General features: G+C 44.7%; 4 protein-coding genes and 1 long non-coding RNA gene across 15 annotated transcripts in view; 2 read left to right on the top strand and 3 right to left on the bottom strand.

Annotated features, from left to right (window-relative positions):
• Positions 1-87,323, top strand: part of ALX4 (ALX homeobox 4) — a 114,936-nt gene extending 27,613 nt beyond the window's left edge. The window contains exons 1-4 of one of the 4 annotated variants that reach the window (XM_077322240.1): positions 15,087-15,819; positions 55,743-56,053; positions 78,012-78,140; positions 81,361-87,323. In XM_077322240.1, coding sequence (XP_077178355.1) covers positions 15,372-15,819; positions 55,743-56,053; positions 78,012-78,140; positions 81,361-81,684 — 1,212 coding nt within the window. In that variant the 5' untranslated portion in view covers positions 15,087-15,371 and the 3' untranslated portion in view covers positions 81,685-87,323. Of the gene's footprint in view, positions 1-15,086; positions 15,820-26,295; positions 26,450-52,609; positions 53,266-55,742; positions 56,054-78,011; positions 78,141-81,360 lie in introns of those variants that run through there. The other 3 variants (XM_077322241.1, XM_077322243.1, XM_077322242.1) reach the window with 3 other exon arrangements.
• Positions 5,587-13,938, bottom strand: LOC143830184 (uncharacterized). Of its 4 annotated transcripts, none has more exons than XR_013228373.1 (3): positions 13,410-13,938; positions 9,803-11,635; positions 5,587-8,553 (listed from the first exon to the last, which is right to left on the bottom strand). XR_013228373.1 is itself a non-coding variant. In XM_077322233.1 (3 exons), exons 1-3 carry the CDS (start codon positions 13,836-13,838, stop codon positions 11,577-11,579), a joined length of 384 nt encoding a protein of 127 aa, XP_077178348.1. In that variant the 5' UTR covers positions 13,839-13,925; the 3' UTR covers positions 11,397-11,576. The 4 variants fall into 4 exon arrangements, 1 of the variants encoding a protein (XP_077178348.1); XR_013228375.1 differs by lacking the exon at positions 5,587-8,553 and having other exon boundaries at positions 11,397-11,635; positions 13,410-13,628; positions 13,702-13,936; XM_077322233.1 differs by lacking the exon at positions 5,587-8,553 and having other exon boundaries at positions 11,397-11,635; positions 13,410-13,597; positions 13,702-13,925.
• A 9,545-nt stretch (positions 87,324-96,868) lies between the features above and the next one.
• EXT2 (exostosin glycosyltransferase 2) lies at positions 96,869-208,167 on the bottom strand. Its single transcript, XM_077322239.1, has 14 exons — positions 207,936-208,167; positions 201,621-202,186; positions 200,850-200,939; positions 191,026-191,142; positions 186,211-186,406; positions 179,351-179,490; positions 178,834-178,927; positions 148,416-148,547; positions 136,242-136,431; positions 121,470-121,636; positions 111,695-111,838; positions 110,537-110,665; positions 108,348-108,430; positions 96,869-98,895 (listed from the first exon to the last, which is right to left on the bottom strand). The coding sequence occupies exons 2-14, from the start codon at positions 202,154-202,156 to the stop codon at positions 98,757-98,759; spliced, it is 2,157 nt and encodes a 718-aa protein (XP_077178354.1). The 5' UTR covers positions 202,157-202,186; positions 207,936-208,167; the 3' UTR covers positions 96,869-98,756.
• A 45-nt stretch (positions 208,168-208,212) lies between these two features.
• LOC143830186 (uncharacterized) lies at positions 208,213-246,676 on the top strand. Its single transcript, XR_013228377.1, has 3 exons — positions 208,213-209,290; positions 239,747-239,813; positions 245,201-246,676. It is a non-coding gene; the product is annotated as an uncharacterized LOC143830186 (long non-coding RNA).
• On the bottom strand, positions 233,679-272,611 carry ACCS (1-aminocyclopropane-1-carboxylate synthase homolog (inactive)). 5 transcript variants are annotated; one of them, XM_077322234.1, is made up of 15 exons: positions 271,528-272,604; positions 259,251-259,855; positions 257,497-257,556; positions 255,405-255,475; positions 252,618-252,687; positions 250,920-250,986; positions 249,807-249,904; positions 248,627-248,704; positions 245,283-245,383; positions 243,251-243,340; positions 242,377-242,422; positions 242,078-242,219; positions 241,295-241,437; positions 240,205-240,358; positions 233,679-238,978 (listed from the first exon to the last, which is right to left on the bottom strand). In XM_077322234.1, the coding sequence occupies exons 1-15, from the start codon at positions 272,168-272,170 to the stop codon at positions 238,680-238,682; spliced, it is 2,667 nt and encodes an 888-aa protein (XP_077178349.1). In that variant the 5' UTR covers positions 272,171-272,604; the 3' UTR covers positions 233,679-238,679. The 5 variants fall into 5 exon arrangements, with proteins under 5 accessions (XP_077178349.1, XP_077178351.1, XP_077178353.1 ...); XM_077322236.1 differs by lacking the exon at positions 271,528-272,604 and adding an exon at positions 267,489-267,549; XM_077322238.1 differs by lacking the exon at positions 271,528-272,604 and adding an exon at positions 262,099-262,225.
• Positions 272,612-288,358: the final 15,747 nt, after the last annotated feature.

The raw sequence follows: 288,358 nt of genomic DNA, 5'->3' as shown, positions 1-288,358 counted from the left end.
TTGTTTCTGTAGAAATGTGGGATTCCATGCATAGCTAAATAGCTAAGGGAGTGTCACCTAGTTTCTTTACCAGTGAAGTATTGTATCCCAGGCAACTTCATTCTATTCATGATAGCAGAAGAAGATTGGGGGGGGGGGTACATTAGACTTACTCCCAGGTAAATGTGCACAGAGTGGCAGCCTTAGCTTGTATATGGATACTTAGTTGGAAGTCAGTGCCACTAAGATTAATGGTACTTGCTTTCAAATAAACGTATTTAGGATTGCAAGGTCAGTCATCCTAGTTTCTGTTTCAGAAGGCATTCCTGCAATTGACTGCAATTGCTAATCCTAGCATAGGAAAAGTGCTAGAACAAGCCCTGACATTGAATGCATGTAGGTAAGAAATGTATTCAGTTGGCATCACTGAATCCATCTAATCCAAACATTATTTGGTAGGAATGCTATAGATTTAAATAAAAATTAATAAATATAACTTTTCTTTAGGAAGGCATTGTAAATGTGCTAGGGAATGAAGTCTTATTTCTTTGTTAATCGCCATTGAAGCTAGCGGGAATAATTGCTTCCAAATGGGCATTCTCAGAATTGCCATCAACCTCATGGAAACCAAGGAGAGCGGCTTCTGTAACCCACTTTGAAAAGGGTCCCATTGACATAATTTATTTGCAAGGCGGTGTGGTTATAATTCAAACCTTTTAATTGAGGCAGCGATCAAGCTGTGATTGTGAGCTAGGATTGGGGACCAACCCAAATGTGGTCTTATAGCACAGGCCTCCTTTGAAAAGCTGGGATAAACTATTTTGCCTTGTCTTATAGACAAGCTATTAAATAAAACGGAAATCCTTTCACGGAAACGAGAATAAGCGGATATGCGGGAAAGGGGGGAGAGGAGAGAGCAGCAAACGATTCGAAGCAACCTGCCAACCCGGCGCTTAGGTCAAACGCGGGTGCCCAGCCGCCTAAAGGGGAAACGGTGCGTTGCTGAAGCGCCAGCATCTCCCAGTCCCGCGATTCCGGCACTCGGAGCTACGGGGCGTCTGAAGGGCCAGCTTCCTTGCGCGGGGCTGAGAAGGTCCTCCTGAGATAGGAGGCGTTGCAAGCGCGCTGCTCCTTTAAAGGAGAGGAGGGCCTTCGGGCGCACTGTTCGCGATCCAGGCCAGGCAGGGATTTCGCGCACGGGCAAGAGAGCCCCATTAAAGGCAAACTCTCCCACTCGCAGCAGTGGCTTCTTTTCCGAACCTACAAGCTTGTGGGGTAGGAAAAAGCAGCAAGCGGGGCAGGTTTTAGGAGCGGGAGGGTTCCTAAAGTCGTTCTCTGGGTTTCTTTCCCTGACTGCGCCTATGCTACCTTTGCCTCCTCCTCCTCTCCTCTCCTCTCGCCAGCCCGCTTCTCTCCGCCTGGCGCCGACTGCGCCGCTGTGCAAAGACAAGGGCAGGAAGGGTCCTCTGGCCTTTGCGGGTTTTGCCCTGGCGTGAGGCAAGGGGAGAGGGGACGCCACAGCCCGGACCCTCAGGCTGCCTGCCTGTTTCTCCCCAGGCCTCTGGGCCAAGGTGAGGCGAGCTGGCTGTGTCGGCTGGGCTCTCTTGCCGGCCGGACCGCGGTTGTCAGCCTGCCGGCGGAAGAGGAGACAGTCTGCTGGGTCGCCGTGTTGCTCTGAAGCAGCAGACCAAAATTCAAGCCCAGGAGCAGAGCAACGAAGCTTTATTCTTCAAGAGATACTCTGTCGTGTACCTGCGCGCTCCTTCAGATACATTGAAATATAGCTAGAAGGTGAGCAGCGAATGCAGACAGCATAATGAAGATGCTTAACAGATGCAAGGACCAAAGAGGAAGAACAAACTCAGTTCCCATGTTCACTATTTGTCTGGGTTTAATTCCGGGAGGAAATGTAGTGGAGGAAATGAATGTGTCAAAATTGGAGGTTGATGGGCAGATGTACCCTTCTTAATTGCAGAATGGGGAGAGGAACTGACTAAGTTCTTATGCTCCAGCTGTCTCCTCTCAAAGGTGGAGGTGACGAACAGCATCCTTCTCTTTAAGGTGGGGTGTTTGGTTGGCCAGGGTCATGTGTCCTCCGTCACCAGACTGGGAAAATGTATCTGAACAAGTGTGCCTGCATACAAAACTTTCTACCTTGAATACAACCTTGTTGGTGCCACCGGACTCGGAGGTTTTGTTCTAGTGATAGAAGAGCTTAGACTAAATTCTCTTACACGGTATAAAGAGATGCATGAACCCTGTAATCCTCATAGGACCTTGGAGCAATTATAGCCTTTGGGATAAATCGATCGGAGCAACATGAGGCATGGCGGAATAGAATAATTCCTAACGGTGACACCCTGCCCGAACACCGGCTGCGATCCTGCGCGCACTGAGGTTGCCTAATTCTCCATGGGAGGTATGCAACCTACGCGTGTGTGTGAGCAGGACTGCAGTTCAAATTATTTCCCGCTATGTTAGGGTGGAGTTATCCTGTTTTAAGTCTGCCCTTCGATTAACAAAGCTGACACCCCCATCCGTCGCGTGGGGGGAAGATTACTGGTGCCCTGCTGAATGATGTATGATGACTTCTAATGTGATAATTTCTTTTTTTACCAAAAGAAATCATGATATTGAAAACTGGCAACGATCCTGCCTGTCCGCTTCGCATGAGATTTGTCCTTTTTGAAGGATGGGCTTGGAATTGACTCCGCAGAGAGAAGACGATTGACGTGCCCCTCTCCCTCCCCCCACGCAGGCGCACGCACGCACACCCCCACGCCCTCTCTGTCCTTGGCGAAGAGGTGAAGCGATCGGGGGAGGGGGGGCGGACGCTGTCAGTCCCGCTCTCGTGTTGCTGGGTTGCGCGGAACAAAAAAGAGGTATCCTCATCGCTGTGCGACGATGAAGGCGAGGCGCCCGAGCAGACGGCCGGGGTAACCCCGAGGCTTCCCATCCGAGTTCGGCTCCGGCAGTCGTGGCCTTGGGCTGAGCTTCAGCAGCGCTGCCTTCGGTCCTGGGTGGCAAACCCGTCTCCTGATCTGAGGGGGTGCTGATATCGAGGAGCCTGATTCATAGAAACGCCTTCCGGGGCTCTTACGAACGTATCCGATTGCGCGCACCCTTTCGTAACTCTGAGGTCAGTCCCGCTTACTCCCAAGTGCTCGTGGGCGCGGGACTGCAAGCCTAATGTGTCATTTCCCCCATACCAAGAAACCTGGAGCTGTAGTAGAGGATGTTTGGAGTGGAAAGAAGACCACAGTACATCTGCTAGGGTTTCTGTATGTTTGTTTCCCTCTTCCTCTTTCTGCATCCCTCTCACGGGTTCAGGCTGCTGATTTCAAAGGGCAGGGCCATCCTCTATCCACGGACAGGTGTGCCCAGACGGCACTGCTGTCGCCGAGAAATTCTTTCCTTCATCGGCTGAAGGCCTTCCGACTTGCCTCCCCTTCCAGCGCTCCCCCATGCCCTTTTGCATTGTGTTCCCTGGCAAGCGGGAGTGGTGGAATTCCCAGGGGTCGGGTATGCCCTGACCAGGTGGCAAATGCCCCATGTGCGGCGGCGGCAGCTGCTGCCAAGGGCTTCTGGCTGCTTCCAGCGACCTTCGTGAAGGTCATGCACGGCTCAGATCTGGTGTTGACCACAGTCCCTGCGGCCTTCGGGTTCTTTCCACGGACCAATGAGCGAGGCAGGCTTGGCATGGAACCCGCCCCTTGTATCCTTGGCCAGCCAATGAGAAAGAGGCATTCTCTCTCTCTCTCTCTCTCTCTCTCACACACACACACACACAACTACATTAGCTGGGGGGGGGGCTCTTATGTCCCCAGACCAGAAAAGAAGGGGAAAGCGAGGAGGGAGGGGCCTCTTGAAAAGTGTGGGTCGCTCACAGAGACAGTGACGAAGCCTCTGAGCCAGACATGTACATCCTATGTACAGTAAAATACAATATGGTACTAAACTACCAAAGCACCAAAACACAGTTAATGGCCATAAACCAGTCGCATTTAATGAAAGTCTACAAACGGAATGCCTCCAGTTGATCAACAGGTATCTACAATCCAAATGCCGCCCTTTCTGAACAGAGCGCAGTAAAAGAGCCAAATCAGCCGGGCTGTAGGCAAAGATCGCCATGTGACCCAGAAGGACCCCGCCCAAGTCCAACAGCACCTTCCAAGACTGACAGGTTTTTCCAGGATTGGCTTTGGTTAGTCAAAGCTCGCTTGGCCCTTAAATATCTAGGCAGGCATTATCTCCTATCTACATTAGGATCAGGTTTCCCCCCTCCCCAAAGCTGTACCTTTGGTTGAGTGAAATGAGGGAACAAGAGGACAAAATGATCCTTTTACTGCCCAACCTTGTAGCCATCCTCTCATCCACTAGAACAGGCGTTGAGCAACTGGTGCCTCTTATGCCGCGCCTGCCTGCCTGCTTGCCTGCCTGCCTGCGAAGGAGTTCCACTGGACCCAAGGGCTGATTCCGCCTCTAGCCTTGCTGAGGAAGCCGGGCTAGAAATAAAATGAATACATTCCCGACCGTATTGAAGGGAACGTTTTCCCCCAATATTGTACACCTACATCCCAGAAGCACCCACACATTTCTCCTGGGCACTCCCGGATGGGCTTCCTGGCCCCCCGTTTGCTTCCCCGCTCCTGCAAAGAGGCTGCTGCCTGGGTTTCTCCGAATTCATTGAGAAGAAGCAGGGAGCGCCTCTTCAGAGAAACAGCCGCCTCTGTGGTGGTGGTGGTGGGAGGCTTGGCTTGCCTTGCCTTGCCTTGCCTCGCCCAACGTGGTCCAATTGACCCCAAGTACCCCCCCCCCCCATTGACAGCAATGATCCCTTCCCCCGCCCACTCAATTCCAGGCACCCCAGGACTGTGGACCCCTGAGCCCAGAGGGCTCTTTGCCGCCAAGTCGCAGCAGATTTATGGCAACCCCGTGAGTTTTTCAGAGCAAGAGATGGATTTGCCTGCCTCCCTCTCACAATCCTAGTCTTTCTTCCTAGTGTCCCATCCAAATACAAGAGCCAGGTCCGAGGCTGCTTCGCTTGAGAGACCTGGAGCGCTGAGGCTAGTGTGCTTCCCTAAGCAAGAGATGTGAGAACTGAACCCGGGAAGCACAGGGCCTTCGGGAGAGTGGCCCCCGAGCTGCAGAACACACTTCGCAAATGTGGTTGTCCCTGGAGACTCGCCGTTCCCTGACAGTCTGTGGGGAGATGCGGCGGCTGGCGTTTTCCTGCGCTGGTCGCTCCCCAAAACTATTTCTCTGTGCTTTAAAAGAACCGCTCGGCATTGAATTTCTCACATTATTTGTCAGCAACTTTCTGCTCATGGAAAAAGTGGGCGTCAGTAAATTCCACGGGTTCATTCCGTGTGGAAAGGGGCCCGCTCAAATTTCCTAAAAGTTGAAATGTAAAGGAGTTTAGAAAAAGCATCATTAAGCTGTGATCCCCGGAACATTGCAGGGGATTCACACTGACCCATCCTTCACGTGGTGGATGGTACCCAAGAGAGCTAGCCCAGCCTCTGAATCCTAAATACTCACTGTCGGAATAAGACTACAGTCTACCTGCGCAAAGTTCGAGTCCAGGGGCACCTTTAAAAACAGCCAAGTTTTATTTAAGCTTTGGTGTGCGCGCACACTTCTTCACGTATGAGTGGAAAGTTACATTCAGGTACTTTGTTCTTCAGACACAGTGAAACAAAACTTCTTCAGCCATTACACGTTGGTGGGGGAGGGGGGAATTTACCCGATCCGCAGGATCAAGGTGTGCAGATCCACCTGTGTTGTCCCTGATTTAGTTCAGTCGCGATCCCGAATTCCTTGGTGATCCAAACACTTACCTGGGCCGATCCTGCTCCCTTTCCAAGATCTCCACCAGCCTCATTCCGCAAGGCCTAGATGCCTTCGGTTAGGTGGGCCAAGACTGTTGCAAGAGGATCGGTCTGTCTGGATTGTAACTGTCAAGGCTGCGCCCGTGTCAGAGGCACCTTTGAGGTCCTTTCTGTAAAGCAACGAGCTAGCTTACGATCGTTCTTGCAGCCTTTAATATGCCGCTTTCGGGGGAATAATACTACTGACCTACATCACAGGGTTGTTATGAGGATGTGTATCTAACCCAAAAAGGGCAAAGCACTAGTCCCCCCCCCTTTTTTTTTTTTTAACTGACAGCATGGAGTTTCCTTCTAGCGTTATCTTTACAGCTCAGTCGTGATAAAAATCTTTGGATATAAGTTTCTCGCTCTCACTCTCTCTGAACATTTGGAGAGTTTTGTCATTTAGGTTTCGATGAACAAACCTAGTGCGATAGCTTTGATCGGGACCAACCAAAATGACACACAACAACATCTGAGCTTTCACGTTCTCCTGAACTCTTCAGCAGGCTGGGTGTTCGGAGTTGGAAAGCAGGAGGAGGGGAGAGGCTCTCTCAGAACACGACGGGGCAGACCCAGCTCTGCAGTAGCTCCCGCACTGCGTTGTGATGCTCACTGTTTTACTAGGTTGCTCCTAATAAAAAGGGTACTCCCAATAAAAGGTGTTACATGACTCTGGTTTCTGGAATTTTTCTGTGGACCGGTGGACGACTTGGAAGTTTGGTCTGCTTCGTGCAAAGGAAAAAGTACGACTAAAACAGCCCACTTTTTCCTATCCTATCTACAGCGATTTGGAGCGGTCAGATTCCAGACCTGGATTTCTGCTGGCAGAGCCGGTCTCACCTGGCCTTCAGCCTGGCCCACAGCACATGCTGTGCGGGTAGGTATGTGACCTCACCTTTTTCAATGAAGGACTCTAAGGCAGCAGGGAATGAAAGAAAAAGAGCTGGTTTTTATGCCCTGCTTTTTATTAGTGGAAGGAAAGCACCTTCCACTTCCTCTCCCCATAACTGTGAGGTAGGTGAAGCTGAGAGATCTCTAGGAGAACTGCTCTGAGAGAACAGCCCTGTGACTGGCCCAAGGGCACCCATCTGGCTACATGTGTAGGAGGAGGAGTGGGGGGGATCCAACCCAGTTCGCCTGATCGCTGCTCTTAACCACCACACCAAGCTAGCTCGCAAACCTTCCTGAAACTAAAGGTCCAGCCCAAGAGGAGAGCCCCCAGTGGACCAGAGCAGGAAGGACCGCAGGGTGCGCAAACAGGTTAGCTCCAGCCCAACGAAGTCTACAGGGCAATATGTAGGCCCTCGGGGAAGAAAAGCTGCAGGCTGGGTGGGGCGTGGGCCTGGTCTCGCTCTCTGCAGGGCAATCCCAGGGCCAGGTTCCAGCAGATGATCCCCAGGGCAGCCCCTCTGCTGAGAGAGAGGCCAGTCACTCTGCCTGCCAGAGTCTCTCCCAGCAAAGGCGCCTCAGATGGCGCAGCACATCGGCTGGGGCAGGGGACAAGAGAGAGAGTGTGCATGGGCAAGTACAGAGTTCCCTGCGGGTCAATGGTCACGTCGTCTCCCCCCTGGAAAGGATGGGCGGAGCTTCTCAATCACCGGGTGTGGCACCTCGGCTAGTTTCAGCCCCAGGTGTTGGAAAAGCTGCATTGTAGCCAAGTCATGGTCTCATAAAGCCACTGGAAATGATGGGCCAGATCTAGCCAGGAATCCGAAATAAACCTCATGGCGATTCTTTTGTGCTTACTCTTAAGTGGGCAACGGCTGGTACTGCTTGATCCTCCCTGGGAATCTGTGGGGGAAATATTGAGTAGTGAAGTATAACGAAGCATGTCGCCTGAAGGCTGCTGCCTGATGCCACCTGATGCCCGGGCTTTCCATGCGAAGGTTTAGCCTGTGGTTATGGGCCGCGGAATCCCATGCCAGTCAACAGTTATGAGTATCTGACACCGCTTTTCCAGAGGACAAGTGGTTCATCTGAACGTAGGATTTCATTAAAAAGAAACTTTAGGAATCTGACCTTCATTTGACTTTGTGCAAAACTCAGGACAATTCAGGCTCAAGCCTACGGATGCAAGGATGCACCGACATCGGGGAACCAATGAATGTGGAAGGTGCTACTGCTCCGATCCTGCACCACAGCGGGCGGGCGGCCGCAGGGCATCTAACAGCGCCGGCTTCCCTCTGGCGCGGCATGGTAGTTCGAACGTCAGACTAGGACCTGGAGGGGGGGGGGGCAGCCTGGCTCTGGCTCTGGCCTGGAGGCTTGATCTGGTGCAGGAAGAATACAATAATGTGCCTCACGAGGATCGGTGGGAGGCGATTTAACAAATCGAGTGATTGGAGGCTTGTTCCAAAGGGAGGCTAATCCAAAGTTAATGTTTTAAAAATATGTTTGGAGATGGAACAGTGGAACGAGCGTCGGCACTCTTTTCTCCAGGTGTAGATTGCCCCAGGGTGCTGAGAAGGCAACGATGAGGGACCTCGAGAAGGTGAGCCCCCTCCCAAAACAACTCCGGGAAAGTTTGGGCCAACATTTGATCTGAAGACCTCTGTAAACTTTTGTGATGTTCGAAGAACGTCTCAGAAGACCTGGAGACGCCACAGTAGAGCGGGGCACAGAAGATGTTGCAGCAAACGTGTACTCCTCCTCTCCCCCCCCCCCTTCTTGGTTTCGGTTCTCAAGGGTTTTTCTTCTTTGTCTTGGGAGAGGAGAGAGAGAGAGAGTTAGTAGGTCCCTGAGTGAGACCAGGGGCTCCACTACAGGAACCACGAGGTGTGGAGCGGCAGGGGTTCTGGGGGGGGGGGGGATCACCTTGTGGCTTCTCCCATCTTGGAAGGAAGGGGAAGACTACTCCCACCAGACTGAGAAGCCGGGACCGAGGCATTTCTCCCCCCCCCCTTCCGGATCCTTTCCCACCTGGATAGCGGAGCAGAGACGCTGCCGCGAAGCCTTCTTGGCCGGCCAGGGCGCGGGGTTGCTAAGCGAGCCCCGGCACAAATAAAGCCTCACGAGGGTAGCCGCGGACCCAGCGGCTTAAAGCAGAATGTCCCCGGGTATATTTGCGCCATCCGCGGGGTAAAAATAGGCGACCGCGGCGCTCGGGGGCCAGACAGGTAGCGGCCCGGCCCACGTCGCCTTGCGGGGCTGCAAAGACGGGGAGGGGGGGGGGAACCTGGCCTGGGCACCGGCAAGGAAGGCTGCCTAGGGAGAGACTCGCTCTCCCTGCCCGTTCCGCACACCTCAGGTAATGCACTTTCAATGCACTTTAAAAGTGGTCAAAGTACCTTGCAATGGCGTTATCCAACGTGTGCGGAATGTTTGACGCCTCTGCAGAGGCGCTTCCAAGGTATCTTGTCCATGTTGCCAGACTTCGATAATCCGGTCCGGAGCGCTGTCCGGAGCCCACCCACCCGGCCGCAGATTCACTTCCAAACAGAGCCATCCCAGAGCCATGGCCATTTATCCATTGATCGCATGGCATGGGTGCAAATGTCGCCCGGAGATCCCAAGATTGTTTGGCAGCGGGGCAAGAGGCGTTCAGAGGTTGTTTGCCACTGGCTGCCACCGCCTCAGGACCCTGGGATCCCTTGGAGGTTGCCCTTCCTAGTGCTAGCTAGCCACGACCAACTCGGCTTAGCTTCCCAGGTCTGGTAGGATGGGGCTTGCCTGGGGCCCTGGTAAGTCAGTTCCTATTGGCCTGCCTCATGCCTTCCACGAGCCTGGCCATCTCTGCGGATGTGGGCTACCCACTGGGCCCGCCGTTCCTGCAAGGGCCTATGTGCTCCCCTGACCTGATTTTGTTCTCCTCTGGCTAGACCGGCAGAGAGGCTCTCAAGTGGGGCTTCAGTACAGGATGGGGATCTGAACGCTGGTCGGTCTCTGGCTCGGTTGTCTGTTTCAGAGAAGAGCTGGCTCGAAAAGGAAATCCGCTCGCTTCTTTATCATACCTCGCCAAGTATGGACTGATCCCGCTGTGCTGGGTGACTTTGGGCCAGCCGTTGCCTCGCCTTCCTCGCGGGGCTGCTGTGAACGTCAAAGACTGGGGGGGGGGGGTCTTGGTTTCGCCGAGTTCCTCGGAGGCAGTGGCGTCTGCCCTGCACTGGCGGTGGCTGAGTTTCTACACTTCACAGAGCCCCCTGCCGATTTCCTCTTACCCCGGGCAGACATGTCCTTGGTCAGGCCACCGGTTAGAAAACGGAGAGATTCAGCCTTGGACAGATCCTGAAAAGCCACCCAGGGGTGTGTGCAGGGGGGCACCCCTGGCGCTGCTGGTAACGGTGGCGGAAGGCGAAGAGCTGACTGAGGGAATGCCCAGAAATTCTGCCCCCTTCTCCCGATACGAATTGTCCAGGGGAGGCTAGACTGGAAGCTCCTCGGAGGCAGAGAGCTTGAGAGTCGTATGGGCTTCTGAAGCTGCGAAGCTGCTGCATAACGGCACAACAAAACCGCTGGACACACACCTCGGGGTGTTTACACGGAAAAAAGGACCCCCTTCTGATCTGGCTTAGATCTAGTTCCTGGGTGCCCTTTGCAGGTGCCCTTCTGTCTCTCGCTCCAGTCTACCTGGGGCTGTCAGAGGAACCTGGCAAGTAGCGCCCTTTCTCTGAGCAGGCAGACAGCCGCGTTCAGACAGAGCCCGTGGAAGCGGTGGGGAGAGGGCTGCTGGAAAGCCTCTCTAAGGGGCTATGTGCTCTGCCCACCGATCACAGCGGAGCTTGAGTGCCCAGGGGAAGACGCCCCCCCCCCCCAGACACTGCCTAGGAGGCAAAAGCTGAACAACTCACTTTCACCGGGCTGGGGCCGCAGTCACTGTTAGTACCATTAGGGGCCCAGGCGCTATTTGGTAGTTACTACCTCTAGAAGTTCTGCTATTGTCACTTTGTCTTCACTGCAACATTCTGTCCAGGTTGGAGAATAGATTTTCAGTGCACCTTAGATTTCCTGTTCCGCACAGGAAAATCCGGCTGCCTAAGCACATTGAAAGTGCATTATCCAACTATTCCCTTCTTTGATCGGAGTCAGGACACAAGAACCCCACAAGGCTAGTGCCGTGCAGAGATCTGAATCCTCTGGCCTCTGCTGGCCCCACCCATGGGGCTTTAGCAGAACAACTGCCGGAAAGCTTCCCCCGCAAAACCCTCGCCATCCCTCCCCCCACCCACAATGACTGTAAAAGGGGAGGGAATGCTGGTCTCCTTTCATTGTGATGAAACTCCAGATTCATTCTTTCTTTCTCTCTCTCTCTCTCTGCGAGTTTTTATTGTTTGGCGTTTTCTTCAAACAGGACAGGAAGACTGAAACTTATTTCTCCCATTATTATTATTATTATTATTATTATTATTATTATTATTATTATTATTATTATTATTATTATTATTATTATGTTCTGAATTCCGCTTTCTGGTCATCCTCTGTTGGGAGATGCGTCATGCGGCTGAGGTCAGCGGCCTGTTTTTTCCTAGAGTCTCCAGAAGGACATGCAAATGAGCCGGAATTTAAACATCCACTCCCGGACAGCCCTTTCACAAAAACAACAGGAAACCTTGTTCCGATTTAATTTCTCCACTGGACAAGGTTCACTGCTAGTCTTTTGGAAAGGCACGGTTTCTCCGTCGCAGACTCAGAATTTGAAAAGGACGCCTTTTTGAAAGGTTCGCGAGGCAAGGCGAACTGGCTTCCATGATGAGTGCAAAGAATGGGCAGTTCTTCCGACGGCCTTTCCTATGGCTCGATCTTTCTTCCTGTTCGGACTTCTGTAAGGCCTCTTCTAGGGATCACTCCTGAAAAAGAATCAGAAACAACCTAGAGTCACTCCCTCCGCACCCTTTGTAGGCTTCTGGAGGAAGGAATGGGAGTGAAAACGTGGGCTACTTCTACATACATTGGATGGTGTTTTTGCGGCTGGATTTTCCTGTGCGAAACTGTAAAATCTACTCCTCAAGTGTATCGAAAGTGCATTATCCAGGGAGCGTGAGATAAGTGGGTGTGAGATCCTATTCGGGTTCTCATTCAGTCCGCCCCCCCCAGGCACAGAATTCCCCCTTGCTGCAAGGTCTAGAGATACGGGTGCCAAATTAATTCTCCTTTTGCTTCGACTGATTTCTGAGGCTGCGCTAACCCTTCGCTTGGAAACCAAAAACCCGGTTTCACTAGGACTCACTTCCAAGGAAGTGCACCCAGCAGGAGTGGAGGAGTGGGCCTTTTACACCTAAAGGCAGCCCACAGATAGGAGAGGAACTTTATTATTGGTTTCAATGGAGCCGCTCATCAGATGATGCTATGGAACGATTTGCTTTCTCTGGCACACCAAATGGAAATACGTTTGCTTGACAGAAACAACTACCGAAGCCCCGGCCTTTAGGGTCTAACTTTGGGCGCTAAATAAGGCACACCCTAAATAAGGCACTTCCAATCCACTTTGTGACTGGCTTGTACCCTGTGAAATGGCAAACACGCTCATTGGAGTGGATTGAACTTGCGTGAGTTCGCGTGAATGAAAAATGTGAGTGTTCCATTTCTGCACCTACAGACGAAACCAAAAGAGCTCCTGACATCACTCGGTTGCTTTCCTCGGGCAGGTGACAACCAAGTAAGGTGGCAACAGTCCAAATTTCGTTTGCAGAAGAGCCACATCACTACGAATCTTTTCGGGAGTGACTTCCTCGCCGGCTCCCCTTCTCGCTGTCCCTTCCCATGAAGCTCTGATGGCAAGGAGCCGCTCGCACCTCTCCTTCCTGGCCGTGGGACTCGGCCGCCACTCGCTTAGGCTGGGCCGGGGCCAAGCGCACCTTCACCAGCTCAAGCTGAGGGAGACAACCAGAGACCCCTCCCAGGTGCCCGCTGGGGCCAGAGCCGCCTCCCACCCCCACCCCCACCCCCACCCCCACCCACCCCCACCCCTACCCCGGGCCGGCCTTCCCCAGCCCCACCACTTGCCTCGTCTCTCTGCGGGTTTCCCACTGCCCAGGGGTGGCTCTGAGAAAGGGCTCGAGCGCCTGGCGCGGGTTGGCCTGTTTATGAAGTCATCAGAGAGAGAGAGAGAGAGAGAGAGAGAGAGAGAGAGAGAGAGAGAGAGAGAGAGAGCCGCGGGGGGGGGAGGTCTGGGGGAAATGAGGAAAGAATTAAGCAGGTAATAAAGAGGCGAAGGAAGACGAAGCCACTGAAAGCTTTCTTGGCGGCCGGTGGGTTCCTCTCCCATCTCCCAGAACAAAGAGCAGAGCCTCCCCAAGGGCAGCTGCGGGTCAGGGGCCCAAAGGCCGGGAAGAGATGGTCCCTGGGCACTTTGGGAGTCGAGAGCGTCCAGTCGCTGCACTTGGCGATCCACCAGCAGGCAAAACCTGCGAGGCAGGTTCGATCAGAACCCAAAACTCCGTCTCGAAAAGCGCCCGGGCGTCTAAAGGGTCCCGACGGATGGTCCAGAGAGCCTCTTCAGCCCATGGCTAAACCAGGGCTCACAGCTGAGCCCGCCCTAGAGGTTTTGTAGCTCCCGGGCTCCTGGAGCAGTTTTGCATCTGGACACCCCCCCTCCACCCCCCCCCCGCGCCACACACACACCTTGACTCCAGGGGGGGCGGATCAGGCTTTGGAGCCTCGAGCGCTTGGCGTTATGAAGGCGCCTTTCGACCTGGTTCCGCTGGGCGGCTGTCGCCATCCGGCTCAGCGGATTGCCCTCGATTTCAATCAGTCCCGTCCTTCGCCTGCATTTGCACACATCTGTCCGCCTGTCGTTTTCTTCCACCCATCTAAGGAAGTGAGCATGACTCAGGGAAGCTCCTAGTGAAATACACGGACGTTAGTCTGGAAGGTGCTGCCAGACTTTGGTTTTAGTTGACTGAAACCAACTCACTGATAGGTCGACCCCTTGGCATTCGCTCGGTCCTTCTGGATCGCCATCCCGTCTCCTGAGGCAGCTGCACTTCTCCCCAATTCCACCCCCACCCCTGTCCACATATCCCCTGCCCGGTCTTTTTCAGTAGATTCCATTGGGATTCATTCTCTGGTGACGATCCCTCGCATGCATAGGTTATTACTCTTTTCAAGCCTGTGTGTGTGTGTGTGTGTGTGTGTGTGAGAGAGAGAGAGAGAGAGAGAGAGAGAGAGAGAGAGAGAAATCCTTGGAGGCCCCAAGTTCCTGTGCGAGGAAAGGGTTAAGATCTCCTCGGAGAGAGGAGCTGCGGACGCCCATTTGCGTAATATCTTTATTACTGCAAACTTCAAGGTAAAAGCGAGTGAGCGAGCGAGAGCGCGCGCACACAATGGAAACCAGATGTGGAGATGGGCAAGCGAGGGGTTGCACAGGAAAGGAGGGAGAGTGGAGCGTCAAGGGGCTGCATGAGTTAAAACGGGGAAGGAGGGACGTGGCGAAGGCGAGCTGGTTTCCAGGACCCCTCCGGGAGGCCTGGCTCAGCGAAGAGCGATGCCTGCACAGGCCAGGAGGAGAGCGCTCAGCCTGAGGCTGCCGCCGCCGGACCCTCCCAAGGCAGACGCCCTCGGACCAGGGCTGGCTCCGATTAAAGCCTCAATCCACCGGTGGCCCTGCGCGTCTGGCCGGAGGGAGGGCCAAAGAAGTCCTCCTCCTCCTCGTACCACCTCCTGTCCAGGCCGCCAAGCCGCCCAGTGGTTCGTTCCTCCTTTGGGCTTCGGCCCCCCAAACAGGCAAATATCCCACAGACGCAGCGCTTCCCTACCACAAGTGGGAGGTGGAAGGGAAGGCTGTAGCTGTCGCCTTTCTGCCAAGGGAGGAGCTGCAGCCAGGTCCAGGCGCCCTTCCCGGGGAAATAGCAATTGGTCGTAATGGGCTGCTTTCCTGCTGCCCAGCACGCCCAAATTGCCCTTCTGGCTGCGGAAAAAACCCAGATTCGGCCGCTGCCCGGCTATGGCCCACTGAGGTCGGAGGCTGGCATCGTGGCCACGGCCTGTCTCCGGGCTCTTTCGCCTGGCCCGGATCCTCATATACCCCGCCCTCCCCCCAGGACATTACCCTTATGCGGCCAATTCCTTCCCCTTCTCTCGGTATCCCACCATTTACTATTGGCATTTTTGAAACCTTAAATAAAAAAAAAGTAATCGTGCACCTCCCCCATTCTTTCCTCTCTTGCTTCCTCCCTCGTTCACTGCCCTCGGGCTGGGGAGGGGGAGACAGCCTGGTTGGTGTGGGGGGTGGAGGAGTGAAAGAAAGACGCGGGGGGGGGGGGAGGAGAGGAAGAAGGGGAGGCAGAAGAGCTCCTTGAGGAGGTCCTTGGTCTCTCCCCCCCTTCCTCCCTCCCTCCATCAGTCTGGGCGCTCGAGGGAGGCGAGGAGGAGGGAGACCCTTTCCCGTCTCGCAGGAGCTCAGGGGAGCTCGCCTTGGCTTTCGAGCGCATGATCTGAGTCCTCCTTCCCAGCTGCGTGCTCGGGAGCCTGGGAGGGAGGGAGGGAGGGAGGGAGGGAGGGAGAGAGGGAGAGAGAGAGAGAGAGAGAGAAGCGCCTGGCGGGGCAGGACTCGGCGGCCTCGGCGGGGCCCTTTTAATTGGCAGCATGAATGCCGAGAGCTGCGTCTCGTTCTGCGAGCCGGCGGCTGCCATGGATGCCTTCTACCCGGCCGCGTCGCAGGGCAGCGCCGACGGCTCCTCGCCTTTTAGGGCATTTCCCGGCAGCGGCGGCAGCGGCGGCGGCAGCGACAAGTTCAGCCCCGCGTTCCTGGCCGGCAAAGGGCAGAGTGGCTTCGGCGACGGCGGCAGCAGCAGCAGCCCCAAGTGCCGCAGCCGCTACGGCCAGGGGGAATGCCCAGCCCTCGACGCCCCGGGCGCTGGGCAAGCGGCTCCACCGGCGGCCGCCTCCTTTAGCAAGTATCACCAACAGACCCAGCCGCCGCCGCCGCCGCTCTACGTGCAGCGAGGTCCCTGCAAGACTCCACCGGGCGGCGGCCTCAAGCCCCTGCAGGACCCCAGCGGCCACAACGGAGCCCTCCAGCTCTCCTGTTACGGTGAGTCCCCGGCATCGGGTGAGACCCAGCCCCCCCAGCCTCCGACCGGCCTGCCCTCCCATCCCCACACCCAGCAGGCAGATCCCAAGCCAGTCCAGGTTTCTCCGTATGCGTGGGGGGTGGGGGGAGTCGTGCATGTTTAGGATTCCCCATCCTTCTCTTCCATGCCAGGGCTTCTCTGTGTCGGGGAACCGGGAAGGCTGGACTTAGCTGGGCAATAGGCAGAGGACGGGGAGGGGGCATATAACGGATCCCTTCGGAAGGCCATCACACAACGGATCCCTCCCCCCCCTCCTCCATACACACACTCACACACACACACAGATGGGCACCGCTGGTAGATTTCGAAACAAAGAACCAACCCGGGTTTTTTCTCCGCTCTCCCTGCGTTTTCCCGGGACATCTGGGGGGGGGGGGCTGAGAAAGATGCCAGGGCTTCCCCTCACTTGCTTCTGTGTTGTTTTGCCCCGCAGGGGAGATTGTGCAGTGTCTCCTCCTGAATGTGGCGCGTTTGTAACCCGGATTCATTCCGGCAGCACCACTATGTGGACGGGGATTCGACCGCAGGCAGCCCTTTGCTTATGGGACTTCTGGGATGGAGATTTGGAGGGTGATTTGAAGCGAAGGGGGAGTGATCCTGGCTCTTAACACTCTCCTCCGCATTGCCCCCCCCCCATTAACATCCTCGGCTTTCTCTCCTCCCCCCTCCCTCCTCAAGATGCTTCCTAAAAAGAAAAGTGCCGTGGTTTCAGCGGGATTCCCTTTTCACTAAACGAATTCAAGACTGGAAGCTGCGATCCTAAGGATGTGGGAGCCAAGGAAGTGAGTTTTGGGATACTTGAGTGACAGGATTGGGACCTGAAGGGGAAGTGCATTTTCCCTCTTCCCCAGCAGTAAGCGCAACAGCCCCACCTCTCCTCCACCCCACCCCCCCATAAACATAAGCAATGATGTGGGCAAACTGTGGGCACGATCCTCCAGGCAAAGTGGATCGCTTTGATGAGCGGGACTTGAAGAGGCGCCACGAGAAGACTCGAGGACGGTTCCCTCCCCGCAGCTGATGCGTCCTCCGTATCCTGCAGCGAACGGCAGGCGGCATTTCCCCCTCCGTACCCTCTTCGCTCCCCCCTCCCCGGGGGAAAGCGGTATCTGCTTCCCTGTCTGTCTTGCCAGCCCGCCCCCGGGACCCCAGCCTCCCTGGAAGCAGCTTGGGGCGGGCAGAGGCGGGAATGGTGGCCCTTCCCCAGCCAGCGCTCCTCAGGTTGGGCAAGGTCAGCCGTCCGGACCCCCAAGTTGACTGCCTCGGCCCTTGGGGAGAGGGGTGCCCCCCACACCTTTCCCTCATCTCCAGGTTTAGGGAAGGCTGAAGCAGCCCTCTCCTACCACTGCCCCTCCCCCTTGCCAAAGCCCCCTGAAGTCCAGAAATCTTTTCTGACTCGAGCGGAAGCGGTAGAGCCCGTGGTCAGGCTAACAAGCCATCCATCCCTGCGGCACCCAAGAATTCCCTCGGCTTCGCTCACTGCCTTCGGCGGGTTCCGGTGGGTCTCTGAGTCGGTCGGAAGCAGCAGAACCAAGTTCGAGTCCAGGGGCACCTTTCAGACCCACCCAGTTGTTTTCAAGGCTTCTGATATTCTTCTGAAGATGCGTGTTGGCACACGGAAACTTATACCTTGCATAGAACTAAATGGGTCTGAAAGGGGCCCCTGGACTCGAACTCGGTTTTGCCTTCCGCAAACCAGCTGATAGGGAAAGTCTAAACTCGAGGTCATGTTTCTTGCCGTCTTGTCTCCAGGCAGGCAGTGGCATTATCCACATGGCAAGCACACAGGGAAAAGCGGCAGAAAGCAGAGAGAGGCTTATGGGGATTAAGGAAACCGCTGCTAAACCCCTCAATAACGCGAACAAAGAAAAATCCCCTGTAAAAGGAAAGCTCTGTAATTGTAGAGGGGGGGGGGGGTGTCCCCAGATGAGAAATGTCGGCGACTGGGAGGGTGGCGAGTCCGAACTCCCCTTTGCTTTTGAGCTGAAGAAAACAAGAGAAGTGCGATTTCTGTTTGCCTACCAGGCATGAAATCTATCGACATAGAAAGGAAGGGACCAGAATCATCATTACCACCAGGGGCACTTTCCGGTCTAGAGATGTTGTCTGTCAGGGTGTCACCTTATTCCTTGTGCTGATTTCAAATTGTAACCGAATTAAACTGTGGCTCTTTTCGTTAGAGGGGAAAGACCACCTCAAGACGCCTCGAAACATAGTTTCAGTCCAGGCCCCCCCAACAAAGTTTTATTCAAGATGTGGTTTCGGCTGTGTGCATGCACAATTCTGCAAGCAGCCTCGATCAGTCGTAGTTTTATGGCGGGGTGTCTGCATGAATTTCCGCCGCTTAGATGCCCTGGAGACAGCAGAGGAGGCTGCCCCAGTGTCTTAGGGTCAACAGAAGACCGAGAAGATCAGAAGGCACAGTCTGGGAACATTGGGGGGAGGGCGGGTAACAAGAGAACCCTGACCTTCCGAAAAGCGGAGTCACTTCGAATTGGGCAATGAAGCTCCCAGGCCATCTTCAGGCAGGGCGAGAGTGCCGGGAGAGGACAAATTGTGCCCACAAGAGCGCCGGCTCCCCCGGGGTCAGCTCGAATTGCTAGTTCAGAAGCGCACTGGATTGCCTGGCCGGCACCAAGGGAGCCGCGACCCCAGGGGAGCCGCTCCGAGTGAAAGCAGTCCCCCCTCCCCTGTCCCCAGTCGTCAGTAGCTCACGATCACCTGAACCAGGAGAGGCCCTTAGCCTTTCCCTTCCTTCTTTTTCCCAGTTGGCTTCCCTGCGGATTTCAGGACGATAAATCAGCAGGGCCAGCGGGTGGGAAGTGTTCCTCTTCGAAATGGTCCTCCACACCTGCCCTCGATCTGGTTTAAATAAGCATTCGCTGGGTCTTGGCCTCTGCTACAAGACTTGGAGAGCGGCCGACCATAATCCCACTGGCTCGACAGCGGGCCCAGCTCCCCCCCCCCCCCCCAGTTCCTGAAATCCACAGACTTCCAAATGTGGGGTCCGTTTGCTTCGGTTCCAAATAATTCGATCCCATTCCGGATGAATGTGTTAGGAGGACGGTTATGCGCACAGAAGGAAGGGCCGGATCCGCGTACATCAGGGGTCTTGAAGGCCCGTCTGTTTTGATAGACTCCCAATTAATGCTCTGTTTGTCTAATATCTCCTTTGAGGCACATTTCCCCAGGGAGAAATGAATCTTTCCCAAGTAAAGACTTGGGCTTGACTTCTACCTGAATATACTGGGTTTCACAATACTTTTGTATCTCTCAGCCTCACCCACCTCTCAGCCTCACCCACCCCACAGGGTGTCTGTTGTGGGGAGAGGAATGGGAAGGCGACTGTAAGCCGCTTTGAGCCTCCTTCGGGTAGGGAAAAGCGGCATATAAGAACCAACTCTTCTTCTTCTTCTTCTTTTAGTTACAGACTCTTACTTAAAATCTTTAAAACCGGCAAGAGGCATTCCAAAAATGTAGACAGCTTCTATTAGCATTACCTTCCACCCAGAATAACCGATTTAACTCTCCCCCCTCCCCGCCCCACCTTGCTACCTCTCTAATGGTAGAACTCCCTCCCAGTTTGAAGTGCCGATTCGTACTTTCAAAGTGGAGTTCTTTTAACACTACGCTAACCTGTCGTGTGATGTGGCTTGGGGGTGGGTGGGGGATACACAAGGGAATTTAATGAAAGCCATCTGGGTTGGTAAAACTAAAGCATGACTCACAATAGGGTTGACTTGGACCTGGTTCATGGGGCAAGGGAGCAGAAAAAGACGTCTGGGAGGTTAAGTTACACAGCGACGGATACGGCGGGGATGCGTGGTCTGTGGCGCGCTCCCTCTTGCCAGTGTCTTTTGCAGCAGCGTTGGTGCGCTCTCAATCTAGGGAGTAGCAGAAACTATTTGCGGCCGAAGTTGCGCGAGAGGAAAGGGCAGATGTTTCGACACAGACAGCGCCTCCGAGGACACGCGCCCTGGAGCCCGTTTGATGCTGGCCGCGGGGCAAACCACTGTCTCCAAGTCCTCACAGCCCTAGAGCGGTTCCAGGGTTGTCGCTTCGGCCACGGAATCCAGGACCAGAAGCCCGGGCGTCGGAAGCGCTCGGTCCAGTGCATTTGCACCCAGCGCCACTTGGGCGAGCCGCTTTGCCAAGCCCCAACTCGAGCCCAGCCGCCACACTTCCCGTGCAAAGCCAAGCCCCCCCCCCCCATCAAACGCCTACTCGGGGAGATGTCCGTGCACCTGTGGCGACTCCGAACAAGCCTTGCGCGGGGGCTCCGTCCTGCCGCCCGAAGTGGCGTTTCCTGGAGAGTCCTCTCGGGTCCTAAACCTCTGGCCACGCCTAAGGCAGTCCGAAAAGCGACAGAAGCATCGGCATGCGTCTTACGCTCATCGGAGAGAGCCAGTTCCCAATGGAAGAAGCGCCAGGGTCGCCGGGATGCGGCTGAAGAGCGGGTCTGGATCAGCTAGATTCCTACCTTCGGAGTAAACCTCTGGTCTACTGCTCGGCCTTCTTAATTCGTTCTTCAGGAACACTGGCGTTTAAAAACAAAGAGGGGGGCTCTCACCACCCTTTGTCCTCGACTTCCACAATTATCCCCCCCCCTTATTTTCTCGGCTCAGCGGGTGAAGACTTGTAAAGCAAGGGGGGCCCAGCTGACTGGCTTCTGAGAAAATTAGAAAATGGATTTGGTCAGTCTGCGGATCGGGGCCTTCAACTAAGGGACCGGTTTGCGGGAGGGGGTGTGTGTGTGTCTGAGGAGCAGGCAGAGCAAACACCAAAGTCAAGCGGGACTAGTAGAGTTGATGGGGTTGATGTGACTTCTTTCTTTCTTTCTTTCTTTCTTTCTTTCTTTCTTTCTTTCTTTCTTTCTTTCTTTCTTTCTTTCTTTTCCCACTGATGGGAGGAAGAACTCTAAAGGCGACAAGGCTGAACTCTTACTGAGATATCTGGGAATTGTCATAGATGTCAGACATTGTAGGTTCCGAAGTAATTTCCTCTGAGTTCTGGTGGAGCTAACTTCCACATGAAAGTATGACATGCAATTGCACCTCCATACAAACATATTTTAAAACAAATCTTCAAGATTCAGCTAAAAATTCATTGAGAGCGAGTGATCCTTGTACTTTTTTTTTCAAATAAAGTCGCAAGGAACCCTTCCTCTGCACCTCCAGTGAGGTTTCTTTCTTTCTTCCCCACGGAATTCGAAGTGGAGTGACCTCAGAAAGGCAGTGGAGATGGCCTTAAATTCGGACCCTGTTTGGAGTTGCCGATGAGGCCTAATCAGGACCAAATAAGTTTCTGTCCTGAATTTGACCTTCTTTGCTCTCTTGCTTCGAAATCAGCGGTTTATGTCTCCACAAACGAACAGCCATCCAACTAGAAAAGCATAAGAGCAGGCTATATATTTGGCCTGGAGGTGCCAAAAAGTCTCTCCAAGGTGTTACGTCTGGAAGTAATCCCAGTGACTCTTTCTTCGGTTTGGAACGGAGATAAATTCTGTTCCTGGATGAGGCAGGAATTCTGTTCCTGTCTTGAATCATGGCTGGGGAGGCTGGTTGGGGGCCTGCGGGAGAGGAAAATGTGCCCTGGGTTGTTTGCCGGCCGGATTTTCCTGGCACGGGGGAATCCGGGAGTGCCAGACCTGGCAGCTCATAACGACCTGTTTGATGATAGAGCGGTCCTTAAGCAGCATTATGGGGACAAGGAAGAGAGGAGACAGCAGCTTCTCCCAAGTGGCATTTCCGGGCCATCTCCGTTGGGTTTTCTTGGAAACCCACAGTTTGGAAACAGCCCCGAAATGAAGGCACCCCCACCCCCAGAGGCAAGGACCGGAGCCTGCAGGTAGCCTGAGGAGAACTCGTCCAGAGAGGCAGCCGGAATGCTCTTTCTAGGGACTGAAGGGCGTGCTGAGCCGGTGCTTTAGGAGAGCCACCCCTGGGAACCAGACGAGCCAATGCCTATGGGGGAAACAGACAACTATCACTTGAGGCCTTGCACGTCTTATGTTGACTTTGGCTTATTCCTTCTGCCCTGGAAGTCTCTGGCACATAATCCTACGCCAGAAATCCAAGTGGAGTCATTACAAAAAGAGCCCCGATCCCGCGTTCAGGGCCAAATTCAGACATGCCAATGTGCCCTGTTCAAGAGGGCCCGGAGCACTAGACAGCTGCGTATTATTCCCACACTGACATCCAGTCATTAGTCTCAGATTTGGAGGTCCCTCACAGTCTGACATTTTAAGCTGCAGGTTTCTGGGTAAATTCGGCCTCCTCTTGGCTAAGCACTGTCTGTGCTTTTCTCCTTGGCTTGCTCCTCTGCATGCCAGCAGATTCCTTGAAAGACCCTGCCCCGACCACCAGAGTCACCGCAGCACCCCCAAAGGGGGGCAGCAGAAGTCCCTTTAATCTCCCCGCTTCGTTGCCATGCCCACCTGCTCCCCTCGGTATCTCCAGGCCACAGTCTTGAGTTAGCAAGTAGCCACTGGTCTAGAATGGATTCAAGTGGGTAGCCATGTTGGTCTGAAGTAGCACAACAAAAATGGAGTCCAAAAGCACCATTAAGACCAACAAAGATTTATTCAAGGCATGAGTTGTTGAGCGCATGCACACCTTGAATAAATCTTTGTTGGTCTTAAAGGTGCTTTTGGACCCCATTTTTGTTAGTCTAGAATGGTTCTGTTTCCAGACATGAAGCCCATCTGTGCCAGACCCATGCATGTTTATTCAGAAGTAGATCGCCTAGAGTACAAGGGGAATTTACTGCTAAGTCAGCGTACATAGGATCGCAAAGAAAGTAAAAAACGCTGCACGCACGGGGAGAGCGCGGCACACACGCATACACCAGGCACCCAGAAGATGGTCGTGCCATCTGAGGGGACCTTTTCCCCGAGCGCAACACGGAGATCAAACCAGAGCAAAGCCCACCTAACTGATTTAGGTCCAAAAACATCTTCCGTCTGTCTCCCCACCTAGAATTGCCTTCTCCAGGAAGACTCCCTGCCCTGGAAACCCGTTTGATAGTTTGGGATTCTGGTTAACAGATTTCAGACCATCTTGCCTTTTTGAGCTGCCCTGGTCTTTGTAGCCACATGTTAGTGAATACACTGCCAAGCTGACTCCTGCCGGAATTCACCAAAGATTACTGAGACATCCTTCACCGAATGACCCTTTTCTGAAGACGAGCTCCCGAGAGTCCCCCTGGATTCTCATCATTGCTTGGGAAGGAAAACTAGCTTTCTGCAAGGCAGAAGAATGGTCTGGAAAAGAGTTGTGCTCCAAAGACAAGAATTAGGACCTCCGTTCCAAAACACCCAAGGCACCCTTTTAGCATAGGGGAGCTGTTGGCCTGCGGGACCAGGCAGCTCACTTGGGTAACCCTGGGCCGAACGCTCTGCTCTCACTCAGTGTTGTGAGGTTGGAATGTGGTGGGGGAGAGACAACACTGGCTCCTTGGAGGACAGGTGGGATAAATAGCGGAGGAACATAGGAAATTTTTTGCTGAGATGTTCCGACTGGAAGGCAGATTGTAAAGCGCTTTGGTCTAGAACGCACATCTGGAAAGCGTCCTATAAGAGCAGGGGTAGTCAGCGAATGCTGGCAGGGGGCTCCTGGGAATTGTAGTCCATGGACAGCTGGAGGGCCGCAGTTTGACTACCCCTGTATAAGAGAGTACTCTTGGATAAAGGCACCATACGGAGAAAAGAAGTCTCCACGGGAAATTCTCCCGCGACAACTCTTAAGCATTCATGACCTCGGCTTTGAGCTTGTGGAGTCTGCCTGGGGCTTTGGAGACCACACCATCACGTTGGAGGAAAGGGGAAAGGAATAGTTCCAATGAAACTGCTCTGGGGCTTGGGGTGGGGGGAGGTTTCCCCTCCCCTTCTTCCAATAAGGTGGGGTTGTTAATCTGCGCTGTGGTTTGTGAGCGAGCCAGAGGCTGAGATCGGGCCTCGGGAGTCAATCCCATATTAGGGGAGGGCGCGCGCGCAGTGATTCTGTTTCTTCTTTGGAATTAGTGACAGAAAGAACTGTTGGAAGAAGTGCGGTGGGGGGGGGGGATGGCAGCAATTGTACTCGGTTTGAAAGGTGGCCAATTCAAGTCCATTAACTAGATCCGGCCAGGCTCAGGGATGCCTATAGATTTGGGGATGTTTATGGACAGTCAGGAAAGAAGGCTGAGATGTGTGTGTGTGTGTGGGGGGGGGGACTCGGAAATGTGTGTGCGGGAAGGGGGAAAGGATGTGGTGAGCGAGGGCCTGAGTTGTTTATCACCAAGGAAGAGAATGGGGCGTAAGAGACGGGTAAAGGCCACCTCCTTCCGGCAGCCTTTCTCCGTTACTGCTTTCCCCTCATAGTTTGTGTGTGTGTTGGGGGGGGGGGGACTGTCAGCGGTCGACGTGAGTGTGTTGCTTTTCTGTTCTCTTCAAGGCGCCTGAAGCAGCTGTGGAAATGCGACCCCCCCCCCCCTCCTCAGGATCTAGGAGAGGGGTGATGGTGGTTCGAGGCCAAGCCAATGCCGTTTAGCGAGCCAGCAACAGCCAGTAGCAGGCTTGTCCCTCCTTGCGGGGCTGCTGTACTGTACAGGCCGAAATTCAACAGGAACACGACCCTTAGGTTTGCAATGCAATGAAGGGAAAAGCGCTCCGGTCTGGCAGCGGAAGATCCCTTTCCTCCCCCCCCCCCCCAAAAAAAAAAAAAACAACCCCAATTCACCGAAGCTTCCCAGCTCTGGCTTTCGGCGTCTCGGTCGCGACGGGTTTTCCGTTGTAGCTCGGCACGCAGCTGCCTGCCTGCCTGCCTGCTTCTGACGGGTCGGTCCGTCGCGGTTGGATGAGGCCTGACATGTGATCTGGCCTGGAAGTGGCGTCGATCCAAGTCGCGGGCAGGTCGGGCTGCGCGGTCTCCGAAGCCTTCCCGTCCCGAGATCCCTACAGAAATATCCTGCAGGTAGAAAAGTAGCACTGCAAAGTGAGGGAGAAAGAAGGCTCATCTGCCGTTGCCAAGGACAATTTGTTCAAGCCCATCTTCTGACCAGCGCTTGGTCCCTTTCGAAAGCCTCGCGTGGGAGGCGCTCTTTCAGCGGGATGGGTGTCTGGCCTTGCTCACTTTCGTCTTCGTTCTCATCGGACGTCCTGAATGCGTTTTAGGTCGTTCAGAATATACACTGGGGGGGGGGGGGGGCTTCGAACCGGCTGATCAGTAGACCCAGAATTGGTGGAGAACTGGAGACGCTTCTTCTTCTTCTTCTTCTTCTTCTTCTTCTTCTTCTTCTTCTTCTTCTTCTTCTAAAGCGAGGCAATGCTTATTTTCAAACCTGATTCCCCCCCCACCCCAAGCGCGCACATATCACGGGACTCTATGGGCACTTTCACACATGCCAAATACAGCCGCTTCAAGTGTTTGCAATAAATCCAACCAAGTTGCATGGAAAGAGATTGCAAGCATCCCCCTTTCCCTCCTGAGGGGTTTCAACTGCAGTTTGGCCGGCGCCAAGTGGGAAATCTTCCAAGGTAGTGGAGAGGCAAGCGGGCACCGCCAGCCCCAATTTCTGACACAGACCATCTCAGCCAGGCCAGGTCCAGGGCTCCAGGTGGGGGCCGCGGCTCAGGCTGAGCGTGATGCGCCGACCCTGCGGGGTCTGCTGCAGCCGGAAGAAGGCGGAGGGGAGCCACAGTTTGCATGGCCAGCCTCACCAGCGAACGAGCACACCTCAGCAGGTCCACCCCCGCAGCGGGGAAGCGTCCCAGGGGAGAAAACACTGAAAAAGGCGCAAAAAGGAAAGACCAGCCGCGGGAGGAAGAGGGCCGTTTCAGAGGAGAGGCGTGCTGGTGGGTAGTGGACGAAGAGGAGCTGGTTTTTTGCACCCTGCTTTTTACTACTCGAAGGAGTTTCAAAGAAAAGCAAGATTCGGCTTATAATCTTTCTTGTCTCACAACAAACACCCCGTGAGGGAGGCGGGCTGAGAGAGAACTGCTGTACCAGAAAAGCTGTGGAAGAACAGTGACTGGCCCAAGGTGGCGGAGTGGGGAATCAAACCCCGCTCGCCAAATTACAGGGCCCCGCTAGCCCTCCATAGCGCCTTAGAAATCGACAGGATGTTCCGGGTCTGAGCTCTCGACAACCAAAGCTCCTTTCGTCCGAAGAAAGAGGAGAACGTGCTTCCTCATTGAAATGAGCTGGAGGGGGGCGGGGGGATTCATGCCCCGAACTGCAAAGGGAAGATTGTAGAAATGGGAGGATCCCAATGTATGTTTCAAAGAGGTAGGGATTTGCTGAGCAGAAAAGGGGAGCCGCCGTCCCCAAAAGATCCGAGTCAGGATTCGAACTCGCGGCCCCCTGAGGGGCGCCGCTCCTCCCTGCCTGCCCGCCGGCTGCGCTTCGGTCTTGCCAGTCTCGTCGCGGCTCCCTCGGGCCGCGGCTGACTTTTGGCGCGCCTTTTCCGCTCTGGCAGCGCGCGCGCGAGCGGGAGAGGAGGGGCGGCAGGGCGAGGAGGGGCGGCCGGAGTGGCCCGCGGTTCGGCGGAGGGCCTGCCTGGGCGGAAGGCGCCGGAGCTCTCGCCCTGTGCCCGCAAAGCCAGGCCTGGAAGGTAGGACTTGCCCTGCTGCGCCGCCTGCTTGGCCGCGGTGGCGTTGTCCGCCCAGGGGTGGAGTCGCCTGACTGAGCCGCGGCTCTTCTGGGGTCCGTGTAAAAGGCACCGTGTGGGAAGCAGCCCCGCGTCCCGAGAGCCCTCCCGCCCAGACTCCCCCTCGCGCCGGTGCATTCTTTCGTTCTCGGGCAGGAAGAAGAAGGGTTTCCTTTCCCCACTCGGCCTGTTTATTTTCCAGTTGCCCCGCTGGGGGATTAACTCTGCTTTGGGGGGGGAGGGGGCTTTGCTCACTACAGCCCTGTCAGGGGTTTGCCAAAGCCAAAACAACACGAAGAAGAAGGGGAGAAGAAAAGGCTTTCCTCCCCATCCCTCCACCCCTTCCAGCCTTTGAAAGCAAAGCCACCCACTGCAAAACAGATGGAGGAGACTCTGACTGGGTGAAAAGTTGTGTTTGTGTGTGTGTTTCCCAAATGCATCTGGCTGCATGTGAACGCCCCATCCTCAGCAAGATGTTCTGGGGACCAGACAGCACATCTGAAGGGTGGGTGGCTGGCTGATCTGGGCCTGCCGGCTATTTATGCTGTGCTCCCTTTGAATGCGCCTTCAGTGTGGTTGCATGACTAAACGAGCGGGAGTGATTCAGGGGCTGCCTTTCCGGGGAGGTTCAAAACAAGTTGCGAATCAATCCAGGCTCCACGGCTCAGCCTCCCAAGTGAAGGGACTGCGGGCTTCGGGAGAGCTCCTTTGCCGTCTTCCCAGACAGCAGACTTATTCCTTTCCACATGATGCATTTCCTTGCAGGAGGGACTGGGGGCTCTGGTCATCAAAAAAATGGCAGCAAGGAGGCCTTCTGATTTATCTGTCATGCTGGTGCCATAGTAGGCCTCATACTGAATGCTGGTGGCTTCAATATAATAAAGATGAGAGTCAGGATCTGTTTGTTTGTTTGTTTGTTTAATTCATACTCTTCCCCTCCCGACGGGTGCCTTACAATATATTTCTTTTTCATGTAGGGAAGTCCAAGAGCTCGTCTATACCCTCAAAGTTATAATCTTTTTATATCACGAAAATAGATAGATTCAGGTGGGTAGCCGGGTTGGTCTGAAGCAGCAGAAGGAAGTCTGAGTCTAGTGGCACTAAATTTTATCCAAGGTGTAAGATTTCCTGTGTGTGCACACGTCCTCAGACGTGTTATCCTTTTTCCAAAGAATTTGTGGCAATGGTGGTTTAGTGAATGTGCTGAGAAAACCTCTTTTACAGATACACAGAACAACAGGCCCAAGAATTCTTTAGAACTACAATCGCCAGAATTCCCCTAGGGGGAAAGCAGGTAAAACAGTTTAATGTGTGTCAGGCCTTGTGGAAAAGGGATGTGTCTGTGCGAGGGGTGGTGGTGAAGTAACTGCCTCATGTTTTATGGTGAGCTGGTGTTGGGGAAAAAATGCAGGAATGTAAGCATCTACAACGTCCAGACCCATCATTGGACATTTTGGGAGGGGGAGGGTGTGTTGACATGACCGTATATGGCCATATCACATGGTGAATGTTTAACAGATTTAAAAATATATAAAGATTAATTAACTCACACCTATTTGGGAAAACCTTTCAGGGCCATCAAGACACTCCAAAGTTTCATGAAAACCTGGTTGGGAAAGCCTAATCTTGGTTGTGGTCTCCTTAGCATTTGAAGTCTTCAAAACAATAAAGTGGGTCAGACTATCAGGTGAATTTTGTATTAATTCAAAGGACAGACTGCAGGATCTTGGATCAAGCTTCAAGATTCTGAGCTGGTTCATTAGAAAGAAACTATTTAACAGTGCAACCCTAAGCAGAATGATACTCTCTGTTCCCTTCATAGACATACATTTTAGAAACAGAAATGCAGCACAAACCAATGTATTTTCATGTTTTCTGTGGGACACATTTGCACTTCCTTGGAATCCAAAATAAATAATCAAGAGTCTGCATAATTTCCTGCATTTCTGTAATACAGTTTAGCTGCTGCTGTCAGAATCAGAGCCTTTGAAGCAATCTGTTGCTTCAACAAACATGGGTTTATTGATATAGCCAATTTCATTTGGTATGAATCTAATGTGACTAGCAACACGGGAACCAAATAAGTCTCTTGACAGCTTGGTGTGGTGGTTAAGAGCTGCAACTTCTAATCTGGAGAGCCAGGTTTGATTCCCTGCTCCTCAACATGCAGCCAGCTGGGGGACCTTGGGCTAGTCACAGTCCCATTAGAACTGTTCTCACAGAGCAGTTCTGTCAGAACTCTCTCAGCCCCACCTACCTCACAGAGTGTCTGTTGTAGAAAGAGGAATGGTAGGTGATTATAAGGCACTCTGAGACTCCTCTGACTAGTAAGAAGCAGGGTAAGAAGAACTCTGCTTTTCTTTATGTTCATGCCATATAGTGCATTCTTTACTTATCCTGTCAATACTATTGCTTTTTTTAAAAAGCAGACTTGAGCACTGATAAACCATTCTCTCTTATTTCACAGAGTAGTTTCTTTGTATTAGACAACTCATAAAGAAAAGCGTGAGTGTACAGTCTGACAATGTGTCAGTGTTTTTATGTGTACTTCTGACAATGAAGCAGGCTGCTTTGTTTGAAGGTAACTGGCAGCCCAAACAGATGCAGGTTTAGAATAAATGCTATTTAGTTCAGTGTGTCTTTTGCTTAAATAATTGTACTTAGAACTGCAACCTTAGAATTCCATTGAGTTCAGTTATTCAAGAACTCCTGATTAACCCTGGATTAAGAGCCAGCATGTTGTAGTGGTTAAGAGCAGCAGACTCTCATCTGGAGAACCGGGTTTAATTCCCCACTCCCCCACATGCAGCCAGCTGGGTGACCTTGGGCCAGTCACAGTTCTTTCAGGGCTGTTCTTGCAGGACAGTTCTCTTCGAGATCTCTCATTCCCACCTACATCACAGGGTTCTGTTGTGAGGACAGGAGGGAAAGGTGTTTGTAAGGCATTTGGGGACCCCTTCAGGTAGTGAAAAGTGAGGTATAAAAACCAACTCTTCTTCTAACGGCTTTGCTAGATCAGGCTGAGTCTTTATGTCCTCTGCTAAATATTTAAATTAAATCCTAGATTATGTGTTGTGGTGCCATCTTGGATTTGGCTTCAGAGCTGCTGGCAGCAGGGGCATGTAAGGGCAGAAAAGCCTCACATGTGACTGTCCATTGAGGTCTCATGCTGGGAAATGAATAATTCTGCAGGTCGGGATGTCAGTTGGGAGCTCAGGAGATATCATGGCTAGGCTGGCATGCTGAGCTTGCTCCTGGAAGTCACACCTCTGCCACCCATGTTCTGTGGCTCTGATTCTTGCAGACTCATTCTAGGATGGCCTGCACTGGCCTGGATGCAAACTCAGAAGGGATGGTTGTGAGCACTTTGCAAAATCAAACTTCTGCCTAAGGTTTATAATACTGTAGTACAGAATGCATTCATGTACTTTTTCTGTAGTCCTCATTAATCCTTAAAATAATCCTACAAGATTGGTCTGTGTTATTTTCCAAATTTTACAGATGTGGAGCTGAAAGATACCGGATAAGATCATTTTGTGAGCTTTTGGATGAGCTGAAATCTGAACAGAATTACCAGTGACACTTATGTGGAAAAACTGGCAGTGGGGAGAGGGAACCCTGTAGTACACCTCTAGTTTAATATCATTTTTCTCAAGATTGGCAGCAAGGCCATTGGCTCCACTTCCTGTATGTGCTTTTATTTGTGTAATTAAATACCACCTTGGTATGATGCATAGGCAAAAAATCCCATTTAGCTATGATACAGTGACCCTTTTTGTCTTTGGACAGGAAAGTCATGGAACAGAGATATGGTAAACATATATCTTTTAAAGCTGATGAAGGTGTGGTTGATACTCTTTCCTTGGGTGAATGCAGTTGGGACACAATCGGAGGCAGGGTCCAGTACTTAGGTTGGATTTGTGCTAAAGGATACTGGAGGCTCAGAGGGTGGATTCATGAGTCAGTGTAACCGCTTACCAATTTAAGATGGGGAAAAGGGCTTCTTTCACTGTGGATATCAGATGTGGTCTGTCAGGTCTGCTTGCTTTCTAGATAAGTCTTATTGATTAGTGGGCTGTATATGAAAGAGCAGCGTTGTTGAGATCTGGCTAAGTGATTTTCAAGTCTTATCTAGCTCTTCTTAGTTTCTATAATTCTAGAATGCTGAATATGTCTAGTAGCAAAAGTTATGGTTATGGTTTTCCATGACAAAGTGCTAGGCAATCCCTGTTAAATAGTCATGAAATCCATCTGTCATTTTCTGCTTATCCCATGGTGGTTGAATAGACTGTACTCCTGAAAACTGCAATCCATAGTTCCTTATTTGAATGTTCTCCCATGTGAAAAACATCCTTCAAATAACGATCTAGCAAGTGAAGTAGAAAAGGCCTAATCCAGGCCCACTGTTCTAGTTGAGTTTTCTGGGAGCATTCAAAACGTGGCCCCATGCTTTCAGCCTGAGTGGTTTGGCCCATTCTGCTGCCCTAGGACATTGCTACCTCGCTCCCACCTCCTTCTGCGGTGTACCTAGAACAGGCCCCCCTCTCTCTCTCTGGACGGAGGAATGTTTCTGGTCATGTTAAAAGAATAGCTATGGTTGTTCATTGGATGGTTGTTTCACACATGAAGAACTCACTGCACAGACGGCACCTCTGCAAGTACCCTGGGTATGTTTCCACATGCAATCAACACATTTCTACACATCTACACCTTTCAGGAACTGCCAGTCAAGTGGGGTTTAAACAGGCACATGCAGATTTGTGCTCAGGCTTCATGCAGTTTCTGTTGTAAAGGAGATTTATATAGAGATAGTGAGAGAAACTGACCACAGTGGCACAATTTACAAGGTTTCTCCTTTGCTGCTTTATACCAATTTATAATAATATATTTTTTGTCTCTTTGGCTTTTGTCTAGAAAGGTGATAACTTTTCTTGGTCCTTAAGATGCCATATTTTTGTTTTCTGAAGATGCATGGAAACATAGTTTGTGTAAGGGATTCAGTGCTAGGTGAAGCAGCTCTGAGGGTTTGGGGGAAGAACCTTCTGTAAATTGAGGCTAATATGCCTGAGGAAGCAGATGAACATTATTTGTCCCTCTGTGAATTCAGAGAAAACTAAGCCAGAGTAGAGCTGTGAATGTCCCAGTTGTGTGAGTCCACTGCCCAAACATGATTCAGCACTGGGTGCAATGAATGTTGAACAAGGCCGAACTGTGCATCAAAGAAACATCAATCAAACATCCTTGTTAAGCAGTTCTGAGCATCCAACTAACTGCCAGAAATGGCCATCACCTTCATGTTCTGCCCGGGAATTTCTTGGTGGTACCAGGAAGAGACAAAATTCAGGGCTACACAGCCATTATTCTAATCCAAGCAATTCTCACGATCATGGAAGTGTTATGTCCCATTTATTTCAAAGAAAGAGCTGACACCATGCTTGTTTTTCCCCCTTGTGATCAATGAATCTGGAAATGCCCTTATGGAGTTTTTTGAAGAAATCCAATGCCCCCAAATATCTGTTAAAGATGTCACATGACAATAACCTTTGCTGCAAGAAGCTAACATGGTTACCCCTATGGGATTCTCAACTTGTTTGTCACTCCTGAAATCTGCTACTAGAGGCAAAATAATTCTTTATATTTGCATATTTTAGTGGACAGATAAAGGCATGTTTTTCTGTGCCTTTAGGGCAAAAGTGATTAATCTCAGAAAACACTCCGTTCCCTGAAGTGAAACTGTTTTCCCAGACATTTCCCATAACCTGCGTAGGATGCTGTGGAGTCTTGTGAGGAAAATGGACGAGAACAGTCATCTCCACCCTCCACATATTCCCCTCTCGACACAACCCCCACCAGCTTGCTCTTTCCAACTTCTTGCCTGCTTCTGATTTAATTGTCTGTGAAGCTTAGAAAGAGGCAGTGTGCAGCTTTAACAAATGAAGACGGCAACAATTCAGATTGCTCTCCTTTCCAAAATTTCTCCTGCTCTGGATGCTGACGGTAGCTTGGGAATCAGCCACTGCCAGAGCTGGCCAGATCCCTGCCCCCTTCGATTTCCTGCCACAAATTCCAGTATCTTTCATCTATTGGAATCTAAAATGTTTATCTCTTTTCCTTCTTCCTTCATTTCATTCTTTCCAGACCCCTGCAGATAGGCATATCTCAAAACAGTTGGGAAAACGGAAATGGGCAGGGAGGGGAGCTTGACATGGGCTTTTCAAAAACTTCAAAGCAATTCCATTGGTTTCCATGCATCCCAGTTGTCTATTACTACATGCACATGCTTGTTATTTCTTTCACCCACCCCAGTCCTCCACAAACTCCCTCGGACCTAAGGAATGCTTTGGCCAGGACCATATTTGTACACCATCACCATTTCTCCACCATTAGCATTACTGATCTGGATAGAGAAAAGAAACAAGAAAAAATAACATCCTGATTCACTGTGTACTTCATAGCCTGCCTTTATCCTTACTGTGGGCCTAAAGCAGTTTACGGTTGTTCTCATATATTCTCTTTTATCCTCACAACAACCCTGTGATGTAGTTTAGGCTGAAAGTATGTGACTGACCCTAGGCCATTCCTCAAGCTTTCATGGTCAAATGGAGATAAATAAAATAGATTTGAACCTGGTTGTCCCAAGTCCTAACCTGATACTCTGACCACTATACTACACAGTCTTTCTTCATCAATAATGGTATAACACAGTGCTCAAAGTGGCACTGTGTGTGGTTTTATCCAGGCATTTTATTTATTTATTTATTTATTTATTTAGACTTCAGTATAGATCTGTATTTATGCATGTTTCCACTATGTAGAGATGCTGTTCCATAGGTTGGGAATGGGATCAGCTGTCAAAGGAAATAATCACTCCACTTAAGAAGGGAAAAGCTTGAACTTATCATCCCCCTCCCCTGTATTGAGCAAGGGACAGGAAAAGGGCACCCTCCATAAATGCAGGCACAGTTCCCTGGTAAGTTTTGAATGGTTGAAAATTCAAGAGCACAGCTATTAGTCATAGATGCGTAGCATCCCAAAGCTGGAAAGGACCAAAGGGCCATTAAGTCAGTCTCATGGTATGATCCTCAATGACCCACTCAGTACCTACCTATACAGTGCTTTCTAGATCTCAGCATGCCATAAAAAGAATAGATGGTGTGCTTAAAGGAGCTTATGGAGTAAATTATCTCAGGCAATTTACGTGAATATATTGAGCCAGGTGCTATAAGGGAAGGCAACTAACTCCCCACACCAGGAGCATAAACTAGTCTAACTTAGGGGGAAATTATTTTTCATTTGTCATATGGCAAATGGAACTTCAGAGTAAACGAAGTCCCTCCACCAGACCACAGTTGAGGAGATTTAACTTCAGCTTCTCTATACAACCGGACAGAATGCCCAGAGTTGTGCCAGTCTAGGCATCTCTGGGTGCAAAAGATCTCTGTGGTGTTGAAGAAAGCCAGGAGTGTCGGCAAACGAGCCCAATGGGATGTGTGATGGTCCATTAACTGGATTCCCAAACAATCTCTTTGGCCCAAACAGAATACAATTTCAAGCACACCAGAGGGTGTTTTCTTTTTCAGACCCATTTGTCTCTGAGGGTTGGTTTCATTGACAATTATTGGTAAATCCTCAGTAAATCTAGTTCTTTTCTAAATAGGTGCTTTCATGATTTAATCAGACATGTAGAGCTTGAGAACTCCCCAAGGATTAAAACAGTGAGAGTCACAGTCAGCACAAAGAATGCTAATTTGACATTGTTCACACATACTTTTACCTGTGAAACAGTTTCTAGACTGATAATGAGCAAGGATGGCTTCTTAGTGTCTCAAGCTGGGCAAGAAGCGCATTTTGATTGAGGCTCCTAGAATATACATGCTTTTCTAGGAAAACAGCCAAGTTGGAAGCCGCTGACAAGGAGATATACGTTCCTTCCCATGCAGATGACACCCCTTGGATTGTTTTACCCCAGGTAGCTTTTCAGTTTACCTGTATGCCTGATTCAGTCCCCAAAATTGTATAATCTCATTTTGTTAATCCAGTGACACCTATGTTCATGGTATACACTTTTGTGTACACAGCATGCTTCCTCAGACACAATGAAATGGGAATTACAAACCCACAAATACAGCCAGAGGGTGGGCCGTGAATTAGTAAATGTACACAGCACATGAGAGCTTATACCTTGATTAAGATTTTGCAGGTGTGAAAGGTGCCACTGGATTCAAAATTTGTCCTGCCCACCTGAATATATATTTTTTTATTTCATAGTGCTTTGTGTGTGAAATTTGTCAGCGATTCTGGATTAGACGGGAGCAGCCATGCTTCTTGGACCTGCTGCCCAGAGAGGCCATTCCTGTTTCCAGCTCCTTCGGTCCCTCTGGCTGTCCAAGTATAAGTCTGAGACGGGAGGGAAATAGCAGAGGGGGAAGTGGGAGAGCTCTTCAAAGAGAAGGCTCCTCTCCTCACAGAAGAAATAAGAGGTGTGACATTGTAGCTGCCATTTAGAGCTATGATGGATGGAACACTCTGTGGTGCTTTGCCATTCAGATCAGAAGCCTGAGTGGTGCTAATGAGTCCCCCATATTGGCAGCTGCTGTTCAGACAGAAGGCCAGTGCAGTAAGTCATGCTTGAGAGACAGAGGTAGAGGGAGGAGTGGGGGGAGGAGGGAAGAGGGAGCTGACAGAGGCTGCAAGTTTATTAAACTTCAATTTAACTGCTGTTGAAATATGCTCCTCTAACTCAGGGCAGCAAAGGTTAATGGAATCCTGTTTGTAGATGTTTTATGACGCTCTTCTGGGATACGTATAAAAGACTGGGGCATTCGGAGTAATTTAAATAAATATTTGTTTAGACTGTGTAAGGGGAACCGGGAGTCATCAAACATTTTCTTCCCTTCCCTCTCTCTTTCTGCCCCCTCCCCCTGCTAATTATTTACACTTATAATGATGCAGCTCTTTGATTTCTGCTGAAGGAAGTCATGGCTGGGCCCCAGCAAAATGTTAGACATATGTACGCTGACAGAAATCAGTTTTGTGTACCTCTGTGCAATTGCAGTCCTCCAGAACCATCTTTTATTTAGACCCTAGCTCAAGAAGACAGCTATGAAAGTGTCTGGCTTTCTGAAATGAAGGGCACAGAGGTAGTCAAAACTAAGCACCTTTAGGCGCTCCTGATATCAGTGCAAAAGATTTAGGCCTCCAAGTCAATTCTCCTTGCAAAATGAATGGGCTGTAAAAGTACTTAATAATGGCATGTGGATAGAATAAGGGTTTTGGTATGGTTGATGGTATGAAGCTATTTAATGAAAATAGCACCTTTTCTTTTTAAAAAATGAGCAGAAAATATTGCTCCTTTGAATGGTATTTTAAAGATTTTGCTTGAATGTTTTGCTTGCACGTAAGAAGCGCAATTCAGAGAAATTCAGGCATATTTAAAACTGCAGTGCTTCATGTGTACCGGGAGTCCCATTAAACGCAGGGGACCTTACTCCTGAGCAAACCTTATTAATCAAAGTTCAGAAGTGTGCCGTTCAAGCAATTAAATTAGGCTCACTGAACTCAGCAGTAAGCCCCTTCTCCAAGGAGGGGCACCAATTAATAGCAGCAGGTCTGTGATTAATAACCAGTTACCAGTTCATTAGTTAGGGAATGAATGCGGTTGAGTAAAAGGGTAATATATGACAGCTTAGCTAAATTCCGTGTTGATGAACATGCACTGTTTGGGGACATCTGAAGCCCAAGTATTTCTGCGACTGCTTGCTGCTCTTTGGATGCAGGGGAGCAACTGCCAAGAAGGGGAGAGGAGGACTGAGAGACACATTGGCCATTTCGGAGTGACTGCTTTGATTCTGCTTCTACCCTGCAACTCATAACTTCTTTCACACAGATGACTTATAGGTGACGAGACCAGCAGGGAGTGGACGACTGACAAATTAATATTCATTCATTCTAAGTTTATTTTAATGTAATTATGACAATACTGTCCATGGCATAGAAATGTACTGGACTTTGGTACAGGGCTGTGCTCACATTTAATAGCTTTAATGTTGAACAAATAGTATTGGATATAATTTTCAATGAGTGCAATTTTAAATATTATTTTACTTTGCTTATACCCTGCCTTTCTTCCCAATGGGGCTCCAAAGAGGCTTACATCTCCTCCATTTTATCCTCACAACAACCCTATGAGGTGGGTTAAGCTGAGCATGCATGATTGGCTGAAGATCACCCATCAGGCCTCCTTTGTAGAGGGGGGAGTGTCTCAGATCCTGATCTGAGATGAATCACTGAGCCACACTGACTCTCTCTACAATGAGTTGTCTATTTTCTCCTGAAAAACAGTAAAAATATACAAAACACAGTGAGTTTACCTTAGGATCTTGTAAACTTCAGCTTCCATGCCTTCTAAGACTGGGATTAAATTTCTTGATAGTTACTTCTCCGGGGTTTAATGGAAAGCACATTTCTAAATTTACCACTTCCACCCAACTCGGATGAAATGCTCAGGGATTGCATTCCTCACACAATGGATTCCCTCCCCCCCACCCAAATTTCAGCCCGAGAGGTGAAAGCATTCTCTAGGTAATTAACATTCTGATTTACAGAGTGGACACAGCAGCCAAGAGCATCTCGCTCCTGCCTTAGGATCCTCAAAGGGCAGAAGGCTTTGTTTTAAAAAATGAAGTATATAGGCAAGGACAGTGAAACTCAGACACATACATTGATCCCCACCTTCATCATTCTGCTTGACTGGTTTCAGCATCTTTCTTCCAGTCTACCAAATTTTCGTATCAGATTATTTATTTATTGTATGGCATGAGTGTAAATATAGCCAGGCGATCTGAAGCTTGTCTGGCTGCAAGGAAAGAGATGCTCAGAGGTGGTTTGCTACATCCTGTCCCCGCATCAAGGCCCTGGTATTATTTGGTTTGTTCATCTTTCTCCTAAAGTGTTAAAAACTGCTGGGGGGGGGGAGAAGCTGCAGCTGCATAATGCTTTCACATGAATTATGGCAATTGAAAGATCATGAATCAGTAGTTCTTTCAAAATAAAGAACTGATTTAATCTTTCCTCAGCAGCAGTTCCTCTCATCTGGTTTGGTGTATGTGTGTATTATGGGGTATTTATGAAGCCAGTGACCCTGCTTCTGTCTTCTTTTAAATATCTTAAGAAGTCTTTTGGGAATCACACACACACACAATTGCCCATTTCCCCTGACTGCTGAACAGGGGGAGCCTGGCATGTGCCCTTGTTCTTCCTCTGCATTTCTGCCTGCCGACCAGCTAATGTAAACAAAATATTTCTCTCCATCTCCTGCTGACCTGTGGACTGGTTAGTTCTGTCTGCCTGTTACAATAGTACTTGTGGCCTTGTGTTCCCCCATCTGCCCTGCCTGTCTGCCAATATAAACGAGCAAACCATTTCCCCAGCCTGCCTAGGACATATACTGTCTCACATAGAAGAATGATTCTGGCAATGAGGACCTGTAATTAGAAAAGTGTCAAAGTCAGTAGGATGACCAATGGTTGATGAAAGAGGTCAATGTGCATGAGTCTATTAAGTGAGAAGTTGTTCACCATCCTTGTCACACACATAGCTGTGGATGCTGATTCCTTGATGCTTGCTTTCCAAGCCCTTTCTGCAGCCCCCAGGGAAATTGAAACCAGATTGTAAGACACCAAAATGATGGCTAGATTGGAAGGTTCCTGTCTGTTTGCTAAAGTCAGAAATAACTTCATTTGGATTCGGAGCTTTTTTGAATTGTGCAAATAGGGCAGGGTTTGGAGTTGAATGATGAAGAATAAAGTTTTAACTGCACATTTTAACTGGTCCCAGCATAACCTTAAGAGGTGCATTCTTCAGTGGTGATAGAAATGGGGTGCTATGGGATTTTCCAGCATTTATCCAGTTTATTGGGTTTCATATCCATTTGCCTGGGGGCTTCCCACTTTTCTAGGTTGACACTTTAATGCTGAAAGAAAAATGCTTTACCTACTTCCTTCAAATAAGCTGGAAGAGCATTTTCTTCCTTTGCCTGCACTGCAAATAGCTTCCATGTAGTTTTATATTATTTTTAAAATAGTGCCACACCTTTTTTTTATTTCAGCATCCTTAAAGTGACCCTTATTTGTTTTTGTTGCAATTAATGAACAGGACTCACCCTCTGGAATGTATCTGTCCTGTAAGTCACTCTGATGACATGTGGGGGGGGGGAATTGCTCTCTCTGTGCACTTGTGCATGTTTCAATCTAAAACCTTGTTATGATGCCCCAAATAACATCTTCCAATATTTCACAGAAGAATCCAGGGATATTCTTGTATCCTCCTCTTGATTTGGGGGGTGATGCTAAGGAGGTGGAATAAATGTAGCATGCATGTGGAGAAAGCAGATGTAGTATGTTATAGGGTTTGTTTGGCTGCATAGGTGCAAAAAACACCAGATCATTGGTTATGAAAATGGCTGTCCTAAAGGTCATCTGAAACCATTTGGGGGTGCAGGTGACTACAAGGACCAGAGTGAGCTCATTGGGAGCTTGCTTCTTCATTGGGTACAAAATGACCATGAAATATAGCCTGTTGCTTGGGAATTATATATATTTCTAAATTCTGAGAAAAACAGCAGATAAACTTTATTTACCGGTATATAGATTCATTATGATCCTTACCCCCCTTCAAGGATCGCTGCCTTGTTGTGGCAAGGGGGCTTGCGTAGTTCAGTGAAGCTATGAGCTATACCGTGCAGGGCCACCCAAGACGGACAGGTCATAGCTGAGAGCTCTGACAAAAGGTGATCCACTGGAGAAGGAAATGGCAAACCACTCCAGTATCTTTGCCATGAAAACTCTATGGACAGTTCCAATAGGCATAACGATATGACGCCGGAAGATGAGCCCCTCAGGTCGGAAGGTGTCCAATATGCTACTGGGGATGAGCAGACGGCTAGTACGAGTAGCGCCAGAATGAATGAAGCGGCTGGGCCAAAGCCGAAAGGACGCTCAGTTGTGGAAGTAACTGGTGGCGAAAAGACAGTCCGATGCTGTAAAGATTTTTATTCCATAGGAACCTGGAACGTCAGATCCATGAATCAAGGCAAGCTGGACGTGGTTAAACAAGAAATGACAAGACTGAACATCGACATTTTAGGAATCAGTGAACTAAAATGGACAGGAATGGGTGAATTTAATTCAGATGACCATCAGGTATACTACTGTGGACAAGAATCTCGCAGAAGAAATGGAGTAGCCTTCATAATCAATAAGAGAGTAGGAAAAGCAGTCTTGGGATACAATCCCCAAAATGACAGAATGATCTCAGTTCGAATCCAAGGCAAACCATTCAACATCACAGTGATCCAGGTCTACGCCCCAACCACTGCTGCTGAAGAGGATGAAGTTGATCAGTTCTATGAAGCCCTACAACACCTTATAGAAGCAACGCCCAAAAATGATGTGCTTATCATCATGGGGGATTGGAATGCTAAAGTAGGAAGCCAAAAGATAACCGGGATAACAGGCAAGTTTGGCCTTGGAGTACAAAATGAAGCAGGGCACAGGCTGGTAGAATTTTGTCAAGAGAATACAATGGTCATAGCAAACACTCTTTTCCAACAACCCAAGAGACGACTCTACACATGGACATCACCAGACGGTCAACACAGAAATCAGATTGACTATGTGCTCTGCAGCCAAAGATGGAAAAGTTCTATCCAGTCAATAAAAACAAGACCAGGAGCTGATTGTGGTTCAGATCATCAGCTTCTTGTTGCAAAATTTAGGCTTAAATTGAAGAAAGTAGGGAAAAGCACTAGGCCACTCAGGTATGAACTAAATCATATCCCCGATGAATACACAGTAGAGGTGACAAATAGATTTAAGGAATTAGATCTGATAGACAGAGTGCCTGAAGAACTATGGACGGAGGTTCGCAACATTGTACAAGAGGTAGCAACTAAAACCATCCCAAAGAAAAAGAAATGCAAGAAATCAAAATGGCTGTCTGAGGAAGCTTTACAAATAGCTAAGGAGAGAAGGGAAGTGAAAGGCAAGGGAGAAAGAGAAAGATACACCCAATTGAATGCAGAATTCCAGAGAAAAGCTAGAAGAGATAAGAATGCCTTCTTAAATGAACAGTGCAAACAAATAGAAGAAAACAATAGAATGGGGAGGACCAGAGATCTTTTCAAGAAAATTGGAGATATGAAGAGAACGTTTCATGCAAAGTTGGGTATGATAAGGGACCAAAATGGTAGGGACCTCACAGAAGCAGAAGAGATTAAACAAAGGTGGCAAAATTATACAGAAGAGCTATACAAGAGCGAGCTTAACATCCCTGATGACCACAGTGGGGTAGTTACTGACCTGGAGCCAGACATCCTGGAATGTGAAGTCAAATGGGCCTTAGGAAGTCTGAGCAACAATAAAGCTAGTGGTGGTGACAGCATTCCAGTTGAACTCTTCAAAATTTTAAAGGACGATGCAGTAAAAGTGCTACACTCAATATGCCAGCAAATTTGGAAAACTCAACAATGGCCACAGGATTGGAAAAGGTCAGTTTACATTCCGATCCCAAAGAAGGGCAATGCCAAAGAATGTTCAAACTACCGCACCATTGCACTAATTTCTCATGCTAGCAAAGTTATGCTCAAAATCCTACAAGCTAGGCTCCAGCAATATGTAGACCGAGAACTTCCAGAAGTACAGGCAGGATTTCGAAGAGGCAGAGGAACTAGAGATCAAATTGCCAACATACGCTGGATCATGGAGAAAGCTAGGGAGTACCAGAAGAACGTCTACTTCTGCTTCATTGACTATGCTAAAGCCTTTGATTGTGTGGAGCACAACAAATTGTGGCAAGTTCTTAAAGAGATGGGAATACCAGAGCATCTTATTTGTCTCTTGAGAAATTTATATGCAGGTCAAGAAGCAACAGTGAGAACTGAACATGGAATCACTGACTGGTTCAAAATTGAGAAAGGAGTTCGGCAAGGCTGTATACTGTCGCCTTGCCTATTTAACTTGTATGCGGAGCACATCATGAGAAATGCGGGATTAGAGGAGTCACAAATTGGGATCAAGATTGCAGGGAGAAATATCAACAACCTCAGATATGCAGATGATACCACTCTAATGGCAGAAAGTGAAGAGGAACTAAAGAGCCTGTTGATGCGGGTGAAGGAAGAGAGTGCAAAAGTTGGCTTGAAACTCAACATCAAGAAAACAAAGATCATGGCATCCGGCCCTCTCAATTCCTGGCAAATAGATGGGGAAGAAATGGAGATAGTGACAGATTTTATTTTCCTGGGCTCCAAGATCACTGCAGATGGGGACTGCAGCAAAGAAATTAAAAGACGCTTGCTCCTGGGGAGGAAAGCTATGGCAAATCTAGACACCATCCTAAAAAGCAGAGACATCATCTTGCCAACAAAAGTGCGTTTAGTCAAGGCTATGGTCTTCCCAGTTGCAATGTATGGCTGCGAAAGTTGGACCATAAGGAAGGCCGAGCGTCAAAGAATTGAGGCTTTTGAACTCTGGTGCTGGAGAAGACTCTTGCGAGTCCCTTGGACTGCAAGGCGAACAAACCGGTCAGTCCTAGAGGAGATCAGCCCTGACTGCTCTTTAGAAGGCCAGATCCTGAAGATGAAACTCAAATACTTTGGCCACCTCATGAGAAGGAAGGACTCCCTGGAGAAGAGCCTAATGCTGGGAGCGATCGAGGGCAAAAGAAGAAGGGGACGACAGAGAATGAGGTGGCTGGATGGAGTCAGTGAAGCAGTAGGTGCAAACTTAAATGGACTCCGGGGAATGGTAGAGGACAGGAAGGCCTGGAGGATCATTGTCCATGGGGTCGCGATGGGTCGGACACGACTTCGCACCTAACAACAACAATGATCCTTACAACAAATGACTTGCAACACTCTCCCCTTCTCCATTGCCTTGTCATAACCCCCCCCCCCCGTGAGCTAGGTTAGTTGGAGAGTGTATAACTGGACTAGGTTTACTCATCAAACTGCCATGGGAAAGAGGAGTTTTGAACCTGGTTCTCCTGGACCCAACCACTATTCCACACTGGCTCATTTGTACAGTATCAACTGATGTTGGAGAGGGTGGAAGTTATGTGGAGTTACTTTGCAATTGGTCCTGAATAGCACAGGCAGCTTATAGGTGGGTTCCATTTCACCAAATCCCATGTTATAAAAGATGAGGTGGCCTTAATCCATATAGTTAGTAAGAGAGGTGCTACTTAATATGAAAACAAGAGTTTATAAGCGTGTTCCTATTTTCATCTGTGAAATGCTGGAGGATACGCTTAAGTGTGTTTATACAGAAGTTAGCACTACAGGATTTAGCAGGTATAATCCCAATTTAAGCATGTTTAAGACTGCAGCCATGGTTTGTTTTGTTTTGTTTGTTTGGGAAGTTATTTCTGGCATTTTCATGCTCAATGCCACCTAGTGGCTAATGTTGAGTACCACTTTCTGAATTGTCATGCCACTATTACATTTGGTTACTTATCAATTCTGTGCACATGGCAAGTGCCTGGGAATTTATAAAAAGAGAGAACCTGTCCCAGGCTATCAAAATCAGTTAACAATATATTTATACAATCTCTATTCAAAGTAGACCTTTTTTCGGTGGTTGTTTCCTCCTGTGATTTTGAAACTTATCCTAGAAGTTTTCAATATTTCAACCAACTCCAAGTTGTAATCAAAATTCTATGCTAGGCCTTCAGCTCGCAGGTATGTAAGAGCTTTGTCCAGATACCACTAGTGAAAGGTCTACTTTGAAAATGGAACAAAATCTAGAGGCCTTTCTGGTTGATTCATTTATCATTAAAATAGAGATTATATCAATATATTGTTAACTGATTTTGATAGCCTGGGACAGGTTCTCTCTTTTTCTGTTAGAATATTTATTTAAAACCACTGTTTTTTTGTGTTGTGGGAATTTATAAAGCCAAGCAGTGATACAACAAGTTATAAAAGCAGTGTGCCTGGCATCTAAAGACAGAGAAAAAGGAAGGTTCCCCCTTCTTGAGCAAAAGCTGTTCTCAGCAAAACCTTTCTCTTTTTCTTCTTGGTCATCACCTTAAAACTAAATATTTGTCTGCAAAGAATGGTTCAGATTAGGGTGAGGGATTCCTAAGGCATTTCTGCTGCCTCCAGTGTGTTTCCTGAGAATACTCTCTGTCAAATGCAAACGTCATTTGTGACCTAGCTTTTGAACCACTGATAACATGCTAAACGGTTAGCGTTTGATGACCATCTTATGGAGCCTGATGAATTTTCCATTAATCTGAAAAGCTTGTGTTTTTCTACCCTCACCTGAATTGGTTCAATTAAAAAAACACACCATATTTTTTGCCTCCATTGTATCTTCTAGTATTAACACTGCAGCTGCCACCAGTCAAGATATAAGTAATGAGCTGCAGAGCTTTTAATGATCGTTGCCTGAGGAAGCTGACTGTGCAGATCCAGGGTACTCACACAGATGCTCAGCCATGCATCATGGTTAAGGTGACCAGATTGTCCCACTTTTGGAGGGACATCTGGAGGCACCTGGCAAATTGTACTTATGTTGATATTAAATATATATATATATATATTACAATACTATTTTTGCATTCTATGAAGCTTTTTGTTGCTCCATATAGACCAAATTTTTAATCAAGAACCCCCCCCCCCCCCGGGTCAATGGTGTCCCGCTATACCAATGTTAAAATATGGTCACCTTAATCATGGTAGCTCAGGACTTTGCATCCCCTTGTCTAGGGGACATAGAGATATTTTCAAAGACCAGTATGAGCATAGGTGCTCCCTCTGGTCTAGCATCTTGCCTATTGTCTCCTCTAATATATTTCCTGGTGTCTCTTCTTTTGGGGCTTAAAAACCAAGCTTCCTTTCTGACATGGAGACAAGCTCCAACCACCCATCTTCCTTAGCTTAGGAAAGAAGGATTCATGAATACCTCTCAAATGAGGGCCCTTGCACTTAACAGTGCAATCCTAAAGATGGTTAAACCCGTCTAAGCCTTCTGTGGACTTAGAAGAGTGTAATTCTGTTTAAGATGGAACTGTGAATCACATAACATTGGCCTCTTCAACTAGTCTGAATGTATGATTAACTCAATGGAATAAGCTTTGTTGTATCTGATTTCTGTTGTCCAATAGGACATTAAATCTGCTATCTAGGGATGAGCATGAACCAGCTCATGAACTAAAGTTCACAAATTCTGGGCAGTTCATAACTTGTGAAGCAATGCTTGTGACCCAGCCAATAGCATGAAAATTCCACGAACTTCCATGTTGCTTGTGGCAATTAGTGAATGGATACATTTCCAGACAGTCTCCACTCAGTTAAAATGTTTGCAAAGCTGCAAACCAATGGGGGTTTGGGGCTTAGTTACTGGATGCCTTGGCTGAAGACCCACATTTTATACCCTCCTGATTGTGAACTCTCCCCCACTGAGGTTTGGGTGTTAGGTGGACTCAAGACACACAGCCATTCAAGAGAAGTTGGGCCCAATGACAGCCTTGCATGGACAGTGCTCCAGGGCAGGGGTAGTCAGCCTGTGGTCCTCCAGATGTCCATGGACTACAATTCCCATGAGCCCCTGCCAGCGTTTTCTGGCAGGGACTCACAGGAATTGTAGTCCATGGACATCTGGAGGACCACAGGTTGACTGCCCCTGCTCCAGGGGATCAACAGGCTCAGGGGACTTGGCAGGGGAATCCCTCACTATCAGCTCAGCCAAATCCTCTGCCACTGCACATCTGGCATCCCAGTTCACTACTGACAACCAGTAGTGGGGCTTCTCCCTGGTTGGGCTCTTAGTGAAAGAGATGGTAGGCTGTGTCTCCTCTTTCTCAGCCACTTACCCCCACTGTTCCCTCTGGCCGTGTCTGTTGGCCTGTAGCTCAGCACTTCTTTGCCAAGTTTATGCTTTCATTGAAAGAGCTTGGCATTCAGGAGATCAATGCTGCCTTTTATCCAGGGGCCATTGATACAGGCCAGGTTTATCTCAGAGAAGATGCAACCAGATGGTGATGCCCACCTGCAACCTCTCTGCCAAGGGCATGACTTGTGGGAGAATTGCTGTCCCCTCAGGGCTTGGCCCCAGTGCACAGGCCTGGTTCAGCTCGTGAATCAGTGGATGACTTACCCTGGGCTGGCTGTATGGGTGTGCAACACTTAGGTGGTGTCCAGGGCTGATTCTGCACCCACAGGTTTTTGGGGGGCTTGGTACCACTGATTTCTTTTTGAATCAGTCTCAGATCTTGCCAGAGATCTATAACAATCATTTCACACAACTGGAAAGAGTATTAATCCACCTGCTGTAATCTCAACCCAGATAGACTCTTCTCCTTGGAAACTGGAAAAACATTAATCAACTAGACTTTTTTCTTTGGTTGATTGGTCTGTTGATTGGTCTCTGCTGATTGGCTGTTTTCCAACAGGAGCAGCCCCTTTAACTTCTGGTGGTTTCATTGCAGGGCTTCCTCCTTAGGTGAACTGATAAGCATTACTATCAGAAGTAAAGATGATCTGTTTATTCCTTCACGGGCTTCAGCAGGGGAGGGAGAGAAACACTCCCCAGGGCCAGCCTCATTCTGGTCTTGTTTTTAAAAAGTGAAGGATGTTCTACACTGGGATTTGTTTGTTTAAAAAACAAATATGTGCAGGTACTTTTTCCCTTCTCCCAATCTGCTGCACATGTTGGAGGGGGGAATGCTTGCAAAAAGTCAGTAAATGTTCTGAATGGGGCCACAGGCAGCTAGCTCCAACATAACCAAGTTAGCTCAGTTAGTAAGCTTGCAACTACAACTTTATGAGTTCAAGGCTGGTTGTGGGTCTTCCCCCCCCCTCCCCAATACAGGAGTTTAATTTATTTTTTTTTACTTTTGAAAATCACATGTTTTTAAATATGATGTATTTAAAAAAACACACAAGATGTTCAAAAGCAGAATAAATAGATAAAACTCCTGCTTGGAGAAAAAAGACCCCAGCCAGCCTTGAGCTCATAAAACTATGGCTTTAAGGCAAGTGCTATACTCACTGAGCTACCTTGACTATGTTGGAACTGGCTGCCTGGACCCTATTCAGAACATTCACTGACTTTCTACAAGCATCTCCCCAAACACATGAAGCAGATTGGGAGAAGAGATGGCAACTGAAGACAACTACAGGTTCATCTTTAACTCATTCAGATAGGAGTGATTAAGGGGCCAGGAAAAGCAGGAAAATACTTGCATAGCACAGAAGTTTGGACACAATCAACCAGTCAGGAGAAACCTCAGCACAACATCAATGCTGGAGACACAGCTGCAATGAGTAGGGAGGGGAAAAACCAAAGGAAGCAGCCCATCTGCACCCAGAATAGTGTGCCACGGGCTTGCATCTCCCTGATGAAGCAGGAAGTATCTTGGATATGCTGGGGAGTAAGTAGTTTAAATCCAGGGTCAGTGCTCACTTGCGCAGATGAAGGGGAAAATCCTGACTGAAAATCAGTATCAAGTGTAGAAGGTTTTTGTTTATCTGAACCCAACCAGCTTAAAAATCCAGTGCAGATAAGCCCCTGGAAAGGCTTGAGGACACATACAGTTTGGGAGAGGGTCAGGCCGTCAATGGAGCTGATGCTGAGCTCCTCTTTCCCATGCAGGATGGTCATGGAGGAGATGACATCCTGCACCACATTCTTTTGCTCCACCCAACATGCAATCCTAGTGTAGGTGGAGTTCCTTCTCCTCCCTTTGCCTCTCATGCAGCAGACAGGCAAACTTGATGTTGCATGAGAAGTGGGTGGCCAGGAACCAGCAATTCTTGAGCAAGGCCCTCATCTTGAGGGGGGGGGGAGGCAGTGTTCCAGGTGGCTTGGACAGTGCTCCCTGGCCCTAGAGCATTCTTCACCACCATTTGAATCATGTGCACCAGGCAGACAATACCCTTCAGGTGTACAAGTTTTACCTTTGTCAGCAAGTTGGTGCTTGTGTCCATGATTTTACTGCCACAAATGATTTTACTGCTAACCACCCATTCCCTCAGGCTACTCTATATCACGAGACAATTTGTTGCACTGTGTGGTCTGCATATGTACCCATGTATATGAAGCAGCCCAGTGGCAGGACTGTCCCCTTCTGGAACCTGGGCCATGTCCCCAAAGTCCAACTGGCTGTTCCAGAGGTCTCCTATGAAGTGTATAGTTCTGCCTTGTGCTCTTGAGAGCTGAGCTTTGTCCATTGTCACTGCAGCTGGCGAAGGCTACGTCACCCATGAGAGAGAAAGGTTGGTGATCTGATGAGGTGAGTGACTGCTTCCTGGGACCTCCACATAGCCCTTTTGGCCTCTTGATGTCCCACCCACAGCAACTTGTGTGCGAGGAACATTTCTTGGAGGTGCCCCCTGCTCCTCCACCACTTTTCCCTGCTGAAAGAACATGGGCCTCTTCCTCCTCCCACTGGCAACCACTTTTTCCTCTGGCATCAACATAATTGGGTGCACCTTATGTAGGTGACTTTGGAGGGCAGAGAGGAACAAGTGTTGAGATTTGCACCCCTCCAGATATGGGTGTGGCACTACTGACATTTTGCCACACACAGGTCACTGGGGAGGGTCTGGAAATGTCTCTGAACTGTGAGCTTACCCTCTGCTATCTTAAATCACTGTTGTCAGAGTCCTCCTCTCTGAAGAGTGTTAGCAACTGCTGGTTTATAAGGTCAGTCTATGAAGAGCCCCAAGAACAGATCAGGGAAAGGAGGCTCTGAGAGTCCTGGTGAGGATCCAGCAGGATGGCAGGATGAGTATGGTGCCCAGGGGTGGAGGCCCTCACTTTCACCTCATGGCACACAAGTGACCAGAGTGTCCCACTTTTGGAGGGACATCTGGGGGCACCTGGCAAATTGTACTTATGTTGAAATTTAAATATATATATTACAATACTATATTTGTGTTCTAAGAAACTTTTTGTTGCTCCATATAGACCAAATTTTTAATCAAGACCCTCCCCCCCCAGTCAATGGTGTCCTGCTTTACCAATGTTAAAATCTGGTCACCTTACACAAAGGTATTCCCACCTAGGAGGAATGGCAGGGTATAAATATGGGAGACCGTCTTCTGTGGTCCATAACTGGGACCGCGGAAGTGTAATCCACCTACAACTTGAAGAGATTGAAAAGAAGCAGGTGGCAGGGTAGGGTTCACTGTGTGTTTGATGTGTGTAGCTTTCAAGGTGTCCATTCTATACACTTTTGAATCTGGCCATGACATTTTCCCCAAAATCATTTCCTGGTTTGATCTTAGCCCTGTTGGGTTTGCACTGCCACAGTGGTCCCGGCTCTGCTAGGCTGGGACAAAATGCCCCCCTCCCCCCCCCCAGTTTGTACTGTACAGATTCTCTGGGACTTTAATTCTGTTCCATCCTTGCTTTTTTTTTAAAACAATGGAAGATGGGGGCAACTTCTTGGGGGAGGGGTGTAACCTGGACCCTGTAAATCCAATCCTCATCAAACTTGAAAGGCAGCTAGAGGAGAGGCAATCATAGATCTTTGTTGAGTTTGGTGTCTCTGAGTTGCACAGAATCTGCTCTATACACTCCTGAACCTGCATCTGCCCCAGAAAGCACTTTCCCGGGGGCATATTCTATGGGGGGCTGTAACTTGGACCCCATTAAATCGACACCAAACTTAAAGGAGAGTTAGCTGGAGATCCCCTGAAATTTTGGTTTCTCTAGCTATTCCACCACCACATGAATCAAACTGGTTTGTTTAGCATCTAAAGGTTTGTAATGGTTCATGGTTCGCAAAAAGGCATGTCACAAACCACAAACTGAATTTAACCACATTTTCCTGGTTCATGCCCATCCCTACAGTGTTCTCTTGCCCTGCCTGGACTGAGGCCAGAAATAGTTAATTCCGGTCATCGCTAATGAAAGTCACACACATCCCTTCATGCAGGTGTTTTAGGAGAAACAGGTATAAAGAAACAACCAACTATCAAAGCTAACTTATTCCTACCCTGTAAAAGCTGCCATACAGCCATGTTGCATCAATGAACTACCAGCTTCAATGGCAACTGTGTATATATGATGAAAGTTTTATTAGCCTGCTGAAGAAATCTAGTAGCTCACACTTTCCAGATGCTCTCACATGCTAGGAAATATCCCCATAAAGGCCTGCTCCTGGCGATTCCCTTAATCCCAGAAGAACACACACCACTGTTCCTCCTTTGAACTCCACAAAGTATCCTTTAATCTCTCTTTGTCTCTCCCATGTACGCACACAGAACCAGATTTTCAAAAGAACTTTGTTTCCCTTCAGACATCAAAATAAGGCTCATATTTTTTTTCTTTTCAAAGCACAAAGCCAACAGCTTCAAACTGGTTCTCCTGCAGCCAGATTTTCAAAAGTGTTTAGGAGGAGCTGGGAAATTACATTGCATGTCTGGTCCCCCCCCCCTTTCATTATTACTATTATTTGTTTCCAGGCCATCTCATGCATAGGTTTTCAAAAGAGCTGAGTGTCTACAGCTGAGGCAAGATCTTATACATTCCTAGGGCTGGATGAGATTCAGTGGGCAAGGTGCATGAATATTGCAAGTTCATCGCAGCTACCTAAGGGAAGCACTCAAAGGTGGGACATCTCAACAGGTTCTTTGGCTCCTTACTTTAAAAAAAACACATTTAGTCCCTTAATGAATCAGAATTCTTCCAGTGTTACTTTTTCCTACCCATTGTAGAAAGACCCATGGAGGAAAATGTTGCAGAGATACATTTTTGTAATATGTAATATGTGACATGTGTTTTGAATAACTGCTAAGACCTCCTTCTGTTGCTTGTGCATCTCATCTTTGACCAGAGGCCAAAACCGTGCAGGGATAGTTCAGTCCATAGATGGAAAAGTGTTTTTTTAAAAATCCCTGTTCACCTTTCTGATTCATGAAATGGCTGTTAACCTAACCTATCTTGCAGAATGTGTTAGATAAAAGGGGAGGTATGTCACCTTGATTTTCTTGAAGAAACGTGTGATAATAAGCATACCCATGCTACAGTGATGTGTATCTCAGAGGGCTGGGGACCATGAAAACTTCTGCTGGCAGAAGAGGCTCTGTTGGCACCAAAAGCAATTTCACCAACTTCTTCGTTTTCACTGGAGTTACCCATGTATGCTACCCTGAGCTCCTCAAAAGAAGAACAGGACGACAATGTGATAGGCTGGAAAATGGCTTGTAACAAATGACTAGATAGGGCAAGCTGTGTCATGGCAAAAATGGAGAAGGGCCTTGCAGCCTCATGAAAGCTAGCAGAGTTATTGGAACAGCCACTTTTGTGGACTAGAGTTTACTTCAGCAGGTGGCCAGATGAAGTGCCTTCTAGGCCAAAGAAGTTTACACTGCAGTTAATCTGTCAGTCACAAAGTTCCTCCTTATTCCAGGTATTTGATGTCATGAACGCAAGGGCAGAAGACTGCCTGAAAATAATGAAAGGGTCACTATAGTAATACAGGCGGAAGTAAGGGGAGGAAAGTTTGCATACGAAATTGGGCTGCCTACATTACATTAATTGTGGTTGTTATATCTAGCATCCTATCAACACCAGCAAGTGTCCAGGATATGTTATATAAAAGAATTCAAGGAAGTGTTCCTAACCCACAAGGCACTTGCCATACTGTCAGAAAAATCAAAAAGCCAAGAATGTGGCACAGATTATGCCAGCCTTCAACCACAATCACAGGGGTGCATAAACGTGGAGTCTATTTGCGGCAACAGAGATTTGCAGACAGCTCTGGGCTCATCTTTTCTCTATAAGTTGCACTGCCAATAAACATGCACTGCCAATAAAGTAAGGTCAGGCCAATATTCCTCCCCGATGTGTTAGACACACACACATCCCTACACACATCCCTTTCTTGCAATAATTCTTTCATATCACCGTCCTCCACTGGCAGCAAAAGGACCCAAGCTGGCAGATGGGGACCAACCCTCCCTCCAGCCATTGTTCTCTGCACATTGCTGCCACCTATGTGGAGGGAATGCGTGTGAATCCAAGTTCAAACACCATTTTCCTGTAAATGCTGTTATACAGTTAATGGTTTGGCAGACATGACAAATTAAAAAAAAAACATGCACCATAAACAGACATACAAATTTTAAAACTGCTGATTTAATGGTTGCAGGACCAATGGCTTTACCCAAATAAATAATATGTATTTCTTTCATATTTCATGTTTATATTCAGAATATATAAAGTGCTCACTAGTCCACATTACATTCCTGTCTAACAGGATACACAGGCTCACTTCAGATAGGGCTGATTGCAACAGGTGATATCTCAATTTGTGCAGCCTCACCTAGTCTTCTAGTGACCTCAGACTTCGGTTCGAATTCCAGCCAGCTCTGTAGAAAGCCATGGAGAAGAGAGGCATACAAGTCTAGATGATCTCTCTTAGTGGTTTCATGTCTATGTTCAGTAGCTTAAGGGACAAGAAGGAATGTTGTGGTACTCCATAAGTCACTGGTCACATGGTAGAACAGAAGATTCACATTCAAGAACACACTTAAGCCAGTACAACCTCGCCTCCCAAATGTGACTTTGCTAGATAGTGACATTTTCCAGTTAATGGAGTTCTGCAAAACTGTTGCCCCAAAAGTGATATATGCTATTAGACATGTCTTTCTATTATTTTTTCTATAAATGGCATTGCTGGCACATTGTTTTGGGGAAAGATTTGACTTGGTTCTATAGAAGCAGTGACTTCTGTTTGCTTGCTATTCTGTTCTCTTAAAGGCATAGGGGAATGTTTTACTTGTACATGCTGACATACAGATAGGCAGTGCTGCAGGCTTGGAGTGGGGAGACCAAATGCTACAGGTATTTATTTATTAGATTTTTATACCACCCACCCATATGGCTAAATTATCCATGGCTACCAAGCAGCCTATCCAATGTATTGATTTGATTTGTTTCGTTACTTCATTTATACCCCACATTTCCCCTTACAGGAACCCAAAGTAGCTCATATTGCTTTCCTCAAAGCAGATAAGAAACAATAATTCTAGCTTGAGGATCCAAGACCTTTCCAAGTTTTTCTTAAAACCAGTCATGGCTAAGGCTAGTTTGTGGTAGTTTAACCATTTCTCATGTCAATTTCCTGATAAAATCCCTGCCCACAGCTGCTATTATCCCCCCAAAGGGTTCAAGACAGGGGATTTTGTTTTAGCCAGTTAAACTAAGGGTCATCTTAGCCATGACAGGCATACCCTAGTGTATTAACAGGACTCTGCCCTAGCACATAAAAATAAATTGGTGCTGAGATAGGGAAAATAGAGCATACAGGGACATGGAGTGAACACAGGAATGTATAGGGAAAGGGATCAGTGCAAGAGCATCTGCTTTGCATGCACAAAGTTGCTCACTGAAACCAATACCAATGAAAATGTAATTCAGCAACTCAAGCAAAAATGCTGCAATTAATTTAATGAAACCAAATAACTTTTAAAAATACAAATGAACTACAGTTTTCAAGAATTAAAATCTGCATTTTCTCTGAAGTAACACTTTTTATGTATTTCATTTATAGGCTGTCTTTTGCACTGAGATTCAAGGCAAATTACAATTTAAAAAATGATGAGACAGCATAAGACATCAGTGAACAGTGCAGTAAGGCCAAGAACTGTGAAACAATACAAACAAAAAGCAACCTAAGAAGAATCTCAAGCCTGAGATATTGTAATGCTGGAAGTGGGTTACAAAGGCAGAAAACAATGCAGTAAAAACAAGCTGCAATCCTTGTTTGTAAGCTCATTGAATAAAATGTCCCTTTCTAAGTAAAAATGCTTAGTATTGCTTCCTTGCCAATTTAGGATCTTGTGATTATTGCTAAATGGAGTGAGGTAAAAAGTCCCCTCAGCCTATAAATATTTCTAAATAGACAAAGCTACATAAATCAATTAATCACATCCAATGCCAGTATTAGAAACTCAAATACTTTGGCCACCTCATGAGAAGGAAGGACTCCCTGGAGAAGAGCCTAATGCTGGGAGCGATCGAGGGCAAAAGAAGAAGGGGACGACAGAGAATGAGGTGGCTGGATGGAATCACTGAAGCAGTTGGTGCAAACTTAAATGGACTCCGGGGAATGGTAGAGGACAGGAAGGCCTGGAGGATCATTGTCCATGGGGTTGCAATGGGTCGGACACGACTTCACACCTAACAACAACAACCAGTCACTTTCCCAACCAACCAAACTCATAAAAATGTTCCAATTAATTTACTCCTGGCCATTTATTTCTGGAAGAAAATGTCTCTGCTATGTGTTTTGTCTCCTGCCTGCTCAGATTGTGCTGAACTTTTACTTCTTTATTGGCACAAGACCTGACCAGTTTAAAAACCATCCATTCTTCACAGGGAATCCTGGGAGGTATTATTCTGGAAGATGGGTTGGCAGGGAACACATCACCAAACTACCATATTCACAACTTTTTAAAAGGATGCCATGATTGCTAAAATGAAAAAAGGACATGAATGCAATATAAATAAGATCCTCATATTCAACATGTGGCAGAAGTGAAGCACATGGGGGATGAGTCCAGCTTTCTACACAGTGGCAGTTTTGGTTACAATATTGGGAGGCATTTTTATTGTAGGATAACATTAGCTTGGCTTGTTTTTGAAAACTGTGTGGCATAAGAACCATTAGTACAATATTTACAAAATCCCGACAAACACAAATGTGTCATAATTGATGAGTTCACTTAATATACAGACATACATAGAAAAATATCACTTATTTGTGTGGGTCCTTCTGACATTTGGATCATAGCATGTCAGTGATACACTATGAACTCAGGGTCGCAGTGGTTCACACTGAATTGTGTATAGCAGGCACACTGAGCTGCCCAGTGCGGAACTGAAAATGGGCAAGTATAGCTACGTATATAGTACTCAGGGAAGGACTCTAGGGGTGGGGAAAGAATGGACTGTTTTTTTTTTTTCATGGATCATCAGCTCTAATATTAGAGCTCCCTCCCCCATACAACTACTGGTTCTGGCAAAAATTAAACCAGGGTAGGACACCATTTTGTCTGTGGAGTAAAAACACAAAGATGTAAGGTACAGAATGGTAAATTGACCCTAACCTGGATAGCCTAGGCTAGCCCAGTCTCTTCAGAACCTGTAGTGAGACTGCATTACAAAATCAAATGTAGAATGTGCAGTTTATAGTCTGGAGCTCAGGTCACAAGAGTAGTTCAGCTGACATTTTCCCATCTCCACGAGGCTAAGCTACTAGCACCCTATCTGGCCCCAGACCACCTGGTCACCATGATCCATGTGACAGTCAGCTTTAGACTAGATTACTGTAGCATGCTCTATGCAGGCCTTCCCTTATCCTTTTTTTGGAAACTGCAGCTGGTTCAGAATGAGGTTGCTCAGGTCCTCACTCCAACATTATGGAGGACCCATATAATACCGGTTCTTCAGCAGCTGCACTGGCTTCCTGTTGAATTCCAGATCAAGTTTAAGATGCTGCTATTAACCTTTAAGGCAGTGGTTCTCAACCTGGGGGTGGGACCCCTTTTGGGGTCGAACGACTCTTTCACAGGGGTTGCAGTGTGGGGGGGGGCATCCATACAACAGTCTTGCGAGGTAGATTGAGATAGAGCATTTGTCTGTCTGGAGCGGTGGAAAAGAGCGAGATCGGCAGGGACTGCCTGTCTGAATATATCCCCTAAAGGGCATTATGGTTTTATAATGTTCTTAATGTATGTTATGCTGTATTTTAACTATATTTGTTAGCTGACCTGAGATGCTGAGGGGTGAGATATAAATCCAATTATTATTAATAATAATAGTCAACAGACTACTCTGTAGAAACCACAATGATATATACAATATTCCCTTATCATATGCTAAGCGCCCTTTAAGTAATCTGCTCCAGCACAGGAAATCACAGCAAAACTAACAAGACAATTTAAAATCTTAACCAATATGAAATCTAAAGCTAGTCTTCCTTAAGTCATTAAAACAGAATCCCTTTATTTATTTTATTGGTCTCCGGCTGCTTCTGAAGCCGAATGGTTCTATCTTTCTCTTTTTTAAAAATCCCTCTTCCTGACTCACTTTTTTCTCCTTACTCCTTCTGTGCCCATTTCAGCTTTTCCCAAGTGTTTTCTTTCTGCTAGGATCAATCCAGCTCAAACTAATCCATATATCCACAGCTTTATGTTTTTTCTCTCTCCTTGCCCATTCCCATCCCCACTCCACATACACAGCTAAAGAGAGTTCCTTGGGAGAGGCTGAACTGCAGCCAGGCTCAGATCCTTCTGGAATGGATGGTAATTATCTCAGCGTGAAAGAGAGTGGTGTGAAGGTCCCCCAAGAAAGGGCAAGCAGTGACCTTCCCAGCCCAATGGACAAGACTGATTCAGAGAGCAACAAAGGCAAGAAGAGACGGAATCGCACCACATTCACCAGCTATCAACTGGAAGAACTGGAAAAGGTCTTTCAGAAAACTCACTATCCAGATGTGTATGCCAGAGAACAGTTAGCCATGAGGACAGACCTCACAGAGGCCCGAGTACAGGTAAGAAAAAGGCTCTGCAAATTGGGTTCAAGGCTACTAAGAAGTGAAAGTGGTTTCCAGTTTTACGTTTATGGCTGTCAATAATATTCTAGATTGCCTTTTGATGAGAGCATATGTGCCCTTGGCCTGTGTGTTGAAGCTCCTTAAGAGGTAGGAAATCTTCTTCCCCTCCCGAGCTGGAGGAAACTAAACCATCATCTCTGTAATGTATGAATTTACTTTCCTTCTTTATAGCATCAAATCAACCAAAGCTTTCAGACACTGTTCTTGCGTTGGAGGATGAAATAAACAGAGGATGGTGTATGCTGATAATACCTCAGTCCAACCTCTGGATGATCTTCCTCCGAAGCACCATGTATTATACACATCAAGCAAAATCAGTGAGAGGATAGAAGGAAATTTAGAGAACATCTCTGCCAATAATTCATGCATCTCTTGGATAATGCCTAAGCAGAAATTACTGGTGTAAATTCACAAAATCCTATATTGTATTATTACTATTACTATTATTACTATTACTATATATACCACCCCCCAAAGGCTCAGGGAAGTTTACATAAAATGGGAACAGTACAATTAACTCAGTTATAGTGATGTGGTAACAACAGTAACAATGATAACAAGATAATGATAGTAATAAACATTGTAGAACAGTAGAATACTAGGATTAACTTGTAGTGAGGCCCATTGGTTTGGGCGGATCTGTAATTATTGTTGGAGGGAGGCTTGGGAGGCCACTGGGAAGCGGTGGTTCAGATCAACCTCAACCAAATGCTTGGTGGAGGAGCTCCTTTTTGCAGGCCCTGAGGAACTGTTCAAGTTCCATCAGGGCCCTGATCTCCTCTGGGAGCTCGTTCCACCAGGTGGGGGCCAGAAAGTTCTGGCCCTGGTTGAGGTCAAGCAGACTTCCTTGGGGCCAGGGACCACCAGGAGGCTGGAGGTGGTAAAGTGTAAGGCTCTTTGAGGGGTGCAGGCAGAGTGGCGATCCCTTGGGTATACTGGGCCCAGACTGCGTATGGCCTTAAAGGTGATAACCAAAACATTAAGCCTGATCCAGAATTCGACCGGAAGCCAGCTCAGCTGTTAGAGGATGGGCTAGATGTAGGACCTCCGAGGTGTTGCTGTGAGGATCCTGGAAGCTGTGTTTTAGACCAGCTATAATTTCCAGATCAAGGATAAGGGCAGGCCAGTGTAGAGCGAGTTGCAGAAGTCCAGTCTAGAGGTGATGGTTGCATGGATCACTATGGCTAGGTGTTCCAGGGCTACTAGGGAGCTAATAGTTTGGCTTGGAGAAGGTGGTAGAATGCCATCCGTGCTACCAATGTGATCTGAGTCTCCATTGAATGGGGGCATCAAGAATCACCCCCAAGTTCCTGGCACAGTGGGCCACTGATCGATGAACTCCATCCAGGTTGGGGAGGCACGCTTCCGGACCTTTCCTGCCCAGCCACAGGACCTCTGTCTTTGAAAGGCTGAGCTTCAGATAACTCTGCTTGAGCAACCCCATCACTGCTTCCAGGCAGCTAGCTAATTTTCTGGGGGAGAGTCTGGGTGACCATCTATCAGGAGGAAGAGCTGGGTGTCATCAGCATATTGGTGGCAACCCAACCCAAACCTCCCCACCAGTTGAGCAAGAGGATGCATAGAGATGTTGAATATTATTGGGGAGAGAACTGCCCCCGGCGGACTCCACAAGCCAGTTGGTGATGGCTTGATGAGCTCTCTCCTAATGCTACCTTCTGTCCGCGATCCTGGAGGAAGATCAGCCACTGAAGGGCAGTTCCTCTGATCCTGGCATTGGCGAGCTAACAGCTCATGGTCAACCATGTTGAATGCTGATGAAAGATCTAGTAATATAAGCAGCGCTGACCTAAGCAGCCCAGGGTACTATTTCCCCCATATCTCTTCTAATAAAGATCAGGCACTTCAGTAGGGGGGGGGGGGAATCCTGGCCAGAATCTAGACACAAAGTTAAATTGACACAGATCTCAAGAAAAGATGCATTATCCAAGAGTTCCTCTTTTTTGAGTTCTACATTCTCTTGGTTCACACTTCAGTAGCAAGGTACCTGAGTGGAAGCCAGACATCTGGCCAAGAGCTCTCACAAAGATAAATTGTAATGCTCTGACTACAAAAAAAAAAAAAAATGATAGGACTGTCAGTTGTGAGGATTTTTCCCCTTGTAATTTGACCTCTTTCCAGGTATTGAAGAGGCTATTTGGCAGTTCTGGATTTTAATCTCCACAGCTAGTGTCTAAAGACAGTGAAGGTGAATTTTTCCTGAAATGCAGTTTGTCTATTCCTCTCTTTCTTTTCCCAATCCACCTCAAAGGCTTGTTATGAGGGGGAAAAGGGGGGGAGGGTAGAGACAGAGGATGCTTGGCCATTTAATTTACAAGGAAATCTCCTCCTAGTGATTGCTGGCAGCCAGGAGCAAGCCAGGCCAATCTCCAGTAGCTCTGGAACTGCTGCAGGAGTCACTTAGCCTGATGAGCAACAGTAACCATAGACATAGATTCAACCATTGCCTCCTTCTGTTCTGCCACTGGTTTCATTCCACCAAGCTGTCTCTAGGATGTGGCCATCTTCTGAACAGTAGGCACCTGGCATGGTGATGGCCCCCATATGAAGGATTTTCAGAGTAGGTGTAGTTTGTATGTTCCCCTAGGTGGAGTTGGAACAGCTGTAAGAGGGCAACTCTCACCTTATTGTTAGCAGACAGAAGATGATCACCCTGCCGCTGCCATAGGAAGCTAGCTACATGGAGGGCCCTTTCCACAAGATTGGCTTCATCCAAATGGTACAGGAAGCAGCACATTAATGGCTGTGCCACAGCAAGGCCTTTGCCGATGATGGCAAAGGATGAACCATCCCACAGCCATAGTAGTTCTGCAGTACAGTAGAAAAGGCCTGGCTTTTGGGTTTCTGTCAGGAAGGCAATCTTCTCCTACAGCACTGCTACTTCAGTGGGTGAGTGTTCAATCATGAATAATAGATATGTGCCCTGCAGGAGCACCCATATTCACTAGATAAGCAGGGGACTGAGTGGGAAAGGGTCTGCAATAGGCCAGAGGCAGCTGAGTGAAGTTTGCACAGGTGAGTGCTGGAACCCACATAAATGGCCTCTATGACTTTGGGAGCTGCTTCACACGTTATCTCAGTGGCAAATTACCAGGCTTTGCAGTCTGCTTCTTTTCTCTGGGTGTCAGCTGAAAGGGGCACCCATCATATACATCCATGGACAGGTAGCTCCAAGTCCCTGAGGATTTGCCTGCAGCTATCCAGAGGAAGGTTTCTCTCCCCCATAGAAAAATGGGACTGCTGAGAGAAGCTTGGAGGGGGGGTCTCTTTGTGACCCTGGGGCTTACCTTGTTGACTGGCCGCCTTGCACTGTGCTGAGTGCCAAAGAACCTTCATCTCTCCCTAGAGCCCCTGCCTGCTAATGAAAATCTTTTCCAGTGGTGACCCTGGAATGTGACAAGTTCTTGAAAGCAAGGTGGAAATGTCAAACATGGCTGCAGCAAAATCACAGCCTGGGTGGAAAAAAATTATTTTTTCTTTTATAAAGCAATGCAAGAAGTAATATATCTTGATCCCTTTTCTCCCATAAAACCCTGGGAGGCTCGTGGAAGAAGCGGAAAGGCTGAACTAAGCCTGCAGGAAATTAAACATGAAATGAAAACAAGCTCAAGTTATTCAACTCTCTCATCCCAGGCTCCAGTTTCCCATTCCAGCCCACTGATAAAATGGTGTCCAGTTTCAGTGCTTAAAGATGAATTCTGGCTGTGTTCCTGCATCCAAGCAAGCAGTCAAGAGACGGGCTTATGGCCCTCTGTAAAAAATAATAATAAATGGGGGGAAAGTGGAGGGAAAGGCCAAAGATAGGGGTGTGGATGCTGTGTGAGAGAGCACGCCTGGCTCAGGATGAGACAGAGACAGGGATCATGAGAAAGAGGCAGACAAATGAGGCAAGAGGGTGTGAGAACCATACTGGGGGATGAGAGAGAAGCACAAGGAAGGATAGCCTGAAAGGGGCCCAGACAGATGGCTGATTAGAAGGACACAGCCCCCAGCAAGACCCTGAGTTTCACCCCTCCTAGAACTCTGTTGTGAGAATGAGGTCCTGGAAGGTAATCTGATGGCCTGCTTCCATACCGCTGGGCCGGCGTGTAGGCAAGAGGAGGCCATCTGCCTCAGGTGGCAGGAACAGTAATATGACAATTACGCAGTGTATAATTGGAGGGGCACTGTTGGGATTTCCTATCTCAGGCAGCAAAGCATTATGTACCATTTTGCCTGCCTGCAATTTTCTCACGCTGCAGCTGCCATTGGTATAAATAGTTGTGGCAGACTTTTAGACATGCAAGCGGTCATGTACCTGACAACCAGTACATGCAGGTCTCGGCATGCATGCATCACATTCGGCACGTGATGGCAACTGCTACTGCTTTTCTTGGTATTTGTAACCACGTGCTAAAACCCACTCTGTCCAGAATGCTGATGGGCCAGCTGCCAGTCGCATGATTACCTTGACCCATGACCATTGGAGGGAACAATGTGATGGCCACTTTGAGAAGCAGAACACACCTAGTCTTCTCAGCAAAAGATTGGCCATAAGTAGATCTAGGCAGTTAGGTTTGCAGAGGTCGCTTAGGGTTGGACCACACTGCAATGAACAACTATCCCTTCAAGCCCTGATAATGGGAGCTAGGAAGGACCTAGGGTCTCCTCCCTGGCCCCTCTGGTCAAAGAGTGAGGTAAAAGGCTTCTCCTTAAGTCTCTTAGGTTGCTACTGCCAGTCAGAGTAGTTAGTAGGGACGTTGATAACCCAATATCCCAACAGTCTAAGGCAGTTTCATGTGTAAACGTCCCAGTAAACGATGCTCAGTTATTAGCCACTTAACTGTTCCTCTCATTAATCAGATTGTTCCCAACATAGCCTTTATAAACACATGTCCCATTTATCTAGATGCATAAAGAAGGAAGTACCTGATGCAGTTGATGCTATTGGGTTGATGAAAAAGGCTTTCCTGTTTTGAGTTTTTCCCTTTAATGTAACAAATGCAGGTTTTGGACAGGCTATCACCACATTTTCCATTTTCTTGTCACCTGCTGTCATCTTTAGTTGTGCGGCTGGGGGGCCGAGGGCAAGGAAAGATGCATGATTATGTCACAATATAGCATTTGTGTTTCTCTATTTCCACAACATCCTTACAACACCAGATACAGCATTCCTTTCTTCCATGTAATCTGAACATGTTGGATTTCAGTCAAATCAAGGAGATGACCTTACACTATGTATAGATTACTAGGAGCAGATACTAACATTTCTTTTCAATTTGTCAGTTTGGTACAATCAACTTTGTTGAGTATGGGAGCAATTAGAGTAGAAGAGAATCGTCTGTTCAACTGCTGAACAGAATAAATTACTGTTTTGGTCCAACCTCATTTGTACTCTATAGTTAGGACTGCAATTTCTCCCCCATTCCTCTCGATGAGGAAAACCACACGATTTTGTAGTGGCCATTGGAATTCAACACTCTGAAAATGAGGCCTTTCTGTTTTGTTTTTTTTTAAAGGAAGTATCTAGCTCTTATGGAGGGTTGCCAAAATGTAGGTAACGTCTGCTAAATTCCCTAAAGGGAGGGTGCAGCCCTCAACAGAATTTCCTGTGGTCAGGGAACAGGAGGTCTCATGCTACGAATAAATCTTTGTTCCTTCCCTGTGACTAGCAGAAGAGAAAGATATTTTACTCCTTTGCTTGATTTGGGTAATTTATACAAAGGTACAGAACTCATAGCTTTTTGGTACCAAATGTGGATTTCATTCAGCTATCTGGTGGTACTGATGGGAAAAGTTAAGGCACTTGAGCTGCTGTTCTGTTGCACACCATTACCCTGTACAGGTTTTGGCTTTAGTTATACTACCAGAAGATCATACTGACTCACCAAGTGCAAGAGTCAATAGTACAGGCATTTCCAGTGAATGCCATCTGTCCAGCATACAAAAATGGGCCAAAGCAGCTGTTGAAATGGAAGGTAGGGTTTGTAGCTCCGGGTTGGGAACTACCTGGAAATTTTGTGCATGGAGCCTGAGGAGGACGGGATTTGGGGGGAAATTCCATAGAGTCCCACTTCCAATGCAGCCATTTTCTCCAGGCGAACTGACCTCTGTCTCCTGGAAATACGTTTTAATAGCAGGATGTCTCCAGCTACTACCTGGAGGTTGGCAGCCCTAATGGAAGGGTAAAACTTTTCGACTTAGGTCATAATTAACATGGAAGTAGAGTTCCTGGCACCTCAGCTTTTCATCTGCCTTATTTCTGGTGGAACAGAATGGTATTGGTACATTTTTTTTTAATTACATAGTTATCCTTTTTTCAATCCATCTCATAAATACTGCCATTCTTGTTCACTGGGAAATCTTGCAGAGAATCAAAAATGTGTTTATTAGAAAGGAAGACAGCAGTAGAAGAAAAATAGCAGGGGTAAATATTACATTAGAGACAGTAGTGATTTAATATATTTCTGTATGCAATTAATGATGCCATTAATTATAGATCTGAGCATTTGTACCTGATTCTGAGGAATTTGAATTTCATCTATGTAGTAACAACCTATAGCCCTCATCTGTGGATATTTGCAGTTCAGGGCCACATGGATGCTAAAAAGATTTTCCAGCAAACTTGGGGTATTCCCCAGGTTTGCAGAAAGATCTGAAATTTCTAAATTTTGGGTGGAACAGAAAGTCTCCAGGTATTTCCCAACCCAGGTCTGGCAACCTCAATCAGATTACTACCTGGGAATAAGCAATGTCTTTTGCTGCTGCTGCTGCTGCTGCTGCTAGGATTCATTTGGTAAACACAACAACCAGTGGCAAATGGTGCTGTCATCAGCACAATCTACAACTGATCTACTAAAACAAAACTACTAACTCAAAGGCACCTACTGATGTCAACATGCTTTATCAGAGGCTAGGTGCCTGTGAACTTGTTTCGCCCATCAGGCCAGTGTTAATCTGTGAAATGTGGGAAGGACCATACTGGCATAGTGCTTAAGAGCGGCCACTAATCTAGAGAGCCAGTTTGGTGTAGTGGTTACGAGTGTGGACTTCTAATCTGGCATGCTGGGTTTGATTCTGCACTCCCCCACATGCAGCCAGCTGGGTGACCTTGGGCTCGCCACAGCACTGATAAAACTGTTCTGACCAACCAGTGATATCAGCCTTACCTACCTCACTGGGTGTCTGTTGTGGGGAGGGGAAAGGGAAGGTGACTGTAAGCCTCTTTGAGCCTCCTTCAGGTAGTGAAAAGCGGCATATAAGAACCAAATCTTCTTCTTCTTCTTCTTCTTCTTCTTCTTCTTCTTCTTCTTCTTCTTCTTCTTCTTCTTCTTCTTCTTCTTCTTCTTCTTCTTCTTCTTCTTCTTCTTCTTCTTCTTCTTCTTCTTCTTCTTCTTCTTCTTCTTCTTCTTCTTCTTCTTCTTCTTCTTCTTCTTCTTCTTCTTCTTCTTCTTCTTCTTCTTCTTCTTCTTCTGGAGAGCCCAGATTCAAAACAGCCTGGTTTCTCTAATCCGAATCTTGAAATATTGAGCGTTAAAAGCACTCTAAGATATCGCACAATAAAGGTAGGGTCACTCTGGATCAATCCTTGCTGTAGAAGGAAATTTTAAATCGCCACAAATCCAAATGGATTTGTGTAGAGGGCAGGGACTGAATCGATCTGGGGTTGGAATAAAAGCTCCGTACAGTTTACACCCTTGTCTTTGTCTATCCTAAATGTGACATAGCAGACTAGCAGACATAGACTAGGCAATGGTGTACTTGAACTAGATATAGCACTGATGCAAGCCTGCTCTGCAAAAGGAGGGTCAGAGGCCAGCTTGTAAGCCCTAGCACATACTAGGTGGGGTGTGCCTGGAAAGGACAGGGTTTTAAGATGGGGAGGCCCTCAGCAGGGTATAATGTCATAGAGTCCAGCATCAAAAGTTGTCATTTTCTCCAGGGAAATTGATTCCCTTTGCCTGGAGATCAGTTATCATCCCAGGAGATCTCCAGCCCCCATCTGGCAAGACAGGTTTGATTCCCCGCTCCTCCACATGCAGCCAGTTGGGTGATCTTGGACTCACCACAGCACTGATAAAGCTGTTCTGACCGAGCAGTGATATCAGGGCTCTCTCAGCCACACCCATCTTACAGCGAGTCTGTTGTGGGGAGAGGGAAGGATTATAAGCCACAATGAGACTCCTCTGGGTAGTGAAAAACTGAGTATAAAAACCAACCTTCTTCATCATCATCCCATGCTGCATGGTAGGGCTTAGAATACTTTGGCTTAAGGCCTTGTCTATCCCCTGGAGTAGCGATCCCCAACTTGTGGGCCGCGGACCCACTAATTGGAGGTGGGCCCCGAAGGACGCCTTCTCCCCCCCCCCAGCCCTTTACAACACACTTCATTGTTGTAGCGTGTCTGTATCTTATTTTGAAGGGATGTTTAAACATTACCATAGCGATCAGAGAGTGTTAGGGCAGTGGTTGAGAGTAGAGGAGTAAACTACCCCCCCACCGGGCCTCAGTAAAAGGCGTTGAGTGGTCCCCGGCGTTGAGTGGTCCCCGGTGATAAAAAGGTTGGGGACCACTGCCCTGGAGGGATTGGTAAGAAGTCACCCAGCATGCTTATCTCCCTTTAGGGTATCTGACATTATCTGAGAATGTCAACATCAAAACTCCAACCTCTTGCTAAACTTGTAAAACCAAACAAAACACCTGAACCCCCCCCCCCACACACACACACACCAAACAGGTTTGTTTATAACTGGTAGGAATTCTGGCATCAGTATCCTTCTGGTTGTCTCTCTGGCCCTCTGCACAGCACATCCGATCCAGTGTTTGGGTATTTGTGCAGTAATCCTGAGAGGTATAGGGCCCTGGAGACAATTAGGAGCTGTAGGAAGGATTTGCCTAGGGTAAGAACTGAAATACCTCATCTATACTGTCATGTATAGGATCTGTGAATCAGAATGATGACTCCTAAAGTAATGGCTCATTTGAAAATATGAAACCATATTTTTATTCCCTATCCAGTGAGCGAATTCAAAGACCTGGGTCAGACTTCATTCCTCTGTGAATATAAAACCGCCTTCGATATTCGGTTATACACACAATCTTACCTTCGGAAATGGTCTGTCGAGATTTCTGCTGGCTAGAGGGCATGCCAGGATATTCTGGAATTGTCATGGAGTGCACCACATGCATATGAAAGAGGACTGCAGCGAATGTTTTGTATTGACAGAAAGAAATGTGTTTGCCATGTATTAGGGGATGGATACATGTGCATAACACATGTTTTGTTTGCAACGTACGGCACCCTCTCTACCTGCTAGCCACTCTTCTGTGCACAGCAGGGTCACCACTGTGGACTCTGCATCTGCAGATCAAAGATTTGTAGGGCTGGCCAAGCCTATGACTGGCTGCCAGCTGGGTTGCTTAAGGGAGGCAGGGAGGGCAATGCTAATGTGTGGCAAAGGAAATGCAGACTGATGAGTGTGACAGATACATTCAGACCCATCACTCATTGGGAGAAAATCTCTCACAAATGCATGCTCCTTCATCAACACTGATCTAACCCAGCCTCCCTCCCTCCCTCTGTCTCTCTCTCTCTCTTTGACCTCCTTAACTCACTTGGGATCCCTTTGAAAAGAAACCGTGCATGGAAGAGTTGTCATTCCTTGCAGAGCGCAGACCAAGGGAAAAATAACTCTCCTAACTCAAAAGTCTATAGTTGGCAGAAGCCCCTGTCACTGCTTTTCCAGCCATCGCACATAAAGGACTGAACTCCTTGCTGCTGCTGTTTGGATGAGATACAAACCATCCCCAAACCACATGGGGAGGAAATCTCCAGGTCGCTGAGTTGCTCCTTGCCAGCCTCAAGCAGACAGAGGGAAATCTCCTCTCTGAGATCAAAGTGAGATGCTGGCAAGCCTGACTCCTGCAGTTCACAAGGGAAGCCAGTCTCTAAGGATGGGGGAGGGGGAAGGGAAAAGAGCAGAGAAGAGAAAGAAATGATTGGGGGGGGGAGGGCACAGTGCAGATTCGAGGTGGGTGAAGAGAATAGCTAAAGTGATGTGATCTGATTAAAATGAAACCTCTTTGGCTTGTTGCAAAGCATCAAAACATTTACAAGCAGGTGATTAGGTAGAGATCTGATTCAATTCTGAATCCATTTTAAACCAGAGTACCTAACTGATATGTGATGTTAAACGTTCCCTGCATTTAATGGGATGGCAGAATACAGTTAAAGTAAATCAGGGGTGGGTGGGGGGAATACTGTTTATCAATATATGTTTTCATTTGGAATAAATGGCATTCTGAGTCTTGAACAGCTTACTTAATAAAGAAAAAAAAATTATATCAAGATTTGTTTATTAACTGCAAAGGCCAGAGCAGCCAACAAAAACACACCCCACAGAAGACATAAATAATAAGCCATAAAAATATGATAACAAGCAAGATGTAACCAGCTACCACAATCAGATTGCATCTGGTTGTGATTTTGTTTAATTACCATTGGTTATGCTTCTTTTCAAGAGCCTCTTGTGGTGCAGGGTGGTAAGGCAGCCGACATGCTGACTGAAGCTCTGACCATGAGGCTGGGAGTTCAATCCCAGCAGCCGGCTCAAGGTTGACTCAGCCTTCCATCCTTCCGAGGTTGGTAAAATGAGTACCCAGCTTGCTGGGGGGTAAACGGTAATGAGACTGGGGAAGGCACTGGCAAAGCACCCCATATTGAGTCTGCCATGAAAACGCTAGAGGGTGTCACCCCAAGGGTCAGACATGACCCGGTGCTTGCACAGCTGATACCTTTACCTTTATGCTTCTTTTGGCCAAAGCTAGTACTCACATTTGCTGATACCCTATATGAGGAGACCAATGTTTTCTTGAACATTAAGATCCTTCAAACAAACCAAAAATTGAGTGACAAATACAGAGTGAGCCTACTGTGCTGGAATTTATTGATGTTTTTTTGGGGGTACTAATGGTCATTTTAGGGATTTTTTCCCATAGAAACTGAGATTGAAATGGGTTAGATATGCCAGGACTCACTGTTGATTTCTTGTGACTGAATTTTGTTTGATTATTATTATTATTATTATTAGTAGTAGTAGTAGTAGTAGTAGTAGTAGTAGTAGTAGTATATAACATTAGTTCACCTTTGTCACTGGGATTCAAGGGAAATTGCCAGATAAAACACTTTTCAATCAATCATAAATGGATATGTTGTATTCTTGCTTTCAATACGTGCTTGTTCCATTTTCCAAAGCGAACAGTCCTGTACTTAGCCCCAGTTGGGAGCTATGTGTGATATCTTCACTGTCCCATTTGTGCCTGTGATAAATGCCTTCATAAAGGTTACAAGTAGCTGAGTGGTCCAAAGCAAAATCCAAACCAAAAACCAAGCTATACTTTTTCTTATGTCAGCCAACATGACAACTTGTACAGTGTTCTATGTCATTTTGGTTGTTCCTAAGAAAAGGTATCACTTGACTTTTGAAGTATGCTTTCGATAGGTTTTTAGTTACAGAAGGTCATATCACAACAGCCCTTTCCACAGCTCTTCCATTCCTGGCTACTTTTCAGTTAAAACACGCAAACAAAAAAGACTATTGGGAGAAAAGTAACATGGAAGGAGCTATATGTGACCATCTGGTTTTGCCCTTTGTTGTTGGTATTAAGTCAAGAGAGAACTGGTGCCTTTATTTTGGAGACCTTAGGAAACTTAAGCTTATTGTGTGTGCTCTGTTCTTTTAAGCAGGAAAATTAGTATAGATCTTGTTAAAGGTGAAGTTGAATTTTGAGCCGTGGAATTATTTCAGTTTTGTTTGGATGTCAGAGGCATAGCCCAGCAGTTATTAAGATTTGGGATTACAGCAGGCTTTTGCAGGTCCTTGGAGGATTCCCTGAAATCTGATCAGTGGCTTCTTGGCTATTCTATCTCACCAATATATGGTGAGATAGAATAGCTAAGCTTTAAAGCTTAGCTTTGTTAGGAATCTGTAGTGACTCCCTAAAGATCCAGCTGCAGTGAGGCTCACCAGGTGGCTTTGGATTAAATCACCATCTCTTCCCCAGAGCTACACCGGCCTTCTTCACATATTCCCACACAGAAAATATTTTAGTGTGAAATTGTTCACGTAGATTGTACTGTATGATGATCCCATATATGGGTTTCTCACAACTGCATGCTGGGAAACTGTCACTGAAACAGTGAAACTATGTATGCATAATTTTTTGTTCCCATTTACCTATCTGCTATTGCCTCTCTCCAGGACCCTTCTTAGAATCTTTGTTATTCCCGTATCATCATCCTCTAGGAGCTCCAAATTTCATTCTGCATTCTCTTCCGGTTCTCTGTCTCTGCAGCACCTGACATCTATGCTGCTGATTTCATCAGTGTGATAAAAATGCCTCTTAAAAATTCACCTCAAACTCATTCCCAGCCTTTGCCTTCCACTCATTGAGTGCAGTCTCTACAAGAAGGGGTAATCAGAAAGTAGACTTCAGTCTACCAGTGGACCACTCACCTAGTTCCAGTAGGGACCTTGTACATCCTGTGGTTCTTGGAAAAAACTCTAGACTATCTTAGATGGATCTTTGTTCTTAGGTAAGCGTGCATACTATTAGAATCACTTAACGCCGATAAGTTATGCCTACCTGGCATTGTGCAGTGTAGTGATTAGAGCGTTGGAATGGAACTAGAGCTACCTAGGCTCAGATCGCCAGTCACATTGTGCCAGGATTGTTGTGGGAAGTAAAGGGGGAAAAGGAGACCATGGCCCATTCCACACATATTGGATAATGCACTTTCAATGTGTTTTTGCAGCTGAATTTTCATGTGCATTATCCACTGTGGGCCTATATGTCCTGCTCTGAGCTCTGTAGAGCAGTGGTCCCCAACCTGCGGGCCGTGGCCCGGTGCCGGGCCGTGGCTCCCTCTCCGAAGGACATGGCGCGCGAAGGACATGGCGCCGGGCCGTGGCTCCCTCTCCCCGCCCCCCCCCCGCAGTAAAAAACTTCCCAGGCCGCAAGCTTGCAGCCCGGGAAGCTTCTTACTGCGGGAGGGCGGGGAGAGGGAATCAGGGCCAGGCCGCGCATCGTGCGGCTACGGCCCGATGCACGGGCGTGGCCCGATGCACGGGCGTGGCCCGTGGGTGTGGTCCACATGGGGCGGGCGCGGCCCGCGGGTGTGGTCCACATGGGGCGGGCGCGGCCCGCGGGCGCGGCCCGATGCGCGGGCGCGGCCCGCGGGTGTGGTCCGCGCGGGCGCAGCCCGATGTCCTGCCGGTCCCCAGCCTCAGAAAGGTTGGGGACCACTGCTGTAGAGGAACAGTACAATACAAATGCAGTAGACAGGCAAAATTCTGTCTTGAACATTAAGAAATGGCCATTGTCTTCTATTGGCCATTTCTAAAATTGCATAATTTTTGTCATAATAATAGTTCTTGTTGCAATGTATGTAGCTCCTAAATATTACTGCATGTTATTCCTTCCTGTGTAGGAATTCATAATAATAATAATAACCACCACAAGAACTTTATTTTTATAGCCTGCCCATACCGGTTGGCTTAGGCGGGTATGTGTGAAAAGTCACTAAAGGTTGCTGTGAGGCTACAGATCTACCCTTCATGTCAAACTCGGATGCTCTTGAGATTCTTGAGTTCATGTCTCTCTCTCCTTCTGTGTGTGCATGAGTATAAATTTTATATATTAAAAATATTTGTACCTCACTTTCCCTCAAATGGGGGCTCCAACCAGCTTTCAAAAAGAGTAGCTACAAAACATCACCTAACTAGCACAACTTTAGTTTTAAATGCATCTAAGACCTTTATTCTTTTCATTGCAACATATTAACTTGAGCTCTTTTCTATGAATTTTTGATAGTCATGTTTTGTGGGGCAACTGCTGTAGAAGGCTATACTTGCTGTGGGAGACCATTTCTGCACTGTGTTATAAGACTTTTGCTAAATTGCATTTGGCTTCATTTGAGTGTCAACCACTTCTCAAGTAGTGATGAGTGAAGCTTCACAACTCCTCAGGGAGATCCGGAATCAGGAAACAGAAGACAGTAAAGTGTCCTTAAACCAGACTGTTCCCTGTATATTTCCTTGTGCTAGCCACATATATCTTACTGACAAGCTTGTTAAATTAGCACTTTAAAAAAGGCTGTTATACTTTGTGATAGTGGTGGTAGTAGAGCATTCCTAATCTAGCTCAGACTACATCTCTTCAGGGGATAAATTTATTCTACATGTGTGATGTGATATTAGAATAAACTTCAGCCAAATTTTCTGTTAAGGAATCCTAGCCAAACAACACTAGTTTAATGGGAGAAGTAGATCTCGGTATAAATAGCATAGAAGAAGAAGAAGAGTTGATTCTTATATGCCTTTTTCTCTACCAGAAAGAGGCTCACAGATACCCTGTGAGGTGAGGCTGAGAGAGCCCTGATATTACTGCTCAGTCAGAACAGCTTTATCAGTGCTGTGGCAAGCCTAAGGTCACCCAGCTGGCTGCGTGTGGGGGAGCGTAGATTCAAACCCGGCTTGCCAGATTAGAAGTTGGCACTCCTAACCACTATACCAAGCTGGCTCTCCAGTGATCTCTCACAATGATCCAAGTCTCTGGATAATGTCACCAAGTAATTTCAATTCTTGAAAGTATTTCCTAGTTTCCAGTTTGCATTATCCGGCTTGCCCTGGTTAACCTTCAGTATCTTGGCACCCTAGAATGAAAAATGGTTAAAATACTGCCTTGATATCACTCTGGCAACCTCGCAGCACCAGATCCCACAGCAAAGATAAAGAAAGACATTGTTTAACAGGAGTCATGACACTGAATCTTAGGTATTAGCAGATGAATGTCAGACTGACAGTGCAGTCCTGAACCAGGGCAATTCTGCACATTGAAAAATATAGTGTTACACCAGCAAAATGGCGTAACATGAAAAAATAATGTGCCTCCTGCCATTCCTCACCTGGCTCTCTGCTGCCTTCTCGCACTTCTTAGCATGTCACATGCCTGCTTGAAATGGTGGAAGAGAGCAACACACTTTACACGTGACTCTCCTTCGCCTGATAATCAAGCCAGGCAGCCAATCACCTTTTTCCATGTTTTAAAGGTCCCACGGTGCCAGCTATTTTTTTTAAGTAAAACTTCTCCATTGAGATGCTGATGCATCTAATTATAGATGCATAGCTTTTTTTAATGCCACCCTTTTGGAATCATGAGCCTTGAATCTTTAAAAAATTAATCTCGGGCTCAATTTTTTTGCGGGGGGGGACTTTAGAGAGGCATGCTTTGTGTTTTAATTGGGAGGGATTTTTTTTTGCTTTGCCTGAATGATTTAACATCTATTAGTTGCTCCAGGCAGTTAAAAAAAAGACGTCCCCAGGAAAAGGAGGTGGGTGTGAGGGCAGGAACTGGAGGCGGAGATAGCACTGCTTCAGCTCCACACATTTCCTTGGTATGTGGCTTGCTGGTTGCTCTCCTCTGGCTAGCACTGCACAGTTTGGGGAATCCACTTTATGCGATTCCCCAGGTAGCGTTTTAAAAATGGAGGATGTAGCTACCGGTTTGCTGCTTGGATACTGGATGTTGGCAATTTAATGCAAAATGCCAGAAATATGGCATCTGCAGAAGGTAAGCATTACACTTTATTTATCAGGTGTTGAATGCCCCCCAGATTTTCACCCTTTTAATTTCACAAGTTTAAATGGATACAGCTCTGTTTCAGGTTGCACTGCAAAGTGCTTCAGCCAGAGTGCGCCAGAGAATAGTTTCAGTTCCATGCCTCCAACTGGACAATTTTTCCTGGCCTCAGTCATCCCTTTAACCAAGGTTCCCATTTATGGCAGGATATCTCCCTCCCTTGCAACCACTGTCTACTGCTACTGCCTGGTTAAATGGTTTGTGGAGAGGTACAATCTGCGTCCCTAATACAACTTCTGGTGAGACTGAAAACTGATGTCATCATGTTGGGTGACTCATCTATCATCTGCCTAAAACTCTATGGTTAAGCCATATGTAAACCCATAGAATTTGGAGTAAATGCTAGAGCATTCCCCTCAAGGCATTGACATAACTTCCATGTCATGATGGAAGTTGTGTTATTGTGCCAGAGATGCTGATTGTCCCCTACCCACCCTACCTTTAAATTCCTGCCTCCCCCATCACCCACTAATTGCTGGGTTATTCCTAGCAACTTGACTCAAGGGTCTTCAAATGCCTTGCCAACATGTCACATTGCTCCTCTGCTGAGATGATCTGATTTGCACAGGTTTCCTTTCCACAGAATTCACTCATTTTACACTTGATCCTGGTTTGAAAAGTCATGTTGGGAAGATTTATTTCATCCACCAATGCAAGTGGTGATGACCCTGAAGGAAAACTAGCTCTCAGATTTTGGACTGGTACTTTCTCTCTGCAAGTTAGAGTTGCTGGGGAAAATTCCCCTTCTTTTGTGAATGCCATGGACTTCAAAGCACTGACTGAAATGTATTTTACAGCAATCAACTAACAAGAGGGACAGAACTATGGTTCTAGACTTTCATAAGCATTAGGAACTCTCCACTAAAACTCTTTCAGAGTAGCTGAGCTGTCAGGACTAACAGCTGCCTGGGTCACCACGGAAAACACAAACCAGAAACAGAGTCACAGCTGGTTCTTTTCATTATCTGGTGCCATAGCAACTGGCAACTATATAGATTGTTTAGCACCCTTTAAAGTGCATCTTGATTTATATGGTTTCCTTGATCCTTTACCCACCTGTCAACTGGGGTTGTCACCTTACTTGACTGTCATGGCCCTGCTGCCTCTAACAGCTGTATAAAAAGCTGAAATTCAACAAGAAAAGCTGTAAGCATGCTTTTGAGTTGGGAAAGGCTCTACCTTTTGAATTTCTCTTACCTGTCATGCAACTGATAAAGGCACAAGATCTGGCCTGACAAACAAGTATGGCAAACCTATATACATACTCTTTCTCATTTAAAAAGAGAATGACCTGCTTTGTTTGCACCCAATAGTTATTTTTACATCTTTGAATGTATACTGGTATCATGGTCAGAGAAACAGACAAAGAACACAACAACTGGGACACTGGTGGGAGATTCAGAAAAGATTTGAGACAGATGTGAAAAGTGGAAAATCATCTTTAAAGTTAATCTTTTGTATGTATTTAAATAAAAATACCTTAGTTTTCTTATTTATATTTATACCTTAGTTTTCTTCACAGTGTGGACTATTAAGTCTGCAGTTTCAGGAATCACAGACTCCAAGTCTTCAGGACAGCTCTTTTTATTTAGCAACTCCAGCAACAAACTCCAAATACTGCACAGAGAAAAAAAGGCAAACATGCATTTTTATACCTTTTAGGCAGCCAGCTGCTGCTTCTGATTGGCTCTAAGCAGAGCAATCCAATTGGCCCTAAACAGAGCAATCCGACCCTAAGCAGAGTGACCAGGTTCCCTTGATTGGTTAGTTCCTTGGCTGGCAGAAACCCTCATTTGCATCAGTGGCCAAATGCCCACAGACATAACATGGACACAAAGTGGCTTCCAACAAAGTTCTTGCTTCTTCAATTTTATCCTCACAAGCCCCCTGTGAAATGAGTTAGGCGGAGAAAAATGTTTGACCCAAGATCACCTAGGCCCATTAGGCACGGCTGCCGAAACGGCGATTTCGGGGCACATGGAAAACGCGGAGGGGGAAGACACAAAGCACACCAGTTATGCACGGGACAGGGCGCAACGGCGGCAAAACCCAGAGTAACCGATTATGCACGCAGCGATCCCGGCACCGCTTCTGGTTGTGCCCCGGTCACCCGGAAGCTGCGCTTTCTTCCGCATTTCGCGAACGCGGCTTTTTTGGTGGCATGCACCGAAGCTGCGGCCGGTTGCAGCAGGCACCATGAGTTATCGGTGATTTTAGACGCCGCCATTCCACCCCGAATGTGCATTATTCCCCCCCGTGCACAATGGGTCCTAGTAAACATTAATGTCAGAGGAAGGGATTCAAATCCTGATCCTAGTCTGACACTAACCCTGTAGGCTTTCAGAAGAGCTATCCGGTATGGAAGTGACAGCAGCACAATGACACTGTAATAATTTCAGCCATGCTAGCATCTAAATATGACACAAACTGCTGGTTTCGAGTCCTTAGTGAACTCCCCCTGTGATTGCTAGTTTAGTGACAGAACACCTGCTATCCAGGTCTCTAGGAACTCCAGGTAAATGGCTCTCAGGATTTGGAGAGACCTTTGCTTGAGATCTTAGAGAGTCTACACTTTCAGTCAGGAAAAATAAAATGGGCTAGACCAAGAGCCTGTTTCAGGCCATTACCACAAATGGCAGAGGCAGGGTGAGCAGCTGGCAGCCTCCCTAGGAACAAGCACACATTCAGAGCATCACTGTTCCTTACCCCTCTAGCACTGCTCTGCTGTCTTCTCCTTGGCTCAGTGAGCTAGAGGGAAATTCGCCAGACACAGGGGAGATAGAGTGTGTATGTTATGCTTTGGACCTGACGTGACACAGTTTGGCCATTAATGGGTTAGGTTATAAGAATCAGGACTTGGGCCTTCTGTACCTCATAGGAACTGCGCCAACGGAATATGAGTCAAGAGCAAACTGAAGCAACCCAAAAAGAAATGAAAATAAGATGAGGGGACACAAGGAGGCAGAAGATAGGTGCCAGCTGAATATCTTTGCCAGATTACCCACAGAGAATCCATGGCCCTTTTAAACAAGCAGAGACAGTGATTAATCCACCACTCTCCTTTTCAAAATGCTGTAGCACTTTTTCCCTATAGCAAGCAGGGGAGGGAAAAATAAGAGAGTCTGGTGAGATTCAGGGCAGGAAACATTGTGCTCCCCCCCCCCAAGAGAGAGAGAGAGAGACTCCTCCCCTAGAACATTTCAAGGCAGACTATTTCTGGTTGCATTCCATAGCTGAATTACATCTCCTAAAATGAGGTCCTCATTGGTTTTCTACTGAGTGAGTCATTCTCACTAGTTCTTAGATAAAATAGCATACCTATATTTTTCATCTGGGGCTGCGGCTATAGTCTTAATCCTATAAGAGCCAAGTCAATACCAGGAATCTCCATCTTGGCAAGGTGTTGTTCCCTTCTGTTCATGGAGACTGGAGTCTGTCCAAAGAAAATGTGTGTCTGGTTTGCTGGATTCATTGTAAAAGTTAGTATTGATTTTGCCTGAGCGGTTATCGCAGCTTCCTTTAGGCAATTATTTTCAAATCTCTACATAACAGTGCTCACTCTATATACAGCTTTGAATATGTTTACCTGTGAGTCCTCTGGGGTGGATCACTATTAGCATGGCTCTTTTATAGAAGGAGGCAGCAGAAGAGCAAGGGTTGGAGGAGGTACCTTAAGACTGTGGTTTTCAAACTGTCTACCTTCAGGGAACTTTCCCCAGATCTCCCCCTGGCCAAGAGGTTTTTGCATATGCCCTGGAATCCAGGTGCTGCATTTCTTGGCCATGTGTGAGGTCATATACTCAGTTCACAGGGCACATCAGTTATAGTAAAAGCAGCGAGGCAGATGCCTCACCTTCATTCCAGGTGAACAGAAAATGTGTTTAGTCAAGGAACAAACCTAATAATTTTCTGCAGCTTCACATTGGCCTATTATGCACGGCCACTGAAATGGCGGCATGGAGAACACGGAGGAGGAAGAAGTGAAGCAAACCACTTATACATGGGACGGAACGCAACGGCGGCAAAACCCAGAGTATCCGATTATGCACACGGCTTCTGGTTGCGCCCTGGTCCTGGGAAGCTCCACTTTCTTCCGCATCTCGCTAACGTGGCTTTTTCGGCAGCATACATTGACTCTGCACCCGGTTGCCGCATGCAGCATGTATAATTGATGATTTTAGCCGCCACCATTCCACCCCGAATGCGGACCTTCCACTCCGTGCATAATGGACCATTGTGGGGAAAGATCAGTGGTGGTGAAAGAGCAGTCTTTCATGGAAGTTTATCTGCCACTATTGATGTTCTTGAGTCTTGAACAAAGTTTGAGTCCAGGGGCACTTTTTAGACTAACAAAGTTTTTTTCATGTGCAAGCACATATACCTTGAATACAACTTTGTTCGTCTTAATGGTGCCCTTGAATTCAAACTTTATTCTGCTGCTTCAGACCAACAGGGCTATCCACCTGAATCAGTTGATGTTCTTGTTAAGGAATCCCTGAGAGCTCCCTGGCATACAACCTGAGAACCATTCCAATATCTGCAGACCCTAAGTTGCCAATCCATAGGTGTAATAACAATTCTGCCTGCAAAATGTCATTTCTGTTGGCAGAGGAGAGAGCAATTTCTCCCAATTTCTCCTCCCATTCCAGATGTCTGCTTATCCCTCAGTATTGTTGGGGGGGGGGTGAGTGGTGTTTATGATCTACACAAATAACAATGGAAGGCAAAAGAATGCTGCAGTGAGAGGGAGACACGAAGGCCTATTATGCACGGCCGCTGAAACGGCGGCATGGAGAACGCGGAGGAGAAAGAAGCGAAGCAAACCGCTTATGCACAGGACAGAACGCAACGGCGGCAAAACCCAGAGTATCCGATTATGCACACAGCTACTCTGGAGCCGCTTCTGGTTGCGTCCTGGTCCCGGGAAGCTCCACTTTCTTCCGCATCTCGCTAACGCAGCTTTTTTGGCAGCATACGTTGACTCTGCTCCCGGTTGCCACCTTCAGCATGCATAATTGGTGATTTCAGCCATTTCACCCCGAATGTGGACCTTCCACTCCGTGCATAATGGGCCAAAGTGTGACTCTGCTGTCACTACTCAGGATTCAAGCTGCAGAATCAAAAGCAAGGGAGCTGTTTGGCAATTCCAGTGAGCAGGTGGATAATACAGTGTCCTGATGTAGTGTAGTCCTTCACAACTTGGGGCTGATGTACCTGAAGGGTTCTCTGATTTGAACGGATAAGGCAAATTAGGTCAGCTCAGTAGGCTTTGATATAGCAGTTCTGTTGTGTTGCAGCTTGGCCCTGGGTGGGTTTCATTAACTGAACCCAGCCTGGAATAACAATCTTTTGGATGTGGTTTGGAAGGCATCCTCTGTCACTGTTTTTCAGGATGTGCAAGAATCTCAATGATTAGTGGCTTTGCAACCTCTCTGCAGGGATGGTTTAATTTTTAACATTGTTTTTGTTGTATACGGTTTTCTTGTGAACGTAGTGAACTGATTTTTGTAATGTGGAGATCAGCTGTAATTCTGAGAAAACTCCAGTCCCCTCCTGGAGGCTGGCTGGTGATTTGTATATATAATTAATTTTATACTTTCCTGAATATGTATGAACATAAGACTTATTTTAAAATAAATGAATAAAAATTCACACAGAAAATTGGAAGAAAGAAGCACTTCTAAACTGGGCTGGCTGCCATTTTGTTCGCTAAAGCTATGTTAAAGTTTGAATTAACTAAAAGCGTTTGATTCAGAAGCAACAATATAAATCCTGCAAATATGAATGTGTGATGCTATGGAGATAAACAAAATGTTTTCTCTTGTTGGCTCCAGAGCTACTCATGTAACGATGGTTCAGGCACCAAAATTACGGCTGTTGTTGGTTGTGCTAATGGTTGTTCACAACTTAAGTTGGAGACAGGTAATAGTTTTTTTATCAAACAAAAAGTAATTTGAGAGGGTCCTCTCTCCATGGTGAACTTACACAGTTATTGAGGCCTGCAATCACCTCTGCTCAAAACGGTTTTGCAAAATTTTGGAGTAATGCAAAAAAGAAGTAATTGTGTTGACCACAAGTAGGCCTCAAACTGCTTGCAGCTCTCTGAAGGCCTTCTTGCCGGTCCCTCTGCCAAGCCCAGTGTTCTGTTTCCTCTCCTACTTTCCCTGATGTGAATCCTCTTCTGCTTATACCTTATCAGGTGTGGTTTCAGAACCGACGGGCAAAATGGAGGAAGCGAGAGCGGTTTGGTCAAATGCAGCAGGTTCGCACTCACTTTTCCACAGCCTATGAACTGCCTTTGCTAACTCGAGCAGAGAACTATGCCCAGGTGAGTTTCTGTCACTAGCACCCCAAGAATTTCTGTCCAACTCTTTTAGTTGCTCCCCCATTAAGATATTGAGGTGTGGATGGATGTGAATGTACAGTGAATCCACAGTTTCTTTCTGTTTTGCCATAGTGACAGTTGTGTTATTCAACCCTGAATAAAGAAAGCAAATCTTTATTTACTAGAGCTGATTTTGGGAGGGTGATATAGAAATTCAATAAATGAATAAATACTCAAGGTGGCCTTTCTCTAGTCTCAAAGATTTATGGAAGTGATCAGGAGAATCTAGTGCTTAATCTCATCACTTTGTTAAGAGTACAAACATATGTATATTTGGGGAAAAGTTCTTGCTAAGCACCTGAAAGGAAAGAGAATGACACATAAAAATCTGGTGTAATGTCTTGCTGCTTTAGACTGTGTCGATAGTCTTTGCCTGCTATGTTATGGGTTAAAGATTTCCCTAGGAACTCTGGACAGCCTTTGAAGCTTATTAGGCTTTCCTGGTTCCTGGATGAGAACTTTCTTAATACAGGAAAAGTTCCCTGAAAGGCAGATGATTCACTATATCCAGTTGATGAAAAGTGCAGCTGCAGGAAAAATGTTGGCTGTACGCTGTCAATTTGTACAAGACGATAACTTGTCTAATGTGCCTGGCAGGATGGTAGACAACATGGGTGGACCAATAAGTTGATCTGATACAAGGCACTTTGGCAGAGATTATTTACAAAACAGCCCATGGTTTTCCTACACTGCCGCTTACTGCAGAGGTTCCTTTGGGCTTGTTTAGAGATATAGCAGTGGACATTAACTATGTTCCATGAATTTGTCTGACTTGCTTTTGAAATGATCTAAGCCAGTGGTCATCACCGTGTGCACTGATTAATTCAACATGTTAATTATGCCGTAGGTGAAGAACTTGTTTCTGTATCCTGAGTCTACCCCTACCCCCATCAGTTTAATTGGGTGACCCTGATTTCAATTACTGTGTGTGAGAGAGTGGGGGAAATGAGTTCACTCCTTCACATGTACATCATCTTGTTACCTCTATTATCTCCCTGACCCATTCACTCATCTCCCCTCCCCTCCAGATTGGGGGAGTGGGGCTGTAGCCCTCATGTCCGTTTAGTTTCCCCTTTCTGTGCCTTCCCCAGCTATATGATATCCTTCTTAAGACAGGGGCAATCAGAAGGGCACGCAATATTCTAAATGTGGCAGGAGCATAAATTTCTAGAATGGCATTATGATGCCTGCCGGTTTATGGCCCGTCTGCCTGTGCTTTCATCACCTCTGAATGTTGCTATCGGGCCTCCCCCACTACCTGCCAGAAAAGCATAGCTTGCCAGAGGTAAAAGGTCAGAAGTGGAGCCTGAACAAATGGTGCTGGAAGGCTGAGGAATGCAGGCCGTTCAGAGACCTGCATTTTCCTTTTTTCCATCTGGATCCTCTCTTGTTGCATTCTTTCATCTCACACTCTCCCCCCTTGACATACCTCCCCTACCTCCAAGGGGCCTCCTGCTGGCAAAGACCATTCCTCACTCTCCTTTTGCCTGCAGCATCCCTCCACAGTGTGCTTGTTGAGCCATTTCTTTCCTTGCGAGGGCTCTTTGCCCTCCTCTCTTTTGCTCAGCAGAGAGGAGGGTCACACTCTGACATTCATCTGCTAGAGCAGTATCCAGTAATGTATAGATACAGCTTGGGTGGGGGTTCGCCTTTTATTTTCTGTCATTGGCTATATGACAGACAATTCAACAGGTTGAGCTTTCTATATTAGCACCACCTTGAGTTCATCACAGGAAAAATTCAAGTTGTAAATGCTGTACATGAAGCATTTGAACTGTTGCTTCCTATGCTTGTGTTAAAGATAGAGAAACTGCTGAGGGAGAGGGTATAGTGATCATTCTCCTCATATACCCAAAGTCGCTGATCAGAATGGATGAATTAATAGCTCTAAATAGTAAGGCTCAATTCAGAGGGCTAAGAAACAAGTGTTTGTAATGAGCCTCAAACCATAACTTTGGTTTTATGTGCCCCCTAACTCTTCTTGTTGCATAGTACACCACTATGGAAGCAATTAGGAATAGTCAAAATAATTCTGCCATTGGTCTTGACATGCCTTATAGGAGAAGGAATGAGGGGATACGCAAGACTGGCAATTAACCAGGTTCATGCTCATCATAAACTCCAGTTTGTTCATGAGTTCTCAACTGAAATTGGACTAAAGGCAGAACCAATCCAGTGCGTGAACCTGGACCTAGAGATTAGAAAGTTGATATAAGGTTTGAGATTTTAAAATGGGCTTCTTGAATTATTCTCTTAATTATCCCAAATGCCTAATTGGTAACAAATATATATGTTGTCCTGGAGACAGATTGAGCTACTTAAATATCAACCAGCTTGATGTCCAATGGCTCATTTATAACCTGTAGAGTAACAAACAGATGTTTGTTGGTTCAAATGAAAATCCATCATTAAAAAAATTATTTACTTTGTTTATAGCCTGCCCTTTTCACTAGAACTCCAGGCAGATTACACAGAACAAACCAATACAATCAACACAATGGGATATTGCAATAGGATTTGACTTGTGGTAATCTGAAACCAACCAGAAATCTAAAACACAGCATGTCTCTTTATTTCTGAAATTTTGGTTGGTGGTCCTTAGTGATAACTGTTCTTTCCTCTCCAGCTTTCCACACATTTCACACATTTTCATTGTGCACATTTGTGAATGTTATCAGGCAAGATCTAGAATGAATCTTAAATCAACCGTACATTTTGACCAGTTTAGATTTTGTACTCACACTGCTGATAGAAGATGTGCAAAAGCCAACTTTAGTCTATCACCTGAAAATGCTTTACAGCAGAGTAAACTTCAAACAGGAGATGGGTTAGATTAGGAGGAAAGAGACAAATTGGAGCATGTGGCATGCTTTATGATTGCCATGGCAGTGACCTCAAGGAAGCAAGAAACTTGTAAATATATTAGAACATTAATGGCCAACAAAAGTGTCAATCAGTTGAATGGTCAGTTGCTCAGATACCCACATTGCATTGGGAATGGGTTGGCCTGACTCAATAAAGAATACTATCTGAGAGCAGGATCAGACAAACTCATGCATCCTGTTCTGGCTCATCTTTAGTGAGGTCATGCCTACACTCGGAGAACTATGAGAGAAGCCTATATGAGATAACCAATTTTTCCCTCCCCATCCCCCGCTCTTAGATCCAGAACCCATCTTGGATTGGCAACAATGGTGCTGCCTCACCTGTGCCTGCCTGTGTAGTGCCATGTGACTCGGTGCCTTCTTGCATGTCTCCCCATGCTCACCCCCACACAACAGGCGGAGTCTCCGAATTCCTGAGCGTCTCTGGTCCCAGCAGCCACGTGGGGCAGACTCACATGGGCAGCCTCTTTGGAAGCACTGGCATCAGCCCTGGCATCAATGGCTATGAGCTGAATGGGGAGCCTGACCGGAAGTCCTCCAGCATTGCAGCCCTGCGGATGAAAGCGAAGGAGCACAGTGCGGCCATATCGTGGGCAACATGACAGAACTACAGCTATTGTCCTCGAGACACTGACAAAGCAAACAGGACAGCTGAACCAATCCATCCACTCTTGGACTCCAGACAGCCAGTGCCCTCCTCAGACACTGAAATGCAGCACTTTTAGCTACCCATGGCATCATAGCATTACATATATTGCCACTCTTGGAGTGTTTTAAGCATTTGAGGGTGTGTGGGTCCTTGAGGCCATGCATGTGTAAGGAAATACTGGGAGTTTCAAATGCACCAGACAAACTTGATTTTACTGCTCATGTGGTGTGTTTCTCTTATGCTGTCATTCTTCTGCTTACTAGTGACAAAGACTCTGTTGTGTCCCTTGTCTTTTATCACACCCAACAAATATGTCTAAAACAAAAGAAATCATTTCAAATCAGAGGTTTCAGTTGGTTGTTCCACACATGCCCCATCTGAATAATATTTATGCTGATGTTTCAGGTAACAGTTCTGATGCCTAATACCTGGAAAAGGTGGTTGCCGCTACTGTGAGCTTTCTCCTTTTCCTTTAATGAACAGGCCTTTAGGTGTGCTACATAAGCAGGCAGATGTGGACCATGGGAAAAGTGGTAGGAAAAAGCTCAAGCCACATTGTCCCTTGATTCAGCCGGTATAGGTAGAAACATCAGCTGAGCAGCTGTATCATGGAAGGATCCGGTGCTGATCCAAACCTAGGTCTAGAAAGATGGTACAATCCAAAGCACTGGTAGGACAAGCCCTTGCATGAATGAATATTTCTTCCTTGCAGTATTTTCTCATACATACAGTTTTGTTTAAAGCCATTGGCATTAAATCAGCCAGGGGAGAAGTTTCCACCAGTTGAATGGGGCTTAGTAGGTTTGGCTCTTGACCTAAGTGAAAATCCAACCAGAAGACCATGGGCAAAGGCAGAGGAGGAACTATTTCTCATCTCTTCCAGCCCAGATTTCCTCTGGTGTTATATCTAACTGGAAAGAAGGCCTAGATATATGAGATAGCTATTTCATGCATAAATCTCTGGCCAATAAGGGAAAGTCTCCATGATTATTAACATAAAGGCTTTCTTCAGTTAAAGAACTAGATACCCAAGCTGTTGCTACTGGAGGAGGGGGAGACTTAGGACTCTGTATTTCTCCTTGGAACACTTCCTTCCCAAAGTCTACAGTGGGTGCCAGAGAGCTTTTTTGGGGGGTGTGGGGGTGGGGTGGGATAACAGTTAAGATGATTTCCTTCATTGGAAGTGTTTCCAGCTGAAAATGTTTTGTGGATATAGACCCACCTCTTGTCCCTCCTGTTCCTCTGAGAGATAGCAGCATCACAGGTTCCCTGTGTCCGCCTGCCTTATAGTTGGATCAAAGAAGATTTGTTCCATGTCCAATGAGATTCTGTCCAGTTCAGCTGTGCAAAAAGAAGACAGTGTTTGGGTTTTGTGGTTTCTTAAGCACAGAGCTATGTCCACAGCGGAGAGAGAAGGAACGAGGCTTTAACTACCCACCTTGTTTTAAAGAGGTGTTTATTGAAGTGGAAGCTACTGGCCTCCCTTCCTTAAGTAAGCAGCTGACAGGCAAGCTCTGAAATTCATCCAGACTCTTAGAATCATAGAGCTGGAAGGGACCTCCAGGGTCATCTAATCCAACCCCCTGCAGAATATAGGAAATTCACAACTACCAACCCATAGTGACTCCAATTCCATGCCCCCCCCTCAAAAAAAAAAGAATCTCTGTCCAGTCTGGCCTGGAGGAAATTCACCTCCCTCCCCCAAAGTGGTAATCAGCATTTCCCTGGGCATGCAAGAAAGTACCACAAGAGCCAAGCATGAACACAATACCTTCTGCCTACCCACAGCATTTCTGTGAGGTGGCTATCTAGCCTACCACCTCCCGAGGAAGCCTGTTCCACTGAGAAACTTCTCCATCAGGAACTTCTTCTGGATATTTAGCTGACAATACTTTTGAATTAATTTCATCCAATTAATTCTGGTCCTACCATATGCGGCCACAGAAAACAACTCTGCTCAATCCTCTATGTCAGGGGTAGTCAACCTGTGGTCCTCCAGATGTCAATGGACTACAATTCCCATGAGCCCCTGGCAGGGCTGGCAAATTCTGGCAGGGGCTCATGGGAATTGTAGTCCATGGACATCTGGAGGACCACAGGTTGACTACCCCTGCTCTATGTGACAGTCCTTCAAGTACTTTTCCTGATTCAACTTGGTCTCCAAACCCCTCACCATTTTCGCTGCCTTCCTCTGGATGCGCTCCAATTTGTCAACTTCCTTCTTCAATTGTGGTGCCCAAAACTGAACCCAGTTATCTAAGTGAGGTCTAATCAGAGCAGAGTACTATCACCGTGCATGATCTGGATACTATACTTCTTTTGATACAGCCCAAAATCCCATTTGCCTTTTTAGCTACTGAGTCACACTGCTAACTCATGTTCAGTGTATGGTCTACTAAGAATCTTAGATCCTTTTTGCACATACTACTGCCAAGACAGGTCTTCCCCATCCTATAATAATGCATTTGAGTTTTCCTACCTAAATGCCGAACTTTACATTTATCACTATTGAAATTCATTAATTCTAGCCATGTTTTCCAGCCTGTCAAGATCATCCTGTATCCTGATTCTGTCTTCTGCTGTGTTTGCTACCCCTCCGAGTTTAGTATCATCTGCAAATTTAATAAGCATCCCCTCTATTCCTCCCCCCTCCCCCCCCCCACGCACACACATTTTCTGGCTTGCATGTGACCTTGGAACCATTGCCATTTATATACACCCCCACCTGGAATGGGAAGGATACTTATTGGAATTCCTATAAAAGGATGAGTTCACAAATGACTGTGGCTGTCCAGCCTCCACTACACCCAGTTTCTAAAAAGCAAAACAGTGAAGGAGCTGAATGGAATGACATGTGGAGCACTCCATATCTAAGGGAGAAGAAAGGACACCACTTAGGGATGTTTGGTACCCAACCACCTTCATGCATGTGTGATTATTCCACAGGTGTACCTATATTTCTGGCCTACCTACAAGTTGCTAATATTGAAATACTATTGGGGAAAAGCATGCCTTTGCTAATGAAGAGGCTCTAGAGCATTTCTTTTATTGCAGTGTGATTTTTCTCATTGTGACAATGTCACACGCACCAAATGGACTTTTGTACAATCCCATTTTATAGTACGCATAAGCAACATGATTTTGGGTCAACTAGTCCATGTAGTATAGCAGCCTAATCTTGTCTCCCTCCAACTACAGTCCCACATGCTTCTGGGAGATGGGGGTGGTAGTGGAATAGCATGGGGGAATTAGCATAAAGTGCCCCTTTCTGTTCATGGCAATCCTCCATTGGGTCACACATTTTAAATGTTAAGGAACCAGAGTTCTGTCATTACATAAGGAACAGTGTTGGTGACACCTTAGAATGGAGGTCATCTTGCTTTAGCGTTAAATGAAAGGATAGCCTGGCAAGCTATAGCTAGATGAAAATTCTCACGCAAATGAACATTCTCATGTGTGCATAATATTATCTATACCTCCTCATTTTGTGTTTATGTTCCTAAGTGTGCTTACCTAGGAAGATATATTTTGTATGCGTGCTAGCTGTTGATTACAGCTAAAAATAACAGCTTTGGGAGCGGGGATTTCTCATGTCAGCCAGGTATCAGTGGGCGACAGACTCTATCTGGTTTGCTTCCTGGTTACAAAGCATTAGTGGTAAACACAAGAAAGATGAGATGTTCCAAAGCTAAATCAGTAGTCCACCAAATTGCTCTGTGGTTTCAATTGGGTTAAGTAGTACATAATTACTTGATTACAACAAACCCAGTCATGCTGGCTATGTACCACATGCACAAGTATGCATTAGTGTATACTTAGTACTACATATGAAGAATGGTTACAGAAACAATGTACAGAAACTATATTTGAGGTGTACTTTGTATAAGAACAGATTCTTTTGATGACATCACTTGCTGAAGTTTACTTAATAACAGATATGCATGTGAGTGATTCAGTACATATTTAGTATATGATGCAACAGAGCCTACTTCAAATGGTGTTTCAAGGTGCTCTGAGTAGTGTTCCAGTCCATGTGTCAAACCATTCACAGATTCAGCACAATATGTGCAAATCCACTTCCAAAGTCTTTTCACATTCAGGCAAAGCAAAACACAGATCAGCAGCTAAATAAGAATAGCGTCAGTTCATCCCATATTATGACTTGCACCATCATCGTACAACCCTAAGGTTGTTACTGAAGTGGTGGGAAGATGTAAGAGCACTTAAACATTACAGGGAGAGGGTGGAAAATGTAACACAGGGCTGTTTTAGTGGCAGTCATATGTTGGTCATGCCTGTTTCCAAGCTAACTTTAAACACCAACAAATGTTTGCTGTAATGCATCCTAGGCAGTAAAGTTTCTCACATTCTTTGAATAGAAGCCATTCTGCCGATAATTTTGCAATTCTGAAATGTGCTCTCCATGTCAGTCCTGCAGTCCAGCCCCCCCTCCCCCAGTACACACATGATGGGCCATGCAAACATAAAAGTGTAGATAACAAATGTTGTACAGATTATAGTGACTGTGTGCTCTGAATATGCATCCATAAATAGCCCTCCAGTGCTAATTCGAATGGCCCTACTTATCCTGCGAAACTGAAGGCTGAGCAGAGTTGTACAGTATCCTATACATCCACTTTTGGTATTTTGGGTGGCTAGTCTTCTAGCCAAGATGTTCTTCTAACCAAGATTTCACAGTATGTTGTAAAATGCTTCAAAAACATACAATGGTGGGAAAGGTAGTTTCCTGGAAACAGACCGAAAAATAATCAGTGAGACACAGCAGCTGAGAACTCTGTTTATTTGGTTGCTTTGACTGACATGGTAAAAAAGCAAACACTTGGAATTAAAAAAATTAAGCCCAAATGGGAACTGGGGCAGAGTTAGGCTGAACAGATGAAAGTCCTTTGACTGCTTTCAGCTTTACAGATGGCATTGCAGGGAACCCATCTCCCCTCCCAGGCTTAATGGCAGATTGCAGGTGAAGTTTTAGCCAGCCCTCTTTCCACCACACATAGTACTAGGACTTTTATACTACTGATGTTGAAGGACGGTTTTCAATGTATAATAATATATCGGGTTTTTTGGGGTGTGCAGTGTTTGAAAGTGAGAATGGGAGAAAGAGTGCAAAGAAAACAAACCTCAGTCCATATTATTGTTGTAAAATACTGTAACCTTGTATAAAAGCATCCCCCCCCTTTAGCTTAATGGCCGGGGCAGAATATATTAAAAATATGCAGTTAAAAGGTAAAAAATGAGAATGGAATGGGGAGGGGGAGGGAGGAACCCATCAAAATTGCCGTGTGATGTTGTGCCATACAATTTTACTGCCTATACAGATATGTATTGCAAATTCATTACATTGTAATATTAAAAAAGAACAAACCAGTTTGCATCTTGTCCCCCCCCCTTTTGTTGAAAGTAAGGTATTGTGCTTACAGCCTGTCTTCCCTGTCCAGTTTACAAGTGTCAAAGAGGTGAATTGTTTGAGTGCTATAAACAACTTAAACGGAAGAAAAAGTTCTTCCCCCACTTAGCCAAACACACCCCAAACTCTGCTTGAGGAGACCCAAATTCACATTGTAATTCTTTGCTGCAATAAAATGTCTCTTCTCTACCCCCTGAAATCTGTCTATTTTGTTCCTGACTCATGACAGATGAGATGTGATCAGAGGGGGCCTCCAAAATCTCACATTAATTGAAGCTGGCAAAAAATACTAACAGTGCCCTTTTGAACCGCTGACACAGAGCAGAGTGGATTAAACAAGGCTAGATTAACAACATGTGGCAGCTCACAGCTCCACTGCCTCTAGAGAGTCTGAGCAGCCAAGAAGCAGTGAGGGTAACATCCTGCAGGCAAACTTTGAGCCAGCCAGCATGTTGGTGAAGGTTAGACTGATGGGCGGTGAAATGAAGAGCTGGTCACAGAAGGGGGAAAGGTGGGGGGAGGCCTGACATATCATTGATGCTCTCAGGTAAACTTCTTGAAGCAATTAGGGTATGTAAAGAGTGAGCACCATGCTCTGACGCTCTAACAACTACACCACACTGGTGCGCAATCAGGTTCATCTCCCCCCTTGGCTATGTATAAACAAGGCTATTTCTATAGTCAGCTCTCCCTTGCAGGGCTGGGCATCTCTGCATACCAATCGCTACATGAGAATCTGCCTTCAATGACATCATCCTATCCAGATTGCTCCTAGACTGATTTCTGCAGAAGCACAGTATTTCAGAACATGGAATTGCCCATCTATGACCACTATTGGTCTACTCGGCCCGTGTGCTATATTCATACCTACCCCTGCTAGAAAGAACTTGGGAATTTAGCCACGTGGGTCCTTCAATGAAGTAGCAAGTCCAGAACAACACAAATGAGATTCAGTGCCATCCACACACACCGGCTACCACTGAAGCTGCACCAGCAACTCACAGCATTGATTTCAAGGCCTCACCATACAATCCAAACCAAACTTTTACAGTATTTCTTGTTAATGCTTATGCAAGTCCAAATAGTACCTTCCCAGCCCCAAAACATTCTGGAGAGAAATGGAGAGCTTTTTCTGTTGGCAGAGTTTCAGTTAACAGACAGAATGGAGCACCAGGATGTTTAAAGAATAAGGTGACCAGATTTTAATATTGGTAAAACTGGACACCATTGACTGGGGGGGTTGTTGTTGTTATCAATGGTGTTTCTTGTTGTCAGTGGTGTTTCATCAGACTGGAGGGAGGTGAGCAGTGGGGTACCTCAGGGCTCGGTCCGGTTCTTTTTAACATATTTATTAATGATCTAGGTGAGGGGGTGGAGGGACTACTCATCAGGTTTGCAGATGACACCAAATTGGGAGGACTGGCAAATATTCCAGAAGATAGAGACAGAGTTCAACGAGATCTGAACACAATGGAAAAATGGACCAATGAGAACAAGATGTAATTTAATAAAGACAAGTGTAAAGTTCTGCATCTGGGTCAGAAAAATGAAAAGCATGCCTACTGAACGGGGGATACCCTTCTAGGTAACACTGTCTGTGAACGAGACCTTGGGGTACTTGTGGATTGTAAACTAAACATGAGCAGGCAGTGTGATGCAGCAGTAAAAAAGGCAAATGCCATTTTGGGCTGTATCAACAGGGACATCACATCAAAATCACAAGATGTCATAGTCCCATTTTATACAGCACTGGTCAGACAACACCTGGAGTACTGTGTGCAGTTCTGGAGGCCTCACCAAGAAGGACGTAGATAAAATTGAAAGGGTACAGAGGAGAGCGACGAAGATGATCTGGGGCCAAGGGACCAAGCCCTGTGAAGATAGGTTGAGGGACTTGGGAATGTTCAGCCTGGAGAAAAGGAGGTTGAGAGGGGACATGATAGCCCTCTTTAAGTATTTGAAAGGTTGTCACTTGGAGGAGGGCAAGAAGCTGTTCCTGTTGGCTGAAGAGGAAAGGACAGGCAGTAATGGGTTTAAACTACAAGTACAACGATATAGGAAAAAAATGTCACAGTCAGAGTAGTTCAGCAGTGGAATAGGCTGCCTAAGGAGGTGGTGAGCTCCCCCTCACTGGCAGTCTTCAAGCAAAGGTTGGATACACACTTTTCTTGGATGCTTTAGGAGGGTTAGGGCTGATCCTGCGTTGAGCAGGGGGTTGGACTAGATGGCCTGTATGGCCCCTTCCAATTCTATGATATTGTGATTCTGTGATTAAATATGTGGTCTATATGGAGCAACAAAAAGTTTCATAGAACGCATAGAATGCAAAAATGGTATTGTAATATATATATATATATATATATATATATAAAGGTAAAAGGTAAAGGTATCCCCTGTGCAAGCACCGAGTCATGTCTGACCCTTGGGGTGACGCCCTCTAGCGTTTTCATGGCAGACTCAATACGGGGTGGTTTGCCAGTGCCTTCCCCAGTCATGACCGTTTACCCCCCAGCAAGCTGGGTACTCATTTTACCGACCTCGGAAGGATGGAAGGCTGAGTCAACCTTGAGCCGGCTGCTGGGATTGAACTCCCAGCCTTATGGGCAAAGCTTTCAGACGGCTGCCTTACCACTCTGCGCCACAAGAGGCTCTTATATATATATATATTTTAATTTCAACATAAGTACAATTTGCCAGGTGCCCCCAGATGTCCCCCCAAAAGTGAGACAATTTGGTCACCTTATTAAAGAACAAAATAGTTTTATTTATGAAGAGAAACAACTATGTATAGGAAGAGGAGAGTAGAGATCTATTTGTCATCTCCAGTCATTCTGTCTGTTCAACAACTGTTCCTTAGGCAAGCAGGGAGGAAGAGTGCTCACAACGTAGGAAGTCTCCTGTTGAGTCAATCAGGACACTGGCAGAGAGAATTTAACAATCATCTGGACGTTCCTATCCTTTCTATGCTAAATATACATCTCTGATGCCCCCTGCAGGACATCCTTAATATTCTGCTCAATTATATATACTGCAGAGCTAGCATATTCTTCTAACGCTTTCCCCTGTGTCAGAGTCCCAATGCTAACTGAGCCCTGGTGCTGCTGTAGAAGTGAGTTCCTATGTGGAACTTGCAGTTGTTGATAACAGCTAAATGTGACATCTAGTTCAACCCTGCAGATCTCCATAAGAAGCCATGGTTTAGGGGCAACCTTCCTTGCTAGAGTCTAGGATGGTGGCACTAGGATGATGACTTAGGCAGTCCTCAACAGAGCTGCACCCTACTAAGCCTATTGCCTTCAATGGACTAAGGTCCAAACGAGATGTGTTCTATCTGATGCAAACAAGTCAGGCTCCCCCCAACCCAGCCGTCCTCTTTTTAGCCAGATATGGCATCAGGGAACGTTCCCATGTACTCCTGAGCCAAATCAGTCCCCAGCACACTTGGGAGCATTAGTTCCCCAATGTCATGTCTTACTGTATAAAGAAAAGTGTTGGGTCAGGGTTGTCCCTAAACCATGGCTTCTTATGGAGGTCTGCCAGAGTTGAACTAGATGTCATGTTTAGCTTAAACAACAGCTGCAAGCTCCCCATAGGAACTCACTTCTACAGCAGCCGGCTGGGTGACTTCTGTCCTCACAGAGCAGTTCTCTTAGAACTATCTAAGCCCACCTTCCTCACACGGTGCCTGTTGTGGGAGGAGGAAGGGAAAATGTTTGTAAGCTGTTTCGGGACTCCTTCAGATAGTGAAAAGCAAGATATAAAAAAACAGTTCTTCTCAAAAAATTCTTTCTTCCCCAACTGTTTGTCCTTCATGATGCCTGGCAGAGATTGCACCAGAGCTGCCTGAATGGTGTAGGCCAGGGGTAGCCAAACTGCGGCCCTCCAGATGTCCATGGACTACAATTCCCATGAGCTGGCAGGGGCTCACAGCAAACACTGGCAGGGGCTCATAGGAATTGCCACAGTTTGACTACCCCTGGTGTAGGCTTTTTCTGTATTGCTGCACAGCTATGGCTCAGAGATGATTTTCTATTTCAGGGTTGGCTGCTACATACACTTATGACTTTCCCCATTTCTGCAAGATGCTGTATTGGTGAAGATTAGGAAGCAGATTTTTCTACTTGGGTTCTTTTCAACAGCCATTTGCAGAGTGCACAAAAACATTCTGGTCTTTATTCTAGCCTAAAGGAAAGCCCTCCCTATTAAGTAAATGAACACCAAAATGGCTCACATCCTGGGCTTGTCCTATGCTTGCAAGGTCTGAAGCCAGCAAGGTCAAAGGATCAAGGCCTGCAACTGGAAGAGAAAAAACCCGGTAGGTTATGTTCTCACCCTACAGGAGACTGGCCAAGCCAGGACACTGGCTGCAGAGTAAGACAGTGCACACCCAGATGTTGAATTTTGTGCATAGAAGGTTAGTGGTTATTGAATAACCTGTCACCCACTTAAGGTGTGAAATTTCATCATACTGGAAAGTAATTTTTAATATGATACAAACTCAGATTGTTTTTTTAAAAAATGAAAAATATTTTATTTCACAAACATGAATAGACTAATCTTTTAATAATACGTACCACTCATGGCCTCTACACATGAGAAAGTGGCAAATGCATCTTTTTATGGTCATATGGAGACCATGTGTCTAGGTGTTGCATTTAGTCCAAGACAAATAAGAATTTGTTACATGTTTCCACCACTTTCCCTGTTATAGTGAGGCGTATCTTTTTAAGTTGAAAGTTAATCATGAGGCAGAAAAAGGAACTCAGTTGTCCTTTTTGTGCATTCCTGTGCTTCACATTTCCAAGGACTTACTGGAGCCTAAGCTTGTATATATTTTAAAAGAAAGTGTGTCACGTTTTAATGCTTCAATACAAGCACATACTATTACAGTACAAAACAGAATGAAATGTCATCTCCTGCCCTGAGCCCTAGAGTTAGGGTGGGCTATAAATATAATAATAATAATAATAATAATAGTTTTATACCCTGCTTTTCAGTACCAAAAGGAGTCCCAAGGTGGCTTAGAATCACCTTCCCTTTCCTCTCCCCACAACAGACACCCTGTGGGGTAGGTGGGGCTGAGAGAACCCTGATATTACTGCTCAGTCAGAACAGCTTTATCAGGACTGTGACTAGCCCAAGGCCACCCAGCCGGCTGCATGTGGAGGTGCAGGGAATCAAACCCGGCTCGCCAGATTAGAAGCCACTGCTTTTAACCACTACACCTTGCTGGTGTGGCCTAGCTTGCTTGCTGAGACTCAAGGCAGATTGCAAATTGTATATCTAATTTGCATGCGTGTGTATAAATGCGCATAATTTGTATATCACTATATTTCATTCTCAATATGGCTCCCATCTGCAGATACTTATCCATGGATTTGGGCTTTGTTAAGAGAAAGGAAATTTTTCTCCAAACTTGGAGGTCCTCCAGGTTTTCAGAAAAATACTAAAACCTAGGAAAGTGAGGCTAAAGCCCTCCCAAGAGGAGTATTGTCTGTGCTTGCACATCCTTCATCCCTTGAGGTGGGGTGGGGGACAGAGCAAAAGAGTTTTCTCTCTCAGGGACTCACCTTAAAAGCCTTTCTGAAGGCCAGCGTGGCTTCAAGTCCTGCAAGAGGTGAGGAGGGGCTGCTGTTCTGCCTTCCCTTCTGTAGGGAATATGGTGATGAAGGGAAGGCAGAAGTCCTATCTCACTCCATCTGCTCCAAGTGACCAAGCAGTTTTGAAGGTGAGTTCTGAAGAGAAAGGGAGAAAACTACAATAGAGGAGAGAAAGCAAAAGCAGGGGAACGAGTTATCATAGCTCAAGTTCTTTAAGGTTTCCCATTCATATATATGTGTGCGCACATGTGTGTATAAATACAAAAGGATATATAACTAGGAATTTATCAAATAGAAGACTACCTTTTTCTAAAGTACAGTGCTATTTCTAATTGATGTTATAGGCATAATTATAATAATAATTTAGAGTAACGTATAAATGATAGGGAATTCCTTGATTTTATAAGTTTGTAGACCCTCAGAAGCATACAGAAACAAATTCCAGTTTTTCTCCCTTTTTAACTAGAAGGACAGAATAGAATTTTAGAAATGAAAATGATAATTCTGAGAGCGGTTATGGAATTGTTTTCATTTCTAAAATTCTGTCCTGCCCTTCCTCTTGGTTTTCACTGCAAGAATCATCATGGAAGACCCAGCAGCCAGCCCCAGTGACCACAGAGAACCAGTATTAGCAGGATGGTCCAGGCATTCCCAGGATTTGGAAGAACTACTTCTGTAATTAAAACTCCCCTTCTTTCTGATAGGATAAACAAATATTTATCAGTTCCCCTGGAGCAAATGGCTGCTTTGGAGGGCAGATTCTATAGCATTCTACTGTGCTGAGATCCCCTTCCCCCAGGCTTTACCCTCGTATCTCCTGGAAATGGCCACCCTAATCCCTGCACCACTCACTTCTCACTGCTGTTGCTGGCCCAACCCCTTCGCCTTGGCTGTGTTGGTGCAAAAGCGTGAATGGGACAGTGATTGCAATAGGTCACCTCATCCAGTGGCTGCTTTCCCTTTTCCAGATGTGAAACTATACCATGACTCAGCTGGGAACAGGAAAATGTCTTTTAGGAAGCAGAAGAAGAATTGGTTCTTATATGTCGCTTTTCTCTATCCGAAGGAGTCTCAAAGCGGCTTATATTTGTCTTCCTTTTCCTCTCCCACAACAGACCCCCTGTGAGGTGGGTGAGGCTGAGAGAGCCCTGATATTACTGCCCAGTCAGAACAGCTCTATCATGCTGTGGCGAGCCCAAGGTCACCCAGCTGGCTGCATGTGGGGGAGCCCAGAACTGAATCCGCCAGATTAGAAGTCCACACTTCTAACCACTGCAGCAAGCTGGACCAAAAGGAAGGAAATGCAGAGTTTGGCTCCACCATTTTGAGCTTTGCTTTCTCCCTCCCTGTAGTGGGTGGAGCATCCTCATGGCAGTCCAAACTGCAATTTCCCCTTTGAGCAAGATCAAAGGAACTTTAGTCAATTGAAAGGGAAATCCTCAGGAGGCTTTGGAATGAGCCTGTGATTGAGTGAATACTCCCATTTAATTTGGGGGCTTCCTGAATTCCATGTGGTGAAAAATCCTTGTGTGAAAGCAATACATCTCTGCACAGAAGAACAGATGAAAAGCGTGCCCTCCAGATCACTCAAATTAAATAGCCATGTTTATCACTCAGGTGGAAAGTGACTTTCCTTCCTTATATGCTGCATTGCACCATAGTTATGAAAAACATTTGCATTTCTGAAACTAAAGCAGCCTTCAAGGGCTTTGAATTAATAACAATAACAGTAACAATAGAACAAATAATAAAACAAGAATATATACAAGTGAAGATGAAACAGTATCACCATCAATACAATTAGCAACTGGTCTAATAAAATACAGCCAGAACTCCAATACAACAGATGCCCTCTGAAACAAAACTGTCTTCACGCAGAGCCTGAAACGCAATAATGCTGTGACAGAGCAGACTTTCTAGAGAGAGAGCTCATAAGTTCTACATACAAAACTAGGGTCTTAATAAGATCAGAATATTGTGCTACTTCAGACCAACACCCATTTGAATCAGGTTCTTAATGTTTTGAACAACTGATGTTAATCTTCAGAGTCCACTAGCAGCAGCAGCTGCCCAGCAGCACTTGTGTTTTGTACAATGCATGTCTGCCTACTAAAAACAACACCAACAAAGAAGTTTCTCAGAGAAACAGGGTTATGAAAGAGTTAAGCATTTCCTTGTTTCCCCAAGTAAACAGACAATCAAGGCAAATGAGGATAAAGTCAAGGACATTTGGAGAGGAATTATAGTAACCAAGTCCGGAAAATGAATCTGGCAAGCAGGGCCTCTCCCCCTTAAGTATCCTTTCTCAGAAATCCTGCTGGAATTTCTGCTGGGAATACCTATCACAGCTGTGCTGTGCTGTGTTTCCTCCAGTGGATTACGCCTCAGCCACCACCACTGCTGCTCCATTTCAACTAATTGTCTCAGATGTTGCCATTTGTTATCCCCTTAATGAGAAACAACTTTCCTTCACAGCCACCGCAGCAAGAACCTGGCAGGCACTAGAATCCTGAAGATCAGCAGATGCAGGACTGTAAAACAGTGGTTTGTTCTTAACTGAAATTACACAGAAGAAAGGGCAAGTGATTCCAAACAGCTTTGAACTTGAGGTAGTTCTGAGCAACCATCACCCCAATAAGAAGGCTGGGCATTTTGGCACTGTTGCTGAGGGCTCCAGACCATATTGCTTGCTAAAAAGGCAGCCATCAGACTCCAGTCTCAAGGACTGGATTCCACCCACAAAGTAAACAGCACTGATCTGAAAAGAGCTCCGAAGCTGCGGTGATGGATACCCCAAACGTGTGGAACAAAGTACCACTTGGGGAGAAATAAAATCCCTGCCAGGTGAATGCTTCCTCATATCAACATGCTGATGTGGTGAGATTCACAGAGCAAGTATCATCGTTTTAGTTTGTTTTTATTTCTTTATGTATTTGAAAGGTTGTCATTTGGAGGAGGGCAGGATGCTGTTTCTGTTGGCTGCAGAGGAGAGGACACGCAGTAATGGGTTTAAACTTCAAGTACAACGATATAGGCTAGATATCAGGAAAAAATTTTTCACAGTCAGAGTAGTTCAGCAGTGGGATAGGCTGCCTAAGGAGGTGGTGAGCTCCCCCTCACTGGCAATCTTCAAGCAAAGGTTGGATACACACTTTTCTTGGATGCTTTAGGATGCTTTGGGCTGATCCTGCGTTGAGCAGGGGGTTGGACTAGATGGCCTGTATGGCCCCTTCCAACTCTATGATTCTATGATCCTTTTTTCAGCATTTGGGGGGGGGGGGGGGTTCCAGTCTCTCTATTCCTTTTGTTTGTGCTCTGGCCGTTACTGAAATACATTTTTCTTCCCTGCTGTTCAGAAAACCCTGGAGACTAGCTGCAGTTTAGGGTAGCCAACCCTCTACTCTTGTGACTGTCCCATATTTGCCATAACCAAAGACTCACTTGCATGGTAGGGCACCTCACTGTCTCCTGTATCTTCCTCCTGAAAACACCCATATTCTTTCCCCTTTCTTTGCCATATTCTTGTCTGCTCAGCCACCCAACAACCTACCTTTTATCTTCTACCTATCATCAACTGTATTTTTAATTTCTTCAATAATACCCTGATGTTTCCCACAGGGGTGACCAAAACAGCTTATTGTCCTTGTCTCCTTTTAATCCTCAAAACTGTGTGAAGTAGGTTGGTTGAAAGTATGTGGCACTGCCAAAATCACCTAAGTGAGCTACACCATACAAGCTTTCATAGGCTGGCTACTGTTGAAGAGTCCTACAAGTTGGGTGGTATCAAGTTACCTGCTGGTTGCTGCCAGGCTTGGTCTAATGAGTCCTCCCTCAAAGTCCAGAACAGCCCTGGAAAAGGGCTCCAATCTCTGACTCACAGAAACCAAGTCTGGAATATTGTGTCTGCCTAGCAACAGTTATCAAGGGCATCCATTTCTTAAAGTTACAATGTATTTTTTTTAGATTTCAGATTTTGCTACAAAGCTCAGGAGTGTTTCAGGTTTGCAGAAAGAACTGCCTTGTAACTTTCACCTCCAATTATTGGACTTAGAAATGTGGCAACTTTGCTATTAGAACATATGTCGGAACCTGAAATGACTTGCAGGAAGCATTTTTATAAATGTTTTTATTTGTACATTTTAAGAAAAGCAATTGGCTTGGATCCTACCAGCGTTTTGTCTGGTAAAAGAGGGAAGAGTGCCTTTTGACCACCAAAAGGCTTGGGTTGGAGATCATGGGCTATGCCTAGACAGACACCACACTTCATAGAGAGGAGGGGAATTGGGCGAGGTTGAGTGGAAAAGCTGGTAGGATCCAGCTCCATGCATGTACATATGCACTGGGAAATGTGGTCTCCAGACAATGTCTATGTTACAGACCATTGCAATAGTAAAAAATAAAACAAACTTGGTATAAAACCAGCTGAAATGCTTTAGGACAATTACAGTTTGATTCCTGAGGCAGTGAGTGAACATCCTGTAGGCTCCTTTTCATAGCTGAAAGTTTTCTAAGAGAATACAGGTACATATTTTCAGACTGCTTCTCAAAACTCTCTTGTTTCCACAAGACGCATAGGGATACTTGTGCTTGTTACTGAGCTTATATAAGGGAGTGCAGCCAGTCATAACTCCTTTCTGTATCCACACCTGACATGTTTAGATGCACATTCCAAACCTTACAGACAAGCACCTATAGAGACGATGTCATGATGCTAGTGCAACAGATCCTGTTCGCCAGTCAGAATCCCAATTTTGTCTCCAGTGTTTGTGAACAAAGTAGGTGAACTTTCCATTGCTGTATATCTGGCAATTCTTCCTCAAATTCAGAAGCTAGCAGCTGCTGATTTATCCCCAGCACATGTGTGCTTTACACCTCTGTGGCAAAGTCCAATGCAAGTCAAGGCTCTGGATAACACTGTACTCAAAGAAATTCCATTTTGGAAGAAAATGGCTATGCCAAATGATAGACTGATGAATTAGGTTAATTTAAATGGCACCGTCCATAGTGACTTGTTCTATAAAAACCTGGTACACTGCATTTCATACTACTGACTTAGCACTAAATGGTGTAATCTACAGTATTAGAAACCATTTTACTTTGGGAAAACATGCCAGTTAATTAACCTTGACCACCTGGATAGAGGAGACTTAATAGATGGGAGAAGGTACTGTGAAGATCTGAAAGGAAGTGCAAGTTGAGCCAACAGTTAGGAAGAACCCAGGGGATAAGAATACCAGTCCACAAATACCTTCACTTGCTTTGGAGATGGCTACTAGTTCACACTGAACTGAAAACTGTTCTTGGTAAGAAAAGGAAACTAGCATATGTACGCAACCCAAAATGGAAACGTGTATTGTGCACATATTGATGTCCTCTATAAATACAATGGAAAATATGAGACTTGTACACTCACTAAGCAAGCATACCCAAATGAAGTAAGCCAAGTGTTGCCATTTGTTTCTCCTTCCATTGTAAAGCAGACTTAACTCATTCTCATGCCAGTTTTCTTTTCTGATGGACAAGAAGGCTGTGCCATGTCAGTGGAGGAGTCAAGGCTACTCATGCAGATTAAGGCCAGGCTGGGCCAAGCAACAAAGACAGAAGGCCGCTTTTCTAAGAGGTTAGCGATGAGCTCCATGGTAACAAGGGTTCAGTAGTTAAAATCTTTTCCATTACGTATGACCAAAGACTGTGTGTGTACATATCCATTGAAGTACAATCTCTCTGGAATAAATAAATATTTCCCTGGTGTTTAGTAGACCCATGGAGAGTGAAGAAAGAATACATTTTGATGTAGTACAGAAACAGCTGCTTTGCCCTGCTTTAAAAAAATTGTTGTCCCTTGTTGAAGAAGTCTGAATAAAGTTTAAGTGGGTTATTCATCTCCGTATCCTCCTTCCATTCTATGTCCTGGGATGTTTGTACGAGGCCATATTCTCTTCATTGCACTGTTCACTGTACTGGATTCCAGCACCCAATTTGCCTTGCTGCAAATTTTTACAAGCTTCCAATGTTTGGGAAACTTTTCAGTTTTTCAGGGAAGTCATCTTTGTACAAGACTGGATCTGCCCGGTGCTCCACCACTTTCAGGGGCATGGTCCCAAAGACAGAGGCAAACTTGTTAATGCACTCAGACCTAGAAAAGAAACAAATGCATCACTTAGTAATGGGACTGTCCTGCATTATGTGCAGGTTACCTAAGGGCTATCTATTCTCCATCTTACAATAATAGGACCTTTTCTCACATCCTTGAAAATCTTTTATCCACAAGAAATTGGGAGAAAAAATAAAGGACAAATGCCAGAGAGGCATTAAGTGTTAGTATATTCTAGCAAGCACAATAAAGAGCCCAGTGGCATCTTAAAGGGGTGCAAATTTACTATAGAAGAAATCTGCATGTCAGAGCCCTCTCTGTCAGATGTCGCAGAAGCAGCTTCACATGCTATCTGGAACTTGGAAACGATATGGAGTTATTTGACTGAAACATTAATCACAACAAAGGCAAAAGGGATGCTGTCATTTGCACACATGTACAGGGAGGTCAAAGCTTCTCTATTCCTTCCCGCCAGAATTCCAGGCATTCTTAAAGCAATGTAGACGTGCTGCAAACCAGGGTGGATTAACTGCCAACATATCTCTCAAAGTGCTGTTGTCAGGTCAAATTGTGTTCAGTACATGGCTTACAAAAATAAGCATGTATGAAACTAGGGGTGTACATTTGGTGCGATCCAAGCTGAAAAATATCTTACCAATATCTATCAGCTATTCTTTTCACTTGTATGTGTGTATTTTCAGGTATTGAGCATAGCCAATCTCAGATAATCCTGAAAAATGGGATTATCTGGGAGTACAGGATACCCACAGTTAAATGGCCTTTAAAGAGACTGTAGTAGTAATTTATTGTTATTATAGCCACAGGCCATAACAACCCAACATAGTAACCAACATTTAACAGTGTGCAACAACAGAAGAGTTAAAAAAAATTATGCAGAACAGGATGAAATTTAAAAAGTTTAAAACTAATATGGTAAGTCATAAATGCAAGAACAAAAAACAAATCCCATAAAATAATATTAAGTTAATTTAGCTAGAATGCTTTCATGGTTAGCAGATATTAATATTTCTATATTTATTGGTAAAAATATGAAAGTAGTCACTTTGAGAGTAACAGAGGAGATAGCATCAGTGAATAAAACATTAATACATTCCTCATCTGTGCTGGAAAAATGTATAAGAATTTAATTCAGCAACTCGTTTTGAATAGACCCATAGAAGGAGCAACATAGAACGTAGTCATCCACCTGATTAAGGCCACAAGGAGAAAGTACTTTTATTTGTTTGTTTGTTTGTTTATTTATTGTTTCGACTTATTGACCGCCACTCTTATAACTGGCTTGTGGCGGGTTACAGTTTGTCTGTCTTAAAAAACCCATTAAAATCTCCTTAAAACCATTCTGGACATTCACCCATATACAAAATAGACTTCCTAAAACATTAAAAAAAACATGATGGTCTAAACTCACTATCCCCCCAAAAATCTAGTACTGGAGTGGGAGTGGGAGGAGAGAGTGCAGATCACATAGTGGGTGCTTAAGCTCTTAACACTGGGGGGCCCATCAGATCTTTTGAAATCTGCCCTGTAAATGCTCAGATGGCATAATCTGAAAGTGTGCAGTAGTAAGTGCTTTTCCTAGGGTAGCATTAGAAAGCTAATGAGAGAAGAATTTGTTTTTCTTCATTGAAGGTTACCCTAGAAAAAATCTAGATAGCTGGGCCACACTGATATCACAAAGGGCATCTTTTTGAAAACCAGCTAGGAATTCTGCTTGAGTCCCAAAACTTCGCAGCCTCTGGAGAGGGCAAGGAGTATAGCTGCAGAACTGGAGATAGCAAATTGGACCATTGAGTCCCTTCTTTGCAGTACCAACAACAATATTTTATCAAACTGTCTTTGAAATACTGTAAAGTTTCTTGACCCCCTTCAAGGATCGCTGCCTTGTTGTGGCAAGGGGGCTTGCGTAGTTCAGTGAAGCTATGAGCTATGCCGTGCAGGGCCACCCAAGACGGACAGGTCATAGCTGAGAGCTCTGACAAAAGGTGATCCACTGGAGAAGGCAATGGCAAACCACTCCAGTATCTTTGCCATGAAAACTCTATGGACAGTTCCAATAGGCATAACGATATGACGCTGGAAGATGAGCCCCTCAGGTCGGAAGGTGTCCAATATGCTACTGGGGATGAGCAGACGGCTAGTACGAGTAGCGCCAGAATGAATGAAGCGGCTGGGCCAAAGCCGAAAGGACGCTCAGTTGTGGAAGTAACTGGTGGCGAAAAGACAGTCCAATGCTGTAAAGATTTTTATTCCATAGGAACCTGGAACGTCAGATCCATGAATCAAGGCAAGCTGGACGTGGTTAAACAAGAAATGAGAAGACTGAACATCGACATTTTAGGAATCAGTGAACTAAAATGGACAGGAATGGGTGAATTTAATTCAGATGACCATCAGGTATACTACTGTGGACAAGAATCTCGCAGAAGAAATGGAGTAGCATTCATAATCAATAAGAGAGTAGGAAAAGCAGTCTTGGGATACAATCCCCAAAATGACAGAATGATCTCAGTTCGAATCCAAGGCAAACCATTCAACATCACAGTGATCCAGGTCTACGCCCCAACCACTGCTGCTGAAGAGGATGAAGTTGATCAGTTCTATGAAGCCCTACAACACCTTCTAGAAGCAACGCCCAAAAATGATGTGCTTATCATCATGGGGGATTGGAATGCTAAAGTAGGAAGCCAAAAGATAACCGGGATAACAGGCAAGTTTGGCCTTGGAGTACAAAATGAAGCAGGGCACAGGATGGTAGAATTTTGTCAAGAGAATACAATGGTCATAGCAAACACTCTTTTCCAGCAACCCAAGAGACGACTCTACACATGGACATCACCAGACGGTCAACACAGAAATCAGATTGACTATGTGCTCTGCAGCCAAAGATGGAAAAGTTCTATCCAGTCAATAAAAACAAGACCAGGAGCTGATTGTGGTTCAGATCATGAGCTTCTTGTTGCAAAATTTAGGCTTAAATTGAAGAAAGTAGGGAAAAGCACTAGGCCACTCAGGTATGAACTAAATCATATCCCTGACGAATACACAGTGGAGGTGACAAATAGATTTAAGGAATTAGATCTGATAGACAGAGTGCCTGAAGAACTATGGACGGAGGTTCGCAACATTGTACAAGAGGTAGCAACTAAAACCATCCCAAAGAAAAAGAAATGCAAGAAATCAAAATGGCTGTCTGAGGAAGCTTTACAAATAGCTAAGGAGAGAAGGGAAGTGAAAGGCAAGGGAGAAAGAGAAAGATACACCCAATTGAATGCAGAATTCCAGAGAAAAGCTAGAAGAGATAAGAATGCCTTCTTAAATGAACAGTGCAAACAAATAGAAGAAAACAATAGAATGGGGAGGACCAGAGATCTTTTCAAGAAAATTGGAGATATGAAGAGAACGTTTCATGCAAAGATGGGTATGATAAGGGACCAAAATGGTAGGGACCTCACAGAAGCAGAAGAGATCAAACAAAGGTGGCAAAATTATACAGAAGAACTATACAAGAGCGAGCTTAACATCCCTGATGACCACAATGGGGTAGTTACTGACCTGGAGCCAGACATCCTGGAATGTGAAGTCAAATGGGCCTTAGGAAGTCTGAGCAACAATAAAGCTAGTGGTAGTGACAGCATTCCAGTTGAACTATTCAAAATCTTAAAGGACGATGCAGTAAAAGTGCTACACTCAATATGCCAGCAAATTTGGAAAACTCAACAATGGCCACAGGATTGGAAAAGGTCAGTTTACATTCCAATCCCAAAGAAGGGCAATGCCAAAGAATGTTCAAACTACCGCACCATCGCACTAATTTCTCATGCTAGCAAAGTTATGCTCAAAATCCTACAAGCTAGGCTCCAGCAATATGTGGACCGAGAACTTCCAGAAGTACAGGCAGGATTTCGAAGAGGCAGAGGAACTAGAGATCAAATTGCCAACATACGCTGGATCATGGAGAAAGCTAGGGAGTACCAGAAGAACGTCTACTTCTGCTTCATTGACTATGCTAAAGCCTTTGATTGTGTGGAGCACAACAAATTGTGGCAAGTTCTTAAAGAGATGGGAATACCAGAGCATCTTATTTGTCTCTTGAGAAATTTATATGCAGGTCAAGAAGCAACAGTGAGAACTGAACATGGAATCACTGACTGGTTCAAAATTGAGAAAGGAGTTCGGCAAGGCTGTATACTGTCGCCTTGCCTATTTAACTTGTATGCAGAGCACATCATGAGAAATGCGGGATTAGAGGAGTCACAAATTGGGATCAAGATTGCAGGGAGAAATATCAACAACCTCAGATATGCAGATGATACCACTCTAATGGCAGAAAGTGAAGAGGAACTAAAGAGCCTGTTGATGCGGGTGAAGGAGGAGAGTGCCAAAGTTGGCTTGAAACTCAACATCAAGAAAACAAAGATCATGGCATCCGGCCCTCTCAATTCCTGGCAAATAGAAGGGGAAGAAATGGAGATAGTGACAGATTTTATTTTCCTGGGCTCCAAGATCACTGCAGATGGGGACTGCAGCAAAGAAATTAAAAGACGCTTGCTCCTGGGGAGGAAAGCTATGGCAAATCTAGACAGCATCCTAAAAAGCAGAGACATCACCCTGCCAACAAAAGTGCGTTTAGTCAAGGCTATGGTCTTCCCAGTTGCAATGTATGGCTGCGAAAGTTGGACCACAAGGAAGGCCGAGCGTCAAAGAATTGAGGCTTTTGAACTCTGGTGCTGGAGAAGACTCTTGCGAGTCCCTTGGACTGCAAGGCGAACAAACCAGTCAGTCCTAGAGGAGATCAGCCCTGACTGCTCTTTAGAAGGCCAGATCCTGAAGATGAAACTCAAATATTTTGGCCACCTCATGAGAAGGAAGGACTCCCTGGAGAAGAGCCTAATGCTGGGAGAGATCGAGGGCAAAAGAAGAAGGGGACGACAGAAAATGAGGTGGATGGATGGAGTCACTGAAGCAGTAGGTGCAAACTTAAATGGACTCCGGGGAATGGTGGAGGACAGGAAGGCCTGGAGGATCATTGTCCATGGGGTCGCGATGGGTCGGACACGACTTCGCACATAACAACAAAGTTTCTTGTATTTCAGTAGTTTCAAGTAGAATCCTGTTGTAATAGAGGGTAGTCCAACTTTTGACGGGCGATTTTCCTTAAGGAGTTGTTCTGAATAATTTCAGGCTGTTAAAGTATTTTATTATTCAACCCTCATATTTTAGCTCCATACAAAAACTGTATAAGCTTGCCACTACGCCCTGCGGACCCGGCTCAAGATACCACCCCCTCCCCAGTTGGGTGGCGGGCATATTTTAGCCCGCCCGCGGAGACTCATGGATCCAATTGGATTCCGGAATGCTCTGTGGGACCCGATGCCTCCTGGCGACTCACTAGCGGCCCTGGTGACAGACTGGCAGTACTGCCTATCGGCTGCTATAGATGAGATCGCCCCTAAACGTCTTCTCTGCCCTCGACTCAAACGGGCTCCCGGGTATACCGGGGAGCTCCGGGAGAGAAAAAGGGAAATGAGACGACTGGAGCGAGTGTGGCGGAAGACTCGCGACGAAGCTATGAGAACATCTCATCGCACGCTGATGAGGGCGTATGAGATGGCGGTGAAAGCGGCAAAACGGGAATTTTTAGCCGCGGAAATCGCATCCGCAAGCTCTCGCCCGGCCCAACTATTTAGGACAGTTAGATCTCTTACCGCCCTTGAGGGGCGCCAAAATAGTAGAAAATTAGAACTAGGCTGTGAGGCTTTAATGAGCCATTTTGCGGACAAAGTCTCGTCACTCCGCCGCGCTCTTCCCGCCACAGTTAATACAGTAAACGAACTGGAGACCCGTTGGCTGCCTTTGGGGGTGACTTGATGGCTTCAGACGGCTCTCTTTACCCGAAGTGGACAAGTTGCTAGGTTCGGTTAGGGCGACCACTTGCCCCCTCGATCCCTGTCCGTCATGGCTCCTCAAGGGAGGTGGCCAGAGGATAGGAGGCCAGCTCAGGGATATCATCAACCTCTCCCTGGATTCCGGGGAGTTCCCTGAGCAGCTGAAGGGGGCAGTGGTTTGCCCTCTCCTGAAAAGATCTACGCTGGACCTGCGGGACCCAGACAGCTACCGCTCGGGTATCGCATTTGGCGTTCTTGGGCAAGGTGGTTGAAAGGGCTGCGACAGACCAGCTCCTGGCATTCTTGGAAGAAACTTCGGCACTCGATCCATATCAGTCTGGCTTCCGACCTGGCCACGGGGTGGAGACAGTGTTGGTCGCCATGTTGGATGACCTCCGCCGCCAGCTGGATAGGGGCGGGGCGGCAGTGCTGGTTCTTCTGGACCTGTCGGGCGCTTTTGACACCGTGGACCACGAACTGCTGGTCCACCGCCTCGCCGAAACGGGGATACGGGGCACAGCTTTATGCTGGATATGCTCCTTTTTCCAGGACCGGACCCAGAGGGTAGCAGTGGGGGATGAGCTCTTGCGCTCCTACAGACTCCGCATGGAAGTCTGTAGGAGCGCGAGAGCTCATCCCCCACTGCTACCCTCTGGGTCCGGTCCTGGAAAAAGGAGCATATCCAGCATAAAGCTGTGCCCCGTATCCCACCAGCTGGGCCAGAGGGCGCATAAAGACGTCTTTATGCGCCCTCTGGCCCAGCTGGTGCGGAGTTTTGGGTTGGGTTGCCACCAGTACGCTGATGACACCCAGCTCTATCTCCTCATGAACGGCCGCCCGGACTCTCCCCCGGAACCATTTGCCAGATGTTTGGAAGCGGTGACAGAATGGTTCGAGCAGAGTCGCCTGAAACTCAACCCCTCCAAGACGGAGGTCCTGTGGCTAGGACGTAGGGGGCAGGAGCAGGAAGCGCGCTTACCCACCCTGGGAGGGACGCACCTCACCATCGCGTCCCAGGCCAGGAACTTGGGTATGATCATTGATGCCTACCTGACTTTGGAGGCACAGGTCAAAAGAGTAGCGGGCCAGGCATTTTTCCAGCTTCGCCAGGCCCGACTACTAGCGCCCTACCTGTCCCCCGAACACCTAGCCACAGTGATCCATGCAACGGTCACCTCCAGAATAGATTTCTGTAACTCGCTCTACGCGGGCCTTCCCTTGTCCTTGATCCGGAAACTTCAGCTAGTGCAAAATGCAGCTGCTAGGGTCGTCACCGGCACACCTTGGAAGGCCCACATCCAGCCAGTGCTGAGGCAGCTGCATTGATTGCCAATCGCTGCCCGGATCCGGTTCAAGGTTTTGGTTTTAACCTTCAAGGCTTTACGCGAGTTGGGACCCACATACCTGAGGGACCGCCTATCGCCCTATGCCCCCCGCAGAGCCTTACGTTCTGCGGGAGAAAATCTGCTGGCCGTTCCCAGCCCTAGGGAGGCACGCCTGGCCTCAACCCGCTGCACAGAGCCCCTTCTCCCGGCAAGCAGCTGCGGCTGCACTGCCTGTTGTCTGCCCGCCGCCACCTGCTGCCACCACCCACTGGAGTCACATGCCGGCGGCAGCGGCCACCAACCTGGCAACCACAAGGAAGGGGCCAGGTGACCCCAATTTAGGTTCCGACCACAAGGTTGAGAAACACCAACCCCTAGGTTGAGAACCTCCCCCTGCACCATTTGGTCCCAGTCTGTGATGGTACAGGATGCATCACCTTATAATCAAAACTACGCATGGTTTACAACTTGACAACTAGAGGTAAGAAAGGACAGCCATAACATTCAGAGTATGAAAGGAAGGCTGATAGCCCCAACACCTGAGAACCAAGAGGAAGCTCTCCAGATGCCCTGAGTGGATTCTGGGTATCTGGTCAAGATGACTATGGCATACGCCAAAGGTGACCATGATAGTCCACCTCCCTAAGATCAAACCTCCCCCTCCCACTAGTCAATGTGGACCAGGAGTCGACTTGTTTTGATAGATGGTATGAAACCTCCTCTCAAGATTAGAAGCCTTCATATCCCTGGAGTCAACCCATTCATTTTCAGAGGTGGCATGTTCTTCAAAAATACAAGATACTGTAGGTAATTCTGGTGGTGATGGGTGTCTAAAACATTTGTCATTTGAAAATACACATCCTCATTTACCATAAGAGGCACAGGCTTATCAACTACAGGGTGCCATATATCAGGAGGAGGTGCGTGTTTTAGAAGGCTACAATGCAAGACAAGGTAAATTTGCCTGTACATGTAAAGCCACTCAACCTCGTGTGACTAACCTGTTTGTGATTTCTATAACCTTAAATGGCTCCACATACTTGTAACCATTATTTTTCTTGGTTGCCCATTTTTTAGGTGCTGAGTGGATGTATTCATCAGGACTCCTGGGACCAACTCTAAGTCAGGAGCCTGTTTGTAATCAGTCTAACCTTTGTACATTTCATTTGCCCTGAAATAAAGTATTACCATATCACATGCAATTTGTCTTGTCACCTCTAGTAAAAGCCTTCTGTGTCATGATCATCCCACCTGTCTCCCATGCACATGTAAAGCATTCATTTCAAATAACTTTCCAAACTTTTCACCTTTTGAGAATACATGGGCTTGATAGCAAAAGCCCTATACAAATGCCTCCAAAGCAGGTCATAAGCACCCTAAAGTGTCTTTTGGAAGGAAGCATGATATGCTCTTTACATTCAAATGGACTCACAAGTGAAGCATGTACAGGAGACACCCCAAAGGCCATATAAAACAGTGCATTATATTTGAACAGCTATTGGTAATATTTTCAAATTAATGGAAAACTAAAACTTGTATCTACTATTCTTATTCAGAGGAAAGTATCAGTTCTGGAGGACTTAATTTCCAACGCATATGTTAAGACCGCAGCTCTCAGCAATGAAAAGATCATGTTCTTGGAGCTGGCAGCAACAGAAGGAAAGTGAAAAGCATATCTACTAACTTTCAGAAACCTCTAGACACTTGACGATCCTGTCTGCATAAATGTTTACTGTCACTCAAATATTTGTCCCAAACTTTGGTTATGACTAAAATGAATCAGCCATAATACCAGCTGATTCCTGAAGCTGCTGTTGTAATTACTGAAGGACAAATAATTCTCCTTTTATAAATATTTCATTCTTAGTAAACTTTCAGTTTAGTCATTTCAGTACATCATTGTTTAGTGTAACATATGTTTCCCCATTAAATATAGATATCCAAATTAATTGCCAAGCTTCTATTGATTTTAAATATAATACACATATAACAGATGTATGTATGACATATATAATGTATATACTAAATACTAAAAACACAGTATAAAAATACACACATAGAAGAACTGCTGAACCAGGGAACAGAAACCACATTTTCATAACCTTTATGAAATTTAAATCAAGAGAAATTATATTCTATTGTGCTAAAACTGTCATGATAGACAAGGACCGTGTAACAGTATTTTGTAAATAAAACATTCATCCTAACTTCAAAAGCAATAACAAAAATGGAAATAGTAATGAGGCAAAGGAGAGGTACTCACCTTTCCACCATATGGGTCTGGTCTAGGGACAATCCATCTATGGCTGTGCATTCTGGACACTTAAATTTCTTTCTGGGAGTCACCTGTACAAAGTCAGGATAACACTGTCAATTATACACACAGAAATCCCCTTTCTCAGAAAAGCAGTACAACACTCCTTGCACTTATCTGTAGTGTTAAGCCAAATCCTTGAAAAAGGTAGGAAGAAACATCTCTATCATTTGGTGCCATCTGGCCCAGCTGACTGCAAAGCTTACAGTGGTCCAATAAAAAAGGCTGAGGATAGGAGAAGTTTGCCTGCTATATGTGGTAAGTGGTGGCGTTGACAAGCTCCTTAATTCCTGTTTAATGACTGTTTTCTCACTGCCAAGGACTCTGTATAAACACTATTTGTTCTTGCAGCCATAAGAGCGGTGAAATACAGCTTCCTCATATTTCACAGTAACCTTAATCCAGCAGACACACTTTGCTCACTTGAGTTACTAGCTAACTGGCAAACTCCGTGAGGCTCTCTTGACTGCACTGAGGTGCCAAATTACTCTGCTAGTGCCCTTCCACAGTTTAGATACTCTCACAGCAAACACACATTCTTTATCTTCGGAAGACCTTTCTCTAAAGCACAGTCACCATCCTGGGTAAATGATGATGGACAGGCAGGAAAGCAGACCTTGCTAATTGAAGTGATGCCAGGAGGCCTCTAAATCTCCCTCTGAGTTGACATGCTTTGAAATGAACAGGCCAAGTGAACATCCAGATCAAAAAATGTGTTGAAAACATCTTAGTAAATTAATTCAAGGGTAAAGGTTCATTTAAAAACTGATCTTACAATTAACATTCCTATAAATCAGCTGTTGCCAGTTATTATAGGCATGGATAGTTTGGGCTGGGAATTTTTCACCTCCTGGTAATTTTGTTTAGTCCCCCTCCTACATACACATTCAGTTAACCTGTTTTCCTCATTTGTCTGGTCAAAATGATTGCCCTCAGAGAACAGCACAACCCTCACTCTCTGCACTACCCAAGCAGCATAGATATTTCAAGCCTTTGGTCCAAAGCAAAACAGAAGGGTATCATTTCAAGGAGAAAATGGAAAGAGGTGCCTGAATATGGGATACTGAAAGGACAACCCCCAAAGTGAAGCTCATTACAATAAGACTCAAGTGCTGTTGGTCAATGTAGCCAAACAGACTGAAAGTCAGCCTGTTTGTGATGACACTCACAGTTTGGGGGTGTTGTTGAAGTTACAGAGGCTACTCTATGGTGCACATCCTTTGCTCCCTCTCCCTTTTCCATTTTTTTGAAATATGGTGCTTGCTTGCATCTAATTTCCCTATTTGGTAGGAGTGAATTAGGTCCCCCCTTGAAAAATGAACCTTCGTTGGTGTCTTTCACCAATGGGTAAAGACTTTTTCATTGCATTTAATATACTCTCAGTAATAGCTATAGGCTTCCCCTCCATGATTTTGATTTTGTTTTTATGTGTTTCTATTGAATTAATTTAAATGTAGTTTTTAATTGTTCTAACATTTTATGTGGACTGCCTTGGGGCCCCTTATGTGGTGGAAAGGCGACATAAAAATGTTTTAAATAAATGTTACTGGGAACATAATGCAACATGGCAGTAACAGAGCAACACTGACTATTGATTTGTTTCTGAGCTCAGCTTAAAGTGCTGGTTACCCAAAATGGTCTGCGACCAGCGAGTTAGAATACTCGCTGATAGGACAACCCCCAATTTCTATATGTGAGCTTGCCTATTAATGAAGGTAGCTGATGAAGTCTCTGCTCTGTAGGCTCTTATCTTCTAAGAGAATGTGGATAACCATAAGAGAGGTATTTTCTGCTGTGGCTTTAAACTTTGAAATTCTCTCCCCTTATATTGGCCTGACACTATGTTTCCCTCCTCCCCTGATTGCTCCCTCCACCTAGTTTTCTTAGGGATTAAATGAAAACTGCTTCCTGTGTGATTCAATACTAGTTGTTATGCTGCTATTTAACTTTTTATGCCATTTTCTATATCACTGTTTTACTGCTAGTTTTAATTATTACAGTGAAATACCCTTTGCGTTAATAATATTAGAAGCTGATTCAGAAGTTGGTGTAAACTAGAATCTAATTTGATTAATATTTTTAGAAACAACACAACATTCAGATGCATATACAATTAGGACAATCAAAGGAAAGCTCACCTTAATGACGGCTTTCCCAGTAACATTAGCCACAAGAAAATTCATGGCAATGTCTTCACAATTCATGTGAGCGTCTACCCAGTTCTTGATGTCTCCAGGCATTTTGTATGTGTACAAGTAATTAAAATACTACAGGATGAAAAAAGTTAAAAACATGAGTTGCATATATATTTAGCATGGAGCCAAGCCTTTCAGATCACTGGAACTGACAGTTTAGAACTGGAACAGGTATGCTTCAGCGCAAACTTCTTCAGTGCAAATCCTTCTGAAATTAACAAATAAATGAAAACAAGCAATATGCGACTCTCAATCATTGCAGAATGAATTGCAAAGGTAAGATATTCATATTCCCTATTTATTCCATTTCTATACTGTTTGTCCCTTTCCGTAACTTAGAACTTATTTCTCATATGCATCATCTAAAAAAAGAAAGCTTTCTTTCCCACATCAAGACATGAGTTTGCTGAACGAGCCATACAAATAATAAAAGATGCAATCATAATCTCTCTCCCCCCCTTTCACACATTCCACAGCCGTAGTTTTGGCAAACTGTGTCTCAGGACTGAAACTTGCGAGACGGCCGAATCCAAGGGGCCATGGAAGTAGTTCCACATGCTCAAAACAGCCAAGGTATACTACCACAGCCAGAATACCACATATCAAAGTTATTTTGAAACTGAGGAGGATCTTGAAATGGAGTAGGGTTTGCTATTCAAAAGCAAAAAATGGCAATCTGTGTGCACACTTTACTATTTCGCGATATTATACCTCGAATACAAACACATACACCAAGTGGTATCATTGTTAGCCTTGAGGATATGCTCAGGATCTACATATTCCTTACAGATCAGCCAATATTTACCAAAATTTTGCTATGTTGCAACTAATAAATGCAAAGAGAAACGTGTGAGAAAGGTGCATCACAAAATGGTGTAGGGCAATTCATTCTGCCATTTCACCAGAGGAAAGTGGCTCTCTCAGGCTCACATCTACTTCTCCCAGTCACAGGAGAAAGCGAAAGGTCCCAGCCACCCTCTTAAGCCTCGACTGCCCACACTAGAACAAAAAAGGTCCCTCTGCCAGCTTCCTACAAACAGAAAGCCTCCACTTCAGATCCATGCTACGTGCTTCCCAGTCTTTCTTCATGATGTATTTTACCTTGTGGTAAAAAGCTGCTCCTGTGAGCACCATGGAGACTTCATTGGTCCACTCCGACTCATATTTCCATTTATTTGTCTCATGGTCCCACAAATGCAGGCGACCAGGGTACCCAACTAGTCTGTCAGGGAACTCTCTCCACACCTGCCAAGAACAATGGGGATGTTATGTTTGTATTCAATGGAAAGAGAGACATTTTCATGCTTCAATTTATTCAACTATAAATACAGTTACTAGTTGGCTGTGAGAAATATTTTGAGGGATGACCCCTGCTTGTCCAAGTATACAATAGGTGCAACTAAAAAAAATCCCTTGGCTTCCCTTCTTTCCCTCCCAGATTCAACTCCTTTACTCCCTACAGAGTCCTCAGGTAGCTAACATTCTTTTAAATTCTTGATCAGTGTAGGTACTCTGGCTTTCTCATCAAACTCCTCTGTCTGCTTTTCTGGGAACACTGAATGTGCCCTGCCATTCCAGAACCAGTAATTGTGAATTTCCTGCATTCTGCAATGGGTTGGACTAGATGACCCTGGAGGTCCCTTCCAACTCTATGATTCTATTATTCCCAGCTCTGATCTCCACAGTGAACACTGGGCCACCTTTCTGTCATCAGAGAAATAGGTTTCCTTCACCCACTGCTCCCTCACTACAGCATTTGGCTTCCCTGTGGCACGGCTGATTGTGGCTGTCTCTCCTCTACCTGCTCCCCAGTGGGTGGGAGGTGTCAGCAGGACTGGAGTGGCCTAGACTTCAAGGAGGGCAGCCCTTCCTCCCACAATGGCACCAAGTGTGGATGGGCCAAGACCAGAACATCCCAGCTGGGAAGCAGGGGCACTGGGGTCAGCCCCATACCAATGCTGCTGCTAAGCACAGCCAGGGAGGAGACATGGGGACCACATCGGCCTGGCATTCAAATCAGGCTGCTGGGGCTGGCCCTCCACCCACTGTCCTGAGTTATCTTTGGCGTCTCCTGCCCTGGCTGAAAGGAAGGAGAGGGAAGAGGAGGGGAACACCAGTGATTGACCCTGAGTGGAAGAGTATCCTCTCCCTGTTGGTTGCATAGCCTCCATTGAGGGACAATCGTGCAGAGTTTTGCCCTGGGCTTTGGAACTTTCAGTATGTCCTCAGAAGTACACATACTTATAGAAGATGTTACGATTATGTCCAACCTCAGAAAATCCAGATATGGTACAAATATACTTTTGGCATCGATTACTTGGTACAATCCTAATGTCCTAGTGCATGTGAAATGGGCTTTAGGCACCTAATTTCTGAGGAAAGATTTAAAACATTTTTTCAACCATTTTGATTTTATTTATCAACATATGGCAGAAACCACAGAGAACTGTGACATCGTAAGTTGTTTCACATGACTTGCTTAAAGACTATTGTGCATATGACTGCCAAAATGCCTGAACGCTGATAAAAACAAGTTGGTCTCAGCATGATTCAAGCCCTTCAGATGATCTAGTTCTCTAGAACCAGTGAGTCCAAAGAAACAAAGGCTGCAAAATATTTGTTCTCTGAATCTAGCGCATTCAGTTTTGAATAAGTATGCTCAAAATATACTTAGAGCTGTTTCACACTATGTTCTTTCTTACATGGAAAAATTTTCAAAGCAAAATATGTTTTTCTCCCTCTGCCTTGGTTTGAACAGTCCTCTCCAGAGCAGCCCTTAGACGGTCTTTGTATATAATGTACACTTAAAATATATTATGGAACTCCGAGCTCCTTGAACATGTATTTAGCCCTTGGAGGACTGGGAACAGCTATAGAATTCTGTGTAGAGTGTCCGTTTTATGGAAAAACTCATATAGGTGACTGTGAGTAAAAGTCTATAGTTGCAATATATGATTGTCAATGTAGTAACTTCACTATGTCAAGAAGCTTCAAGCTGTCATCTTTATGGGATCTCTAACTTTAAAAGTCTGCTGTTTTTTTTAGTCATGTTAACCAACCACCTTTCATTTCCCTTGCAAGATAAAAGGTGTCTTCATATACCAGTCTTTTATGACAGTCTATTTTACTCTATCAATTTTCTTTCTTAATTTCCATATGTTCTGCTGAACAACTTCAGTTTTAAAGTAACGGTTTTTCATTTACTCTTATGACTCCTCAGTGACTGGCATGTAAAATATCACATGAGCAGCAAGTGAAAATATTCTTGTGAGGCAGCAAACTGAAACAATCAATCTTCATGGAATATGTAGACACAAATAACTTCTTAATTTGATCTTTGCTTTTAAAAACAAAAACATGTTTCTGTAGACATGGATCTTTAATTCAAAATGAATTGAAAATAATGCTTACTTTAATGTTTAGACTTTGGGGAAGACAAATGCTGTTATCAGAAGGTTAATACTTTTTAAATGGAAAAACATAAAATATAACTGTTTTGGTATGAAATATATTGCTATGAGGTATAGCTAAATTATTCGAGAGAGTTAATGTACACCTCTCCCTTCCACCATAAACAGGAATGGGGTTAGAAACCAAAGCTTGATATTTATAGTTTTTTAGTGCTCTATAAAAGGTGCTTTGGTAGAGCTATCATTACATGAATAGTTTCTTTGCCCATGCCTTGGTCTTGGCAGCTGGATACAATCAGGATGCCATTCCTATCACTTCATTACTCTGCCATTGACTACCAGATCAAAACACAGGCTGACAAGAGCACGGACAAGTCATCATTAATACACCCCGAGGTTCTACATACTGCTGGCTGCATTACTCAGTGGACACATTGCTCAGTTTGAAAGGAGGTATTTCAAGAAATCAGTAGTAGAGACAGTGTTTAGCCCATACAAAACAAGGAAAAGAATTGCATGCCTTTCTCTGTTTCTTTTCTTGTTCTTCATTGCTGTAATTTATGTGTCTCTGTGTATAGATTTAGCTAACTATAATACTTGGGTCTGGGTATTTACCATTGTCAGAAGTACTGCAACCGGCACTAAATACATATCTATCTATGCTTTATGGACAATGTGGCAACTATTACCCACCACCTGTCCATCACTGTTTCCTTCAATAAGCACCATAAAATAAGAAGAGGTTTCTTCTCTTAGGGTGCCCTGCTCAGGCTTGCTCCACACGGGGCAAAAGCAGAGCAAGTTACGGAGGAGTGTCTATTGCTGCATTTCCATAGTGCCTGGATCCCATTTCTTCTCACTAGGTGCCCTGCACATTCCATTTGGAACTTGGAATTCCACTGAGATGATAATTTCTTGTGTCTGTCAATGTGCTAAAGACAGAACTTGAACCCTGTCAAAATGAAGCTACACCAGAAGTTGGAGAGGAGATAGTTGGAGCTTACCTATTTTGTTTTTATAGACAGGCATGTTGGAAAAGGACAATTCACTGCACTAAGCTGTTCTGGGAAGGCGGTATACAAATTTAATAAATAATAACAGTTAACAGAATAGAGTGCTCAGAGAAGAGGGCATATCACACAATGAAAATAACCAGCATCAGCTGGGAAGACCAGACTTGCTAACTAGCAACTTGCATTGAATTAGTAACAGTGAAAAATCCAACAGTATCTCCAATTTGTGCACGGAATGAGAAACTGGAACAAGACTATATTACCAAGGCTGCAGAACTGAAACACATCTGGAAAGAGAATGGAGGGAAAAGAGACAGCCAAGTTTCTTTTCCAGCATTCAGTATTGTTAGAATTCTCTCCAAAATTGTGTGATTTATGGGTATAACTCTAGTAAAATGAATGTCATTGAGACAGTCTTTTGCATGGTCAGTATTGCCTTATTTATAAGCACATTTCAAAAGTTTCCTGAAGTACTGATCATTGCTGCCTTCCTTTCTATCCTATAGCACTCATAATGATGGAGAATAAATGAAACCCTTAGAATCATAGAGTTAGAAGGCACCTCCAGGGCTATCTAGTCCAACCCCCTGCATAATGTGGGAACTCACAACTGTTTGCCTACTCACAGTGACCCCAATTTCATGCCCAAATGATCCCCTTAAGAAGCTGGTACCTACCAATGGTCTTAAGTAACTCTTAAATAGTTTTCCTATCCCTATAAAGCATAGATTGAAACTGGGAAGGGCAATCATGAAGAAGCTGGAAAATATTCATAAGTGTAAGTATATGTCACTGGTTATCAAGATCAAGTTAATTCATTCCATAGTATTCTTAATTACTATGTAAGGGAGCAAAAGTTGGACAATGAAGCTGACAGGTAGAAAGTTGATTCATTTGAAATGTATTAGAGGAGAGTTTTATAAATACTGTGGACCACCCAAAAGACACATAAATTGGTTCTAAATCAAATGCAGCCTGAACTCTCCCTAGAAGCAAAAATTACTAAACTGAAGTTCTTGTACTTTGGGCACATTGTGAGAAAATGAGACTCACTGGAAAATACAATAATGCAAGGAAAAGTTGAAGGCAGCAGGAAAAGAAGAACATAAAATGGATTGACTTCAATCCAAGAATCTATGGCACTCAGTCTCCAGGGGCCTCAGCAAGGCTGTTAACGATAGGATATTTTGGAGGTCATTTATTCACAGGAATGACATAAATTGGAAGAGACTTGACAGCAATTAATTCTCTCTCACACACACACATTCCTAATCTCCAAATCAAAGTTTGGAATGCAATGCCTGAATTGAGTTAGAATATTTTCACCCATTAAGGGAAAAGGGTGCAAGCTTCAGCTTAAAGTGGGGATTTCAATGATTCAAGATTTGTCACTTCAGTGTGTCATCAAACAGTGTCTACACATACAAGAGTGAATATATTCTTGTAAGCACTGAGAACAGCATATACAGCATACTGGCTCTAAAAAAATCTATTTGGGAAACAGATGCGACAAATATGAATAAAAGCTGTGACTCAAAACAGGTCACAGTGCTTGCTCATTTTTAAGACTGTGGAAGAAGAATAGCAACCTTTGAAAGCCACTAAATGAATTTTTAAGAGCAGCAGAACACACAGCAGTAGCAGGCCAAACATTTTCCAAATCCAGCGGAAAGACTTTGGCATTCCACTGTGGCTGACTTATTTCTCTATGAATCCACAGAAGAGAGGTATGCCAAGTCAAAGCTTATACAGGAAGAAAAGGAGAAATCTCCTTGTTCAGCCATTAACAGGCCCTTAGCATTTCATGTTACCACACAAGCTAAATAATGAAGCTTTATACAGAGAACCTGATTTTACACAGTTATTAATATTTGTCAGTGGCATACAGAGGCAAAAAACTGTTAAGTGCCTTGCTTTTCACAGCACAAGAAGTCTAGATTGGCAACTCCAACACTTCCATGGCACCAACAATTTAGAACTCTCTCCCCAAGGAGATTTGTCAGTTCTCCTTATCCTAGCAGCTGAAGACTCTGTTGTTTCGTTTGGCATGCCTCAAGGATCTCCAATGTTCTATATTTTGTATGTATTTTTAACTGTCTTAGCTAGTGTGGTGTAGTGGTTAAGAGTGGCAGCCTCCAAACTGGAGAACTGGGTTTGATTCCCACTCTTCCACCTGCAGCCAGGCAGGTGACCTGGCACCAATCATTGTTCTTCCAGAGCTCTCTCAGCCCCACTTTTACCTCACAGGGTGTCTGTTGTGGGGAGAGGAAGGGTAGGCAATTGTAAGCCAATTTGAGACTCCTTCTGGTAGTGAAAAGCAGGGTAACCCCCCCATTCCTCTTTTAAACATTGTTTTAATGAGGTATGTTCAGGAGGGGGTTATGTTAATGGTTTCATAATGTATTTTATTGTGTATGTTTAAATTGTTAGCTGCCTTAGTTGCCCTTGTTAGGGCAGAAATGAGGGGGGCCCAGAATGGAAAAACATGGTTCACAGCATGAAATATAACTAGCAATATGTGTGGCATTTCTTTGCTCTTTTGCTTTTATCTTTCTTGAGAGAAAAACCAAAATTGCTGATGAGTAAAAATGGTATATAGTCTTAACTGTTTAAGAAAATTGTACAGTATCTGTCAGTAGTTTTGTCAGAACAGCTCTGAGAAACTGCTCTCTTACTGCTCACAAAGCTCCCACTTATAGTCACAGGACAGTTGCTATTCGTTGCCTTCTTAAATTAAACAACACACAGGGGCTACATCGCTTGGGCTTCAAAGGTTTTGCACCATGCAATAAATCATTAAGGCCCTTAATAGTTCACTTTTAACAAATATAAAATGTCTGACACTTGGCGCATTGCTTCAATTTTTATGACTGAAAAGGGTACAGAGATTGGACTGTTCCCCGCCTCCTTTTTGTTCTTTTTATAAAAAGTCCTAATCGATATAGCCAGACAAGCCTGTTCTACTACAGTGTTCTGCCACATATTTAAAACCAGGGTCTGGAGAATAAGAGAGAGAGCAAGGGAGAGCAAAAGAACAAAGGTTACCAATAGCACATTTCCAAATGTTTCTCTAGACTGAAGCAAGGCACTTAAAAAGAAACCCTCTTCGTAACATTATATGCTGCTACTGTTCCCTTAACATTCTCTTGCAAACTACTCAGAAATGCACTAGATACTTTCCTGGTAAAATAAACAGATAAATAAATTACCACAGGCTGAGGACAATTAAACATCTGGTAGCCAGCTCAAGCCTGCCTTACAAGTCAAAAACACTCTGGCCCAGGGAAGATTGATCTGCAGTCACCGATTAGGGGGTTGAAGGTAAAAACTACATTAATCCACACTTCCCTTTATGCTCTTACAGAGAAAACTGTAACTTCCCAACCCCTCCTCATTTACTGCTGGTCACACTAGCCTGGTTCTGTGTATTCCTTTTAAAATATTGCAGACTCATTTTGCAACAGTTCAAACATGTTGGATAAGGCTCTTTAAAATCCTATCTGCTGTAGATGGCAGAAGTGTTCTATAAATTGAAGGAAGGATTCTTTCTAAAAACAGTTTTGCAAGACTCAGATGTGTTTGCCAAAACAGGGGAAGCTTTATCCAAATGGCACAGAGTTCACACAAATAATATCCACGCTCTTAACAGGCAGTGTTCTATCATCCAAGCATCTGGCCCACACCAATAAAATAAAATAGGTAAAATGGGCCCAGCAATTCAAACATGGAACTGGGAGGTACAGATTGCAGATTCCATTGATGCATCACTGAGTAACCTTGAGCGCATCACTTAGCTTTTCTATTCTTACCTTACCCTACTCTTACCTTACCCTACATTTACCTTTTCTATAATCCCCGATTATGCCCGATGTTGCCGCCATCCAAGGCCAGGCCCAACCCAGGCCCTTGGAAAACCCACGTTAAAGAAACATGGGTTCTCCCAAGGGCGCAGGTGAGGGTTAGCCTGACCGAGCCCTGTGCATAATTGGGAGGAGCCTGGCTTTCGGCTTGGCAACTCCCCTGACCTGCAGGGACGCCTCCCGGTCAGGTCAGGGGCGACCCCCCACCCCTGTCACGGTGGAAGAACAGCATGCTGCTTCCCACCATCCTGCAGTGGGGGTTGCCTGCCCCCAATCCCCGCCCGCAGCCGCTGCCGCGCTCCTGGTGCTTCTGGCCTTGTGTTGGATGTATGGGGCTGTTGTGCCAGCAGAGCTCCACCCCCATGCATACACAGAGGACGGCAGGGCTTTTGGCGATGGCCATGCATAATGGGTCTCTGATAAACATATGCCTTCTGTTCTGTCACATGACTCTGACCCATTATGCATGGGCCGGCAGCAACAGGGCTTTGGGGAAAATCCCCGATTATGCCCAATGTTGCCGCCAGGCCCTTGGAAAACCCACGTTAAAGAAACATGGGTTCTCCCGAGGGCGCAGGTGAGGGTTAGCCTGACCGAGCCCTGTGCATAATTGGGAGGAGCCTGGCTTTCGGCTTGGCAACTCCCCTGACCTGCAGGGACGCCTCCCGGTCAGGTCAGGGGCGACCCCCCACCCCTGTCACGGTGGAAGAACAGCATGCTGCTTCCCACCATCCTGCAGTGGGGGTCGCCTGCCCCCAATCCCCGCCCGCAGCCGCTGCTGCGCTCCTGGTGCTTCTGGCTTTGTGTTGGATGTATGGGGCTGTTGTGCCAGCATGCATACCCCCATGCATACACAGAGGACGGCAGGGCTTTTGGCGATGGCCATGCATAATGGGTCTCTGATAAACATATGCCTTCTGTTCTGTCACTGTGAATAATTTAAGATCGGGGCTCAGCCTATTCATTCACAGGCTGCCTCTGACAACCACTTGAAAAGGGAAATACTTTCTTACTATGAGAGAGGAATTTCGATGTTCCTCATGTGACTGCCCTTGCAAGAGGTATATCATCATCATAATCTGTAAAATCATGAGTGCCAATCAGAAGCTCTTCACTACCTCCTTGCTTGGCAATGAGCATGAGCAGGCTCTGCCATGGCCACCCCACCTCTACGCAAGGCCAGGAGCATTGACAGAGTCTTCTGCAGGCATCCATCCTTCTGGCTGGCCTCCCCACTGGGCCAAGAGTGATGGCAGCATTCGTGGTGGGCACCTCGTCTCCACATGGAGCGAGTAATACTGCCAGCCTCTGCTGCAGGCACCCACCCACCCTTCTGTCCAGCCTTCTCACCTCCGTGTAGGGCAAGGAGTTGGTATAATCAGCAAGGTTAAAAAATTAGTAACTCATACATTAGGATATTAGAAGACTTGAAACCACCAGAAAGAAGGACAGCATAGCTTCACCTCTAGTTTAAATATATAATCGGTACAGAAAAAGTCCATATATCCAAACAAATGTCACACTATTCTTTTAATATGAGCACTGACAGAAAGCAAAAGCACTAACCAGTATTCTAAAGAGAAGGGACATACATAAATACCTTCAAGTATCCTGTACCTGACCATACTCCCATTTGAGTGTTACACTGCCTAAGCAGCACAACTTGTACTTGCCATCTAGATGCTTGGCTGTCCATGTAACTGTTAACCCATACAGAATTTTCCCATCTGGAATCACAGATGGTATTATTATTCTCTCCCCCCCAAATTATTTGTTATTCTTTCTTCTTAATGCTATAGCTACAACAGTTCATCTTGGACCAGCTGTTAAGATTTCCACCTGATCATACTAAAGACGGTATTCCTTCAATTTTGAGTGTCTCTGTTGGGCTTGGAGAAGTTATGATCCCACTCAACAGTGGAATTGTCCAAGCTTACCAACACAGATCTCCACATGCTACCCTTGCACAGATGATGATTCTCTACATTCATTGGGGATGAGGGGAGAAAAGGTCAAAGGTTTTACTAAGAAGAAATGGGCTGCAATGCATGCCCATCTCTTCTCAACAAAACTTTTGACCTTTAACTCTGATGACCATCACCTTCAGAAGCCATTGATAACCAGTATATAACAAATTTGCTTTGGGATGCTTTGGGATGATCCTGGGTTGAGCAGGGGGTTGGACTATATGGCCTGTATGGCCCCTTCCAACTCTATGATTCTATGATTCTAAATTTATCTGGAGGAATTGATACACTTTGATTAAGCCTTTTCTTTCTTGCCTTGACTTTTTAGCATCAGGATCAAAATGTATGCTGAAACAGTATAAAAAGTTACACTGGAGCTCAGAACTGCATTGGAGAACTTGCACAAGCAATTTTGAGAATCCAAGTGACAAAACAACAACAATTTCAGTATAACAACTCGAAAAATCTTGTCATACATTTTCTGAGATTCACTGCATTGCCACAATAGCAGCAATTTTTGTATAATGACTGGCATGAGTAGTACTGCTTAATGTCTTAATGCTCCTGAGAATAGATCCACAATTAACTTCCCCAATTGTGAGAAAATTGAGAAGTAACTGCCTTACCTCATAACCAAACTGCAGTTCATCAGAAGTCAACATAATTATGTCATCATCAATGGCCAACACTGCTTCTGTTTCAATCTCATCGTAGGGAAAGAAGCGGTTACTCAGTTTATTTTCTGTGGTCCTCAAAACCTTCAATGGAACTCGAACTTTTGGCCAAACAGATTCTGCCGAGAAGAATAGTTTAGACAGATTTCATTTGCTGTATTCTTTCCTCTCTTCCAAATCAAATTAATACTGAACAGGAACTATAATAAGAAAGTTAAATCTAATACATTTTGACACAAAGCAAGAAATGTTCTATGGATGTTCTACCATCAACATTTGGACATGAAAAATAAATGAAACAATAATTTAACAAGATGCATCCCACACAAAATCTAAGGCACAAAAAAGAAAAAAAATCTGCACACCAATGATGTTGATTGAATAATTTAGAAAGATGGAAAGCATCTGCAAGAATATGTACACAATTAGAAATTTAATTTAAAAATAAAATTGTGCCATTATCACTGATGTTAATGAAGAGCCGAAATATCACCTGATAGAATATACAGAATTTCTTTTATCTGATTTTGTCAATTTTCTAGTGTCCAGAGAATGGTCTGGCTGCAGCCCTGTTAAAACTAAAGAGGTGTAGATCCCATTAGCTCTGGGAACCTTTCGGGCATCTATATATGAACAGGATATAGGTAGTTTTTTAGAGAGTCTCTGGATTGAACAGAGGAATAACATGTATATGAAGTTAATGGAAATAGATACCACAGGTGCCCGCATCCAGCAAACAATGTGATCATTACACGATAAATGCTGCACTTACATGAACTGTCTAAACCTTTATACATAACTACAAAAATGTGCACCTACAATGATCCATTCCAGTAGGCCAGTTCTTAAGCTTCTTGGTATCAGAGATTCCACTATTTTCCTTTTCACATACAAAATTTATCAACACACAACAGTTTCCTAATGCTAAGAAAAGAGTAAATCCATTATTTTCAACATATCACTCTGAAGGGCAGGGGTTAAAGAGCCTGGCAGGACCTCTCAAGCTCTGGGAGAGGCAAAGGCTATCTCCTTGGCCCGAGCATCACCCTGCAGGCTGGAGAGAAGCTTCTCTCTGCAACCCAGGGTGGGGGACTGGAAGAGCCAGGCAGTGCCTCTCCCCATCTCCCAGCTCTGCCCCTGTAGGATGCAGTCTCTGCAATCTGAGATGGGGTGGGGGGCTGAAAGAGGCGGCCAGCATCTCTCCCCATTGGGAGAGGCACTGGTCATCTCCTTCCTCTGGCGCTGGCACTGCAGGGTGCAGAGAGACTTGCCACAGAGCGCAGGGAGCTTTCTTCTTGCGCTCCGCAGTGGTGGAGTACTCTGGGAACTGCACAGTATACCCCCTTAGTGGGAGAGGCACTGTCCAGAAGCCTGGCTCCAGCACCGCCACCATGGAGCACAGGGAGATTTTTCCCTATGCTCGGTGGGGGCAGGGGACTTCTCCCAGTGCTCTGAGCATTTGGAATGCTTGTGGAGGGTGGGGCTCACCCTGGAGCCTTTCGAACGTTCAGTACGTCATCGGAAGTATGAATCAGAAATTATGAATATGATTGTTTTTAAAAGAATTGGTGACTGTGCATGTTTCAAGAGCCTGCTTCTAGTAACAGTGTTAAATCGAACACAGCACTGAAATGCCATCTTTACTCTTTGCTCAAAACTGTAGCTATCAGGTGTTTAGAGGACTAAATCTATAGAACTGTCTTTTCCCTACTGCAATCAGTAGGGAATTTTAAAACCGTAGCATAAAATCAATTTCTATATTATAAAAATACAAATCGAACCCTAACAAATATTAAAAGTATAAACATCGAGCTTTGTTTTCTCCTGACTGAGACACTACCATGGACGCTTGCTGTTTCTCACAATCTGTCCACGAACTGAAATTCTACATTTGTCCTTCTGTTTTTTCTTCATTGTACATGTTTAGATCCTTCATCCATAAATGTCTAATACCCTTTAAAATCTAGTTATGCTCAGGGCCATCACTACATTCATTGGCAGTGAATTCCACAGTCTAGGCACTGAGTATAGAAGTACTTCTTTTGTCCATCCTGTCCATCAACTTCATAGGGTGACTCCAAGTTCTATTAGGTGTGGTTGGGAAAAAGTTCTCTATCCACTTCATTCCAATTATCTGTATACCGCGCTCTGTGGTATAAATAAAAGTCTAAGGGGGGTCGGGGTTGGCCAAGTCCGGGATCAAAACCAGCCATTGGCCCCAGACTGACAAGCAGAGGGGCCAATCAGAAGGCGCGATTGTCAGTCCGGGGCCAATTGGAATGCTCGCGCAGCGCTCGCACGGCCGGCCTCCCATCAGCTGCCAGCCCACATCGTGTGCAGCGCTCACACGGCTGGCCTTCCCTCAGCTGCCATCCCGCAGAGGCTACACGGACCCTGACCCACACGGCTCACCTCGGCCCCAGCCAACGGAAGGGAAGGGCTCGCCAGTGCCAGCAGTGAGGGGCTGCCAGCCTCAGCGGTGCTCTGTCAGGTTGGGGAAGATGGCTGGGTGGGCAAAGCGGAGCCATTGCTGGCACCTGGCGAGGAGGAGGGCTTGGCTGCGGAAGGGGACCGGTCCGGCCAGGAGTGTGCTGCCAGGCAGCCCGGAGATCTGGTGGCAGCGCCGGCGCCCAGGGGGCCCTGAGGAGCAAGAGACGTTCCAGACTGTTGCGCCGTGGTGAGACTTTGCACGAAACTTTGGTGGCGCCAGCGTCTGGCCCTGAGGCAGGTCAGGATCTGTCTGGGCCAACCCTGGAGCCCCCCACCATCCCCGGAGGGCTGAGGAGGCACTCTGCTTGACCCAGACCCAGACTGTGCGGGCCAGCTCAAGGAAGAGGGGCTGCTCCCTCCCCGCAAGGCTCTACTCCAACAAAGAAACGAGAAGAAGAAGAAGAGTTGGTTCTTATATGCCGCTTTTCCCTACCCGAAGGAGGCTCAAAGCAGCTAACAGTCGCCTTCCCATTCCTCTCCCCACAACAGACACCCTGTGGGGTGGGTGAGGCTGAGAGAGCCCTGACATTCCTGCTCGGTCAGAACAGTTTTATCAGTGCCGTGGCGAGCCCAAGGTCACCCAGCTGGCTGCATGTGGGGGAGTGCAGAATCGAACCCGGCATGCCAGATTAGAAGTCCGAACTCCTAACCACTACACCAAACTGGCTCTCTGGCTTATGTTCTGGCCCCAGCTCCCTCCCGGCCCCACTTCGCCGAACCCAGATGGCCCTCCCCCGCCCCTCCCCCTCCCTTTCCGGCCCCAGCAGCGCCACTGCTGCTGTTATGCTCGCCGCTTCCCTTCCCTGCCTTGGTGGGGTGGGAGGGAGCCCGGGAAGTCAATGGTAGGGGGGAGGACGGGGTTCCATGGCCCCTTCAAAGCCCGTCCTTACGGATGGGCTTTGAAGCCTAGTAATTTATAAACTATCATGTCTCTCTGTTGCTTTCTAAAGGTTCTTCAGCCTTTCCTCTCAGGAAAATTGCTCCAACCCTTTAACCATTAATTTCCAATTCGGAAATCCCCCCCCCCCCCGAGATTGTCACCAGAATCACACCAAATAGGGTCACATTTATAGATCTGTTATCATACTGGCTGTTTTATTTTTAATGCCTTTTCTAATTATCCTCCACATGAAAATTGCCTTTTTCTTTGCTGCCGTACACATTTTAACAGAGATTTCCACCTCAAAATCTCCAGGAACTTCTCAACCAGGAGTTGGCTACTCTAGAAGCTGCAAGTATAATTATGACCTTTCATTTTACCAGGTCACGTACTATGAAAGTGTACATGAAAGAAGAATTGACAGAAAATGTAAGGTTGGATGCCCATTTTCACTGCAAAGAAGTCTAGTTTACAGTTCACAGAGTGCTCATAGACGGAATATCAAGTTCTGCACAGTTCAGACACCAGCAACCAAATGTAATACCTGAAACAGCTTCCTTAGGAAAACTGTACCCTTTTCCAAACCACATTAACAACCATGGAAAGAAAGTTTACCTTGGAGGGATTTTTACCGAAGAGGAATTGGCCCAGATCACAAAAGAAATAGGAAGAAATAACGGAGTGAGAGCTTTTGGAAATATAATCACTTCAGTTTCCTACTCCATGGTGGCCTCTGAAAGATTACCACAACAGTTTACAAAATTAATTACTACTGTTAATATAGCCTTAGTTTAGTGGTAGTGAGTACACTTTACTCATAGCACATATAAATTGCTACCCACTATTGCATCAAGTTTACACAATAGGGGGTTCAGGTAGCCAGCTGAGGAAACTGGCAAACAGTCTTCTGGTTCATGCTATGAAGCCCCTGACCAAAGGCACCATAATTCTGGAGTAATGTTCCAGGCAGACACAGTAGGATATTTAATTATTGTATGCCTAGTTTGGTACATTCTCTTAACCCAAATAGAAGAAACAACAGACAAATTCTAATGACCAAACTGGGTAACTTTGGACAAGATATGATTTATTAATTTAGGCCATTTTATGGAGTGGTTGTGAGATTAAAATGGGATAATCCTATGCATACTACCCTGAACTCCTTGAGATGTGAAAAACAATATGCATTAACTGGAATTCTGTTGTGTCATATAATGGTTGGATGATTATAATATTACTGAATTCAGTGAGGTGGATAGATTTTGAAATGTGATTGTATTATTGCATTCAATATTTTGATGCCTAACTCTTTTAACTCCTGGTGTCTAACTCTTTAGATAAGTTTTTTTAAATTTCCCAATGAAAAGTTATCAAATTTATCTAAATTAAACAGCATACACCATCAGAAGTGGTCTATTTCTGTGGCTTGGAAAAGTAACTATCAAGCAACTATCAAGAATAAATAGTACTAGATGTTATTCCCATTATCTCACTGAAGGATAATTAGTACTAATTAAATAAATCATACAATTGTGCCAAGGGCAATTTCTCAATTATAAAACGTGACACAGTTGCAGTAAAGCAGTAGTCAACATCTACCTGAATTTTATAAAACTTCTAATCCACTCTACATAATGTTTTTGAACTTCAAACCAACAATTTAGACTTAAATACTAATGAAGAGTACTGGATAAAATGGGAAAATTATGAAAAACATTTCTGCCTACACAAATATTTCCAGCAGCAGTCATTTAAACTACAATATTTATTTTAGTAAATGCAGACTAAGTGAAAAACATCTAACATTTCAAACCAGACTACTTAAAAAAAATAATACCCTATATGCAAAGTCATATGCATTTGCTGGCACTGCAGCAAAACCGAAAGTTCTCTTTACACCCCACTCACCCTTATAAAGTCTGCAAATTAGCAGTTTGCATGCAGTCAGCTAACAGTTCTCCCTAGGATCTTTAAGACATAGACGTCAAAATGATAGGAGTCTCTAAGAAACCAGCTTTGAAATGATTACAAGGTAAAGGGTTTCTCTCAGATTACAGAAGATTAAACAAACAATTGTTTAAGTCTGAAAGGTATGTCACAAACATGGCCTGATGCAGAGATAAGGCTGAGATCCTACTCATTCTGGATGGCACATCATGAGCCATCTCAACACACATGTTCCTTCTCTCCCTCTCTCTTGATGTCTAGGCATTAATCACAATGTCATGTCACACTACTGTGCACCAGTATGAGTAATGGTTAACATGAAGCACCTTCCCGTAAAAACATGAACTTAAAAACCACTTGAAAACAGTGGAAACCTGACATGTAATACACATTTATTTATTTGTTTATTGAACAAAAAAGAAATAAAGCCTTTGGGATAAACCTCATTTCCTTTATCCTAGACCATCACAGATATACAATGTCATACACCAAAACCCTACAAATACACACTGTTTGGCAAAGCTCTGTAGCCTTGATTCTCCCTTCCAAATTTTTATCCAGTAATCTGTGGAAATTTCTGAACTGGAGACTGGCAGAAAAAAGAAGCAGCATAAACCTGGTGCCATATGTTTCCTCAGCAGGAAGGACCTTTGCGGTTTTTTAACCTGCTTTGCAATCCTGCAGCATATTTGATTTGATGGTAATATTACACTCAAAATCTAAACACAAAACTGGACACTAAAGAAATAGAAACTGGTGTGAGCCACCCTGAACACTTGAAGGATGGTATATAAATTTGAGAAATAAATAATAAATAATTAGATACCAGTGGAATTCCAAAACTGAATTCAATTTGACCTTTCTAGTGACGTTCACTTATTTGTAGAACTGGAAAAGAGTGTTTTTTTTTTTTTTTAATTCCCTTTATTTTGTACATTGACCTTCAACAAATGCACACAACTGTAACCTCCATGGCACCTGCCATAGGGAAGGAAAGGGGGGAGGGGTCCAGGATTTCCCAGCTCTAGCCTCAACCAAAAGCTTGGCTGAACAACTCTGTCTTCCAGGCCCTGCTGAACTGTGAGAGCTTTGACATGGCCCTCAGCTCTTCTAGGACCTCATTCCAGCAGGCTGGGACCAGGACTGAAAAGGCCCTGGCCCCAGTTGGGGCCAGACGCACCTCCTGTGGGCCAGGAACCCCCAGCATATTCATACCCGCAGAGAGCAAGGCCCTATGGAAGGGGGTGGGCTAAATACCCATCTCTGCAGTGGACAACCAACAACAACCAAGTGCAAATCTGAATTTATTGTGGGAAAATTACATTGTGTTGTATTCTATCAATGTACAGAGAATGGTGCATTTGATCAGTGCATGGTAATTTGCTCTGTCAGAACATGCTTTGTATCAAGTGGAAAATGTTGTCCTTTGTCATATGCAGTCGTAGGATTCAACCCTTTGATTAATCATGTCTTTCAAAAACACAGCTGCTTCAAATGACAGAATCTTACACAGAAACATGTTCTCACTACTGCCAATAGTTGATACTCAACCAGGTTATCTCAGCTTTACTATAATCAATTAAAACAGAATAGCCATAAAAGTGCAGATACTACTACAGGGTAATAAACTAGACCTTATCGTTGACAGCGGTGTACATTACTAACTTCAAACTCATTCCTTGTTCTAATCCATCAGAAACTTCCTGGCCTTAATAGGCTATAAATGGCAGAAGCTTTGAAGTCCAAGGATTAGGAGCCATAATAGACAGACTGAATGAAAGACTTAGGGAAGCCAAATTCTGCTGTCCCACCAAAGAGCTTGGTGGAACGAACTGTACGCACTTGAATTAAACAAATTAAATTAAAACCCTCAGCAGCAAACCAATGGATTCCAGCGTCTATCCAAGTGTTAAAAATACATAGATGAAGGGGGTAGCTGGAGGTCACATAAGAAAGTTATTAAAATTGGTAGCTATTAGAAAGTAAAGTTAGGTAGCTAGGACTCAGCAAGACAACAAACCTATGACCTTCAGGGCCAATTATTTTTCCCATTGGTGACTTCAGAGTTTTGCAACAGAATATAGACAAAGAAATCGTGAGATTAAAATTAGAACAATGAACAGAATTTAACTGTTAAATGTTACTTAACAATTTGGATGTAACTGAATTTGGCTTTATTTAAACCTCAGTGGGAAAGGATGGGACATATATTAGTGGGTTAGAGATGGTAAGAGCCAGAGCAGCCCAATGGAGTGTTGTACACAGCTGATGTTCTCAAGCGACAGGTTTACAGATTTAAGTAACATATAGTTACAGTTTTTAATTCAAATATACGAGAAATATATGGCTTTATTTTGCATGCAGTCATAGCAGAGTATGCAGTTTGAATCCAGTGGCAACTTTAAGATTTAAGTTTAATTCTGGATATATGCTTTCATGTGTATATACACTTCTTCAGATACAGAGTATGCACTGTCACCCTTCCATTCTCAAACCAGTTCTTCACGCATGAAAGTGTATAAAAATGACAGCTGAAAGTACAGAGAGCAAGAGAGAAGCTGGAAGCTGGCTATTTACAAGAAAAAGAAATAGGGGAATTTAGACAGCTTTCCTGGACTTCCCTGGACTTCCCCCACCCCTGAGCCCCTTTTCTTACACATACATATGAAAAAACAGACTTCCTCAATAGGTTCTACACACACACAAAGAAGATCTGCTTTTTTATACCACGCTTTTCATTTCCTGAAGGATTCCCAAAGTGGCTTGCAAACACCTTTCCCTTCCTTTCCCCACAACAGATCCCCTATGAGGTAGGTGGAGCTAAGAGAACTCTAAAAGAACTGCTCTGAGAGAACAGCCCTAAGAGAACTGTCACTAGCACAACATCACCCAAGCCATCTGCATGTGGAGTGGAAATTCAAACCCGGTTCTCCAGATTACAGTCCACTGCTCTTTAACCATGATACCATGCTGGAAAAGATGGCTGTTTTACATATAAAGGCCAGTTCTTAGCCAACCTAAGCAATTGTGGGAGTTTGGCTTGATCTAAAAAGGAAAGAGAAGGTACATCAGGCCACGCTCTCCTGTTCAGGCTTTGCTGACAAAAAATATGTGCAATAGTTGGCATACAATGAATTTGTCTTCCAACTCAGCGGTCCGCAAGCTTTCGGCCGCTGCGGACCGCTGCTCCTGAGTGGGGGGAGAGGGCGGCCCGGGGGTCCGCACACGCGCAGCAGCCCCAGCACAAACGCGCATGCGCGGACAGGGGCGCGCATGTGCGTTTGCGCCACCGCCATGCCGGCAGCCGTGGCTCCCCCTCCTGGCCCCTCTGGGCCGCCAGCAAATCGGCCGCTAAAGTGGCCGATTAGCTTGCGGCTCGACAAGCTTCTCTTCCCTCCCCTCCCGAAACAAGAAGCTTGCCAGGCTGTGAGCTAATTGGTTGCTTTGGCGGCCGATTTGCTCGTGGCCTGGCGAGCTTCTCACTTTGGAGGGGGAGGGAAGAAGGAGCCGCGGCCCGGCGTCAAGGTTGGCTGAACCGCGGCCCGCGGGTTGGGGACCACTGTTCCAACTGATTCCATGAAGCTGGCTCACAGAAGAAACTTTCAGACACATTCACTGCTGCCTGCTCTTGGAAATATGGAGCACAATAGCCTCACAGAAGTCCTTGCATTCAAGGAAAGTACTTTAGGAGGGGTGAGCACAGTTCCCCACTCCTCCCTCAACATACCTGATTCCCTGCCTCCTTAGGGAGTAAGGGTTCGTGCATGCATAGTAGCTTTGGCCATCTGTCCTTTTCGTAGATATGAGGCTAGGATAAACATTCCGCAGGCCATAGGGAAGAGGAACTGAAGTGATTAATTGATCTGACTCCCCAACAGCTTTTCCAAGATTATGTGGTATAACAGGGTTGATTTTACCTGTAACTAGTGTTCGACATCTCCTGTGCAGATACACATTGGGGACTGTGTATGAGAAGGCCACCCCTGTGGACAGTAGTTTTCGCTTCCCTGGGGACTGACGGGGTGCTCCTCCACTCTGGAGCAGGCACAATGGCTCTTCCCCTATTCAAACTGTCATGTGCTCTTGGAGGAGTGGGCCTCCCTCTCCCTCAGTTCCTGATTATTCGCTGTAAACTCCCCAAATGGGCTAACAAATTAATAAAGAAAAAAACTCACAGCAGGGCAGGAGAGAGGGAATGTGTATCTACACAGAAGACATTGATGAACAACAATTTCAGGTAAATGCAACCCTGTTTTCATCTTCCATCCATGTAGCTCCACATTGAGATTTTAGTAAACTACCCACTAATAGGAGGTGGGGTGATGCTATCACTGGAAAGCAATTGAACTTCTTGACTTAGGGTCTAAGACAGTGGCTCTCAACCTTCCTGATGCCACAACCCTTTAAATACAGTTCCTCATGTTGTGATGAACCACAATCATTTTTGTTGTCGTAATCCTTTTGTCTGGTTTTGCCTGGAGAATATGGCTGCTTTCTAAAGATGCCAGCCTCCAGGTGGGCCCTGGGGATCCCCTGGAATTACAGCTCCTCTCCAGGCCACAGAGAGCGGTTCCCCTGAGGAAAAGGGCTGCTTTCTCAGGATGCCAGCCTCCAGGCGGGCCCTGGGGATCCCCTGGAATTACAGCTCCTCTCCAGGCCACAGAGAGCAGTTCCCCTGGGGAAAAGGGCTGCTTTCTCAGGATGCCAGCCTCCAGGCGGGCCCTGGGGATCCCCTGGAATCTCAGCTCCTCTGCAGACCACAGAGAGCAATTCCCCTGGGGAAAAGGGCTGCTTTCTCAGGATGCCAGACCCCAGGTGAGGCCTGGGGATCCCCTGGAATTACAGCTCCTCTCCAGGCCACAGAGAGCAGTTGTGCTGGAGAAAGCGGCTGCTTCAGAGGGGAGAGGGACTGTATGTCATTGCCCCCCACTGAAGCCCCTGTCCTTCCCCAGTTCCAAGCCCCAAATCTCCAAGCGTTCCCCCACCTGGATTTGCCTCCCCCCAGGCCCTCTGAATGAGCTCAGAGGCATTTGCGCACCTGCGGCAGCTCCAGGACCCCAAAGACGCGGTTGATGTGCCTCTGGATGGCCAGCAACATCTCCAGGCAGGCACCCAGTGTGGCCATGACTCCCTTTCATCCACGTGCCCGGAAGGAAGGAGGAAGTATGCCCGGTTCACTCCGCCTTCCCTTCTCTGCCACGCTGCCTCCAGCCCTTGCAGGGAAATGCCTGCAGGGGCCTTGCTCATGTGTAGGTGCACCGGCCTCTGGAGATCTCCTGCTGTTACTGTTCTTCCCCAGAATCCAGAGAGCAGGGAATGGCTGCTTTGGAAGGGGGGGGGAGCTCTAGGCCCGATGGCTGTGACTCCTGTGAAAGGGTCGTTCAACCCCCAAAGGCCTTGCGACCCACAGGCTGAGAACTGCTGGTCTAAGACATAACGTTTAATGAAGATATCCTCAGAGGATTCGGCTGCAGACTAGCATATTTCAATGCGGAGAACCCAGAAATGAAAAGTGGCTGAAGACCCCAGGGCCCTGATGAAGTGGACACAAGCCTCCTGAGAACAAGGTTTCCCTAAAGCCTCATTACGAGACAAAATTGCTGTAACAATCCATCTACAGAGGGGCTGTGCTAAAGCAGTCCTTTCATAGGTAGCAAACAATTCACTTGTGAATTGCTCTCTTCTGGCATACATGGAGTACAAGGTGTACTCAATGTTGGTTGGAGGGGACAGGGCTGGGCTAAGTGAAGCCCAGAGAAGTTCAGTAAAAACTCTAAACTGGGATGGAGGACCCCTTTATAAATGGTGGTGGTGGTGTCAATTCAAAGAGCAGCCAGCTCACTCACGTGACTGATGGTTGTAACCAATGCAAAAAACACTACTTTTCTGGTTAACAGACACAACAGGCACAAACCTAATGGCTGAAAGTGGCACCCCATGAGTCTGAATAGGGCCAGCAAAAGGGACTAATGAGGGATAAGGTTAGGAATGGGAGGAAAAATATTACCTAAACCCTTAACGAAACACTGGGGGAGTCTGTGGGAGAAGAGGGGGGCACCCTCAATCAAACTGTGGTGCACTGATACATTTTTTATTTTTAATTGTTAATTCTGTTGGAGCCAAACCCCCGTGTGCCAAGTAAAGTGTTTGAAAACCTCCAATAAGGGACAAGTAACTGGACAGACTCCCCAGGCAGCAGCCCAAATTTCAAACTGACCACTTCCTAGGATAGGAGTATCTCGTGTAAGGTTTCCTTGCTTGGACTAGAGTATCCTGGACTCTCAGAATGCACCCTCCAAGTGGTGAGGTGAAGGCAGTTGACATTGTGGCGTAACAATGGTCCCAACTTTAGAAGGTCTTGGACCACATGATGTGTTCCCAACTTACAAAACAGCTCTGAGAACTAAAATTGCTGAGGTCAGAACAGGCTTATTAAACTGTAGTCTGCCCCCTCTGTTATAGGTTTCCCCAGGATCCTGCTGAACAGTGGGAAGAGGGGAAATGTGTAAAACAGACATCTCACCCAGGGAATCTGGAAAACATTCCATATCGAGACTGGGTTGCTGTCTGCTAGGGAATAGAAGATTGTGGCCTTCTTTGAACAGTTGGTAGCAAAAAGGTCCACCTGTGAGTAACCTCAGTGGGTCACATCACCAACTGCCCCAGGTAAATACACATGTGTGCACACACAGCTTTTCTCACTAACCACTTCAGTTGAACACATGCTTGTACACAGACATACAAAACTGAGGCCATGCAGCAGCAGGCCTGTTCACTCCCACCACCCTCAAGGCCTTGAAAGGGCCCCACTCGCTGTTTTGGTCACCTCTGCAGCTGAAATCAAAGCCACACAGTGGTGGGTCTCTTCTCTCCCACCTCCCCAAGGTACAAAGGGGCCCCAACCACCTGCTACAGACACCAACATGGTCAATATCGGGGCAGTGGCAGAAGCCATGCTTGTTCCCCACAATCCCTTCAAGACCTGAAAGTACTCTGTTGCCTGCTCCGCTGGGCTGGGAACAGGGCCAGGGTAGGCCTGCCCCCCCCCCCGTGAAAACCCAGAGTATTCACCTCCTTGGACTCAAGCCACTACCATGAGCAAAGAGCCTTGGCTAGCACTGGCCATTTTAGGAGGGGGGGGGGGTTCAACCTGACCCTATGTGGTAAAACCACCTCAATGATTTTTTTAATTTAAATAAATAAATAAATAAATAAATAAATAAATAAATAAATAAATAAATAAATAAATAAATCCCCCTACCCATAATTGGCATAATCCTTCCAGGGCTCTTTAATAACCCCGGGATTACACATAACGCCGGTTAAGAAAAACAGCTCCAGATAATTTTTTAATAGGACTTTTACGGACATGTCCTTTAGGTTGGAGCAGAGAATAGCCCCAGCTATTCTAAACTTTAAGTCTTCTAAGCTTTAAGGTATTCTAAGCTTTAAGTCTTGTTGCTCTCCCCTCACATGCCTCAGGAGTAAGACAAGCTGGACATGTGGCTGTAGTGTGGCCCTCTCCCAGACATAGGAGGCAGAAGGAATGATAATCATTCTGGGCCATATTTGTTCTTCACTACCCCACACTTTTTAAATAGAGCCATCCTATCAATCTGTACATATTCTCCATGAAAAATCTTGTTATTTTAATCCTGAGGACACATGAAGCAGCAACTTAGAAATATGTCCTCTCCTCACAGAGGCAAGAAGAGAACTGGGGGACATAGTGCTTGTCCTGCCTTTGTCAAGTGACCCTTTGGGTGGGAAGAGTATAGACAGAGGAGGGGGAGCACTCCAGAGTTTAGAACAGGCTTTCTCAAGCAGGATTTAGTGAAACTCTGGGGTTTCTTGACAGCACAGGAACGGTTTCCTGAATGGGTGGGAGTTAATTAATTAATTATATTTTTAACATTTGTTAAATGCTTATTGGGTGATATGACCATATATGGTCATGCTGACCTGCTCTCCATTCCAAAAAGGCCAGTGATGGGCCTGGGGTGGGTGGGGAGGGGCCCCAGGTGAGCATGTACACAGCTGTGCTTCTCAATCATATTCTACGCAATTGTGCCACTTCTGGGATTTCTCGAAGCTCAAAGGATGTTTCAGGGAGTTCTCAATGGTCAAAAAATTGAGAAAGCCTGACTTAGAAGCTTCTTCAGAAAAGCTTAAAAGTTCTTTTCCACAGCTGGTCTGCAATCATGCAGTCCCCACGTGGGGACTGCACAGAATCCACAATAATGAACTAATGTTACAGGGAAAGCATAACCAGAATCACACTGTTCAAAGCCCACTGAAGTAAAAGATGTTGAAAGGGTATAAACCTTGCTTAGGACTGCTTTGTTAAATTCATCATCCCCTCTACTTTGCATTCAGCATTCTCACTTAAGACAGTGCCAACAGATTTTAGAAAAATGAGGCTTTAAAATGAATACAACATATACATTTAGATTATAGAAACTAAGTACAGAAGTATAAGTAAACTTTAAATTCTATCAATTCAGAACAAGACAGTAACATTCACTAAGGTTTCAATAAGCCCCTCTCCTCAACTGGTCCATTGATGTAATTTTAAAAAAGAAGATTTCAAATAACACCCTGGAACCCAAGCAGAAAATGACATATTTTAAATGTATGTTTATTTAACTTCATGGAAAGGGACAGTTTCTTTAACTGTAAATTCTCACATAGTTTTTCCTCTTTTAATGAAAAGGACAATACAATATATACTACAGTTGATGAATATTATTTGGAAACAAAATGTGTTCTAATATCAGAATGGTCCATGAAATGAAACCATGAATGGTCCATGAAATTAAACAACTGGCCAGTATTTATGGCAGGAAAGAAAAACTCCTGGCAAACGTGTCTGTGGTTGCTTTGGAGTTAATGGCTCAAAGATCAACATCCAAAATTGCATTTTTTTGCATATTTTTCTTCTGCAGGGCTAATTCGCAGCTTGCCAAATAAGTGACCTAGCGTGTGATTTAAATAATCTGATCATGAAAGCTGCACATGTTAAAGGAAACAAGAAAAATCTTGGCACGAAACATAGAATCAGTACATGTGTCTTTAGGCAAGCCTGTTGTGTTTGTTTGAATTCCTATCTTTCCTCATACCAAGGCGCAAGACAGTTGTGCTAGAATATAGAGAATAATGCACAACTATTTTACATCAGGATAGCCCAAGCATAGACATCTTAAAGCTTCTGCTGACTTAGACTTTGACGGACATCTTAGGAAACCAGGGTGCTGCCATCACCTTGCCATTCAGATTTGGAAAATGAAATGAAGAAAAACTCAAAATGGCATTTTTTATTGATCACTAAACTGGGAGACAACAACGGGTGAGAGACTGGTGTTCAAAGTATATGCGGTCCAAGATATTAAGAGTTTTATATGACTTACCTTCTGGGGGAATTTTATTTTGGTTGTTCCAAACCACTAACAATTTGGAAAGGCTCGGCACCTTTGATACTTCAGTGATTACTCTGAATAGGCTCTCCACCCGATCGTAGGTCAAAACAATAGCAGTGAAGCCTTGTGATTGAGGCGGAATCAGTGGAAGAAAGAGCGGATTGCTTACACTGCTCCATTTCTGTAAACAGAGAGATGGAATATTAAACCAAGGATACATTAAACTCTAAAATAGAAATTGATAGCAAGCAAAATCCATCATTAGGACCAGGACAGAACATTTCATTAAGCATCCAAACCACAAGGGAAAAAATAGCTTTCAAAAGCATATTTCTGTGCCAGGATGCTGGCCTTGTAAATATAAGAACGTTATATTTATTTGTTCTGGTCATGAGCAAACAATGAAGTGCATTCAGAGATGCTAGAAATAAAGCAACAGAAAGATTTTTGAAAGACAAATTGGAGTTTAAAAATTCAGACCCTTGTTTGCTTTTTCCTCAATGTTTTTTTCTTAAAAAAACTCTTTGACCTTTATACTGACTCAGACTAGGCCAACAAACTGAAAGTTAGCCTAGCGCCACAGTCTGAGGGGAAATGAAGTTAAGAAGGCAACAAAATGGGCACATAAAAAGGAAAACATTCCTGGTTTACTACCGAAGGCTGGCAAATTTGTCCTATATGGTTTTAAACAGTCCACTCTAAGCATTTTAAAGAAAATAATCTGAAGAGAGGTGAAGATTTATTTCAACGTTTTTGATTCCAACTTAATTTTAGTTAGTTTTTATATGCTGCTTTTCTCTATCAGGAGTCTCAAAGCAGCCTACAGTCTCCTTTCCTTTACTCTCCCCACAACAGACACCCTATGAGGTGGGTGAGGCTGAGAGAGCCCTGATTTCACTGCTCGGTCAGAACAGCTTTATCAGTGCTGTGGTGAGCCCAAGGTCACCCAGCTGGCTACATGTGGAGCAGTGTGGAATCAAACTTGGTTCACCAGATTAGAAGCTGCCACTCTTAATCACTATAACAAGCATCCATTGTGTCAACATAAAGGTAAAGGTAAAGGTATTCCCTGTGCAAGCACCGGGTCATGTCTGATCCTTGGGGTGACGCCCTCTAGTGTTTTGCCAGGGTGGTTTGCCAGTGCCTTCCCCAGTCATTACCGTTTACCGCCCAGCAAGCTGGGTACTCATTTTACCAACCTCGGAAGGATGGAAGGCCGAGTCAACCTTGAGCCGGCTGCTGGGATAGAACTCCCAGCCTCATGGGCAGAGCTTTCAGACTGCATGACTGCTGCCTTACCACTCTGCACCACAAGAGGCTTTTTTGTGTCAACATTAGGAAACCCATTTGGCTGGCAGGGATAGAGACCATGATGGAGCAGAGATTGCAAGATGGAGGTACAACCAGAAGGCATTTCTAGGTTCAGTTTCTCCATTCCCAATTACTGTTAGATAGCAATCTTAGCACAACAGGGACTAAATTTAAGACATTGCCTTGGAAAGCTAAATCAGGGCTTATACAAAGTAAAACCACAAACATTTTCTATTAATTACAACTAAAACCTAGACCATTTGGTGCATCTTCAGGATTTTCCCTGCACTGAGAGCAACTTCAGAAAGTACACCTTCAAGAATAACTTGTGAGAGGTGAATGGCTTGGTAAAGACCAAAGTGCACATGTAGGCTCTTTGAACAACATTAATTGTTTAAAATTTCACAGCCATTTGAATGGCACTGGCAAGACAAGTAGTGCTAACTACTGTTAAATGAGTGGCAGTACCATAATGCCCTTATTGCATATACAGAAAATTTCCTAGCCAGTGCTCCCAACTAAACAGCTTCTTAAAAAGAACAATATCATTACAGGCAACATTTCACTTCAGTATAGCCAGCAACAATTTTTAATTTAGTGACTATATTTATTGCAAGCCCTTCTCAAAGAGGCTCAAGGCAGATTACACATAATAAAACAATGCAACTGAATAACATAAGACACCCCAAAAGACCATGGAATAGGGCATGGAAACCACACAAAAATGTAATGCGTTATAGGTTATAAAATGAATCCTCATTTCTAAATGAGTCCTCATTTTCTGGATAATGAGATGAGATACAAATCAAAAGCAGTTGAGCCATTTCACAGAATAAAGACGACTAGGCAGCTGAGATGCTTTCTCTCACACACGCGTGCACACTAAGCAGCCTTTTATATCAAGCGGATAGGTTATTCCTTAGTCTGGGGGTAAGGAATGGCTGAGCTAGGACAAAACATATGTACTGCAGCCCTGGAATCCTACAGTGACCCCTCCCACCCCCATCCCCCAAAATTAAGTTCCCTCACATAGGAGTGGCATTTCAAAAGCACATTTAGACACTGCTGAAGCACCATAAAGAGCCAACCCCCTGCTGCCTGCCTGAATAGCATGTCTACAGTCTGGGACCTCCTGACCTTACTTTTGACAGGAAATTGGGCAAATTCAAACCTCCATGATTTACTCAAGTCATTCAAACTTCAGATGGAGAAAGGCAAAGAATACAGGTAATTAACTCAATAGAAGCCTAATTAAATTTCTATTATGGAAACAGGGCACGAAATTGACCATGACACAAGGAAGGTTCCTTCAAATAAGGGAGAAACCGGTAGAGCCAGAAAACATTAGTTTCAGGTGCATTCGTACTGGAAACTCATCTGAATATGTCAGAAAACAGCAACCAGCACTGGCACTATAATTATGCCTCATTTCCTTTGACACAGTGTGGACACTTCACTAAGGCAATCCTACCCTCCCCCCAGTCCCATCCTCAACCTGCTAACCTTCATTGTAGGAGCCACAGTAATTAACCCAAGACTGTCAGGCTGTTTATTGTGAATCAGTTTTATATGCAAGTCATATTGAGTTGCAAGAGTCAATTTTGCAACTGTGAACTGTCTGTTTGACAGCAGTCTCTTTTCTGCAGACAGCAAAAGAAGCCAAGGCATTGGAATCCAACCAGAGTGGGAGGTTTGGAAAATGGACTAACATTGGGGAGATGTTCCTTTAAAAAAAAAAACACCTCTCCAGAAGAAACAGAAGAAGACTGTCATTTGTGACAGTCTGCCATTAACATGAACTAAAAAAAGTTTCCATTTGCTACTGAAGAATTTATTTCCATTGCTTCAGATTAACTGAAAAATCATTTTGTTCCTTTACTGCTTTCAGCATGAATCTGCTTAGAATGAAGTACTGAGCATGTGGATGAGTTTCCCATAAATGGTTCAGTAAAGACCCTAAATGTCTAATTAAATGGCTAAGAAGAAACTATGCGCCAGCAGTGTATACATAATATTAGGAATGCCAACCTGATCTTCAGGTAGAGAAGGTGACTGTTTTTAGAAGGTGGACTCTATGGCATTACACCATGCTGAGGTTCTTCCTCTCCCCAGATTCTACCACCAACATCTCCAAAAATTTCCCAACCTGGCAACACTCTGTTGGGTGGAACAAACCCACAACAGACAGCAAATTAGAAAGAAGGTCTCTGGTAACAGAGCAGACTAATATTTTCCACAGCAGACCAATATTTTCTACAATATTTTTTCACCCCATGGTAAGAACCCTATATAGCAGCCCTGGGAGAGGAATAGGCTCAAGTGAAGTTGTGTGCATGCGGTTACGATTACTTCCCAGTGAACTGGTAAAGGAGCTACATAAGGGGAAGCAGGAGCCAGAGTAATGGAAGCTGAAGGCAAAACCAGCTTGAGACAATGCTAGGAAAGAAGAGAATGTAAGCAGCAATGGCTTGAAAGAAGGGAACAAGAAAATGTGGAACAGAGGAAACATTCACACTATTTGAGGAGCATCTCACTAATCTATAGCATTAAAATTATTTCAGTGAATACTTTAGATGGACCAGGACAAAAGTCATCATGTGTGTCTGAGAAGTTTAGTATTAAGATAAGTTAAAAACTGAAGATTTGCCCAGGCAGTGGGCCATCATGGGGAGGGGTGCAAAGAGTAACAACATTGTGGTAATGTGTACAGTTTTCACACCTGTATTTAAGACCACCTGCATTCATGCCTCAAGAGTATCTTTTTATCTGGACTATACATTGGTCTTGGGGCTGAATGTTACTCCCTTGCTATTGGATTCTGAAATGACAGCCATAAAATTAGGTTTGGCTGTTCTCATGGGGGTCTTTTCCTCTCCTCACCGCCATTTTCTTTTCAGCAGCCATCATTTTTTATTGTTGGCCATTAATCAGCCATTCTAGTAAAACCAAGTACAATTTGAACCAGAGCTGGCTGCTATATTTTTTAAAGCCAAGAAGAAAACAAAGCAGTATATGAAGCACAAGAGAATATGGTAACCAAAAAGTCCTTTCTAGCACTTTATACTATTGAAATTATATTACACCACCTATAACCAAGCCTTTTGGTTGTTTTAAATGGCAACCATAACCTCAATGTGGTTCCAATTATAAATTACCTGATGAGAAGTACCTTGATTTATTCTGTTTTAGTATATTATGCATGATGCATTTTACTGAATCCTTTGAGAAAGCATTTCATCATGCTTCTCATCCACAACTGGTCAAAGGGTTAACCCTTTCTCCAGCATCAACTTCACTCAATAAAAGCATACCTACAGCTCACCACTGAATTTTGGTCAAATCCTGTTAAGAAGTGTTCCTGACTCTTTTTGAAAATCTATGCAATGTCCAAAGCTCACCAGTCTGCACAAATGGCAATAAATTAAATGGTATATAGCAGGGGTAGTCAAACTGCGGCCCTCCAGATGTCCATGGACATCTGGAGGGCCGCAGTTTGACTACCCCTGGTATATAGTATAGCATATCTTGAACACGATTCTATATCATGGGAAAAAATCAGTTTCTTAGTAAAGTTCAAAAATTTCTATAATGTTTCAACAAAGTCCTTGTGTACTTTATTAAAGCTAGTAGTCAAATTTCTCAGACCACCCTGATATACCTGATTGTTTTTTGTTTGTTTTTTCTAGCTGGTCTGCCCTTATATACCAGCAGGTATTTCCAGGCAGATGCTATGAAGCAACCAAGGACACAATATAAATAGAAGCAGGTTGGATGTGAAACTGCATCCACATCTAGAAAATTTCCTCCTTGGGCTACTATTTCTGATTCAGGAGGTGGAACATTTGCATGAAGGCCTTTTTTAAAAGCTCAACTCTTGGTGGTTGGTTGTTTGGGAGAGAAAACAGACAGGCTAGTTTTAGGTGACAGTCTCTCCCACAGCAAAACTACTAAAGAATGACTCTCTGTGTGCTCCTTTTGATAAGGGAGTTTCCCAAAAGCACTGATATATAACCACCATAGCCCATAGAAAGGCTGTTTCCATACTCAATTGCTATTAACCAAGCTGCAGGTCAGGGTCTACCAGGTTTAGTACAGTTGAATAGTCCCAAACCACCCCATTCTTTGTGTTACTTAATACCTATTCCAGGTCTCAGAAGCTACTCACATGAACTGAACAGTTATTTAATTTAATCCCAGTCTGTGAAACTGCTCAAATATTTCAAATGTTGAAGTGTCAGGTGACGTGAAACCAATTTGTTTCAATAGTTTTCTTTTTGTGATGAATTTTAAGCCATATTTATGCCAAATCTTTTTGCCTGTCAAGACACTTATGGTCATAAAGTGTGTATCTTAAATTACATGGCCTTAAGAGGCCATAGCTGTTACTTTTGCCCTATTCCATGTGCAACACAGCCATTATAAAATATTACCTGAAAATTCCTCCAAAACAGCCTAAGAGATTTGTTTGAAAGATTGCAAAATCTTTTCCAGAACACATCTGAGAGGTCAAGATCATCATGGTGAGGGACAAGTTGCTTCAGTTTGTATTCCAGCTACTCTTCTCAGGGCACTACATATGTTGATCTACTAATAATATATCACTATGACAACTAAACTCAACAAGCACAAATAAAACTACTACCTTAATAAAACACCTCTCCAGTAGTTAATGCGGTAACAAAAAATCAATACTGTAATGCTAAGGCAAACTCCTCAGATTGGAGAGCTGTATTAGAAAGAACATAACATATTGGATTACATTTCACATGAAACAGGAAAGTAAATAATATGCCAGTGAAAGGTTCATTCAATACTTACTATTATTTCCATAAGGAACACTGGCAGATTGAAAAGAATTGCAATGAACTCCAAAATCAGTTTCTTAACCAGCTGTGGGCATGACTCTGGAGGTGTCTTTCTCTAAGCAAAACTCACATGCTTCTGTCTTTCACTAAGATAGGAGGAAGTTATGGCTTGCAACTCCAGGTTTTCCATTTACTCTTATAAGCAAATAAACTAACTTATATTTATAAACAAAGTTTATCTAAGCATATTTACTTATTTCAAAAATTTATATGCTGCCTCTGCAATGGGAGAATTCCCAGATGGGCTAAAAGAGGCAGTGGTTTGTCTGCTGCTGAAAAAAACATCTCTGGACCCAGCTGTCTCGTATCTAGCATTTCTGCAGAAATTGATGGAAAGGGCTGTGGCAGACCCAATATCAGCATTCCTGGATGAAGCTTCCCAGACTTTCGGCCTGGCTATGGGGTTGAAACAGCACTGGTCACCTGATGGACAACCTCTGCTGTCAGCTGGACCAAAGTGGGTCAGCACTGCTTGTGCTACTAGACCTCACAGCAGCATTTGACACAGTCAGCCATGAGCTTCTAGCACACCGCCACACTGACCTATGGGCTAGGGCGGTTGTATACATCGAATCAGTGGTCAACAGCCACTAGGCCCCCAAACCCCTCTCCACAAACTGACCAACTGATGGGACCATAGTTAATCAGATTATATTTGGAATTCTGTTGAAACCACTATTGTTACTGTTGCTTTACTTTACATTGTTACTGAATCATATAATACTTACTTCTATGTTCCCTCATGTTCTAAGGTTATATTTTCTCATATGTAAACCACCCTAAGCCGCAAGGGAAAATTGTATATGCTGCCTCTGCAGAGGCCTTGTTAACTCCATAGCACTTCTTCATGCCACACTCTTCTGATAGAAGAACGATGGTTCCTGTTCCCACAACTAATCCATAAATACTGAAGGATGGATGGGTGAAAACTTCAAATTTTCATCTACAAGAACTCATGAACGTAATTAATTTTCTTAATGAATATTTAATTCACATTTGGCTTTGCTGCATTTGTTTACTTATTCATTGACATACACTCTTTCTTCCCTCAAGAAGCTCAAAGCAACATATTATTCCCAGGGAATCATCTATCCAGGCTGCTTTACAGGGCCAGACTTCTTTAGCTGCAGCAGTAAAACTGCATCATCTGCCTTCATCCTATTCACTACATTAGGTATTGAACTTGCACACAAGTCAGTCTTTGCACTGTTTATCTGGTATTTCATTTAGTAGAGGCTCCTTTTCCTGTTTCACAGCAAGACTGCAACCTGGCAGTCATTCACAGAGAAAATGGAAGTCTGCTGAGAAAGTACGTTTATTGCTTTGGATGCGGTGATTCTCTAGATGATTATTAAAATGCAGTTGGTTAAACTATAATTTATGACATTCAGATTCAAAGCTCGAAAGCAGTTATGTCAAAACAGAGCTAATAATTTTGCAAATCTGTGCTTAAGAACAGGTTTACAAGAACTTCCTTAATACTACATAGACATGTGAATACTCCCTTGACTCTGTATTTCTTGTAGAAGTAAACCAAAACATTAAATATACAAGATATTAATAATTATGTACTCATTTTGTAATCTGGGATTTCTGGATTCTAAAAGTTAACTACCAGGAAGGGAGAGGACAGTGATTTTCACTCAAATGTACATTCTTGTCATTATTGTTCCAGCCTTTGACTGATGCATGACACACAAACACAAATTTTACAATGACTTAGAATGCGTTGATCAACTAAGCAACTAACCCACTTTATAAACCGGCAAGCTTAACTCTTCAATTTGAGACTGTAGATATCCCTACTGGAGTTGTACCTACTTCACACTCGCATTGCATTGCACAATTAAAAGTAATTCCAAGTATTAATTTAGGAACTGGGCAACCACAGTTTCTGCCACAGTACTATTACAAGCATTCTGATATGAGCCCCCAGATGGATGAATAACCCCTAAAGGATCACAAACATTCATCATAGCTAGCTAATGTATTCATTGAGCTCAGAGAGTATTTGTATGTTTTTTTAAATCTCCACTGACAGCAAGAAGTATATTTATACATGTATTAAAGAAACTAAGATATACCTTCTGTTATTTCAGCTGGGATGACAAACCACCAAGAAATTGATTATTTGGTTCTTATATGTCACTTTTCTCTACCAGAAGGAGTCTCAAAGTGGCTTACAATAGCTTTCCCTTTCCACTCCCCACAACAGACACCCTGTGAGGTAGGTGAGCCTGAGAGAGCCCTGATATTACTGCTCGGTCAGAACAGCTTTATCAGTGCTGTGGCGAGCCAAAGGTCACCCAGCTGGCTACATGTGAAGGAGTGGGGAATCAAACTCGGCTCGCCAGATTACAAGTCCGCATTTCTAACCACTACAACAAGCTGGTGTATACGATGCTTTACACAAATTCCAGTTTGGATAATTAGAATTTGCCTCCTTGTGTTTCATTGCAGCTCCAATTTCAAGAACTATACTGTGTCGATTTTGCCCATACTACACAATAGCAGCCAGATGCAAACCTAGCACTCTCCTACAAATGGATTTAGTGCAATGAAAGTGTAAAGCATCGTATACACCAGCTTGTTGTAGTGGTTAGAAATGCGGACTTGTAATGAAAGTTCTTCATGAAATACAGACCTAGATTCAACTACATGAAAGGGGGAAAAAACAGCTGCCTTCCCCTGAAAAGAAGGGCTCTTAGGAATGAATAGAAGGGCCATCGTGAAAGGGGGAAATTATGCACTATTCTTTCATGACTCCGTGCTTAACCAGCACAAAAATAAGGGCAAATTTTCACAGTTCTTCCTTGTCACTTCTAACACCTTCCCCCATAACTTAATGTTATTTCTGAACATATTTGGACTCCCCAAGTGACTTATTACAGGTTCAAAGGACTGCAGTAGGAAGTTGAAGAGGGCAAAATTACCTTCCAATAATTCGTATGTATATTTTAATGGCCTAATCGCTCTGAAACTTGCCTTACTTCTGGAGCCCATATTCTAAGAATAATGAACATGAACTTTGGAAACATCTCTAATTTTAAGTTCGATGAAAATTTGTGGTATTTTCTTTTTTCAGTATTTAACTTTTGCAGTCTAACTATGATATTGTACGATTTTGTTATTGTTATGTGCGAAGTCGTGTCCGACCCATCGTGACCCCATGGACAATGATCCTCCAGGCCTTCCTGTCCTCTACCATTCCCCGGAGTCCATTTAAGTTTGCACCTACTGCTTCAGTGACTCCATCCAGCCACCTCATTCTCTGTCGTCCCCTTCTTCTTTTGCCCTCGATCGCTCCCAGCATTAGGCTCTTCTCCAGGGAGTCCTTCCTTCTCATGAGGTGGCCAAAATATTTGAGTTTCATCTTCAGGATCTGGCCTTCTAAAGAGCAGTCAGGGCTGATCTCCTCTAGGACTGACCGGTTTGTTCGCCTTGCAGTCCAAGGGACTCGCAAGAGTCTTCTCCAGCACCAGAGTTCAAAAGCCTCAATTCTTTGACGCTCGGCCTTCCTTATGGTCCAACTTTCGCAGCCATACATTGCAACTGGGAAGACCATAGCCTTGACTAAACGCACTTTTGCTTGCAGGGTGATGTCTCTGCTTTTTAGGATGCTGTCTAGATTTGCCATAGCTTTCCTCCCCAGGAGCAAGCGTCTTTTAATTTCTTTGCTGCAGTCCCCATCTGCAGTGATCTTGGAGCCCAGGAAAATAAAATCTGTCACTATCTCCATTTCTTCCCCTTCTATTTGCCAGGAATTGAGAGGGCCGGATGCCATGATCTTTGTTTTCTTGATGTTGAGTTTCAAGCCAACTTTGGCCTGTACTTCTGGAAGTTCTCGGTCCACATATTGCTGGAGCCTAGCTTGTAGGATTTTGAGCATAACTTTGCTAGCATGAGAAATTAGTGCAATGGTGCGGTAGTTTGAACATTCTTTGGCATTGCCCTTCTTTGGGATTGGAATGTAAACTGACCTTTTCCAATCCTGTGGCCATTGTTGAGTTTTCCAAATTTGCTGGCATATTGAGTGTAGCACTTTTACTGCATCGTCCTTTAAGATTTTGAATAGTTCAACTGGAATGCTGTCACTACCACTAGCTTTATTGTTGCTCAGACTTCCTAAGGCCCATTTGACTTCACATTCCAGGATGTCTGGCTCCAGGTCAGTAACTACCCCATTGTGGTCATCAGGGATGTTAAGCTCGCTCTTGTATAGTTCTTCTGTATAATTTTGCCACCTTTGTTTAATCTCTTCTGCTTCTGTGAGGTCCCTACCATTTTGGTCCCTTATCATACCCATCTTTGCATGAAACGTTCTCTTCATATCTCCAATTTTCTTGAAAAGATCTCTGGTCCTCCCGATTCTATTGTTTTCTTCTATTTGTTTGCACTGTTCATTTAAGAAGGCATTCTTATCTCTTCTAGCTTTTCTCTGGAATTCTGCATTCAATTGGGTGTATCTTTCTCTTTCTCCCTTGCCTTTCACTTCCCTTCTCTCCTTAGCTATTTGTAAAGCTTCCTCAGACAGCCATTTTGATTTCTTGCATTTCTTTTTCTTTGGGATGGTTTTAGTTGCTACCTCTTGTACAATGTTGCGAACCTCCGTCCATAGTTCTTCAGGCACTCTGTCTATCAGATCTAATTCCTTAAATCTATTTGTCACCTCCACTGTGTACGATTAGCTAGCAAATAACCGGTTTATATTTTCACACAGACCAACCTAATCCACAAAACACTACAATTGCTTGTCACTCCAAATTCATTTAAAGCTTCCTGAATGCCACTCCTGAAAGCTGATTTCTTGGAAACTGGGTATGACCATGGATGCCTCACTAACCATGGAAGCACAGGTCAAGAAGGTGGCTAGCCAGGCATTTTTCCATCTTTGCCAGGCTTGGCTACCAGCGCCCTACCTGTCCCCTGAACATCTGGCCTCAGTGATCCATGTGACAGTCACCTCCACAATAGATTTCTGTACCTCGCTCTACGCGGGCCTACCCTTATCCTTGATCCAGAGACACCAACTGGTACAAAATGCAGCTGTTAGGGTTCTCACAGGAACACTATGGAGGGCCCATATCCAGCCAGTGCTGAGGCAGGCAGCTGCACTGGTTTCCAGTTGCTGTCTGGATCAAGGTTTTCGTTTTAACCTTTAAGGCCTTACACAGTTTGCGATTGTGTAAGGGCTTTACGCTCTGCGGGTGATAATTTATTGGTCGTTCCCAGCCCCAGGGAAGCACGGCTGGTCTCGACCAGGGTCAGGGCTTTTTTGGCCCTTGCCCTGACTCGGTGGAATGAGCTCCTGGGAGAGCTGCGGGCCGTGCAGGATCTCTTGGTGTTCCACAGGGCCTGCAAAATGGAGCTCTTCCTTCAGGTCTATGATTGACTCGGGGTCGGTGAGGAAGATCAAAGTGCCCCCCCTCCATCGTCCAGCATTATGTAACATCTTGAGCCATCTAGCACTCCTTCCTTCCGCCCTCTAGTGATAGGGTTGGAGTGAGACTATATTTTTACCATGTTCCTACAGTGATTGTAATTGAATTTTATGTCCTTTTTAATGGGGGTTTTAACTTGGTTTTATGGACTTATGTAACCTGCCATGAGCCAGCTTCGGGAGTGGCGGGGAATAAATATATATATATATATATATATACTCAGTTTTGTCATAGTAGTACAGTTCACTGCATTTAACAAGTATTTGTATTAGAGAAAAGCCTATTTCACACATTACTTAAGGCATCCATGCATCTCTAGATCATATGAACTTGTCTGAAAGTGACCAGTCAAATAGCATGCTTAAACTGCATTACAAATCAATTTATTAGTATTTTCTCTTGGGAAATATTTCCTCTTGGAAAATAAAAATAAAATAAATCTGTTCAATTAAGCAATAAAATAATGTAAGCAGATCATTCAGTGATTTTTCTTTTAAAAAGAGGGTCAGCAAATTGAACTAATGTAACGCAACTCTAACTCTACTTACAATTTCTGGGGGATCATTCCATTCCTCATATGATGTAGCAGCATATGGGTAAATCCGGTCATTGATAATCTTAAGGGTTGCCAGAGCAATTGCTTTCATTGACTGAAAATAAGCTTCCCAGAACCATCTTGCCTGTAAAGAAATAAGATATATCATAATGCTACATTAATGTCAGGCAGCAAATATGAAAATCTGCACATGGCTTTAAAATGCCCATACACAGTCACAATTTACAAGGTTTAGCTGCACACTCTTACCATCAAGAAATGGTAACAAAGCTAGAGTCATGAAGCAGATGTGGTTCTAATGGGGCCACAGGGTATGAAGTAACATTCTGCAGTATGGGACACAATTGAAAGGAGCCTCCCCTAGACACTCGAGTTCATCAAGGACATAGTTAACTGGGTCCAGACCCAAAAAGTAGTGTAAAGTACAACCCCACTTTATTCCATAATATCAATGGTTGCCTATGTATAAAGTGCTGCAGATGGAAAGGCAGGCAATAAATAATTAACATAAATAAACCCGTATACCAGTGGCACTATGAGGTTTGACCCCATCAGTCCTGAACAGTGATGTTTTATGCAGAGATATACAACATTTTGCAACATCCTCTCTGTATACACCAACTACTTAATCACTGCTGCTATTTTGGGGGATAGATAAGCTAGCATTGGACTTCAGTCATGTTTGCAGTCCATTTGTTCAAGCTTTTGTGCCTTAAAACAACACCTCGGAGGTCCCACATCTGGCCCATCCTCCAGCAGCTGCACTGGCTCCCAGTTGAATTCTGGATCAGGCTTAAGGTATTGGTTATCACCTTTAAGGCCATATGTGGTCTGGGCCCAGTATACCTGAGGGACCGCCTCTCCACCTACACTCCTCAAAGAGCCTTGCGCTCTACTACTTCCAACCTGGTGATGGTCCCTGGCCCCAAAGAAGCCCACTTGACCTCAACCAGGGCCAGAGCTTTCTCCATTCTGGCCCCCACCTGGTGGAACGAGCTCCCAGAGGAGATCAGGGCCCTGACAGAACCTAAAGCGTTCCACAGGGCCTGCAAAAGGGAGCTTCTCCGCCAGACATTTGGTTGAGGTCGACCCAAACCATCGCTTCCAATTGGCCCCCAAGCCCCGCCCCCCACTACGACTGACACTAACCGGCCTTACCCGCTGGGTCCCAGTAAGAGTTGAGCTGAGGCTCTTGCAATTTCTATTTTCTAATGTTATTGTTATAATTATGTTAAGTTATTATTGTTATAATGTTATTACTGTTATCACCTGTTACCATATGTTATCTGTATATTTTCCTGTTTCCTGTAAACCACCCTGAGCCTTCGGGGAGGGCGGTATATAAATATAATAATAAATAAAGAATGTGCACAAATGGTGGCAGGCAATAAATTTCTTTGCATAAGAATAGGCTAGCAAAGTATTTCCAGTGATGAATTTGGCAGAAGATGAAAATCCTGTTTTAGCCCATAATAAACAATACAATAATAACAACTAAATTTGTTAGTGCTAAACTAATTTACAAACTGAACATATAGGACACAGAATTTGAGAATATCAACCCTATTAGAAATTCAATGTATGATTTTTGTCAACTGATGAATCACTCTTGTCATAAAAAATTTAATCCAACGGCAATTCCCGTTCAAGAGAAGCAATGAGTGTTTAGGAATTAGTTTGTTGATTGTCTCTAATACAGAGCTGTATCAAACAGAATTCAAGAACTTGGAACTAAACTGACACTGTAAAGAACATCCAACCCCAAAGGAAAGATGCTATGCCAATAATCATAGCTCAAGTGTTCTGGCATTACAGAAGTTCTTTCCCCAGCTTAATTGTCCTACAGAGAACTTCAACACATTTAAGTATCCAGAAGACGGTTCAAGACCGCCCCAAGGCTCAGTATCAGCCAGGATTATGAGAATGAATCTATGTAGGACAGCCAGCCAGTATTTTTATTTTTATTGCACTGGCTGCATGCAAAATTTGCAAAGCCAGAAGACAAAAAGAAAAAAGCATAACATATACAGCTGGCCAAGTGACAGCTAGGCCTATAAGGTTGACTTTTCTGTGAAGAAAGACTAACACCAGAAATATAACCATGCTGAAATAACAGAATTAAATGCAACAGAGGAACTCCAACCTTCTGGAAGAAATAAAATCAATCAATTGTATTGTCCTGCTGGAGACTGTGATACTGTCTCCCCCTCCCAACCATGTCATTTCATCCTCTCCATGTATGCAGAGGCTGCTAACTCTGCTTTTCTTTCTCTGGGACTTTAAGAAATTTCCTTATCACACAGAAATGCCTTCTATTTCCTCAGGATTTTTGGAAGCCTTGTATAAAGTTCCTAACTTCCAATCTCTGTATCATCAAAACAGACAATATACTTCATCCAGCTCAGCAGAGTGTATATAGGTAAACCCCTTCTCTTTATTTATTCATTTTCTCTTTAAAACTCTTGCTTCTTCATTACGCACCACTCTCTCATATTCCTCTTATGGCTGTTCCTTGGCACAGAATTCTTATTCAGAGACTTGGCTCTTATTTCCCCCCTCTTATATAGCTCTTTATACAAATATCATTTATATAGCTCTTTATACACACACATACACACACACACAACAATTTCGCTTTTATTATCCTTGGGGAGTTGGGAGAGGGTAGAAGTCCCACCCAGCTCACCATAGACACCCTTCTGAGGCCGTGTGGACACTGTTTTCGTAGACAGTTGGTCTTGGGGAACGTTAATGTCAATAAAGGTATTACTTGGTGCAGTCTCAGACGTCATGGCTGCCACGGCAACATTGGGACTCTCCCAGGTTATATTGACCTGTCCCCCCTCCATACACATACACGCACACAGAGAGAGAGAGAGAGAGACAGAGAGAAGGAGAGAGAGCAGGCTGCATACTAGACTTTGTCTTTTGCACAGGGCTTGATCTGAATGGCGGCCTTATTTGTGAACTGGTGCCATGGTCAGACCACTTCCTTGCAAGGGTTTTTTTTTAATTATTATTATTTTGGTCTGTTCACCTTTGTAGAGCTGACAGGTATGACACCAACTACCTGTGCCTTGGGAACCTTGTCCATCATAGCTGGTAACATCATGCCACAAAGAGGAAAGTGCCTTTTGAGACAGATTAATTTCTCACACACACTGGGCTGTTTCCAAGCCCACTTGAGGAGGCAATTGTCAGACCTCTGCTAGAGAAACCCTCCTTAGATTTTTTTTTTAAAAAAAGAGCCAGCCAGTGGGAGTAGGGGGGCTTCTGGAGTTCTGGCCCCACTGGTGGACCTCCAGATGGCACCTGGTTTTTTGACCACTGTATGATACAGTGTGTTGGACTAGATGGGAGAGGGACATTGGCCTGATCCAACAAGGCTTCACTTATGTTCTTATCCAAGATGTAGGTGATAAGATTGGAAAATATTGAGCTGTCAGCTGTACGGTCATTCCCGAGACTATGGTGCCCAGTTGACAGCTGTAGACACTGTAAAGAGCCTCAATGTGTGATTGGATTCTGTGCTATCTTTACACCGCTCCGTGGGAGCGGTATAAATAAAAGGCTAAGGGGTGTGGGGGTAGGCTCAGTCCGGGATGGGGAAGAGAGCCCATTGGCCCCTTGTCCCCGGACTGACTAGTCGGGAGGCGCCCACCCCCCAACCTTGGCCGCCTTTGGCCCACAGACACCATTACGCGGCTGCCCGCCGACACGCCAGGTAGGCGGCTGGCCGGGCTAGCCTACTGTGCGGCCCTCGGGGGGAAGGCTTCGGGGTGGACAAAGTGGCAGGTCTGTGACGCGGCAGGGCTGTCCCTTGCCCCACCCCGAAGCCCCGGAGTCGGGCAGGAGATGGGCAGGGGGGAGGCTTCGGGGCGGGCCAAGGGACAGCCCCACTGCGTTGCAGATGCGGCAAGGCTGTCCCTTGGCCCACCCAGAAGCCATAGAGGCAAACAGGCGGGGCAGGCTTCAGCCCAGGCAAAGGGGCAGCACCGCCGCATCCGCGCTGCTCCTTTGCCCGCCCCGAAGCCGTGGAGACCGGCGGGAGGGGGCCAGGGGCGAAATACAATGGCCTTTAAATCTAGTCACTGAATAAAGTATCTATGATGGCACGGTTGGCATTTTTGCACATACGCCAGACCCACCAGCTGGCACCTTATTTGTCTCGATAAGACTTTGCCATGTTAATCCATGCAGCTCCAGATTGGAATACTGTGATTCACTCTGTAAGGCTACCTCTGAAAAGAGTTAGGATACTCCATGTAGTTCAGAATGCAGCTGCCATTTTTAAAATAAGTCTGAGAACCATCTTATGAGCCTGAAAGAGTTGAACGTGTGGGATATAAATTTTAAAATAAATAAGAATAATATTAGTGAACATCAGACCCATCTCACTAGTTCGTGATATTTTAGTTTAACCTAATAAAACATTATGTTACTGTTGCCTTAGGACAGCCTTTCTCAACTTTTTTATCATTAAGAAACTCCTGAAATATTTTTTAGGCTTCGAGAAATCCCAGAACTGCCACAATCATGCAGAATATGGTTGGGAAGTATCAAGAAACCTCAACCTTCACAAAACCTGGCTGAGAAAGCCTGCCTTAGGATCTTCCTCCTCAAACTTTGTGGAGTCTTAGGGGGTAGTGGTAACAGCATGTATCATGTACAACAGCCCATTCTCTTCCTATACAATTATTTTTTTCTTCCTGGCCACAGCTGATTTAAAACAACCAAGGCAAGAGATGTTCAGAGGCGGTTTGCCACTGCCTGCCACTGTCTAATGAACCCATTATTCCTTGGTGTTCTCCCATCGAAATACTGACCTGCTTAGCTTCTACGCTCTGACACGTTTGAGCTACCTTGGGCTATCCAGTCAGGACTACACAAATATAGATCTATCTAAACAAATGTACATCCATGGCCACCTGAGTGCCCTAAGCACATACTTCTGCAAAGAATCCAAAGGTCTTAAAGCAGTGAGTTTCAACCTGGGGATTAGGACCCCTTTGGGGTCAAACAACCCTTTTTACTGGGGTCATGGCAGGGCAAGCAGCTTGGCTGGGGGGGGGGGGCGTTGCCAATGTTGCTGCACCTCCTGCAGGCACCCACCAATTTATATACAATTTATAACCAATTTATATACAATCATGAACAATGGATCTTCACACCATTGGTCAGTTTTTATTTAATTTCTGTGAAAGAACACTTGCATAATTTTATGGTTGGGGGTCACCACAACATGAGGAACTGTATTAAAGGGTCATGGCATTAGGAAGGTTGAGAACCACTGGCTTAAAGCAGTGGTCCCCAACCTTTATTAGGCTGGGGACCGACAGGGCATTGGGCCGCGCCCGCAGGGACCGCGCAGGCCACGCCCACGCTTCCGGCCGCGCCCGCGGGCCGCACCCGCGGATCGGGCTGCGCCCGGCCGCGCCCGCGGGCCGCACCCGTGGATCGGGCCGCACCTGCGGGCCGCGCGGGCGCGGCCCGGCCCTGATTCCCTCTCCCCGCCCTCCCGCAGTAAGTAGCTTCCCGGGCTGCAAGCTTGCGGCCTGGGAAGTTTTTTACTGCGGGGGGGAGGGGCGGGGAAGGGGAGCCGCGGCCCGGCGCCATAGCCTTTGCGGCCCGGCGTCGGGCCGTGGCCCGCAGGTTGGGGCCCACTGGCTTAAAGGATAGATTAAAAATTACAGTACATCAGAACATACAATGTGCCATATTACCTCTGCGGCATACCAGTTCAAAATATTACGTAAGACTGTGTCATTAATACTTTGCTCTGCTGTAGCTGAAATACGGCATTTATGTTATCCTCAGTTATCCATCAAGATCCTTCTCAAAGAAGTTTCTCTGTCATTTGTCAAAATCTGAAAACAGTGTCCTTAAATGCTTGATTTAATTGCTCTTACTATATTGGGCATCCTACCAGAAGTCTTAAAAGAACTGCATATTCACACTATTACTAATAAGGATAATAGGGAACAGTGAAGGAAGGGAATTAATCTTTTATAGCCCAAATGTTTATGCAGTTATTAAGTTTGGACAAGAATTACACATAGGTTTTATCAACTGACCATAATGTTCTGAGTTAAGTTTCTTTAACACAGAATCTAAAACTTTCTAAGGGAATTCCAAGTCTCCAAACAGATGTTTTCAAGACTCAGTGCTTCCTTCCCACCTTGTTTGCTTTTCCAGAAAATAAACTGATTAATATGACTAGTCAGTCATTCAATACTGTCCGACACTGAACGTTACTGAACACAGCAGGAAATTCTTCTTCTAAGAAGAGATGCATCTTCCTCTTCTATCAAAGGGAGCTTTGAATCCCCCTGCCCACCGTATTTTTTCCTGCAATTGAAAGATGAGGTCCAAAAGCTAATCAAGGTATGGGCACTGTCAAATGCCCTAATTTTACCTAGCTGTGAATTTTATTGTTGTTGTTTAAAGGCTTAGAGTGAACAGATCTGGAGTTTGAAAACATACTTTCATGCACAGCAGTTCTGCACAAGTCTGAACAGCATCAGGTTATACCACTGTTCCATTCTTATAGAATTTGTAAGACCTGACATTAATACAACGAGAGGTGCTCCATCACAACCCCATCACTGGAAAGTGTTAAAGAATATTAGGTAGGACAAACAAAAAGAAAAAATAGCAACAGTTTAATCACACTAGGGAACTCTTTAGCCTTCATCATTCACCCAGGCAAAACCTTGGGGTGGGGGGAGCACTTGGAAGAAGGTAATAAAAATTAATTGTCTAATCCAACAGTGAGGCGCCATGGTGCTATAAGATCGTGCCCCACTGCAAAAGTCAAGCATTCCCACAGTTCCACAATTTACACATTTTATGGGATCCTGAAGTGTTAGCATTTTCACGCTGGCTGAGGTTTAATGGTTTTCCTACAGGAGGAAGGATACAGAAAATCAAGCCTCTTTCACTACCACCAGGCTGGTTAGGCTGTTCTAATAGCATCACTCCTAAAGGTTATATTTGTATTTCTCCTTAACTGAAGGTGGAAACTCTTTGAAGTCAACTCCTTTCACTCAGACTCTTACTTTGAATTTAAGAGCCACGCAGTTCCACAGGCACATTCATATGGAAACCAGAGCTATAAAGTGTTCAGTTGCAATCTAGCACTCTTTAACATGAATACAAGTTCCACTGATTTCAGAAGACCTTGCATATACATAAGAAAAGAACAGAAATTAATCCACTCTTGAAATCATCTCTCTTTTTTCACCCCCAAATGAATCTAATCTTGTTAATCTCTCAGGTGCCACTATATTCCTTAATTTGGCATGCCACCTATCCAAATCCCTACAGCATTCTTCCAAGTAAGCAACCTAGCTGCAACTAAAAGAAAATTAATGTGTTTTTGCTTACAATGGACATTTTTGTTAATAAATAAGTTGAGAAGGGCCAATTCAACAGTAGGTTTTATTTGTTCCTAGGTTATTTTAACAACTTCTGTAAATGTTAATTTCTAGAAATTTGCCACAACTGGACAGGACCATGACATCTGTTTAAACATCCCTAATTTACCACATCCTCTCCAACCATTTTTACTCTTTATTTTTATTATGTGGGTTATCCTAACTGGAGTAAGATACCACTTTTGAGACATCGTTCATGCATGTTCTTGTTAACCTCTGGAAATTGATTTAAAGGGAAATCTTTGCAATCAAATGTTTTGTGTTTTCTGTGGCTTTTGTTTTGTGTGTATAAAATGAATAAAGCTTTTTTTTAAAGAGAAAAATTAATCCACTCAGGCATAACTTAAATTCACTACCACACATGCTCTCAATTCATTGCATAAGGCACAGCACCTATGTAAAAGCCAGTACAGATAGGCCTCTCATTTGAAATGCCCAGTTCTAGAAACCTCAAGAGGTTCCAAGTCTTTAGAGGATGAGGGTTCTCAGGCTGGATGACCATAAGCTGTCAAATGTTATTACCCCCCCTCCCCAGAAAAAAAGTTTGACCCAGTTCAGTGTACATATTTTATACTAGTTAATGCAACAGATCATATGTAAAGTCATGGTTATACAAACATTCTACACACAAAGCTTAGTATTTTAAGAAAAGTGCCATATTTACATGCATTTCAAATCAAAACTGTCTAGGAAATTCAATTCTATGTTTCTGGAAAAAGCAAAGATGAAAAACTGCTGAAAAGCTTTATATAAAGTCATCTGTCCAATATGTTTAAACAGCTGAACTTAATTTCTAATCCAGGAAGGACAAATCATATAGAACAGGAATTACAGAAGTCATTTTAAAAACTGTGCAGATGAGGCTGAGATCATATTTAGGATGCTTTGGGCTGATCCTGCGTTGAGCAGGGGGTTGGACTAGATGGCCTGTATGGCCCCTTCCAACTCTATGATTCTATGATTCATATTCAGGCGTTTGGTTGAGCCACGGTCAAGAACCCAGGGTTTGAGATTGGGTGTCCCCCACACAGTTCCTGGGCTTGGTATTAGACTGGCTCCAGATGTTGGTGATCTATTCCCTGGTTTTTCTATCACCAACTTTCTGTTATTGTAATCTATACTAGCTACAAGGTCTCTGAGTCATTGGGGGAGAAGTTTATATTTTTATATTATTACCACCATGTTATCTGTTATGTACTGTGGGGATTGTTAGAAATTGTATTGTTACAATGTTTTTAGGATTTGGATCATGTTGCTTTATGATATGTTTTATTGTGAACTGCCGTGAGCCAGCTTGCTGGGAGTGGCGGTATAAAAATCCAAGAAACAAACAAACAAACAAATAAAATAAATAAATAAATAGGCAAACTCAAAAGCATGTAGAAGAATAAAATATATTGAGTGGGTAGCACTTTGTTCTCTTTTTGCTTTGGTGCCACATTGGGCATCATGTCGACCATTTCAAATTGTTCCAGCATGCCTAGATTATTCAAATGACTACTATTTCACATAACTCTATGCCAGACATTTCAACGAAATAATATTGGATGGACCATATTTCACAATAAATTAAACTTTGAAATTCTGTAACTAAATTCCCTGACCCCACATGGAAGTTTACAAGGTCTTATAGGTCTGAATACTGCAAAAGCTATTGTCGCCATTAATGTACAACACTTTAATTCAGACTTTCACAAGTCACAGAAGCAGGTATACCTGAAGCTTTTACTTTCTAGTAATCTGATTGGAGCTAGATTCAGGAAACAAATTCTGAGGCATTACCCACATTTGTTCTGTAGTTTGAGCACTAAGGTCATGGTTTATAGTATGTTCCACATACTAGTCACCTGGGAGTTGCGTTACATGGGTTCTGAATTTTATGGCTCTAAACTCTTGAGTCCTGACATCATAGACATGTCTCCCAAGGGTGAAGTTAAAAAAGGAAAGATATGTTGATTTACTTACGCTACATTACTAAAATTTCTGACCTGTTAAAACATTTTGATCCTTATTCCATATCTAAACTTTACTGAGTTTCAAGACATCATTCCAAGTGAGCCAAAGGAAGTCTGTAATACAGGAGCACTACAAATTACTATTAGTACCTACTGCTGCACAGTTGCAACTACTCTAAGTTCTTGCTCAATTCTAATGCTTGAAAATGCAGTATTGCAGAGTTACTACTTTTTAACCTGACATTGTACTTGTATATTCCATTTGTGACATATGACTACCTATCAGCTGTGCACGCTGGGAGGGACTGCTCATGCAAGGGTGGGATGTCAACTAATTTTTTTTTTTTGCTGGAATACATTAATATCGGCTCACTGGCCTGCTAATATCTGCCATGCACACTTGCACCAAGCAGCCAGGAATATTTCTGCAGCAAAAGCTGGCAACACTGCAAACAGTTGAGGGGAAGAGAAGATCAAAAAGATTAGACTGACCTATTTCCCCCTCTTGAATCTCTAACTGTATTGACAACATTTAGCAAGCTATCTTACAGTGGGAGGGACATGGAGAATTGCCAGACTAGATGAAATGCCAGCTGGCCCAGGAATACCAAACATTTGGAGTCCCAACCTAATGCAACCCCACTGTGACCAGAGATGTTCCTCTTCGGCTGAAGAAAGGGCACCAACCACTAACTCCTTGTAATAGCTATCTCCTCAGAATTAGCTTTCAGATGGACAGCCAGGGTAGTATAGTAGCCTGGGAGACATGGGTTTAGATTCCCACATTACTATGAATGGGTGCCCTTGATCCACTCACATTCTCTCACCCTAATCAATATCTAAGGTTACTGAAAATATAAATATGGGGAAGGAAGATGCATGTATGTCATGCTCTAAAGTCTTTGGGAGAAAAAGCATAGTAAAAACATATTATATAGGCCAGGCTTTCTCAACCAGGGTTTCATAAAACCCTGGGGTTTCTTGATGGCCCTAGAAGGGTTTCCCGAATGGCTAGAAGTTAATTATTTTTAATATATTTTTAAAAATTGTTAAACATTTATTGGGTGATATAACCATATATGGTCATGTCAACCCATACCCCACCCCTCCAAAAATGGCTAATGATGGGCCTTGAAGGGTTGGGAAGGAGAGGGGCCCCAGATGGGCATGTATACAGCTATACTTCCCAACCATATTCTGCACCATCGTGCAATTTCTGGGGTTTCTCAAAGCCTGAAGAATGTATCAGGGATTTCTCAATGGTAAAAATTTTGAGAGTGGCTGATATGGGCAAACCTGGAATGGGCACTCAAAGAGAGAACATTTATTCCCTGTTACATGTTGTCTACCTGCTGCAACCCCTCCCAATCTCCATTTATAAAGATAAAATAAGGTCAATTTTCTTAGCACCTTAATTTCCTCTTTGGGCATGCCTTCCTACATAGGAGTTGCATGTATTCACAGACAGTGGATACAGCTAACCACTTTACTAAGGAAACAGAGAAAGGAAAAAGGGTACCTGATATCTTAAAATAAAACCATCACTAATTAGCCAGAATGTGCCAAGTCTTCAGCACTGAATTTTTGGAGCAGGGAATCAAGAACAACCAAAGGAGTTCTGCACAAGAATCTGTACAGTCTTTTTGACTAGATGAGTTACAGATCCAGAGTTTTGTTTTCTGCTTCAACCTAACCGCCTCACAAACCTAAATGTACAGTTATTCAATTCTGCTATAGTTATTGCCAACTCAGAATATATTAGGTACAGAAGTGAAAATCAATGTTACACATAACTTTATAATATGTGCTAATACAATATATCTTCCAACTCGAAAGGGGTAAAAAAGGTTCAGCTACATTTTTTGACAAGTGACAGACAGCTCTTGAAACAGAAAGCAATAGGTTTCAAGTCTCGAGGGTATCGCTTTCAAATATGTCAACGTTCTAAGGGTGGATCAGTTTTCCCTGCTGCAGGCCTCCTGCTGAGAGGTGAAGTCCCAAGAAAAACACAGCAATCCAACAGTAAGCCTTTGAGGTGGCAGGAACCGAAAGAGGTTCAAAGACCAGGCTGGTCAGTGGGTAGCACCTCCAAGCACCACTGAGGTTAGAGGTTAGTAAAGCAGGAGCCACTGTCCAATAAAACAGTGTTTGGAGAGCCCATTCGGCAGATAAATTGAGGATCTGTTTACACCTTTCCCAGCTTTCAGAGCTACACATTGATGCTTCCAACTGTGACTTGGTACAATGTCCCCTAGCATCTCCCTTGGTCAGCAGCTGCCCTGGCTCTAAGACTGGGCCACTTTAAACATGGCTGGAAACCTTTAATCAGTATCTAGCATTATAAACAAATAACATTTAAAAAAACACCCACTGCCACAAGATTGATCTTGCCTAGGATTTTTCATTAATTGCCTTGATTTAGCAGTTAGACAAAGAAAGTCCACTGTCAATCATACACATGAAGTTTGCCAGAGTCCTCTTACTTCAAACAGGTTTTCTGTCTTTCAGCCAAGAGTACAATGGGATGCCTTAACTTCTGTAGCATTCTATTAACAGATTATGAGAACTTTGCTTTAGTGGCCAGTGCATGATTTTTAAAGCAAAAAGGTAGAACAATCCAGTTTGCCTAAAAGATGCCCTTGCTGTTTCAGCAACCATAAACCCAGAGAGTGAGAAATGACTTAGGTGAGGAATGGGCACTCAGCATGCTCAGAAACACTGTTTCTTTTTCTCACATTCCAGGGTTGAAGCTGGGCACCAAAATAAGTTTAGATCTAAGCTATGATGAACTCAGGCTTCAAATCACAATTTTAGCTAAGGCCCTTATTCAACCCTGAACTTGTAATTAATGGATATAATAGAGAAGAACACGCCCAGTAATTAAAACAAGACTCCATGAATATTAACTTGACTGCTTAAAAGTCAAATGACTGCAAAAGGGCACATAAAAGTTTAACTATCCAACAACTTTCTTTACTCAATTGGCAAAAATTCTCCAATTCATTTCCAACAACTCTTATTAGTTGTTAATATTTCCTGAGCAGCAGTCATACTTCAGAACCATAAATTAAGGTGTGGCATTGTTCACACATATTAATTGCTTTGTCTAGAAGTATCATATAAATATTTTAATTAACACGGCCTCCTCAGAACATACTGCAAGTATATGCATTGTGTACACACACACCCCTCTTCTATACTACAGCAACCTCAGTATTCATTTATTTAATTATATTTAACACTTGGAAACAAAGTCCTCCCCTTTTTTATATACAGCCCCTTTCTCTCTCAATATATGAGTACATACAATAAACAAATAAGACCTAATAAAACTGTATAACTCATAATTACCTACATATCTGTAACCACTCGGTGAGCGGTATTATATTTGGTTAAGGGCATGGGGGGCAGAGAGTGGGTGGGGCCTCACCAGGATAGGACAGAGTTCTAGCCAGTACCACCCCCCACCCGCAGAGCCTAAGGGCTAAGTGGGCGGTTGGCCCAATCATTGGGCCAAAGTTCTGACAGGGCCTGCCCACCCAGCCCAGCCAGGGGCAATCTGGCGACATCACTGCCAGTCTGCCCCTGACCACTGCAGAGAGAGGAAGTCAGTAGGGCTGCCAAGGGGGATGAGAACAGAGGCTTGGACAGGCTGCGCCAGCCCGTTTCTCCCCAAGGCTGCCCTAACTGTCATGACCAACTGTGACTTTGCCTCAAAACACTGTCAGAGCTGGCAGGAGGCTGGAGAGTGCACTCCCTCCCCCTCCCTTCAGGCCTGCTGCGAAGGAGCCTCTGACAGGCCCTGACTGAGGGGAGGGAGGTGTTTCTGAGAACAATGCTGGGGAGTCTGAGGGCATTCCTTTTGAGGGGGAGGAGACTTTCCCCTTCTGCCAAACAGCTGGCTGACAGGGAGGCCACAGAAAAGCCCCTTCTCATTTAAAATACTGCTCTGCCCGGAGGTTAGACACAGCCAAGCCATGTGTCTTTCTTCTTTGCAACTCTCTGCAGATTTGAGGCCTACTGCACAGTGTTATTCTGCAGGCGAAACTGGATGCTGTTGCGGAGGTTCTTTTGTCTCCTATTTCATCTGCACAACAACTCCGTGCAGTGGGCCTCAAGTCTTTCAATTCAACAACAACCTGTGTGAGAGGCCTTAAATGTTTCTTCTCCACCACAACCCTGTCCAAAGTAGCCTTTTCTGCCTGGGGGAGCGGATCTTTAAACTCTGAAGATGAGCTGTAATTTCAAGAGCTCTCCAAGCCCCACCTGGAGGTTGGTTACCCCTGGACTAGAAATATTCCTGGAGGTCTGGAGGTGGGACTTCAAAATCATGCAATGCCTCAGTTTGGCCTCCAAAGTAGCCAATTTTGCCTGCAGAGCTGATCATTATAATCTAGAGATAAGCAGTGATCTAGATACTATGGTAGAAGCTTGCAGACTGCAGATGGGGGGGGGAGTTGTGCAGGCGTGTCCCTCCTGGGATATGGGCTATGGCCGGCCGTTACCAGAAACTGTTTGTATTCTGGGGTAGCGATCCCCAACCTGTGGGCCGCGGAGCACATGTGGTCCTTCAACTAATTGGAGGTGGGCCCCGAAGGATGCCTTCTCCCCCCCCCCTGGCCCTTTACTTCATCCCCCCCAGCCCTTTACAACACACTTCATTGTTGTGGCTTGTCTGTATCTTATTTTAAAGGGATGTTTAAACATTACCATAGCAATCAGAGAGCGCTAGGGCAGTGGTTGAGAGTAGAGGAGTAAACTACCCCCCCACCGGGCCTCAGTAAAAGGCGTTGAGTGGTCCCCGGTGATAAAAAGGTTGGGGACCACTGTTCTGGGGCACAAACAGACAGACCAGCATCAGTCCTGTGAGTCTGGAAAGTGCTGGAAGATCTAAATAAAGAATATTTACAACCTGAAACTGTAAATGGTGAACAAGTAAATGGCTGGAGAGACATGGGAACTCTAGTGACTTTTTTCAAGCTTGGCCTGACAAATAAAAAACAGTATACAAAATCTTATTAAGGTCAAGACTGCTGTGCACAGATAGACCTCCTCTTAGGGTTGCCAGGTTCCATGTGAGGCTCTCGACCCCAGTGGTCCCCAACCTTTTTATCACTGGGGATCGGTCAACGCTTGACAATTTTACTGAGGCCCGGGGGGGGGGGGTAGTCTTTTGCCGAGGGACGTCGCTGCCACCGCCTGAGCCCTGCTCCACTTGCTTTCCCGCTGGCGCCCCTGACTTCCCGCTGTCCACTGGGGGGCTCTTGCCAGCAGCAGCTGTGCAGTGCCATGCCGAGGGGGAGCCTCAGCCATGGCGGCCACCAGAGAGCATCAAAGATGAGCAGCAGCCAGAGAGGAGGACGAGGAGGAGCCACGGCCCGGTACTGACTGAGCCACGGACCGGCACCGGTCCCCGGACCGGGGATTGGGGACCACTGCTCTACCCTATCTCTGTCACGCTATGGGGAGAGGAAGGGAAGACGACTGGAAACTGCTTTGAGACACCTGAGGCCTGCTGGCTCACTGCAGCCTATTCCCAGTTCTTTCAGATCTCTCACAGCCCCACTTCCCTTGTAGGTCGTTTATTGAGGGGAGACGAAAGGAAAAGGTGTTTGTGAGACTCCTTTGGGTAGTAAACAACAGGGTACAAAAAAAAAACAGTTCTGCTTCTTCTAATGAGCAACCATGAAAGAAGCATGTGGGCAGATAACATTTTATCAACAGTGAAAAAATTGAGACAGAAGGAGCAGGGTGGACATCTGTGTACTGTGACTACCCCATGTGTATTAGGGCAGGGGGACATTTCAATGTATGTGATCTAATTCACACAAGAAGGGAAATGATACAGAACTGGGAGGAATTGGTTGCCATGTAATCTCCCCCTAAGAAGAGTGTCCAGTCTGATTTTCCTTTCACATATCTGAAGACATGGCTCTGGAAAACTCATCTGTAACCACTATGCCATAATTCCCAAAGGTCAGTCCTCTCCCACACTCAATGAACATTCCAAACCACAGGTTCTTGACACCTATGTCTCCACATCCATGCCCTCATTTGTCACCACACCACCACAACCTCCCACACAACACACACATTTAACCCCATGCCCTTACAGACTAAACAACTCCTTCCCTTCCTCTTCCCACCGCCAAGCTCTAGCACCCGTTGTATTCCTGGATACAATGGGCTTTGCCCCTAGTTACTCATAATTACCTACTGATAAAATCATGGTGTTTTAGTCAAAAGATTATAAAGGATATAGAATATTAAAAAAAAGATTACCAGTCCAATACTGGCAGCATCTACCCAATGTTGACAGTTCAGCAACCTGATGTAGCAGGCAGAAGTGCTGTGGCTCAAAACACATGATTGGTATGCAGGAAGCCTCAAATTCAATCTCTAGCTTCTTGAGCAGCTTACAGCGTAAGGCATTTATCTGCCCAAGACCCCGGAAAGCCACAGATAGACAGAACAGACAATATTGAGCTAAATAACACAGAGCTAATCAGGCCAGTGGTCTAACTTGCTCTGAGGCAGTGGTCCCCAACCCCCGGGCCGGAGACCGGTACCGGTCGGTACCGGTCCGCGGCTCCTCCTTATCCTCTTCCCCGGCTGCTGCCTCGAGGGCCGCCCTGCCACGGTGCCACCGGCTCACCTTTGGTGCTTTCCAGCGGCCACCATGGGGCTGGGGCTCCCCCTCGGCATCTGCTGCTGGCAGCATCCCCCAGCGGGCGGTGGGAAGTCAGGCCGCCAGCGGGAAACAAGTGGAGCAGGGGCTCAGGTGGCAACGTCCCTCGGCAAAAGACTACCCCCCCGGGCCTCAGTAAAATAGTCAAGCATTGACCGGTCCGCAGTGATAAAAAGGTTGAGTAACCACTGCTCTAAGGCATCTTCATATGTTCACAATGCTATTTAACTAGACAACTGTATCTGGAATTTTTCTACAAGTATACCAGATGCTCTACTGTATAATGCAGTTTATAGTTACTTAAGTCGTCCACTATTAATTCTTTCAAAAAGAGCAAGTTCCTAACAGTTGTGGCTGCAGGGAGAACATTCAGAAACAGGGCTCTAAGCTTCAACCAGTCAGCTGACAAGACCTTTCACGTGATTAAACTGTAGGGGCCAATTTTCATCAGTGAGGATAATACTTTAGGGTAAATTGTATATTTAAAAGCCATTCGAGTTCTGGTGAGTTACTATAATATGAAATTTTTAAAAAAATAAAGAATGACCTTTCCTTCTAACAATGAGAGTCAGCTTTTGTTCACTGAACTGCTAACAACTTTAATATTTCATAGAATTTTGGTAACAATTAATCTGTTTAAATGCAAATTACACATACACTTTTCAACTGGTTGTCAGCCCTTAGATAAAAACAGTGCACTTAATGACCACATATGGGGATCCAGGAAAGAGATTTGTCACAGGGAATTCAATTCAGCTCCTACTCCCCTGTCATTTCCATGCTAACATTCCTGATGTCCTATTCCTTATTTGCTGGTATTATTGAACTTTATTTGCTCAAATACTTACAAATCTACACTGCTTCTGCCTGAAACTAACAAATGTTTTGTCACTAATCAAACTTACTCAGTTTGCCTGCGTTCTATTTGGCTTAATTTGCATACATCTATTTTGCTACTCATATTGATTGCTGCAAAATGTTGCCTTTCAGGATAGATAGTTTAGACTTGAATATGGGTTCTCTCAATGTTGTGGATTAGTCTAAAAATACAAACGACAGCTTGCTTGCACCCAACTGCTCACATAAATAGGAATTTATAACAGTGTGGAGTAAAAAAGGAGACATTAACTTCCTTACCCAGAAGCCTGAAAAACTACATTGTACTAAAGCCATTCAGCACATCAACACTCACTCATATAACCTATATTTCTTTTCTTCATCTCAGGTAACATATGAAGAACAGTGCTAGGTCTTCCAGCTGTTGAATAGGTTGGTAAGGCATATGTGCTGAGATGTCCAAGGAATAACTACTGGACAGTGCTGCAGCTTTTCCTTGGCGCTACAGACCTTGTTCTGCCTTCTGGTGCTCTCTCTCTTCCCTATTTCATTATTACCTTGAACTGGCATGACATAACAATAATTTCAAGAATGGGGTCCTTGCCATCTGGGTATATCTACAGGTGCATCACTCACAAAGACAGAGAATAAAATGCTGGAAATTCTTTGGGGGGAAATGCCAGCCCTCCTAAGGTCCTACTACATTATTATTTGATGACAGCCATGAGAAAAGAACAAACAGTCTTGCAAGGCAAGAAGCGTGGATGCAGCCCTTATTTAACATATATGTATCACTGTGCTATAGCAATCATTTGCAACTGGAGTTCTTGGTCCACATAGGGAATCCAATTGCAAATGTTTGCTACAGAACAATACCCAATGATATACGGATGCAACCAAGGGGATTAAGAGACAAAGACCAATTAAGGGATTATAATTGATATAAACAACAATGAAAAAGACATTAAGTAAACAACAGTGATACTACCACTCCTCTCTACTAATTCAAAATATCAGGGCAAAATACAAATACCACTCCTGGCTGGTAGTTAAGTAATAGCCTCCCCCCTTCCTTTCCCCATGTGTTTTAAAGACCTTTCTCAAGGGGCATAAGAGCACTGTTGCTCACTTGAAGCATCTGATAAGATGGTCTGAGCCTGACATTTACAAAGGTAGACTTCTGGGGAGGCACTCTGTGAGGATTAATGTGGGATTAGCCTCTCCAGTCACACTACCTAAAATGCTACAAATGGCAAAGGATAAAAGTTCTTTTCTTGTGTGATAATAATTCTAAAAAGCACAGAGACAGATGCTGTCTTCCCTCAAGAAGGAAAGATGGATGGGTGAAAGTCAAGTGCATCAATTAGAAGCTTTTTAAGCACCTTGTATTTGCCTACAATATATTTTTCTTACCCTAGTATTTTAATGATTTTTAGAGTCTGTCTTTCAAAATCCTACACATCATCTTCTCACAGATGTCCAAATACAGACTGATGGTTGGCTGGAAGTTGATACTTTGCTTCCCAACTCCTGCCATGCACCTCTGCCACACAGATTCACCTACAGTCCCATCTTCATATTCCCCCTTTGGCACAGAACTTTCCCTCAAGTTCTGAATGAGAAGTTTCACACGCCAGCACACACTGCCTGGAGCCAGTAATAGCTCGTATAGCTGTCAGCGAACTGATAAGAGCCGAAATTACTCCACAGAGTCCTCTTTAAAGGAGAGCCAAAAGCACCACATTAAATACAAAGGGGGAGTGGGGAGGTCACAGCAACCAGTCACTCATGCTGGTTTAATGTGGCATTAAAACAAATAAATTATTTACTCCTGCAAACGTCTCAGTTGACCTGGAGACTGAAGCCTGCTTAAAAGGTCAGAGTTGAAACACTTGGAACAAAAGCAGAATTGCTGCCACTGCAGTGCCTGTGATGTGCGGCTTCTGAATGCAGATGTCACTAAGGCACCCATCCCACCCGTTTGTTATTTGATAGCATTTTTAAAAAGAAACAAAAATACTTTGGGAGTCATCTGGAATTTTTTGCTGTAATTTTGCAACAAAATACGGAAGAAACCCTGAGTCTTTTTTGCTCATTTTCTAATAAAAATTTTAATAGGATTTCAGAAGGCCAAGGTTTACCAGCATTGGGCACATTCCACTAGGAATATCTATGGCAAAAGAATGAATGAATTTAAGAAACTGTTTGTCTCCAATACAGTTTGCACATTAGCACCTAGTGAATTGTTTCCATTTCCTTAAGGGATTTTCACAACCAAAGCTTTAAATACTTTCAGCCATCACAATATATTAAAACTGATACTCCAAAGACTCAAAACAATTACTGGCTATATCAGTACCAGCACATGTACCATAGTCTAATACTGAAACAGAATACTTGTCTATCAAGATCAGTAGCGTTTACTCAGACTGGCCAACATTCTCCAAAGACTTAGGTAAAGGTCTTTCACTTTCTTACTACCTAATTCCAGAACTAGTCCATCCATTAACCACACATAGGCCTGGGGCATCACAGGTGGAGGGGTGCCCAAACCAGCCCTGTTGCTGCCCCATTATGCCGCCCCTGCTCAGCAGGAGCCGGTGCCTTACTCCATTAGTGGATGGGGTGGGCCCCTTTCTCCTCCCACCGCCCCCACTGGAAGGGATCGATGCCATGGGCCTTTTCCAGGACTGTTACACCTACCCAGTCTTCTTCTGTTGGAAAGTGTGTTACTGAACAAGCCACAGTCTCTGGTGAAAGGGAGAGGCATGTGTGGGGGCAGAGTGACAGCAGCTACTCTACAGCAGTGGTCCCCAACCTTTTTTTGGCTGGGAACCGGTAAGGCGACGGCCACGCCCGCGCATCGCGCATGCGTGGCCATGCCCGCGCATGCACACATGTGCGCTGTGCAATCAAAATCGTGCATGCGCGAAAGTGCCGCGCATGTGCAATTTCGGCCACACAGCGCGCATGTGCGCATGCGTGGCCGGGCTGCGGATGTGAGATGCGCGGCGTGGCCCTTATTCCCTCTCCCCCCCTCCCGCAGTAAGAAGTTTTATACTGCGCAGGTTGGGGACCACTGCTCTACAGAGCAGGATAGGCCAGGCAGTGACCAAAGCTGGGTGAATTTGGACCAGTCACAGTTCTCTCAGGGCTCTCTCAGCCTCACAAGGTGCCGGTTGAGGGGAGAGAAAGCATAGGCAATTACAAGCCACTTTGAGACTTCTTTGGATAATAAAAATTGGAGTACAAAGAATCAGCTCTTCTTCAAAGCACAGGATTCTTTTAACAGGAGAATCCGGAGATTGTGCCGGGGACCATCTACGCAAAACAGATATTCTACCAACTGAATCATAGACATAGGCCTTCACCCAGAATAGAGACTGTTTTTCAGAACATGCACTACTTTTCAGCAAGTCAACCCCTTGTAATTGAGTTAGACTGATTTGCAATATAAGAACAAAAACAAGAGACTAATAACATATTGCGTGCAGACTTGTTCTTCCCAGGAAGAGAACCTATTTGAAGCAGAGGTTAGAAGAGAGGACACTTAATCTTTTCCCTATCTGCTGCTTTGGTAATCCAAACTGGTATCCCTCCCAATGCCTTCTCCCTTCCTACGTGCATACTGGGTTACAAATATATATTTGAAATGGCAAACAAACACTGCGAATCCTGCCGAGGGAATAGCAGTTTAGAGTAGGTGTGATTTGGAGTGGGAACCTTTCTTGGCATATACACTCAAAAACACCTCTTTCCATAGAAGGAGGGAAGAGTGACCTTGAATATCAGTTACACATATTTGCACATCAGGTGCAGCTAGTCCTTTAAGCATGGGAGTAAATTATGAGAGCCTCTAACTCAGTGGTTCTCAACCTTTTCTTCACCGCAACCCCAACTTCGGTGCTAAAGCCCAGCGGGGACCCAGCCAGAGGAGCTGCCAACTAGTGCTGCAGAGGTGCTTCCACCGCCCCCCCCCCCCAGCCATGGCCATGGGCGACCTCCCACAAGAGGTGACTGAAGGGGGGTGAGGGCCCTGCCCAGGGGAGGGGGCTGCTGCTGCCACCTCCACCGCCACCACATTGCTTGCTGTCCTGCGTTTTGCTCCCTTGGCTCACTGCTTCTCTCCTTTAACCATGGGGAGTTTCGCGGCAGCCCTGCTGCAGAGCAGGTTGATGCTTGATGGAGTTGGGCGGGATGGGGCGACTTTGGACCTGCGGGGGGAGGGGTGGCTTTCTTGCCAGCTCTGAAAGAGCTGAGCAAAGCGTTTCGGTTCATTCCTCGGCAAGCACCGGCGCGACCCTCCAGGCAGGCTGGGCAGCTGCAGAAGGACCCAGTGGGGCACTGGAAACATATGTGCGCACGTATGGGCACAACAATCAAAGTGCCGTGGAGGCAGCCATTGTTATGGCTCTGCCGCCTCCGCCGGCTGCCAGGCACCACCTCCGCCACCACTACCCGTCTCATAGAACAGAGTTGGAAGGGGCCACACAGGCCATCTAATCCAACCCCCTGCTCAATGCAGGATCAGCCCAAAGCATCCTAAAGCATCCAAGAAAAATGTGTATCCAACCTTTGCTTGAAGACTGCCAGTGAGGGGGAGCTCATCACCTCCTTAGGCAGCCTATTCCACTGCTGAACTACTCTGACTGTTAAATTTTTTCCCCTGATATCTAGCCTATATCGTTGTACTTGTAGTTTAAACCCATTACTGCGTGTCCTTTCCTCTGCAGCCAATGGGAACAGTATCCTGCCCTCCTCCAAATAACAACCTTTCAAATACTTAAAGAGGGCTATCACGTCCCCTCTCAGCCTCCTTTTCTCCAGGCTGAACATTCCCAAGTCCCTCAGCCTATCTTCACTGGGTTTGGTCCCTTGGACCCAGATCATCCTCGTCGCTCTCCTCTGTACCCTTTCAATTTTATCTACATCCTTCTTGAAGTGAGGCCTCTACCCGCCTCCACATACTGCCATCTGCCACCACAGCGGCAGGCAACCCCAAATGGGTCCCAACCCCAAGGTTGAGAACTACTGCTCTAACTGAAGTAATCTTCTTTAAAATACAGATAAACAGGAATAGTTAACTTCAAAAGTAGAAAAGGTGAACAGTGGTCCTAGAGATACAGAATTCAAGAAGCAAAGTACTGTGATGAATTCTGTCCTTCTCATTCTGTTATTTATGTGTACATTCACAGCCTTTTAATCCAGACTTTAAGAACTTGTTGTAATTCACTGCTCATTTGTAACTCCGAGATCTGATGAACAAAGCAAGAACTCTGTGGACTTTCTACCCATACTAAGTAGTGTCTGGATTTCAGGGTCCATGAAGGTCTAATGTGAGGGTGGGCTGTTTAAGAAGAATGCTTACTAGGTGGCTGCTCAGAAATCAGGCTGGCAACAGAGCTGCTTCACAGACATGGGGTGGTCTCTGAAATCCATGTGTTCGGCCAGCGTGATATCAGTTTCATAAGTTCAGCTGGCTCACATCTCTTCCAAGTGGCAAGTCTGTTGGGGTTAGATAAAGCCAGAAGAAAACTCTGGTTTCTGTAAAACAAAAAGGAGGGGCTCTGGAAAAAAAATGGGGACATTCTCTCTAAGCACACATGGCCACCATATTTTTATTCTTTTAAGGCATGACTGTATGGGATTTAAGCATGAACACAAATCAGCTTCCAGGATTAGGAGTCAGAGATGTGTCAAGATTCAGGTGGGGTTGGGGGCTTTGGGTAACAAAAAGTTTAGCATGCTTGATTATAAAAAGTTTAGAATGCTGGGATTGCCCAAGGTCTCAGTGAAAGCCAGAGACAGCAAAGAAAAGGAGGGCGGGTAGAAGAAAACTAAAGCCTCCCAATTTCTAGGTTTTGATTAAACCAGAAAATACCATGGCTCCTTGCCTCTGATTTATATATCATATGTTTCCCTGGCAGTTCTACAAACTAAGACCATGTTGAATAAAGTTTGCTTTCATAATATACAATATCTTTTCCTGGGGGCTAAAGTAACACATGAAAACACATATTGTACATTTATTATAACAGCAGCAAATTAATACATAAAGACAATGCAGAGCATTTTCTTCTCTCACTAGCAGAAACGTACAAAATTAATTTCCTAGCTTCCACATACTACAAACCTATGCAATTTATTTTTCTTTTTTTAACGTTTCAGTTGGAGGCCTTGGACTTCCAAAACAGCTTTTAAAAATCTAAAAAGCAATCATACACAAATAGATGCAAAGAAGTCAGAAAACCATTTCTATTGTATAGCTAAAGATGTACTTGGCATGTTAGCAACAAAAACATGAAACTTCCAGTTGGGACATTTTAGAATGCAGAGTGCCTTTTCTGATTAGCTGTCTCACTTGAAGTAAAGCATTTTACAGCAACAAATAAACAGCCATTTTAACACTTTTGTAAAATATTCTGCACATGTGCACACGCCACCACTGACCCCGCCATATTTGGGGTCGCGACGTAAGAGTGGTTGAAAACTGCTGCTCTATATCCAGAAATCACTTGTGTATCATGCCTTTTGCTTTAGTTAGATATTTTGCCTCTTCTGAGATTCATTATAGAGAATTTAGTGGACAAGGAGTTTTATCTAACCAAATTTCAGGGGGAGGGGAAATCAGCTGTAAAATGGCCATGGTGAAGCAGCTTTAATATACTTCATGAAGATGGCAGGATTTATTTATTTATTTATTTATTTATTTATTTATTTATTTATTTATTTATTTATTTATTTATTTATTTATTTATTTATTTATTTATTTATTTATTTATTTATTTATTGCCCGCCGCTCCCCAAAGGCTCGTGGCAGGTTACAATCATTTGTTAAAATCCCAATAAAACCCCACAAAACAGAGAACAATCCCTTACATAGAACCAGATAAGATAAAAATATCAGACCTGGCAGTAAAAGTCATCTTAAATGTTATAACAATACCCTAATACCATCTTAAGGGGGAGGGGGAGGAGGAAGGGGGCAGAGATGGAATTCGCTACCTCCGCTTCTATTGGGAGGGGCCCTGATCTACCTCCTGGCTGCCCAGCCTCATCCATAGACCTGGAGGAACAGCTCCATTTTGCAGGCCCTGCAGAATGTTGAAAGCTCCCACAGGGCCCGCAGCTTCTCTGGGAGCTCATTCCACCAGGTCAGGGCCAGGACCGAAAAGGCCCTGGTCTTGATCCAGGTAGAAGCCAGGTGCACTTTCCTGGGGCTGAGAATCACCAAAAGATTCACGCCCACAGAGTGTAAGACCTTGTGGGGGGCATAGGGCAACAGACGGTCCCTCAAGTATATGGGGTCCAGAACGCGTATGGCCTTAAAGGTCAAAACCTTGAACCAGATCCGGAACAGGACTGGCAACCAATGCAGCTGCCTCAGCACAGGCTGGACATGGGCCCTCCATGGTGTTCCGGTAAGGACCCTAGCAGCTGCATTTTGGACCAGCTGTAATTTCTGGATCAAGCCCAAAGGCAGGCCTGAGTAGAGAGAGTTACAGAAATCTATTTTGGAGGTGACTGTCGCATGGATCACTGTGGCCAGGTGTTCAAGAGATAGGTAGGGCGCTAGCAGCTGAGCATGGCGAAGGTGATAAAATGCCTAGCCAGCTACTCTTTTGACCTGAGCCTTCAGAGTTAATGAGGCATCAATAGTCACTCTCAGATTCCTAGTTTTGAGGCATGATCTTAAGTTGCGTCCCTGCTAGGTTGGGGAGGCATGCTTCCTGATCTACCCCCCTATACCCAACCACAGGACCTCCATCTTAGAGGCGTTGAGTTTCAGGTGACTCTGCTCGAGCAATTCAGCAACTACTTCCAAACATCTGGTGAATGGATCCAGGAGTAGTCTGGGCAGCTGTCCATGAGGATATAGAGCTGGGTATCATCAGCATACTGATGGCAACCCAGCCCAAAACTTCACACCAGCTGGGCCAGAGGGCACATAAAAATGTTAAAAAGTATGGGAGAGAGTGCCACGCCCTGAGGGACCCCACAAGGGAGCCGATAAGGGCACAATAACTCATCCCCCACAGCAACACCCTGGATCCAGTTGTGGAGAACAGAGCATATCCAACTAAGAGCTGTGCCCCGTATCTCTGTCCAAGTGAGGTGGTGTGCCAGCAGTTCATGGTCAACCACATCAAATGCGGCTGACAGGTCTAATAGAACTAGCATGGCCGATCCACCTTGATCCAGCTGACATCGGAGATCATCTAACAAGGCAACCAACACTGTCTCCACCTCGTGGTCAGGACGGAAGCCAGATTGATAAGGATTGAGAGCCAAAGTTTCATCCAGAAATGCCAGGAGCTGGTCTGCTGCAGCCCTTTCAACTGTTTTTTTTTTAAGAAGAAGGCAAACCACCACCTCTTTAAGCAGCTCAGGGAACTCTCCAGTCTGTAGGGAGCAGTTGATAATATCCCTGAGCTGGTCACCTATCTACTCACTGCCCCCTTTAAGGAGCCAGGACAGACAGGGATCAAGAGGACAAGTGGTAGCTCTCACCTTCCCTAGTAAACTGTCCTCCTGGGATAAAGAGAGCCACCTGAAGTCATCAAACGTCACCTCCGAAGGTGGCCAATGGGCCTCCAGTTAATTTACTGTTCCAATTTTAGCAGGAAGGTCATGGTGGAGCAACAAGACTTTATCCGCAATATAGCTCGCTAATGCCTCACAGCCAAAACATACCACTCCATGCTTTCAATTGTGTCAACAAATCATGATTTTTCGGGGGGGGGGGGGGTTGCTGGTTTGATGGGGAAAATATCATTGGATATTAAGTTCTGACAGGGACAGGATTGCTATTTGAAATCTGTATCAATGTTATGTAAACATGCCTGGTATGGTGTTGGAAGGCAAAAGGAAACACTAGTAAAATGGTATTCTTGAGTACACATGGCATCAGCAATGCCACAGAAATATACAGCCACTAGAAACAAAGAAAAAAAATTAATTCATTCAAATCAAGTACTGGTTCTGCATATGAACTGTAACTGAAAACATTAACTATTAGTTAAATATTAAACAACTGCTATGTTATAAAAAACAGAAACAAAGGAAAAATAGAAAAGGAAAAGCAAGCTATACTGTTAAGCATTAACAATCTTGAAAGTAGCTAGAATGCTTTGTATAATGCCATATACCAGATGTTTATGGAGAGCCACTGTTCAGCCACCCCTGCCATATACCATATACCATCTTCAGAACCATTTAGGCAGGGTAGAAATTCACTAAATAAGCAAAAGGGGGATATTGCAAAAGATCAAATTGCAGTAGACAGGTGATGTTGGGGGAATCACACTCAAACTGTATGACAGCAATATAATACTCAATCCCCTTTCCTCCCCACATTTTAGTACCAGGGCTCCTACCAGCCACAAGCTAATGTATAAGCTTTGATGGAGTTTCAGCTTGGAACTCTTCACAGTTTCCATTAAATATGATAATGTTCCCCTTTGCTCCTTGGCAGTCTTGAAGCTTTACACCCTGGTGATTTTGTTTAATCATGGGTGCTTGCACAATATCACAGAGGTCCATGCCTTTTGGACAGGCAAAAATGAACCGAAAGCGCAGAGAACGAAAATATGCAGAATCAACTCAAGCACCCTCTTCTCACCCCCATCCCCTTCACATCAGAGATAAAACAAGTATGTTTTTAACCTTTGTGTCAAGGGCCATCTTTAACCCATCACTTCATTGTGAAATAGCTGCATAGCCAAAAAACAAAAGGAAGAAAAAAGCTAACAGCTGTTGAGCAGGTGGTGGTTTACTTCAGGCAAGCTTAAGGCTGTGAATCCACAGACTTGCTTTGCTATTCAGTATCTATGCTGGAGGCCGTTTTCTGAATGTACAATTCCTACAACAATTACATTGTCATATCAACACTGGAGAAATTCCAAAGATGGAATGAGTCCACTGGACTCAGACTTTGTTCTGCTGCTTCAGACCAACACGGCTGCCCCACCATTAAGATAAGGATCAAATTATAAACAGGGCTGGCAATACATGCAATGTAAGTGTGTTCTATTTACGGCATGCACATGAGACTTTACAACAATCAGTGGCAATATGTGGAAGGCCATGTTGTATTTTTTTCCCTTGTACATTTGTTTTAATACAGAGGACCAAGCAGCTTAAAATTGGAACCTTGCTGCTTTGATCATCGCATATTTTCAGCCAAATTTAGCAAACTATACACTCCCTGAGAGCCAGCATGGTGTAGTGGTTAACAGTGGCAGACTCTCATCTGGAGAACTAGGTTTGATTCCCCACTCCTCCACATGCAGCCAGTTGGGTGACCTTGGGCCAGTCTCAGTTCTACTAGAGTTGTTACAGAACAGATCTCTTATAGCCTTCTCAGCCCCACTTACCTCACAGGGTGCCTGTTGTGGGGAGAGCAATGAGAAGTTGTTTGTGGAGGCATGGGGAATCAAACGGAGATTAGAGTATGCAGTTCCTTCAGGTAGTGAAAAGTGGGATATAAACACCTTAGCTCTTCTTTCTATATACTAGAAGAACTGATTATGGATTAAAGCTTGTCGCCTCATAAGCAGTTCTTCTCATGCTAGAGACTGAATAGAAGCAAAATTATTAATGCCAATCAAATAATTTTTAGTTATACAGTTGGTTTGAGAGCCAGATAATTATATTCATTTAAATCTTCATGATGCTAGTGAAAAAACCTCAGAAAACTGAGAATGAAAATATTTCTCTTATGTCCTGAGAAAACAGGACAAGAATCAATAGTTTTGTAAGGAAATCGGTTATTTAACTACATTTCCTAACTAAAAAGGCAGCAGCAATATAAACAGACTATGGAGAGAGACTGGAAGGATTCACAAAAAAGCCAGATATGCATTTGTCAAGGGTTTTCGGTGTGGGATAGCCCTACTTGGAATTGGGGAATTGATTAGATGAACCACTGAAGCCCTTCCAACTCTACGATTCCAGAGCACTGACAGATGTGGCTCTAATTTCATCCCTACATCTTTACCAGATGTTGCATCCCCTATGGGCCAGAAGGGAATAAGAGGGAGCCACACTTACAAACCTACAGAAATTGGAACAGGTTTTAGATTATAATTGATGCTATTATGGTTACTACCTACAATATGTCCACCACAAGCAAGGGACCAGTTTTTTTGTTGAAACCAGCAGCCTTCCATGTGTAGAAAAAAGTCAATAATGCTAATATGAAGAGCTAAATTGGATATCAGTAAACATACAGCAAAGTCATGCATTTGTTGTTATAAATGTCACAGTTTAATCACATTGGAGTATTAAACCATTTTGTTTCATCCAGCAAAAAGGCTAAGAAAAATCAGCATGATTCGAGGGCACAGAGACCTCTTCTGGCTGCTTGACATATTAGTAAACTCTCACAGCACTAGAAAAATGTCAGTAGAGTCAAAGAAAATGCACATGGAAGTAACATGAAATAAAAGTGATCCAGGTAGCTCTCACAGAATCCAACAGTACACTAGATTTTCCTGCACTACTTCAGGTCAAGAAAATTTACATATAAAAAATCAATTCATTTCAATAAACTGTTTTTGTATTCAATTAAGAAGTTTCCTGATATTTATGTTTTATTTCATAGTTGGTGGATTAGTTGTGTTGTTACGATCAAATTTCTTCTTCTCTCACAAGGTTTGGTACAGATAAACTGATCATATCACAATTCAAATAGTTTAAGGACATGTACATGGAGACATGCATTTAGGGAAATGCTCTCCTGCTTCAGGAATCTGGATTACATAATCTGAAAACTACTATCCAAGACCACCATGTTTCCATTTGGTAGTGTACAAGCATTAATAGATCTCTGTTAACTTCAGAAATGTACCTATGGAATGCATTATTGCTAAGCACACAGATCTTAATTCAGATCACCCACAGCAAACAAAACAATGCTACACTGGCCATGAGATGGTTTTATTTAAAGCTCTGTTCATGACACTGTTATACTGAAACTGTCAAGCCTGAGGTTGTTTACAGCATCTGTAAGTAGAACTGTATGTGCTCGGTATTATAGAAAAAATTAAGTTCTGCATTCTGTAACTTACATGAACCCTAAGAACACAGAAAAAGATTATTGTTCTGGTTAAGAGTGACTGAAGAGGAGAGGCATACTCTATTCTTTAGCATGTAACAGCTGACTGCGAAACCTTGCTTTCTGTTTCTTGGGAAAACCTCTTAAATTCTGCATCTGTACAAAATCACAATTCACAAAGAACTTGGAACCTCTCAAGAAATGCAACTAATGCATGTCATACTAAGTTCCTAACAGTGAAGTGCTAAATAAAGTGGAAGTCAAGGGCTTAGAAGGGTATAATTCCATTTATGATTTCAGTGATCCCTGCTAATTCAATACTTTAGAGGAAAGCCAGAAGGGCAGAAAGCCTTAACCACAAAAGATTTGCAGGAGTTTGGACATCTGCCCTTTATCATGTGCAGCGACAACTACAAACCAACCCCAATAAGTTCAACTTAAAAAATGCAATGGCCAAAGATCCAAATTGACAAGGAACCTTAAATAACCTCTCTTATTTTGATCATGCTTATCATTTCCAGAAAGTAAAGATCTAACCCACGTTAGTTCCAAAGTTACTTGGGCCAAATTCCATTAACTTCTATAAGATTGAAGCTCCATGTGATGTTGGATGCAGATGATAATCTCAATTATACAAATTCAGCAGTCTCGACCATCATGAACTAGAGGCCTAAAATTTCAGTGTATCCACTCTATACAATTCAGTAAGAGACAATATTCTGCACATGTCCCTGAACAAATGTCCAAACTGAAATTTAAATATGAGAAAATAAATGCTACTATCTCATTTGGCCAATTTCACAATGGCCAATTATTAAAATGTATTTGGCTCCACAGATAATGGACTAACTCCAAAGAACTGCAAGCACAGCAAGGCTTGTAAAATGGATCTTTCCTCCTTACATTGCAGCCATTTAAGTTCCCTCCGCACCCCAAACTCAGCTTCCAAGAATCAAAGGTCCCTCGCAGTAGTAAGGGGCTTGAATTGGCCATCTGAAACAGAGGGGTGGAAAAAAATCTTCCGCCCATCCCTCCTCTGCCAATGGGTATGCTGGCAGAACGGCAAGTTTGGATCTGGCCTCTACTTTAAGGAGTCTCAAAGCAGTGAGCAACAGCCACCTTGTGAGGTAGGTGAGGCTGAGAGGGTTCTGAGAGAACTGTGACTTGGCCATGGTCAACCCAGCAGGCTTTCTGTGGAGTCACGGGGAATCAAACCCAGATTAGAATCTGCTGCTCTTAACCATTATACCAGGGGTAGTCAAACTGCGGCCCTCCAGATGTCCATGGACTACAATTCCCAGAAGCCCCCTGCCAGCATTTGCTGGCAGGGGGCTCCTGGGAATTGTAGTCCATGGACATCTGGAGGGCCACAGTTTGACTACCCCTGCATTATACACTGGTTTTGCAATATATGACCTCTAATCAGTTCATTCTACCTGTCTCTGCATCTCTTCGATTTGTCGTTGGGGTATGCTTTGCAGGATGTTGTACATATCAGACATCTTTTCTTCAGGCATCACTACAGAAGCTCTAAGGTAGGAACACAAAACAGGAAACAAGCAGAATTTTAGAAAATGCTGCACAAGAAAATTTTGTTGATTTATTTATATTCCCAGCCCTCCTTGGGCATCAATGTGTTTCAGAGAAAGACAAACAAGCTTCCAAATTCGCTAATTCATTAGTTAAGTTAAATTATACCACTTTTTCATGGAGTCAGTCTGATAAATCTAACCTGGGGCTGATGAAATGGACAGTGAATTACGTAAGTCAAATGGTAATAGCTGGTCAAAGGCCATCCTCTTCACACATTTTCCAACACCATATAAATATAACACTTCGTGCACACCATACATAGCATGAACGCAATTCAGTAGTCTTACTAGTTTGCTCAGTGACAACCTTGCACACCCACACAGGATATAAACAACACACTGAAAACTATAGAAAATCTACCTTTTCCAGTCCAGAACTTCAGAGAAAGGCAGAATATAAGAGTCAGCTATGACAACAGGGATACATCCAGCCTGAAGAACATCACTCAGCACAGCTTGACCTAAACGGGCACCACGCAAAACCACACAAAATGTAGCTTCCTGTTAAGAAACAACATCAAAAGTAGACTAAGTAAAGAAATGTATTTCTGTAATGTACACAGCTCCTTTCCTTATTCTGGTGACATTCACCTTGCATAAGCGTTAGTTCATCTGTCATTATCATAATCATTTATTTATTTAAATCGATTAGATAATTTTATGCCACATCTCCAGGGAGTATTAACTGAAACCACACATTAAAAACCCAGCCAGAGCATAAAAACATACATCAATGACTTTAACAGTTATGTGTTTAGTGTTAAAAGATAAATCCCTTCATTGAAAGTCTGAGTAAACTGAAGTGTTTTAGTTTGGTCCTAAGAGAGAGAGGTTCCAGGAAAGCCACAAGGATACAGGCATTCCATAGTCAAGGTGCTACTACTGAAAAAGCTCTGTCCCTGTTGCCAGGACCCCTGCCATCTTTAAAACCCATATATAGATTATGCACGCCTTACAGAACCTCTACACAGAGGGGTTTCTCCATATTTCAGTGCCTGTAGTCTAGAGGTTCTCTGATGCTATCGCAATAAGATCTGCCACAAAGTTCTAGGAGCCTCCTTATTGTCCTTGCTGAGACTCTTACTACACAGTAGTGGGTAATAATGACCTGGAAGTCTTTCTCCTTTAAAGCTCTCCCCGCCCCAGTGATCCCAGGCATTATGGGCCTGGTGTGGGACACAGTGGCGACTATGGCTATCTGGCTTGTGTATCATCTGCCTAATGCAGGCTTTCTCTACCCGAGTTTTGCTAAAACCCTAGGGTTTATTGATGGCCGAGGAAGGGTTTTCCTGAATAGGTGGGAGTTAATTTTTAATTTTTTGAAAAATTGTTAAACATTTATCAGATGATATGATCATATATGGTCATGTTAACCACCCCTACCCTCCCCAAATGGCCAATGATGGGCCTGGAGGAGGTGGGAAGGGGAGGGCCCCCAGGTAGGCGTATAAACAGTGATGCTTACCAACAATATCCTGCATGATCTTGCCACGCAGTAATGGGTTTAAACTACAAGTACAACGATATAGGCTAGATATCAGGAAAAAAATTTTCACAGAGTAGTTCAGCAGTGGAATAGGCTGCCTAAGGAGGTGGTGAGCTCCCCCTCACTGGCAGTCTTCAAGCAAAGGTTGGATACACACTTTTCTTGGATGCTTTAGGATGCTTTGGGCTGATCCTGCGTTGAGCAGGGGGTTGGACTAGATGGCCTGTATGGCCCCTTCCAACTCTATGATTCTATGATTTTATCATCTCCGTCAGGCGTGTCAATTGGCATCTTAGCTGTTGGCATCCAACCTAGCCACAGTGATCCATACAACAGTCACCTCTAGACTAGATTACTGTAACTCATTCTATGCAGAGATTCTCTTCAAGCTCTGGAAACTTCAACTGGCCCAAAATGAAGCACCATGGGTCCTAACTGGGACCCAATGGAGAGCACATACAACTAGTGCTCTTCCAGCTGCACTGGCTCCAGATTGAGGACCAGATCAAATTCAAGGTTTTGGTTATCATCTTTAAAGTCCTAAATAGTCTAGGACCATCAGATCTGTGAGACTGCCTTTCCCTCTGTCCTCCTGAGAGCGCTGTGGTAAAGCAAGCAAAATCTACTGATGGCCCTAAGAGATAAAACTGGTCTTAACCAGGGCCAGGGCCTTTTCAGCCTGCTGGAACACTATGACTAACAAGATCAGATACCTGCGGAACCTTAAAGTATTCTGGAGGGTCTGCAAGACGGAGCTGTTAAGACCTATGGTTGCCAAGGATTACTATTAAGATCTGCTCCCCATCAATTGACACCAAGATTGCCATCCCTCATGCCCCAGAAACAGGAGATGTTTCAGATGGAACAAGCATTATTTATTTTAAATTAGTTTAACCATAATTTTATTGAAATTTTATAATTTTATGTTTGTGAGCTGCTCTGAGCCATAGGGAAGAGCAGCATATAAATGAAAACAATTGTAAGAATATAAATCTTTATTCTTGTATATCTTGTAATAAAAGAACTAATCAGCCTGCAAAGCAAAGCACTTCTGCCAAGCATTTGATTGGGGCCAATGAGCAGCAGAACACCAAATAGACCCTCCTCCACAGAAGTTCCATCCTAGAACCGAGACAGGAACAAAGTTAATCTAACGACAGACTGGGGGCTAGAGTGCATAAGAATTTTTAAAGATTTTAAATGTTATTTGTTTTCTGAATGGTTGTAAAACTCCTCAAGATGGCTAATCAAATCAATACAATTTAAATAAATAAATATTGCAGCTGGAATTCCAGAACAAATTCATGCATTGCCATAATCACAGGAAAAAAAATAAGAATGTTTTAGAATCCTACTGGCGACTGGAGATCTTTCTCCCATGTCCACCCCACAAAGGTGCTATTTTAAGGTGGGGTAGTTGTTTTTAAGCCGCTGTATTACATTATATATTATATATATTATATGATTTGAAGTAGTACTTTTGAAGTAGTACTAGAAGATGTGAGTGACTTTTTTCAGATGGAACTAACTGACTTGCAAGCCAGTAATCATCTCAGAGACATTTACAAAGAAAATAGTGTTAAGATTTCTATTCTGGTCTACCTGGTAATATAGATCTACGCCCCCCCCCCCGGGATTTGGGATTGGGACCTGAAGTAAACATCATCAGGACCTCCTCTCCACCCGCCAGTAGTGGGAGGGGGGGAAGTTGAGTTGCCGATCTTCGCCATGCTGGTAATGTTTGTAATGTTATTAATTGTCTTTTAATGGGGTTTTAATGGGGATTTTAGGATGCTGTATTAGAAATAAATCTAATAATAATAAATCTAATAATACTAATACTAATAATAATAATAATTATTATTATTTATCAACCTCAAGAAATTTACTGCAGGCTTGGTCACAGTCTGGCATTACATACATCTGTGAACAAACTTTCTTCAAAATGAGAATTGTGACAATCAAGATTTACAGATGAACATTTACATGACATTTTAAGGCTGTCTTTCACAAACCCTGATTTGGACATTAATACCTTGGCTAAAAGAAAATAGCCATCATACTGACTAGGTAAGCATGCATAGCTAAGATAAAAGGATTCCACAATAAAATATTGTTCCAAAATGGATTGTATTCAAGTAACATTTTTTCATTGACCTCTGACGTTTACTTTTGATCTACTTAGGTAGGTTAAGAATTCTGTTACATTTTGATTGCTTCAAGATGTGGCCCTCTTTAGGCATTGCACAGTTGAATGCAGTCCCCAATGTGCCAGAGAATTGGGGACCCCTGCCCTATAGGATAGAATGAGCACTGCATCTCTCCACAATGCAATATGTCAGAATACTTGAAATCATGGCATTGTCTTAAATTAGCATATGCATTAAAAAAATTAACCGAAACAGCAAAAAAAAAAAAAACTACCCTTGAACATTCCCTGATAGGATTTAGTAGCACGTGGAAAATCCAGATAGTTTTCCTAGGGGTAAGGAAGGAAAGAGGGATTTAGGGAAAGTAAAGTAGCCCAGATGTGGATGCATATGCTCATCTGCTCAACCATCTTTCCTGTCTAGACACAAGTTACTATAAATACTTCTACTCATATCGTCACTGTTATCAGCCAGACATTCCAAAAAGGAAAATAGGGTTTTGTGAGGAAAATAATTTCAACTATCTCTACATGTAACAATTTTTTTTTTACAATTCAGTCTGCACAAGACAATGAAACAAAAAGGAAAGAGCAATCATCTGGCAGGACATTTGGACTCAGGAGAGCCCTTCCCTTCACTCCTCAGCATGGAATTTTAAAGATCTTTCTCGTAAAACAATTGGGATATTTACATAATAATGTACTTCTTCATAATTCTGCTGCTTTCCCCTCCTGGGTGGTATTTCAGAGACTGTTAGCTGACAGCCAGAGGAGGAGTGTAGCAATTACAAGTAGAATTTTCTATTCATGTTGATCCATGCTGCATCTCTGCTTTGCAGATTGGAGAGCAGCAAGAGACAGATTTAATATTCAGCTGCCTCAAAGAAAAATCTCAGATAGTGATTAAGCTTCATTATCATCATCTCCCAAGATGTACAGGAATGAAATCTAGCTTAACGGCTCCATTTATCTTGCCTTTCCAGGAAATGAAATATTATTTGCGTGTAACTATAAATTCTTCAATGGTAAACTGTCCATTCATGTTTGTAAAACCAGTAAACTCCATGCCCATCTTCAGGAAACTCCCCCAGGAATAAATGCAGGCACAAAACAGTAGAGAACAAAAAGTTAAAAATAACAACAATGTACAAAGAGATAATTCCAGTACAAAAAGATAATTCCAGTAGAATATGTATTGCAGCAGCCTCTGCTTCTTCAGATATCTGAGGGGGTAGGGCCATTAGAGAAGGAAGGGTGGACAAAACTGTTGAATGGACAGACCTTGTCTCCAACAAAACTGGCTACAGCGCAAATTGTCTGAAAACAAGTTTGAGCTCCACAGATTCCTACAATTAGAGGAAACCTTAATGCAGCACTGTTGAATACTGTTGAATACTGCTAGATAAATGGTATAGTTTAGATTTCAGTAATGTTCCTGGGTTTATTGCTCTGTGTCCCTAAGTCTGAACTGCCTTAGGGCAGCCAAGAAATTAATTTGATGGGAAAGATGGAGAGGCAGGAAAAAAACATGTATTTTGACTGTAGCTGAAAATTACGTACACCTCTCTCTCAAGGCTGTATTTAGAAAGAACTAGTTGGCATATACATAATTTTTAAAACTAATGTTATAAGATTGTGCCCTTACTTTGAATCCATCTCTATTTCTTAATTCTTAGGTCTTCCATTTCATATAGACTCAAGCCCAGTAGCACCTGAAAGACCAACAAGATTCTCAAGGTATAAGCTTTTGAGAATCAATGCTCCTTTTGTCAGATGATATCTGACCAAGAGAGCACTGATGCATGAAACCATACTCCAAAAATCTTGTTGTTCTCTGAGGTGCTACTGGACTCAAACCTAGCTGCAATATTGCAGACCAACATATCTATCCTCTGAAACCTATTTCATATAAAATATTTACTGGTTCTGAACTTTCAGAATAAGAGAACATAAAAATTTCTAGATACAATCAATCAGAAAAAAACAAAAAAAAGCTGCAAGAACCCGATTCACACGTTAAGATCTATGTGAAAACATCAAACAAGGCCGAGCAAGGTAAAGTTTAAAGAGCCTGCACAGCTACTCTCCCATCAGGTGAGTGGCTAGGTAGGCTCTTCCCTCTTTGTGTAGCCCTCTGATGCTGCAGAGAGGTTTCTGTGAGGGAGGCAATGGGAAGGCAGCTGACTGGCTTCTCTCACCTCTCTTCTCCCTCAGCCAGCATCCCTGTCCAGTCCAGCCAGCTCTGCAAGGGAGGCAGTGTGAGGGCAGCAGACTGGGCCTCATTTGCTCTCTCGACTTGGTCTCTCTACCCTGCCCCACAAATGGCCTCCATTTCCTCTAGGCTCCCAATGGAGCCCTCTGCACTCCCTGCCTTGTCCTTTGCTCCTTCTTTCCTCTCCCTTCTGTTTCCTTCTATCCGTCCGGCCTTCCTTCCCCTCAGAACATCACTACTCCTCCTTCCCACCTCCCCTGAGAATTCCATGACACTTCCTCAATGGCTTTCCATTGCATTTGCAATGGAAATACAGCAATGTACAGCAATGCTATATCTTGTAAAGAACAGAACTTGCTTGCATGCCTTGCACAAATGGAAAAACATTTTGGGCAATATTCTGTTTAACTTACCTTAAGTACCTAACATGAGTGGTTTTTCCACACATTTGTTTGCACAAGGGCCCTAGCACATTTGGAAAACTTGCTAGATATGTTCACCTGAAACAGGCTTGCCCATCAACTGCTTGCTAAAAACCCAGTAAGCTCCTCATCTGGAAATTGATGAGGTGTCCATTTTTACCCTGTTAATCCGCACATATTGTTGAAGATCAAGTTCCGGAGAGAAGCTATATGAAAATCTCCCATCTACAGATCAAATTTTAGATGTTTGATGGTTATAGTGATGACAGTGGGAAACACTGACTCATGAGAGCATCCTTTGAGCATGTTTCAGTCAGCCAATCTGTGTAGCCATTAGCCTTGAGTCATGAAAGTCAGAGTAACAAGGCAGTCATTACTGTTGGCTTGTATGTGGGGAATTCAGGCTTAAATTCTCACTATATCATGAAGAGCTGCTTTTTTAACCCCGCTTTTTACTACCTGAAGGAGTCTCAAAGTGGCTTACAATCACATACCATTCCTTTCCCCCCAACAGACCCTGTGAGGCAGGTGAGGTTGAGAGAGCTCTGAGAGAACTATGACTGGCCCAAGGTCATCCCAATGTCTGCATGTGGGAGAGTGGGGAATCAAACTCGGTTCTCCAGTCTACCACAATTAACCAATATATCACAGACTGCTTTTGGAAAGGCATGCTTCTCCCATAAATCCTACTCAACTGGGTTGGCATGAAGGTGCAGTCAGGTAACTTCTTTAGGGTCATTCTGAGTGGCCATTTTGGGAGTTTTTGATATGTATTTGCTTTCCAAGTTAGGTAGTAACACATGGCATGGCATCAAAGAGCTTCCTGCAGCTGACAGAAAATATAGTTCTGAAATCTTCAACATGTGCAAATTGTATAATACAACTTAGAGTATAATGTATAACATGTTCACTGAATTCTTTATGTGTGGATGCACAAATCTAGACAACTTACCTGAAGTACCTGAGGATAATCAAAAACCTGATTCTTGTAGCAACGTTTACGGATAAAAGGGATTCCCTCTGAGAGGTTGGTACATTTGTCCAGGATCAACACAGATTCCATATTCTCAGATTGAAGAGCCTCCAATTCAGAACGATATTCAGGATGAAGTGCCATTTGAGAAGACAGGAGGAAGTACCTGCGAGGACTGAAAGGTATTATAGTAATAAATGGACAAATCCATCCAATAATAATACATTTTTATTATATTGTCCTTCACTGATTGACTCGGGGTGGTAACAACAGTCTTAAAAAAACAAACAAACAAATCAATGGAAGCATTAAAACAATGAACTGCCTCCAGTATCCTGATGTTTATACCTGGCCTCCACCATAGGCCTTGCAAAACAGCTCAGTTTTGCAGGCTCTCCGAGACTGTTTAAGGTCCTGGAAGGCCCTGATTTCCTCAGGCAGAACATTCCACCAGTCTGGGGCCAGGAACAAAAAAGCCCTAGCTCTATGCCAGTTTCTTTAGGGTCACAGACCCTGAGCAGATTTTGATTGCTCAATCATAGTACTCTTGGGGAAGTATAGGGGGAAAATGGTCCCACAGATACAAAGCTTCCAGACTTTTTAGGGCTTTGAATTTAAGAGTCAAAACTCTAGACCTCATTCAGTCTCTAAATTTAGTCTCCCAATGCAAGGACCCAAGCTGCTGCATTGTGAACTAGTTGGAGTTTCTGAAAGCTTCAAGGGCAGTCCTGTGTATAGCAAATTACAGAAATCTAGTCTGGAGGTGACAGTTGCCTGGATCCAGTGGCTAGGTCGAATGTCCTCACTAAATAACATCAACGAGCTTCCACTTTAGGCTACTGCAGATCTAGTGTTTGCTAAGCTCGCAGGCACATTGCTACTCATTTTTCCCCATCCCTCAACATTTTGGGATGTTACCAAAGTGGAAACAATTATGTATTATACACAGACTCCTGCAGGAATTCAGAAATGAGTTGTATCAGTGGTCCCCAACCTTTTTATCACCGGGGACCAGTCAACACTTGACAATTTTGCTGAGGCCCGGGAGGGGGGTAGTCTTTTGCTGCCGCCCAAGCCCCTGCTCCACTTGCTTTTCTGCCAGCGCAGTTGCGCAGTGCCACGCCGAGGAGGAGCCCCAGCCATGGAGGCTGCTGGAGAGCACCAAAGGTGAACTGGCAGCAGAGTGGCAGGGCAGCCCCCCAAGGCAGCTGCTGGGGAGGAGGATGAGGAGGAGCCGCGGCCCGGTACCCACTGATCTACGGACCGGCACCGGTCCCCGGACCGGGGGTTGGGGACCACTGAGTTGTATGACTAACTAGCAGTATTAATAGTAGGTAAATGGGGAAAAGAGCAGTCTGAACAGTGGATATCCTAATCCTAAATAAGTATAGGTAAGACAAGCCTAATGCTTCACTGGGGTAGCCAGGAGTTAGTTGAACAACATTCATTGGGATTTGCCTTGAAGTAAGCACAAACATGGCTACGATGTTATGATCCTTATTTGAAATAAGTGCCACTGAAATAAATGGTATTTTCCCCAGTAAATATTGAAAAGCCAGTCTTTAAAATTGGGACTGGAAGGCACTGTGGTGACACATATTTTACAAATAATCCTTACATTTTACTTAAAAGGACTTCTGTTTTAAGCTAACTTCCTACATGATTGCTTCACTGGATTAACTTGTTCTGAGTATTCAGTATGAAAAATTATGTAGCAGGAGAGACAGCATACGTTATGTTTCTTTCTGATGAACAGTGTTGGGCTAACAAAGTAGATATGCAGTAAACGTTCCCAAATCATACACCTCCTACGCAACACAATGTTGCTTCTAGTGCTGGAAAAAGCAAACTCTGTACCAGAGCACAAGCAAAGAATGGTTACAAGAATGTCACATAATGTATGTGAATAGCATGCAAAAGGAAAATTCAACCTCTGACCTCACTGAGTTTTCAAAGTTTCAAAAGCCATGTTGTAGCTTAAATTACACAGAAGTATTCTGAAAAGTCACATGGTTGTCTTACAGAGTTCAGCTGATTACCTTATTTAGAGTCAGGAAGGGGAGGCCTGTGGTTGGATAGTCCAGCTCTTTGCCAAGTAGTAGGACTTTTGATTTTATACCCTGCTTTTCACTGCCGAAAGGTATCCCAAAGTAACTTACAATCGCTTTCCCTTCCTCTCCCCACAACAGACACCCTGTAAGGTAGGTGAGAACTCTGACAGGACTGTTTGGTCAGAACAGCTCTATCTTGGCTGTGACAAGCCCAAGGTCACCCAGCTGGCTGCATGTGAATGAAAGGGGAATCAAACCTGGCTCACCAGTCGCTCTTAACCACTACACCATGCAGGCTCTACTCAGACTGCATATGGTTCTACAAGGACCCAAGCAGACATCATTCCCAGTCCTGCTACCTCTGGCGCTGTGCAAGACTGAACCTGCATGCAAAGCATGTGTTCTAACACTACACCGAGTCCTCCACATAAGGAGTTTGGATAAATTTTATACCATTCATATCTTCCAAAGTGTGCGAGACAGAATCAAGAGAACATCTATAATTTTAGAGAATAGCATTCTCAATCATTTCATTAAAAATAACCTAAATAACCATACAAATAAAAATGTCATTAAAAATAAAACTGCAATTAAAATCTCACCTTCCCCAGTGGCAAATAAGTGCCAGAAATAACATTGTCCTGAACTGTGGCACATGACTGAAACCATTAATTTAAAAATATCCTGCAATTCAATGCTGCCAATGATTAAAAGAGATCAGCTTTGGACATAAATATGTATATTTAGAAGAACAGTAAGCCAAACAGAATTTTATTATTATTTGTTTCATTCATAATACAAACATCAGAGTAGAAAATCCTTATTATAACCTGCCCTGAGATATTGGCAATAGGCTTAGATAAGCAATAAAAAAACATTGTTTTATGTTGAGTTTTTCAAATGAAAAAAGAAAGCCAGTAGATGGCACTCTACTACTAAGGTTTATCATCTACCACAGCGTTCTAAACTTTTTTTACTATTGAGAAACCCCTGAAACGCCCTACAGGCTTCAAGAAACCCAGAAGTGGCATGCTCTTGCAGAATATGGTGGGAAAGTATATCTGTGTACACCGTCACCCTGGGCCCCTCCCCCTTCCCACCCCTTTCAGGCTCATCACTGGCCATTTTGGGATGGGTGTGTAGCCAACATGACCATATCATATCAGCTAATAAATGTTTAAATTTTTTAAAAAATATATAAAAATTAACTCCCACCTATTCAGGAAATCCTTCCCGGACTGCCATGAAATCCCAGGGTTTCACAAAACCCTGGTTGATAAAGCCTGGTCTACAGCTTCCCATTTATTAAACCAACTCAAAAAACATTCTAACACAAGGCTTTTTCCACTGTATTGTTACTATGAAATTTTATCAGGGTAACTGTATTGGTCTATTTTTGAAAAGCAAGTCTTATAGCAACTTCAGGGCTAACGAAGTTTCAGAATGAGCTTTCATGAACTAGAGTCTATTTCATTACATCTAGAACAGTGGTCCCCAACAATGGTGTCGGGCCGCAAGAGCCTCGGCAGCGGGCCACGGCCTCCTCTCCCCACCCCCCCCCCGCAGCGAGAAGCTCGCCAGGCCGTGAGCAAATCAGCCACCAAAGCAGCTGATTAGCTAGCAGCCCGGCAAGTTTCTTGCTGTGGGAGGGGGGGAGAGGGAAGCGCGGCTGCCGGCACGCCAGCGGTGCAAATGCACATGTGCAGCAGTTTCGCGCATGCATGCTTGCACAGAGCTGCCCCGCACGTGCGCGTTTGCACCCCCCGCAGGGAGAGCAAACACACACACATTTGCGCGGGTCCTGGGTCGGCCTCTCCCCCCACCCCTTGGCAGCGGTCCGCAACGTGAAAAAGGTTACAGACCGCTGATCTAGAACATTATCTACACAAGTGCATCATTTTTTAAGAAGTAGTTAAACAGGGTCCAAAGTCAATGAAATCCAGTGACACGTCTGTGCAAACCTCATGCATGCATATAGATGCATAATATCACCAACTCAAATAGTTCACACTGATCTATAACGGTATAAAAAGTATTACAAGCCATGGATCCCTTCAGTCAGCAGAAATTACCACTAGATCCAAGCCAGATGCTTCTTAAAATTCACACATACATCTGTTCTAAATTTGCCTTAAATAACTGGAAAATACACACATCAAGGGGATTTATAGATGGTTAACTGCAATAAGTTCTTCAGAGGTGCTCCTTAATATACACGTGAAGACTCACACCACTCAGCCATGGAACATTAAGACCCAACCGGAAAGACTGATTATTGCAGAGAACTAAGAAACAAGGAAAAAGTAAAAACACATAGTATTTGTGGATTTTCCTCAGATTATTCAGGACTATAATATTCCTCCCTTTTCTGTACCAACTCGGCTTCCATAAAGCAAGTCTCCCTAAGGAATTGTGGACAGGAGCATGTTCACTAATGATCAGTGAAATGCCTACCAATATGTCAGTATCAATTCATTTTCTTTCTTTCCTGCAGTGAAAGGATAGAGAAGGACATGGCTAAGGTAGAGCTCTTCACTGATATGGGAGAAGGGAAAATCAGCAGGTAAAGCATATCCATATAAGACAGTTTTTCCCAGCAACCACTACCAGAGATCTTATACTGAAGATACCAGGGACTGAACCCGGGACCTTCTGCAAGCTAAGCAAACGTGTCACCACTCTAATCAATCACAGCCCCTCAAAAATGCAGTTACAGCCCAATATTATCCTGTCCGCAGCTTACCCTGGGCCTTTATTTGGCAACTGCACCTCTGAAGATAATGGACTGTAAACAGGAATACTGACATCGTATCCTTGTCGATAGGTCCATGTAGAAAAACCTCCACCAGCCAAGAGAGCTCTAACAACAAAGGAAAAAAATCAGTTATAGACACTATTCTCCAAACATCAACTCATTCAAAACATTCAGAAAAGTTTTGTCTGCAGAGTATTATGCATATATTGATAGGAAGACAATTCATTATATTTATTTGTACAAACATTCAGTAAGCCAGTATGAGAGTCAAGCAAGCCTTGGGAACTCAACCCCACCCTTGGTGAAAGGAAAGCAATATATAAAGCAATATATAATGAACCTATTTACACCTAATATCATCATGAATCCAGTTTTTTCATACTCAGATTGAAAGAAGGGTACAGTTAGCAGATTCAGGGATGCCTCAGGTAAAGAGGTCCAGTTATTGCAGAGAGTCCCGCAATACTTTCGATCAGATATATCTCATAGTTCACTTGCCTCTCTTGGCAAATAGAATAATGTTTGTATGCAGTTCTGATAACCATATCTCTAAAAGGACACTGCAGAGTGGAAAAAGTACAGAGGAGGGCAATCAAGGTGATTACGGGGTTGAAAAACCTTCCCTACGAGGAAAGGATAAAGAGTCTAAGACCTATCCATTTAGACAAGAGACGACCAGGGGGAGATAATAGACTTATAAAATTATGCACAGGGTAGAGACAGTTGAAAAAGAGAATTTTTTCTCCCTTTCTCAAAATACTAGAACTTGAGGGTATTCAATGAAGCTGATGGGTAGTAGATTCAGGAAGAACAAAAGGAAACTGCTAGCATTCCTGGATGAAGCTTCAGCCCTCTGCTCCAATCTGGCTTCTAACCTGGCCACAGGTTGGAGACCGCACTGGTTGCCCTGACAGATGATTTTTGACACCAGCTGGACTGAGGTGGATTGGTGCTGCTGATATTATTGGCAGCATTCAATGTTGTTGATCATGAGCTGCTCACTCACCACCTTGTCGATGCAGAGATACAGGGGTCAGCCTTACAGTGGCAAATCTCCCTCCTCCAAGATCAAAGATAGAGGGTGGGGAGAGTCAGTCACACCAATGCCAACAAGGTGCGATTCTCTCCCTGACATTATTTAACATCTTTATCCACACCCTCACTTAGCTGATACAGAGTTATAGGCTTGGGTGTCATCAAATACATGGATGACACCCTGCTCTATCTCCTGATGGATGGATAGCCAAGTATCCTGCTCCAGATTCTTTGGCCAGATGCCTGAAGGCTGTGGTGGAATGGTTCCAACGGAGTCACCTGAAGCTTAACCCCTTGAAGATGGAGGGACGCCAAAATGTTAGTCAATTGGCACTTGCCTGTAAGGCATTAGCAAGATTTTTTGTGGATAAAGTCTTGTCATTCTGCAGGGACCTACCTGCCACTCTTGATACAGTAAGGAAACTAAAGGCCCCTTGGCCGTCTTGGAGATATATATTTGATGGCTTCAGGCAGCTCTCAGAAACTGAAGTGTTCAACCTGCTGAGGTCAGTGAGAGCAACTACCTGCCTTCTTGATCCCTGTCCATCTTGGTTGCTCAAAATGGGGGAACAGAAGATAGGAGGCCTTCTGGGACACATTGTCAACCTCTCCCTGTTTACTAGGGCATTCCCGGAGGTGCTGAAGAAGGGGGTGGTTTGTACTTTACTGAAAAAAACATTGCTGGACCTGCAGGACCCAGCCAGCTACCACCCAGTGTTGCATCTTAAATTCCTGGGCAATGTTGTGGAAATGATGGCAGACCAGCTCCTGGCATACTTGGATGAAACTTCAGTGCTCGACCCATACCAGTCAGGCTTCCATCCTGGCTATGGGGTGGAGGTGCTGGTCACCTTGACGGATGACCTCCAGCAATAGTTGAATTGAGAAGGATCAGCCATATTCATGTTACTCGACCTGTCGGACACATTTGATATGGTCGATCACAAGTTATTGGCTCACTGCCTCACCGGGGCCAGGATTCAGGGGACAGCCATTCAATGGCTGTGCTCCTTTCTCCAAAACTGGAGATGGGATGGTTGTGGGGGAAGAGTTATCACATCCCTATCAACTCCCAGTTTGGTGTAGAGGTTAGGAGTGTGGACTTCTAATCTGGCGAACTGGGTTCGATTCTGCACTCCCCCCATATGCAACCAGCTGGGTGACCTTGGGCTTGCCACAGCGCTGATAAAGCTGTTCTGACTGAGCAGTAATATCAGGGCTCTCTCAGCCTCACCCACTTCACAGGGTGTCTATTGTAGGTGACTGTAAGAGGACCAACTCTTCTTCCCTTGCGAGTTCCTACAGGGAGCAGTACTCTCCCCCACACTATTTAATATCTTTATGTGCCCTCGAGCCCAGCTGGTTTGGAGTTATGGTCTGGGTTGTCACCAGGATGTGGATGACACTCAGCTCTATCTCCTCATGGACAGCCACCCGAACCCCCCCCCCGTATACATTCGCCAGATGTTTTGAAGCGGTTGCTGAATGGCTAGAGCAGAGTCGCCTGAAACTCAATCCCTCCAAGATGGAGGTCCGGTGGCTGGACAGAAAGGTAACCAGAAAGGAAGCGCATTTATCCACCTGGGCTGGGGTACAGCTCAACATTGCTCCCTGGGCCAAGAATTTGGGTGTTATCTTGGATGCCTCTCTCTCAATGGAGGCCCAGGTCATGGGGGTAGCCCGCATGGCATTTTACCACCTTCGCCAGGCAAGGCTACTAACACCCTACCTGCCCTTGGACTGCCTGGCTACAGTGATCCATGCAATGGTCACCCCTCCAGATTAGACTTCTGTAACTTGTTCTACGCAGGTCTGCCCTTGTCTTTGACTCAGAAATTGCAGCTTGTACAAAATGCAGCTGCTAGAGTCCGCACAGATATACCTTGGAGGGCCCACATCCAGCCTGTGTTGAGGCATCTGCATTGGTTGCCAGTTGTGACCCTGTTCAGATTCAAGGTCTTGGTATTAACCTCTAAGGCCGTTCGCAGCTTGGGCCCTGCCTATCCGAGGGACCACTTATCTCCTTATTCCCCAGCAGGTTTCTTTGCTCTGAGGGTGCTAATCTTCTTGTGGTCCCTGGCCCCAGGGAAGCACATCTGGCCTTGACCCAGGCCAGAGCCTTTGCAGTCCTGCCCCGACCTGGTGGAATGAGCTCCAGGAAAAGCTGAGGGTCCCAACAGAGCTTTATAAATTCAGCAGGGCCCATGTGTTTGGTTGAGGCCGGGGTCAGGAAAAAACTTGGACCCCTCCTCCAGATTATGTTGTACCATCAGATGAACCTCCACCCTGTGGCGATTGGCTGAAGATTGGGGACTATGCCATGGTCTTGTGTTTAAAATGTTTAAGGAGCTGATTGGTTTAATTTGGTATTTGATTGTTGTTTTTATTGTTTTATATGTAAGCCACCATGAATCTTCGGAAAGTGGTGGGATAGAAATCTAAAGAATAATTAAATAAATGTTCTGATAAGAGATTCCTAAAAATATTAATAGAAAGATGAGATTTTAATTTTAAAAAATTCTCTAACTTTCATGGCTAAGAAAACAAAACTTCTAACTATGTCAAAAAAAAAAGGTTTTAATACTCAAGAGATTTAATGTCTCAAGATTTAGTACCTCATTTGGTTACTTTCTGCCTTCTTCATGGCCAAAAGCAAGTGCCCATATTTATGTACCTCTCCCCCATCCTCACATTTCCTCCACAGCCCCCAAAAAATTCATATTGGGGAAAAAACATTTGGTTCCCATCAGAATAGGCAAGCTTACATAAGTGTTGTTTGCATGATTTATTCTGAGCACAGAAACTTAGGAAATCCAACTCTGAAACGGAGGAGCAATGCATATGATGTGAGGGCTGCACAATGCTTTAAGAATTTCAGATGAAAGGTCCTGCAAGCAAAGAAACATTTCTGGAAAAGGAGAAACAAAACAAATGCACTAAGTCAGGATAATTATTGCTTTAACAGCAAGGGATGCTGCTAAGGCACTGGATGATGAAAGTGTTGAGTTTTAAGGCCTAAAGCCCGAAGTGATGATTCTACATTCTTCCCCATTCATTTTCTATGCTGGGCGATTTTAGAATGCTGCTGTGATCCTTCAGGTCTCGTGTTCTAAATCTCAGTCAAATGAACTCAGAAGCGTGGAACAAGAAAGGGGAAACAAAGTGAAATTAGATCACGTGTTGCATCTTCTTCACTTTTACACCTTACTTCCCCAACCCTAATTAGAAAATAGTCACCAGATTGTTTTAATTGGATCTGGTAAGCAATGTAAAAACACTTCATCAGCCTCAAGAAAACAGGTGTGCATCTCCCTAACAAAATCCACAGGGAATCAACACCCAGTTAAGTACCTCAGTGTGGATTTTCACTTTGCAATGCAATAACCAAGAAGTTAACTCTTTTCTTTCCAAGTGCAAGCCAATCTTTAAATGGTCAGCTCCCCCTTGATTTGCTCTTCCTCTCTGGTTCTCAGCTGATGTTCCCTCTTTGGTCTAGATAGTTTGTCAGTCAGTTTTCTTGTTCAGATCTCATCTGTTCCTTTAAAGCCCAGTTTGGATGTGGAACTCCTAGTTGCCTAAGGGTGCCCTACTTCATGTGAATAATTAATATAGCAGTGGCTAAAGATGTCGTCCTGAGAGGGTGGCAGGGCATCTGCTCTGCTATCTCTGAAGCCTGACAGGGGTCAATTGTGCAAGCAATTGGCAGAAAAGAGGAGGGGTACGCAAACCCCACCTCACCTTTCTACCCAGGAAGTTCTTGGGGCTGTCTCCAATCCTTTAGGGAGTATATCTCCCTGGATTATAGGCTGTCAGCGTTCCAGGTCCAGAGGACGACTGCCATTTTCTACCTCGGACTTTCTTTTCTTTCTTTAATCTTAAAGTATCTGCTTCAACCCTACATGATGATTTACCACAAATGAACGCTTTGAACTGAGGGGAGGACATCGGCTGAGTTCCAAAACATCATTTACTGCAAGTATCTCTCGCTTTTTTTTTTCTCCGTCTCTCTTCCTGCATCAAAGCCCTTTGTTTCCCCCCTCCTCTTACTCTGCTCTGCCTGAAGCCACCTCGTTAAGAGGCAGGCTAATTCTCCTAACTAAGCAGAAGAAGGACTCAAATCAACTCGAATTAATTGGCAAAAGCTCTTATTGTAATTGTTTTGGTTTTCGAAGATAAGATAAGCTGTGAATGGGAAAATCTCATGAGAACTCTGTGCCAGCACGAGAATCTCTGCCTTCAATACGTCACATGCCTGTGCCGGAACATTAGAGGATAAAACAGAGGACCTCTACTGGCCACTTGTAAAATTGTTTGGGGCCGGGTTTTTTAAAAGTCAAAATCATGTCTATGTTAAAAAGATTGGCTCATCTAATAGAGATACAAACCCAAGATTACAAAGTATTTTTAGATGGATTGATCAAAAATATCTCCAAGGAGATCCAAGATGGCAAGGAAGAAGTCTTCAATAGGAATGATGGATCAATAACAGTGACTGATGACAGCTTTAAACAAGGTGGAAAACCAACAGCAGAAGAGAAATCTGAAATTCATATCTTCAAGGAGATCCAAGATGCCAAGGAAGACGTCTTTAACAGGAATAATGGATCAATAACAGTGGCTGATGACAGCTCTAAACAAGGTGGAAAACCAACAGTAGAAGAGAAATCTGAAATTCTGGAGACGGAAAATGGGATGCCGGAGTTCTGCAGCCCAGATAAGGACACCCTTTTAAAAAAGACATACAGCCATCTCAAAGCAACAGTGTACAAAAATCAATCAAAAGAAATATGGATCTGCAGTGAAAGTAACCGATTTAAAGGATCTCTCTGGGGGGAAAATTGTATTGATACTGGAGTCCAGGAGGTGCAACGGCCTCAAGATTTATCGATGCATATTCTGCGGGAAAGAGTACAACTGCACTTTCTACGCCAAAGGCCAATGGGACAGAATATAATTTTACGGGAACGACAAGATGTAGCAAGCCTCGAGATGAGACCCCCTTAAGAAGACCGAAAGCTCATATTGTTTTATGTTTAATGTTATACTGTATTCTATATTTCCATTTTTATGAAAAAGGGGAAGCAGTGTCTCTTTCTCTCTTGTTTTTTTTTGTCTCTTTTCTTTTGTAGGCATATAGGTAATATAATCATTAGTGCTGAAAATGTAAAATGGGGTTCCCCCCCCTTATTTTTTCTTTCTTCTATTAGGGTATTGTCCTAGGACTAAAGCCTACACTGACTTGTAGAAAATGTTTAATGTTAAGCTTTCAACTTAAATCTGAAAATATATCTGTCAGGATGGTTCTTAGAATGGGTCAAGCATAAATTGTTTTGTAGATGTATCAGAACCAAGGATAAGGAGAAGCTATAGAAGACTGAAAGCTTATATTGTTCTATGTTTAATGTTAAGCATTTAATCTAAACCTGGAAATCTTATTATTCTCTGTATTAACAACATATACTGTATCCTACATTGCTATTTTTATGAAAAAGGGGAAGCAGTGCCTTTTTTCTCTCTTGTTTCTTTTTCTTAGTAGGCATATAGGTAATATAATCGTTAGCGTTGGAAATATAAAATGGGGCTTTCCCCCCTTATTATTTTTTTTTATTGGTGTATTGTTATAGGGCCAAAGCTCATATTGATCTGTAGAAAATGCAAAGCTCTCAACTTATACCTATCAGGATGGCTCTTAGAATGGGTCAAGTATAAATGGTTTGTAGATGTATCTGTATTAAGGATAAGGAGAAATTATGAAATCCTTTTGTAATTTTTTTTTCTTTGTACATCTTTAAGGCAAAGCCCTACTTTCCTCTCCCTTCATCGGGGTATTGATACAGGGCCAAAACTCATACTGTGCTATAAGAAATGTTTAATGTTAAGCATCTAACTCAAACCTAGAAATATCTGCTAGGATAGCTCTTAGATTGTATCAAGCAGTTAATGTGAGGTCTACGATCTCACAAGTAAGTTGATTAATAATAACTTTTCTTTTGTATATCTAAACAGGCCTTTTTTTTTTAATGTAGTGGAAATGTGGATGGCTCTTAGACTCATGGCTCTTAGAGTTTTGGGCAAAAGTTTATATCACTGTGGAGTCAATGTGGGGTCGTATATTCTCAAATGATGATTATATTTCTATCTTTATGAAAATAAAAAAAATCATTATAAAAAAAAAAATAATTAATATAGCTCTAAGCCATATCACTAAGAACATGGAGAAGTGGGAAATGCCACATATGCTGTTAATATGAAGCATTTCAGACTAAGAGAAGCAAGATTTTGTATGCATATTGGAGTCCTCTTCAAAATTTCTCATAATTAAATTTTGAAGAGGACTCTTAGTTTAAAACAAGCCAACAATGTGAAATTCATGAGATCTTTTTAAAAACTGAAATTCTCTGCTGCCTAAGTGATGTTTGATTAAAATACTATATATTACTTTTTATCACTCTTATCAATGATGTCCTGTTTCATTATTACACAAGTGTCAACAATCTATTAAAATGCTATGGCCAGTATAAGTCTTACTGAATTACATTTCTTATGAAGACAGCAGATAATTGGTGGGAATTTTTTCCGTGATTAACACAGGAAGAGCCATCCTTATCCATGGTTCCTCTATATATTTGTGAAAAACGCCCCTGTGGGAGGAATGTGTCCAGGGTATTCAAGCTTGAGTACGGAGCAATCAGGGTGCAGCCGTCTGTAGGAGTGTTTCTATGGACACAAGTCCTTGCACTCACAAAACATTATTTTCCCCCTTCCCCCTCTCAGATTAGCCCAATATGCTCCATTAAATCCTGTTCCTCTGTTTTGTATAAAGGAGTGATCTGCACCAAGAAAATACAACTCTTTGATCTTTGCTATAAAGTCCTCACGTTATGTGCGGGTATAAGAAAAAGGGGTAAGTGAAGAGTCCATTTGGCTACCCCTGTCAAGAAGGAGGAAATAATCCAGCCTGAAGTCCTAAAAGCCAACAGTGCAAGACATTATATGATTGCTCAAAGGAAGCTTGGTGGAAAATGGGTAACCCCCCCGGAAGAAAAGGATAAATGTTCAGCTTGTTCAGTGGAAGCACACCAAGTCCAATGCAGAATGGAGGGATGCAGAATGCAGAAATCGCCCTTTGTTTCAGTCTGCCTGTCTGTTTGCATCCATTTCTCTGATAGAAATGCCAAGGTAGCTCAGTTATTGGTATAATTTAGCCAGTATCCCTTTTGCCATTTATATCCTACTTTTCTGCAATACCTAGAAATGTGAAAGCCTATACTTTTTTCCTGAAGCCTTTTAGGGTGGGGGGGGGGAAGGGGAGAGTACTGAAAAAACACCTCCTATGAAATATTTTCATTTTTTGAATGAGTTAAATGGTTTTATAGACTAGGGAGGCATGCTATAGCTATATTCAGCTCTTAAATCTAAAATGTATTTTTATATTTAGAGAGAGCGGAGCAGAATAAATAAAGCAATAAGGGCCCCTTATAAATAAAGCAGTAAGGGCCGATAGGCCCCTTCCTCCGGACTGACAATAGGAGGGCCCAATCGGCAGGCGCAAAGCGCCTGCCGATTGGGCCCTCCGATTGTCAGTCTGGCGGCAAGGGACCAATTGCGAGCCGCGCACAGTGCGGCTTGCAATTGGTCCCTTACCGCCGAACTGACGAATCAGAAGCGCTTTGTGCCTCCCGATCCGCCCCCCTCCAACCTCGCCTGGCTTCGTGTCGCTGCCGCCATTTGCTCTATGGCTGCCCACACGAGCAGAGAGGCGCTGCGGCCGGCGAGAAGATGCGCCAGCCACAGCCAGCCCCAAGAGGCAGCAAGAGGACGGCACCACGGCCGCGGCTTGCACGCCATGCCAACACCCGCAGACTGGAGGGAAAGCCCGCCATGAGAGCCGGTGCCCGCCGGCCGCCGATGGCCGGAGAGCCGGTGCCCGGAGGACACGGACACAGTGAGAGGCACCCGGCCCCGCCCGCGCACCCCACACTGCTGCTGCAAACGAGCCGCCCGACCCCGCTCTCTCCCGAGCCTACCCCCTCCAGCCTCGCCCAGCTTTGCCCGGCTGCCGCCATTTGCTGCATAGCCGCCCGCACGAGCCAACAGGCTCTGCAGCCACTGAGAAGACGCCCCACCCATGGCCAGGCCCAAGAGGTGGTGGCCGATGGCCGCGCCCGCCTACCACCGCCAGCATCAAGACGACGACGCCACGCACGCGGCTCGCACGCCCTGCCAAGGGCCGCTGACCGCCCAGAAAGCCAACTGTGAGAGCCGCTGCCCGCCCGCCACCAATCGTGAGGGAGCCGCTGCCCAGAGGATGCGGACGCCGCGACAGGCACCCGCGCCCACACCGCTGCCGCCAATGAGCTGCCCGACCCCGCTCTCTCTCGAGCTCACCTCCGACGCTCAGATCTACGAGGACACCACCAACGGTAGGAAGGCTCCCAGGCCGCCACCTAGCGGGCCTCACCTGCAGGGGGCCCGGTGGGAACGCTGCCAGCCAGCCCGGGAAGGGTCTCATGGCCCCTAGCGCCCACTGTATTTAGGAGACAGCAGGCTTATTACTAGTTAAGTAATAATACTGAATGTATTGAAAATCAAGCACCAGGAGAAATATAAATTACATGTGCAAAGTCTCCATAATGTCACAAAGGGAATAAGTATCCACTTAGTGTTTCGAACACTCCATAATAAAGGAATTGCACGGGGATTCAATAGTTCTGGATTTCTCTCATGGAGAGATGCATTACGAAAAGCCCCAAAAGGAGAAAGAGTGAATTGCCTACCTGTCCCTTGGAACATCTAGTGCTGTGTTATAGTCAGGTGGTCCTCCAGGCAACATGTTGAACAAGAGATGATTTGTTCCTCGATCCCAACTAAGGAGAGAAAAAATGAAGGGAAGTCTGAGTGTTCATATAGTAGAACTCACAGCTTAAGTACACACCTTAAGTCACTGGAAAACAATGAAAAATAAACTACCATAATCTCAAACTGGCTGTAATTCTCCAGATGCCAAGTTGACTGTTCCAGCCCAAAAGTGTCATCACTTTCAGGGGGGTTCCATTTACTCTGCTATACAATTGCCCCAGCTTAATATTGGCAGCAATTGCCGCAAAACAATGGCAGAACAGGGGGCTATCACACAAATGAAAGTGCTGTACTACATTAGTAGAAACTTCTTCACCCTGTGCCTATCTGGCTTTTGTATCTTAAAGGTAAAGGTATCCCCTGTGCAAGCACCGAGTCATGTCTGACCCTTGGGGTGACGCCCTCTAGCGTTTTCATGGCAGACTCAATACAGGGTGGTTTGCCAGTGCCTTCCCCAGTCATTACCGTTTACCCCCCAGCAAGCTGGGTACTCATTTTACCGACCTCGGAAGGATGGAAGGATGAGTCGACCTTGAGCCGGCTGCTGGGATCGAACTCCCAGCCTCATGGTCAGAGCTTCAGACAGCATGTCGGCTGCCTTACCACCCTGCGCCACAAGAGGCTCTTTGTATCTTACTCCCATTATTGGCAATCTGTTCTAGCTCTAGCATACATAGTAACATTAGTACCGGGATAGCTGCGCCAAAGCCTGAGCCGTTTCCTTGATACGGAGTGTGTTCTGGTTGAGCACATCAATGGATGGCACAAAGAGACAGGCACGGTTCACATCGTCTGTGTAGAAGTCACTGTCCGAGATAGCGGTTAAGAGTTCATTGTACTCTTGAGATATGGTATGGCTGACTGGCATGCCATATTCATCCACATATTTCTTCAGGGAGTAAATATAAACCTTTATCTTATTTTTAGGGTTGAAGCCACAACGGTAGACATCAAAGCATGTGTGCATCCTGCAACTGAGGTCTCCTCGCTCTGGGATGGCGCTCTCCACAGGAATCTTAATTATAGGTACATCATGAATGCTGTGCTTTTCTACTGTCCAGTCATTTGAAGACTCTATAGAGTGCGGCCAGAACTGGAACATGCCCGTGGCAATGAGACCCAGCAGGACAACAGAGAAGAGGGCGATGTAGTAGATGCGGTGTTTGGTCTTCATTCTTGGGATGAGGGCTGGACCCCGGGTGCTGTATTTGACTGACGCACACATAATGAAAGCAGCCACCTTTCCTATGAGCTTCTGGATAGAAAAAAATGAAAGAATTCTTATATTATTGCAGCTGTAAATCCATCCATTCAATTAATAAAAACATTCTTGTGACTCAGCAGATTGAAACTGTATTCCTGACATATCAAAATGCTAATTAAATGAAAATGCTGATTTCCCATATCAAATAAACCTGCATTTTGTATACACCATTGTGGAAGAACTGGAACTAATCCACAAAAACTGGAATACATCTCAAACTTGTGATATCATCTACTTCTGTTTAGCATCTAATGTCAACACCATGCTGAATGCAGTACTAAACGCAAGTTCCTGCCTAGGTTAGAAAGTTTCTGTGGCAGGAGGGGAGAATTAGTGTGGCTCACCCTGGGAATTACTTCAGTATGTAAAAAAAGAGGCACACTAAATTATCAGCACACCGTTATGCATTTATATAGCATTTTAGAGCATTCAGTAAACTTTACAGACATTCTCTTCATTTCTCTTACAAGAAGCCAGCAGGGCAGGGCAGAACCACCATCCTACACAGTAGACAAGCAGCTTGTGCACTCTTGAAAGACAGAAGCTTACCAAAGGGATACTAGTTAGTTCATACCAGGGGCACTGTGCATGTGAAAGTTACTGACACTTAACTTGCTAATAATAATCTTGCATTTCTACAGTTCATTTTAGATTACATGCAAGCAGAATACATTGCCGGTTGGCACGCCGGACTGGATACAGCATCTGAACATCTGTAGAGAGCCAAATTTGGTTTTGTATGCAGGTACAGGAGTTTTCCCAGCTCTCTTCCAAGTGCAGCTGAATACAGTTGAACAAGTCAAACAGTTTCATTGCAGATAAGCAAAGATAAAATAATCAATAGACCTAAAGGCTATTGTGGTAGAAGATTCTGAGGGCTGCTACATAAAGATATGCTCCATTAGATGCAAGAGGCATATGCATTCCTATGGTACTGCTTTTCTTTTTAAAGTGCGACCAGATCAAAATAGATGGAGAAGTAGTGTGTGTAGTGCTTTGTGTAGGATCAGGCAAACCAGGGTTCACATCCCAGACTTCCTTGTATACATTTTGAATGTATTGGTATAGTTTTAGATATGTTAGTCTTTCAAAAAATATTGAATGAGACATACCAACATTTTAGTTGTTGTTTTAAGCAATCTCTTTAGCTGTTTCATGCCATCATACTTGCAGTGGATTAAAATTCACTTAAACATCAAATGTGTTATGCACTGATTGAACAGTTTTAAAATTAGGAAGTGTTAATGCCTTTAACTGAGAGCAACTCGTAATTTCCAGGCCAATAATAACTTCATAAAATATCAAGCTGCAGTCAACCCTGCTCAGAAAGTTGGCAACTTACTTCAGAGAAAAGGCATAAAATCAGAGGTGGACTCACTTCCTATGTTGTTCCCATATATATTTCTTAATGCTTATCTTTAAACCGCCCGTGGCGCCACGGGCGCCACGGACTAAATAAAAGAGTAAGGGGTGGTGGGGAGGAGCCGCGAAGCGGCTCCTGATTCGCTCCTCCGAGTGGCACTCCAGGGCCAAGTGTCCAATTGGGAGGCGCGCAAAGCGCGCCTCCCTGTTGGACACTTGGCCTGTCTCCCAGACACCGCGCCACAGACTCCACTCCACCCGAGCCGCCATCCTGCACGGATGGCCGCCAGGGAGGAGCCTCACCCCACTTCCCTGGCCTCGGGGTAAATCGCTTCCCCTCTGCCCAGAGAATGCCCTTCCACACCTACGGCACTCACTCCTCCTCCGCCTGCCCGCCCGCCAACGACCGCACCCTTCCCACACGCACCCCGCCCCTCCCTGCTCGCCACCCCGATCCACAACGTCCTGAAACCGCCGCCATCTGTCCCCCCAACCCCACCACACCCAACTTGCGCCTCAACGCCTCCCCGCCTGTCCCTGACCTTCCCTGCCGCTGACGCGCCCACGCCCGGACCTCCCACGCCCGCTTTACCTCCTCCCCGCCTGTCCCTGAGCTTCCCCGCCGCCACTGGGCCCATGGCCCAACCTTCGAAGCCCGCTTACCTCCTTGCCCTCTCACACACGCTTGCTGCCGCCGCCGCCCGCACCCAAACATGGCTGCCGACACGACGAGGACCAACACCAGCCGCCGCCCGCGCTGCAACATGGCCGCCGACAGGAGGATGCTGGTGCCGAGCCGCCCCAACAGCCCATGGCCTGCCTTCTCACGTCCTCCTCCTGCTGCCGGACGCCACTGCAAGGGCGCCGCCGAGCCGCCGCCCGCTGCTCACTCAGGCAGCCACGCTCCAACTTGCGGAGGTGAGTCTCTGCCTTCTCCCCGCCGCTGGCCCGGCCTTGCCGTCCTGCCCATCCCCCGAGCCCACTCCTGCGGCCGGGGGAAGCCGCAGCCGCGCCCAGCCATCAACAGATCGCTCTCCGCCTTCTCCTCCACGCCCCAAGCCCCGTCCAGCGAACGCCGGTAGGACCGAAGACGCCCCGGCGTCCGGGGCTGCCTCCCCAGCCCAGCACGCGACCGGGAGAACAGCCCTGGTCGTGGCCCAGATCCCCGGGAAGCCTTTGCCCTGCGAAGCCTTCCCCACGGACTGCTCATTAGCGCCCATTTTATTTACGATTAAAATGGGCTTAATTCCTAGTGTTGAAATATTTCATTATGGGAGCCAGCAGATATGAAAGCCAAACAGAATCTTTGCCACCCATGGGAAAAAACCAAGAGCTACACCATGCAGTTTGTTAGATGATTCACCAGGATAACCAGTGACTCTCAGCTTAACCACAGGGCTGCCGTGTGGGGGAAAGAACAACCAGATAATGCTGTGAGATCCCTGGAGGAGCACAAGGATGTGAGATATAATCTTTTCTTTCAGAGGAAGAAGAGCAGAAGAAGAACTGCAGGAATAGAAAGGATTGACCACTTTTTCACAATGACAGCTTCTGAAGCAGGTTTTTCATTGAAGACGCAAATGTATAACTGCATGTAAGGTGTATTTTGCCCTCAGGACAGGCCAGTGTTCTTGATAAGAGCCTGTTGATTTCATACTGCTCTGTTTGTTTTGGCTTTGATGTCCTCCCACCGAAACAAGGATTCCAACGGGGTGGGGCAGGTGGGGAGTACTGGGATAAATAAAGTTGAAGCTTTATTGTTATAGGCCAGTTCTGACAAAGTATTGATCTGGTTTACTTGCATTACTTTCAATAAATCAATCTTTTGCATCAAGTCAGGGATTCATTACTGGGGCAATCTGCAGAAACCTCACAATTACACAGTACAAATCAATGCAATGCAAAGGGTGATGCACCTAATCTAATTAGCAACGTAATATGAATAGAATCATAGAATCATAGAGTTGGAAGGGGCCACAGAGGCCATCTAATCCAACCCCCCTGTTCAACGCAGGTTCAGCCCAAAGGATTACAGCAGTCAGAAACACAGCATAAGAGCAAAACTGCCCTGGTAAAACACAGCAGCAGAGGCAGTCTTAACAATATGCAGGTCAAAACCCATGTAGGGCTGTACCTTGATCTGAAAGTGATAACAGATGACAGATGAGCAGCCAGTGGAATGATGCAGGGTAGATGTAATAAACATGCTCATATTAATAGCCAAGTTGCAGCATTACAATAGTCTTGTTTCAATATTACTGTGGTAAGGATCCAAATAACCATATCCGCTGAGATAAAGTAGGGACCATCTTCTGAGCTGCTTTCAGCTGCATTAACTTGTTTCTCCAGCACTAAGGCTGAATCCAGTATAACGCCGTGGTTCTTAACCAAGTTAGCAAGGGTTATTTGACAGCAAACATGGACACAGATCAAACCTGAGAGAGGATATTCTCAGATGACACCAAATGTGTTGAAAACTCCCTATGGCCCATTATGCACGGGCCATAAGGCCTGCACTCGTGGCAGCAGAGCTTCGGTTAAAATCACTGAGAATGCACACTGCTGCCGCGAGTGCGGGCGCGGGATCTTCCGGAGCTTCCCTGGTAAGCCGGGGCTGCGGCGGCCCGGCGCTGTGCATAATTGGCAGCGCCGGGCTTGTTGGGCCGCCCAGCCTCGACCTGCGGTGTCCCTTAAGGGACATGTGTCTGTAGGAGGCTGCGGTGCCCCTTAAGGGACACCGCTCGCCCCTGCGGGCTCCGTGGCAGCACTGAGCTGGCAGGGGCGACCCCCTGCCACCCCCCACTCCCTCCCGACCTCCCCCGCCCACGGTGTTGCACTTACCTTGGCCGGGCCTCCTAGCCCTGGTGTAAAGCGCGCTCGCGCTACGCCGGGGCAACCCAGCATGTCCCGCTCCCGTGCGTTCACGGGAAACGGCGGGGCATTGTGCCCCGCCGCAACGGCATGGTGCCAGCGCGCGGAATCTGGCGCCATGCATAAAGGGCCTATGAGATATTGGTCTGTCCTTTTCCATCACTCTCTTCTTCCAGCAGGTTGTTTGGCATTCCCTCAAGATGTCTCCTTCCTGCCCTGCATTTTTGTTGTGGTGCTTTTAAATACATTTTATTTTAATTGATTTTATGATGTGTTTTTATAATGCTCCACTTAAATGTTATTTGTCTTGAATGTTCTGTATGCGCCAAAAGGTTTGATACACATTTTAGACATAAATCAAATAAATACTCCCTCCATTTCCCTCCTCCACATCTTCTACCTTGCTCCATGTTGTCCCTATTTCCCCTGTTTGTCTCTTATTGTTGCCACTGTCATCCCTCTGTTTCCCTTCCCCCTATTACCAGATGTATGTGAAGGCATACACATGCCAGCCAAACTCAGGCATCTATGGTTTTTTCCCAGCATACTATTAAGCCAATTATCAGCAAACAAGAACTGACCTACAGCTAATAAATATGCTACAGGAAACAGCACTCCTTGAAATTATTAAGGTTTTACTCACAAAGCCCAAATGACATAGCCAAAATGATACCATCGCTATTAAAGTTTGGTATTCATTGTTCAATAAAACAATTCCACAACTGTACCACAAAACAATGGAATATCTTGGTATACCACTGAAATCAGACATACGTGACCAAGTCTCAAGAGGCAAAGGAAAATATTTTCCACCTCAGATTATCATCCATGAAACCACTTATTCATCTTTATATGAATTATTACTCATTTCTGAATCCACTGCTATTCACCAAAGGGCCTCATACATCAAAAACACAACCTTCCAAAACAAAAATTATAGAAACTAAAAAACGAAAACTCTCCTGCATTGCAAAACCAAGTGGGGCATTTTTTTTAACTTTCAAGGTGGGGTTGCATTGTTGAAATTTTTAAAAAGTGAAAATAAAGAGATCCCCTGCCCGGCTGCCTCACCTTGAGGCACAAATCTGAGGTGGACTGGATCTGGCAGGGAAAATGCTTTCCTGTCTGGAAGAGGTGGGGCAAACTGCCCCATGGTAAACACCCGGCAGCAGCTCAGCACAGAAAAGGTCTAAGTCAGGTTTCCTCAACCAGGGTCTCTTGATGTCTCCAGAAGGGCTTCCTGAGTGGGTGGGACTTGCACAATTGCACCAATTGTCTCCAAACTGTGGCACTCCAGATGTCCATGGACTGCTATTCCCATGAAACCCTAGCAGGGGCTCATGGGAATTGCAGTCCATGGCCATATGGAGAGCCCCAATTTGGCCACCCCTGCCGGAAAAGAAATCGGAAGTACCCCGAAACAGCCAACCAAACTCAGGCGACTGTGGGACCCTCGAGGGAAGCGGACCCCCGCCCCTGGGGCGCTTCTGCCCTGCCTGCTACTTACCCGGTGGCCCGAGGTCCCAGCGAGCGAAGGGGCCCCCTCAATGAGAGCACCCTCGGACGCCTCCGCTCCCGCCACCCCGTCAGACTGGGCGCTTCATGGGGCCCCTTCTCACCCACGGGCCACCCGCACAGCGGGGGGGGGATGGGAGTGTGCTACTGAATCAGGCACAAGCCTCTCGGCCCCCTCCGCCTCCCCAGCCTGGTTGAGGCTTCCGTCTTCCGGCGTGGCCGACGTCACTTCCTGCGCGCCCGGGAGTGCTTTATCCTGGGCGCCGCCGTGGTGGAAACGCCGGTTGTGGCTTCGGGGCGGCTTTTTTGCGATGAGAAACGGTATTCTATTCCTTATCAGGCGTGGTAATCGGAGCTTTCTAGGCCACGGAAACAATCCTGTGAGCCCAATTGGATCCTGTATACCATGTCGCCACGAAGAAGAATAATTGTGTGTACAAAGTTTAAACTGTAGGAAAAGCTAGCTGCAAGGGCTTGGAGGAGTGTTCTCCCTTTCCACCATCCTTTCTCTAATATGTGGCACTGGTCTTTATTGTGCACCTACTCTAGTGTAGATCTGAGAAGCGCATTCTCCCAATGACACAATTCTCATACCGCCAACAGGAAGGAAGTGGTAACACGTGTATCAGTGATAAGGAAGGGTTGGTTTAAATTCATTGTCTCTGATTTATCACAAGCAGCATATCAGGTAAATATGTAACTCCCTGACTTGTTACTCTGGAAATGCAGACATTTTTTTTTTTAATCCTGTACCACTCAGCATGTGTTACCATGGATTATTGCAAGGGTGAGCAAATATATTTCTTTATATGCAACTAATTAACAACTAATTTAAATTTGTACTGTATTATTCCATTGGGGAACTTAAGGAAACACACATATAGGACTCCCAGGAGATATCCGATGCAGTCAGACACTGACCAGACTCAACCCAGCTTAGCCTTAATGAGGTTACTACCTTGTTCCCCCTCTAACTATAACCTGATGCCATTAAATGCTCCCATTTTCATGCATTGATTGAGATGCTCATCAGCAAAACCAAAACACACATGAGATACACTCTTAGCACAGAATTAAATAATAGCAAAGAGTGGTGACCATAGGTACATATCGTAGGAGGTGGTCTCCAAAAAGTATACAATTAGCATGAAAATGGTCTCAGAAGTCTGTAAAATCAGATACCTTGAAGAGTTTCAATAGTTGCCAGTTCTACTGAAGGATGGACAGAAAGAGCAGTTTGTGAAATAAAGCTCAAAGAACTTGATAAACCCTTTGTTTTGTAAAGCCTCCCTATATGTGATGCTTCCACCTTCCTGGCTTCCATCATGTCCATTGCAAGTATTACAGGTACGTTGGTTCATTATTATTATTATTATTATTATTATTATTATTATTATTATTATTATTAATTTAATTTTTAGACCACCCTTCTCCAAATAGGTCTCAGGGCGGTTTACAACATAAACAGTTAAAACACAATAAAATCCCCATAAAAACCCCAATTTACGTCAAACAACAAGTCACATATAACATGTAAGCGGTGGTGGTCACAATTCTAATCATATTTACCCGACTTCCCCCAAGTTCAGCCTGGTGGGGAGAATAATATTCAGAAAAAGGGTGGCACCAATGCAATAGATCTAACAATGATCTCGATGTTAGAGATCTCAGTATTGGAGGGGATCCTCCGATGGATAAGTGGGAGAGCTGCCCTGGCCTCAACCATATGCCTGGCAGAAGAGCTCCATCTTGCAGGCCCTGGGGGAAGCTGGTAGATCCCGCAGGGCCCTTAGCTCTTCTGGGAGCTCATTCCACCAGGTTGGGGCCAGGACTGAAAAGGCCCTGGCCCGGGTTGAGGCCAGGCGAACATCCCGTGGGCCCGGGACAACCAGTAAATTCATACCCGTGGAGCGGAGTGCTCTGCGGGGGGCATAAGATATCTTTCATACCTTGCTTTTCTCCCCAATAGGCTTACATGATTCTTTTATCCTCACAAACACCAATGAGTTAGGTGGGACTGAGAGTATGTGACTAGCCAAAGGTTACCTAGCAAGCTTCCATGGCAAAGTAGGGATCTGAACCTGGGTCTCCCAGATATTAGTCCAACACTGTAATCATTGCACCATGCTGGCTGGCTGGTTCTTGGGATAATGTGGGCTAGGTGTTCATAGTCCCTTCATTATGGGCACTGGAACTGCCATGGTAATGATAATATCCATGATCCTTTGCCCCTTTTTATTTTAGGTACTGGTTAACTAGGGAAGTATAAGATGGGTTTGGTAGCACTGATATTGATGAAGTGGCTCTGACACTTGGAGCAGATCATCAAGCAGCTATAGATAAAAAACCTTTTTTTGTTAAAAGCCTGGCTAAATAAAAATGTTCTTGTCTCATTCAAAAAGGAAAGTAAGGCGTGAGCCTCAGCAGGGAGGGCATTCTAAAGACAAGATGCCACTACAAAAAATGTCCTGTCTCTAGTCACTTGTTTCACTTACGAAGGCGAAGGAACAGAGAGCAGAGATTGGGGGGGGGGATTTTAACTGGCAGGCTAAACAGTATGGGAGGAGATGGTCTTTACCATCTTTACTAGACTGAGTGTTTTCACTCCTAAAAAACTGACCACCATGAGGTGAGCTTTTTAAAAATGCTTTTGTTCCAGCAACTGGATAAGCAATGGGAGCTCTGTGACGTACATCTAGATGGGGGCTCAGTTTCCCATCCAATTATAGATATGTGTGTAGAAGCCTGCTTCTATGTATATTGTGTCCTTGGCTGCCTTATAGCATCTGTCTGGAAATGCCCATTGGTATATAAGGGCAGACTGACTAGAAAAATAGCACAAGGAGTTATATCAGAGTGGTCTAATCATGTACAATTTACATTTAATAAAGTACATAAGGACTTTGGGATTGACTTTGTTGAAGTGATGCAAAAATGGTTGAACTTCACTAAGAAACTGATTTTTTCATGATACAGAATCACATTTCAGGCATACTACAATTTATGCCATTTAATTTAATGCCATTTGTGCAGACTGGTGAACTTTGGACATTTAATAGCTTTTCAAAAAGATTCAGGAGCATTTGTTAACAAGATCTGATGCACAATAAACAGTATTGGAATCACACCTTGATGTGGTGAGGGGGTTCTGTGACTCAACAAAGCTGAGGGCACTGCCCTATGGAGGTTTGACTGTGCCAGGAGGCTCCTAGCAGAGTCACTCAAGGTGGAACAGTGGCAGCTGAGACACCAGGCTAAGATATATCCAACCTCTTTAGTTCCGGTAGGCTTTTATTTCCTCCTGGTTCTCTGACCCTTCAGTTAATGATTCTAGATGCTTCAACTCTCTTAGAAGATCGCCATACTGGGTAGGTTGAGTGGGAATATGTTTTAATGCTTTTATTGATATTTATTGTACTTATGTTTTAATTATGCTTTTAAATGCTTTGTAAGCTACCCTGAGCCCACCTTTAGGTGGGATGGACTGGGTAAAAATCTAAAGTATAAATAAATAAAATCCCACTTACAAATTCTACCTACAGATTGCCTCTATGATGCGTATGTGAATTCAGATCACCCGTTCTAAGCCTCCTTGACAGATGCAACATGCCTATAGATTTCCTGCATATTATTTATTTAAAACATTTCTATGCATATATGTATTCCTACAGGCCAGCCTACCCCTCTCTGGCATATTGGAAGCTAAGCACAGTTGGCCACAATTAACACTTGGTTGGGAGACCACTAAAGAAGACTGGGGTTGCTATAGAAGAAGACACTAGTAAACCACCTGTTCTTGTGTCTTGCCTTAAAAACCTCATTGCCCTGGGGTCACCATGAGTCAGTTGGGATTTGACAGCACACGGTTATATATCTAGAAAACTCTCTAAGGCTGTAATGTGGACTGCAACACCAGAGGGCAGTGCTACTCCATATAGGTCACAGAATGTACTGAAGAGATATTTGGCAGCTGATGCTTATAACTGAAGACTGCATTGGTTTCTACACATCCGTTATTTCAGGGCACAATGCCCACTATGGATAAAAACTAATCTTAGACAATTTTTGAACCAATACCGGTATTAAAAAGCCACAATTCCAGCAGTTATCAGGGGAAGTAAAATTGCCATGGTTGGAATACTTTTAGATGCAGGAAATTATGAGAATGATTTACTGCAGTGACCAGTTTTACCAAATCAGTTATAGAATTTGAAAAGATGCAGCAAAATTCTGACTGCATGGTAAGGGATTTATTTCTAAGAACAGTTTCCAGCTTGGAGACAAAGGGAAGTGTTATGGTTATGTTCTTTTATTTACATTCTTCTATGGCATTTACTCACTTAACCAACTTTAGTTTATTGTTTTATTTCAAGCCTATGGAGATAGTGTTTTTGGTTTTGGTTTTTTTTTTGGTTTGCAGACAAGGCTGAGCCTCTAGCCCCTTTTAATTAGGTTTTACCTTGTTGATAAGATGAATATTTAGCCTTCAGAGTATCCGTCAAAAACATTTGCAGCAATTTTTGGTGGTTCCGAGTGAAGTATATTAATAATGTTTATTAGCACCTAGTACTTAAAGTAGGTCGCAGAGTAAAAGAAAGGAAGTTAGTTAAAAGCCTATAGATGCCTTTAGTGTTGGAGCTGTTAATATCTTTTACATTGTATTATTTAAGTATATTTAATAATATATTGTTTTTATTTTACTTATTATTTATTGGTAGTTTTTATATTCTGTTAGAGTTGCTCCTGTTTAATGTGTCTCCCTGGCTTTTGTGGGACTACAGTGTGAAGTCTGCAGTCTGAAGTTTTAGTTTCTTTAGTTGACCTCGGCAAAAATTCTTACATTCACTTTTGGGAATTTGTAATTTTCTGAACCCTTTGGGCTTTACTGCTGCCTTTTTATTTGTCTCCTGACCATTTTATTCACCTTTTGCCCTGCCTGCTGACCACTCTATGCTTTTGCTTCTGATTCAACCTAAAGTAGTAATATGAGATTTATTTCAAAATTGTGCTGTATTTTGTTAAAGGAAACTCAGAATAAAAACACCATATATGAACAAATGGGGAAATTGCTTGGAAATAGCACAGAAGGGTTGGCAGACTATTTGCTCAGATGTTTCCAATCAGTCTTTGTGTGTTAAGAGACTTTTAGAAAAATCTCAGGTTTTGGTATTTAAGTTCAAAAAAAGATATCCATTGGACCTCTTATATATTTCCAAAATTGGCCAGGGAGTGGAGCGTGTCAGAACTGGAATACGGGCCAATCAGGGTGCGGCCATGTGGTCACACCCCAGTTCCCCAAAGCCAAGTCCGCAGACTTTAGAGAACAGGGTGGCACACGAGAAGACAAAACAGTTACAAAACCCAAGAAGGCAGATAGTCTATCCTCCTTGGCTGGTAGTCTGCCACCACCTCTGAACGGGTCCCTAGGCACCCAAGACCCAGAGGCAGTCTTGGAACCTGTCAGGGAATTACCTGGGAGCTTGACCCTACCCAGGGACAAGTCCCACAGTCAAAAGGCTTAGTTGGTAGTATGGCACAAGTTAGGCGGGCTAGGTTGCGTCTTAGCTTGTCTCACAATCAAATGACACAGTTCTAAAAAATAAGTTGGTATTTATTAAGGTGCACACATATAATTATACACTGGCAGTGAGAAAACAAAAACGTTATAAAGTATAACTAGCTAACACATGATACTCACAAGAATGGCATGATGATAAGACAGAATTTCAAAGTTGCAGGTTCACAAAGGCACAGACAAAGTTTCCTTCCAAATCAGAACTGCTGTTAATTAACTTACTTTTTGGATGTTACAATTTGTTGTTGTTATGTGCGAAGTCGTGTCCGACCCATCGCGACCCCATGGACAATGATCCTCCAGGCCTTCCTGTCCTCTACCATTCCCCGGAGTCCATTTAAGTTTGCACCTACTGCTTCAGTGACTCCATCCAGCCACCTCATTCTCTGTCGTCCCCTTCTTCTTTTGCCCTCGATCGCTCCCAGCATTAGGCTCTTCTCCAGGGAGTCCTTCCTTCTCATGAGGTGGCCAAAGTATTTGAGTTTCATCTTCAGGATCTGGCCTTCTAAAGAGCAGTCAGGGTTGATCTCCTCTAGGACTGACCGGTTTGTTCGCCTTGCAGTCCAAGGGACTTGCAAGAGTCTTCTCCAGCACCAGAGTTCAAAAGCCTCAATTCTTTGACGCTCGGCCTTCCTTATGGTCCAACTTTCGCAGCCATACATTGCAACTGGGAAGACCATAGCCTTGACTAAACGCACTTTTGTTGGCAGGGTGATGTCTCTGCTTTTTAGGATGCTGTCTAGATTTGCCATAGCTTTCCTCCCCAGGAGCAAGCGTCTTTTAATTTCTTTGCTGCAATCCCCATCTGCAGTGATCTTGGAGCCCAGGAAAATAAAATCTGTCACTATCTCCATGTCGGATATTACAATACACAACCTTTATGGCTGATCCCCACGTGGGGGTCTTGGCACACAAACCAATCATCTCCAAAGCAATAATTTACTACTTGACCAATGGGGTTACAAATGTCAAGTTAGAGGAGCCAATCCTAAATCAAAGTGATGTAATGTCGACCCATCTCACCCAAGGCTCATTTCTCCTAACAAGTTAATTGGAGACAACTGGCGCCAATTGTCTTATCAGTAAGTGCGAATAGAGTGAAGCTTCTCAAGGACACAGGTGCAACTATTTGACACTACACTCCTACACTATGAAAGCAAAGACTTTCTCAGGAGGCCCACTAAAGATTTTGCAGGGCCAAAGCCTGAACCAAAGTTTCAGGAACAAGATTTTAAGCTACTATTTCACTACAGGCCACCTATGTCTGCGCTATGCAAGGCTGTGCCGATGGAGCACCCTCACAGGTCCTGCCATTGCTGCCAGGAATGCCCGGACCTGCTGCTGCCTTACAGCACCCGCTATCCCCCACACCAATGCACCTCCTCCCTGACACCTTCAGGCCTGGGAGGTGGCTGAGGGGGACAGAGGCCTCTCCGCACCTCTGGTGGACTGCCTCCCACCACCCCCCACACACACACTTTCTGCCGCTAGCGTCCGCTACATTTGCAATTGTAGCAGGCTTCCAAGGTAGTATACAGATAACCATTTTCAAGTATTTAAAAGGCTGCCATGTAGAGCAGTGGTTCTCAACCTGGGAATTGGGACCCCTTTGGGCGTCGAATGATCCTTTCACAGGGGTTGCGGCAGGGCAAGCAGCTTGGCCGGGGGGGGGGGGCATCTACACAACAGCCTTGCAGGGTAGATCAAGATAGAGCATTCATCTGTCTGGAGCAGTGGAAAAGAGTGAGATCAGTATGGTGGGACAAGAGACAGAGTTGAACTGAGAAACCCTGGGGGGGAGGACAATTTATATACAATCACGAACAATGGATCTTCACGCCATTGGTCACTTTCAGTTTAATTTCTGTGAAAGAAGACTTACATAATTTTATGGTTTGGGGTCACCACAACATGAGGAACTGTATTAAATGGTCATGGCATTAGAATTGTTGAGAACCACTGATGTAGAGGATGGAGCAGAGTTGTTCTCTCTTGCCCCGGAGGGATGGACCAGAACCAATGGGATGAAATTAATTCAAAAGAAATTCTGCCTAAACATCTGGAAGAAGTTCCTGGCAGAGCGGTTTCCCAGTGGAACAGGCTTCCTTGGAGGTGGTGTGTTCTCCATTTTTGGACATTTTTAAACAGAGGCTGGATAGCAATTTGACAGTGAAGCTGATTCTGTGAAGGTTCAGGGGGGTGCTAGGTTATAGTGGATGTGGATGTCCTGCATAGTGCCTGCTCAACCACCTAACCCAGAAACGCTAAATGCGAGACCAGGTAGTACTGAGAGGTCCTGAGGATCAAGAGATGGTTTCTTCAGCAAGGGTCAAATCCATGTATCCCACAAGCTCTCTTGGGATGTTCCTGAAGACAGGGACAGATTAATAATTTCCCAGTGAGATTTATTGGTCATCTTGTCTCCTGTTCTCATGAACCACAAGGGACAGGGATCAAGAGTCAGTCTCACCTAGGTTAGTATCCTATCCACATCTACGTAAGCAAGCCTCCTGAAATGAACAAAAACAAGCCAAAACTCAGCAAGGGAGAATAAAAGGGAATTGTTCTTTGGAAGAATGGTGTCCTGTAGTTGCGTTTTTTTTAAATAAACCTCTAACTTGGGAAAACCAAACCAATAGAAGGCAATATGTTTAACAACAATTTAATTACAATGTTCTTTGTCTACAAGTGATATGACCAAGTAACATAATGAGGGAAGGAGAAGCAGAAAATGGATAGTCACAGTCTTTGTTCTTTTGATTGTTAAGCAGAGACTTAAAGGTTTTATTTAAGACTACATTATTGAGTCAGTGAATTTGTTACACTAAATCATTTTACAATATTGATTTAAAAGGAGTACTGGATTCATCAAATTTTCATAATCTTTTTAAAGCATTTGGGAGAGGCATTATTTATTTTTCACAAAAGAGAGAATGCTTCTTCTAAGATGGTGCCCACTATTAGTAGTATATGCATCATCTGAGAATTTAAAAAATGTTTTAAAAATATTTTATTTAGGCATTTGGATTTGTTTTTCTTCCCTATGAAATCTCAAAGCAATGTACAAAAATATTGACATACAATCTAAAGCAGTGGTCCCCAACCTTTTTATCACATGGGACTGGTCAACGCTTGACAATTTTACTGAGGCCTTGGGGAGGAGTCTTTTGCCGAGGGACACCGCCGCCTGAGCCCCAGCCCCGCTGCTTTCCCGCCAGTGCCCCTGACTTCCTGCCACCTGCTGGGGGGGCGCTGTCAGCAGCAGTTGTGCAGTGCCACGCCGAGGGGGAGTCCCAGCCATGGAGGCCGCCAGAGAGCACCAAAGGTGAGCTGGTGGCAGAGTGGCAGGGCAGCCCCCGAGGCAGCAGCCGGGGATGAGGAGGAGCCGTGGCCCGGTACCAACTGATCCATGGACCAGTACCGGGCCCCGGACCGGGGGTTGGGGACCACTGATCTAAAGGACATGTGGAACAATACTTCAGTTGTCGTTTGCTTCTGCAAATTTATGCAGGCTTAATTGATTAATCAATTATTAATAAAAATTTGACTACTTGACTAAGGTTTCTTTAATTGGGAACATTAATATCTTATTTACAGATCATTACTTAAGTTTGCAGAGGTGCTTAGAGCCTTCATTGTATTTATTCTCACAGCAGACTTCTAGGGGAAAGCTTTGATTATTCCCATTTCAATGCTGGTAAAACTGAGAAATGAACTCAAGCCTCCTTGATCCAGTTTTAGTTTCCTGCGTCCTGGAAAATATTCTCAAACCTACTCTGATTTCTTAGTGTTCTCTGAAAGCTTGCTTAATTTCCCCACACACACACACACACACATCCCCAAGAACTGGAAACATATTTAAGCATATATACACAATTTCCGAATCAATATAAAATAACATTTTCCAGTTAGAAAACCTGTGAAATACACAAAACACTCACATGAGACTCAGAAAACCTGTATTGGCATACAGCACATGAGAAGGAATGTTGTCATAGGTCCATGTCTGTAGAGTGGATAGTTTAAAAACTGACTTTTTTAGTTTTACTTCTGTGGTATCCTGCTCTACAAATAAATAAATACACACTCACATATATACATATGCACACACATATATACGCACACATACAAACATACATGATCACACCAAAAAATTAAAGCCTGGCTTGCTGCTACCACACAGCTATAAAGCTTGCAGTAGGTTCATTAGTCATTGAATTAGTCTTTTAATCACATCAGAGTTGTGAGGATAAAATGGAGGAGGGGAATCCCATGGATGGTGCCCTGAACAAACAACAGTTTGGTATAGTGGTTAGGAGTGCAGACTTTTAATCTGGCATGCCGGGTTCGATTCTGCATTCCCCCACATGCAGCCAGCTGGGTGACCTTGGGCTTGCCATGGCACTGATAAAACTGTTCTGACCGAGCAGTGAAATCAGGGCTCTCTCAGCCTCACCCCTTCACAGGGTTGCTGTTGTGGGGAGAGGAAAGGGAAGGCGAAGCCGCTTTGAGACTCCTTCGGGTAGAGAAAAGTGGCATATAAGAACCAACTCTTCTTTCTTCTTCTTCTCCTTCTCCTCCTTCTCCTTCTCCTTCTCCTTCTACAGAAAGGGAGGGAAATGCAGCACATAGATAAACATGGATTAGGAGGCAATGGGAGCTGTAGTGCAACCCTGTGTGTGTTCACTCAGAATTTTCACTTTATTCAATGTGGCTTACTCCCAGGTAAGTGTTCTTAGGTTTGCAACTGTTGTAAACATCCATAGAATCCAGTTGTTTGCAAGGCTTTGTCACTAGGGAGCTCAGAGAACAGTCTGTTAGTAAAGGCGTAGACTCAGATTTAACATGCTTTACACGGTCAATCCTCAGTTCCTCCATGATCACACCAAAAAATGAAAGCTTGGCTTGCCACTACTACTTGCTGTTGTTCATGCACAAATTGCCTGTTTGGATTCTTTCAAACAGGTTAAAGTAACCTCAAGTACTGGCTGGGTCTCTGCCTGGGAATGCACACGTTCCTGCAGCCATAACAGTTAAAATTGCATCCTGCTATTTTAGGGACCATGTTCTTACTTACTGCCTTGATGCGGATGGTGGAATTACTCATGGCATAGCTAGGGACTGTTCAACATTTAGTCTGTTGCCGCATCACCTCTGGAATGAGAGTGTTGTGAAGCTAAGCAAAATGTCTGTGGGATATAGGTCATGCTCTCAGAACTTGCAGATAGCTGTGAAATATTGTATGTTGCTTCCATCAGTAAGTGGATCCACATGCTGAGCCCTTCAGGCTACGTGAAAGATTAAGCAGCAAGAGCGTTCCGAGTGCACATATCCTAAATATCAAGTAGCTAGTACTTAAGGTATTCTAATCAGAATATCCTTAGCTAACTGGGGACAAAAGATACAAGGAGACACGTGGAGGCAGCGGGGAATAGCCCCGTGTGCAAAAATAAAATGTGTCCAAATATTCCAAGTTGATTCATAGATACCCTTTTTCTTAAATGAATGGAGATTTTGTGACATATGTTTGTTGCATTATATAATCATTTAAGGAAAGTTTACATACACTCATCAAGTTGGAAGGGTCTACTACTGTGATTCCCCGGGGGCTACCTCTGATTCACAAATCCTCAATTAACTCAACCTGTGTTGTCCAGACTCTGATTAAATGCTTCCAAGCAAGAATATGTATGAATAAGTATTGCTTCTTTATGAATAGGTGTGAATGTTGATAAGATGATGTCTTTCCAAGGTTGTGGACCAACTTTCCTCTGGATATTTGGAGCTGTTGTTCTTTGCATCTCTTCTGAGAAGGGCTCTGCAACTTCTTTGGTGTGTAGGGGAATAGTAGTGGGATTTCTCACCAGAGCAACTTTTCTGGCTGGATAATCATCAGGAAATGCTAAGCAACACTGCAGAGGGACATTTTTATAAAGGAATTAGAATAGTAATATAAGGGAACTAGCAGAACAGCCTGCTGCATTTGTAAATGCAGCGGGCACTAGCAGGGGGGGTGGGCTTGGGGGGGGTGGAAGTGGCGGGCACAGAGGGTTGCTCCATGAAGCTGGGATGGGCCTCCTATTGGTGGTGGGGTGAGGGAGAGGAGCTCAGGCTGGGCAGTGAGGTAACGGCACCTGCATGCCGCTACTGGTGCTTTCATGTGGGTGGCGCAGGTCCACCGCCGTGTCTGCTGCCAGCGTGAAAGACTGGCGGGCGAGGCATGTTGGTGCAGCATGCGTGCAGCAGCATTCTCGTGTCCTTCCTTGGCCTGGGGGCCTGGTGGGTGGCACTGCTGCCGTCAAGACACTGGCAGCAATTGGGCATCCCCAGTGTGGCCTGTGTGGTGGCGGCACAGCCTCTTCTCAGTCTGCTCGGTGGTGGTGGGGGAGTGTCCTTGGCAGTGGCATTGGCGGCGGCACCTTCTTCTCACCGCCAGCAGCGCCTGCTGCTGTGCACCACTGCCAGCTGGAGGGAGGGCGGTGCATTGAAGGGCCAGCCCACTCTGGGCTGGATTTGAGTCCAGACACTGTCCAGGGGCCGGACACATCCACCTCCTGGGAGTTTCACAAATATTATAGAGCACCATGGATAAGGACAGCTCAATAAGTTGCTCTTATAGGGAATGGAATGTAGTCTGTATCAATGGTTATCATATGTATTGTTGCACCTACCTACTACATTTGGAATTGTCATGCTTTAGATAGTTTTCTATTTCGTTTTATTGCTTACAGCTAAAGATAATTTTTAGTTTTTTTCCCCTCTTCCTAGTGTAAGCTACATTGGACTTAGACTGGGAAAGATGCATATAAATATTTTAAATAACTAGCCAGCTACCTCAAGGAACTGGATAGCTGGTACAGAAACAGAATGCAAGGCTCTGCTTCTCAGATAGCAAGAAAGAGTCTGTCCTAACTTTAAAAGATAAAAAAGCTTAATCTGCTGGTTTCTGTCTGTTACACCCTTGGAATTTCTGGAGATAGTGCTGCTGTTAAAGGTACAAGAGCAGCCCAGCTAATATTTTCTGGTCAGTTGGCAAATTTGGACAAGAAGGGGAGGCAAAATCTGGACCGGGGTTAGAAAAAGGAGGGCTCCATAAATAGGTGTACAGCTGCCTCTGTCATCATGAGTCTCTGACTTGGGCCTGCTAATACTTGGGCTTCCAAAACCTCCTCCTTACAGTTGTATTTCCCCAAATCGTAGCAAGGTGCCTGCAGGCTACCATGTCTCCATTACTCAAGCACATGCACTTTTCCCAACAGTGTTGTATTAATACTAAGAAGCAAATATTGCTTTATGAACAGAGCATAGCTTCTATATGTATGGAAATAGTCTTCTATGTGAATGATTAACAGATTTTGCAGGGCCATAAAGGAACAAACTTATTATGTGACAAGAATATTGGCCTGTTCACATGTGCTGGGAAGGAAGTGGGACTGTGTGTTACTAAACAGGCTAGACTGATGCCCACTCAGTGCCATGAGGCACATCTTGCTCAGTATATGTTTTTCTGAAGCTTAATAAATTATACCAGATGCATAGACAGACAGACAAACAGACAGACGGAAATAAATTTTAATACAGTATCTTGAATTCTTTGTTTTATCATTTTTTTAGGTGAGTCCATACCTGCCAAAAGTAAAGCACGTGAGGAAAAGCCAAGACTTTCAATCTTATGTCTAACCACCGCTAACCAACTAGATTGAAAACTATCCTCTAAAACAGGGGTCCCCAAACACCAGGCCACGAGAGCCTTGGCAGTGGACTGCGGCCCCCTCTCTATGCCTCCCCCGCAGCGCGAAGCTCGCCTGGCCGTGAGCAAATCGGCCGCTGAAATGGCCGATTAGCTCGCGGCCCAGCAAGCTTCTTGCTGCGGGAGGGGGGGAGAGGGAAGTGCGACCACCGGCGCAAACATGCATGCGGGGCAGTTTTGCGTGTGCGTGGCAAATGCGAATGCATGGCAAACACGAATGCGTGACATTTTCACGCCTGTGCATTTGCGCCACCACCATGCGCACACGTGCTTGTGCGGTGTTTCTGCGCATGTGCGTATGTGCGAAACTGTAGTGCATGTGCATTTGCGCCACTGCCATGCACAAATGCGCATGCACGGTGAGTCAGTGCATGCACATTTGCATGGGGGCCCGGGTCACACTCTCCCCCCACCCCTTGTCAACGGGCCACAACCTTAAAAAGATTGCGGACCACTGCTCTAAAACTAAGGGGAGTAGACCACTGAGGTTGAAAATCAGCTTTAGCCAAAGATGGAGAGAAGAAATTACAACCCTTGCCTCAACTTTCAGCATTACAGTCTCCAACCGGACCCCAGGGAGTTTGACACACACCTGGAAACTTGTAAAACTGCTCTCAAGAATTTGGTTTGTACCCATTCAAGTAGGGTAAAGCAGGTGGCTGGAGGGCCTAGGAATGTGCCGTAAAGCAGTTGGGTAGAGTCTTGGCCTAGACTTTAAGGGCAGCCGGAACACAATGGCCACCCTTATTCTGTAGGAACTTAAGAATGTTGTGTGCAGATCTGGTTCCTATGTCAGCAAGATGGTTACTATGGGCAAATTTTGAGCTGTTTGCCTGCAGAACCATTCCTAGGTATTTAAAATGTTTTACCTGTTCTATACTGTGGTTGTTTATATGCCACTTTCTAGTTTTCTGGAAAGTGCCAAAAGCCATTATTTTGGTTTTCTGATAATTGATTATCAGTTTCTCTTCTTCACAGTATACGGGAAGCTTAACTAAGGCTCTCCTTAGCCCAAGTGGCGTTCTGGTTAGTAATACGGCATCGTCTGCATAGAGTAACAAGGGGGTGTGCCATTGTGCTAGTTTTGGCAGATGAAGGTCTGACCCTTTAAAAATGTTAACCATATTATTTATGTAAAATATGAATAACAGTGGGGCCAGTATACAACCCTGTCTCACTCCCCTAGTTGAATTAATGGGTTCTGTTAAATGTCCTTTCCCGCTGCACCTGACCCTGAGGGTGGTACAATCATGCAAGGCTCTGATAAGTAAATAAAGCCTTCTATCCACTGTGGATGCTTCCAGCTTTGCTCAGAGTCGTGGACGAGAGATGGAGTCAAAGGCCGCCTTGAGATCCACAAATGCGGCATACAAGGATAGTGGGCCATTTGTGCTATACTTTTCAATAATATGTTTTTTTTTTTTAAAGGGGACCACTACCACTATGCTCCACTCTTCTGGAAATACACCAGTCTTATCTAGGAGCGTGAAGAGGGAGGCTAAAAATGGGACCCACCAGTTCTGATTCTCCTTTATAATTTCAGGGAGAATAGCATCTATTCCAGGAGCCTTGCCTCTCTTTAGCTGACCAATGAGTGACTCAATTTCTGTGTGAGAGACTGGGGGCCAGCTTGGCACTTTATCAAGGTCTATAATGTAAGGGGGCATAGTGGTCCATGTGTTGCCTTTGTACATATTTCTGAAAACCTACCCATTTTTCTGGGGGAGTAAATGTGTCCAGTTTAGATAAGCTTAGGGAATTCTGGGGAGGAAGTGGGACTGTGGGTTACTAAACAGGCTAGACTGATGCCCACTCAGTGCCATGAGGCACATCTCGCTCAGTATATGTTTTTCTGAAGCTTAATAAATTATAGCTGATGCATTGTAATAATGAATTTCAAGATCGATAATCCTTTCTCTTGTATAAAATAAAATAAGAACTTCCACCATCCAGAAGTGTAACCAAACCAGGAAATAGAATAAACAATATAAAAAGTCCTTCCTCTTCTGTTCACAAGCTGGGACATCTTTCAGAAGAAAACATATATCATTTGACAGCTATTTCCTTGCCCTTGCAGAAAAGCCAGCAAGGGATCTTGTTTGTATTCCAGTGGTATAGCTAAGGCAGACGGGTCTGCAGCAACCCAGTCTATTTTTAGCCTGTTGCTTGCCATTTATATCCTGCAGAATTATTCATCAGCTTCAGGGTGACAAGCTATTAATTCGTATAAATACGTCAGAGCTTTTTTCCCCCAAAGATCACCCTTTGCTTTCATATGCTCTGGGCTGAGGATCAATTTCAGATCACAAATAAGAGCTTTCAGCTCTTGGCTGGTGTTCATTCATATTCTGCATGCAGCAGCTTATCCAGTTCTGTCTGTTCCTTATTGTTACACAGCACTGAACCTGCAGAGGAAGCCAAGATAGTAGTAGCTGGGATTACACAGTGATTCTGCTTATCTATTGTGATATTATATCTGTGATGACAGGTTACTATATAGCAGGAAACACACTAGAATGGTCACTATAGAGACTATCCCATTGAAGCATTGGGCATTTAGTAGGGATATTTCCTGGTGGGCCACTACCCTAGAGGGCCACTGTCAGCGGGAGCTGGGAGCAAGTAGAGCCAAGTCCTAGCAACACTGCCTGAGCCCCTCATTAGCCATGGAAGATTGTGTGAGCAAACCAACTATCTCCATCACTGCTTTCAGTTTGGAGGATGATGCTGTGGATGAGCTAAATGAGACAGTGGCGCTGGGAGGAAGGATCTAAATTTATTTGGCACTGGGGAATTTTCTGGAACAAGCTGAACCTGTACAAAAGAGATGGGCTTTACTTGAACCAAAAGGGAACCAGTATGATGGTGATAAATATCAAAAAGGAGATAGAGCAGCTTTTAAACTAATCCAAGGGAGGGGAAGTTGACTGGAGATAGGGAGCCTCCAGTTCAGGACAAGTCAGTCTAAAGGGATGATTATGCAAACATTCATGAGTGCAATAGAACTTGGGAGTGAGCGCATGATAGTGGCCATATGTGGTGACTTAGGGACTGAGGGAGGTGAGGGTTTCTGGAGAGGAAAACACATTATGGGTGTCCATATGCCAATGCTAGAAGACTCCGAGCCAAGATGGGGAAACTGGACTGCGTGCTGATCAATTAGAATCTGTAAACCGCCCGTGGCGCCGCGGGCGCCACGGACTAAATAAAGCAGTAAGGGGTCCTGGGGCGGGATGAGTCCGGGATGAGGAAGGGTCCAGATTGGACCCTTCCTCATGACAGACAATCGGAGGGACCAATGCCGATTGGTCCCTCCGATTCCAAGCCCCAGGAACTGCGAGCCGCGCGCAGCGCGGCTCGCAGTTGCTCCCGGCCTGACGCGGCGAGAGGCGCGAAGCGCCTCTTGCCGCGTCAGGCCGCCGCCTGAGGGAGCCCCCGGCAGTCGCGCGGAGCGCGGCTGCCGGGGGCTCCCTGTCCGGCGGCCTGACGCGGCGAGAGGCGCGAAGCGCCTCCCGCCGCGTCAGGCCGCCGCCTGGGGGAACCCACCGATGCCTTGAAGAAAAAAAAAGACCCGCCGCTCGGGCCGCGGCCTGGGGGAATCCCGGACTCAAAGAAAGAAAAAACAGCGAGAACCGCCGCTCGGCCCGCCGCAGGGGGACTCCCAGACTCAAAAAAAAAAAAAAAACGGGGAGAGAACCGCCGCTCGGCCCGCCGCAGTGGGACTCCCGGACTCCAAAAAAAAAAAATTACAAGGGACGCGCCGCTCCGACCGCCGCCTGGGGGACTCTCAGACTAAAAAAAAAACACCCGGGGAGAGAACCGCCGCTCGCCCCGCCGCAGTGGGACTCCCGGACTCCAAAAAAAAAAATTAAAAGGGACGCGCCGCTCCGACCGCCGCCTGGGGGACTCCCAGACTCAAAAAAAAAAAAACCGGGGAGAGAACCGCCGCTCGGCCCGCCGCAGGGGGACTCCCGGACACCAAAAAAAACAAACACAGAGACGCGCCGCTCCGACCGCCGCCTGGGGGAACTCCCGGACTCAAAGAAAAAAAAAACAGCGAGAACCGCCGCTCGGCCCGCCGCAGGGGGACTCCCAGACTCAAAAAAAAAAAAAAAAACCGGGGAGAGAACCGCCGCGAACAAGACACCCTGCCCGCCGCAAAGGAGCCTCCGGAGCGCCCTCTCAAAGGTAAGCCATCCCCGCCTTTCCCACCCCCACCCCGCCCGTCCCTTTCCCCGGCCGAAACACACTCGCTCCGCCCGTCCTTACCTTCCTCCTGCCCCTCCAACGCCCTTTTCTGCCTTGCCGATAGCGCTGTGGCTAGGCCGCGCGTCCTTCACGGCCGCCGCCACAGCACTAGACTGAACCAGGCATGCGCGGACTCCGGCGCATGCCTGGTTCCCTTCCCCAACGCAGCCCTGCCCCACCCCTCTAACACGCACGCGCGCCATCCCGCTACCGCGCCGCCCTCCCCGTCGCCTCGCTGCCCACCACCCCTCAGCCTCGCTACTGCCTCCCCCAGGCCCGCCATGGACACCGGACCACACCCGACGCCGAGACTTGCCCGCCTGCAATCGCGACTTGCCCGCCTGCCGCGCCGCCCTCAGCACCCAGGGTCCCTGCAAGGTCAGTCGCTGCCGCCTTTCGCCTACCCTTCCTTACCAGGCCCGCCCAGACCACTCCCGCCAGGGTGCCTCTCATTGATCGGGATGGGTGGCTTCCTGTGCCCGCCTGTCTCCCTTGCCCATACTCCCCTTTCAAAGCCCATTTTTACAAATGGGCTTTTTTTACTAGTTTTGATATAAAAGGTATCTCAGAAACATGGTGGAATGGGGAAGGAAAAATATATGGGATGCAGTAATTTCTGGGTGACAGCAAGGTTTCAAGTTTCAACAGCAACAAATAAGTGAAGGATTAACATCCTCACTAAGACCATTTATGCACTGGGAACTTCACTGCCCCAGCTTCCGTGCAGGAGCACAAATTGGGGGCGGATGAGGTGCACCGGGGCAATTGCTCCCCAATGTGGGTGCAGGAAGAGATGGGGCAACCTGCCATGTCTAAAACTCCAGCCTGCAGCCCGGCATGAAACCTCCAGTGCGTAAACGGTCTAAGAGCAGTTCCAGGCACTCTGCTTTGCCAGCAATAGCTGTGTGATAGAGGGAGTTAATTCTGAGTCTGATAGAACGTGCATCTAGGAACCCTGTCTGTGCTCAGCTGAACATCTGAGGAGAATTTTAGTCAAAGAAAATAGTATTTACTAAAAGCTGAAAACAGGTCTTCACAGTGTCTGAAGAACTGGGACAGAAATTTGGCAGAGGGAATATGGGCAATGAAATGATACTCCCAATTCAGGCCAAAAAGAGAGAATTCTTCAAAGGAGAGGAGGAGGATCGGTGCCCAGTTAAAATGAGAATCAGGTATGAGGATTTCGTGCTTTAGACTTCCAAAATTCTGATGGGGATTGATTTGATTTATATATATTTATTTATATATATTTTTATACAGCCATCCCATGAGACTCGGGGCGGTTTACACAAAACATGAAGGATATACATTGAATCATAATAACAATTACAGTGACAACAGTGGGTTCCAAGTTGATACTTCTAGGAAGGGAAAATCAGCAGTACTAGCAGAAGTGTACCTGCCTTCTAATAGCCAGGGAGTTCAGTGGAATTCAAAAGGTGGAAAGACTTAGAAGAAAAACAGCTGCAAACTGAAAGCCTCTCAGAGTAAAGAAATCTCAATATCTAACAGTGAAATATCTGAGTTGTATGTAAAAAAACTAAATTCCTCATTCCAGCAACTGTTTCCTTTATGTTAAATAAAATATTGTGTTAGTAAGTTGTTAACATTGCTATTTTCACATGTTAAAGGGTTCTACACCTTCCAAAAAAGGCCCAGGTGGGACAGTGAGCTTCATTTTAAAACAAAGAAACTGTGCTATAAGGGCAGCTTAGTCTGTGAGGGAGCAACCTTTTATTTTGGAGGGAAAATGTAGCTAAGTGTGTGGGGGTCTATCTCAGCAGGACAGGGAGAGGTAATGTTGCAATATACATCAAAAAGGCATAGAATCAAATGTTAGAAAACATCAGGGGAATTAAATCCCAGACAGAAGCAATGTGGGTGAAAATACTGGGCTTTAGGTTTTCTTAACCTGATCAAACCCCTGAGGTTGATCTTGAGATGGAGAAGAAAATAAGGGACTGAAGCAGATAATGTAGCAGATAATGAAGCAGATAATATACTGAGAATCTGCTTATGTCATACTATAGAAATAAGTTTCTTAGACTTCATAAATTACTGCTTTGGAACAGTTGGGCACATAGCCAACCAGAGGAGCAGTGATCTTGGACTTGTTCTGAACATGTCTCAAGACCTGGTGAGAGATGTAGAGGTTGTTACACCAGTTGGAAACAGTTACCATGATGCTGTTATGTTCAGCATTCAGGCCAATGGAAAGTTACCCCTAAAGTCCAAAATTGTAACATTTGATTTCAAAATAAGAAACTTTAATGAGAGGAGTAATGAAAGGACGTGGATGGCAAAACACGGGAGAGTCCAATCCCCAGAGAAAGCTTGGAAGCACTTTAAAACCATACTAATTGAAGCCCAAACGGAATGTATTCCACAGGTTAGGAAAGGCACAGTCAAGTCTAAAAGAAAGCCTCTGTGGTTAACAATGCAAGTCAAGGAAGCTATAAAAAGTAAAGCAAAGGTCTGCCCCAAGGAATTGAAGAGGAAGGACCACAGGCTCTGTCCAAAGAAATGCAAGTCAATAACTAGGCATGCAAAAAGAGATTTTGAGGAGCAGGTTGCTAAAACCATCAAGACAGACAAACACATATTTGGAGCAGGAAACGATCCAGAGAAGCAGTGGGAAGCAAGAAGAGGAGGAGATGGCAGAAAAACTCAATGATTTGTTGGCTTCTGTATTCACTGTTGAAAGTGTGGGGCACGTCACAGTTCCTATTTTCAGGAACTGAGTCTGAAGAACTGAGCCAAATTGAGGAGACCAAAGATAAAGTTCTGGACCTACTAGGGAAATTAAAAATAGATAAATCTTTAGGTCCTGATAGTATATACCCAAGAGCTCTTAAAGAACTCATGTGAGATAGTTGATCTACTAACCTGTATATGTAACCTATCACTAAATAGAGCCGCTGAACCAGAAGACTGGAGAATAGAAAATGTTGGACCAATTTTTCAAAATGGATTCAGAGAGGAATCAGGAAATTACAGGCCAGTCAGCCTAATGTCTGTCCCTGGCAAATTAGTACCAGTGGCAGAATTGCTAGGCACATAGAGGGAAAAAGCCTTCTGAGGGAAAATCAGCATGACTTCTGCAAAGGAAAGTCCTGCCTCACCAACCTTTTAGAGTTTGAGAAACTTAACAAGCATGTGGACAAAGGTAGCCTTGTGTACATTATATACCTGGACTTCAAAAGGTTTTTACAAGGTACCTCATCAAAGACATCTGAGCAAATTTAGCAGTCATGGGATAAAAGAATGGTGTTCTCTTATGGAATAAAAAGTGGTTAAGGGACAAAGCAAAGAACAGGAATAAATGGACAGTTCTCACAATAGAGGGAAGTAAACCTTGGGGTCCCATAAGGATTGGTATGAGGACAGGTATTTTTTAATTTATTCATAAATGTTCTCAAACTAGGGCCTAGTAGCTTAGTGGACAAGTTGGCAGGCTCCAAAACTTGGTATCACTTAGCAATAGGCTATGGAGCACATGAAGACATATAGTACAAAGTAATGATTATGGGAATGCAAAATGAACATGCTTCCTTTAAGTTGTGCTTGACACCTGTCTCTAATAGTGGCCATATCATTTCATCTTCTTTAGGACAACAGGATATCTTTTGATTTCTCCTGTAACTGGCCGAGTGGGACTGGTAAACCTTTTGCTCAGAACTTTACTGGTAACAAAAACAAATTTGCTGTTTTTTTTAAATACTGTACTGCTGCCTGGTATGCATTCAGGGAAAGCAAGGGCCACCATCACTTAGAGGAGTCCAGGGAACAGTTCCTTCAGGCAGCCGAGGATAGGACTCACAAGAATGGGCTTAAATTACAAGAAGAAAGCTATCGGCTAGAGATAAGGAAAACATTTGAGTTCAGAAGTGGAATTGGCTGCCCAAGGGAGTTGGTGAGCTCCCTTGCTGATAGTCTTCAAGCAGTAGCTGGATGAACACTTATAATGGATGATTTAGGTTGATACTACATTGAGCAGCGGGTTGGCCTAGATGGCTCCTTCCAACTCTATGAGTCTATGAATCAGAATATAACCAAAGAAACCTTGTGCTTTGGAGTTACATTACTTAAATGCCAGAGGTGTTGTTAGACATTCATTTTGCGTCATTAAAAATAACTTTAGATATCTCATCATTACCTGGTACACCAATGGCCCGAAAAAATATGATCAATAAAAAGCATGTAAGGTACAGAATTTCATATTTTAATACAATACCACTTGATTCTTTCATCAGAAGTACTTGTTTATATTTAAGGGCTGGGCCAACTAACAGCTAGAAATATAAAATTACCAGTTTTATCTTGCCCAGATTTTCTTGTCACTGAGAGAGCAAAATAATAAAACATTAACTGATTAAAGGTACTTGATGTACTTTGCTGTAATGCCTGTCTTTAACTCACCATGTATTCTCTGCAGTTGGGTTCTGAGGGAGCAAGGTCATGGGGAGGACTTGCCCAAAATAGCTGAGTTCTCATGCAGGTACTTGTGCACATTGTGAATGTAGAAGAAAACAGGAGGGAATACACAGAACATCTAAAAATAGCACTTGCTTCCAGTGTTTGTATCAATATGTGTTTTATGCTTGGTTTTCTCATGTCCTTTACTATGAATCAATATTCTTAATTATAACAAAGCAAACTCCTTTGAACAAGGAAGTGCTGAAAAATCTGGACCTAGTACCAATATGTTTTCTCACTTCTATATCCTCTCTTCTTGATGCATCCTTGAAGGACCAAGATTACAGCAGTCTTTTGACCCATCAAGCCAAATGCAGCTCTCTTCCCAATTATGCCTGCATAAAATGGCAAAAAAAGACATGGGGATGTCAAGCCCTTGGCTGTTCCCTATACGCGTTTGGTGGCCTGCATCCAGCTTAATCATGCTACTCTGCTGTCATCATTACACCCTCAATGCAGTAAGAGTTTCAGGAGGGGGCAAGGGATGCAGTGTGTCAACTGGGGGCAGGTGGACCGTAGCCAGAGAGACAACTTTGGCCATGAACAGAGTTTATACCTTCAATCATCCAGAAATCTGGACAATTATTATCTACCTGGCCAGCCAAATTTAGGTGAAGGAGGAGAACAATTAAAAACTGGCAGTAATAATGATGGTCCAGTAGTGGGCATGGCCTCTGTGAGGATAAAAAGAGGGAATAGACAAGCGGAAAAGAAATGTAAGAAAGGAAGGGGGCTTTAATTTTTTTTCTCCACTAAACACTATTCTCCCTAATCTCTGATATTATTGCAAACAATTGCATAGTTTGCAATAAATATTATTTGAACCAATTTCAAGCATAAGGAGTCTGCTATGATGAGTCATGCTTATTTTGTATAACTAAACTGAATGAGTTCACCCAGTGGTTCTTTGCTATTCCCACTGCAACCTACACCTGAGGTTCTAGGGATGCTCAGAAATAGCTTAGGACAGGGCTTTGGGAGCCATATTGTGAAGGAATCAGCAGAAGACCACTTCCAAACTATCTTGAGCAAGCTCCCCTAACTTCAGTAGTGCAATGGGAAAGGGGAATTTGCCTCAGTCTGTTCAGCTATCTCCTTTCAATCTGCAGTTCTATTGACCCATGTTGGGATGTCCCCATTTAACAACTGCAATCCATTATTCACTCCCAATCTGCCATTCACTTTTTCCCAAGCCATGCAGTATGGCTTTCATCATTATTTGTCACACCATAATTTCGCGCAGACCTGCTTGGTTTTCCTCCTTGCTCTACATCTATGATGATGGAAATTAATTATAGGGCTGTCAAGTATAGAATATCTCGCATCATGTTTCGAATATCAATTGACTTGATTCCTTCAAGTCAGCCCTACTGTTTTACACATACATCTACTTTCAAAAGCTAACACAACCACAGAAAAGATAGCAATAAATGCATTGTTTAGGAAGCAGAAAAGTGAACGACCAGGGTAAACCAAGTTGACCTAAACCAACTGTCAGCAGACATCTAAAGTTGTTCATACAGCCAGTTTTGAGACTCCTGTTAAAAATCACGAGTTTATGGAATCCTGAAGAATACCTTTACCCCCAAAAATGTTGAAATGTGTTAATATGCAATCATTACATGCGGCCATTTTACAAAATAACTTTGAAAATACACTTCATGGTCTCCTTTGAACAGTTACGCACATCTGTCCTCACTGTAGTTGTTTTCGTATCCATCAGTATGCTTTCATGATATCACAAACCCCTCAAAGCCCTGTTTAATGGTGTATCTCAGCTTAAAAGATGGGATGGACTGTCTTCAGTTCCTTCAGCTGAGTTCTTAAGAGGTGGCTAGTTATGTCAGAAACAGGATGTTTAGATACATGAAGCAACTTGACTGGCTATTTCTTGTCAGCTCCAAAGCTGCTGAATACATGAGAACATCATTACAAAAATACAGAATTTTAAAGTGTTAGATTTGAGCCACTGAGATTTTATCATGTTAAAGTTATAGGTTTCCAGAGTGCCATAGAAATTAGCCCTTGTTAAGAATTTAGGAATGGGGTTCAAGTTTGCTTGCTCACTCCCCTGTTGTTCATAAATTCTCGTTGTTATCCCATGGTTAGTCATCTTTCATCCAGCAATGACAATAAAATTCTGACTTCCTTAATACTGAAAATAGAGTGTTAAGTGTAACAGCTTATACTTTGAATAAAACTTTGTTGGTCTTAAAGGTGCCACTGAACTCAAACTTCGTTCTGCTGCTTCAGATCAATAATATGGCTACCCAACTTTATAGGAGGTATTGATAGATAAGAATGTCTCTTCCTACCCAGAACTTGCCCAACTGACTTAGTTACAATGTGCACCCCTTTCAGCCATGGTATCTGGAATGTTAATGGGAAAGGAATATCCCATCCTCTGGCTGCAGAGGAGAGGACACGCAGTAATGGGTTTAAACTTCAAGTACAACGATATACGCTAGATATCAGGAAAAAAATTTTCACAGTCAGAGTAGTTCAGCAGTGGAATAGGCTGCCTAAGGAGGTGGTGAGCTCCCCCTCACTGGCAGTCTTCAAGCAAAGGTTGGATACACACTTTTCTTGGATGCTTTAGGATGCTTAGGGCTAATCCTGTGTTGAGCAGGGGGTTGGACTAGATGGCCTGTATGGCCCCTTCCAACTCTATGATTCTATGATCAAGAACTAACTAGAATCTCCTTTGTCTGTCCCCAGTCCTGTCCTTTTACCCAAAGCTATTTGTTCAGTGTAACTTCTGTCTAGCAGCACCTACCTTGTTGTAATGATCCTTATTGTGTTCTCCCAGAAACCTTCCTAGATAAATAATATGGGTCATTAAATAGATTCAGGCAGAGAATTGTTAACCACATTCCTCAGATTCCAAGTCATAGATAAGTTTAATCTCTTAAGGATATGTTTAACCAAGGTATTGTTTGACTTGATGGGCTAACATGACATAACCTGAAACCTCCCACTCCAGTTGCCTCACATGCCAACTTATCAGATTTGTCTACAACTTATAGCAAATCACATCACGTCGTACTATCCAGTAGGGAAGTCCCAGGAATTTCAAACAATATGCCAACTCTCGCAGAGCCCCACATGTATGTGTTGTGAAATCTCCACACCTGGCATCGCTTTCCAAACCCAATCTTGGTGATCCCATCTCTTTGCTTTCTTGGACTCACCCTTTTCCAGGACAGTGTTTCTTAATAAAATACAACATCCTTTTTGGAACCAAATTAGGCCCTCTTATTTCAAGGTTTCCTATCGGAATTGGATTCCCATGTACATACAGTAAAAGATCTGTTACCAGTCTCTCACTAAGCTAATTTCCCCCACAAATTAATATTCAATACGCCTTATGGGTAACACAATAGTTCTAATGGGGATACAGCCAAACCATTATCAATTTTCACATATGAGTGATGTATGAGGCAGAAACTGGAGGAGAATCCTTCTGCTGTTGGTGCATGCCAGGAAACCTGAGTGAGTCAAAGCTTCTGCCCAGGAGAGCTGACTCTGCCAGTCCCACATTTACAAATAAAGACCCATTCTTTAGCCATGCAGAGGTTTTATAGATTTCCAAGGTGGCCTCCACACCCCCACCCTCCAGCAGTTCTGTGTCACTGTATCACAAATCATGCAGAAGAGATGTTATGCAGGATAAAGGGCCTCTGTGAAAATATAAAAGAGGCATTGCTGTAGTTTTATTTATTATTATATTTATATACTGCCCTCCCCTGAGGCTCAGGGCAGTTTACATAAAACAGGGAAACAATGCACATAATTCAGTAATTATAAACAGTAACAATGCAGTCATAACAATGGAATGATAAAATAGAACAGAAAAACACAGGTGAGAATATCAATTCAACTTTAACATACTGAAGGCCCCTTAGGTTGGACAAATCGGTGGTGGTTTTTGTGGGAGGGAGGCTCAGGGGCCAATGGAAGGTGATTCATTCAGGTCGACCTCAACCAAATGCCTGGTGGAGGAGCTCCCTTTTGCAGGCCCTACAGAACTATTCAAGCTCTGTTAGGGCCCTGGTCTCCTTTAGGAGTTTTTCCCACCATGTGGGGGCCAGGATAGAGAAAGCTCTGGCCTTGATTGAGGTCAAGCGAGCTTCCTTGGGGCCAGGGATCACCAGGCAGTTGGAGGTAGTGGAGCACAAGATTCTTTAAGGTGTGTAGGCAGAAAGGCAACCCCTCAGGTACACTGGGTCCAGGCCACATATGGCCTTAAAGGTGATTACCAGAACCTTAAGCCTGATCCAGAATTTGACTGAAAGCCAGCGCAGCTGTTGGGAGGATGGGCCGAATGTGGGACCTCTATGGTGTTGCTGTGAGGACCCTGGCCGCTGCATTCTGGATTAGCTGTAGTTTCTGGATCAAGGCTAAGGGCAGGCCTGCGTAGAGTGAGTTTTAGAAGTCCAGTCTAGAGGTGACGGTCGCATGGATCACTGTGGCTAGGTGTTCTGGAGCCAAGAATTTTGGCTTGGTGAAGATGATAGAATGCCAGCTGTGCTACTTTCATGACCTGAGCCTCCACTGAGAGGGAGGCATCGAGAATTACGCCCCAGGTTCCTCGCGGAGTGAGCCACTGATAGCTGCATTCCATCCAGATTGGGTAGGCTACCACGCTTGGCCCCTTACTGCCCAGACACAGGACTTCTATCTTTGAAGGGCTGAGCTTCAGACAACTGTGCTTGAGCCACCTCATCACTGCTTCCAGGCAACTGGCTAATGCTTCTGGGGGATAATCAGGGTGGTGGAGAAAGAGCTGGGTGTCATCAGCATCTTTGTGACAACTTAGCCCAAACTCCCATACCAGTTGGGCAAGATGGCGCATAAAGATATTGAATAGGATTGGAGAGAGAACGGTTCCCTGAGGGACTCCACATGCAAGCTGGTAGTGGCTTGAAGAGCTCTCTTCTATTGCTACCCTTTGTCCGCAATCCTGGAGAAAGGAAATCAGCCACTGAAGGGCAGCTCCTCTAATCCTGACATTGGTGAGATGGTGAGCTAGAAGTTCATTGTCAACTGTGTTGAATGCTGCTGAGATGTCTAATAACACAAGCAGCGCTGACCTGCCCTGGTTCAGCTGGCGACAGAGGTCATCCGTCAGGGTGACTTGCGCTGTCTCTATCCTATGGCCAAGCCATAAACACTAAGTGTGAGATAGAATGATAGTTGCTAGATTTTTGCGAGTCCAGGGATGTCTTTTTGAGCAGCGGGCAAACCACTGCCTCTTTTAGCCTGTTGCAGGAATTCTCCTGTTGAGAGGGAGAGGTTTATTATCTCCCTGAGGGGGGGAGGCACTATTCTTATATCTATTGTTTTTAGTAGCCAAGATGGACATGAGTCTAAAGGACATGTGGTTGGCTTCACTGCCTTTAGCATGTTGTCCACTTCAGTCAGCGTGAGTTGTCAGAAGTTACTCAGTGTACTCTCGAAAGATGGCCAAGGGGCCTCTAGTTTGCTTTCTGAATTTCAGGTTGGAGGGAGGTTGTGGTGGAGTGTTGAGATTTTGTCTGCAAAATGACTCACAAATGCCTCACAGCTGATGTCCAATTGGTTGTTATTTTGGCACCCTTCCTCCAAGGCAGTAAGTGATCAAACTGTTATAAATAATTGTGCTGGGCATGAATTAGCACATGTGAGTGCGTCAAGAAAAATGTGCATTTTACCAACTTCATTGCCACTCATAGACTCTTAACTGTATTCTATAAGATGTTCTCAGAGCTTCGTCATGAGTCTTCCTCCAGACTCCCTCTATCATCTTAGTTCCCATTTCTTCCCACAGAGCTCCTTGATGTACCAAGGGGCTCACTTGAGACGGGGGTGGAGAGGACGCTGGAGAGCTATCTTGTCAGTGGCGGCCAGCATTCTGTCATGCCAGTCTCTGACCATACCATTTAGGGGAGTGCCAGGATGCATTGGGTCCCACAGAGCATCCAGGAATCCAATTGGATCCATAAGTCTCCATGGGTGAGCTGAAATCTGCTCGACGCCAAATTGAGGAGGGTATGGCAGCCTTAGCTTGGCCTGATAGATGGGTAGGGCCAACAACAAATTGCAAGAGCCCTAGTGTCACCATGGCTGACACTAGGTCCAGCCCATTTAGAGGGTGGTAGCTCAGCATGGGCATTAATGTCTCCCAGAATTAAGAGTCTAGGAAACTGTAGCGTTCAAGCTGCCACCTCCTCTGGCAGGGCTGGCAGGGTGTCTGGAGGGGCACTGCGTGCTCGGTATTCCAACTAGACAGCTACGCTCTCAGTTGAGTCACACCCAAAGCCTACACATTCATTTCCTGGAATTGATGGCATAGGGAGAGCCATGAAGAAGAAATTCTCTCAGATTAGGATTTCCACCCCTCCCCCGCTCCCCTCAGTCTGAGACTGATGGAGGACAAAGAACCCAGCAGGAGCTAGCTCTTTAAGGGCAACTGTCTCACCTTCCCTGACCCAGGTCTTCATCACACACACTAGGTCCACATTGTTATTTGCAAAGTAGTCTTGCAAGGTGTGTGTCTTCTTATTAATCATCCTGGTGTTGCACAGCATCAGTGTTGGAGGCGGGTTGTTCACCTTTGCCTCCACCCTAGTGTCCCGAGGAATGGGATGGAGGTTCTCGGGTCCCCCGTCCCACCTCTTCCCATTGCTGTCTCTGCCTCTTCTCAATATCAGGATCCCTGACCCCCTTGGCCCCTCCATTATTACTCTCTCCATTCTAGTCAATGTGTGAGAATTGTCCATAATTGGTGGTTGTTAGTTGTTTGGGGATTTGTTTGCTTTATTTTCAAGTGGGGCTCAGTAGGAGCCCTTGTTTTGTTGTTGTTGTTTAGGGTTCTTTCTGAAGTCCTGGTCCTTGCTTGGTGTGTGGGTTGGTTTCGAGTTCATTTTGGTGAATTGTGTATTTTTGGAGAGATGGCCCAGATCGCTAGTAAGCATCTCAGGGCTATCCAGTCCAGTTATTTGTTAGGTGTAGGATGTGATCTGTTATGTGAAGTTTCTGTCTAGAGGGGTGGCCCTGATCACCAGTTTTGGCCTCTCACAGATTGCCCGGTCCAGTTGTTTGGATGTGTGTTTTTGTGTCTTGATCACGTTAGAGCTACATTGAACGTGGGCGTGGGGAGTCTCTTGGGGTTGCTTGGGGTATGTTTGGTTTCATTTGTGGGATCAAATTGATTTAGTTAGGAGTAATCTGTAAGTCAGGTAGAATTAATCAAAAGTGTAATCAGAATGGATTAGTTGGCAGGAACAATATAAATTAATTAAGGAAAATCATTTTTGAAGTGATTAGGTTGACCAATAGCTAATTTGTATGATCAGTATATTATGGTGATTAGATTAGACCCTCTTGATTAGTCCCAGCTTGATCGTTTAGGTGGAGTAGTGATGGTCAGTCTATACTTTTTTGTTCTCTTCTTGGCTTCTGGCATGGTTGGGTCCTGCACAGTCCGGGGCAGTGGGGTACTAGATCCTGTGTGGTTCTGCATGGTCCAGCATCAGTGCCCAGGATGTGGGGGGCGGCCTCATTATGGCGATGGCAGAATGACCCATTGTGCCCCAGGACAGTAGTAGTGGCACCCGGGGTTGTCCAGATCTCCAGGGAAGCCTGGTACGGCGATAGCTGAAGCTCAGCGTGGTCTTAGTATCCTGGGCAGCGTCGGGATGACGGGCTCTTAGCGTGGTGCAGTAGCAGCGATGGGCTTGGTGCAAGTCTACAGCAAGTTCCAGATGTTTCATGGCTGCTGGGGATTTACCTTTGTTGTTGTTGTTGTTGTTGTTCTTATTCTTATCTTTGTTCCACTCAGTCTTCATTTGATCTTTTCTATTTCTTTCCTTTTCTTCTGATTGAGTTTGATTGCAGTTGGGTTCTTCTTTCTGTCTAGGATAGTGCCTTAGCGTTGTCATTTGATTTGGCTTCTGAATCCGATTAGATTTTCCTTTTTTAGGTTCATAGTTTAACTTGGTTTGGGTGTTTACATTTTCATTTTTGACTGATTTGGCCAGATTTTGGTGTTTTATGGTGGTTTTTCTGGGCTGGGCCGATCTAATTTGCAGATCAGTCTGCTTGCTTGACTGCTCAAATGAGGATTAGGAACAAATCCTCATAGGTGTTAATTAGGGTTAATTTTAGTGAGACATAACTAACCGTAATTGAAGCCTATAGAAGAAAGTCGAGCAGGAGCTGCCGCAGGGCAGGGCAGTATATGTGGGGGTTTGTGTCTTCCTTATTTCTTAACCTTGGGAATACTTGAATTTAGTAGCAAATCAGTTTTGTTTGTAATGCATGTTTATACTGTAGTACATTAGATATTTCATTCTGGATGGGGGCAGGTATGCACACAACCACATCATCATCAGCACTTTCAAGAGTAAGCAGGATGAAACCAGAAGCAGCATGAAAAGAAAGACACCATACTTATCTATATGAGAGAATAAAAGCCTGTTAATTAGAAACAGGAATATAAAATACAGTACAGGGGATAGAGGCAGAATACAAGCCAACCCTCTGTACAAGACTGAGTCTAATGAAAGCATATCTCATATGATGGTAATGAAAGGGTGCTCAGGGAAGAAGCTTTATAAAAGGTGTTCATATTAGACAGAAAACATGTCTTTGGCTTTAAGTCCAAGCCTAGCCATGATGACCTTCAAGGACAGTCTTCATGCACTCTACTGCTTCCCCACCAACTTGCTGAAAACATCATAGACCTCTGGCTTTTCCTTTGCAAAGTGTTCCACTGTATTTTTCTGCAGCCAGTCAGATGAACGCATTTGCTGCTGCAGGAGACCAATAAGGTCACCAAGATTACAGCCAGCAGCAGACACTGGTTCTTGGTGATGCGACACAAAGATCACTTCATCTGTACTGTCTGCTTTGCCCTCCGAATCAGACTGGCAGGACATCTCTCTCTCTTCATTCAGGAGTTCATGCTCACGTTGTTCTAGAACCTCACGGACCCTCTGCATTCCTACAGACGGGGGAGGAGAGAACACAATGGTTGGATTGAAAACTAGATTCATACAGAAAGGTCCTAAAGATACAGAAGATTCATGTGAGATTGTTAATGCAGCACAACCAAGTGGGTATCCTGTAGTTATATACCGCCTGATTCAATCCCACACTGCAAGCTTGATCTATATATTCTGAGGAATCATGTGATACAGTCTTCCTGGGACTGCACCACATGATCAGTTCTCAAAGTAATTCCAAGGGGAAATTGACTGTGATCCCACAGCTGGATGCAACAGGTTTGCTTAAATAGTCACTACTCAACAGATTGAAATAATCATATATGCACCTGTTTTGTTTCAGTTCACTCACAAAAGTGTAAGTGAAACCGAATACATTCTGGGATAAAGATGAAAGCATTTTAAGTATATGGGCTGTGGTTTATGACTATCAGGGCAGAAAGAGTGTCACAACCCATTAGAGAACTAATATCTTGAAGAAAGACTATTATCGGTTCCTATGCAAAAAAGCACAGTATCCAGTCACCTAAGATCATAAAGCAGAACCTTGCTGCATTAGAACAGCTGTCTCTCTAATACAGCACCCATGTGCAGTGCAATAGTGCCCCCCTCCATGCACCACAAGGGGGCCCAGTAACTACCGTAGTTTTAAGAGGCATAATGTCTCTTCTGGCTGTCATGAAATAAATGACTAAATAAAAAAGCTCCATCGCTTTCCTCATCAGAAGCATACGTCAACTTTTTGTTCTTTTCTGTGTGTTTTTCAGCTCAATAGTGGCCTTTTCTGAGATGACTGCAACTATACACAATATTCTAACTGCAGCCACAGCACAGGTATATATGAACGATTCATTCAAATACATATACAATCACTAATATGCAAGATCCATAGCTTCCCTCAGTAACATTTCACTGCCTGCAAACTCTCAGGACTTTTTCCTAAAATTAAATGGCATTTCCCCACTTTTGCTAGCTTGACTGAATGTAAATACAACCATGCTGGGAGTGGCAGAGAAATATGTGAATTAGAAATTGACAAGTGGCACCCAGAACCTATATCCCACTAGGGATTTATACACCTGGTTTTGCTATCAATTTGGACTGCAAAAACAAACAGACAACCCCCCTCTGTCAAGCTCCCAGCAGGTCACACTACACAAAAGTGTTGGGTTAGGTGGATCATCACTTTTGCAGGGACAGAGCACAAGATAAACACAGCACTGACCTAGCTGTAGCCGGTGTGTTTTGTCAGCAAAGATGATGCGGAACCAGCCAGGCTCATTGCATTCAAAGGCTTTACCACAGGACAGCAGAATCTTGTTATCCAGGAAGCGTCTCCACAGCAACATTTCTTCCTCAAAGGTTCGTCTTTTCAGGTACTGGAATCAGTTAACAGAACAGTCGACAAATGTAAGCCTGCTAGGAGAGACTAAAGACATGAGATAATACCATAGATAAAAGAGATCCACTACAGGACTGAGATAAAGCAGAAAGCCAGAAAGTCTGCCTGCCAAAAAAAACAAACCTAGATTAGATTTCATGGGAGAACATGAGGGAGGCATCCCCCCCCCACTTTTTTTTTTTTTTTTTGAACTGGGATGCTCATAACCCCAGCAAATTGCAAAAACTCCTTTTCATCCACCATCATCGCTGGAAAAATCAGGAGATTTTCTTTGGTTCAGCTGACAGGGAAGCACCTAACATATTGAGGGACATTCATTTTTAACTAATTTATCTGCCATGCTGCCACCATGATGCCAAAGGAAGTTTATAATGATAAAAACATGAAATAATGCATATAATCCAATTCATATGCTTGAAAAATTCAAATTCAAGCACAATAACACTTTAGAATCTATAGTGATAAAAAATGAGTAGTCAAGAGCCCCAATAAACTAGTTCCTAAGAGATCCTGCAGTGTATTTCTAAATAAAAATACCTTTATACTTGGAACTAGATTTAAAGGTGTTATTTTGAGTGATGAAGACATAAATGCATCCACGGGTATTTTTTCAAACTTAAGGAAGGCTTTAGCAATCCTTTAAGAAACAAAACAACCCTTTCTCATGGGACACATGGGTAATGTAGCTTTACAAGCCACAGTAAATATTTTCCAAAATCCAATATACCAACTGCCTGCTTGATTCTTGACCTACCCTTCCTGAGGGCACTGTCAGGCTAGATAAGTCTCGTGGACTCAATATGTCTCCTGGCTGGCATGCCAGAAGTTGAAGACTTCCCACTCTTGAGAGCACAGTACTGAACTAGATGAACCCTCAGTTTGATCCAGTAGAACTCGCCTTACAACCACTGACCTTTCGGAAGTCAATCCATACAAAGAAGCCTGCATTGCGGTTCAAGAAGGGAACACCAAGGGTCTTGAGCTCATCTGTCACAAAGGTATGGGAAGCCTTCAACCTGTCATGGTTGGCCCGTAAATACACCTGGTTGATCCAGTCTAGCCAAGAAGAAAAGACCTTAGGGTTCATTTTGACATGCATATACATAACTTGATTTGTCGTCCTTACTTGACCTCATGAATGGACCCCATTGAAACCCACTGTCCTGGAGATAGTGTGGTTTTGCACACAATATGTGTTTTGTCTGTTCCATATGTGTGTCATCACCTAGGGCCACAATTAATGAGTGATAACATGGTTGTACAAATCTTTCCAGCAAGAAGAAAATGATCAAAACTTTCCTATAATTACCCAATATCAGATGCAGAGCTTTATAATATGTCTCTCGCTCTATTCCCTTTTCTTATCTTTTACTTGTTGGGGACAGTGGGGCATTGGCAAGTCATAACTGGTAGCCTAAACTGTTTATGACACTTGCCATGCATTCAACATTGTTAAAAAGTACACTTTGAAAACAAGTAATTTGTAAAGAGGCCTAAGCAGATCTGTCTAGGCAAACACCCCAATTTCCTTTTGCCTTGTTGCACATTTTTTTAAAAAGAGGGAAAAAAACCTTACAGTTCTGCAGTCTTGTTAGCCAACTCTGACATGCATCCTAAGAATTGTAGCAGGCGAACAACATCAGCTTTAACAGAGAAGATAAAGTAGAACACGGGGTCCTCCGACACTGTGTCTCACCTCTGTCTCGGAGTAGCTGGGCAATTTTGTATTGGATGGGCCCACAGACCCCATGGAAGTAACACAAGGAACCAATGGCATTGGCAACATCTTGGTTCTCTGTGTATAGGGTTCCAAAGCGAATCCCAGAGACAGCAAAGTCCTTTAGGGGCAAAAATATATATAATCATTACATCACCACACAAACACAATCACAATACAAACAAACCCTTTGTTCCAATCACATTGTGTTGTTCTCTCTCACAAATAGCCCTGGCCTTTGGGCTCATCCCCATGCTGCACAAGAAAACAGTACACACCTTACTAATTCCCCACATCACATGGGTCCTCTGTGGATCAGGTAATCTGTATGTAAAAGGGATGCATATAGGGAAGTTAGAAATAAATTGCTGAGACTTCTGGATCATCAAGCCAGCATTCTAAAACTTTTGAGCTCAGATTCCTTACAATGAAAGAGCAGTATTCTTAGAAAGAGCCCACAGACCAAGTCCAGTTATGGGACACTATGCTCTAGAAAGATCTCAAACAGCAAAATGCCAACCAAATGCTAATGATTTAAAGAGCAACTATGGAACACTGTACCTTTCCATAAGGTGGCCATTTGCACAGCGTAACTTCTGAAGTGATTTGCAGTCCAATCGTAAAACTGTAATCCTTTTAAATCCCCTGAAATCAAGGGGCCAAAAAGGTATAACTCTGCTTAGGATGACAGAATTGAACTAGAAAGCAAAATTTGGAAGGTCCAGATCCGGCTAATCAGGAGCACAGGAACTAATACCTCAAAAAGGCAAAGCACTGCATTATACCCAATAAAAATTGCCAGGACCTGAACCTGCAGGGTCTTCTATATTTTAAAATAGCTATTTGTGCTAGAATGGATATTTCTATCCCAGCCTTCTTTAAGAAACTCTAGGTGATGTATATTATGTCCCACTCATTCCCATTTTATTCTCACAACTATCCTGTGAGGTAGATATCTGGGAATGACTGGCTCAAGGTCAGACTGTGAGTCTCAGGGATGAAGAAGGATAGAGGACTCTATCAGACACTGTAACCATCCTGTCTCTGGAAAGAGAACTGTGCAAGCAGTAAGTGTTGCAACACCCATCACAGCCCTATGTAGCACTGATCATTATTGCCAACATGTAACTGAAGCATTAAAACTGGCTTTACCTTTCCATTTCCAGCACACTATGAAAAGAGGCGGAATCATCAAAAACTGACAGCATGTAGATCTCATCTACAATCACATGTAGTTCATATCTAAAGGAAAGGAAAACTGAATGCAATTGGATAGAAATATATTCTTGATGATGGAGGTTGGATCCCCCATCAGTTTCTCATCACAAGTATTATTGGTAAACCTTTTTTACATAGCTGACTGTGCAACCTACTGAGAAAGAAAGGATGTGAGACTGAACTAAGGCTTTCTCTGGAATTCCCATTTTTCTTACAAAGGATGCAGTCTCAGCTTTATTAGGCTTAGTGTCACATCCCAGTTTCAGGACAAATCACTTCCAAAATTATCCCTGAAAATCAAATATATGGGCATAATTTATGCATTTATGCTCTAGCCTAGAAAGTTGAGAAGGTACCTATAAGCAATGTCTTTTAAAATAAATTATGAAGAACACCACAGTAATATATATATGAACTAGGGGAAAAGCCCATTGCATTCAGGAATACAATGGGTGCTAGATTGGGGGTGGGGTGGGGGTGGAAGAACTCTGTGGATAGCCTTTCCCTCCCCCAAGGACCTGGAAAGGCTGCAAGCTGGAGGCCCCTGGGCAGGGAACTCACTGGCAGGGACAACTCTCATGTAGCAGAGATCTACAGCCTCTGAGGGAAGTGGAAGGACAAGGAGTTGGTCAGGGGTGGGGGACGGAAGGCAATTGGCTGGCTGCTGGATAGACAGGCCAGCTGGTAGGAGGAGGAGGCATTCAGGGGTGGGACAGCTGCCCTAAGTGGATATTAAGTGCCAAGCACTTAAGCCATGAGACCAGCTCCTCTTCCTGGCCCTTACCAGAAATATTAAGTGGAACAGATATTTTTATATCAAACCTGTTATAGGAACCTTGCAAATTAATTAATTCAGAAATTTCTACGTTTATATTTCTAGGCCATCTAGACTAACTGTGTCATATTTCAATATTTAACATATCCAAAATGTTAACTGTACTATCTTTAAACAGTAAAAACCTTTATCTATGTCTTTAGACTTTATAATTCTACACTCTTCAGTAGTACACTTGCTAATAGCCCTGCCTTTCCCCTCTTCAACTGTCTTTCCTTAAGTAGCAAGATCTTAACTGTCTCTCCAGAATATTCCCGCTCCCCTCCTTGTAGTTAGGAAACTGTTTAACATCCAAGCTCTTTTCCAGCCAACAATCTCCTATAATTTCACTGTAATTATCACTTCAACTTATACATTGTAAAAACTTGCATTTAAAACGTTTTACATATACAAAGAGCCTCTTGTGGCGCAGAGTGGTAAGGCAGCTCCCATAAGGCTGGGAGTTCAATCCCAGCAGCCGGCTCAAGGTTGACTCAGCCTTCCATCCTTCCGAGGTCGGTAAAATGAGTACCCAGCTTGCTGCTGGGGGGTAAACGGTAATGACTGGGGAAGGCACTGGCAAACCACCCCGTATTGAGTCTGCCATGAAAACGCTAGAGGGCGTCACCCCAAGGGTCAGACATGACTCGGTGCTTGCACAGGGGATACCTTTACCTTTACCTTACATATACAAAGCTATATCATTGTGTCTTGATCATACACATAGGTATATTTCATCACTTCGTGTTATGTGTGTGTATGTACACTTAAACGCACTGGAGCATGTCAGTCAATTGTGGTTTCTCAGTGTGTCCATACTCAGTAAGAGACATATATTACACTCCTCATGCAGCAAAAAATCTCTTCATATAATCATAGAATATAACAAATATAATGTGGGAAGTTGCCATCTCTCAGTTTTTATATCAGCCTGCAATCCCTGCATGTTTGATTCTTGCACACCATTCCGGGGATCTGACCAGGAAGCATAAACCTCATGAAGATATGGACCCAAAAAATGTTTTTCTAACACCTTTGCTGCACTGATCAGAATAAATTATTTCTTGCAGGAAAAGAAAATGCTCTGAGTCAAGAAGATAACCTAAGAAACTTGGACTGCTGGATATCAAAAGCATCCCAAGAGTGCCATACCTTTTTGCAAATTCCAAGTATTCAGTAAGCTCTGAGAGAGAATAGATATCCCCTAGGGGATTTTGTGGGTTCAGAAGAATTAAAGCCTTGACTTTGACACCCTAGAAAACAAATGGATCAGTATTTTAAAAAGAAGCAAACTAACAAGCACCAGGGACTGACCCCAGGGAACTGAATCTTTCAAATAGCACAAAGGTATTTCTGAACTGTGTTACTAACAGCAATCAGGAACATTTAAAATAAAAACAGTATTTGTCTTCATAAAGAAAGAAACATATATCAATAGAAAGTATTTCTTTACTGGATTATCTAAGTTTTGGTTGCTGTGCATTTTTCAGGCTGTGTGGCCATGGTCTGGTAGTTTTAGTCCCTGACATTTTGTCAGTAACTGGATGGCATCTTCAGAGTTAGGACACATGGGAATCTCTCTCTGCCCAAGCGTAATGTGTGTAAACAGTTGCTGGGTATTTCATTTACACACTCCAGACTTTGGCACAGAGAGATTCCCATCTTGCCATGTCCTAACTCTGAAGAGGCCAGCCACAGTTATTGGAGAAATGTCAAGGACTAAAACCACTAGATCACAGCTACACAGCCTGGAAAACCCAGCAACCAACTGACTCCAGCCATGAAAGCCTTTGACAGTTCATCAGTTCTAAGTGCTCTGTTGAGTTCTTGCACAGATAGCATTTGAAAGGGGAGGTTAGTTATTTCTCCCTCTGTAGTTTCTCATATCAAAATGGCCTTCCCCCATCACTGAAAAAACAAAGACAAAGAAATCCATTCCCCATCCTCCACCCTTGGAGCCGTAGTTACCCCGGAAAGGCAAGCAGATGTCAACTCTACTGCATTTTTTAAACCCTTCTCAAGCTAGGGACCCCTATAATATTTTTACAGCTAAACTATACATTGGATAACCCAGATGGATCGGGGTGGGAGGCAGCCATACTCATTATGTTAGATCTGTCAACTGCCTTTGATGTGGTTGACCACAAGTTATTGGCTCACCGCCTCACTAGGATGGGGATATGGGGCACAGTCCTTGATTGGCTATACTCCTTTCTCCAGAGCCAGACCCAGAGGGTGGATGTGGTGAATGAGTTGTCACGTTCCTGTAGTGTCCCTTGTGGAGTGCCTCAGGGAGCGGTGCTTTCCCCCACTCTTTTAAACATCTTTATGCACCCTCTGGCCCAGCTGGTCCAGAACTTTAGGCTGGGTTTTCATCAGTATGCCGATGACACCCAGCTCTATCTCCTCATGGACGGCAGCCCGGACTCCTCCCTGGAACCATTCGCCAGATGTTTGGAAGCCATGGCTGGATGGCTTGAGTACAGTCGCCTGAAAGTCAACCCCTCCAAGATGGAGGTCCTATGGCTAGATAGGAAGGGGGCAGAACAGGAAGTGCAGTTGCCCATACTGGCCGGGGTGCACTGATCATTACACCCCAAGTCAGGAATTTGGGAGTGACCTTGGATACCTCACTGACCATGGAGGCACAGGTCAAGAAAATAGCTGGCCAGGCGTTTTTATACCTTCATCAGGCGAGGCTACTAGCACCCTATCTGTCCTCTGAGCACTTGGCTATGGTGATCCATGCGACGGTCACCTCCAGAATAGACTTCTGTAACACACTCTACCTGGGCCTGCCCTTGTCCCTGAGATGGAAATTGCAGCTGGTACACAATGCAGCTGCTAGGGTCCTCACAGGAGGACCCATATCCAGTCTGTGCTGAGGCAACTGCATTGGTTGCCAGTTGTGGCTCAGATCTGGTTCAAGGTTTTGGTACCTGGGGGACCATTTGTTGACCTATGCCCACCACAGGGCTCTGTGGGTACCAACTTGCTGGTCATTCCCGGCCCTAAGGAAGTTTGCTTGGCCTTGACCAGGGCCAGGGCCTTTTTGGTCCTGGTCCCTACCTGGTGGAATGAGCTCCCAGGAGAGCTACGAGCCCTGCAGGTCAGCTTTTTGCAGGGCCTGTAAGACAGAGCTTTTCTGCCAGGTCAACGGTTGAGGTCAGTATGGGAGGAAGATCTGGTTGGGCCCCCCCATCAGGAAGTATGCCATCAAGATATTTGCCACCTTTGACCATCCTGCGTGATGATTTTTGACATACCGTATATACTTGCATATAAGCCGAGTTTTTCAGACATTTTTTAAAGCTGAAATGTCTCCCTCGGTTTATATGCGGGTTTTTTTTTAAAGCTGCCAGACTAGACATTGGAGGGTGGGGGGGAGACGTATACTTAACTGAAGAAGCAGAGGCAGGAAGAGACGCAGCAAGCCCGGGAGGGACAGTGAGAGGGGAGGGAAGAGCAGTCTCGGCCTCTCCCCTTCACTGCCTTAACAAGGCTAGCACGAGACTAGCACGTGCTGCTGCTGCTGCAGGAAGCTCTGAAGCCTCTGTCTCAGAGGGAGAGCAGAGAGCAGAAGGAGGAAATGCCCCTACAGGAAGGAATGGAAAGTGGAGGGAACAGAACACCCGGCTAAGAAGAAGGGAATGGGATAAAAAGAAGGATTATATGCGAGTCAATATGGTTTTCCAGCATTTTGTGGTGAAATTAGATGCCTCGGTTTATATGCAGGTTGGCTTATATGCGAGTATATAAGCTCTCTGCTGCCTGGGTGGTAGGTGTTCCGTTTGGGAGTAGGATTATTTTTCTGCCATGTTGTGTATTATGTTGTGTGGTTTAATGGGGGTTTTAGTGGGTTGTGGGACTTTATTATATTGTAACCTGCTATGAGCCGGTATGCTGAGAGTGGTGGGTAAGAAATAATAATAATAATAATGATGATGATGATAAAACATTTTCTATTTTATGTATTTACTTCATATGTAGCACACTTTTGTAGCTGAGACTTAAGGGAGATTACAAATATATAAAAACTATTAAGACAGCAGAAGATATCCTGTAAACAATTCAGAACCAAAAAACAGGACAAACAAAAAACTGTCTAAGACAAGGCATACTCTAATGCAGAAACTGGCTGACTAAGGCAGGAAACAATGCAGTAAAAAATGCACTGCAATAGATTACAGTCCTGTTGCCTTATGAAAAGTGTCCTCTAGCTAAAAGTTCTGATGCTCACAAATCAGGTTAACATTAAGAAGGAAGCATTTCCTAGATGGGGTCATATCCAACATGACACCAGGACAAAAGTCTTTCTTTTGAAAAAATGAGAGCTGTTTAGGTGAGGAGTCCCATCATTCTTCCACTCACCTCTGAGCAGCTCACCTGGCTTTCCCTCCATTACAGCAATCCTGTACAGCAATCCTATGAAGTAAATTAGGCTGAAGAGAGAGTGTCAGGATCACCCAAGCAAGTATTGAATAAGCTCAACTCACCTTTGATTGTGCATCCTGCAAAGCCTTCTTTAGCTTGTCCACAGTAAGCTGGAAGGGACGAATGCTTGTGCCGGATACCTGAAGAACAAAAAATAAGAGAAAGAAAAGCAGTGGACCTTCAGAACCAAAAGTCAAAAGGCCATGTTTGATGTATAGCACAAGTGGCTCTGGTCCTTTCTATTCCATACTATAGAGTAGCGGTCCCCGGGTGCTGCGAAAACGCGCATGCACAGTTGCCGTGCATGCATGTTTTCGCCACCAGGTGGCACAAACGCACGTGCATGGCAACTGTGTGCACGCGTTTTCGCCACCAGGGGGCGCTAACACGCATGTGCGGCAACTGCGCGCATGCGCATTTGCGTCACCGGCATGCCGGCGGCTGCGCCTGCCTCTTCCCTTCCTGCTCGCTGCGGGCGGGGGGAGGCAGGCGCGGCTGCCGGCGGGGGTTGATGACCCCTGCTATAGAGAACAAGAAAAAGAAGAATTATCAGGAACTGTAATGAATTAAGCAGTCATTCACTCAGATTGGGTTCACCTTTCACTGAAGGTTCAATAGCCACCGTCTCATGGACACAAAAGGAGAGGACACAAGGTTGTCTAGAATAGAGTGGCTAAAGTGGTACAGTCCATTCTACTTCTCCCTGTTTCTCTTGCCCTTTCTGGATTATTTACTGCCCAGAAAACTGAGCTGCTTCAGAACCTAGACATTGCCCAAATGGCTAAGTAGTTACAGACCCTATTTCACCTCACTCTATTTAGTATTTCTCTTTTACTCTCTTGATTAACTTGTATGTTGGAAGCACTACAACATGAAGTTGCAATGGTTTTAGTGACCTAAGCCAGTAGCTCCATTAGCATAGGCATGGAAGATGTCAGAAAAAGGGTCTTTTTTCTTATCCTTCAGACTGAATTTGGGATTAGATTGCAAAACAGACTACATTCACAGTGATACATGCCTAGGTCATGTGGGTCTTCTTACAACAAATGGCTGGTAAATAACCTTCCCTGTTAGCATTTTAACAACCCACCAATAATATTCTTAAGTGCAGAACAACCATTGGATCCCAATTACACATGAACTGTCAAGGTAAAAAAATCCAAAGCTTATAGCATAGAAAATTTCACTAGTACCGTTTATTTCAAACAATGAAATGGGGTAGTATTCCACTCCCCTGCTTACCTGACTGTCTAAATGGGCATAGACCAGCTTGACATTCCCATACAGAAATACGCTGTGGGTGATACCTGCATAGAATGGAGTAGCAATCAGGAAGGCCTCTGAAATGAAACAATAAATCCAATTATATCAGTGCTGAAGTCTGGATTTGGAACAACACAGCTGAGGTCAGAGTCTCTGTTCAATGATCCTTGGGGCATGTCCAAAAAACTCATCAGTTTACTTTTCCTCTAAAGACTGGCATTCCAGTGAATGTTTAATGCCAATTTCACCCCTTGGAGGGCAGTGCACACACATGGTTCAGGTTCTAGATTAACATAAGACCGCAGAACATTTAATATCAATTTAACAGCTTTACCAAATTACCAATATTAAGCAAGGAGGAAGATTTAGGGAAATCCAAAGAGCCACCTCAATAAACATATACACCAGTGTGACCCAATCAATATCTCCAGCAGTCAGAGTAATAATGGAACTGCCTCCTTCAAGGGCCACTTTGGGCATCATTACTTCCTCCCATTCAAAGGAAGAAAAGTGTTTATAATCCAAGGAGATGAATATTCTATCCCTGCATCAGGGGAGCAAGTCTCTCCACATCTGATTTTTCCAGAAATCCATCTGAGAAATAGTATGAATCAGTAAGGCTTTATCTTTTGCCACTTCCTGAGAACATCCAAAATAGTCTAAGCCTTGTACTGAAGAATTAAAGAATTTATAGTAACAAAATCATAAAGATGAAGAAAAAATACAAATTCAGGTAAGTACCTAAACGGGACTGCCTATATGGTAATGGGACTATATGGGTATTAGAGGTTGGATTCTGTGATCTGTGAGTGCAAGGATCACAGATCTCATGTTCCCTCCCCCCAGCAGCTTAGAACAGTTGTGAGAAGGCAAACAAAGGGTTAAAATGCCTTACCTCGTGCACCACAGCTCTGATAAAACACACACACACCCACAAAATTTCTGGAAATCTAATTCAAATTTTCTACAAAGCACACAAAGCAACATTCTGAAAAAGCATTAGCAAATTGCTATTTCACATACAAGTGATGGTTATTCCTACTATACTCCCATTCAACAAATTTTGTTTTAATTGTTCTCATTCACACTTACCCCCAGGATCACAGAGGACTGTAGCTAAAGCAGAAAACAGAGAGCCACAACCATTCTGCACAATCACCTACAGAAGAGATTGTGGGACAAATGTTACTCCCTGTCACAAAAAAAAATATTCACCATGCAAATTATTCCACTTATAAATTCAAGATGCCAACACCTTGGTAAAGGACAAAGATTTGATTGTGCAAGAACAATGGCTCAAGGTTATGACCCCACCATGGTGAGTTCAAGTCTTGAAGAGAAAGTACTGCTGTGAAATCGATTAAGGTTCTTTAACCATCAGAAAGCTAGGAAAGGGTAATGTAGTCCTTTTAGAGAAGCAGTTAATTAGCATTATTTTATTAAGAAAGCAACATCTATTATTTTGACATGGTTCAACAAAATATTTCATGAAAAGGCAATCTTTTTTAAAAACTCCACTTCCTGGCTGTCAGTCCCAAAATGGTTTAGAGTGAGAGTGAATTACAGAATAAACAAATAAAAATGTATACTATTTAAATAGTTTTGTTGTATATTTTTTTACTTTGTAAGTCACCTTGATCGGGTGTCTACAAAGCAGTATCTAAATTTTTGAAATAAAATTAATTAAACAGAGCAAAGTTCCCAATAAACTGTAAGATGCCTCCCACCATAAAAATGAATTGCAGAAGCCCATAGCAAGGCTAAATCCAGTTAATACATTCATCATTTTATCCAGAATATATTGCAGGCCAAACTACATAAGGACTCCCTCCCTCCATGTTGGGTCTCAGTTTCTCCAACCTGATTCTCATTCACTTCAATCACAGAGCAGCTGCTGAAAACAAATCTTCCAAGTGACTTGGAGGTCCAGTTTGGACTATGACTGGTTATTAGGACCTTGGACATTTTATTATGCTAGAAATGCATATGCAGGAATGAATAGGTTTGCATATGCTCAGAAATCCCATCCTCATTTTTTACAATAGTCTTCCTGGGTTTTAAACTAGACATGCTGGAGTAGATTGTGATTAGAATCCTGTATTCCAATTCTGAAGATCACAGAAGGGTCACTAAGAGAGAGAATGTTTAACCCTTTACCCTAATTAAATAATTAAACACTATGTCCAAATTTGCACAAGGGATAGGAAAGAGAATTAGCTGCTGATCCAGGGTCAGAATTTCAAACACTGACAATACATTGGAGCAAGCCCAGCAAGCCTTCCCGTTCTTCAAAGCAGCTGCAGAATACCTTTAAAAGTATGGGTGATTCTAATGCGGGCCTATAAAATTCCCTAGATTACTCTCACATGAAAGCTCATAACAGAGTCGGGTAACTATCTCCAGAAGAAGCTATCTTTATCCCCATTGGTGACCCTAAGTGGCTTATATCTCTCCCCTCTCCTCCATTTTATCATCACAACAACCCTGTGAGGAGTGGGAATTCAAATCAGGGTCTCCCAGATCTGACACTACACCACACTGGCTCTCAGTGAATCTGGCAATGAAAATGTGGCAGATCATAAGGGCCACTCCAGGAGTTGGGGGAGGGGGTCAGGACTTGCTGCTGGGTTGTTATCATTTTTATTGAGAGGGATGGATAGAATTTAAATTTTTAAACTTATAATGTGAGGGTTTTATCTTGTGTAACCCGCCGCAAGACAGCTTTGCTGATAGCAGTGGGTGATAAATTCAACAACAAAAACAACAAAAACAGAAAGGAAATTGACCTACATTTTCTGCTTTGAGAGGTGCAGGTGCCTTGCAGTAATCTGTCAAAAATCGAGCTACTTCCTCCCGCAAGCTGAAGAACACAAAAAAGACTTATAGAGCAACCATGAAATGTGTTTTATTGGGTCAGCTGACCACATATTTCACAGAACAGATGCCATAAAATCCACCAATTCATTGTTGTTTTGCAGATATTGTCTGCAACCGGAACCTGCAGTTAAACATAAAGTAAGCACCGTACTCCTTTTAAGTAGCCGAAGCACTATATCCCTGGGTGAGTCCCTTCACTCCGCAAATATAACAGCTGCATTTGAGTAGCACTAGTTACAGAGCAATCTTACAATGAATTACTCCCTTCAAAGCAAACTGATTTCAACGGACTTGGAAGGATAACTGCTTAGGATGGCACCCACAGGAAATACTTTCAAAACTTTCCCCCTCAAATTTGCTCAGTTGTTATGTATCTGTTCACCGCCCATGGCGCCGCGGGCGCCACGGACTAAATAAAACAGTAAGCCGTTCTGGGGCGGGATGTGTCCGGGATGAGGAAGGGTCCAACCCAGACCTCTCGCCGCATCAGGCCGCCACCTCACACAGCCGCCGCCCAAGAGAGCCGCCGCCGCCGCCAGTCCCGCCACCTGACAAGGTCAGTTTCTAGCGCCCGCTGTATTCGCCATACAGCGGGCTTTATTACTAGTTTTAAAAATAAGAACTGTAATCGTACAAAGGAAATAGGTCTTTTTGATGATAAATCAAGCCAGCTATTTCCCCTGGTATAGCTCAGGTGTTCTGTTCCACAGAAAGATCTGATGAGCTGCTACAAAATAGGAATAAAGCTTTGGACTATTTTGCATGTTGTTCTTTCCACTGAATAGGTAAAGAACTTACAGCAGAGAGCAAGGGAGGAAAGGAAGAGCCATCTTCCTAACCATGCCATTTTAGAACAGGACTCTAAGTTCTGCCAGCAATGTCTATAGAATCTCAGGAGCATCATTAGGAAAGTGTTAGGATTGGTCCTTGGAGGGTCAAGTTGGGCCCATGATGTCTCATGAGCAGCTTCATCAACACATGGTCGGTCTTTGCCATATGGTCATGGCTACCATAACCATTGCAGTTTTCCAATTATATAACTTTGTTCAGGTATTTACAGAGTGGCCACACCTGTAAATAATCACACAGATTGCTTGCTGATGGCTGACAATGGCAGTGCATTAAAACAAGCATTTGAGACCCAATTGTATTTCATATATCCCTGCCCTCATAGTAAAGGAAGCATGAAGACTGCTGCACATAAACTAACAGAAATCCAGGTCCAGCAAAATGTCATCCATGTGTTTCATCCATGTATTTTTTTCCAGCATGATATTTTGAGCATTCACAGATGTCTCTTAGTGTCAAAATGACAAGAATTATCTGAACTTGTTACTGTAGTATCCTCATGATGAATAAAAGACCTGTTGTTGCTCCCCACATTATGGAAATGAAGCAGCTACAAGTCCAATTTTTGTTAAGAGGTGCCTCAACATATATCCGAATATACAAACTGCACAAAAATCCTAGCATACGCAACTACCATGCTCTGTAGTAATTTCTATAGGAAGTATTAATTCTCTGGCCCTGAGAAACCATATGAGATTGAAAATAGAGAGGAAAGGTAATGTTTAAATTACCATCGTATCATAAAACTGGGCAGAGTCTGCACTTACTTTCTTTATTCCACTGCCAATCCTGTTGAATTCAGATCGCTTTGAACTCGGGTCTTCCTCCCCCCCCCCCATTGAAACAGGAAAGTCTTCTGCAGGTGGTTAGGGAGGCTCAGAAGGTGTGGGGGGGCTCTTTCTTTCTTTTCTTGAAGCCTCTTTCTTTCTTTTCTTGAAGGGGGGGGAGAAGCCAAGGAGGGAGCCTCTTTCTTTTCTTGGAGGGGAGGGGGAGAGGATCGAAAAAGGCAGAGGAGGGAGGAAAAATCCAGGACCGACAGAAGTTGAGAGAAGTTAGGGGCTTCTCCTTTAAGGCTAGCGTGTCACATGACCAAGTGTAGCCTATCAGAGGTTCTCTACCACGGAGCTTTCTTTATTCAGGATTAACAACAGTCTGAGATATCGCACAATAAAGGTAGAGTAACTCCGGATCAATCCTTCTTGCTGGAGAAGGAAATTTTAAATTACCCCAAATCCAAACGGAAATCGCATTCTGTGTAGAGGGCAGGGACTGAATCGATCTGGGGTTGGAATAAGAGCTCCGTGCAGTTTACACCCTGGTTTTTAAGAATACATTTGCAGTATCCCAGAATCTGATGGTCTTTCATTCATACAGAGGAAACGGGGGAAAATTAGATATGACATCAGGCTCAAGCTGGACTTCAGGTTCCTCGATTGTGTTGTAGCTAAATTTACTGGTACATTAGGACCTGATTCAGATAGGGACCATGGTATGGGGAAAGAAGGGGCTTCAGATTCCCCCCCCCCCCACACACACACACACACACTGTTCTCCTGAGTCAAACTGTCTTGGAGGGAACTATTGCGGGCTGTGTGAAACCAATAATAATACTGTGCTTTGGCTCAGGAGAACTGCTCGTGTGAGGATAGGCTAGGCCCTTTCTCCTCTTGTATTAGGTTCCCAATCTGAATCGAGCTCTAGTGTGCTTGGGAACTTTGTTTCTCAATGTAACATGTAGCTGTGACACAATCAGACTTGGGTCAGGAGAACCCCAGCACTGACTCATATTAAGTCATATATAGTTTGGCCCACAGGCACAAAGGAAAAAGGTACAAGACAAAGACTACTTACAACATATGTCCTTTCCAGTCAGGGTATTGTAGCAGTGGGGGTTCAATGACATTCATGTCATTTTGTGTCAGCTATCAGCAATGAGAAGCAATAAGGATTAGGCTAGACAACACAAGCTAACCTGCAAAGGTAAGACGGAGGCAGTTGACTGTAATACTCCCATTAAAGACCTGCATTCACATTCTCTAGCTGGAGTGCTTTCTTCCTCAGCTTCCTCAACCTCAGAAAACTTCAAATATGTCTGATTTGGTTTCATTGTAAACGTTGGATAATGCAGTTGCAATGCACTTGAGAAGTACATTTATTGTTGTTGTTGTTGTTATTCCCTGCTGCTATAACCAAGCCAGCTCACAGTGGGTTACATAGTAAAAACCCCACGTAAAATAGCCCATTCAAATTAAGTGCCCCAGCAGCAAAAAACCTATCCTCCCATTCCTGTAACAACTCACTCCCTCTCAGTGCGCCATAGGGGGATCTACGGATGCTGGCGGTCCACCACAAGGTGATGATCTGGCCCCAGTGGCGGTCTCTCCTGGAGAGGTCCACCTGATCATCCATACCCTGACCTCAACTGTAGACCTGGCAGAAGAGTTCCATTTTGCAGGCCCTGCAGATCGCAGGCAGCTTCCTCAGCTCATTCCACCAGGTTGGGGCCAGGACCAAAAAGGCCCTGGCCCTGGTTGAGGCCAGCTGAGCTTCCCGGGAGCCAGGAACCATCCAAAGATTGGTAGCCACAGAGCGTAAAGCCCTGTGGGGGGCATAGGGCGTCAGGCAGTCCCTCAGATATGTGCGTCCGAGGCCATGATGGGCCTTAAAGGTCAGAACCAGAACTTTGAACCTAATCCAGGCTGCAACCGGTAACTAATGCAACTGCCTCAGCACAGGCAGGATATGTGCCCTCCAAGATGTTCCAAGATTGAAATTGAAGGAAAACACTTCATTTTAAAAGGACATTACCATAAGAATGAAAATATATTTGACTTCTATGATTACTGAATGATCTCTGAGCTTAGCGAGGGAGACAAAGGTTGGCTTGTTACAATCCTGGAAATGTTGCCTGTCCCTTTAAAGTGATCCAGCTCTCCGTGTCTAGTGCTTCAGGCTACTGCTGGCTGCTTCATCTCCCCTTTTTTCTTCCAGCTCCAAGGGAAATTAAATCCTGCCAGCTACAAAAGGTATGTGTGGAGGCAGACAGCAGGGAGTGTAAAGGATTAGGGGAGGAATGGGAAAGGAAGAGTTTAGAAGTTTCAACAGGGACATGTATCAGCTAAGTTTTCACAAGTCATGTCCCTAGAGAAATGCCATTTTTCTTCGTCCCTGGAAAGAGTGGAAACCCAGAAGCCTCCAAAGCGGCAGAAAGATCGGCTGGTTCATAGCAGTGGCAAGATATTGAAAGACCCTTGTCAATATAAGTTACGAGGGGGTCAGGGTTTAGGAATCCTAATTACTCTGTGCAAACACGTAGGAAACAGCAGACAAAAACAGACACTGAAGTGCAAAGAGCTAGAGAACGTGAGAGCATCTGCACAGCATCAGACCATTGATCCCTACATCTCAAAATGGTCAGCTCCCAGACACATGGGTTGTCACACAGCACTGGCCTTCAGAGGCTTACTACCTTTGATGGGGGCCTTTTAATCATCACGGTTGATAGCTATTAATGGACCTGTTCCCCATGAACTTGCCTATGCTCCATATAAAGCCAACTAAACTAGTAGCTAGCTTCAGGTGGTAGCCACATTGGTCTGAAGCAGCAGAATTAAGTTGAAGTCCATTGGCACTTTTAAGACCAACAAAGTTTTATTCAAGATATAAGCTTTCATGTGCAAGCACACTGCTTCAGATAAACTAGTAGCTGTCTAAAGCAGGGGTGGCCAAAACTTTGGCTCTCCGAATGTTCATGGACTACAGTGACCATGAGCCCCAGCCAGCATGCAAGGGCTCATGGCAATTGTAATCCATGGACATTTGAAGAGCCATAGTTTGGCCATCCCCCGGTCAGTTTTATAAAGGAAAGAGCAATAGCCTCAACAGTAACCAGCTCTGCTTAGGAAACAAGGGGCATATTTTGTATATTTAGAATAACACTTACCCGCTTGGACATCAGATCAAAGCAGAGTTTGTTCTCACTGGTGCCAAAATTAATGATGCCCTTGAAACGGAGACAAAAAGAAAAGTTTTGCTAAGAAAAAATCCTGTATCCTTCTGCCATGAATAGGATCAATATGCTCCAAGTTATATTAGCAAGATAATTGAAAATCAAATTATGTGTACGTATTCAATTTTGAAAAATCCCTTTTCCAAAGTTCTCCTTGGATTGACCCAATGCTTAATATAATCCTTCTGTCCATACAGCAAGTGTTATACACTAATTTCTGTAGGATTTAATTTTTCAAAATTTGTTTCACTTCACAAAGGCATCACAAAGTGGTTTACAACTGCCTACTCTTCTCACAACAGACACTCTGTGAAATAGGTGAGGCTGAGAGAGCTCTGAGAGAACTGTTCTGTGAGAACAGCCTTAAGAAAACTGTGACTGGCTCAGGGTTACAGAGCTGGCTTCATGTGGAGGAGCAGGGAATCAAACCCAATTCTCTAGATTGGAGAACACCACTCTTTAACCACTATACCAGTGGTCCCCAACCCCCGGTCCGCAGCCCGGTGCCGGGCCGCAAAGGCCTCGGCGCTGGGCCGCGGCTCCCTCTTCCCGCCCCCTCCCCCACAGCGAGAAGCTCACCAGGCTGCGAGCAAATTGGCCGCCAAAGCGGCCGATCAGTTTGTGGCCTGGCAAGCTTCTTGCTTTGGGAGGGGGTGGGAAGAGAAGCTTGCCGGGCCGCAAGCTAATCGGCTGCTTCAGCGGCCAATTTCCTTGCGGCCTGGAGGGGCGGGGAGAGGGAGCCGCGGCTGCCGGCATGCCAGCGGCGCAAATGCGCATGCGCAGACTTGCCGCGCGTGCGCGTTGCGTCCGGGGGCGCAAACACGCACGCATGGCAAGTCCGCGCATGCGTGTTTGCTCCGGGGCTGCCGCGCATGCGCGGGGCCCCGGTCGCCCTCTCCCTGCACCCCGGCGCAGCGGTCCGCAGCCTAAGAAAGGTTGCGGACCACTGCACTATACCATGCTGGCTTTCAGGTGACAGTGTTGACATACCAGCTAGTGTGAAATACACAGATTATTTGTTTACTGCTGGTAACTACATGAGATAGATCTCGGCTGTAATTTGCAAGGTCCTCGGCTGTAATTTGCAAGGTCCAAGTATTTGTTTCTCAGTAAACATTCATATAGTCATGTACAGTAGTTTTGTTTACAGATTAGCTTATATGTAACTTCACACGGAGAAAACAGCATGGCTTCATTACAGCCATCATTTACTTACTCTTACTCACTTTCTTCCTTTTGTACCTTGTCTTCTCCCCCAAACCCTTCTTTTCCTTCAGTTCTTGGCTTTTATAATGTGCTAATTTCACTAAGTTCAATGAGCCTCACTCCCAAGTACATGTATCATAGTCCAAAATATTAAATCTTGCCCTGAATGGAAATAAAGTCTAAGCATGTGTCAATCTATGGAAATAGATATTTATTATACGGTCAAAGACCAGCAAGTCATAAGTTTAAACAAGTGTTGCTGTATTTGTTCACATTCATATCTTGTTAGCTTTGCTGCTTAATTTCCTGCATTATCTGGATTATCAGCTAATGTAATATTATAATACAAGCCCTTAGCAGCTGGATTTTTTGCTCTGTATGCAAGAGAGGGGTTGCTAATAACAGCACACCGTGTCACTGAGGAAATAATCATTTAAAATGTAATTATGTTTAGAAACTGCCACAGGAAGACCTTCACTCACACTGGGATTTTTGTCTTCATCATACTTGTCAGCATGATAGGCGTTGTAGCCTTCTTCTGTGGATCCATGGAAGATGCTTGCAATATTGCCTCGGACAGAAAGGTACGGGCTGCTTTGGAAATCAGGATTTTTACAGAAACTGTACACACTGGTTGTCCTGTCCAAGGGAGGCTGCCCTAATGGTGTGGTCCTTATTTCCTGTTGGCCTCCTGAAGTGCCAGAAAAGGCCTGGCTAAAGTCCACTCCTTGGGGCAGCACACTGGCAGAGGGGCCGCTATTGTTCTGTTTTAAAATGCTGAGCATCTGAGCAAAGACGCTGAACATCCGGAACTCGTGGTCCCGCTCCAGTTCAAAGCGCCGCTGTTCCAGCTGTATCCGCCGTTCCTCCACCTCTAGGTCTCGCTGCAGTCGCCTTTCTTCCATTTGCAGAAAGCGTTCTTCCATTTCCCGCTGTGCTGTCAAGGTCTTCAGCAGCACGTCATCAAGCGGGTCCTTCAGCCGCTGGGCTTTCCGTTTCTTCCTCAAGCGGTGCAAGGTAGAGAAACCAGGCCGTGGTCCCAGACTTTGGATCCTGGATGAAGAAGTCATGTTGGGCTCACTGAAACCTACAAGTAAACAGATACCAATTCCTTTAGATTCCCATTTTGGCAAAGGCTACATTTACATAGAAAGTTAGCTAGTTTCAGTCTGCCCGCAGAATCTCAGGACCAAACCTAAGCCCACTTCTGAATGTTCCCCTTATTAAACAGAACAATGGCAGGGTCCAAGCCTTGACGCTGATGGGTGCCACATCGTATTTTCTTCTTTTAATTCACAGGAGATGCCTGTGGTGTCTCAGGAATGAAGGAAAGATAATTTTCAAATGCTCAGGAGAATATCTACTGCGGGCAGACTTTCAGTTACAATGATAAACAGCTAGGTTACACAAAGTCTCATTCAAGTCCTAGAACCTGTAACAAATTCTGTACTGACTCTAGTGAGGCCCAATTAAATAATTAATCTAGCATTTCTGATCAAACCTTACTATGTAAACCCTACCAAAGGCTAGACATGGGCCAACCTCCAGGAAAGTTTCCAGGTTGCAATGTGGAATGCCTCCCCCTCCCTTTAACTTTGCCTATGAAATAGAAGATGAGGCTGTCACAGCTCAGGTGTCCCCTGGTTAGTTGGTCCACAGTAATGATTAGACTCCATGAAAGCCACACAGCAGGCATGGAGATGGTCAACCAGTGAGATGGGTGTGATGAACAGACTAGAGATTGGATGGTTCCCTTAACTTCAGTTTCAAAGGAAGAAGAAGAGTTGCTTCTTATATGCTGCCTTTCTCTACCAGAAGAAGTCTCAAAGTGGCTTACAATTACCTTCCCTTTCCTCTCCCCACAACAGACACCCTGTGAGGTAGGTGGGGCTGAGAGAGCCTTGATATTACTGTTCAGTCAGAACAGCTTTATCAGTGAGCCCAAGGTAATCCAGCTGGTTACATGTGGAGGAAGAGCAGTGAATCAAACCCAGCTCACCAGATTAGAAATTGGCGCTCCTAACCAAGCTCCTAATCACTACATCAAGATTGTAAAGACCACTGGAGAATCTGTAGCCTACAAAACCAACCTGTAAAATAGGTTGGTTCCATATTTCCATATAAGTCTATGCAACAGATGCAGGATTAGGTAACAGAACAAAATTCAACTCCAGTAGCTCCTTAAAGACCAACAAAATTTATCAGGGTATACGTTTCCATATAATGAGAATAAAGAACCATCCTTCCTTATATCCAGATAAGGGGGGGAAGGATGTTACAAAGGTATAAGGTTGAAGAGGTACAAGGCAGAAATCAGCTTAATTACAGCAATGTGATATGCATATAGGTATGGAATGCAGAAAATCAGTATGCAAAATGAGATAAGAATTCTATGCCCTGATTTAACCATATTCAATCCATTATCCTGCACATGTTAATGAATTATATTTCAGAAATATCATATTGCAATCTCTCTTTGAAATTTCTTTATAGGAGAACTGCCAATATTAGGTTAGCAACAGAATTTCCTTGAAGATTAAAATGTTTTTCAGGGGTTCCTGAGAACTGATTTTTAATGTCATATTTATACCTATTTATCCATTTGGCATAGGTATTGACCAGTTTGTCCAAGCAGAAATACGTATGGATGAAGCTGCAAACATAAAAATATGAGGGTTTCCTTCTTTAGTAGGAATTTACTATATGCAGTAAATTCTCTCAAAAACCAAAATATGAATTCAAGTTAATATTAAATTGTAACACAACATTCTCACAGATAACCAGTGATAGTTTCCTCTAGTCCAAATGATAATTGTGCCTAAACTATATCTGAAGAAATGCTTTCTCAGTGTACTCAAAACTGCATTGAAATTGCAATTAATCTTTGCATATATAAATGTTTGTCAAAGAACCATCTTGTTTCATGAAGACTAGAGTACCTCACCCATCACATAATACAGTTTATCTCCCACCAACTACTTTCAATGTTTGCCACCCAGTTGGTCTGTGCTAATCAGTATCTCTTTTTCTTAAAGCAGACGAACACTTGTTTTTTTAACCTCAGTATCAAAATTAAGTGGCCCTTTCACACTGCATCAGGCAATCTTGCTGGAACATCTTAATGTTTTAACAAAGTATTCAGGTCTTATTCTGGACTTGGGATGGGATGAGCAAACAGTACCCTGCAGGAAGCTTGCTCTACAACAGATGACATGGCCTTTGCTTCTTGCACGCAGTCAAGTACTTGATGAAAATACTATTGTAGTAACAGCAGCTGAAATATAAAATGAAGGTGATTTACTTACTCTGTTACAGATGATTCCTACTGACCTTGAGTTTTAATCCAATGTCTTTACGAGATCACAAGCCACTAACTACAACATCCAAAAATGACACGAGCAAATATTTTCTTCCGCATTTGCGGTTTAGTCTGCCGTTTGCCTTGCATCATTTCTCACATGTAAGTTTCAGTTCCAAGAATGTTGAAATTCAATGAACAAAGGTCTTTCTGCCTCAAAGCTATTTGTAAACTGAAAAGACAGAATGTATTGCCATGTAGTATTTTAAAAGTCCTCCTCCCCCGCTAGGCATTCCTTTATGGGATAGAAATTTTGAACTCCTTAAGAAGGAGGTAGATGGGAAGGCATAAGACATCAGAATCCGAATCATCATCAGAATGAATACTGCTGCTGTAAAGAAACGGAAGATGTAGTGCTGAGAAAATCCTGACTCTAGGCAGAAAGGAGCAAGGAAGGGCTTGGAATAAAAAGATCTGCAGGAGGGTAATGTGTCTGATTAGTCCCACTAATCTGAAAGTGCTGACTTTCAAAAAGCAAGTAGATGTCCTTTGGGCATACACAGACAATTGCTAGGGGAGGAAAAACTTCTCCCTGACCTCTTAGAGCTTTTTTTTAAAAAAAATCTATTTTTGCGTTCTATGCATTCTATGAAAAATTTTGTTGTGCCATATAGACCAAATTTTTAATCAAGAACCCTTCCTCCCCTGGTCAATGGTGTCCTGCTTTACCAATGTTAAAATCTGGTCACAGTATAATAATACAAAACAAAGGTGATAAAAACACAACAAATATTTTTCTAAGACAGCTTTTAAGAGGAGAGGGAAGAAAAGACTCATAATATTACAATTTACATTTTATAAATGAGTTATTCCTTTCCATCTCATTTTGCTGATTTATATAGTCAATATAGTCTAAAATAGGACTGTTTTCCTCTGAAGTCTGATATTAGTCTGTTGTTCATCAGATATGTAAGTCTGCCATTGTCACATATTCAGCCATTTTGTTTGACCAGTCCACAAGATCTGGTGGAATTTCTTTTTTCCATCTTGATGCATATAGAATCCTTGTAGCTGCTGTTGTTGTTAGGTGTGAAGTCATGTACGACCCGTCACGACCCCGTGGACAACGATCCTCCAGGCCTTCCTGTCCTCTACCATTCCCCGGAGTGCATTTACGTTTGTACCTACTGCTTCAGTGACTCCATCCAGCCACCTCATTCTCTGTTGTCCCCTTCTTCTTTTGCCCTCGATCGCTCCCAGAATTAGGCTCTTTTCCAGGGAGTCCTTCCTTCTCATGAGGTGGCCAAAGTATTTAGGTTTCATCTTCAGGATCTGGATTTCTAAGGAGCAGGCAGGGCTGATCCTCTAGGACAGATTGGTTTGTTCGCCTTGCAGTCCAAGGGACTCGCAAGAGTCTTCTCCAGCACCAGAGTTCAAAAGCCTCAATCCTTTGACGCTCGGCCTTCCTTATGGTCCAACTTTCGCAGCTATACATTGCAACTGGGAATACCAAAGCCTTGACTAAACGCACTTTTGTTGGCAGGGTGATGTCTCTGCTTTTTAGGATGCTGTCTAGATTTGCCATAGCTTTCCTCCCCAGGAGCAAGCGTCTTTTAATTCCTTTGCTGTAGTCCCCATCTGCAGTGATCTTGGAGGCCAGGAAAATAAAATCTTTCACTACCTCCATTTCTTCCCCATCTATTTGCCAGGAATTGAGAGGGCCGGATGCCATTATCTTTGTTTTCTTGATGTTGAGTTTCAAGCCAACTTTTGCTATTTTTTTGCTATTTTACTATTCCTATGTCTTTAGGAGTGATATAAGGTAAAGGTAAAGGTATCCCCTGTGCAAGCACCGGGTCATGTCTGACCGTTGGGGTGACGCCCTCCAGCGTTTTCTTGGCAGACTCAATACGGGGTGGTTTGCCAGTGCCTTCCCCAGTCATTACCGTTTACCCCCCAGCAGCAAGCTGGGTACTCAATTTACCGACCTCGCAAGGATGGAAGGTTGAGTCAACCTTGAGCCGGCTGCTGGGATTGAACTCACAGCCTCATGGGCAAAGCTTTCAGACAGCTGCCTTACCACTCTGCGCCACACTCTTAGGAGTGATATACAATCTAAAAATATTTTATACCAATTTTATTTTAAAATGTATCATTCAGTAAATTTCAGCTCATTGACCTATAACACTTCCCATTGATCCGTATTTATATTATCTCCAAAATTCTGAGTACATTTAATCATACTATCTTTAATTTGTTCGATAGCACAATCATACTGCAATGAGTTTGATTTTACTTAACAGCAGTTTTGTATCACCCATTATTAATCTTTCATAAGCAATTTTTTCAGTTAACTGCTCACCTTTTGTAAATTTTTCTTTCCATTTTGAAACTATTTGATGATAGATTCGCCATGGTATATTTTCCCCAGCTTCCTCAACAATGTGCCATTTTTAATTTTTCCTTGTTTATTCACCATACTCTCACAAATTAAGTTATCTTTTTTTTCCTTAAGCTTAAATCACAGGTCAGTGGTGAAAGGAATGGATTTAATTTTTCTTTGCATTTAAACCATATCTTTAACAAACCGTCTCGTGTAACTGTCTCCTTTACTCCCAAATATTCAATTGGTTTATTGGTTATCACACTTTCTGTTGATTTTTCTAATTGTCTTTGACATTATCTTAGTCAATGACATTATCTTAGTCTTCTTTTTATTTATTTTATACTCAAATTCTGTCAAATTTATAAATTTGGTCCATTACATGTTTCATAGAATGATTAGGTTTGGTTATCAAGACCACCACAAAGCCAGCATAACTTTTCATCCTATTTTTTCTTCATCATTATTATTCCAATAATATTTTTGTCTTTTCTTATACTAGTAGCCAAAATTTCCATCACTAATCACTAAGATAAATATTAGTGGCATCCTTGTCATTTGGCATCCATGTCATTTTTTAATTTCAGTTTTCTCTTTGGCTATCAACAGAGTTGCAGCAACCAAAGCCATGGATTTGAGGGCAGGGAGGAACAACAATTAATCTCCTGGCTTTCCAAGAATATGCAAGACTTGTTTTTGTTTTTACTGTAACAATTACATCTTTGGCATCTCACCTCACTAGTTTTCTTACTGTTAGCACCTTTCTGACAGGGACTTTAAGACCTTACCACATGCTTCTGAAGCCCATAGCCATCCATTTTCATCTGAAACTTTTGCTTTCAAACCTAAGACATGAGGAGACTGACAGTCATATTTTATCTTTGGTCCAGTCTACATGCTTATAAGGGCGGGGGAGTGTCACACTTGAAAGAGGAACAGGTTGTTCCTTACACCCAGCAGAAAAGTTGTGTGGAAATCTAGGCTACGCATTACAGTAGCCACAGGGAAAGGCAGTATATACAAACATTATTTTAAATGGCCTCCATGCAATAAAAAAAATGACAGGTAACCCATGCTGAGCCCATATAGACAAGCAAACACAAGCTGTTTCCTATGCTGAGGAACACTTTGGTCCTACATGGGAAAGCTTCTGAAAGTCACCAGCAAGTACCAAGTCAGTTAATTTCTACATGCCAGAAAGACTTCTCCTTGTTCTGGTTGCTACAGGGATACTAATAGCCCCACATCTCTTCAATGGAGGCCTTAGCAGACCCCCAGAGACACAACATATACATTTCCCAATGAAATAAAGTGAGCTTTAAGCAAGAATTACAAATGAATAGTCAAGCCCTCTCCCAAAGGGCTTTTATATCTTGCATCTGTCCCTCTATAAACATGCCTAACTATATATTTGCTCATATGGTAACCCCTTCTCCATACATCTGTTTTGGAAGGTATCTTGTGTTTGAAATTCTTTTTTTCTAATAATAATTTCACACTTTCTAGTCATTTGATTCCATATACACTTAACCAAGTCTCATAGGTGTTATGTATTTTTCTTGACCCTTTAATATTTGTTTCTTGAAGAAATATTGGCTTGGACCCTATGAATGAGTTCTGTGCATGCTACATAGCCTCCCCCATGGATCATGCTTCCTTGTGCTATTTGCAGAAGGGCCCATTGAAAACCATTGATCCAAGTCTTTATGTACATAACTTCCCTTTTAAAAAATCATGCATATTTCTCTTTTTTATTTGGGGAATTAACATTTACTGATAGGATCTGAAAAGGTCCTGAGCTGGAATATATAGGATATAAGATCCTTTCTTACATCAAGTAGTCATTATCTGCATTCCAGATTTTCATAAATTTCATGCTCATTTTTCTCTCTCTGCTTATTCTAAAACATATATATACAGTTTGCAAAGTAACTTATTATATCTAATCTGCTGTTCCCAAAATGTTTCCATGAGACCACAACATTTTCTACATTTAGCAAGGGTTCTGGGTGAAGACTATTTAGCAGCATTACCTCTTGACCATTAATAAGTTTTCCCCTTTCCACATTGTCTGCAAAATGCCGTCTTTTTACTCTTAACTTGAGGTGATCCCACTCACTCTGCAAAATTTAACAGTTGTTTGAATGCCAAATGAGGAGTTCTGCCTCTTGCCAAAAGAGCTGCAGGAATACCAGATGAAACAACAGCTGTAGCGAGCAGCCTTTGTTTGTGGCAAACAGCCAAATTCAGATTAATAACAAACACCATTCCAAGCTTACATGAGTCTCCTCTCCTCTTTTTTATACTCACAACAACCCTGGTCAGGCCAGTAGTATGTGATTGGCCCAATCTCTTATGGCATAGGAAGACTCAAACCTGCCAATCCTTGATTGAAGTCCAACATTCCAACCACTACACCATGCTGGTTTTATTTTCTGATGAATTAAACAGACAGCCCAAAGTTCCAATGAAAATGGCATTGGGGGGGGGGGGGAGTCTCAGCATCAACTGTGGGCCAAGGGTTTCTCATTTCTTTCATGTTATGTACTACAACTCTCACAATCATCCTGACTCTGAGGGCCAATGATGAAACCCCCAGCTTCCATTTCTAATGAGTTAAGCCTGCCACAAAAAAAAAAAACACCTTCACATCCATGGCCTACAGCATGGGTGCAGAAATTTTTTGATGACATCAGCCAGCCATCATGTTCAGATTCCCTGCATGATTGGCAGTGCAACCCCCACAAACCTCCTGAAGCTTCTGGCCAATTTTTAGGCTCCTGGGTTTATTTTCTGATGAATTATGTGTGCTGTGGACAAATGGACATCTCCTTTTATACACACACCCACACACACACACACTAGGGGCAAAGTGGGAAGAGGAAGGGGAGTTGTTCAGTCTGTAAGGGCATGGGGGTGAATGTGTGTGTTCTGTGGGAGGTTGTGGTGGAGTGGTGACAAATGAGGGTGTGGGTGTGGAGATATAGGTGTCAAGAACCTGTGGTTCGGAATGTTTGTTGAGTGTGGGAGAGGACTAACCTTTGGGAATTGTGGCATAGTGGTTACAGATGAGCATTCCAGAGCCATGTCTTCAGATATGTGCAGGGAAAATCAGATTGGAGACTCTTCTTAGAGGGAGATTACATGGCAACTAATTCCTCCCATTTCTGCGTCATTTCCCTTCTTGTGTGAATTAGGCCACATACACCGAAATGTCCCCCTGCCCTAATACACATGGGGGTAGTCACAGTACACAGGTGTCCACCCTGTTCCTTCTGTCTCCATTTTTTCACTGTTGATAAAATGTTATGTGCCCACATGCTTCTTTCATGGTTGCTCCTTAGAAGAACTAGATTTTTGTACCTTGTTGCTTGCTATCCAAAGGAGTCTCAAAGCGGTTTACAAACACCTTTCCCCTTCATCTCCCCACAACAGACAACCTGTGAGGGATATGGGGCTGTGAGAGGTCTGAGAGAACTGGGAATGGGCCGCAGTGACCCAGCAGGCCTCAGGTGTCTCAAAGCATCTTCCAATCATCTTCCCTTCCTCTCCCTGTAGCAGACTCCCAATGAGGGAGGTGGGGTAGAGAGCCTCACATGGAAGCTGGCAACCCTAAGAGGAAGTCTCTCTGTGCACAGCAGTCTTAACCTTAGTAAGGTTTTTTATACTTGTTTTTTATTTGCCAGGCCAAGGCTGAAAAAGTCACTAGAGTTCCCATGTCTCTCTAGCCATTTACTTGTTTGCTATTTACAGTTTCAAGCTGTAAATATTTATTTATATCTTTCTGCACTTCCCAGACTCACAGGACTGATGCTGGTCTGTCTGTCGGTACCCCAGAATATAAACAGTCTCTGGTAAGGGCTGGCCATAGCCCATAGCCCAGGAGGGACACACCTGCACCACTCCCTCCCAACTGCAGGCAAAAATGGCTCCTTTGAAGGCTGGACTCTGAGGCATTGTGCGATTTTGAAGTCCCACCTCCAAACCTCCAGGAATATTTCCATCCCAGGGGTAGCCAACCTCCAGGTAGGGTCTGGAGAGCTCCTGGAATTACAGGTCATTGCAGAGTATAAAGATCAGCTCCCCAGGCAGAAAGGGCTACTTTGGACAGGGTTGTGGTAGAGAAGAAACATTTAAGACCTCCCACACAGATTGTTGTTGAATTGAAAGTCTTGAAGCCTACTGCACAGGGTTGTTGTGCAGATGAAACTGGAGACAAAAGAACCTCCGCAACAGCATCCACTTTCGTCTGGAGAATAACGCTGTGGCCTCAAATCTGCAGAGAGTTGCAAAGAAGAAATATACATGGCTTGTCTGTGTCTAACCCATGGCCGGAGCAGTATTTTAAGTGAGAAGGGGCTTTTCTGTGGCATTCCTGTCAGCCAACTGTTTGGCAGAAGGGGAAAGTTCCACCCCCCACTCAAAAGGAAGGCCCTCAGACTCCCCTGTGTTGCTCTCGGAAACGCCTCCCTCCCCTCAGTCAGGGGCTATCACCGGCTCCTTTGGAACAGGCCTGAAGGGAGGGGGAGCACTCATCAGGCTCCTGCCAGCTCTGTCAGGGTGCTGTGGCAAAGTGAAGGAAGTTACAGTTGGACACGGCAGTTAGGACAGCCTTGGGGCGAAAAGGGCTGGCACAGCCTGTCCAAGCCTCTGTTCTCATCCCCCTTGCAGCCCTACTGACCTCCTCTCCTTGTGGTGGTCAGGGGCAGATTGGCAGTGCTGTCTGCAGATTGCCCCTGGCTGGGCTGGGTGGACAGGCGCTGCCAGAACTTTGGCCTCACGCTTCTCAACTGGCTGAAACTCTGGTATGTTCTGGTCTGTCCTCACCCAGACCTGCCCCGCCCACTCTCCGCCCACTTAGGCCTTAGCCTTTTATGTTTATACAGCAACAGCTGTATAAAGATACAGTAACAGCTGTATAAAGATATCCAGGCTTATGCCATTAGCCCCACCCTGAGACATCATACTGAGGGACAGGATATAAATTAAAGGAATAAATAAACTGCCTCATTCTTATAGGTAATCAACACATTTTTAGAGTAACTGACAGAAGGTGTTTTTCCAATACAGACACTAGGCATGGACTGGTACAGGACAATGGCAGGGGCTGCTGGGCTCCTGCTTGCCAGTCAGCTCAGGTGTGAAGAGGCAAAGTTGGGTGTCACTATGTTTCTGCCTTTCCTCCTCAAATGAAGCCAGATCCTCAGTGGCCACACTGTGCATCAGCCTGCCTGTGCTCCTCTCTGCGAGCAGGGCAGAGCTGTGTCCTGCCATGTGCATGACCCTCCTCCTTCTTGGCTTCATCCCCCCCTCCCAGGTCAGGACAGACTGGAGCTGGGGGCTTCAGCACTCCTCCTCACTGAAGCTGCCAGTGGGCAAAGCTGGATATCATTCTGGAGTCTTCCTTACCAGCCACACTGCACCCAAGCTGCCAGTGCAAAGCTGAACATTGCTGTGCCTGAGCTCCCCCTCCACAGCAGCACTGCACAGGGGAATGTTCCTCCTGAATACCGGCATCCTGGCCTATACATAAGGCCATTGCTGTGCCCACACCCCTGCTCACAGACAAAACTGTAGGCTGCCTTGCTCCTTTTTATCCGGCACCCCACATCTGATCAGGCAGGGAAGTCAGGAACCAATGCGCCCATGCTCCTCCTCCCCAGCCACATTGTGCCAAAGCTGACATGAAGTTGAGTGCCGCATTATGCGCTCAGTCTGTACCACACTCAGATCTGCTCAACATGAAGCTGGGTGCCCCCAGCTTCCTCCTCAGGGGCCACACTGCATCCCAGCCACCACAGGGCACAGCTGCCACCATCACCTGCTATCTGGGCTATTGGGGTGCAGCTGGGCGTCGCTGCATTCATGCCCCTCCTCCTCAGCTCAGTGCCTCCCTGGCAGCACTGCAACAAGGCTGGCACGAGATGAGGTCAGCCACCAATATGCTCTTCCTCACCAGCAGCAAGTTGGTGCACCAGCATTCCCCTCTGTTGGCAGAGTGAATATGTGGAGAGTGCAAAGCACTAGGATGCCTAAAGAACAAAATAGCTTTATGAAGAGAAACAGCTATGGAGAGAAAGAGAGAGATCTAACCATCTAACTAGCTGATGACTCCAGTCATTCTTCTGATCACCAAACGTTCTGGAGGTAAGAAGGGAGGAAGTGTGCTCAAGGAAGTCTCTTGTTGAGCCAATCATGACATTGGAGGAGATAATCTGAAAATCATCAGGAAGTTCCTATCCTATCTATGCTAAATATACATTCCCTGCTGGACACCCCTCAATTATGCATTTAGTAGATTTTGCATATTCTAGCACTCTCCTCACTGGCCACATTTCGGGGAAACAAACGTGGGCACAATTTTGTGTGCAGTTCCCTTTGCAGGCCATGCTATGCCCACGCTGCCAGTGGTGGAAGCTGGGCTCAGCCATGCCCATGCTCTTCCTTGCTAGCCACAGCATGCCTGGAGTGGCAGTACAAGACACGGCACTGCCTAGTCAATTGGACCCATGCTCCTCCTCACCAGTCATACTACATCCAAATGAAGCTGGGCACTGCCATCCTCCACTTTGTCAGCTATTCCATAGCCAGGTTGGCAGGGCAAAGCCAGGCTGTACCCCACTCTGGTCAGCACAGGGTAAAGCTGGGTCCCTCTATACCAGCCATACCCACACCATGCCTGGATGAAGAAGAGGAAGAACTGGCTTTTTGCACCCTGCTTTTCTCTACCCAAAAAAGTCTCAAAGCTGCTTACAATTACCAACCCTTCCTCTCCCCAGCACAGTCACCCTGTGAGGTAGGTGGGGCTGAGAGAGCTCTGAGAGAACTGTGATCGGCCCAAGACCCCCCAGCTGGCTGCATGTGGAGGAGTGGGGAATCAAGCCTGGTTCTTCAGACTAGAGCCTGCCGCTCTTCACCACTATACCATGCTGGATGAGCACAAGATGAGCACACAGGGTGGGGGCAGGGACTCCGCTGGGACACAGGAATTTTGCCCAGAGGAAGAAAAACCCCCTCCCTGGCAGAATCTTTCCAAAGGGCAGAAGAGAGGTTGGCAAATGGGACCAGACAGTCCTACCTGAAGGCGAGACACTGGTCTCGAGGGGAATCTCCACCCTGGAGATGGGTGAGTCATTCTGGGACCTATCCAGAAAGGCCCTGTCTATCTCCGCCTCCTCAGCAGAGCCCACCTGCTGGTAAGTAAGAGGGGGCAGAGGCTCAGGCGTCAAGCAGCGCTCTTCGGGATCCACCTCCTCGCATTTGATCTCCATCAGTTCTGGGGTCTGGGGGTGGGCGAAGGGCATGGCCGCCGAGGGCGCCAAGTGGCGATGGTAGGTTTCTACCATACTTCCTTGGAGCACTTGTTGAGCCGTCAGGCTGTTGCTGGGGGCGCTGTAGACCAGGGAGGGCCGGCTGGCTAGGACCCGGTCCATCACGTCGTAAAACTTCCAGGTCCGGCCGCCGCGGGGGGCTTTGTTGTTGTCCTTGATGCGCCGGTACTCCAGCTTCATTTTCTTGATCTTTTCCCGACACTGGTCGCCGGTGCGGTGGATGCCCTTGTCCCGCAGCACCTCCGCGATGCGGTTGAAGACGTGCTGGTTCCTCAGGCAGCTCTCCAGCTCCGCCTGCACGGACTCGTCGGCCCACAGGTGCAGCAGCTCCACCACCTCCGGGTCCGACCAGTTACTGCCCCGCTCGTACTTCTTCCCTCGGAAATCCATGGCTGCTGCGGGAGACAAGGCCAATAGGGTCTGCCGCGGGGGGCGGGGGAGGAACTGGAATGGGGAGCTACCCCCCAGGAAAGCCGTGCTTAAAACGCTACTTTGGGGCTAGAACGGGCTTGACCCGGTTCAGTTCACTTGTGTGGCTGACGCCTAAAGCGTGGTGCAAAGAGGGCCGGGGCTTAGGGAGAGCAGACTGCCCTTTGTTGGCCGCCTTCCTGTTTTTTCCCGTCTGCGCAGGCCCCGGCAGAGCTTGGACCGGTTTGGCACGGCTCGGCACGGGTACCACCTTTCTGCTAAGCGAACTCCCGGGTGAAGGCGAAGGGGGAGCAAAGAGAGCCTGTTCACATCCGGTGTGATTGCACATGCGTGCTGCCTTTATTCCGGGATAACTTTGGTCCGTGTCAATCACACGTCCCGCTAGCCCGACTGAGCGGGGTGCGGGGGTTGAGCGAAGAAAGCGGAGGCGCACGAATGCCTTTGGGGGCGGGGCGGAATAAGGCCCCGCCTTCGAAGCAGGTTTGATCCCTCCCTCCTTTCGGAATCGCGGTCCGGAGAACTCGGCGTTCGCTGCAAGGGCGTCCGCAGGGGCCGGGGCTTCCCTTTTCATATATAGCGGGCTTGACAGTTCGGCTTAGCTGCGACTTGGAAAGCCCTTGCTGCTTAGAAGTAACACCCTTGTATGTATCTCCTCCCTCGTGAGTAGCATTCAGGCAGCACAGTTGGAGGCGGTGCAGCCTCACAGACGCCTTCAGAGTCCACTCCTTACTCCTAAGTAGACATGCTCCCGGCGGGCGTTTGCAGTCTTCGGAGCACGGCTGAAAACTCAGCCGCGGACGCGCAGTCGCCTGGCCGGAGACATGCTGCGGGAAATAGAGAGCCGTCTTCAAGCAGGATAGTCTGCTACGGCCAAAGCAAAAAGAAAAAGAACGATGGTTGGGGCAACTTAAAGGGAACTGCGGTGCACTAGTTGAAGAAAAAATGGAAAGTTATGTGAGGCAAAATCCCAGTTTTATCAATCGCTCAGAGTGAGGTTTCTGCTGAGCACAGAGCTCTTCTTCGGACCTTGCTTTTCATTACTTTCAGAACTTTTTAAAAAATGATCTTATATGACCAAGACTGACATTATGAATTTTGGTAGAAAGCTTCTTGACTTCAGGAGCATCTAGGCTGGTATGTTAACTGCAGGTAGAATGAAACCAACAAGCAGGTGCCTTTCTTGGGTTGTTGCAGTGGAAAGCTAATTCAAGCACTACATCATTATAAGGGCGATGGGATCACTTGCAAACTTGGTTCCCCCAATGAGTTTCCAGAGGCTGATGGTAAAATATTCAGGGAAATTATGCCTTATGGTTGCCAGTACTCCCCTTCAAAATATTCTTGAACTATAACCAATACACATGTCACCTTTCTTCTTCTAACAGTAGATTTGTGTTTTTAACAGTTGATAGATATTCAACTGCTGTAGCTTCCTCCTGTGTTGAGATACCATGTTAGGGAAAGAGTCACTGCTTGACTTTCTGTACCAATTAAAGCTACAGTGAATTCAAGGGGACTGATTGGCTGTTTCAGCAAAGAATTATCATATGGCTGTATTTGGATGTTGTGACACAGTTTACTAATTTAACAGAATTAACTTTATATCCCCACTGTCATGATGGAAGTTCATAGTCTCAGGAAGAGTGCTTGCACTCAAATGCTCATGCCTTGAATAAATCTTTGTTGGTTTTAAAGGTGCCACTGGACTCAGAATTTGTTGGCCTAAAATAGTTAAGGAGAGTTGCCACACAAGTCTTTTTGTTGTATCACAATCAGCAGAATACTACATTAAAATAAGCTCTACCTAGTTGGAAAGTCCGACCAAGCACCTGAGCACACAAGAGGTCAGTTAAAATTTTGGAATTATATCCTTGCTAAATAGTTTGCCAGAAAACATAACTAGAAACTTGCCATATTTGTAGCAATTGTGTAAGGCGCGTACTCGAGAGCAGACATAGTTTTGTGGCAAGATTTATGGCCACCCCTGGACTAGGGTCTGTGTGATCAGAGTTCAGATATATACTCTACAATGAAGCTATTCCCTCTCTCAGCCTAACCTCCCTGAGAGAACTGTGGTTACAACATCCCTAGAACAGAACTTCATGGAAGAATTAAAGTGAGAATGTGACACACAGATGTTAAGCCCAAGGCTAGAGCAAGGTGCCAAGTGCAGCAGCATGAGCATTATCAGACAGCTTGCTTGTATCATTTGCTCAGTTTCTCAGGCTCTCACACTTTCCTTGCAAAGCATTCATAGCAATAAGGTTTTATGAGATGCCTTCTTTTTAACCAATGCCTGCCTTTCCAAATTATGCTGATATTTTTCCAGCATGCCATGAGCTACACTCCTAATTATCACAAGGGTACATTCAAGAAACAAATAGTTGAAACTCACTGCAAGAAGCATCATTCATGCTTCATTTCCCACTAGGATAACGTTCAGAGATATTTAAGACTTTAGAGACGCTCATCATAAGCAAGTTCTCCAGATGTAATTAAGAATATGGTTTTTCTCAATTATAGACAAGCAATTAATACTGTGGGTTTGTTGGGGATCGGACTGATCTTTTCTCAAACTTTCATATTATTATTCTCCTTCTTTAGTTCTAAATTATTACCGGGTTTATTATCTCTGTTGTTCAAATCCTTAATTTGTATAACATATATGCTATACAATCTCTTGTAAATAAAAGGGCTTGGTCTTAATGTCTTGCTTTACCTGCACATCCCCTGTTGTGCACAGAATAGTTTTTGAAACAGCATAGACGGGCCCTTGATCTTGTGCCCCAAGCCATCCTAGTGCAAGTGGAATCACTGCCTCTCAACGAGTACCTCTGAAGGAGCACCAGTTCACCAATATCAACTTGTGTGTATCAGTGACTTTATAAAGCTTATGACAGTGTCATATGGCATGGGTCAGCAGTGGTTTGGGCCAGTTATGCATGACTGAATGGAGCTCATCGTTATGGAATTCACAGTCACGATGAAACATCTTTCTACTCACCTCTGCAATCTAATGAGGATGGTAGTAAGTGCTCATTCCCTTCCATATAAGCACTATGTCTGAGCCTTCACGTCATTCCCGGGCTTGGCAGTGGGGGTTCCTCACCACACTGGTCTCATCACGCTGTCTGCCAGAAGCCTCACGTGAAGTTCATCTGCAAAGTGAACTAAGCTCTCTGCTTTCTGTCATCTTCCTTGAATAGAGGAACTTTGACTCACAAACAGTGGGTCAACAGCTTATACAGTGGGAAATTTTGTTGGACTTTAAGGTGCTACTGGGCTCAGATTTTGATCTACTACAGCTAACATGGCTATTCATCTGACTCTTTAATATTAGGCATTGTTAGTCTAGAGAGAATCAAAACTTGATATAGTGACTCTTGCAGCTTCATCTATGCACATTAGTCTATTATTCTCAATAGACTTATTCTCAAATGAGTTTATCAGTGATAGCTGCCATATAAGAATAGGACCCAAGACCAGATAACTGGCAGTAAGGGACACACTTTCATAGTCTAAGAAGGAATGTAGGGTTCTTTGCTTGCAGTTAAAAGGAGCCTTGAATTCACTGGTATAGATTTCCCTATTTCCACAGGGAGGGAAACTTATATCATTTAATCTACAGTCTTGTAAAATGTTTCATGATATGGTCAGTTACAAAGGGAGAACTTTTCATTTATAAGTAAATACCTTCTATTGATGAAGATTAAATGGACTTTCCATATAGTCTTATAAAGGGTTCCATGCCACTTAAAAACATGCAAAAGCTAGTGAACAGGAAGATCCTCTTGTTATTTAAAACAAAAGCCATGCGGTACTCCATGTTAAGTCCAACTAAGTAGCACACCACAGAATTTAAGCTTTTGGGTTCTATAGAACTCCTCATCTGGTGAATTTTTCTAAAGAGGCCATTATCTTAATGCCTTTTCATCAATACTTTGCTGGTTTCATAGGCCACTGGATGTGGCTAGTGTCTCCCTTGTACCCTTGACATGCTGGGAAGAAAAAGCCATCCTACTGAAAACTAATAGTGAATGAAATGTCTTGTGGTTGCCCAAAGGAATCACAGAAACATAGAGTTGGAAGGAACCTCATCTAGTCCAACCCCCTGCACAATGCAGGAACTCACAACTACCTGCCTACCCACAGTGACCCCAATTTCATGCCCAAGTGATCTCTCCCTACACACAAAAAATCTCCAGGAATGCATGGATTCTTTAAAGCCCCCCCCCCCAAAAAAAAGGGGAGATGCATCACTTCTTATGTTAACAATTAATTTAGTTGATACACTAAGTCAGTATGAGTCACATTGTGGTAGTTTTACCTGGAGAAGTTTCTTATGCTCTTTTCTATTTAGCTGAAGTGCCCCTTTCTTTATTGGTTAAATTCTGGTATTTTCAAAGGAGATATGAAAAATAGGAAGCTGAGTTGGTCTACAGCAAAACTCTTTTTATTAAAAAAAAATCCAACCCTTTCTTAGCAGTTGTGAGAAGAATTTGTCAACAGATGGCGCTGAATCCTTGCAAAATGGACAGTGAACCCACCAAAAGCATAATACACATTTAACCTAATTTGGAGTTTCAGTAGAACTTCCTGGGGATTGAGCTGAAGAAACACAGGCCAAAGAGATCTTGGCAATACAAGGCCTTCTGTCAAGAGTTAAGTTGTTCCTGAATGTTGGCTCTGGGGATTTCCTCCACCCAGCATTTTCCAAAACAGATCAATCTTCTATAGGGATTATTTCACTTTAAACAAACAAACAGCTAATTTAACCAGTTCCACTGGTAGGAAAATGGAAATATCTAGTAACCTTATTCTCAGATTTACCTGCGAAACTAAATTCTATATATCCAGTTTTTGGACAGGGCAACTCTAGCTATCTCCTAAAAATGTTTTGCCTGTTGCATGCCATCAAATCGTTCCGGAACTATTTATTTACATCATTTATAGTCTGCCTTTCTCACAGGGACTCAAGACAGATTACACAGAATGAATCAATGCAGTCAACAAAATGGGACATTTAATAAACAAAGCAATAGGATTTGATATGTAGAAATCCAGAACCAACCATAAAGCTGAAAGAACTGAAGCAGAGTACTAATGTGAAACAGCAAACAATGCAGCACGCACATTGGTTTATACCACTGTCCCTCATATGCCACAGTTCTGTATAATTTATGCACGTAATTTTGTAAACTATTGTGTATCGTGCAACCCCGTTACCTGGATAGACAAACTCTCTTGAATAATTAAGCTTTTCAAAGTTTAAAGAAAGCCAGGAAAGTAGGCATCTTTCTGACCTCTGTGGGAAGGCCATCCTATAAGTGGGAGCTACAATGAAGAAAGCACATATATAGATGAGTAAAGCTGTTGTGGTAGAGCATACGGGGAAGGGTGTTTCCATAGAAAGAGAGACTGACTCAATTATAGGCTTTGAATGTGATAGCCAATACTTTAAATTAAGCTAGGTAACTAATGGGAAGCCAATGGAGTGTGTGGGGAAATAAATACATGTTCCATCTAGCTCCTGATAACAGCTGAGTTGTGGCTTTCTGTACCAGATGGAATCTGCAAACAGACTGAGGGGAGACCTATTTATAGTGCATTATAGTTCTTGATGTTGCAGTGGTGTGGATCATATCAAGGTAAGGAGCGATCTTACGGGCTAGGTTGAGTTGGCAGAAAGTGTTTTTTTGCAGTTTCATTAACCTGCTTCTCCAACAATAAAGTTGGATCTATCATAACCTCAAGGCTCTTAACTGACTTAGCAAAAGTCAACTAAACTCCCTCAAAAGTGGGGAGCACAATGTCCTTCAAGATTTCTGCCTCATGGTAACCCCATTAATTAACCCCCTCCATGATATTCTATAATTAACAGCCTTGCTTAGGTCTTGCAATCTGAAGACTATCTTCCTTTATTGAGTCAGTCCATCTCATCTTGAGTCTTCTTTTCCTACTGCCTTCAGTTTGATCTTCCTCTTTTCCTATTGTCTTCAACCTTTCCTAGCATTCTTGTCTTTTCCGATGAGTCGTGTTTTCTCATGAAGTGACTCCAGTACAACTTCAGTTTAGTCATTTTGGCTTCTAGGGAGAATTCAGATTTGATTTCTAGGACCTACATTTGTCTTTTCAGTAGCCTGTGGTATCCATAAAACTCTCCTTCAACACAATATTTCAAATGAATCAGTTTTCTTCCTATCAGCTTTCTTCACTGTCCAACTTTGGCATCCATGCATACTGACAGGGAGCACCATAGTATGAATTATTTTGACCATAGGCATGGTGAAACAACTCTGGCGTGCAGATCCTGTGCATTCTAGTTCAGGGCAGGGGTAGGCTGATTTCAGCTCTGCATGGTACATTTATTATAGTTGAATCTCCATGATACACCATCATTTACTGATTTTCAATCCTTTCCCAATGTTATCAGATTGGTATACATGGATTGGATAATCCAATGGTTTTCTTCCCTACAACACCCTGTGAGGTAGGTTAGGCCAAGGGAGAATAACTGGGCTAATGCTCCCCAGTATGATTCATGGTCTGAGCAAGGATTTGAACCAAGGTTTTGTCTGTGAAAATACTTATATGTTTTTTGGAAAAATCATAAATATTCAGCCTAACAATCTTATTTTAGGTTTGTAGCCAGTTAATTTTAAAAGATGATGCAGTAAAAGTGCTACACTCAATATGCCAGCAAATTTGGAAAACTCAACAATGGCCACAGGATTGGAAGAGGTCAGTTTACATTCCAATCCCAAAGAAGAGCAATGCCAAAGAATGTTCAAACTACCGTACCATTGCACTCATTTCTCATGCTAGCAAAGTTATCTAGGCTCCAGCAATATGTGGACCAAGAACTTCCATAAGTACAGGCAGGATTTCGAAGAAGCAGAGGAACTAGGGATCAAATTGCCAACATACGCTGGATCATGGAGAAAGCTAGGGAGTTCCAGAAGAACATCTACATCTGCTTCATTGACTATGCTAAAGCCTTTGATTGTGTGAAGCAGAACAAATTGTGGCAAGTACTTAAAGAGATGGGAATACCAGAGCATCTTATTGGCTCTTGAGAAACCTATATGCAGGTCAAGAAGCAACAGTGAGAACCGGGCATGGAATCACTGATTGGTTCAAAATTGAGAAAGGCGTTCGGCAAGGCTGTATACTGTCGCCTTGCCTATTTAACTTATATGCGGAGCAGATCATGAGAAAGGCGGGGTTAGATGAGTCACAAATTGGGAACAAGATTGCAGGGAGAAATATCAACAACCTCAGATATGCAGATGGTACCACTCTAATGGCAGAAAGTGAAGAGGAACTAAAGAGCCTGTTGATGTGGGTGAAGGAGGAGGTTGCAAAAGTTGGCATCCGGCCCTCTCAATTCTTGGCAAATAGATGGGGAAGAAGTGGAGGTAGTGACAGATTTTATTTTCCTGGGCTCCAAGATCACTGCAGATGGGGACTGCAGCAAAGAAATTAAAAGATGCTTGCTCCTGGGGAGGAAAGCTATGGCAAATCTAGACAGCATCCTAAAGAGCAGAGACATCACCCTGCCAACAAAAGTGCGTTTAGTCAAGGCTATGGTCTTCCCAGTTGCAATGTATGGCTGCGAAAGTTGGACCATAAGGAAGGCCGAGCATCAAAGAACTGAGGTTTTTGAACTCTGGTGCTGGAGAAGACTCTTGCGAGTCCCTTGGACTGCAAGGCGAACAAACCGGTCAGTCCTAGAGGAGATCAGCCCTGACTGCTCCTTAGAAGGCCAGATCCTGAAGATGAAACTGAAATACTTTGGCCACCTCATGAGAAGGAAGGACTCCCTGGAGAAGAGCCTAATGCTGGGAGCGATTGAGGGCAAAAGAAGAAGAGGACGACAGAGAATGAGGTGGCTGGATGGAGTCACTGAAGCAGTTGGTGCAAACTTAAATGGACTCCGGGGAATGGTAGAGGACAGGAAGGCCTGGAGGATCATTGTCCATGGCGTCATGATGGGTCGGACACGACTTCACACCTAACAACAACAACAACAAGCCAGTTAAGGACTGAGGGAGGGAGTGTTTTCATTCTCCGTCCCAAGGGTATTTCTGTTAAAATCAGGTCACTGTTTTCTATAATGTCACCAGGCGTTCATGTTATTGACAGAAGAGAAGCAGACCTTCCCATGAGGAATTGTTTACTATCTAAGTAGTTGTAAAATGGGTATTTGTAGCATTTTAGATGAATTGCAGAGTGAATCTGGGAGGAATGGCCCCTTGACACCAGTCATTGAGGGCAATTAGAAGGGAAGAATGCCTTTCTGCAGACAAAGAGCAGCACGTGACTATAAATCCCTCTGCAATTTTTAAAATTCGCACTTACTCCCACTGTCATTTTCCCAACTGATTATGGAGCGTACTCAGTTTCCGTTTGAGATAAGCAGCATTGAGGACAATGCCTGCAAGGCTTTTGGCAAACCAAAAGTTCAGTTTATACAAACAACTACAATTCCTCTGGACTATACAATTTATCATCAACCTAACCTTTAAGTCTATAAACACACTTTCTGTATACGGAGAAGCTATTAAGCCTTTCTAATTACTTCTGCTGATGGAATGTATTGCATTTGAAAATAACTTTTTGCGCATGCCATATAATGAAGTGTGATATTAAGCAGAGATACACCATTCTATGAGCCTCTAGTGGCGCAGAGTGGTAAGACAGCAGATATGCAGTCTGAAGCTCTGCCCATGAGGCTGGGAGTTCAATCCCAGCAGCCGGCTCAAGGTTGACTCAGCCTTCCATCCTTCCGAGGTCAGTAAAATGAGTACCCAGCTTGCTGGGGGGTAAACGGTAATGACTGGGGAAGGCACTGGCAAATCACCCCGTATTGAGTCTGCCATGAAAATGCTAGAGGGCGTCACCCCAAGGGTCAGACATGCTTGTACAGGGGATACCTTTACCGGTGCTTGTACAGGGGATACCTTTATCTTTACCCCCTTCTAAGCTCATTGATTTGAATGGGTTTAGAAGAGAGTAACTCTGGTAGGGATTACACTGCACAATGGAATCAGAAGCGCAATGGGATTGGCCAACGTTTTAACTGGATCTGCTCCTATGTCTTGAACAGCAAACTGCCATGCTGCAATTTAATAATTCATGGCATGGAGATAAAGTGATGGAGGAAGCTTTACCTTCTTAATTCTGTCAGCATGACAGTTAAAGGCATAAGAGAAGCAGCTGAAACAAGTTAGCACCCCTCAGGAGCAATAGAAATCTGTAGAAACCAGGCTCCCAAGGGATACCTAGAAGAAGGTGGAGAAAGCAGCGATCTGTGCTTTCCCTCTTTAAGGAAAACTTCTTCCTTTAATAGCTGCGAGGGAATTGGTAAAACATTCACACCTGTGAGAGCTGGCACAGCTGGCTCTCATCAATTGTTATTTGGTCATCTTAATTGCCCTCTGCTAATACATCACATTAATTGCCCTCTGCTAATACACCAAGAGCCCCTTGTGGCACAGGGTGGTAAAGCAGCTGACATGCTTCCTGAAGCTCTGACCATGAGGCTGGGAGTTCAATCCCAGCAGCCGGCTCATTTTTATAAACCCTTGTTCTCGGTGCAACCTATCTGGCTCTCACCATCCTGGGGATCCCATGGAGGGGATTTGGGCTGCTATTCCCTTCCCTGGTTTGGGAGTAAACCCTTACAGTTCTCCTGCCCCTGGGGAGAAAGGCAACTTTAAAATGCTGCAACCAACTAATGAATAAAACAAACAAGAATGGCAAGAATGGTCGCTGAATCTACCAATGTTTCTATGGCTGGCATTTCTAGTACTTCAATCCATTAGGAGTATCCAAGGAAGACTTGAGAAGAAATGATGGGAGAACTTGCTTTAACTGTTAGGTAAAGGTAAAGGTATCCCCTGTGCAAGCACTGAGTCATGTCTGACCCTTGGGGTGATGCCCTCTAGCATTTTCATGGCAGACTCAATACGGGGTGGTTTGCCAGTGCCTTCCCCAGTCATTACCGTTTACCCCCCAGCAGCAAGCTGGGTACTCATTTTACCGACCTCGGAAGGATGGAAGGCTGAGTCGACCTTGAGCCGGCTGCTGGGATCGAACTCCCAGCCTCATGGGCAGAGCTTTCAGACGGCTGCCTTACCACTCTGCGCCACAAGAGGCTTTAACTGTTATAATCATTCTAAAAGCCTTTGCTTTAACTGCATTGCCATGCTTATAGACACTGGGCTCTGAACTTTTGCATCCTTCCTGGCCTTCATGCAACAATATGCAACCATGCAAAAGGTTGTCACTTAGAGGAGAACTGGGAAAGGTTCCTGTTGGCAGCAGAGGATAGGACCTGAAGTAAAGGGCTTAAACTATATGTGTGACATCCGGATGTGACATCTGTAGTCCTGCCTCAGGGAGCACATGAGAAGAGGACTGGACAGTTGCAAGGTGGCGTGGAGGCTACCCGGCCCAGCACTGGCCATGCCTGAGATCTGGGCAATAGTGGGGCAGTGCAGATGCTGCCTGGCTCAGCGCTGGCCCCGCCTGAGGCCTGGGCGCTAATGCAGTGGCGTGGAGGCCACCTGGGCCAGTACTGGCCCCACTGAGGCCGCCCCGCCCCGCACTGCTGGGAAGGTGATTCAGGGGGAGTTGGGAGGAAGGAGGGGGTCTGGGTGGGCTGAGGTGGGAGGGAGGAGAGAGTCTGGGTGGGGGGAGGTTGTTGGGGGGAGGGGGGAGAGAGAAATAAGTCTGGGTTTGTCTCTGAGGAAGGGGCAAGGGACCAGGAAGGATGTCAGATAAGTTAGAGGTAAAGGTGGTGAGGGTGGTGGGTGATTGGGGGGAGGGTAAGGAATTTGTGTGTGTCTGAGAGGGGGGAGGTCAGGCAAGTGAGAAATAAGGGGGCTGAGGGCAGGGAGGAATGGGGGAAGGAGTGCATGTGTGTGTCTGAGAGAGTGGGAGGGGGTCCAAGGAGTCCCTGAGTAGGTATGTGTTCCTCATACCTTGTGAGAGTTGGGCTGTCACTGATTTATTTCACAGAGTAGTTCAGCAGTGGAATCAACTACCTCAGAAGGTAGTTGGCAGTCTTCAAGCAGTGACTGGACAGATATTTATCCTGGCTGATTTAGGCCAGTGGTTCTCAACCTTTCTAATGTCACGACCCTTTAATACAGTTCCTCATGTTGTGGTGACCCCCAACCATAAAATTATGCAAGTGTTCTTTCACCGAAATTAAACCAAAACTGACCAATGGCATGAAGATCCATTGTTCATGATTGTATATAAATTGTTTTTTTCCCCGGGGTTTCTCAGTTCAGTTCTGCCTCTTGTCCCATCATGCTGATCTCGCTCTTTTCCGCTGCTACAGACAGACAAATGATCAATCTCGATCTACCCCACAAGTCTGTTGTGTGGATGGTGCCCCCCCTGGCCAAGCTGCTTGCCCTGCTGTGACCCCTTTGAAAGGGTCGTTCCCCCCCCCCAGGTTGAGAATCACTGCTTTAGGCTGATTCTGCCTTGAGCAAAGGGTTAGACTAGATGGGCGGAATGGCTCCTTCAAACTCTATGATTCTATTCTGTTAAGTATTACATAGCACAAACTGTTCCATCACAAACAGTGAGGGTGCCCCAGCAACATGCTTCCGAAGAACAATTATCATATTTTTAGAATAGACACTGACCTTTGATACTTAACATTCCAATATTGGAGGAATCACAGCTGGGAAGGTCCAGCCTGCTTTCCGCTACAATCATGATAATGGGACAGTCATTGTTTCTGGAACACTGCATTTCATTAAAAAACATGGAAATTTGCCACGTGGATTCAGAGAAATTGGGTGAACCCCCCCCTCCTCCGCTGCCTCCCTTTCTGATGCTGAAGAAAACCAGGGTGGGAAGAAAACCGGGGGGGGGGGGAGTTTCTTCTTCCCTCTTGCAGCAGTACAAAGTGAATGAAGGGTTTTTAAGGCAATTTTCTCTGATTTATTTCTGACTGCAGGTCTGGTCATGAACACGAGACTTGGCATGTGTCAGGTGTATTGTGTAGTTATGCCCTTAGAGGAATTCCAATACACTTGTAGCAGATGCAGATCTCAGCTTTCTACAGGGCTAAGCATGGAGGAGTCAGCCCTTGGGACCCATCTGACTGAGGCTGCAACCCCACTGCCATGAAGAAAATGGCTTCCAGTAGGAAAGAACTGTCCCACATTTCATTAAATGAGATCAATGAACCCTAAAATTACTTTTCAGTAACTTTAATTTTCAGTAAAGTGTTCATAGTGCATATGGATTCTTTTCAAGCAATTTCAGCAGGTTAGCATAGGGATGCAAGCCTTCTGAAGATTCCACAGGGCCATTCCGCACCAGGATCTATGTAGCAAATTGGTTTCGGAACGAAAAAATGCCATTTTAAATAGTGGAATTCGTCATTATGCATACCTGCCTTTGTAGTGGAATCCAGTTGCGTTTCTATCGTTTCCGACAGGTTTCCGGTCTCAGCAAAAATCGCTAGCCAGGAAGCGATATTGCTGAGCTTTGTCCCGCCCCTGGCCATCAATCAAACGAGCAGCCAATGGGCAGCCGTTATCATGCTCCCAAAAAGCCCCTTTCCTTTTAAGGAAGGTTTAAAAAAAATGCACAAACGTTGCAACGAATCTGCGTTGATTCGTTGCAATGGAGAGACCAATCTAGCTAGCAGGAGAGACCCATCTAGCTAGCAGGTGGTGTTTGAGCTGCCGTTACATCGTTGCCACGCTCCCCCGAGTGAAAAAAAAATACCCCCCCCCGCACGAGTGCAATTTTCGGCCGAAAATAGAGTGAAAAATAAAGGGAAAATAAACCAGCAAACGGGGCTGTGTGGTGCTTGGTGCTTGGTGACTTAAAACAGCTCTGGGGAGGGACTGCAGCCGGGAAAGCCTCACTGGGTAAACGAAGGCTCGCCGGTGCGTTGATCTCAGCTCGCTCCGAGAAAAAAAAATGGTGATCGCTTCGCCGGAAGATCAGAGGAGAGAGCCAGGGGGAGGGACTTTGCAGAAACCACAACAATGGTAACGCACAGAACTTTCCTGCTAGTGTTGCAGATTGGTTGCAAGAGTATAGCGCTTTCCGGAGGGTAAATCCACTTTTGGGGATTTCCCTGAAAACGCTACAACGAAGCGCTTTTTGCGGATCGGTTTCAGGAGTGTGGCAAATTGTCAACGACGTTGTGCATAACAGCAAATTAGCAGCGATTTCAATTTGTAACCATTGTGCAATTTTGAATGAATGCAGAATGGCCCCCAGAGTTACATCTCATCTCTAAACTACAGAGATCAGTTCCACTGGAGAAAATGGATGCTTTGCAGGGCAGATTCTATGGCATTATACCCTGCTGAGGTCTCTGTCTTCCCCACACACCATCTCCTGCCTAAGGTGGGAGAGGACAGGACCTGGTAACCCTAGGTTAACGTTCACTAAGAGAAGCACTGACTTTAAAATAATCATAATAATTTTTGCACTAAACCATAGGAATAAAATTTATGTTCGTTTTATCTTATTTGTCCCAATTATCTAGCTGTAAAATGCTCTGCATTGCTGATATTTAGTATAAGGAACTTCAGTACAATTTCTGTGCCTAATCTTTCAGAAGGATTCTTTTCTGCTCTTTCTTCTTCAAACTGGCAAACTTTGGCAGACTTTATGATTAGGAAACAACAACAAAAGTTTGAAAAGATCACTGTGAAGTTTGCGCTTCTACTGCTTACATAACACATGCAAAGAGAGAACGTTGCTCATAAAAACTGAGACCTCTGGGTACTCATCTGGGAAAGGGATCAATAAGCAGGTTAGTGCTCTAGCAAAAGTAAGCACTGGGAAACTTCTACTAGAGTCTTCAGCCAGACAGGTGCTGCAAGAAGTTCCTAAAAAGCATTTCTAGAAAAGCCACAACACAGAGACCATGTACCATGTCCCAGAAAGTGATGAAAATTCCATAAAGATTTAGGTACTGAATGTGGGAGGGTGAGTCCCTGATCAGGATACTAAGGAATTTATCAAACTAGTTAAAGAAATTATGATACAAGGAGAAACACAGAGTTTTCATAAAATTGAAAAAGAGGAGACTGCCAAATGGCAGAAGGAAAAAGACTTGCTTATAAGTATGTGACAGAAATACCCAGATTAAACAAGGGATGCTTGGATTCTTTTTTAAAGATCTGAAGTAATGGGGGCTTATCTGCTGCAATGGCAGTAATCATAGGAGAAACTTATCGCAAGCAGATTCCTGTTAACTCTCTTAGAAAGGAGATTTTGTACCATCCATCGGCAATCTGTTACCTGCACAATTTTTCTTTTAATGCTTCCTGATTGCCAGCCTGATTGCTCTGCTGCAACTTGAACCATGCACAGAAACTCCCTTGCCTCTAGGGAAACTTTAAAATATATATGAGGATGTCTATCCGTCATCAGAAAGCAACATTGTGTGAAAAAGCCAGTGTCCCTTGTTGTCTGGCATGCTAATAAAATCAGTCAATTTTAATAATACCTGGCTTGTAAAGGAAGGACTAAGTAGTCCACTGTAAATAACTTTGTGTATCACCTAAACCTGATGAACTCCTTCCTGGAAGAAATATGTTTTTAGTTGTGGACTATTTTATCAATGTAATACTTAAAGCACAACACAGCAGCATAATAACAAAAAGTTAATCATTAAAACATATATACTGTGATTTTTTTATTATTGTGCTTCTGTATCGCTTTTAGCCATGAGTGTTTTTATAATATGTTTTTATTAGCTTTTTTACAAAAGGGATAAAAGATATTACCACTCATTTTTAGAAAGAAAGCCCATTTTAAAATTTTTGTGCTGATTTTAATGTTCATTTTAAACACAATTTTAACAATACCATACCACTGCTAAAATGAGGTTTAAAAGAAACAAGTTTAAATCATCACCAGGGTGATGCAGTGGTCAGAATGCTGGCCTGGCCTGAAGACCTAGCTCTGAAGGTCCACTCTGCCATGGAAGCTCACTGGGTTGCCATAGGCCAGTCACCCTCTCAACCGAGCCTACGTCATAGGTTCAGAGAGTAACTCTATTGGTCTGCTATAGAAGACCCAGATTGGAATTTAGTAGCACACCAGAGCATGTTAGAGAACAAGATTTTTTCGGGGGGGGGGGGCTAGGGGATAAGTTTTCAATAGTCCTTTGTCAAAGTTTTCACTTACAAAAGTTCTGGGAAGTTGGGTAATTGTAATTAGAATTGTGACCGCTGCCACTTATATATGTTATATGTTGTATGATGTAATTTGTAATTTGGGGTTTTATGGGGATTTTATTGTGTTTTTAACTGTTTTATGCTGTAAACCGTCCTGAGACCTAATTGGAGAATGGTGGTCTAAAAATATATTATTATTATTATTATTATTATTATTATTATTATTATTATTATTATTATTATTAGCTTGTGCCCTGAAAATCTTGTTGGTCTCAACTAGACTCTAATCTCGCTCTTGTACCTCCTAGGACTGTTGTGAAATTAAAACGGAGGAGAGAAGGATGCTGCTGTAAATTTCTGCCTTTTGGGGGAATAGCAGAGTTACAATGTCCAAATAAATATTGAGGAAGTTCTAAATGCAAAAGAAGTGTCAAGTTATAGATGGTTCTTATTTCCAGAAAAACTCAATGATTGCACCTTGAAATAAAAAAATTCTGGCAGCTTCACATGCAAACTGGATGGAAAAGCTGTATCTGACATAAGGAAAGTGTAGCTAACACATGTATGTAGAAAGAACTGTGGTGGGCCTTACAATTTGAATCCCATTTTGTAGAGGAATTCTATCAGCAACTAAATCTGTACTTAGTTCCTCTGTCAAATCAGAAAAGCTTACCACCATAAATAGTACCTAGTCTTCTGCTGTCTCCAGTCTCCATATTTGTATATGTCCTTTGGTGCTGAGCATTTGTTTTCAAATTTGTTTGCATTTATATGTTGCACTCAACCGCCCTGAGCTTTAGGGGAAGGAGGCATATAAATGCAATAAACAAAAAAACAAATGACTTTCAGCCCACTCTGCTACTTGTCTCTATGCACAAGGAAAATGACACTTTATCAATACTCCCTGAAATCTCACACAAATAACTTCTGCCATAGTGATGTGCCCGAGTTCTATCACTTACTTGGTCCC

Source organism: Paroedura picta, chromosome 2 (assembly GCF_049243985.1).
Source record: "Paroedura picta isolate Pp20150507F chromosome 2, Ppicta_v3.0, whole genome shotgun sequence".
Lineage (NCBI taxonomy): Eukaryota > Metazoa > Chordata > Lepidosauria > Squamata > Gekkonidae > Paroedura > Paroedura picta.
The sequence above is the reverse complement of the archived record's forward strand: the minus strand, read 5'-3'. Positions and strand labels throughout refer to the sequence as shown.

Bases quoted from the DNA above. Each gene is read 5' to 3' on its own strand.
- LOC143830184 (XM_077322233.1), bottom strand. From the start codon at position 13,838: ATGGAATCTACTGAAAAAGACCGGGCAGGGGATATGTGGACAGGGGTG. The intron at 13,598-13,701 runs GTGAGTTGGTTT...TCACTTCCTTAG, and splicing joins GCCAAGGGGTCGACCTATCA to ATGGGTGGAAGAAAACGACA. The intron at 11,636-13,409 runs GTGTGTGTGTGG...ATTCTTTTTCAG, and splicing joins CCGCCCCCCCTGGAGTCAAG to GAGTGATCCCTAGAAGAGGC.
- ACCS (XM_077322234.1), bottom strand. From the start codon at position 272,170: ATGGATTTCCGAGGGAAGAAGTACGAGCGGGGCAGTAACTGGTCGGAC. The intron at 255,476-257,496 runs GTAAGTGTTATT...CATTGCTGATAG, and splicing joins TTGATCTGATGTCCAAGCGG to CTGACACAAAATGACATGAA. The intron at 242,423-243,250 runs GTAAAGCCAGTT...TTTTACATACAG, and splicing joins AGTGTGCTGGAAATGGAAAG to ATTACCTGATCCACAGAGGA.
- EXT2 (XM_077322239.1), bottom strand. From the start codon at position 202,156: ATGTGTGCGTCAGTCAAATACAGCACCCGGGGTCCAGCCCTCATCCCA. The intron at 200,940-201,620 runs GTACTAATGTTA...TTCTCTCCTTAG, and splicing joins GCTTTGGCGCAGCTATCCCG to TTGGGATCGAGGAACAAATC. The intron at 98,896-108,347 runs GTGAGTACCTCT...TTTCTTTTCTAG, and splicing joins CAGACCCATATGGTGGAAAG to GTCTGAGTGCATTAACAAGT.